The sequence below is a fragment of the Neofelis nebulosa genome, chromosome 8 (assembly GCF_028018385.1).
Source record: "Neofelis nebulosa isolate mNeoNeb1 chromosome 8, mNeoNeb1.pri, whole genome shotgun sequence".
NCBI lineage: Eukaryota > Metazoa > Chordata > Mammalia > Carnivora > Felidae > Neofelis > Neofelis nebulosa.
Window position 1 is genome coordinate 12353104 of NC_080789.1, and position 282026 is coordinate 12635129.

Genomic DNA, 282026 nt, shown 5'->3' on the forward strand with positions numbered 1-282026 from the left:
GGAACCATGGTCTCTCTGCCCAGGCATGTGGGGGCACAGGTGGTACCATGACACCCAGGGACACAGGCCCAGTTCTTACTAAAGCATCCACACCCACCGTCATCCTCACTCCCCACAGTAGCCCTGCAAAGAGCAGGCTGCTACCGTCCCATTTTACAGATGAGGAAACCGAGGCTCAGAGAGAGGAGTGCCTTGCCCCAGGTCAAGGTCCCATGTGGCACCACTGGGCCTCCGTGAACTCCGTGAGCTCTCGAGGGATGACCCTGCAACTGGCTGGGTCATGCTCTGGTCCCAGCCTTGCTGTGGGACCTGAGCAACCCCCCGCCCCTCTCCCCGAGCCTGGGCCCTCTCCTCCGGAAACATAGAGATGAGAACACGGGGGTGGGGGCACCGTGGGGAATAAGTGAGCGAGCCGTGCACCCAGCACCTGGTAAGTGCCCCATCACTGCCCCCATTGTGGTCACTCTACAGTTACTTAAATATCCACAAAGAATACTGTGCATGTACCACGTGCAAGAACCGGGCCCAAAAGTCCTTGTCTCAGAGCTGACGTTCTGGTCCGGGGAAGACAGCCAACAAAGCGGGCACATGAAAGAGTGTGTTAGAAGGTGGTAAGTGCCGGGGCTGGGGGGATGCTGGGGTGGGGGCAAGGGGCCCACTGACACAGGTCATAGGGGATGTGAGGACGTGACCACGTGGCTCCCTGGGGGAAGGTGCGACACAGAGCAAGGTGGGGGCTGCCTAGCAGTGTCCAAGCAGCACCACGAGGTCAGTGAGCCCAAGCAGCAAGCATGTGGGCGGTGGCAGGAGACCCCTGGGGGCGGGGGAGGGTCACAGGCCACCGGGGCCACTGAGCAGACGGGCTTTCACATGTGTGAAAAGGGAGTCATGAAGAGGTGTCCTTGGGGCACCCTGGGTGGCTCAGTGGGTTAAGCATCTGACTTTGGCTCAGGTCAGGGTCTCATGATTCATGGGTTCGAGCCCCACACTGATAGTGTGGAGCCTGCTTGGGATTCTCTCTTGCTCTCTCTCCCTTTGCCTCTCCCTGCTCGTGCTTTCTCTCTCTCTCAAAATAAATAAACTTGAAGAAGAAGAAGAAGAAGAAGAAGAAGAAGAAGAAGAAGAAGAAGAAGGAGAGGGAGAGGGAGAGGGAGAGGGAGAGGGAGAGGGAGAGGGAGAGGGAGAGGGAGAGGGAGAGGGAGAGGGAGAGGGAGAGGAAGAGGAAGAAGGTGTCCTCATTATCAACTAAACCCTCAAAGCCTGAAGCAGGCCCTTGGACCCTGGGCTACCCTCCGAGGAACGGGATGGCCACCCTCCACCACCCAAGACCCCTCCCTGTGGGCCATCCCTCCCTGTGACACTCCTGGAAATGAGCATCAGATGGGTGTGAGGGTCGGTAAGGTACACCCAAGGGGTGTGAGGTGTCAGTGCTAAAAGGAGGTGGTTTGGATGACAGGTTGAAGCAAGGAGTCTGGAGGGGGAAGGGCTTGTCCCTGGACACTCAGCACACAGTGGCGGCATCACCAGTTAAGCCGGAGCCTCCTCTCTCCCAGAGCAGCTCCCCTCCTGCTGCACAGTCCTGGTGAACGGGACGTTTCGTTCTTCTGGCCCAGATCCAAGGAGTCCCCAGGGGCACCCTCTGGGTTTGCCTTCGCCAAAGGCCTCTCCAGCTAAGTGCCCTTAGGCTGTGGGACCGCCACCACGTCTGGCAGGACCTGTGCCCAACTAGGGCAGCCGGCATGAAGGAGTGTGTGTGCAGGTGGGGTCAGCCCGGTGCCTGCCCTTCCCCCAGTTATTCTCCTCTCCCGGGTGTCCATTCCCAGCACAGACATGGAGGCACAATAAACTACTGCTCACTGCCCCACTTCCAGGGCTCCCCTGTTGGAACAACAAACAGAATAAGCAGCTCTTTCTTCCCCATTCCATGGACGTCCATGGCAGTTCTGTAGCTGCCACTGCCTGCTCCTCAGCTTCAGTTCAAAGGGAGGGAACACCCACCATCCATCCAGTCTCTGGCATCCCATCCATCCTCCCCTCTATCCTCTTGCCTATTGGTCCATTTATTCATCTGTCCACTTACTAACTCAATTATCCCACCTATATGTCCACCTATCCACCATTGGTCTGAATAGCCACCAGTCTGTCAGATTGCCATTGATCCATTCTCTCATGTATCCATCCATCCATCCATCCACCCACCCATCCATCCACACATATGTCCATTGTTTCATCATTCCATCCATCCACCCTTCCATCCAAATATCCATCCATCCATCCATCCATCCATCCACCCATCTATCCACACATCCATCCATTCATGCATCCATCCATGCATCCATGCATCCATCCTTCCATCCATCCATCCATCCATCCATCCATCCATCCACCCATCTATCCACACATCCATCCATCCACACATCCATCCATGCATCCATGCATGCATCCATCCATCCATCCATCCATCCATCCATCTACCCATCCATACACCCACCCATCTATCCACACATCCATCCATCCACACATCCATCCATGCATCTATCTTTCCATCCATCCATTCTTCCATCCATCCATCCTTCCATCCATCCATCCATCCATCCATCCATCCATCCATCCATCTTTTCATCCTTCCATCCACCTATCCATCTATCTTATACTCTCTCTCATTGACCTATTGTCTGCCCCAAAACTATCTCTTTGCCTGTTCATTGGTCTACTTATCCATCCACCCACCCATCCATCCATCTATCTGTCCACCCTTCCATCTACCCATCCACACATCTGACCATTCATCCATCCATCCATCCATCCATCCATCCTTCATCCTTCCATCCTTCCATCCACCTATCCATCTACCTTACACTCTGTCTCATTCACCTATTGTCTGCCCCAAACCTATCTCTTTGCTTGTTCATTGGTCTACTTATCCATTCATCCACCTTCCTCTTACCAATTTCCCTGCCCAGCCATCCATTCACCACCTTCCTCCCATCCATCCATCTCCCCACCCCACTTCCTAGTGTTCTGCCAACCAGCTGGCCAGCCTGTCTGTTGGTCCCACCCAGTCATTCACATAACATTAACAGAGGTATATCCTGTATGCTCAGCACTGTAGTAACACCTGCTGTAGTATTGGCCTCTACTACCACTAAGGGGACACTTGTTTTGTGCCAGGCATCCTACCTACACTCACGTAACCCCCACAACAACTCACTCTGTTTGACAGATGTTGGGGGGTTGGGGAACAGGCTGGACAACCTCAACTAGACAATTGTCATGTATCTTAATTGTAATAGCAGCTCTACAAGGTAGGTACTATGATCATTTTCCACATGCAGAAATCAGTGCTGTGGGTTTGCCTAAAGTCACAGCACCAACAAATGACAGGATTTGGACGCAAGTGCTCTGACTCAAAGTTCAGTGCTCTTCTACCTGACCACCGCTGCCAGGGCCCTGGCCTGGCCGTCAAGAGACCCACTGTCCAGTCCTAGCTGCCCCCCTGGTGTGTGACCGCGTATGACAAGTCAGACCCGGGGCCTCACCTTCCTTGCCCATACAAGAGGGGTTGTGGGGGTGGCTCCTGACATGCCAGGATCCCCACGTTTCTTCTTCGTTTCTTCCCCCACCTCCTTATCTCCTCATGAAGAGCTGTGAAAGACCGAGAAGCGAGCTGGGTCAGGGAGAGCTCGGAGTCCTTGACCTTGGACATGGTTCAGTTCAGTGTGGACCCACTCGTGACTCTATTTCACTCACTCATGAAAATGTATACCACATCAAGCACAGCCCTGGAGTCTCCATTTCCTACCCTGGCCCCAGAGCTGGGCAACACACAGCCAGGGAGAAGGGGGGCGGCCCCCGAGCAGAGGAGAGTCACGTCTGCCACCGACTTGCTGTGAGGTCTCAACATTTCTCTGTTTTCTCATCTGCCCAATGGGCTAGTGATACCCACCTCGGAGGACCCAATGACATAATATGATGTGAACACACTCACTATGGCCTCTCCTCTCCCTTCCTCAAATGTAAATAGCAGGGTTGGGTTTGAGCAGAGGTCCTGGAGGGGATCCCTGGGTGGGTTTCAGGAACAGGAACCCTGATATTGTATGCATATTTGTGCGTGTGTGTGTGCAATCTTCTAACAAGAATGTCTGTATCTTTCATCAGATTTTCAAGAGGTCTGTGGTGCTTTTGCTAATAATCATTTATTGAGAGCTGACCCTGAGCCAAGTGCTTAGTACACCTGCCTCGTCTAATCCTCAGCAGACAGTAAACCAAACAGTGATGGAGCTCTGGGACCCTGGAGCTTCATTGCCTGTGATTAAATCCATTACTCCTCAGCTCTGTGACCCTGGGCAAGTTACCTAACCACTCTGTGCCTCCTTTTCCTCTGATTTAAATTGGATAACAAAAGTATTTGCTTCATAGGGTTGCTCAGAGGAGTAAATACGGTTACAGAGCTTAGAGCCATGCCTATCACTAAGCAAGGGCTCAGTCAATATTGTCTCAAAGTAGATAAAGGAATGGAAGCTCAGAGAGGTCATGGAACTTACCTGGAGTCAACCAGCCAAGAGAGAGCCCAGATTCTAACCCAGGCGGTCTGACATTGGTGTCTTTATACTTAACGGATATGCTCGATGTACGTGCTCAAAAGGACCCTGACCTCACCCCAGGCTGCCCCAGTTCGGACATCCAGGGTTCTAGATCTTACTGACGAGAGCTGGCGGCTGGTCTGGCTTATCTCCAAGGTTCCCTGCCATTTCTGACCTTGGAGGTTTCTCTCTGTGTGCCCCCAGTCTGGGGGCACAGACCCAGCAGCTGACATGCCTCTGGAGGAACTGCAGAGAAAGTGCAAGAACCAGAGAGAGAGAGAGAGGGAGAGCCAGAGAGTGCGAGCGTGAGCACGTGCATGCACCTGAACATGTGCACCTCCCCCGCCACCACCCACAGGGTGCAGCTCCCAGGGCTCCCTGCACAGCCTCCCAGGGGAGACGCCCCCGCAGGCTCCGCTCCTTCCCGGGGCCATGTGACATGCCCGTGTGGGGGGCGTGGGAGGGAGGAGGAGAAGAGCTCCCCGCTGACTGACAGCTCTCCCTCCGGGGGCTGCAGCCTTGGCCCCAGATGGCTTTTCGCAGACTGGGAAATGGAGATGGGCTTTGCCAGGCCACTTCCTGGCTTGGTGTGACCTGGGCAAGCGTCTTCACCTCTCTGGGCCTCACTAGGCTCCTCCATAAAGTGGGCTCAATCGCTGTGACTCCACCGGGTTGTGGTGAGGGTGGCGGGAGAAGGGACGTGCGTGTCAACTACCCAGCCCCGAGCAGACTCGAACCCCAGTCCCTTCCCACCCCACTCCCCGGGAGGCAGAGAGGGACTCCTGGTCTGAGACAGGGGGCGACATCCTTTGGCACCTTGTGGCAAAGGCAGCGAAGCTGAGGCAGTGGCTAGAGGACCGGCATGGGCTGGGGTGGCCTGTGCGGGTGAAGGAGCTGTAGGTTCTTGACATCAGGAGAACTGCTCAGGACAACTTACCCAGAATAAATGAGCCTCCTTCTCCCTCCGGGCCTCAGTCTCCCCTTTGTTCAGCTGGGTCTCCGGAAGCTCCACCAGCTTGACCCCCCTGTGGGCTGCGGGGCCAGGGGTTCCACTGGGCAGGACTGAGGGCCGGGGAGGGACAAGGCAGCAGCTTGGGGGGAGGCAGTGATCTCCCTTCCCTTCACGTGTGTTCATTTGCGCACTCCTTTCACAAATACCTTCTGAGCACCTACTAGAAGCCAGGTGCTAGGTGCTGGGGGTACAGCAAGGGTCCAGGTCATACCGTAGGAAGCTGACATTCTGGTGGGGGCCGTGGGACTCGGTGTAGCAGGTAGTGTGACAAGCACTGGGAAGGAAAACAAAGCAGAGGCAGATGTGGAGGGACTGGGGTGTTTGTCAGGTAGAGGGCCTGATCCGGGTGGGGGGACATTTGAGCAAGACCCTAAAAGAGTCAGGCAGGGGCCATGCGAACATGCGGGGCAAATGCATTTTCGGCAGAGAGCACCCCAAGTGCAAAGCACTGAGGCTGGAAGCCGCGTAGCATGGTGCAAATTGGCTTTAAAAAGGTACTAGGCCCAGAGCACAGTGAACCAGGGGGGTGGGAGGAAGCGGATAGGGTCAGACAGGGAAAGGCCGGGGTGGGGGAGGTGATATCGAAGCTGGTTAGGGATCCTTTGCCCCTCTGGGCTAGCGAGTGGGAGCGTGCTTTGGGGTCACTCCTCCGAGGCCCCTACCCCCACCGGGTTTCGCAGATGGACAAGAACACACTCTTAAAATTCTGGGCTTAGCCTAAGAGCCCTAAAGCAATCAGGGGTCATCTGGCCCAGCCCCCTTCGTTCACATGAGCCCACGCTGCAGATAAAGAAACTGAGGCTTAAAATAGGACTCCCCCCGCCGGGACACCCAGCCACGTAGTGTGCCTGAACCCTGAGGCACGTCTCGCTGCTTTGGCCCACTACAGCCCTCTCTCAAAATGATGCTTGCAAAAATTAGTCTCAGTAAAGATAGCTAAAAAGCATGGGTTGGGATGTTTTTAGCTGCCTGAAAGCCGGATGAAAGGTTCTGTTGTTGCAAAAAGGCTCTTCCTGTGTATTGCTATAAGCATCCGTCAATTTCAGAAATTATGCAGCTTCGCTAACTAAAAATGATGGATGCTTTTTGAATTTGAGACGAAAGGGGTTTTTTTGGTGCGTGCTGTTGATGGTGGCTTACTTACTCACGTCAGACTCTTTTCCTACCCGGAGCGTAATATCCTCAATTTCAAAGAGGCAGGGGCTGATTCTTTTTCATCTCTGTGGCCCTGGCAAAGGAGGTGCCTCACTAACGTTTACTGAAAAGAAGGTTTCTCTTGAATGGCCACTCAGAAATCTGCAATCGTGTGATCCTCTGTATCCACATGTAGGTGCACAGGCATAGAGTAGGTTTGTTGAATGAATGAATGAATGAATGCATGCATGCATGCATGAATGAATGAATTTGGGTCCAAAAAAGCATGTCTTCAAGGTAGGTGTAGCCTGGAACCACCAGTCTGAGATCTCTGGGCTGGGCATCAGGGTAAGGAGGAGAAATCTTATTCTTAGGGGTGGATTATGAGGTGAGAAAACAGCCCAAAGGTTGAAAAGAAATTCCAGATCTGGGTTCCTCCCCCCAGAGCTAAGATACAGACGCATCAATGTTACAAGGGACCTGTATTAGTCAGCTCTCACCAGGTTATGCTGCATAACAAGCATCCCCAAAGTTCGGCTTTTTACAGCAATGCTATTTCCTGCTCATGCTGCATGTCAGTGGCAGGGGCCCAGCAGCTGAGGCTGTGGACCTGGCTGCACTCAGTCAGGTCTGTTCCACATGTCTCTTGTTCCGGGGCCCCAGCTGAAGGAGCAGCTCTTCTCTGAGCTGCATGTCCTCATGGCAGAGGGCAGGAACACAACAGGGAAGGAGAAAACTTATAACGCCTCTTCAGGCCTCCACTGGAAACTATCACACTGTCACTTAGGCCCACGTTTTGAGGGGTAAATCAAGTCACATGGCCGAGCTCAACACCAGTGGGCAGGGCTGGTGGTGAGTCTTTGTGAAACAATAACATAATTTATAACTGGGATTTAGGGGCCCTCAAGTCCAGTGGATTTTAAACTGTTCCCAGAAACACTCCCAGCCCCCTTGGGCCACCATGAATAAGAAGACGCTGGGCTTGGGGGGCTACGAGTAGACAGGGTTCCAAGATTGCCACCTTCAGCAACAACACATACTTTTTGATTTGAAGGCTGCTTGTTAAAAATAAGACATTTAAAAAGCTTATTTATTATTTATTTTGAGAGAGGGGCAGAGAGAGGGAGAGAGAGAATCCCAGCAGGCTCCGTGCTGTCAGGACGTGGGGCTCAAAGTAACAAGCCATGAGATCACGACCTGAGCCGAAACCAAATGTCAGACACTCAACCGACTGAACTGCTCAGGTGCCCTCCCAAAGTAAGATGTTTTTTTAAAAAGTCTTTGGTCTCATCCAAGTTCCCCATATGATACAGAGGGAGACTGAGACCTGAAAAGGAGACAGGTATGACGCTAATCAGTGAGAAGCAGAGCCAGGGACATGCGCATCTAGAGAAGTCTTCAAACAGCACCAAGGTCAATATGTATTCACATATCCATTCGACAAACATTTGCCACCCCCCAAAATTCGGGGCCAAATTTTGGCAATCAAAGCATTCTCCTTCATTCAGTTTCTATTTTAAAAACGTACTTTGTGCCTCATTCATTCATTCACCGATTCATTCACTTAATAAATATTTCTGAGGGCCTACTATGTGCCAGACCATGCTATAGGCCCTGGGGATATAGCAGTGAGCAAAACCAATTTTCTGACCCCCTGGAATTTGCATTCTAGGGAGACCCAGATAATAAAATAAGCTGCATATATACAAAGCGTAGTAAGTACTACGAAGAATAATGAAGCAGAGAGGGGCTAGAGTGCCAGAGGGGTTATTTGGAACAGAGTAGCCAGGAAGGGTCTCTTTGACCAGAGGAGATTTAAGCAGATAGAGAAAGCAGGTGCAAAGGCCTTGAGATGTAAGCAGGGAATTATGGAGAAAGCAGGTGCAAAGGCCCTGAGGTGTAACCAGGGGATTATGGAGAAAGCAGGTGCAAAGGCCCTGAGGTGTAACCAGGGAATTGGAGGTGGGCAGAAGGCCTGAGCGGGAGCGGTCCAGGAGGCCTGAGAGGTGGCTGGAGCTTCAGAGGCCCCAGGGAGGAATCTGGGTTTTTTTGCCAAGTGAGGTGGGGAACTTTTGGATGGCTTGGATCAGGGGCGAGGTCTGATCTGCCTGCTGTCTGGGCAGGCCTGCTGTGTGAAGAACCCAGGTCAGGAAGACCTAAGAAGGAGGCTCTTGCCACCCTCTGGGGGGGTGCTCAGAGGGCCTGGGGGCTGGTTTTGGTGTGTGGCCAAGGCAATGCCCGGCTCGACCCCACTTTGTAGAGGTCAGAGCCCTGGGAGGGAGCAGGACAGCCGACTACCTGGAGTGGCAGGGGCTGGACCCAGGGAGCAGGCCTCCAGCTTCCAGGAGTGACTGGCAGCACGACAGGGACAGGGACGGTGAGTAGCCTCCGGGGTGGGGGCGGGGCCTGAGAGCGCTGAGAGCGCTCATTGGCTGGAATTGGGGTGGGTCGAGGGCTGGGCTGTGCGGGCCTCCCAGGTGGCAGCCCTCCGGACAGCTGCCCAGGATGACGGGCCAGGCCGATCTGTGATTCCACCCACGCTCAGCCCAGCTGCATTAGCCATCTAACCCCCCACCCCCACCTTGCATCTCCCCAACAACCTCCCCGCCCCCTCCCTCCCTTGAAAAAGGGAAGGAGCTGCTCCCAGGGGTGGGTACTCTTCTCCCCGTTTGATTTCTGCGGGGTTATCCCATTCCAAGCTCAACCGAACCCCCTCCCCGGGAAGCCTTCCCAAGTGTCCCCCACTTCCTGCCCCCCCCATTATGTGCTCCAATAGCCCCTCCTAGAGTAGCAATGTCCCTCTTCCCTCCCATTGTTTGACTGATGTCCATCTGTCGCGCTCAACGATGAGCTCTTTGAGGGCTGTCTTTCATTTTGAGGGGGTTGTCTCATCAGGGGACGCTGATGAAGACGTTGAAGACCGTTGTCTTCCCCACTCTGGCAAGTTCTGGATACATAATAACTCACTAAACACGAATCTCCTGCCTCTGGGGGGTTTTCAAGTCCTGTCTCCCCCAGAAGCCAAGACCTGATGGCCAGGAGCTGTCTTGGGATTAGGGTCTTGGGAGATTTTGTTCCTCCAATTTTTTAATTGTGGTAAAACACACAGGACATACAATTTTTCATTTTTACTCTTTTCAGATGTATAGTTCAGTGGCATCAGGTGCATTCGCGTCATCGTGCGGCCCTCACTACCACACATCTCCAGAACTCTTTTCATCCGGCAAAACTAAAACCCGTACTCGTTAAGCAACAAAACCCCCCATTCTCCCTCCCCCCACCCCTGGTGACCACCTTCCACTTTCTGTCTCTATGAATGTGACTCTCCAGGGACCTCACATAAGTGGAATCACACAGTATTCGGGTTGGGTTGTATGTGTGTGTGTGTGTGTGTGTGTTTTGTTTAGTTTTGTTGTGACTGGTTTAGTTCACACAAACCAACACAACGTCTTCAAGGGTCACCCATGTTGTAACATATGTCAAAATTTCCCTCCTTCTTGAGGCCGAAGAATATTCCAGTGTATAGACACATATCTTTCTTATCCATTCATCCCCCGGTGGCCACCTCTTCACCATTGTGAATAACGCGGCCATGAACGTGGATGTACAAACACCTGTTCAAGACCCTACATTCGTTTTGTTTGGGTAGATCCCCAGACGTGGAATTTCTGGACCACGTAGTAGTTGCGTTTTTAATTTTTTGAGAAAGAACCATACTGTTTCCATAGTGGCTGCACCAATTTACGTTCCCACCGACAGGGCACAAGGGTTGCGATTTCACCACATCCACGCCAAAGCTTGTTACTCTTTTTGTTGTTGTTTTTGTTTGATTTTTTTTTTTTTTAATAGCGCCTTCAGTGCTATCTCATTGTGGTTTGGATTTGCATTTCCCTGATGAATAGCGATGTTGAGCGTCCTTCCCTGCGCTCACTGGGTATTTGTAGAGTGAAGACCCCGGAGCACGTGGGTGGTTCAGTCGGTTGAGCGTCCGACCTCAGCTCAGGTCGCGACCTCATGGTTTGTGGGTTCGAGTCCCGCGTTGGGGCTCTGTGCTGACAGCTCGGAGCCTGGAGCCTACTTCGGATTCTGTCTCCTTCTGTCTCTGCCCCTCCCCCACTTGTGCTCGGTCTCTCTCTGTCTCTCAAAAATAAATAAATGTAAAAAAAAAATGTATAGTGAAGACCCCATTTGTGAATGCCCCTTGCCGGGATGGGTGGGCTCACAGACGTGAGTGGCTGTTCATCATCCGTCCATTGCAGACTTGTTCTGCAATGTTCTTTATTAGATGTTCAGGGTTTCAAAGCGTCTGAAGGAAAGGCGCTAGAGAGCAGTCGGCGAATTCGCAGTAGATTCCCAGCAGCATCGGCAACCCGCTTACACCGCTTACAGACTTGCTCTGGGGGGCGGGGGGTGATGTGGTTTGGGGTTATTGTTCTGAGCTGATCTTAAGTCTGGGGTCTCAGCTCTGGCATTTTCCGATGGGTTTAGGTATAAAGGACCCAGCCCCCCAGGCTACAAGGCCACAGCTCCTGTCAGGCAGTCCTTTGCCCCCATGACAATGATAAAGACAGCTCCCTCTGGATTCTGGGAACTGCTCCCTCCCTGGCCCCACTGGTCATGGCAGTGATAACGGCTCCCAGCTGTTGCCAGCCTCTGGATGCTTCAGCATCCCCTATCGAAGTCCCTGAAGCCCATCTACACCTCGTAAGAGTCTCTATTAAATGCTCCCCAGTGAGCACGTCTGTGCACCCTCTGCCTCCATGAGGACCCTGCTGATGTGCCCACCGTACTGTGCTTGGGTCTCTGCCTGGATGGTAGCACCCAACCCCAGGGCTAGAAGAGAAAACAGCAGCAGGCTACCCCTGCCTCCTCCCCCGTAGTCTGATACCTGGAGATCAGTCTCGCTGCATTTGGAGGATGAGTTCCCCACCTGGCTGGTCCTGGCCACTGTGCTCCTAAGGAGGGCACCTGGTCCCTGACCAGTTTCCCCATGGGCCTCAGTTTCCACGTCTGCAAGAGAGGAAGAACCAAAACGCCTACCACAAGCAGGGCAGCGAGGGAGAGGTGAGGTAAGGAATGTGTGTGTTGGTACGCAGTAGGTGCCCAATCAATGCTGGTGGGTCTGAGCTGAATCAAAGGTGACTGCTTGCATTTCCTGAGTGAGTCTCCGGGTCCTGCCCCGCAAGAAAGAGGTAAAAGAGTTTCTCCCAGTGCCCAAGGAACCAATCTCTGTCTCTAATTTTAGAACCCAAACCACATCCCCTAAAGATCACTGTGTGGTCTCTTCCCACACTGAATAACCAGCTGGATGTTACAGGAAGGACTTCTGAGGCTTCCTCCTCGCCGGGATTGCTCCGTCTGGGAGAAGCCAGCTGCCATGTTACGAGGACGCTGACTCACCTGTCGTGGCAAGGCCGGGGCCTCCAGCCGGAGGCCGGAGTCAACTGCCCACCGTGGGAGGGAGTCACCTGGGAAGAGGGTCCTCCGGTCCCAGGCCAGCCTTCGGATGAGGGCTGGCTGATGCTTGACTGCAACCTCATGACAGCCCTGGGGCCAGGACCCCACAGCTAAGCTGCTCCCGGACCGCTGACCCACAGACACTGTGTGAGATCATGAGTATTTACTGCTGTTCTAGCCACTAAGTTTGGGGATGATTTGTTACACGGCGACAGGTGACCGACATAATCACCCGCCTTATCCAGCCAAGTTTGGCTGCCACTAGCCTTTGAATGTGTCTCAAAGTCAGATCAATATCCAAAGAAGGAAGATTTGTCCTCGCAGTGGCTTTGGGAAAGGATGTCAATCAATGTGGATTAGCAGCTGGTCTGGTGGGGTGTTTGGAGTTTGTGATGAGGTAGTGGGGCCGTTGCGGGGGGTGCTGTGTAGGACAAATGGGGGAACAGTGAGAAGGACGGGGTGAGCGCAGCCCAGGGAGGGGGGTGGAAAGAACCCGGATTTGGGTATGAGCTTTCCTGAAGGTGTCACGTTCAATCCGCAGCTGGAATATACCCCTCCTTCCGCTTGCGAACCTCTCTGTACCCGCCAGGTCTCAGCTTGCACGAGAGGCCGTCCCCGACCACTTAGTCTGCACGTCGCAGCCGTCGCCGACAGGTGCATCGATGCGATAAGTGGATATGTGTGCGTCTCCTCACAAGTGAGCGTGCGCCACGGGGCCGTGCCCCGGCCTCATTCCTGGCTGTGTGCACCACTCAGTCTCAGTGCAGGGGCTTAAGAGCTCGGGTGCAATGAGTGCATGAGCAGAGAGTGGCCGGTCCGGTGCAAATCTTCATTTCCATCCACTCCCCCGATGCTTGGATTCCACTCTGACCTCAGGAGCTCCCAGGGTCTCAGGCTGAGCAAACCTTCCAGGGGCGAACGCTTCCAGATTCACACTGGTTCTTAACATTGGCTAAGCGTTCACACTCTCTGTAGACTCTTCCAAAGAGCTGATGCCTGAGTCCCTCTCTCAGAGATTGCGGTATAGGTGTGGGGTGCACTGGACGTCAGGAGACTTACAGGTCTCCCAGGCCCAGCCTCAGAACCACCGCCCTGGCCAGAGGGGAGACCGAGGCCCTGGCAGAGCTCTTCTACCTGGAACCTGGAGACTCTCTCCCTGTGTAGGACTGAGGCTGGAAAGAATGAGAGGAGAGCCAGAGGCTATGACGTGCTGGATGCCGTTGTGCGGACCTTCCTTCCCATTTCACCGATGGGAAGACGGAGGCTGGAGCTGTGAAGTAACTTGCACACCATTACCCAGCCGCTCGGCGGCAGAAGCAGGATTTGAACCCTGGGTAGTATGGCTCTAACGTCCAGCGCCGGGCCCCCAGCCTACCCTGACTAGGGAGTGTTGAGGGGTACCCACTGTCTTCGTCCTAATGACTGCTTTCCCATCCTCTGGGGAGCCCGGGCGGGTGGGGCTGCTGCCCCGGTGACACCTCAGTCCCTCGAGGAAAGGACGTGCCCTGAGCCACCAGGAGGCCTCATGGAGCGGAGATTAGACAGGCACAGCAGACCTATTCCGGGATGGGTTTCTCCAACACGGAAAGCATCCCCCTGGTGCTAGAACCTGTTGTCAGCCTTAGGAAGGGACAGGTCGCTGTGGACACCTGGGCTGTATAGCCATACCACCGGTTGACTTCCATGGCTCCGTTTGGGCCTCTGCTGTGAGGTGGCCAAGGGGGTTCCGGCGAATGGAGCCTCCTGTCCGGCCAGGACGTCAGGTAAGCCTCGGCGAGCGGCAGCCTGGGACGGGCCCTCCTCCCTGCCGTGCACACAGAGATGCTGCTACCAGCCCTCCCGTGGGAAGGTGCGTTGGTGGGGGAGGTCTGCGGGTGATTGACGTGTGGGGTTGAGTCTTTAATTAAAACAGGCAACGTGTGCCAGTCAGAAGAAAAGAAAGTTCAACTCGAAGCTAGGGTCATTGTCGTGAGCATCATTCTAAGACTTCTTTCCCATGGCGGGGAGTGGGAGCCTGTCTAACAGCCGGGCCCAAGTCCTTCTGAAGCCTCGCTCTCCTGTCCCCGAGCCCCACATCTGACGGTGTGGGGTCAGCGCGCAGAACCGGCCGCTGTACCCCTCGCCGACCCTCAGCACTGCGCGCTCACCCTTAATGAGCGCCAGACCTGGGGTCCTCAGCCCCGCCGTCCGTTAGAATCGCCCACACCTGAGCCCCGCCGGAGTCCAGTTATAAAGAACCTTTGAGGGTGGCACCCAGGCCAGGTACTTGGAAAAGGCTCTGCCGGGGGCTGAAGTGCAGCCAGGGCTGAGAGCAAGCCCAGCCCCCTCTTCATACAGTTGGGGAAACTGAGGCTCCAAGAGGTGAAGGGACCTCCCCAGGCCTCCCGGGAGATAGGAGCTCCGAGGCAGGTGCCGAGCACATCACAGCTCCAAGAGTGGGGGAGGGGTGGGGAGCTGGCTCAGAAAAGGGAGGTAGGTGACCCTGGGGGGCCCAGAGCCAGGGAGGAAGGGGGGGAGCTCTGAGACAAGGTGCCACCATTCCTATCCCAGCCAGGAACGTGGGGTGCAGTGCCGGGGGGACCAAATCTCAGCCTCATCGCCCCTGTAAAGGAAACCGTGGAAGAGCATAAGGCCTCTGTGGTGCAGGTCCAGTCACCTGGGAGCTTGTTAGAAAGACTCTCAGGGCCATTCCAGACCTACTGATTCAAGCGTCTGCATTTTAACAAGATCCCCAGGTGACTCATCTGCATGTTCAGATTTGGGAAGCCCTGTGGTGATGGGCCCTGGGATGGATGCTCCCACGAGTCCCACAATTTCTCCGTCTGCTGTAGAAGGGTACCAGGACCTGCAAACGTCGAAGCTGGAAGGACCAGAGACCAGAGACGGGGAGCAGACGGAGCAGGAGCACACAGCCGGAGTGGCAGGCTGCTCAAAGCGAGCGCAGGGCTTCGGCGTCTTTTCCTGGGCCGCGTTCCCTCCTTTGCAGGGAGCGTGGTGGTGGGGACGGGCTTGTGCAGACACTCCTAGAGGCCTCCACGTCCTTCTTCCCCTATGTCATTCTGTTCCAGCAGATTCCTTGCTAGAAATCACATCTCCCATCTGTAAAACCCCGGGGTTTGGTTCCCGTCCCGTGTCTTCGTGATCTAATAAAATAACAAAAGACATCAAAACAAAAGTTGGTGCCAGGAAGAGAAGTCATTTGAACTAGAGGAGAAAGAATGATGCGTCTCCCTTCCTCCCCTTCCTCCTCCTCACTTGTCCTAAGCAGAGCACAGTGTCTGCCCGTGTCTGCATGCACCGTGTGCAAGAGTGCCTGTAAGCGTGGGTGTCGCATGTGTGCACGTGCATGGGTGCGCAAAGGGTGCCTTGCGTGCATGCATGTTGCGCATGCACACGAGTGTGTGCGTCTTTGTGCGTGCACGTTGTGGGTGCCTGTGCATGTGTGTTCTTGTGCGCGTGTGGTGTTGTATATTTGCGTGTGCGCGTGCATGTGCGGTGGTAGATGCGTGCATGCCTGTGTGCCACACGTGTGAGTGTGTGCTCGCGTGTGCGTACAACCATCTGTGTGTGCAAGTATGCTTGCGAACCTATGTGTGCATGCGTGGGCTGCTCGTGCCTTACTGACGTGCCTACGCGCGTTTGCACGCAAACGCTTATGCCTATGTGTATGTTACGTGTGTGTGCATGAGTGTGTGTGTGCCCGCGTCAGGCAGGATGGAACACTAGGTGACTTAAAGGCTGTGTGTTCGGGGAGAGGGAGGGGGATCGGGGAGCCCCCAAAAGCCCGTGACAGCCAAGGATTGAGCATCTGGTTTGGGTTCATGTCAAGCGCCCCGCAGGCCCGCGGCCCGTAACCGTTTATATGTTCGATGAGTCAAAAACGTCAGCGTGGAACTCAGCTAGCAAATGAGCCTCGCTGCCCACCCGGTGATAAACCCGGTTTCTTTTAGGAAAATGGCCTCAAAAGGAAGCCGGCTGCTAGAGCTAATCGTGGAAAGAACGCGAAGACGTCTGAAACATCCCTGGCTTTTAAGTCTGAAGGAGGGAAGCAGGGAGCGGATTAGAGAGCGGATTAGAGAGCGAATTAGAGAGCGGAGAGTGGGGTTTGGCCCTGGCTTGGATCTGTGGCTCCAGACGAGCCCACCATATGCTGCTGTCAGTGAACAGCAGGAAAAGTGATTCCCCGATTCCCCGGCCCGGCTCCCGCGCGGACGACGCCTCGGGCAGGGCTGTGAGTGGCAGGAACCACGCCAATAACTGCGGCCCTGGCTTTGGCTTCGACTGTAAGTCACCAACCGGCTAGGGCAGCAGCTTCGCATTTTAGTTACGCCTTGCTCCTTCTTAGAAGGACGGTCTGTGCTGAAGGCTGACTACTTCCCAGGCTGGGATTCTCCAAGATCTCTTGTCTCCTTTCTTGTGAATGTCAAAAACACTGCTGGGGGGAGGGGGGGGGGGGGGGCGGGGGGCGGGTTGGGTGGAGTCAAACTTCTAAATGCATGGAAATGATGAGTGATAATATTTTAATGGCTCATCTATATTGAGAGCTGACAATATGGCAGGTGCTAAGCTGAGAGCTTTTATATTAAGTATAATTATATTAAGTAGAATAATATGATTTCCCACCTCCAGGAAGTTCTCCCGGTAAAAGTCTACAAATCCTTCAGAGGCAGCTAAAATTGTTACCTCCTCTGAGGAACCTCTCCCACCCGTGTCAGCGATTATTGAGTCACTGGGACCTGTCTATCCCCCTCCACACCCCCTGAGATCTCCTGAGGACCTTGTCTGTCCGTCCCCAGACCCAGCACGGGTCGGGGCACAGAGCGAGCTCCGGTTTGTGGCGTGGACGTTAAATGTCACACGGGCTTCTTCCTTCCAGCCGCCTCTGGGGATTCCACTCCCCACCCCCTGGACGGCAGCCAGCACCACTGTTCTCTCTCATTTTGGATGAAAACGGTGCGGGCTTTTCTCCTTCGGGTTTAATTTCTTGCGAAAACACTGGAGAGCTGAGATGGGTCTCTGGGGGACCGGCCTCCGTCCCCAGCGGTCCCCAGCGGGCAGCACACCAGGGCGCCAGTTGCCCGGGAAGGCAGGACAAAGCCCTCCTTGCAGCTCAGTTTGGCTCACTCCCGGCTCTGGCCCCTCCCCGCCCTCTCCTTGGATGTCCTCGGAGACTCGCCTGCCTGCGCCCCGGACCCTAGCCCTTCCTGCTCTCTTCTGCCACCACCCTCCATCCCTTCTGGATCTTTCCCAACAGCATTTCGGCAAGCTCAAGCCTCTGCGTCTTAGAAGATGATGATGATGCTAACAGCGGGCCCCCTGGAGCCACCCATCTCCCTGGTTTTTCGCCCCACGCTTCCGTTTCACTGCACAGCCGTGATGGTTTAGAAAGGGGGAATGGCGCCCTTGCTATGTGCACACCGTGCTCTCCCGCACCACGCGGTCCGCCCTTAGGTGAGCTGCCTCCAATGTCCCGCTGACACTCTTCGGCCCCTTTCTTGGCCGCTGTTGGCAGCTGAGCCCATCTGTGCCTTCTCAGACCTTCCTGTCCCGCAGCTTCGTGGCGCCACACTGTGGTTTTCTGGTCACCTCTCCTTTCTTCGGCTCTCTGTCCTCTCCTAAACGGTGGTGTTCCTCCCGGTCCCCTTCTTCCTGCTTGCTCCGTCTCATCGATGCTCTCCCCACGGTGACAGGAGCTCAGATCTGTCGTGGTGGGCTTCTCCCCCAGGCTTCAGACTCTCCCACCCAGGCTCCTGCTGGGCAACTGCACTCGAAGGAAGGTCCGTTGGGGCCCCCTCCCAGAGCTCCCATTTTGGTGACTGGCCCCAGCCGGCTGCCCAAATGCCAGTCCCGACTCTCCGCCCAGTGCAACATCCCACAGCTGGTGGATCCCAGGTCTGCCCCCTCAAATCTGCCCTGCCCCCACTGTCCCCACAGCATGTCTCAAAGAGGCTCTTCCCTTGCTCCCACCTGGACCACTGTAGCTACCTCTTACCTCCCCTGGCCTCCTTTCTTGCCTCTCCGCTCACCCCTGCAGCCAGAGTGGGCCTCCAGAAGGGGTAGCTGACCATGCCTCTGTCACTCATCCACCTGCTCCTGATGTATTTATTGAAGACCTACTGTGTGCCAGGCACCAGCCTATGCTGAACAGGTGCCTTAGTTCCCTGCAGTTCACATTCCAGTGGAAGAGACATGCTGTAGCCACACATTAGAGTCAAATGGTAACAAGTCCATCCAGAAAGATAAAGCGGGAAAGAGAACAGAGAGGGCTGGACTGGGGGGAACCTTAGGTAGAGAGATCAGGAGGAGCTTCTTTGAGGAGGTGATATTTGCGAATGGAGTGGCCAAGTGAGCCGGTGGGGTCTGTAAAGGAAGCACGTTCCAGGCAGAGAGAATGGCCAGTGCAAAGGCCCTGTGGCAGCTGGGTATTTAATAGGCTTTTCCTTCTATGCTCCATCTCCTTTGGGCTCTAGTCCCTTGCACGCTCTGTTTAGAAGCCCACTCTCTCCTGGTTAGCTTTGAATTTGCTAGATTCGCCTCCGGCATCATCTCCCCCAGACAGGTCAGTGCAGTTCCACAGCCTCTGTCATGGCAGGTGACAGACTACGTCGTAATCGCTGCTTGTTGGCTGTTTGTTCTTTGCGGAGCAGGGACTGCTTCTGATGTGCATCTGTGGCCTGAGACCCGGAAGTGAAGAGGGTTTAGCGAACATTTCACATTCGCATCGCTGCCTGACCAACCCCGCCAAAGTCAGCGGCACAAAACAACCACTGCTTTGCCCTGTGATCGGGAATTTGGACGGCGCGCAGCAGGAATGGCTTACCTCTGTTCCATCACGTCCAGAAGATTCGAACGTCTGGGGCTGGAGCCACCTGGAGGCTCCCGCGCTCACATGTCCTGGCCTTCACGTGCCAGGAGCACCTCCCCCGGCAGCGTCCTCACGTGGGTGGCGGATGGGGCTCCTCACAGCCCAGCAGCTGGGTCCTGAGACAGAGCGTCCTGAGAACGAGGCATTAACTCGTTGCAATCCAGCGAGATGGCGGTGTGATCACCTCTCTCTTCCAAAAGAGGAAACTGAGTCACAGGGAAGCTAGGTGTGATCGATGAAGCCACGTTCGCCCTCCTTCACGCCTTCTCTGTTTGAGAACACATGTGTGAGCCCGTTGCCGTGTGACTCCCCTGGAGTGGACAGGGTGCGTCGGGCGCTGGATTGTGCGCTGGCGGGGGGACTTCTTTTGGCCGGTGACACATGGTGGAGGCGACAGTGTGTCAGCTCTGGGCTGAGGTCTCACGTTCCCGCCCACCCTTTTGTGATCCGATGACCCATCATGAGGCGGGCACACCAGGGGTAGCTGCGGCCTCTTGAGCCCCGGGGGTTCCAAAAGGAACAGGGTGGAACGGACTGGAACCCAACCTGGGGCCTGGAGCCAGGGCCCAGACCTGTGGCAATTCCTTCCGGGCAAAATCGAGAAAGGTGCCCAAACCCCCCCCCCCCCACCAGGAATCAAGCTAAATCATATTTTCATGTAACATTAAAACAATAAAAAGTAATGGGGAAATAGACTGTAATAGACTCAGGTGTCCCCCCAAGATCCGGGCGTGGAAACTGAACCCCCAACGTGATGCTATTTGGAGGTGGGGCCTTTGGGGAGGTGACTGGGTCATGAGGGGAGCCCACATAAGGATTAGCGCCCTTATAAAAGGACCCCAGAGAGCTCGCTCCTCAGATGGCCATCTGTGAGCCAGGAGGCGGGTCTCACCAGACATCGAATCTGCCGGCCCTGCCATCCCCTCAGTGGCCTCTCCTGACCCTCTCTCTTCATTTCTGCTGAGACCCAACAAGACTGATCTCAGATTCCAAAGCCAGGTGCCAAACCAAAGGCAAAAGTCTCCACACGTACGGCCAAGAACCAGCTGCCTAACTCATAATTCCGACCTATGTCAATGATATGAAAGAGTCCACCGTGAGAAGGTGTTTTGGGAAAGAGAGCGTGAGCCCCGACCGAGAGAGTACCCTGGAGGAAAGAGGCCTCAGCACAGGAAACCGACAGGTATTAGAAAATTCTTAGAGGTGGGGCGCCTGGGTGGCTCGGTGGGTTAAGTGTCCGACTTTGGCTCAGGTCACGATCTCGCGGTTTGCGGGTTTGCGGGTTCGAGACCCAAACCAGGCTCCGTGCTGACTGTGCAAAGCCTGCTTGGGACTCTCTGTCTCCCTCTCTCTGCCCCTCCCCCACTTGCACACACACACACACACACACTCTCTCTCTCTCTCTCTCTCTCTCTCTCTTTCTTTCAAAACAAATAAGTAAACTTAAAAAAAAAAAAAAAAAGACCATTCCTAGAGGCTGCGGAAGGACCTAGCAAGCAATCCAAATAAAGATGCACACACCTACACCAAGATGCCCACAGGTGAGCCATTGCCAGGGATGGTGGGATGGTCTCGGAAAAATGTACGCAACTATGCCTGCGATTTTTTTTTTTTTTTTTGGGACAGAGAGAGACAGAGCATGAACGGGGGAGGGGCAGAGAGAGAGGGAGACACAGAATCGGAAACAGGCTCCAGGCTCCGAGCCATCAGCCCAGAGCCCGACGCGGGGCTCGAACTCACGGACCGCGAGATCGTGACCTGGCTGAAGTCGGACGCTTAACCGACTGCGCCACCCAGGCGCCCCTATGCCTGCGATTTTAATATCATTGTGAAACGTCTGCCATGCTCCGAGCATGACGCTGTCCTACCGCGACACCACAGTGCCAGGCACGCAAGAACCTCCCTGCTCCTCTGACCTCCTCCCCCAACCCCTACCAGACCCACCTCCCAAGGACCGAGGAGAGGGAACCTGGAATTAGCTAAAAGGGAAGCCAGAGAGTGAAGAGAGGAGAACCTGCCCGTCCTTGTCTCCCTCAATCCCGACCTTTGTGTGCGAGCAGGCCACCGCTGGGGGTGGGAGGGAAGGTCTTGCCTTTGATCAAAGACTGAAATGTCCGTCATCACAGGGACCAGGGATTTGTAACTGAGGCTGTATTTGCCACCTGAAGTGCCTTTGGTATGGACGCGTTTTCATCGAGGGACAGGGGAGAATAAAGCCCAGATCGGCTTTAAGGAAGCAGGGAAGGTGGAGACGCTTCCTGAGTGAGGTCGGGCGTACATGGCATCCCGAGGCCTGGACCCGATGCGGGAGGGTGCCGGGTGGCCCGTTAGCTGGCCAGACGGATTGCGTCTCCCGTGTCTCCGTGAGGATTGCCACTGGACGTGGGGCCACCTGGCAAGGAGCTGTCTGTCCCAGCCCTTCTCACAGGTGTGCGTGGCCAGCGGAAGGGAGAGGGAGGGGTGCGTCCAAGGCCCCCGAAAGCCACAGACATGTATCCTCGGCGCTCTCTTCCCCTACCCCTCTGGCTGAACCTGAATGTGGTGGTGGCTCTGACCTTGCAGATGGTGGCCTGGTCCAAGAGATGGGGCGGCCTGAAACCTGGATGCCCGAACGGCCCGTGGAGCAGAGCCGCCCTCGGGCACTGGTGGACTTTTCCATGAAACAGAAGTCAAGCTCTTCTATTACAGGGGCTGGGCCTTGTGCGATGAGCCGCAGAGTATCTTACTCCCTGTGATGACATCTGCTCAAGGCTGCTGAACTATGTTCAGACGGACCTCAACCCTCCAGCCTCTCTCCCTCTGGAGGGCAGCCCCTCAGCCAACTCAGTTATGAAAGCTCTGGGGAGAAAACATGCTTTACAATCAGACGTGGATTCTAGCTCAGCTCTGCCCACACAGCTGTGCGACCTCGGGCAAGTGGCTTCGCCTCTCTGAGCCTCGGTTCCCTGGTATGTAGAAAGGGAGTCATAATCCCTCCACATAGCTTTGCCACGAGGATCCAGTAAGTGGGTGCAGGTAACAGACTCAGCACGGCACTCAGTGCACGGTAGGTCTTCAACAAAGGCCAGCCCTCTGTCCCACCCCTGTTCCCAGCAGCCTTTGCTGCTGAGCCCCAGCTGGCTTTCCAGCAGCCCCACCAAGCCGTGACCCAGACTGAAGTTTTTCTTCTGAGTAAGTGACAGGTTCAGGGAGGCAGAACAGACTAAGTACTTAGAGTTTGCAGCACAGAATTCTCTGAAATCAGATTCCCAGGGCTCCCTTCGCGAGGTCAGGAGCTAAGCTGGCTGTCCTGTGCTTGTCTGTAAATGGTTTCACTGTGGGGGAATGTTCCTACAATCCTGTTGTACCCTCTCTCCCTCTCTTGCATCGGGCAAGTCTCCTTCTCTGCCACAGCCAGCCCGGTGATCATTAACCCCATCCCAGGCTGAGCCTGGGGGGTGCGGGGAGTGGGCTGGGCCGGGGCTGGAGCAAGCGTGTTCTATTTAGCAATGAGCGGAATGCTGTGGATTACATAATAGGAATATTAATTCCTTCTTGCAGAGAACATAGGGTTGCAAGGGGCTGGTCGCGTGTTGTCTTGTCCAACTGCCCTGATCCCACCTCCCATTTAGAGACGAGGGTATCGGAGCCAGCGGCGGGGCGGGGGGGAAGGGGGAAAGGACGTGACTTACAGTCACCAGTCGGGGGAGAGAGCAGAGGTGGTCCAGGCTGTAGCCGCACCCCTCCCACCCCACCCCGGGAAGGCTCGCTGTGCTGTGCCCAGCTGCTTCCCCACCAGCTCTTACCATCTAGCACCGGCCTGTGATGCAGTTGATGGTGTTGGCCTCTCTGTCTCCTCTACAAAGACCAGGGCTGGGAAAGGGTGGACAAGGGGAGATGTTTCTCATGAGGCTGGAAAACGTGAGGGCGGCGTGAGACACGGCAGGTGCATGGCTGGTCCCCTCCTCTTCCTCCCGCCCGGGGAAAATCATGGCCTAAGGTGGCAGGTTCAGGGTGGCACAGGGACGAGACCTTGTCCCTGTCCCTCGGCCCCCGTCCCCGCCCACAACTTGCCTCGTCTCACACGAGGCTCGCTCTGCTTGTCCGGCGTCTATTAAATTCTGTCCATAAAGTTGTACATCAAATCAACCACACGGACCTGGGCTATGTCCTGGCCTCCAGGACCAACTGTCCCAACTGAGGCTGCCCACTACTGACATTTGGGGCCAGATAAGTCTTTATGATGGGGGTGCTGAGCTGGACACGGGGGTGCTCAGCAGCACCCCTGGCCTCTACCCACTACATGCTAGCAGTGCCCTCCACCCAAGTCTTGGTGATTCAAAAATGTTTCCAGGGGCACCTGGGTGGCTGTCGGTGAAGCGCCCAACTCTTGAGTTCTGCTCAGGTCACGCTCTCATGGTTCGTGAGTTCGAGCCCTGCATCGGGCTCTGTCCTGGCAGTGCGGAACCTGCTTGGGATTCGTTCTCTCTCTCTCTTTCTCTGCTCCTCCTGCACACACACTCTCTCTCTCTCTCTCTCTCGATATAAATAAATAAACTTAAAATGAATGTTTCCAGACAGTTCCAAATGTTCCCTGAGGCAAAATGAATGCTCAAGACGAGTTGCACAGAATTCAGATACGGTGGCCCCCGGGGGCTGATGAACCATGGGGGCGGGGGGTGTATTTGACCCCGGCACCCCTCTCGAGGGACACCGACAGCTCAGCATACACCCCCCAGAAGACCTAGAAGGGCAGGGCCAAGACAGGTGCACAACCTCCTGTCTTGGGGTGCCCCCTCCCCATGTAAACTTGAGGACTAACTCAGCGCTGCCGCCTGGGCAAGGGCAGCAGGCAGGTGTGTTCCAGGGAGGAAAAGGCCAGCTCTGGTTGGGGGAAGAGACACACCGCCCCTTGGAAATACAGAAAAATACACATGGTCAAGGACACAGCTTAGAAACAAACCCACTTTAATTGGTAGCATACACAGAGATGTGGGGCAGCAAGGGCATCACTGGGTGGGACCAGGTCACACGCCTGCCCTGGCCACGGTACCCAGTCCACTGGGAGGGCTCAGGCCGGGGCCGGGCGAGGGCACAGAAGCAGGGTCAGAGCCGCTGACTTGAGCGGCAGGTGGCAGGGTGGAGGCAGCGGGTACGCAGAGCTGGAGTCGGGGCACACGCACATCTCGGTGTTCACACGGGTGCATGTAGACAAACGTGGGCGTGTACACAGAACTTACAGGAGCCCTCAAAGACCGATCTAGAGACAGGCTCGGGGAAGACACCTCCATTCTCTGAAGGCCTCAAGGGCAGAGGGAGCATCAGGAGAGGGGGCACCTCGGGGTGCGTGCCGAACGCCCAGACTTAGCCCTGCTTCTGCCGCTCACAGACTTGCTGTGTGAGCTGGGGCGAGTTGCTCACCCTCTCTGGGCCTCAGAAAGAGTCACTAGGTGATCGCTAAGGTTCCTTGTAGCCCTAAATCTCAATATTTTAAAGGAGGTTAAGACACAAAACGTACTTGCTAAGAGCTGACGACAGGCCTTCGGTCTACGGGCTCAAATCCCGTCACACCCAGGACGCAGCAGTCCAGCGCCACACAAGAGGGAAAGACCCACGAGGAGCTTTCCACCTACCTCTCCGGGCTCAGCTCTGGCTCCCAGCTGCACCTGCAGCACCCCCCCCCCCGCCCCCCCCCCCCCCCACCGCAAAAGCTCCAAATGCACGAGACAGACGGGCAGCAAGGGTGGGTACAGGCCATGCGGGTGAAGGGGAACAGGCCGAGAGGCTGGGGATGGGCCTGGCCTCAGGGTCATAAAGTGCACTGCTCATCCTCTTTGTTTCCTAGCACACAGTGGACCCGGCACCCGGCAGGTGCTCAATAAATGCTTGAGGAACGAGCACAGTAGAAGACGGCGTGGTTCTAGGCAGAGCCCTGCCCTGAACGAGGTGAAGCGTGGGGGGTACGGGGAGGTGGGGGGGGGGGCCGCTGGGACATGTCACCTACCCGCCCCCCCCAGTCTCAGCCACCTCCTCTGCAAAATGGGGGCAGGAGAAGCAGCCCCAGCCTGCCCCCCCCCCCCCATCCCCTGCCCCGTGCAAATGTAAATTGTGAAGCTCATTATCGAGGGCAGTGTCCAGCTGCAGGCAGGCCACGGGGAACCCTGTCTGGGAGGGGGGAGGAAGGCATCCCCAGCAGAGGCGGCGGGTCTAACTTGGGCGGGGGTCTGGCCAACGAGGCGTCAGTAGCTTTTACAGTACAACGATTTCCGTTTCTACAGCACAACACGAGAGCAGCAACACACAACCAACAGACGACGCATCCGCCCAACGGACGGCCGTGGGCCGGGAGACGTGGCCACGCCCCTCTTCACACACACAGCCGCCACTGGCTCACGTCCCCGATCGACTGACCAGGACGGCTGGGGGCCACCCTGGGGGCAGGGGCCCAAACAGCTGAGTCGGAGAGGGCGAGAGTCTGGGGTCTCAAGCAGCACGGCGGAGACCCCAGGAGTCGTTTCCACCCGCGACCGTTCCAGAAGGCTCCGTCCGCGTAGGGATTCCGGCCCCTCCCGCGTCAGCGTTTCCTCCAATCCCAAGGACAAGAAGGCTCTGACTTGGGGACCGGCACAAGTCCGGATGGCTCCCACCCTTGTCCCCAGCCCCGCAGTGACCTGTCCCCGCGGGGAGGAGCTAAATGCGCCGGGGGGGGGGGGGGCACCTCGAAAAAAGCAGAATCAGAGGGAAGCGGCGAGGAGGCAGAACACACAGAGGTCAGAGGCTGGGGTGCCCCGGTCTGGAGCCGGAGGCCTTCGAACGCGGCTGCCACTGGGGTCTCGTGGGGGGCGGAGGGCGCGGGCAGCGGGCACGGGGGGGGGGGGGGGGGGGGAGGAGGGGCACCTCCCGGAAGGCACCGCCCAAGCGCCCACCCCGGCATCCCTCCCGCTCACTGGATGGTGCATTTGTCCCTCTCACGGGCCTGGCCCTCCCGAAGGACCTTGGCCTTGATGTACTTGAGGTCACTGTTGACGCTGGGGCGGCGGGCAAAGGGCGAGACCATGCCGTAGGCGTCCACGTCCTTGACGCGGCGCATGCAGAAGGGCCGGGGGTGGAAGGCGTCGCCGTACTGCACGGAGATCTTGCGGTGCAGGGCGGGGCTCATCTCGTGGGGCAGCTTGGCCATGCTGAAGAGCACGTAGAACATCTCGTCCACGTTGGTGTTCTTCTTGGCCGACACCTCGAAGTAGGCGCAGTTCTCGTCCCCCGACACCAGCAGCTCGGCCTCGGTGGCGGGCACCTGGCGGCACAGCTCGCCATGGTCGTTCTTGTTGCCGCAGATGACCATGGGCAGCTCCCCCGCCTCCTTGGTCTTGTTCTTCAGGCAGGACTTGACCTCCAGGATCTGCTTCTGGAGGCGCTTGACCTCGTCGAAGGACTCCCGGTTATCCAGGCTGAACACCAAGATGAAGACATCCCCTGCGGGGAGAGGGACCCCAGGTGGTGAGGCCGCCCCCCCCTCCACCGCCCCCCTCCCACCGCCCCTCCCCTCGCTGAGTCCGCCCTCCCAGTGAGTCTATGGGGGAGTCACTCCTCTCCCCATTTCCCAGAGCGGGAGGCTGAGCCCCAGAGGGTTAAAGCCCTTGACCAAGGGCACATGAGCTAACGTGTGGCACAACGCAGTTAATTCCCCCTACAGTTCCCCGCAGAGCCGGCCATGGGGTGAGTGGCTTGCGAATTCGTGCAGACTGTGTTAGAGTTACCATAATAAATACAATTTCCATGACAGCAGGGGTCTTGCCCGACTTGTTCAGTGCACATCCCCAGGGCCTGGATCGCGCCTGACACATCGTAGGAACTCAGAGCACTGGCACCAGTCAGGCCTAGGCTTACATCCTGCCCCCGCCACTTACTGGCCACGCAGCCCTGAGCGGGTCCCACGGCCTCTCTGAACCTTCATTTCCCCATCTGTCCCACAGGGATGAAATACAGCCTCCCGGCAGGGCTTTTCACAGGATACCGAATGGAGTGTGGCACGTCCTCAGAGGTCTTAGGTACGGAGAGGACAATCAGACAGAACACGCCAGGGTGGGCTCCTCCCCGACTCCTCACAAAACCTCCTTGAGGGGGCTTTCGTTACCTTCCTGGTGTCGGTGAGCAGAGAGGGGCTCAGAGAGGGCCCAAGGTCACACAGCATGAATGTGGCCAGGCCAAGATTTGGACCTGCTTCTGTCCTCACCCGGCCGGTGCCTGGCCCACGGAGATGCTCCCTGCTTCTTGAATAAATCATGGACCAATGAGCGCTAGCCTCCAAGACCCAGGCGGTCCCTACTTCCACTCGCTGCATCACTCAAGACGGGTCCCTGGGTCTGAAACAGGCAATTTGGAGGTGGCTGGGGAGCCAGGGAGAGCGCAGGCAGTGCCCACATCCCAATTTTTAAAACTTACTACAGGGATCACAAGCTCACACCCAAAGCACCTTCTCTGAACTTTGGCTTCAACTCATAAGAACCTGGGGGGAGATGCCCAAATCCCTGTTTCCCAGACGAGGAAACTGAGGCTCGGGGGGGGGGGGGGGTCGGTGACTGGCCCAGCGTCTGGAGAGGAGAATCCAGCCATTCTCCCTTCTGGAAGCACGGCTGCCTCCTTTCTGCGGACCCCCAGAGCATAGCATTTGTCCCCCCATAACCGCGCATGCCACATTCGGAACCATGCTCCGGCCAGTGGGTGTGCCCCTCACCAAGAGCTCTGGAGCAGAGGGAGACAGTGTCACCTGCGTCCCCGTCCCCCAGGGCCCCGCACACAGTGGGTGTCCATAAAGCTGGGCGAATGGGTGTGATGGGATGGAAGGAATGGGGGGTGTGGGCTGTTTAAGGAGGTGCTTGCAAAAGGCAGCCCCAGGCCTGGCGACCGTTTCTGCCTGGGATGCCAACCCCGTCCCATTAGGCTAATCCTGGGCCCCTGAGGACTCGGCGGCCTTGACATATTCAAATGCAAGACTGCAATGCCAAGCTTCAGAGGCAGCCTGGCTGGCAGCTGGAAAGAGAGCTGGCGGCAGAATTAATGGCTTTCAGAGTTTCCTTCTGCACCAGGTTGGAAAATGAGGCACGAGCTGGTGAGTGAAAAAAGCAAGCAGCAGACAGATGTGTTCCGAATGATAAGTGCGCGTTCAAAAGAGACGGGCGAAAATACTCCCTATTACAGACAGGATACAAGTGTAAAGGTCAGTGTGTTCATGGAGGGGGGGGTGGGGTCCAGAACAGTCCCCACCAGAGTGAGGGGGTGGGCCACTTCCAGAGAGGGGACAGGAGCCTGGAGCTGGAGACACAGGTCAAGGGGGCTTTTTAGGCTTATTTGGGTTTATAGGAGGGTGTGTTTGCATATTATTTGTGTCATTCAAAATTAATTTTGGAAATACGCACGTGGTCCTGCTCCACATGGCTCTCCCTCCCTCTGGTGTTAGCCTTTGTGACATCAGCAGGCACCCAGTCCCCTCCCCAAGGCAAGGAGAGCTGAGCTCCACATGTTGGAAGTGTCCCCAGTGCCTTCCTTCACTCCCCACAGCCACACTGCGGGGGGAAGCAAGCTTATGTCCGTTGCACAGCCAAGGAGACCGAGAATCGGACCCCGGGTCACACAGGTAAGCCGTGGTGGAGCCAGGACTGGAACCTAGGTCAACGCAGGGCTCTTTCCATCCACACAGTGCCTCTCCAAACCACGGGGTGGGGGGTGAAATGTGATCTGGGTCAGACAGTCAGCAAGGACAGCCCGCAAGAAGAAGCCATCTGCCCAGGGTGCTCAAGGACGGGGCTTGGCCAGGGTGTAGGGGGAGGAGTCCGCACAGCATGGGTTTCTTGGTGCAAAAGCATCTCGATGTGGGGGGCTATTTTAGTGATGGCTAGAGGGGTACTTGCTCATTCCTTCCCTGCATCACTGCCCAGCCATGGGAGAAGGATGATTAGGAAACGGCTGAGTTGGGGCATCTGAGTGGCTCAGTCGGTTAAGCGTCCGGCTTGGGCTCAGGTCATGATCTCACGGTTCCTGGGTTCGGGCCCCACGTCAGGCTCTTGCGGACAGCTCAGAGCCTGGAACCTGCTTCGGATTCTGTGTCTCCCTCTCTCTCTGCCCTTCCTCCATTCATGCTCTGTCTCTGTCTCTCTCTCTCTCAAAAATAAACATTAAAACGTTTTAAAAAGAAAAGGAAATGACTGCGTAGCCCATAGCAGGCACTCTGTAAATGCTGGGTTACGATTGTTGTTTATTGAGCACTCACTATCTGTTCAGCAAGCACGTTTGCTGTATTAACTCACTTCATTTCCACAGTGGCCTATGGGGTGGGTGCTGATGTGCGGCTCTTACAGAGAGAAAACCCAGGCGCAAAGAGAGAAAGTTGCTTGCCCAGAGGAATAAAACCGGGAAGCAACTGCCCCAGGCAGATGGCCGCCCTCTTGGCCACCGCGTGAAACTGCCTCAGGAAGGCAAGCATCGGCCAGGTCCCACCTCTCCACCTGCCCCCTTAATCCCCCACAATCTCTCTGGCCGCCCCAGTGTTCCCAGCAGGGCCAGCAGACTACAGGACAGTTTAGTGGTAGAGAATAAGCACCAGACTGCCACAGACCGCCTGTGTTACCGCCTGGAGTAGCTTAACCTCTCTGGGCGTCACTCTTCCCACTTGCGAAGTGCAAAAGACCCGACTCCTAGGTTAGTCGTGAGAATGAAATAAATCCATGCTGAGCTGTAAGAACAGGCCCAGGCACACAGCCCTCAGTACGTGTTAGCTATCGCCACCACCATTCCCGTGACCATTGCCGAGCCCCCAGCATCACTCTGACTGGCCATTGCCCCGGTCCTGCCTTTACCGCTCTGAGAGGCAGCGAAGGCCCGGGGTGTCAGCAGACCCGAGCCCGGCAGACTGACCACGGGCCCCGGAGCCCTGCGGGGCCACCTCCTGCAGGAGGAAGGCAGCAGCCCCTCTGTTCCCCGGAGAGGGACCGTCCCAGTGCCGGCCTGTGTCGGCTCCCGACCTGGAAGGTGGCACCACAGTCACGAGTACTCGGTCCCCGGCCACACAGCGCGGAATCTGGGCCCCAGCTCGACCACTTGGCCGGCAACTCCTCTCTGACCCTCACGAGGGGGCTCTGCTGGGAGCTTCACTGCAGACGGGGGACAGGCAGCGCGCGCTGTCCGCGCACCGTCCGCTGCTGAGCGCGCACGCCCGCCCCCGGCACCCACCTGTGAGGATCGACAGCCTGCGCATGGCAGGGAAGGGGTGGTTGCCGGACGTGTCCAGGATGTCCAGCTGGTACATGTCGCCCCGGATGTTGTAGACCTTCCGGTGGAAGTCCTCGATGGTGGGCGTATACTGGTCGTCAAAGCGGCCGTTGAGGAAGCGGGAGACGATGGAGCTTTTGCCCACCCGCGAGGCGCCCAGCACCACCATGCGGTACGAGTTCTTGGCGGGCACGCTGAGCGTGCAGTTCCCGCTGGACAGGGTCTTCATCATGGCTCGGGACTGTGGCACAGAGCGGGGAGCGGGTGTCAGGAGGCCCTGGACCCGGCCTTGCAGCCTCTTGCTGGCGGCCTTGGCCTCCTCTGCGTGGCTCCTGTCTGGGCGTCCGTCTTCTATCTGTAAGACGGGGGGGGGGTTAGACTCGGGCGTCTCTAAGGGGCCTGGCAGCTCTGCCCGCTCGTTCGTTTGTGCCCTCCGAGGCCTCCTTCCTCCTCACTCACCCCCCTCACGCGTGCCCTCGGTCGCCCTTGCGGCCATTCACCCTTTGTTGACTCTGGCCCAGAACCGCTGGGGCCTGATTCCTCACTTTACCACCCGTTTGCTCTTGCTCGTGGGCAAGGAGCTTAAGTTCCCTGGGACTTACTTTTTCCCAGCTGTAAAAGGGACTCCGTTCACAGGGCTGTGGCCTGCGCTGAGGTGGCAAAATGTTAAGTAACTCCTGCTAGAACCTGACCTCTCCCTGGTCCTCCCGTCCTTTTCCAACTCCCGGCCTCCCAGGAGCTGTGACTCCAGGGCACGGCCTGGAGTTGGCGCTAGAGAGCATTTCTTGGGCCCGGCGGGCTGTGGCCTTTCAGCCTTCCCAGAAACGGGGAAAGGCCGTGTCCAGACCACATCCTCCCCACCCACCCAGGGCCCAGCGATTTCACCCCCAGCCCCTGGGAATTTGCTTACTGCCAGGAGACCCAGAGATCTAGACTAGGGGATGTGGGCCAGAGAAACGACCCAGGAACAGCTCAAGTGCCTCAGAGCTCCAAGGGCTACCCAGAACTTTCTATGGGAGCTTCCTGGGCTTGTGGAAGAGGCTGAACTGGATCCCAGCTCCAAAGCCCAAATGGAACATAAATAAGCCCCCCAGAGGCCAGTCCCGGCCCCGCCACCCTCCTTTCCTATGTCAGCACCCGCCAGAATCCCCTTAGAATCCCTGAGCCCATCGCTCTGTTGGAGCTCTGCTGAGATCTGCCTCCAATTCTTAGCTCGTGCTAGTCCCTCTGCCAGAACACCCTCTTCTCTTTATGTTTCAGGGCCTGGCTCAAATATCACCTCCTCTCAGAAGGCTTTTCGCTCCCCGCCCCACCCCAGCAGGAATCCCTCCCCTCTCTAGGAACTAGAAGTGGATACAGGCCTGCTGGAGTAGCGATCCCTTCTGCCCTCAGCCGCTGCCACGCACGGTTGTGCAGGCTGGGCACTGCACAAAGCACCCAGCTGTGAGGGAACGGGGAGGGCTGTCTTTGTGGAGTTCATCTGCCCAGAGGAGGCACCTTTTTCTCCATGTGCACAGGGAGCTGTACATGCTACCTACCGCTGGTCCCCCCCCCCCCGCCTTCTGGCTGCCCCAGCGCAGTAGCCTAGAATGCCGCACCCACTTACCCCAAGGCTCTCTCCAACCTCATAATGTTCTACGTCTGCCATTATGCTAAGAGACTGGAGGTGGAGAGACCCCCTGGCAAACGTCCTGTGCAGGGCATTCAGGCATCTGTATCCGTTCGCCCTGCCCCACTGAGAGCCGCTGTGCAGTAAACCAGCTCTCAAAAGTATCTTTTTAAAAAGCTCTTATTGGCAGTGTTTGTCAATCCCTGCGGCATAGCATTCCCACCACGGCCAATTCCAAGCTACCAAGAGGACCTCGATGAATGAATCGCAAAGAGGAAAAATGAATCGCACACACAATAAGCCCACTCAGCACACCGCTGACCCTGAGCCTGGAGCTGTGACCATCACCATTAGCCCAGCCCCTGCCGTGTGCCAAGTACTGTGCTAAGTACAGGACAATCAGGGTAGCTGACATTTACCGCGCCGTCAACAGAGGCCGCAGCGTTCTAAGTGCTGAGCGTGGAATAAGTCGTTCCATCCCTCAGGAACCCCAGAGGTAGGTGGTGTTACCCCAGTTTACAGAGGAAGTTACTGAGGCACAGAGAAGCTTAGTTAACTTGTTCATGGTCACACAGCCAGTAACCAGCAAAGAGAGATCTGACCCCGGGCGGTGTGCCCCACGCGATGGCGTCTCCTCACCACCTGCCGACGGGGAAGAGATTACCTGCCCATTTCACAAATAAGGACCCTGAAGCTTAAAGGTCTACATGAGTGGGCTCTGTAGTTCATAAGGGAGCCAGGACAGTGACTCCGAGGCGAAGATCCCCACATCCCCCTCCCCCCAATTCACGCCCGCGGCCCTCTTTCCATTTATCCCACGGGATTCCGGTGCCATGTCCACAGCAAGTGCTCAGTAAATGAGCCATGAATGAATGAAGCAAGTGGGTCTGCCTCTGGAGCTCACCCGAAACCTCCTTCTAAGGTCTTCTCCCTCTTCCTCCTCCCACCTGGCTGGCCCAGGTGCGGTGCTGAGGAGGGTCTCGGTGCCCCGGGCACACCCATGGGCACACGGTGGGGACAGGAAGGCCGCAAGACCAAGAGCAGTGAAGCCTCTTCCGTGTCCTCTGGGGCTGGCAAGGCAGCCCGGACCTTCAGAGATGGGGGAAAAGAGGCCCCACGCCACGACAGCCCCCTCCCTAGCCCCTCTGTGGGGAACTTGACTCTGATGGTGATCACCTCTGTCTAGACAGACAGGGAAGGAGGCCAGCAGCCCCCAGGGACAATGTTGGTCTCCATCACGCCTACCCAGCCTCTAGCCGGGGGCTCCTGGTACAGATGTGCGCATATCAGTGCCTGGATGGGCCTGAAGTCAGAGAGAAGAGGCAGAGAGTCAGGGAGGAGACAAGGCATCAGAAAGAGGCAAAGAGAGAGGGAAACACGGCTTTCTTCTCCAAGAGGAGACTGTGAGTCTTCACATGGCCTCAGCCACGTGGGGCTGTGTGAGGCACCCAGACACCTGGACGCCAGGTGACAGCGATTCCGTGGGCTCCACCTCCCGCCCCCGCATCCTCCCTCCCTCTGCTGCCCCAGAGGAGGCACTGTGGGCAGCTGTCGGCCTGGCTTCTCTCCTCCCTGCACCCTCAGCCGGGGCCGCACAGTGAGAAGCAGGTGGGCATCCGAGATCAAAGGGCCCTTCCAGAATTTAGAGCCCAACCCTGGAGGCTCAGAGAGTGGTCAATGGGGACCGCTAGCAGCACAAGGACCCAAATGCAAGTTCTGGGTCACTCAGCTGACCCCAGCCCGGGGCCATTCGAAGGGCACCTGGCGGGGGAAGGGGGCAGAAAGTCCCAGACCAGGGATGGGGTGGAACCCCACTTGTCAGGAACAGCGCCCCCCCCCCCCCCACAATCCCCAGGGGAACAGCCAGGCGGGCTCCCATCATGCCAGGCACTTCGTGTTCCTTGTTCCAATGACTTCACAACGGTCCCGTGAAGAGCAGACCAGCATCAGTCTACTAACTGATGGGCACACTGGGGGTCGGCCTGGCTGACTCACACAGATTACCGGCCAGGCCAGGATTACAATTAGGCTGATGGGCTCCAAAGCCTGGGCTCTTACCTCTATAAAAACCTACCCCCTGGCCAAAACCAGTTTTTCTCAAAACAGTGCCTGACTCAGGGAAGCCTCAGCTGGCGTCAGGCAGAGGAATGACCCCTGAGGCCTATTATACACTCACTCCCTCTCCCTCCCTGCAGACAGCTGGGGGCAGGCATTCTGCCCAGGACTCACCCCCAAACCGTGCCCAGCCGGCTCCTAGCAGATGCACCTGCGGGTTCACCCCCTTCTTCTCCCCCAAACCTCTCCCTTCAGGGCCCGCCTGGAAGATGGAGGGGATCAGATGGACAAGGACATCAGGACAGGAGTCTGGACGTGTCCTTCTCCCTGGGGGGACCCCAAAGCTTGTTCACAGAACCAGTGCTCCCCTCTCCCTCCCACACACCTCAAGCCTCCTCCATTAGCACACATGCCAGCCTCTCTGGACGGACACGTTATCCACTCGCTCCCATCCCCACACTGAGGGGTGTCCTGGGGGCTTTGCAAAGCCAACCCCATCACCCTTGGCAGCTCGGGGTGGCAGAAAACAGGCAGGCCGTCAGCTTCCGGCAGACCAGCCCTGCCTCTCACCAGCTCAGCAAATGGTTTGGGCCGGTGGGGCTGGTCATCTATCAACTGGGAACTGCAGAAACAAACCCGGAGCGTGGCCCGGATTGTTCAGCCAGAAGTCTAGAGGCTAATACAGCTCCTGACAAGTGGGTTCCTTTGAGGCACCTCCTCTAGGCATTCAAGGGGCCAGGTGGAACAGCCAGGTGGCGCAGGACTGGAATGCAAGCAGAGGTCTTGGGGGACCCCGCCTCGTCACTGCAAGCCTGAATCATGGGCTCCTGAGCCGGCTGCCCCTTCCCAGCCTGGCCTCCGACCTGCCAGGAATCCAGAACATCCTCTGTTATCCTCCAAGGAAGCGGGGCAAAGGGAGAAGGCAGAGAGCCCCTCAGAGGTACTTGGAGGCCCTGTGGCCAGCCGAATGCTGGACACACTTCCAGGGAAAAGAAGCACTCAGGGAACTCGCTCCTTGCACCAACCCCCCCAAAAAGCTCAAGACATGCCGAACAAGGAAGGTATTGCTTAATCTTCCCTCCTCAAAGGAAGTCCTCACCAGGGCTGGGGGTGGGGGGGCACCAGGGAGCTCCATCCAGGTCCACAGGCAGCAGCCAGCTCAGGAAGGGGGTGGGAGTGTTTGGGGAAGGTTAAGTGCCACTTCCTCCCTGAGCCTCAGTGTCCTCCTATTTAAATGGCTATTGCTCTAGGTCCCTTAAACGGAAGGCTCCCAGCAACACATCTAGCACATAGTAGAAGCTTAGTTAAGTCTTTCCTACCAGGGAGAAGTAAAGGGCCTAGCACTCAGCCGGACCCATAGTAGGTGCTCAACTCGAATCATTTGATCCAGATATGTAAAGTTGCCTATGATCCCGGCACACAGTAGGTGCTCGATCGGTTTAACTGTCCCTGATCATGTAAAGCTTCCTCTAGTCCTCCCCCCCCCCCACAAGCCTCCAACCTTTCTTCCTGGCTTCCCCCACTTCAGCCAGCCCCCCAGTTCTGTTGGGGTCTCTCTCCTACCTGAGAATGGCCAGCCGGGCCTCTGGCACGGCTTGGAGGGCTGCCTGGAAGCGCCTGGAGGTGCGGGGAACCGCCTGCCTCTCCAGCCGCCGCCGCCGCCGCCGCCGCCGAGGCTTCCTGCAGCGGCTCCCGGGTCACTGCGCCGGGCTCCTCCTCTGCGCGGCTGGGGGCGCCGAGCTGGGCGCGGCCGGGCGAGGGGACGCGGGGAGCCGGTACCCCATGGGTGGGTTCTGAGGGCTCCGAGGGGCCTGGGCGCCGGGCGGGCTCGGGCTCGCCGCTGCCGACCCCGCCCTGCCCCGACCCGGGGGACTCCTGCTGAGCCAGGTGCCCGGAGGCGCGGGGACGTCCGATCCCGGGGTCCCCGCCTAGGTCTCCGGGGCTGAGGGAGGGTGGTAGGGACGACTCCGGGGCTTAAAGAGGGTCCTCAGACACTCCTGGAGGGTCCTTTGGCGGTGTGTGGGTGCGTGCGGGTGTGCGCGTCCCGAGTGGGCGAACCTGTGCTGGCCGCCTATGCCACCTTTTCCGCCCGCGCCAAAGGGGTTCGCTCGGGTTCGGGGTGCTGCCCGTCTCGCCACGGCCTCCTCCTCTGCCTGCAGCTCTGCAGCTGTCCCCGCGCCAGAGGAACGGCTCCCTTCTCCCGGCGAGGCTACGCCAGCAGCCGGAGGAGGAGCAGGGCGCTCGGCTCCGCGCGCGTGTGGGAGGGGGCCTTGAACGCCGCCCCAAGGTTTTGCACGTAGCTCCGAGTTAGCCTGAAACCCGGTCCTCCTCCCACTTCACCTCCTCCGGCCCCCAGAGGAAGCGAACTTTCTGCGGGCCCTAGCTCCTCCCTCCCTCCCTCTCCGGGAGGCGAACGCCCCTCTCTCCCGCAGGGCGAGGTCAATGCCCTCCCCCCCCACCCCCGCCCCCAGGAAAGCGGTGGCAGCCGAGGCTCGCGGTGGCACACCCAGGGGCAGAAGCCCAGATCAGGCTTCGGAGCGTGCCACGGTGGACCCCTCGCTCAGGGTCCGCTCGCCCCCTCCGCGGCCCGCGAGCAGCCCTTCCAGCCGCCCTGCGCCCGCTCGGCCTGCCGAAGCCCGCTCGCCCGCCTTCCCCGGCGCCCCGCCCCCGGCACTTCGCTCGGCCAATGGGCGGCGGGTCCCGCGGCCTGGCCCCGCCCCGCCCGCCCCTCCCGCGGCCGCCGGGTCGCCGCAGTCTGGCGCTCCGCGTGCCCGGGCGCGCGGGGTCGGGGCCGCTGGTGGGGCGGCCGGGGACGCGCACCGTGACCGGAAGGCGGCATCTGCCTGCGAAGCTGATGTCTGCGCGCGCATGCACACGCACCCCGCGCCGGCCGCAGGTGACCCGCGAGGGTTCCCCCCCCCCCAGCCAGCCGCCCGGGGTCCCCAGCCCGCGCTCCAGGACTCCCGCGCGCTCCTCCATCGCGGAAATGCCCAGGTGCCCTGCCGGGTGCCCAGCCCGCCCGCCCCGAGCCGCCGCCACCTCACGCCCGGGATCGCGGGACCCTGCGGGATGGCTCGTGGACCCGCACGTGCCGCCCGGAGGAGCCGCGGAGTCGCCTTGGCCTCGCGCGCGCCTGAGTGGAGGTCGGCGCGTGCGGGTCTGGGAGAGCACTGTAGAGAGAGCCCCGCGGGGATGAGCCGGGTGCCTTGGGCGATGCGTCCCTCACGGCATTCTCCCCGCCTGGAACTAGGGCAAGACTTCAATCATTCTCATTGCCATATCTGTGCACCACATATTACTTCGTATTTTCTTAAATCCAAGGCCCAACTCTCCCCGCCAACACGTTTTTTAGAGGATCGTTATATCACTGCCTTAAATGGGAAGCCAGTATCACTTGCCAAAAATAGAAGGTAGAATAAAAATAAACACAATGAAAACAAAAGAACGTTATTAAATTCTAGCTGGAAACCGGCATACCAAGGCTTGAGATGTGCCCTCAGTGGAAAAGGAAGACTGGCGAAGTTTGAAGAGGTGTTAAAGACCTATCAGCACCCAACGGAAACTTCTTCCTTTATGCTTTCAGGAGGCTGAAAAGAGAATGTTCTCACTGTGTGATGCGTTGAAGGGACACAGCGCTGTCTATCAAAACATATTTTGTATCAGCCAGAGAACTGTCCATCACTTGCGAACCTCAGACCTGGCGAATGTCTGCCAATCTTCCCTCCACCACCTCATGGTGGGGGGTGGGGGGTCGGAGGGCCACTCAACTGAGGGTCCCACTCCACTGGGGGAGAGACTAGCGTTCAAGTCCTGCCTCTGCAGCCCCTCAAATATTTGATCCCGGGCCAGTCATGTTTCCGTGACTAGTTATTCTTCAAGGACTAGATGGGGTCACACAGGGCTACCTTGTATGGTTGTGCAGGTTGCTTACTGACTCAGGGGTACTCAGCTAAAGAAATTCACCTGAGCCTTGGTTGTGTCACCTATAAAATGGGTGTGATATACTAGGTCCACAGAGTGACAAAAACGCTGAAGTCATCTTGGACCTTGATTCTTGAAAGGGGTTTGCTCTGCTTGTCCCTGTGTGGTCTTGAGATTCTCTCGGGACATCAACCAGAGAAGATGAGGCAGGTGAAGGAGGAGGGACTAGGTGAAGAGTGCAGCACGTGCATTACTTGATTGTGTTTAAACAGAGGATGTGAAATCTAGGCTCGGGCTAAGGGATGTGCCCAAGGTCACCCAGCCAGCAAGTGGCAGGATCCAAGCCCAGCACTCGTTCCACATCCAGACTTTGCTTCTAGGAACTGGCTTCGGCCCAGGAGGGTTTGTGCTCAGCTCTACACAGAGGCTGTGAGCTCAACACCGGGAGGCGGGCAGGGTGTCATGTTTCACCTGAAAGGCTGGGGTCAGAAGCACTCAGGCCATCGGGCCAGTTATCCCACTCCCATGCAGGAAATGTGGCAGGTGGCTAGCTCTGAGCCCGCCCAAGAGCCCTCTGCTTGGAGCCCAGTCCTCCACTCTGAGCGGGTCACGCTCCGTGGACCATATCTTTTTTTTTTTTTAATGTTTATTTATTTTTGAGAGAGAGAGAGAGAGAGAGAGACAGAGCACAAGCCGGGGGAGGGGCAGAGTGAGAAGGGAGACACAGAATCCGAAGCAGGCTCCAGGCTCCGAGCTGGCAGCACAGAGCCCGACGCGGGGCTCGAACTCACGAACCGTGAGATCCTACCAGAGCCGAAGTCGGACGCTCAACCAACTGAGCTACCCAGGCACCCTGATATTTCCATGGATCATATCTTGAGGGCTGCTGCACTTGGAATTGCAGGGCCCCAGGAGCCCCACCTGCTCCTGCCCCTACCCCTGACCCTCCTCAAGTGCAGAATGGCTCAGTCAATAAGCAGGTGCACATAGGGATCGATGCCCAAAGAAGCCTCATGTGGCAACAGCACACTTCCCCGTGTATCCACTTTCCTACCCTCCTCCCGCCGTCCATGTGCCTCACTGTCTCGCGTGGACCGTTTGTCGTCACCATCTCCCTCCTTCCTGGGCTCCCTCCTCCGGGCCTTTGCATATGTCGATCCCTCTATCTGGGATAACTTCTCTATCCTTACCCAGTGAACTTCCACACATCCTTCAAAGCACAACATTTGAGCACTCCCTACAAAGCCTCCCTACAAAGCCACTAAACAGTGGGTGTTACAGTTTCTACCTTATGGGTTGTTGGAAGAATTAAAACGTCGTGCAAAATGCCTCGCACCAGGACCTTGCGTGCAATGCATACCATAGTCTTCATGTGACTGCTTCCTTCATGGCCTGTGTCACATCCTGCCTTACATTTTGGGCACACGCCTCACCATCCCCATTAGCTCCTGAGCTCCTTGGAGTGGGGATGGAGCCTGAATCATCTCTGTATTCCCACGTCGTTAAGGGCAGCGTCTTGCACGCTGTGAGTTTTTAATAAATGCTTATTGAATTGTGCTCGTCTCAACAGCCTCCGAGCAGAAGCAATGCGCAAGCTGTCCTTGGAAACCAGAGCAAAAGGGGGAGGGTAGACACGGAGAGGCGGTTTCGTTTAGTGCTCCTAAGAGCCCCGCTTACGGAAGGGGAAACTGAGACTCGGGGAGGCTGTTCAAAGCCAGGCGGCTAATGGGAGGCTGAGCTCGGGTCTGAACGACGTTTCTCCGAAGGGAAATAATGTGTTTGCCTGGTCAATGTCCTGTCACATCCCTGGCTGCTTTTCTAGAACAGTGGTTCCTGTCCCTAGTGGAGCATAAAAATCAGCCCGGGAGAGGTTCACGTGTTAACAGCTCCCGCTCGGAGGTGTTGATTTAATTGCTCGGGTGTTGGGCTTGGTGTCGACAGTGTAAAGCTCCCCAAGTGATTCCCATGTGCAGCTGGATTTGCTCAGTGGTAGGGCAGTGGTTCTCAAAGTACGGCCCCCGGACCAGCAGTATTAGCATATCTAGAACTTGTGAGAAATACAGGTCCCACCCCAGAGCCACTGAGTCTGAAGATCTGAGGCCAGGCCCAGCCATCTGGGTTTTAACTAGCCCCCCAGTAATTCCGATGAGATGCCAGCGTTTGAGAACCACCGATTAGAAGATTAGAATCGGCACAACCTTAGACATCAAGTGGCACGATGTTCTGTTTTGAGGACAAAGGGATGGTTGGGGGCTTGACCGCGTTCGACGCGTGCTAGATCCAGAACCCAGGCATCGGAGTCAGCCTCGAGCCCTTTAGCCCAGGCCCTTGGGTCACCAGCTGCACAAACCTAGCTGGATCAGGAGCGTGGGTCAGGTGCAAGTCAGTGCAGAGAACAGCTAGCTGGAGGAGACTGGCACCGTGCCTGGCATTACAGGGCCTCCCCAAGCATCCCTTGAGGTCGAGAAGTAAGGACAGGGTCAGCGGGAGCACAGCTGAAACAGCCATGCCTTGTGCCCTTCTCGTCATCTGACCACTTCTGCCTCCTGCTGAGCATAGAAATGGTATCTGTCACAGCAGATATTCAGTAAAAGTCCAATAAAGGAAAGAGTGAATGAACGAATGAATGAATGAGTGAATAGTGTTTAGCTTCCTCTTCTTTACAACAAGAATGTTGGGTCAGATCCTCTCTGAGACCCTCATCTGATTCTACATTTCTAAGCTAAATGAATCCCACTGCAGGTGACGAGGGTGCCTTCTGGCTCTAGTTTGTGTACAAATTAGAAAAGATGCCTCCTCCGGGCAGAGGCAGAGCTTCCCTAAGGCTCCCAGCTTTGGCAGGCAGGGGAAGGGGAGGAGCACAAGCTGAGTTTCCTTTGCTGAGTACCCCTGGGCCAGTAAGCAACCTGCACAATCATCCCGGGCAGCCTTTTGTGACCCCATCTAGTCCTTGAAGAAATGCCACAAGATGGGGCGTCCGGCTGTCTCAGGCGGTTAAGTGTCCGACTCTTGATTTCGGCTCAGGTCACGATCTCATGGTGTGTGAGTTCAAGGCCCACACTGGGCTCCGCGCTGACAGTGCGGGGCCTGCTTGGGATTCTCTGTCTCCCTCTTGCTCTGCCCCTCCCCCACTGGCGCGCGCACTCTCTCTTCCCCCCTCTCTTAAAAATAAATAAACATTCGGGGCGCCTGGGTGGCGCAGTCGGTTAAGCGTCCGACTTCAGCCAGGTCACGATCTCACGGTCCGTGAGTTCGAGCCCCGCGTCAGGCTCTGGGCTGATGGCTCGGAGCCTGGAGCCTGTTTCCGATTCTGTGTCTCCCTCTCTCTGCCCCTCCCCCGTTCATGCTCTGTCTCTCTCTGTCCCAAAAATAAATAAAAAACGTTGAGAAAAAAAAAAATTTAAAAAATAAATAAACATTAAAAAAATTTTTTAATAGAATATGCCACAAGGTAGTTCTGCAGGCAGCAGCGATGACCAGGAGAGTACGGTCGTTATACCGGGTCAGGCCAAGCTAAGGGTGTGACCGGGAAAGAAATAGCCAGAATGAACCCGAGGCTTTTCATCATGAGGATCGTTCCTGAAGCCCCCGCTTCTCTCAGGTACTGGCTTGGTCCCAACTGCAAGAGCCCATTTTTGCCAGGACACAACCCTATGTGGGGGTGGCACTGTTGCCCTCATGTGTGGGTGAGGAGCCCGGGAGGGACCTAACGGGCTTAAAGACACCCGGGCCGAGGAAGGAACAGAGCTGGTGCTGGAGGCAACTCGCCCGATGGCAATGACTGCCTGTGGGGGGGATTTACGCTCAGACACACCAGCAATTGCCACGGCTGCTTGTGTGTGTGAAATGATTATGGCGCGATCTCCGTGGGTGCCCCCTATGAAGGAAGCGGGAAACCGGTTTTGTTTTATAGGTGGCGGAACCGAAGCCCAGAGATGTGTAGCGATTCGTCCAAAGTCACTTGACAAGTAAGAGGCAGAGCCCGGGCCGACGAATATACGGGTCTTGGAACAAGTAACCCTTTGGTCTTTTTATGACCGATCGCTGTCTTCTGAAGGCTTGGCCTGAACATGCTATAATAGGCCCTCCCATCCCCCCATCTCTCTATCCAGCATCATCGTCATCATCTCTGTCATCTCCTCTGTCGTCATCACCTCCATCACCGCCATCATCATCAACATCACCATCACCATGTCCCAAGCCCATGAAATTTCTGCTCCTCTCTGGATGTTTGTCGGGCCCTTGGCCTTGACCTGGTGTGGTCTAGGCGGAGACACAAAAGCAACACAACTTTCGTTAGCCTTGCTCTTTTGACGGGACTCTATAGGTACCTTCGTCATCTTCCCTCACATTTAATCTTCTCACAGCCCCAGGGCGCATGCCGAGCAAAACGCTACATGGAAGAGAAGCTGTGGCAGGAGGGGCTCAGGGGCAATGGGAGGACAACAGGCCTTCTAGCCTAATATTTGTCAACTGCTTCCTTTACGCCAGGCTCAAGTTGGGGGAGGTTGGCCCTGTTCTAAGCATGCTGCACAGTTAACTCATTGAACTTGCTCAATAGCCCTGTGAAGAATATCTTATTATCCCTATTTTCTAGACAAGGAAACTGAGGCTCACAGAGGTGAAGTCACTGGGCCAAGATCACTCAGCTCTTATTGGTGGAGCTGGGATCCGGCATCTGTGTGGGACTCCGAAACCAGTGCTCTCTCCGTGGTAGGAAGTCACCTCTGATGCAGCATTCTGACTGCCCCTCTGGGAAAAACACCTCCTGATTCTGCCCTGGAATCTGCCCTGGGCCCCTTTACCCAGAGGGTGGTGAAGACCTTAGGCACAACTTCCCAGGTTCTGACGGCCAACTGAGTCATTGGTCTGGCACCTCTTGTCGACAGAGGAGGTGCCTGTAAACCCTCAATGGAAGAGGGATTGAGGGAGGCCAAACCCACAGAGGCTCACACGCCGCGCAGCTCAGCCTCCTGGCCCCAGGGTCCACCCCGTCTCTAGAATGACTCTCTGTGAGCAATGAGGCAGAGAAGTACCCGGACTCTCACTTACTCTGCCAGAACCCTCTGCCCCTCCCCATCACCACCGGCCACATCTGCATTTGCTCGTATGAGCCAGGTGTGGTAGAAAGGACACAAGCTCGGCCACCGGACCGTCTGGCTCTGTCTCTCACCTCATTCTGGCCTGGGACAAGTTAGCTCTCTCTGAGCCTCCGTTGACTCATCTCTCAGAGGGGCTGTTGCGGAGACATTCATTCCATCATTCAGCCATTCAACAAACACTTAGAGAACCCCGAACGAGGAGCCTACGGTCTCGCAGGGGAGGCAGGGATCCTGATTTGAGGCGTGCACTGGAGTTAACCAGGGAAAGCGTGTTTCAGGCAGAAGAAACAGAACACGCGAAGGCTGGGGAGAGAGAGAGCGGCCCGTTTGGAGAACTAAAATACACCCAGACCGACGGGCAAGCGGGGAGCGGGAAACGAATACGACACGATGCTCGAGAGAAAGGCAGGGGCCAGCCATGCCTAGCAGCACTTGGCACCCAGTGGGCACGCAATCGAGGTGAGTGGCCTTCTGCGGGGCCCAGGGCAGAACCCCGAGCACCAGGTGTGTGCCGATGGGCGGGGAGAGCGGGGACTCGATTTCCTCTCTTGGTTGGCACCTGGCGCTTCTGCTAATGCCACATAATACAGTGGGCTCATTACCTCGGAGTGCTGAGCCAGGGAAGCAGGGGGGAGAGGTTTGCCAACTACCTCAGATCTGCCAGAAATAGAATCCAATGTTCCGGGATGCTAATGACTGTGGCCTTGGTGTATTTCTCTTTCCCGTTAGTGGTCTCCCGCCGCTGGGGTTGTTTGAAGAAGAGGAAATCAGGGTCGTGGAAGAGAGACAGAGGCAGCCGCGCAGAAGCCCCAGCTCCCGCCCCACGCAGACAGATGGCGAGCCTCACTCCACACCCCAAATGTGCTTCTGTAAAATTGTGCAATAAGGCAGATTGGTGTAAATCCTGTCTTTTTCCCTTCCACGTCCCCTGATCCCTATCCACTTCCAGTGGAGGTTTGTCTGCAAATTTGGCCACCCACGATTCCTCCCGTCAAGAGGGGGGAGTTCGGGGCGCCTGGGTGGCTCATTCGGTGAAGCGTCCGACTTCGGCTCAGGTCACGCGATCTCACGGCTCGTGAGTTCGAGCCCTGCGTCGGGCTCTGTGCTGAAAGCTCAGAGCCTGGAGCCTGCTTCGGATTCTGTGTCTCCCTCTCTCTCTCTCTGCCCCTTCCCTATCCCCACTGATGCTCTGTCTCTCTCTCAAAAATAAACATTAAAAAAAAAGAAGGGGGAGTTCATTTCCTCACCACTGGAGTCTGGGGTATGCTGCAATTTGCTCTGACCAACAGAACATGGTTGGAAGTGACCCTGTGCCAGTTCCAGCCTGGGCCCCAAGTGGCCCGGAAGCTTCCACTTTCACTCTCCCCAAATGCAGCCACCACGTAGTCAGGAAATCTAAGCTGTCTTACAGGAAGGAGAGACCACATGGTAAAAAAAAAAAAAAAAAAAAAGGCCACGTGGGGGGGCGGGGAACTGATGTGGCTCTTCTAGAACCTTCCAGCCACCAGCTAAATGGCTGCTTCCATATCCAGCTATCACCCCACCTACCAGAGAAACATAAGAAATCATAAAACCATTGTTATTTTAAGCCACCGGGTTTGGGATGGTTTGTTATATAACAGAAAACAACAGAAATAGATCCATTTGTTTTGTTTCTGTCTCGTAACCCTGAATTTCGACCACAGTGTCTGTAAGGATGGACAGGCCCATAAAACACCGGAAAGAAAACTGGCTTATTCCAAGTCAAATTCCAGCGAGTCCTTACTTTTCTCAGCGGTCACTTTTGGTTTCACATCAAGTGCCTCTCTCCGCCTCCAGCTCTGTCCGCCTACTCACCCCCGCCCCCAAGTTCTGTGATCTTTCGAACCCCACTGTTCCTGGGGATCCTTTCCCGCCACCAAGGATGGGCAGACAGAGGGAAGAGCACAAGGCTAGGAGCTGGGCCTGAGTTCTAGTTCCTGTTCAGTCCCCACCTTGCTGTGTGACCTTGAGCAAACGCACGGCGTCTGGGGTCTTAGTATCTTCACTAAGTAAAGATACTTAGTTTCTTTAGTATCCTTAGTATCCTCCTAAAGAGATGGTGATTTCTACTCTTGGCGATCTCTCACCCAAAGGGTATAGACAAGAAAAGAGGGGCACCTGGGTGGCTCAGTCAGTTAAGCTTCTGACTTCGGCTCAGGTCATGATCTCACTGTTCGAGAGTTCGAGCCCTGCCTTGGTCTATTTGCTGGCAGCTCAGAGCCTGGAGCCTGCTTCAGATTCTGTGTCTCCCTCTCTCTCTGCCCCTCCCCATGTTTATGCTCTATCTCTCTCTCTCTCAAAAATAAATAAACTTAAAAAAAAAAAAGAATCTTCAACTCTTTAAAAAAAAGAAAAAGAAAAAAAAAGAAAAGTCTCAGTAGATTGTCTGTTAGGAGATTCTATAACAGACAAGTACCAAACCACTATCTCTGCCCAGAGGTGCAAATGTTCAAGCAGAGGACAGGGTGCCTCGGGGAGAATCTGAAAACCCGGTCGTGGCTTAGAGTGATGGCCACTGAGACCTCTTCCAACAGAGTCAAGGAGCCTGAGTTCTAGAGCAACAGAAGGAAAGATGTAGAGATCTGGTTCAGAAGCAGTGACAATGGGAAGTCTGGGGAGGAAAGCCCTTGCCATTGGGCTGGGTTTTCTGGGGAGGCTTTCTGCAGAAGGAGGGATTGAATGGGGGAAGGTGTTCCAGGTGGGAAACTTCTAGAAGTCACAGGCCAAGGCTAACTCTCAGGCTATCTAACATTGGCCAAGTCACTGAGCCTCCCTCAGCCTTGGTTTCTGTGTCTATAAAGCAGGGATGTTGAGAGAATTAGAGAGAATACATAAAATCTACCACAGGGCTCAGCGCACATCAGGCCCTCAATCATTGGCCATTTCTTGCCCTGATTTGTCACCAGGAGGGTGCTCGCCCTCCTCCCTGTTCGCGCTCTAGGAATCCTGAATCTCACCTCCCACGCCCAGGGAAGCCACCTGCTCGCCGTTCTCTCGAAACCAGTCCCAGACCTGGTTTCTCTCTCCATCTTGCCTGACAAGCCCCCAGAATCACTCCTGGTTTTGGCAGGGGGGTTTCTTTCTCCTTTTCCCCTGGGGGCCTTTTCATTTCTTCCTCTGTATCATAAACACAAAACAAGTGTTTAAACGTCTGCCTCAAAGGCAATCTGGGAAGCAGAGCGACTCTTACATAAAGACCAGATGAAGGCCACACTCACCAGAAGGGCCATCTGGATGCTGGCTCGCCCTTCCTTCTCGCCCTCCACTTGGGAACCGCTGTTGGCTCATAACTAAGGATTCTGATGGGGAGCTGGAGGGAGCAGCCGTGATGGGGAGCCTAAGGCAGGTTAACTGCCCAATTGCCCTGGCCTTGGGGTGGCCACTGCTGTGGGCCAGGGCTCCCCCTCCTTCCCCGTCCACTTCCCGGCTCTACTCCCTGCCACCGGGGTCCTGGGGTCCTGGCAATGCAGGAGGAGCCCTGCCTCCAGGGTAGAAGCTGGGGTAGAGGGGGACCGTGGAGCCTGACGGTGACTCCCCCAGGCACGGGGGACAGACAGCCTGGGTGTGGATCTCAGCGCCACCACTTTCTGCCTTTGTAACTGCGAGTACCTCGCTGCTGAGCCTCTCTGAACCTCAGTTTCCTCAACTGCAAAATGGGAACAATAGTAATACCCACTTAATAGGTTTATCATTACAATGCACTGAGATCATACCTTCAAAGTGCTTAGCTTTAAAAAAAAAAAAAAAGGAGGGGGGGAAGGGGTGGCGCCTGGGTGGCTCAGGTGGTTAAGCGTCCGACTTCAGCTCAGGTCATGATCTCGCGATTCATGGGTTCGAGCCCCGCGTCGGGCTCTGTGCTGACAGCCCAGAGCCCGGATTCTGTGTCTCCCTCTCTCTCTCTGCCCCTGCCCCACTTGCACTCTGTCTCTCTCTGTCTCTGTCTCTCAAAAATAAATAAATATTAAGAAAAAATTGCCGGGATGGCTTGGAGTAGCCCATGCTACTCCCCTAAGGACAGATCACGAGAGACCTTTCTCTCCCCCAGCTGTGCTATGAACAAGGGCTCCAGGGGATTTGGCTTCCCCTCGGTCTGTCATTAGCTGCTTGGGTGGCCCTTCGCTCAAGCACCTACCACTTGCCCTCTCTAACACCCAGGATTATGAGGAGACCAACAGGCCATATTTTTACAGGGGGGGGCAGGTTCTGGAAAAGTAGAACGTGGCATGCCAACGTTAGTGGTCTTATCAGTGGTGATTTCTATAGTCACGGCCAACAGAGCGCCAGGTTGGGCTTAAGAAAACATGGCAGAGCTCCAGCGTGCAAGCACACGGCACGTACACGTATGCACGCAGGGTACCTGTGCATGAGCACACACCTGCATCACGAGAAGGGGCTTCAGGGTGTTGGGGGAGGGGGGCGGGCCGTAAAGGTTAGGGTGAGGACCCCGGGGTCTGGAGCCTTGGAGGCTTGCCCCTGCCACCAGCCCGCTGTGTGGTCCTGGGAGAGTTACTTCCCATCTCTGTGTCCCAGCGCCCTCACCTGTAAACGAGAGCTCATAACGGTACTTAACTCAGGAGCAGCTGGAAAGATCACGGCGCGTGTCCATTTAGACACACACGCATCTGTCCTAGAACAGAGCCTTGCAAACGGTAAGCGTTCAGTCAAGTGTCGGCTGAGTGTATCATTACTTTCCCCGGGTCTCAAGCTACTTAACCTTCTTGTGGATCCTATGAGAGGTGTTGTGTTTACCCCTTTTATCCAGATGGGGAAACCGAGGCTCGTGCCATGTGCCCAAGGTCACCCATCTTGAAAATGGCAGCGCCAGAACTTGAGTTCCGCTCTGCCGACCGGGAAGCCTGCACTCTGTCATCTCTCTGAGAAACACACCGCCCCTGCCCCCATTTGCCAGCCCCGGGGGGGGGGGGGGGGGCGGGCAGAGGCCCAGCCAGAGAGAGTAAGTAACTCAGAGCCGCAGGGCCGTCTAGAGGCAGAACTCAGATTTGGCTCTGAAGCCGGCAGGCTTGCTTTCCGCCACGCGTGTCTTCCGACCGTGGCACCATCGAGGCTGGCACGGGTTGCCTCGTGGGCTGGCCCCGGGCCTGCACAGGTGCGACGGACCCTCCGGGAGAATGTCGAGATTTGAGATGGCACAGGGTGACCTTTCTGCCCTCTTGCACCCTGAGGTTGGGTGACTGGATAAGATGATGCACCTGGAAGGTCTGGAGAAGGTGAAAATGTGGCACATGTGTGGGAGAGGTGAGCGAGCCCGCCGAAGCTTCTCTTGCCGTCAAGGTCAGCTGGGAAAGCCAGGTTCCTGCTGGGGGAGTGGGGGGAGGGCAGGAAGTCCCGCCCGCTCTCTGTCCAGATCACGTCTCTCCTCCCTGCTCCTCTGCCGCCTGGTGTCCCTCTGCCTCTGCCTGCGTATCTGTCCCCATCTCCCTCTGTCTGTCTCCTGTCCTCCTTCCCTCCCTCTCCAGAGAACGAACCGTGCCCACCCCGCCAGCAGCATTCAACCAAGATGAGTAATTAATCCTTTCTTATCTTCCTTATCTTATCCTTATCTTATCCTTATCTTATCTTCTTTATCTGGTCCCCTCAGATTTTGTTACTTTTGGCCGAAGAATATCCAAAGACATGTGATAGCCAGAGTCAGTTGCAAACTTGAACTGAATTTCTCTGCATAGAAATGTGTAGCCTTCAAAGGCCATCTTATAAAGGGGATTACTGGAGCCGCGCACTGCCCACGTCAGCGAGATCTGTCAACGTGAAACGGGGCAAAAGCAGATCATCTAAGAGTTATTTACTCGCCTGTGTCAGTCATAAACCATCTTTTCTGGGACTGAGTTACAACTGCTCCCAAGGCGGTTGAGACAAGGATCCGGATATAAAGGTGGAGTAGGATAAGAATGGGAAGACAGGCTGGCTCAAGGGTTTCTAAAATAGAGATCCGATGAATTGGAGGCGTCTGGAGAGATCCAGCTTTCGAGACAAATAACATATCTATTCATTCTTCCTTTCTTTCTTTCTTTTGGGAGCAAGGGTGGGCTCGGTTCCAGGCCCTGGGAATACAAAGGAGATAGAAATAGACATGGGTGGGCAATGGGGACATGTCCCCGTCCTTCTGGAACGTTGGGTCCGGGGAAGGACAAGACAGGTGAACAGACAGTTAGAACAGAATGTTCAGAGAGGCCCGTGTGCTCACACTGGGTGAGATACTGGGGACGTGGGCACTGCCCTCGAGAGGCTTAGAGTCAGCGTGAGCACCAGCACGTGGGGCTCAGCTGACAAAAGCCAGCCCTGCGGCGGTGGCCCTCGAAATAGCCCGGAGCCAGGGTGGCCCAGAGATGGGAGACCACCACGGGAAGGGATGGTGTGAGCAAAGCCACGGAGCGGGGCAGTACGGAGGGTGTAAGGATGCTGGGGTGGCCCTAGCAGAGATTTGTTTAGGGGAGCAGTGGGCGCAGGGCTTGGTGAGGATGTGGGAGGCCACCTTGTGCAGGTGCTGGGGAGCCTCGGGGGCTTCTGAGCCGGGGACAGTCAGCTGGGCTTCGCCCTGATGGCTGTGAGGGCTGGTTCCAGCTGGGGAAACGTAAGCCTGACCAGGTGGAAGGCTCACCCCTGCTCGCCATCTGTTGAAGAAGGGGCACATAAGTGCCACCTGGCTTCCTGGGCGGCGGGGGCGGGGAGATAGCATCTGGGAGGCAGAGAGGGCTCCTTTGGGGGAAGAGGCTTGATGGGCCCGATAATGATTTATTCAACAGGAACAGACACCTGCAGCCGGGCAGCACTGGCCTTGGTCGCTCTCCAGACCTCGTTCTGGGTACACACGCCTGTCTCTTCAGGTGACCAGGGGTGTGGGGGGGCGGGGGAGGCAGGGGGACACAGGCCAGCCCGGAGGGAGCAGCCCTGCAGCTGGGCGGTGGGGGTGCTGGTGGAGGGAGATGTGTCCGGCTCACCTGGTGGTGAGCCCCGCCTGCTGCAGGGGTCCCAGGGCCAGGACTCGAAGGATTTCAGTCTCCTGGCTGGGGCTCAACGCAACTCAACGGCTTCTTCATTCCCCCGACAGACTGCAGATGCCTCATGGGGGCTCGTTTTCCCCACTCCTAGCCCGTGGCCCTTGTACGGAATTGAAATCTGTCCCTTACAGCATCTGCTCATTTGTCCCCAGGGTCTGTCTCTAACCGTCTCTTCCCCACACCTCATCACAGCCTTTCTGCCGCTTGGAGATCACAATTTCCCGTGAATCTCTTCTCCAGGCTAATGTTTGTCGCCGTTCCCAGTGGGAACCCTCATCGATTATCATTCATGAATGTGCATTGAAGACCCTCCACGTGTTAAGCCCCGGGCTGGGCACAAAACAGAGCCTGATCTCTTGGTTCTCCTCTTCCAGTGGGTGGACTCGGGGGGGCCCTACCCGGTTCCAATCATTGTGGGAATCTCTCCAGTTTTGCTATTTCCCTCTTAACTGCTGGGGCCGAGAAATCAGCCCAGCACCGCTCTGAGCCTCCACGGCTATCCTGGGAAGTGGGCAAGACAGCAGTTACTGTCCCCTTGCAACAGAGGAGGTGACCGTGAGGCCCAGAGAGGGGAAGTGACTTGCCCAAGGCCACACGGCAAATCCGGGTTTCACAAATTCACACATCTGACTTCAGCCTCCTAATTCTCTGGGTGATACTTTCCTTGGATTTGGCGGAAGGACAAGGGGGAGCTTTTCTGGGGAGAGGGAGAAGGTGAGGACCTCAGGACTCTGAGTGGGTGGGGGGGGTGGTTTGAGGGTGTCGATGGGGGGACTTGAAGGGTTATTTTACTCACCACCCCCATCTTTTGTGTCCACAGAGAAAGCAAAACACTTTGCTGTATTTTAATATTAGAAGCCAAAAGAGAGTCGTTTCTGCCACCGGCCTGGTCCCTCCGATGACCAGAGGGAGGCATTGGGGCTTAGCATGTGGCTCAGGGAGAGGAAGTCCTGAAGGTCACGTGACTGGCTGGCGATTAAGGCCAGTGGCATGTAGCAGCCTAGAGCAAGAGGCTGCCAGGAGGGGGCCCTGCCCAGACTCCCTGTGGACTGTGAGCCTCTTCCTTCCCTTGGTTGGGCCTTGGTCTCCTCATCTGTAAAATGGGGCTCGGGACACCCAGGGGCTCAGTCGGCACCAGATTCTTAATTTCAGCTCAGGTCGTGACCTCGCAGTTCGTGGGATCGAGCCCCGTGTGGCACTGCACGTTGAAAGCGTGGAGCCTGCTTGGGATTCTCTCTGTCTCTCTCTCTCTCTGTCTCTCTCTTTTATTCGCTCTCAAAATAAATAAATAATAAAAAAGTATAAGAAAATAAACTAAAGTGGGGCTCATACTGCCAGCTGGAAGGAGGTCAGGTGAGAAGGGGATGGAACAGCTTCCCCGCTTATAATCAGACGCTGCCTCCGGTGTAGACACCAGGCAGGGGACAGGTGCATGGAGTCACGGCCCCAGGTACTCTAGGAGGCTGCTGTCTGCCGACATGTCTTGGAGATGCAGAGAAACTGAGGCGTGCGGAGGCCAGCTATACTGGTAACTCAAGCCTGAGTCTCAGTGCCTCTAGGTCCCAAGCTCTTTCCATTACCCACCTGATGGGGTTTTGCAGACTGTTCCTTGCCTTTCAAGTGTGAATGACCATCACTAGGATAGTTCCGGAGAAGCACCCGGAGCTCCATGGCTGCCCCTCACCCTCAAGTCAGAAGCCCTGGGGCTCCTCCCGGGAGCAGGGCCGCTCAGGGACCCCCTGTCCCCTCTGCCCTCCTCCCCTGCATCCCCTGCCCCCCAGAGCCGGCCCTCCTGCATTCCAGCATCCTGTGCAGCAGGAGTCCCCCCTGCACACCTCCCCCACCCCTCACACGCGGGAACTTCCCACAGAGAATGACAGAGGGAGCAAGGGATCCAGTTTCCATAGCAACGCTGGGTTTCTCATTCCCCGCACACACAAAATGCCAACCCAGGGTTGGAGAGGTGCGGTCCCCTCCCTCACTGCAGAAGCTTCTCCTCTCCGCCTTCTCCCTCCCCCGCCAGCTCCACCTGGAAAGTGGGAGGGAGGGACCCTGAGACACTCGGACCCGCGGAGGCCATTAAACTGCACCCTGTGGATGACGGACCCACCAGAGGTGGAGACGGCCTGAGGGTGTGCAGAGGGAGAGAAAGGAAAGGGAGGGGAGAGGGCACAAGCCTCATGCAGAGCCTCCTTCCTGGGACAGGACTGTCAGCAAAGACTCCCCTTCCCCCCCTCCCCGCCCTGCTGTCACCGCACAGGTCACCAGGGACCCCCCAGACGGCCTGGGGGTCATCGGGCAGACCCGAGTGTCAGTCCACAGCCTGGTGCTGATTCAAAGAGAGGCCTCTGCTCTCTGAGCTTGAGTTCGTTCATCCAGAAAACGGGAGAAAGAAGAGAAGCCCGGCCCGGGACACAGAGCTTGGAATCTCGGAGCGCTGTGAACGGTGCTGATTCCCTACTGCTCCGTGGTCGTTATTAACAATGACACGAAGTCCAAACAGCTCCCCCCGGCAGGGCACCTTCCGCGGCCCTCTGCTCTGCCCTCGGCTCCCACGCACCCCTAGGAAAGCCCTCGGCTCAGCTGCCTGCCTATGGGACTGGCGGAATCAGAGGGCGCGGTGGCCCCAGGGAGCCAGCAGAGCACCCAAGCTCGGTGCTACCCCTGCCACGGCTCCCGCGCCCCACGCCTCTGAAGGTCCTTCCACGCTTTCTCCTGTTCACACCCTGCCTGGGCACCCGGCCCAACTCGAGGACTCCATCCCTAGGGAAGCCTTCCCAGCCTCCCAGGATCTTACCCTCCCCTGAGCTCACCTTGGTCCTTGCTCCCAGCTCGAACCGTGTCACCTGGGAGCACCTGTCCTTCTAAGGAACCACCGTTCCACAGCTCTTTGGGGCTAACGCTTGGTGACTTTGTCCTGGGTGCTGTTCGCTGTGCTGACAATTAGTACATAGAAAAGCACTCAGTACCCAGCTGATACTCCACACACCATTCTCATCATAGAAGCAGAAGCTTCACACAGTCTCCCTTCATCCCAGCAATCATAGCAAACAGGTGCTACTATTATCCCCATATTTGAAAAAAATTGTTTTTAATCTTTATTTATTTTTGAGAGAGAGAGACAAAGTGCGAGTGGGGGCGGAACAGAGAGAGAAGGAGACACAGAATCCGAAGCAGGCTCCAGGCTCCGAGCCGTCAGCCCAGAGCCCGACCCGGGGCTCAAACTCACAGACCGCGAGATCATGACCTGAGCCGAAGTCGGACGCTCAACCGACTGAGCCACCCAGGCGTCCCTGTTATCCCCATTTTAAAGACGAGGAAACAGAAACTCACAGAGGCCAAAGGATCTGCTTGAAATCACAGAGCTAGAAAACGGAAGAGTCAGGATTCGAACCCAAAGCCCTTTCCAGAAGCAACAAGGTGAAACGGCACTGACACGTGGCACCAAAATCTTTCCTGGGGAGGAAATGGCCTTTTTTGGGAAAGACTTTCACAAGTCTCTCCATTAAAAGGTGACACATGCGGGGCGCCTGATCTCACGGTCCGTGGGTTCGAGCCCCGCGTCGGGCTCTGTGCTGACAGCTCAGAGCCTGGAGCCTGCTTAACATTCTGTGTGTGTCTCTCTCTGTCCCTCCCCCATTTGTGCGCGCGTGAGCTCTCTCTCTCCCTCTCTTAAAAATAAAAATAAACACCTTAAAAAAAAAAGGTGACAGGAGCCCAAGAACCCAGAAAACAAAGTCATAAGAGCTGGTGCTTCATGGGTACCTGTTATGCACCCTGTGGTTTTGTAAGAACTTTAAGTCAATTACTCAGGTTGATCGTCCCAATAACCCTGTGGAAGGTAAGAGCATGAGTTCCACTTTGCAGATGAAGAAACTAAGGGGGGGGAGGTGCGGATTATGAAGTTCTTCCAAGATGACCCAGCTCATAACCAGAGGCGAGATTCAGACCCGGGCAGACTGACTCCGATGCCCAGGCTTTCAACCCTTTTGTGAACATCCTGAACTATGTTGCAAAAGACAAGGAGTGGAATTCCTGGTGTTGCTCCTGGGAGGAGAGACTTCAGAGGTCAGTGTAGACAGGTGATACAAAGACACCATCAAAGTGAGTCGAGACAGGCTAATATGGGGGCCGACCTCCCATGGCAGGTGGCTGCAAGGTCTTTTAAGAGCACAGATGCCTAATGTGATTTTAGAGTTATTTGCATTTCTGTGATGGAAACCCTCGCTTTCTGCTTGTTCACTTCTCCCACCAGATCTCCAGGGAAGGTTCCACGCTAATGACTGCTTTGTGTGAGTGCAGCAGGAGAGGGGAGAGGTTAAGTGCACAAAGAAAAAGCATCTTTACTGCTTTCGTCGGCAGACTGGGGAAGACAGGGTGGGTAGAAAAACCATTAACAAAGTTTGCTTCAACCACACACACGTACGCAGGCGTGCACACATCCTCTAATGCAAGTTCGTTCGATCTCCTGCATCCTATTTTACAGCCTTTTGCAATACTTAATTTGAAGAATGGTCAGAAATAAAGAAACAGGGACTCTGGAAGCCAAAGGGCAAGCGGGGGGGAAGACGCGGGGGGAAAGCCGGAAAGGTTTGGCAGGTGAAAAGCATTAGAACGAACACACAGGAGTGTGCGTGAGAACTGGCCAGACACAGGAGAGTCTTGAGAAATGAAACTATGACATCTCGCTGAGATCCTCTCCAGTTTGATTGGAAAGAAGAAGCTAGGGATTGGAATTACTTTTTGGTTGAGGTTTATTTATTTTTGAGAAAGAGAGCACGAGCAGGGGAGGGGCAGAGAGAAGGGGACAGAGGGTCCAAAGCAAGCTCTGAGCTAATAGCAGCGAGCCTGATTTGGGGCTCGAACTCAGGGACCCTGAGATCATGACCTGAGCTGAAGTTGGACGCTCAACCGACTGAGCCACCCGGGCACCCCTGGAGTTACTTTTTAACTACCTTTGTTTGCTGGGCTGGGCGTTCTGGATAAAGGCAAAGACGGGCAGCATGGGATCCTTGCTCATTATGATCAGGTTACGGTAGAAAATAAGGAAGGAAATGAGCGTCCCATCTCATCAGTTTTGGGGGAGACAAAAATAATACTAGGGGCTGCAATAGCCTGGAGATAACAGTGACTTTGATAACAGGAGTCTCTACCTCTCCCCCAAGTTTGCAGAAATTTAGACTTCCAAAGGGCATGGAACTAGGGGGCTCGTCCTGATAATTTTGAAGCTCTCAAGGGGTAGGAAGTCTCCATCTGACAGTTGAATTACATAGGAATAATTGACTACTAGGAAAAACGCTAAGAAAATCTGAGGTCCCCATCCTGTCTCTTGCCAGCTGGCCTCTGATGAAAAATCGAGACGAAAACACCGCTCCCGGCCACCCATGGCGACAGACTGCTAATCTGTTATGGCGTGCCAGACCTGTGGCACGATGGCTATAATCAGTTCTATGGATGCTGAGTTATTTCAGGAACCCTGTATAGACTTCCTCTGGAATGCTGTTTGGATTCTCCTCAACTAATTTCTTTGGTTCTTTCCAATTCTAGCAAGTTTATAAACCAGACATCGCTGACCTACGGGGTTGCCCAACAGCTGCCAAGGCTGCTTCTCCCATGACACCTGTTCTACCACAGAGCCCAGAAAGGGATCTCTCTAATCAGATACACTGACAAAAAGGTGGCCCAAATGGAACTGGCCCTGATCTGGGGGATCACCTTCCCCAGACCCTCAGGGGTTATTGAGTATTTCACTAGATACGAGATAGCGAGGACAGACGTCATGTCTTCATCGTCTCTTTCCCTGGTGGCCCTTCCAGGAACCGGCCCCAGCCCGTGACCACCATTTATCTGGCTGCCCAAGTTAAAAACGTACAGGCGGCCCCGGCCTCCAATCTGGCTCTCCCTCCGCATGTCCGAGTTGTCGGCAAATCCCGCTGGCTCTGCCCACCTAAATCCTCCCCAAAGCTGTCCACTTGTCACCACCTGCATCGTCTCGCCACCTCCTGTCCCAGCTAGCCACCGTCATTTCTTGCCTGGGTGACAACAGCAGCCCCCTCCATCTGGTCTCCCTGTCTTCTCCCTTGGCCCTCTATGTTCTAGCCCCTATACTGCAGCCGGAGAGCTCCTTTTAAAACAGAAGTCAGGGGCGCCTGCGTGGCTCAGTGGGTTGAGTGTCCGACTTTGGCTCAGGTCATGATCTCACGGCTCGTGAGTTTGAGCCCCGCGTCGGGCTCTGTGCTGACAGCTCAGAGCCTGGAGCCTGCTTCGGATTCTGTGTCTCCCTCTCTCTCTCTGCTCTTCTCCTGCTCGTGCTCTGTCTCTCAAACAGAAACAAGCGTTTTAAAAAAACAACAACAGAAATCAGATTGTGTCACACTCTCCAGTGGCTTCCTTTCTCCAGCAACTAAAACCTCAAGTCTCTACTGGGCCCAAGCAGCCCCTCTGTGTGCCCGCCCTGCCCATCTTTCTGCCCTCTTTTCTCCCTCGCGCCCCTCCCACCTTGCTCCTTTCTTCCAGCCCTGCAGCTGTCCCGGCTGGTCCCTGGACACACCAAACGGGTCCCTCCCCCCAGGCCTCTGTGTCCCTCCCCCCAGGCCTGGGCACTCGCTGTTCCCTCTGCCTGGGCTGTTTTTCCCCTGGATGTCTGCAGGGCTCACATTCTTTTTATTTGAGTGTTTTCAAACGTCACCTCTTTAAGAAGAGCTCTACTGGCCAATCTTTCTATGGCATCAATAAATAAACACCTATCACTGTCCTTTGTTATGTTTCCTCTTTTTTTTTTTTTAATGTTTATTTGTTTTTGAGAGAGAGAGAGAGAGACAGACCGCGAGCAAGGCAGAGGCAGGAGAGAGGGAGACACAGAATCGGAAGCAGGCTCCAGGCTCCGAGCTGTCAGCACAGAGCCCGACAAGGGGCTCGAACCCACGAACCGTGAGATCATGATGCTCGACCGAGTGAGCCACTCAGGCGCCCCAGTGAATTAATACTTAAAAAGAATCGTGATGTCTGGCACTATACAAGTCTTGGCTGTTATTATAATATAAGAATTTGACATGGTCCCGCCCTGCTGTTACTAATTCAAGAGTGTGGGAACACAGGGAGACCACTTGAACCTGGGCCGACCTAGACTAAACCCAAAAGGGCTGGCTATAACCCTTAGAGAAGTGAAGCCCCCCGCCCCCCACTTTACATCAGCACCCTCAGCGTGCTGTCATCTGAGGGTATGTGTTTGTGCCCCGGTCATATGGAGCCATGAGGGAGAATTCTCCAATTATTGTAGCTTCTTTACCATCAGCTGCTGAACAGGTAAACCCAGGAGCCATATTTAAGACATGAAGGGAGGAAATTTGGTCCCCACTTTCTCTCCCCCCAACTCCGCCCCCACAGCTCTGGTGCTCATCATGTGAGAACCAAAAGGGTGCTAAAACCCACTCTGCTTAACCCAACTCCCACCCCCAAGCCCCATGGTCTAAACACTGTTGCCATCCAGGGCTCTCAGTCTGTTCCACTCAGACTTCATCAAGGCCGACAGATAGAAGGACCCATGGAGTCAAGGTACCTAAGGTTTTCGAGCACCAACCATGTGCCAGACCATAAAATGGGTATGGGATCCACTGTGATCCCTACAGCAAACCTGCAGTTCCATTCAACGAACAGGAATCTGGGGACATAGGAAAATCTTATTACACCCACTTTACAGAAGGAATGACAATCGAGGAGCCTGATTTGTCAAAAAAAAAAAAAAAAAGGCATGCGGGGAAGGGGGGGAAGCAGGAGACCTGACACCCAAACCCAACTCCATCTGACTGCACAGCCCATCCTCTTTCCCCTTCACTGGGCTGTTTCCCAAAGTCTCTTCCATGGAAAATATGGTAATAAACAATGATCATCCTGAGGAAAGAGACTACCCGGCAAAGGCTCTCCCTCAGGACGGCGAGGTGCAGCCGTGAGTACTGGGGTTCCAACCTCGGCAGCTTAAACCCAGAGGGGCCGGCAGGACACCACCCAGCTGCTCCGGGCAAATGCGTTCCTTTAACTGGGCGCATTGTTGTCCGGAGTAAACCAATGCTCGGTCATCAAGGAAGGGAGAACGAATGTTATGTACACACTGGTCGTGTCCTCCACCCCAGCTGGAGTCTTTCTGCTACTCAAGATGTAGGTAAGAAGGATGCCGATCCCCCTTCTATTCCCAGAGGAAGTCCCAAGCCCTCCCCAACCTTTATGCAAATTCCCAGCGGATTTACCTTCTCATGACCACCTCTGCCTCCTGTTTCTGTTGAGTTCATTCCGGTTCTGAACCGCCTTGCTGTGCTGCCCGTCCTTTCTCTGTCTTGGGTCAATCCAACTGGGGAGCTCAACCCCTTCCCTTATGTTTCGGGTGCGCACCCCCACACCCATACTTGCAAGGCGTTTCTGCGTGTAATAGACTGTACTTGAGATTGAAGGGGATGGACCGAGAGGTTACACCACGGCAAGAGAGGTAAACAAACAAACAAACAAACAAACAAACAAACTTGCCCGTGTCTGCCCATCTAATCAGCAGCAGTTCAAATCGTACATTCAAAATTCACATGCCAAAAAGACTTTGGACTTCGGCCATTCTGTCCCACTGGAAGGGGCTCGGTCCAGCCCCGTGTCATCATTTCCATGATCATAGGTCTGGTTTCATAGAAGTAGCATCTGAGACAAGGATCTTGTGCAAATGGTCTGTTGAGGACCCACAGGAGGACCGTGTAAGGGAGTGAGGGAAGCAGAATGGGGGAGAAGAGACTATGCTGAGATGTGGATTCAGTGGACACTTGGCCTCACCCCACCCCTGGGGAGCCCTGGAGGGAAGGGTTCCACAGATTTATCCTACTTTGAGCCAAGGGGCAGGGAGGGGCTTTTAGACCCCTGCCTTGGTCAGTCACTGGCCAAGGGCAGGCAGGGTGGCCTCCCAGGCTTCTGTGGGTGGGAGGCAGTTCTCAGTTGAAGGGTGCGGTCAACAGCCACAGCAGGAGGGACCTGGGCGAGCCAGTCCTGCAAAGGGGTCTGGACAGGTCACCAACAGGATCTATGACACCCTGCCCTCTATGGTCTTCTAGGTTCTGGAAACTAAATTTTCCTCCCTTATTTAGGCAGAGGATTTAACCCCCGTCCCCCTTCAGCTGCCCACTTCCAAACACGTGTTTCCAAACTTATCAACGTGCTCAGCAAAACACACGCAAGATCCCAGCCCCGAATTTAGAAGCAAACAGGGTTTCAAATAGCCGTTCTGCTTCCCTGGCTAGGTGGTAAATACCTTGCAGGCTTGATGCTGGGTCCCAGGTCGAATAGGCTCACTTCACCCAGGCTTGCAGCCCTTGGAGGCTTTTGGTTTTATTGCAAAACTCGATGGTTTCCCTAATTAGCCCACCGGCCTGACCTGCTGGGTCCCTGGCTGGGTCACCTCCCCGTGCCTTGCTCCCCAGCCTGGGTTCATCGGCAGGTGACGCCGAACCCCCTGAACAAATTGTGTCATCCTGAGCTGTGTGAGTTTATTTCCACTAAAAATACACCCTGAAACTGGGGCACGATGAAGGATTGCTGACAAATGAGGAAGAGGAATGAGTAAAGCCTCTGAGGCCAGTCTGATTCCTCAGTCACCGCCAAACACTCAGCAGCACCCAGCCGAGCCTGGACCCCCTCCACTCACTCATCACCCTCAGCAGGGAAACGTTCGAGCAACCCTGTGTGTCTCAGAGGGCTTGTGAGTCCTTGTTAGCAGATACCCCGGAGGTCACGCAACCCCTCACTTTACTAGGGAGAGAACAGGAGAGCGAGAAGGGACTGACTTTGCCCATAACCACACCACTAATTAATTAGTGGTGGAGCAGAGCCTGGAGCCCATGCTTGGCTTGCTCCCAGGTCATTCCTTTTGCCCGGGTTCCTCGGGAGTCTGTGATTCCTGAGGTACATCCTAAGGCAGTAGCATTTCAGAGAGGTCAGTGAGGGCATCCTCACTGTTATCAGTAAAGAATGCTTTTGGTGTCAAGTTACAGAAATCCAAGGTCAATGGCCGCTCTGCTGTAAGGACATTAGTGTTTACTTACCCAGTTAGTAAAGTTAAGCGGGGGTTGGGCCACTGACTCAGCGATCTCAACAAAGATCCAGGCTCTCCCATCTCTGCCATTCTGAGCATTTTGACTTCATTCTCAAGCTTATTGCCTCATACCACAAAACGGTTGCCACAGCTCAGGATGTGAAAGCCTCATAAATAGTATCCAGAACGAGAAGGAGCTACCAAGAAAATTTTTAAATAAAAAATAAATTTAAAAAGGCAGTCACAAAAATACTAATTCAAAAGGACACAGGCACCCTATGTTTATTGCAGCGTTATTTACAATAACCAAACTATGGAAGCAGCCCAAGTGTCCATCGATAGATGAATGGACAAAGGTAGTGTATGTGTGTGTGTGTGTGTGTGTGTGTGTGTATAGATATATATATATATATATACACATATGTATATACACACACCTATATACATATATATATATATATATATATATATATACACACACACACATACACACACACATACACACACACACACACAATGGAATACCATTCAGCCATAAAAAAAGAATGAAATCTTGCCATTTGCAACAAAATGGAGTGTATTATGCTAAGTGAAATAAGTCAGAGAAAGCCAAATATGGTATGATTTCATTCACAAGCAAGTGGAATTTAAGAAACGAAACAAATGAGCTAAGGGTAAAAAAGAGAGAGGCAAACCAGAAAACAGATTCTTCATTATAGAGAACTGATGGGTGACACAGGGGAGGTGGGTGGGGGTGATGGGTTACATAAATGATGGCGATTAAGGCGCGCACTTGGGATGAGCACCTGATGACCTACGGAAGTGCTGCATCACCATATTACACACCTGAAACTAATATAACACGGTATGTTAACTACACTGGAATAAAATTAAAAACTTTAAAAATTATTTTATTTTTATTTTTTTAAGTTTATTTACTGATTTTTAAAATTTGTTTAGTGTTTAATTATTTTTGAGAGAGAGAGAGAGAAAGAGAGAGAGACAGAGCACAAGCGGGGGAGGGGCACAGAGAGGGAGACACAGAATCCGAAGCAGGCTCCAGGCTCCGAGCTGTCAGCACAGAGCCCGACACAGGGCTCGAACTCACAAACTGGGAGATCATGACCTGAAGTCGGATGCTCAATCAACTGAACCACCCAGGCGCCCCATGTTTATTTATTTTTGAGAGAGACAGAGACAGAGCACAAGCAAGGAAGGGGAAGAGAGAGAGCGGTAGACACAGAATCCAAAGCAGGCTCCGCGGGGCTCCAACACACGAACCTCGAGATCATGACCTGAGCCACCAAAGTTGGATGCTTAACCGACTGAGTCACCCAGATGCCCCTAAAAATTTTTTTTAAATAAAAAGTAAATAGGGATGCCTGGGTGGCGCAGTCGGTTAAGCGTCCGACTTCAGCCAGGTCACGATCTCGCGGTCCCTGAGTTCGAGCCCCGCGTCAGGCTCTGGGCTGATGGCTCGGAGCCTGGAGCCTGTTTCTGATTCTGTGTCTCCCTCTCTTTCTGCCCCTCCCCCGTTCATGCTCTGTCTCTCTCTGTCCCAAAAATAAATAAAAAACGTTGAAAAAAAATTTTAAAAATAAATAAATAAAAAGTAAATAAATAAAAATAAATTAAAAACAAAAAAAAAGGCTGCCTTATCCCTGCCCCGCCCCCTCCTGAGAGAGGAAAACCCTTTCCTTACATCTCATTGGCCAGAACCAGGTCCCAGCGCGCCCCTCCACCAATCACTGGCAAAGGGCTTGGTTTAGACCAATCAGGATTCACCCCTGAGGGTGGCCACACTGCAAAGGTTCTCTCGGAAGTTCCGTGGCTGTAAAATGGGAATATTTCATAGCCGCCACACAGGGTTACAGTTAGTGAAGACACTGATATGAGACAGGAACATTATTCTTACAATCCTGAGAAGGAGAAAGTCTATAAAAATAGACCTTTGATCATTAGAGAAATACCTTCCACGAAGAGATGCGCCAGGAGATGTTGCTAAGAGACATTTGTAGTTAACACAGACAAAGCTTCTTTGGTAGAATAAATCCGAGGAGGGAACTCCCAGAATCACACAGAAACCTCGAAGCTGAAGAGAAGATGAGAGTGACTGGAAGGACTGGAAAGGTGGGGGGCGCGGGGGAGCGGAGATGTGGCTTCCTTCGTGGGCTGCACCTGCAGCCTGGCTGTGTGGGTTGGTGCTCAAGGGGGGCATAGCAAGAGACTACTCCTTCTGTGTACGAGAAGAGTCACCCCCACCCCTGCTTTTTAAAAATAGCTGTAAGGGGGTGCCTGGGTGGTTCAGTGGGTTAAGCCTCTGATTCTTGGTTTGGGCTCAGGTTATGATTTCACGGTTCGTGGGATCCAGCCCCAAGTCGGCTCTGGGCTGACAGTACAGAGGCTACTTGGGATTCTCTCTCTCCCTCTCTCTCCCCGCTCCCCCTTAAAATAAATAAATAAACTTTTAAAAATGGCTGTAAGTTTTCCATTGAATGGATGTACCATAATTTGCTTACTTGGTCCCTCAATGATGGATATTCAGGTTGCCTCCAATCTTTTAAGAGATTTCTTCTTACAACACAACAGTGATCATTTTATTTGCCTGCGGATAGCCATTGAGTAGCTCTCCAATTCTCTAAGGACAAAACACTAAGTGAATGTGGCCTCAGGCTCAGGCCTGGTCTGCACCCGCACCCCTCCTGGGAACGTCTCCTTCCCACTCAGAGCTGCAGACCCCCAGGCCTTTCTGCAATCTCTGCACGCAGACCCCCCCTCACGGTTTGTATGCAGGCTGCTCCTTTTGCCTGGAATGTTCCCCCACTTCACCTGGTTAGCCCCTTCATCTTTCAGATCTTGGCCTGAAAACTGCTTCCTCCGGGAAGCCTTCCATGGTTAAACAGTGTTTATCATGGGCTGCCATCCACGTGAAACACAGCAGGAAGGGAACAAATATGTACACATCTACATGGTCTTATACATACGCAACACTCTGGAAAGAATCCTTATGAAACAAGCACTTGACTTGTCTCCCAAGAGGGAAGCCGGGTGGCTGGGGAAGAGGTGGGAAGGAGACATTTCTCTCCACACACCGTCCTGTATCTTTTGCATTTCTGAACCATGTGTTTCTTGATTTAGACAGGGAGATGTGTCGAGAGATAGAGCAAAACTTCACAAATAAAGCAAGTCTCTTGGCTGCTGTGGAAAACGGGCTGATGGGGCCGAGAGCAGACGTCAGCAGATCAGTGAGTCAACGTCTGGGAGCTGGGAACAGGGCTGTGCAGGTGCAGAGATACGGATGGAGGCACAAGACAGGCACTGAACTCCTTTTACGGCCCATTCTGCCCTGATTCTGTCAGTGTCTTCAGAGGAGACTCTGAAACAGGAGCTTGTCCCCTGGAGAGCCCTCCTCCATCACTGCTTGGTCTAAGAGCTGATCGCTTTGTGCCTGATGGCAGAAGTGGATCAGAACTCCAGCACCTGAGCAGAGAAAGCAAGGGGGGAAGGGGGGAAGGGGGGCGCCTGGGTGGCCCAGTCGGTAAGCGTCCGACTTCGGCTCAGGTCGGGATCTCGCAGTTCGTGAGTTCGAGCCCCGCGTCGGGCTCTGGGCTGACGGCTCGGAGCCCGGAGCCTGCTTCGGATTCTGGGTCTCCCTCTCTCTCTGCCCCTCCCCCACTCACACTCTGTCTCTCTCAGAAATAAACATTAAAAAAAATAAAAAAAACAAGGGTCAGTGTTAGGAGGGGAGGACCATTGTGGCAGCTCCCCTTCTCTCTGGCACTTTTTCCTCAAAGGCCACCCTCCTTTGCAGCATTCTGGATGTCAGATACATAGGGGATCTATGTGCCCATAGTTCTGGGCAAACACCCGGTTCACTGGCACCCCACCTGGCATTCCCACCCCCCCCCCCCTTGTCTGGGGTGACCCTACCTGCTGGCTCACGGAAAAGCTTTCCTCATGGAGGAGAAGCCAATCCTTTGACCTACGGTTTGGGGGAAGGGTTTGATGAATGGAACAGTGGACTTCTGGGTAAAATGCAAAAGTCCTTCAGAGAAGCCACATAGGAAACTATAATCCACTCACCCAGAGTACAAAGCAACCCTCCTAAAGCCTTGAGTCACATGATCACAGACATAGGAACACTGCTCACTACTCCAAAGGCAATTCCAGTTTGGCAGTTTGTTATGAAGTTAAACATAGGCTCACCATCTGACCCAACGATCACACACTCAGGTGTTTGTGCAGGAGAAATACCAAAAGACTTCTACACGAATGCTCATGGAAGGCTTCTTCATAACAGCCGAACCCTGAAAACAACCCAGACGTCCATCAAGTGGTGAATGGATAAATAAACTCCACTGTGTGGGATATCCTCACACAGTGGAATATTGCTTAGCAATCTACAGGAACAAACAGGGATACGCAGTTGACTGTCAAACATGACAGGTTAAGCGAAAGGCTAATCACCCTATGACTGCACGTGACATTCTGGAAGAAACAGAACTGTATGGCCAGAAAGCAAACCTTTCGTTCAAAATTGGTGGTTTCCAGGGGCTGGCGGTAGGAAGAGGGACTGGCTGTAAAGGGCCTGAGAGAATTTTTAAGGGAATAGAAACGCCCTAGCTCCCGACAGAGATGACGATTATGTGACTTCTCTTAGAGAGGCCTTCTTTCAGCACTGAGTGCCCCGCCCCGGAAGCTCGCCGGAAGTCCCTTGGGGCCTCTGGGGGTGGGGTTGAGGGAGGAGCCGAGTGGGCGGGGCTCTAGGCCCCGCCTTCCCCAGAGCCGTGCTGGTCGATCCGTTTCTACACACTGAGCTTCCCCTTAACCTGTGGGAAACAGTGGCTCCACTTAGCGAAACAGAAGTTTGAAAAGCACTGGATCCGACATTCCTTTAAAGGCCCTTTCAGGGGCGCCTGGGTGGCTTGGTTGGTTAAGTGTACCACTTCGGCTCAGATCATGATCTCACGGTCCGTGAGTTCGAGCCCCGCGTTGGGCTCTGTGCTGACAGCTCAGAGCCTGGAGCCAGTTTCAGATTCTGTGTCTCCCTCTCTCTCTCTGCCCCTCCCCTGTTCATTCTCTGTCTCTCTCTGTCTCAAAAATAAATAAATGTTAAAAAAAATTTTTTTTAAAGTCCCTTTCAGGCCTGACATTCTACACAATACGTAGAAGGAAACTGATAATTATTATTTGTTCTATTTAATCATTTAATTTCACCTTCACAGCAGCCCCGAGAAGTGGTGCTTATTCAGCACCTAACGTGTAGGAAACATAGGCTCGGGGAGGATACCTGACTCGCCCAACACACAGCCGGTGACGACCCGCCCATCCACACCGGCCCGCCCCAGCATCCATGCACTTTTTAGTACAGTTCGTAACACCCCCGGTGCACAGTGACTTCAGAGAGGTGCCCATAAAGCCTCAGGGGGAGCAGTGAGTGAGAGAAGTGATTTCTGGTTGGAAGACAAGACCTTTGAAGTCTGAACAGGAAAACTACCAGGAGCAAGGCTGGATGTGAGCAAAACGCTGGAGAGCCCTGCGATTGGGGGCCAGGTTGTGGGGGGGGGGGGGGTTGGGAAAGACGGGTAAGGTCCCCTGGGAGAGGAGGGAGGGGCCCCGGAGAGGCTGGTCAGAGAGGGGCTTACCTCCACCGTGAACTCCCCTCGTAAATAGGTTTTGGAGATACTCATGATGGGCAAAGGTCTCTAAAGCCCAGGCGGTCTGCAGAATGTAGGGCGGGTGGAGGGAAGTCAGGGTTCACCTTCTTCCCACGTTTGCAGGGAGCAGTGGCCCCAGCCCACAAGGGAAGAAGAATGAATGATCCATGAATGAATTAAACCAATATTTATTCACCGCCGCTCAATCCCAGGGTCTGTGCCAGATGCTTTCACTGATACTAACTTTCTTAATTTTCATAATAAGCCTGTAGAATCAAAGCTATTACTGCTATAGTCTCACTTGGCAAACATACAGAATGCTTATTACGTGCCAGGCACTCTGCTAAGCCCCGAAGATACAGAGATGAACCAGACGATGGAACTGAATGGTTTAAAGCCCAGTGTGCGAATCACGATTCTGCATTTTAGTAGCTTTTTGTCATTGGTGAAGTCACCTCTCTGTGCCTCAGACTCCTTCCCTGTAAAATGGGCATGATAGCAGCCCCTTCCTGGGACTATTGAATAGTGTGTTAGAACACTGGGCAGCCTAAGTGTCACGTGAGCCCTCGGCCACAGCTGATTGGAGGAGGGGCGGGCACCCACACAAAAGCAGCCAGTCCATTGGCCAGGGGCGAAAAGATTCTCTGCGAATGGGAGTGAGACCAGTAATGTATTCACATGCCCCACAAAGGTTGGCGGGACCTGTGGATGCTTCCATTTCCTAACTTTGGAAAGGTGTATCCATTTGGCTAATTAAGCCACACCTCCTGTTTAGCCAAGACCATTCAAATAATTTTCACATCGAACAGCCCCATCACACCTGTGACTTGAAGGGGGAGGGGATGCGCACCTCATTTTACTGGTGAGAAAACATAGGTTCGCAGAGCGAAGCGACGAGTGGTCACGGAGCCCGCCTCCGGGAAGCGGAAATGCCAGCAAGCCCAGCTCTGTCCGTTACATCTGGCTTTGAGTTTCAGCTTTTTTACCGGGTGTTCAAGAGAAAATCACGTGCACTTTGTAGTTTGGTAAAAATAAAAAAAAAAAATTAAAAAAAAAATCACATATATATTATTGTCAGCTCTGAGATGTGTTCAGGGTTGGAAATGTGGTACATCGTGTTCCAGCCTTTATTTAGTACGTGGTTCAGATCCAGGCCCTCTGCACAAAACAGCCAGGACGGTGCCTCAATTCTCTGTGCCAACGAAGAGCCCGCGCCGGATGAGTAATTCCAAAACTCGGGCAGCCCCTGAGCCCTGCCAGCTTCCCTCTGGGATGCCTTTTTCAGCCCATTTAGTATTTTAGAATTCCTAAAAATAATTCTGCTGTGGATATTCCTCACAGTTGGTGTTGAGAAGTTGGGGTTCTGATCTAAACAGCTAACCTTGGCCTCCAAACCCCCCATACATTGGTATCCACCAACCCTTCCTTCTAGCCTGGTATCCGCCCATCCAGTGTGCTGCTCAAACTCCAACTAGGATCACTTGCTCATCGTTCGCTCAGCGTTTATTGAGCACCTGGTATGTGCCAAGGACTGCGCTAGATGCTGGGAGTGAAAAATATACATGAATTAAGTAACCACGCATGTAAATATAAAACTGCAAATTGTGGAAAAGCCCAGGGTGGGAAAATTGGTTACAAGAGAAAGACCTGGCTTAGTTTGAGGGTGAGTGGGTCAAAGAGAAGCCTGCTCTCAGGAAGTGATGACTCTTGAGATCTGACACCCATAGCTTCACATCCCTCCCCTCCCCACCCAACTCTGACCATCCCGACCACTGAGCCTTTCCTGGAGCCAGACTGTTTCTAACACCCGCACCTGACCATGCCAGTCTCCTGCTTGTGAGCTGCCAGTGGCTCCTGGTTGCCTGCTGGCTACCTTAAAAATTTTCACTTGACCTTCAGAGTAGGGTCCTTCCAGGCAGGGCAAGTGGCCTGTGCAAAAGTCTGGGGCTATAAGAGCCAAAGGGTGGCCACTGAGGAAGCTCCAGCAGAGGTGAGGGTCATCTCTAAAGAGGTGACACCCTGCCCCCACCCCCGATCCCTCACTTAAGTCCATCAAGGCTATGTCTTAACCGTGCCTCTCATCTTCCCACTTCTGTCCTCCTCGTTGGCCGCCATCTTGGTCCAGGGCTCATCGTATCGGGGACTGGGCCACCGCAACAGCCTGCTCTCATCTCTGCCTCTGGCCCTCACTATCTTTTCTGTGCAGTGGCCAGAGTGCTCAGGGACCCATCGATGCCCTATGGCCACATCATTCCCCCACTTAAACACTTTGGTGGCTCCTGTCACCACCTGGTCTGACTTCACAGCCTGGCATCACCTGGCCTCGGCCTCCTTACCGGCCTCATCTTTGGCCTCTGGAGCCCTAATATGAGCCACAAGGGCTTACTTGCAGCTTCTCTCATGTCCCGTGATCTCCTGGGAGGCCAAGAGAGCTGCACTTTCTTCTCTTCTCATCTCAGGGATGCTCTTCCTCTCTCTGCACCCTTCCCCTCAGGACTCAAGCCAGGGATCACCTTCTCTGGACACCCAGCCTGGGTCAGGTGCCTCCTCTGTGCTCCTGCAGAGCCCGAGGCCCTTCAGAACACTTCATGCAATGAGCTGTCATCACCTGAATACCCATCGGTCTCCCCAACCAGACTGATGTGCGTGAAAGCAGGACCGTGGCCACCACCGCAGCCCGTGGTCAGTGCAAACATCAGGTGGCAGTGCAGTGGTCAGCAAGGGAAGCACAGAGGGAGGGAGGAAGGGAGGGGTGGCGGATGATTGGGTGGGTAGATGAGTGGACAGATCCAGGGCTTGATGGAAGGAGGGGAGCACAAGTAGGCAATGAGAGAGATGGATGGTGGGAAGCCGGGGCAGTGGGAGGAAGTAGGGAGCGCGGTGTGCTTGGATGTGAATCCCAGCTCTACCTCCTATCAATTGTGTGACCTCGGGCAAGTGACTTAACCTCTCCATGCCTCAGGCTTTTCATCTGTAAAATGGGGATGGTGATGATAACACCGCCCTCCCATGGTTGCCATGAGAATTGAAGGCGTTGATAAAGCACTGTGAGGAACACACCGTGCTGGGGAGTCTTGGCCCTGGAGAGCTCGGACACAGGATGGGAAAGGCAGGTGGAGCCGGCCCTGGGGCAGCCAGAGAAAACGGGGGGCCAGAGAATGGGGCCTCCTAGAAGGAGGATGGGGCCGCCACACGCCAAACGGGAGCAGCGATGATAAGTAAAGAAGGCGTATGCTGGGCACTTCCTACAAAAAGGCAAATTAGGGGGGCGCCTGGGTGGCTCAGTCGGTTGAGCGTCCGACTTCGGCTCAGGTCACGATCTCGCGGTCCATGAGTTCGAGCCCCGCACCGGGCTCTGGGCTGACGGCTCGGAGCCCGGAGCCTGCTTCGGATTCTGTGTCTCCCTCTCTCTCTGCCCCTAACCCACTTGCATTCTGTCTCTGTCTCTCTCAAAAATAAATAAACATTAAAAAAAAAAAATCAAAAAGGCAAATTAGAAATTCTGGTCTCCATTCAGGGACAGGCAGAGTAACTGCCTCGGGTTATACAGCTGGTGAGGGCCAGAGCTGGGGTTTGAACCCAGGTCTGTCTGCAAAGCGTCTGCCCCTCCACCACACTGCCGCTCCCGTGGAAGGTGGCATCCACGGCCGGGTATTGTCATCTAGGATCGGCTGGTCCAGGCGTGGTCCCCGGCAGGTAGGGGAAGGGGGCCTCTCTGGGAAGGAGGGAAGAAGGGAAGCAGTCGTCCTGGGCAGGGAGGTGACCCGATCTTCAAGAAGCAGAGTTACTGGGCTGGCGGGGACTTGAGAGATGGTTCTGGTGCCAGTGTAATGAAGAAGGTGTGGAAACCGGATCCAGACGTTGGCAGGATGTGGCTGTAGCTGCATTGATTAGAACCTCCTGGGAGATCAGTAGCTCCTTTCCATAGATAAGGTGCGTAGGGTGGAACCAGGTATTGGCTTCCTGGGGGGGGAGGGGGCAGAGAGGGAAACCCGCCAGCTTCTCCTCATCAAAGTGGCCGGAGAGTAAGCTGAGGGGGGAACGGGTGACCCGGCTCTGTCCCCGCCCCTCCTCGGATCTGCCTTAATGCGTGGGACTCCTTTACTGGAGACCTAACACGTGTGAGGCACTGTGTGCGTGCTTTCAGAGATGCGATCCCACTCTGTCCCCGTGACTCCCCTCACCATTAGCTCCGTTTCCAGATGGGAAAACCACCGCTCAGAGAGAGACACAACTTGTCCAGGGTCCCACTCCCAACAACGTAAAGAACTGCTCTAGACCCAGATCCGTCTGCTCCCAAAGTAGGTACCACCACTCGAGCTCAACGTGTCCCTTTCCATCTCTGGGCCTCAGGTTCCCATCTGCACAATGATGGCACTTGGCGAGATGATCTCTGAGGGCTCGTCCTGGTCTGGAGCACGTCTTCCGAGTCAAGTACGTCTGCTTTTTAGTTCTAGGGTCAGAAACACAGCACCTACTCCATGCAGGCCCCACGCTGGGCACTGAGGCGAGGAAGCCAAGAAGACGTGGTCCCTCGAGGAGGGGGCAGGCCACAGGGGGACAGATGGTTCTAGGAATGACCCTGGGACTCAAAGTTCAATGTTCCCATGCACGCTGAGTCCTCCTAGGTGCCCGGCCCAGGGCCAGGGATGAAGGGGAGATGACGATGAACGGGGGGCGCCCAACCAAGGGGCTTGTCTTCTCTATGGAAGCTCACTGGGACCCACTGCTCCTGCCCCCCAAGAATGGGGCCAGCCCTCACGTGTGCACTGTTCCTTATCGTGTACCCAGCCCTCCCACAAGGGCCTGTGAGTTAGCTAGGGATGGGTTCTTCACTAGACTCACCTCCTATACAAGGACAAGATGAGGCTCAGAGGAGTTAGGGAGCAGATCCAAGGTCACAGCGCTTTGGAAGAACAGGAAGATATAAGCCCATCTATTGCCTTGTCCCCTTCTACGTCCCTTCCTAATCCCTTAAAACTCAGAGGAGATCTGAAAACACACAATATGTAGTGTCCTAAAAAGCAAAGCTGGTGGGCTCAACCACAGAGCAGATACAAAAGGCGTCTTGAAGGAAGCGGGGACTCATTCCGGACCCTAAGAATGGGGTGACAATCGGCTGAAGCAGAGGAGGCATCCCAGGCAGATAATTCACATGTGCAAAGGCCCAGGGGCAGAGTGAGCTCCCAAGCTGTGGTTGGAAAATGGTACACCTGGAACAGAGAGGAGAGGTGAGGCAGGGAATACAGCTGAGGCAGGGAGCACGCCTGGAATGGGGAGCACTACTGGGGAAGGGAGCACGCTTGAGAAAGGGAGGACACTTGGGGCAGAGGACACATCCAGGGCAGGGAGGACACCTGAGGCAAGGAGCACTCCTGAGGCAGGGAGGACACTTGGGGCAGGGAGTACTCCTGAGATGCAGAGCACTCGTGGGGCAGGGAGCATGCCTGAGAAAGGGAGCACACTTGGGGCAGAGAACATATCTGGGACAGGGAGCACTCCTGGGACCGGGATGGGGAAGGGGCAGGGGATCCGGGTGGGGGATGCCTGGCCCTCACAAAGGCTTGAAGGCCGGGTTGCATTTACAGAAGATGGGACCTGGGGCGGGTGCAGGGGAGCGGTGCGGGTGGTATCCAGGACTTCTCACTCAGTCCAGGACAGAGGATTTGGCGGACCTCGCTGCTTGACCTGAACAATAACTTTTCCTTTTGGAGCTTGTTGTTCCCTCCTCAAAGGATCAGAATCGCCAAAAGTCCATGGAGTTCTAACATTTATGACTCGGGGTTGGAATGACCTTTCCTGAATCAGCACTGTGACTGAGGAGCGCGTGGGTGCTGGCCCCAGGTGGGCTGAAGCTTGAGCCCAGGGAAGCCCGGGGTTTGGGGTGGGGAGGACCCCGTCTGCTTGGCCTCAGGATCCCTGGGAGAGGAGGGGACTGGGAGTTCGGACCAGCCAGTTCAAGCAAAGGGACCGCCGCAGCCGAGGGGGTGGCCAGGAGACAAATCGCACAAACCCACCCCCCCCTGGAGAAACCCATCCTTCCCTGTGTCTCCCTCACCTCCTGCCTGACTCCTGACCCAGAATCCCATGCGTTTTCTCTCACCCCCTGTAAACACCTTCCCCCCAGCCTCTCCGGCCCATCCCAACACTGCCAGCTGAATCTCATCCCCTGGGTCCTCCTGTCTCCAAGGAGAAGGGGGAAGAGGACGCCCGCCTGTGTGTTCATTCCCTCAGAAAGTGCATGTTAGCAGCTCACACTGGTCCCGTTCTGGAACACAAACGAGTGGAGAACTCTGCCTCCGGGCGCTTGCGTGCCAGCGGCAGAGAGAGACAGCAAATGGAATCGACGCGAGGGTGATGTGTGATATAGAGGACGGGACAGAGTAGCGCCGGGCAAGAGGAATGGGGTGGCTGCGGAGAAGGTGACAGTTGAACAAAGACTTGAAGGACTTTTTTGGGGGGCTGGCTGTGAGCTGCAGGGATTTACCCAGAGCTCCCGGCAGCCCCGAGAGGCAGCCCGTTTACAGATGAGGACACCGAGGCTCAGAGGGCAAAGTTGTAGCCCAAGGTGCTCAGCCAGGAAGTGGTGGACCCAGGATTCGAATCCAAGTCTGCTGATTCTGGACCCTCACAGGGGAGCATAATGGTTAGGATCAGAGTGAGAGTGCCAGAGCCCGGGGGACTGAGAGCCAGACCTCATCTTGGCCACATCTCAGCCGAGCCTCCTTACCACTCTGGACCTCAAGATCCTCATCTATGAAGTGGGGGTCACGATGGAGCCAATGTCGTGCACATAAAGGCTTATAGGGTGCCTGACGCCAAGCAAGGTCTTCAGAGTGGTAACAAGTCATCGCTGCCATTGTCACCATCATCATCATCACCACCACCATCACTGTTATGGGGAATAAAGGCAAAAGGAACACGTTTTTTACTTATAACTCACAACCCACCGACAAGTCCTTGAAACAGAGTGACCTTCCTCTGGTTGCTTGGCTGCCTCAACGTTGACCTTCTGCTACAGGCAAAAGGCAATCTCAGCCCCACCCCCAGGATCCTGTGAGTCTACTTTAAACGTACAGAAATTCCTTTGGAAACTTCCTTTATCTCTACCCCTCGAGATGTATGTTGGCGACCGGCCTCCAAGCATGTGGCCCCCTGATATACATCTGAAGGGGCTTGTGACTGAAGTTTTACTAAACAGTAATAAATGACCTTTGCCTCTCAAGCTCCTGGAAACCTTGTTTCTGAAATGCCTTGGGGGTTTGTGCTGTCCCTAACCCCCTCCCAGCTTGAAAATATAGAGCCGGCCACTCCTCATGACTCCAATGTGGCTCTTTTTGCCCACGGCACTGTCCCCGTGCTTTAATAACGCCACCTTTTCCCACCAAGGGTGTCTCAAGAATTCTTTCTTGGCCACCAGCTCTAAATCCCAACATTTCTGCATCGATCACCATCACCATCATCATCATCAACATCATCACTGTCACCATCATCACCATCATCACCATCATCATCACCATCAACACCATCATCACTGTCACCATCATCACCATCAACACCATCACCATCATCACAATCACCATCACCATCACCATCATCATCATCAACATCATCACTGTCACCATCATCACTGTCACCATCATCACCATCATCACCATCATCATCACCATCAACACCATCATCACTGTCACCATCATCACCATCAACACCATCACCATCATCACAATCACCATCACCATCACCATCATCATCATCAACATCATCACTGTCACCATCATCACTGTCACCATCATCACCATCATCACCATCATCATCACCATCAACACCATCATCACTGTCACCATCATCACCATCAACACCATCACCATCATCACAATCACCATCACCATCACCATCATCATCATCAACATCATCACTGTCACCATCATCACTGTCACCATCATCACCATCATCACCATCATCATCACCATCAACACCATCATCACTGTCACCATCATCACCATCAACACCATCACCATCATCACAATCACCATCACCATCACCATCATCATCCATCACCATTTTTCCTCTGGCATCTCATCTGCCCAGCCCACACCACAGAGCCCTCAGTAAGGGTTCCTGGCCTCTGTCCAGAGCCTGCTGACTGAGCCTGTGTCGGGGGACTGGTGGATGTGAAGGGGCTGCCTCCGCCAACGGACAGGCTCCTTTGGCTCCATCTACCCCTCCCTCCCTCCCTCGCTCCTCTCTCTCCAGCTGATGGAATATGGAGGAGCTGGCACAGCCGGCCGCTGCTGAGAGGGTGACGGACAGCCCTGATTCCACGGGCCTGGGGTGCTGGGAGGGGGGAGGAAAGCAGCGGTCGCCGTCCATCCCACGGCCTCTAGCCTACCTTGTCTGGCGTCTCGGGCCGCCCCTAGGACAGGAGACAGCCCTTCTGCGTGCCGCCAAGGTTTCCATCCGAAGGTCCCTCTGCCGTTTCCTTGGCCCCTCACAGCAGCCCGTGGTGGAGAAAGGGCAGTGGTCTGTTTGCAGAAGAGGGACCTGAGGTCCTGAGCGGGGAAGAGGCCCATAGAGAGTGAGTGGCTGTATTAGGGCCAGAACCTTCGACTTCCCTGCCTTGTGAACACCTGTCCAGCTCCTCAGAGGTGTTTGCAATAACCTGGGGAGCAGTGTGGCTTGGAGGTTCTACCTCCAGAGCCGGGGGCCCGAGTGTGAATCCCAGCCCTGCCACTCAGAACAGCCTTGGGAAAATTAGTTTGCTCTGAGGCCCCCTTTCCCCGTCTGTTAATTGGGAATGATGATCCGAGTCCCCTCCTGGATTCAGAAGCCCAGGGCCCCAGATCCACGCCCGGGTCAGGGTATCTGAGGCTTGCAGAACCTCCCCACCCTCCTGGTTTTGCTCTCTCCACCCCCGGCGCCTCCTCCCTCCCCACGCTGCGCCTTCTCCCTTCGAAGCCTTCCCCTCTTCATCTGGTGAGCCCTGGGCTCCAGTGCAGATACCACCCTCTACTGGGACGTCTTCCCTGACCCTCGTCACGTCCCTACATGGGGCAGATCGCTCCTAATTGGGAAACACCCTGCGAGCCGAGCCACCCCTGGGTCGCGGCCCGGGTCCCACGGCGCAGATTCACTTGGCCGCTTCCCCATCCTCCAGTGGGGGGCTGGAGGACAAAAAAGTCCTCTCCCTGGAGCCGTCATCACCGGCAGGGTGTCCGGCCAGAGCAGGGGCTTATTTTTGAAGGAGAAGCCGGCCACCGAGGTAGCAGCCGGCAACAGCTCTGGGCTTTACCGCTCAGAGATGTCTGACTTTCCCCAGGAGACTGGAAGTCAGGAACTGCTTTCCCCAACCCCAAGGACACAATCGGCAGTGGTGGGCTTCCAGGGCAAATGACAGAGAAAGGTGTGTAGACCAGCTGGGGCTCTACACCCCCCCTTAATCCTACCCTGCTAACAGCCTCCTATGCCCCGCAGGGGCAGGGCGCCTGGCCTGCTCTAAACCCTTGCTGCTGCAGGATGGATAAAATCTAATCCTGGTGCCTGCCAAGTCCAGCCCCACCTTCCCCAGACCTTCTTCCTCCCTAAAGCCCCCCGCTGCCCGCCACACACACGTTTTCTTATTTTATTTTTGACCCACTGCCTTCAACTGCCCACCCTGTACTGAGCTCTCCTGCCTCAGGACCTTTGCACAGGCTCCCTTCTTTGCACACGATGCCCCTTCCTCAACTCTTTGCCTGGGTTATGTCCACTCATTCTCTCAGTCTCCACGGAAGTGTCGCTTTCTCAAAGATGCCCTCCCTGGGCCCTTCGACTAAGCTGGGCCTCCTCTTTTTTTTTTTTTTAACGTTTATTTTTATTTCTTTTGAGAGGAGTCAGAGAGGGGAGGGGCAGAGAGCGAGGGAGACAGAGCAGCCCAAGCAGCTTCCGTGCTCTCAGCACACGGCCCAATGCGGGGCTCAAATTCACAAACCATGAGAGCACGACCTGAGCAGAAATCAAGAGTCGGACACTTAACCGACTGAGCCGCCCCGGCGTCCCCTACTTTATTTGCCCTCCCAGCATCCCCAGCTTCTCTGCCATTGCACCCACCACAGTTTGTAATCACACGCCTTATTTACATCGTTGCTCACATCCTGGGGGAGCTGTGGCCAGGATCACGGGTCCCTGGAGCCAGACGGCCTGAGTTTACACGAAGGTTTTACCCTGCGCCGGCTGGGTGGCCTTGGCCGAGTTGCCTCACTTGTCCGCACGTCAGTGTCCGTATCTGTAAAATGGGCCAAGAAAAGTACGTGCTCCCAGCCCTGCTCTGAGAGTTAAACGGGTCGATGAAATACAGCACTTCGATCAGCGTGCGGTCCTTCGCGGGAGCCTCATCCACGTCTCCCTGGACGGTCACTGTCCGTCTGGGCACCGGCAGGGCCCTGCCCGTTTGCCCGCCGGCTGACCGCCGGCCCCATGCTGGCACCGGAGCCAATAAACAGCTACCGAAGGAACGAATCTGTGAGCGGTGCGGCGCGCTGTTTCCAAAAGCTTCTGGTTTTTTGTTTTTTTTTTTAATTAATTAATTTATTTATTTTTTATTTACTTTTGGGACAGAGAGACACAGAGCATGAACGGGGGAGGGGCAGAGAGAGAGGGAGACACAGAATCGGAAACAGGCTCCAGGCTCCGAGCCATCAGCCCAGAGCCTGACGCGGGGCTCGAACTCACAGACCGCGAGATCGTGACCTGGCTGAAGTCGGACGCTTAACCGACTGCGCCACCCAGGTGCCCCCCAAAAGCTTCTGGTTTTAAAACGCTTTATCATTTGAAAGGACTTTATGGACGCCCCTATGATAATAGCTCCCTTCAAGTCGTTATTAATGGAGAGAAATAATAATGTGATAATATCACCCGGTTGCTGATTCGGCGATGCCTTCACTTCCAGCTTTTCTCTTAGTCTCAATGCTTGAAAAAGAGCCTCCTGAAGGGTGGGAGCCTGGGGCTGCGCAGTCTGCAGACGGGCCGGTGCCCACACACGGATTCGGGTGCGATGTGGGCGCCCGGAGGCAAGCAGGGACTCAAGTGTGCCCAGACTGAGCTGGAGATGGCAGAGAAACACAGGGGGCTGGGGGGGGGGGGGGGGATGTCAGGTAGGTGGCCGCGTGCCCCACCCTGGGAATTCAGGGGGCTGGACTGGGGCTGGGAGTGTGGGAGCGCCAGCTTAGGTGCGGAATTGACAGGCAGGGTGGGAGGGGGCCGGGTGTGCCTGGGGGGCTCGGTCGAACTTCTGACTTCGGCGCAGGTCCTGATCTCACAGTTCGTGGGTTCGAGCCCCGCACCAGGCTCTTCACTGTCAGGGCGGAGCCTGCTTCGGATCTTCTGTTCGCCTCTCTCCCTGCCCCTCCCCCTCATTCTCTCTCTCTCTCTAATAAATAAACATTTTAAAAAGAGAGAGAGGGGCGCCTGGGTGGCTCAGTCTGTCAAGCGCCAACTTCTGCTCAGGTCATGATGTCGCAGTTTGTGAGTTCGAGCCCCGCATCAGACTCACTGCTGACAGCTCAGAGCCTGGAGCCTGCTTCGGATTCTGTGTCTTCCTCTCTCTCTGTCTCACTGCCCCTATCCCGCTCGCACTCTGTCTCTCTCTCTCTCTGTCTCTCAAAAATAAATAAACATTAAAAAATTTAAAAAAAGAAGAAGAAGAAGAAGAAGAAGAAGAAGAAGAAGAAGAAGGGCGTCTGGGTGGCTCATAAGTTAAGCATCTGAGTTCAACTCAGGTCATGATGTCGCGGTTCGTGAGTTCGAGCCCCACGTGGGGCTCTGTGCTGACCGCTCCGAACCCGGAAGCTGCTTCAGATTCTGTGTCTCCCTCTTTCTCTCTGCCCCCCCCCACCCTCAAAAATAAATAAACATTTTAAAAAAAGAAGAAGAAACCAGGAGGACTGCTGGCTACCAGTTACAGGCAGGGACAGGGCTGGAGACTCTGGGATGTGGGTTTTTACTCCACACAAAGTATCAAAGAAATCAAAACAAGGCAATCATCTTTAATGAAACCAAACTTAAGGCCACATCACGAGAGGAACCATGCTGGCTCTCTGCAAAATTCCACTTTTAAATAGCTTCGATTGAGAGCTAGGTTCCTCTCAGGAACTTCTATCCAGCGTGGGAGCCAGCTGTGCCCCCATTTTTGCTTGTTCTCTGCCACGGGGCAGATTTACACAAGTAAAGTTCACCATCAGTGTCACCCCCCGGGGCCAGCTAAAAGCTTAAGGGCCCCGCACCAAGTGCTTACTGCCAGGATTGTGACATCGTGGGTTAGGAAGCTTTCTGTTATATACACTCGGGCCCATTCATTCATTCAATAATGCCAGGCTCTGTGCTAGGTGCCAGGGACACAGCTGAGGGCAGATTCAAGGTCCCTGCACGTAGGGAGTTTGCAGCCTCGTGGGAAAGATACCAACTAAACAAGCAGCAGACCTGAGGGGTGGGCAGGGTCTAAAGTGCGACACAGGTGCTCAGGGTATACCCCAGGTTCTGGGAGGACGGAGAGACGGGGGCCGGGTTCCGTTCCTTCTAGTGTCCTGTGCGATGTTGAGCGCACTTATTAGCCTCTCTGGTCCCTGCTTTCCCAAATGACCAGGAGGAAAAGGCCCTAGGGACTAGGAAAAGTAGCCTTGGACCCCGGGAGGCTATAAGAGACCGTGGAGGAGACGGAGAAGGCACTGACCTTGTCTGCTCTCTTCCCCACTGCGGAACCTCCTTGGCTTGAATTGTGTATAACTCAGAAGATGATCGGAAGACGAATCTCATTGTGTCTCAGGTGACTGTGGGAGTCTGTGTACTTTGCCCCTCGTTGGTCTTGGGTGGCCATGTGGTCCCGTTTCGAGTGATATTAATGTAAAGGGGAATCTCCGGAGGGCCCGGTGAGTGGCAGTTTGCTTCAAGGTAAAGTTTTTCCTCTTCAGTGGAAGAGAAAGCCACGTGAGGTGTAGGCTCCTTTGCTCCTTCTCTTCCCTTCCTATTTTGGACAGTTGTGTGAGGATGTGATGCCTGGAGCTGTGGCAGCTGTCTTGTGACCATGAGATGTCAAGCCTAAGCACCAGTACCCACCTGCTGAGAGTGCTAATGCAGCAGATGTACAATGGACTGAATGTTTGTGTCCCCCCAGCTTTCACATGTTGAAATTCCTAATCCCCGATATGATGGTCTTCGCGGGTGGGGCCTTTGGGAGGTAATTAGGTCACAAAGGCGGAGCCCTCTTGAATGAGGTTCATGCCCATATGAAAGAGACCCGAGAGGTGTCTCTCGCTCTCTGCCATGCCTGGATCCAGGCAGTCGGCAACTCGGAAGAGGGTTCTCACCAGAACCCAACCGTGCTGGCGCCCTGATCTTGGACTTCCAGCTTCTGGACTGTTGTTTATAAGCCACACAGTCTGCGGTACTTTGTTGTAGAAGCCCAAACTGACTAAGACAGATGGAGCGAACGACGGTGCCGGATGACATCGCCAAGCTGGGGCATCGACCCTGGGCCGTCCGCCGTCCAGACGCCTGGCTAAGTAAGCGACAGATGTCCTCATGGGCTAAGCTACCGAGAGCTGAATTTTGGGTTGGTACAGCTAAACATTTCTAGCTCCTTCTCCACCTTCAGAGCCAGGTGAACCATTATCTCCTTCAGCCAGTTTTTCGAGAAATGTTTGCTGACCATCAACAAACATTTATTAAGCACCCCTACGGCCCCTGCTTTGTTTTGGGTGACAGTTTGGTGGGAGGGCCATTATCACAATGAATAGTAGTGAAATAGATAGTAATGAGCTGGATGATTGAATTGGTTATAAATTGCAATGAGTTGCATGTTTCAAACAGTGGGGTGCTGAAATAGAAAATGTCAGTGACCCCTCTGGGTAGAATAGTCAAGGAAGGCCTCTTGGGGGAGGAAATATCTCAGCAGAGCCCTGAACGAGTGCACAGTGCAGGGCAGGGAGGATTCCGGGCAGTGGAATGACCTGGCCAAAGGTCCTGAGGTAGGAAACAGCTCATGCAGCAGGCCGGGGTGGGACCGCCAGGGACAGCACGGGGTCTGACTGTGCTCGGTTTTACGACCGTGCCTGTGTCCAGAAACAGAAACGCCGGGCGGTCCCATCTCCCTGTTAATGTCACCAAGCTGGACTTCTCCTTCCTGGCGCTGGCTGCCTCCAGGCTCCTCCACCTCCTCCAGTGGCTGAGTCAGGCTGGCCAGGGACAGAGGAGAGGAAGACACAAAGAGGGCATGTTAAAGCAACATTGAAAGTGCCTCATGTGGCCACCCATCCCCGGGCTTTTCGGGCAGTGGAGGCTCTACCATGAAGCATGGCTGAGCCCTGGTTAGCAGCTGGTGGCCTCTGCCATTAGAAGACAGCACGGGTGCAGGTTCTGAGACACTCCCGGGGTGAATCAGCTCTTGGGGCAGAGAGAGAGAGAGAGAGAGAGGGATTGAGAGGGGAGAGGAGGGGAAGGAGGAGGGGAGAGGGGGAGAGGGGAGGGATTTGGCTCCGAATGTCTTGGGTCTCTTCCCTCTGCAGCCTGGTCACATCCTTCCTCCTGTGACATTTATTGTCGTGGACTGTATGTTTCAGACACCAAGTCTTAGCATCCTGGAACACCAAGAACCTTAGAGATCAAGTCAGGCCTGCCTAACACCCAAGTGAGGGGGAGGGAGGGCCACAGGGCCACGCCAGAACCTCTGAGATCTGAATCACATGCCCCATGGTTGGACCCTCGGCCCCCAGTGCGGGGTCTCTGGGTCTTGGTGTCCCCAGGCCCCCTCCCCAGGGTGCAATCTCACGTGTGTCCATTTCCACATCTGTGAAAAGGAATAGATAAAAGAATGTGCCAGGAAGGGGGGCACCTGGGTAGCTCAGTCGGTTGAGCGTCCGACTTGGGCTCGGGTCACGATCTCACGGTTCGTGGGTTCGAGCCCCACGTCGGGCTCTGTGTTGACGGCTCGGGGCCTGGAGCCTGCTTCAGATTCTGTGTCTCCCTCTCTCTCGGACCCTACCCCGTTCATGCTCTGTCTCTCAAAAATAAATAACTGTTAAAAAACATTTTAAAAAGAGAGAGAGAGAGAGAGTGCCCTGGAGAACTCTGCCCTGGAACGTGATCAGAACAGGGGCTGCCTCTACCTGAACACGGCAAGTGCTCAGGAGGGTTGTTACTTGCCACCGAGGCTTCTCAAGCCAGAGACAGGCGGCGGCGTACCTAAGGCCGTCCAGCGAGTCTGGGTCCCGGGCTGGAACCCTGGCTTCCAGGCTGGCGCTGTGTCACTGAGCTCACCAAGATTTGCCGGCAGCTGGCACTTTTCTTCACCACCTGGGGAGATGCTCTGTCCAGGCACCAAGCTGCTGTTCACAATCAAACAGAGACTCACAGCGTCTCCCCAGGGGCACACGGATCTGAACCACAGACAGATGCTTGAATCTGAACCACAGACACACACACACACACACACACACACACACACACCAGGCTGTTCACGCCCCAGGCACCCAGGCCTCCTCCTGGACCCCATGACCTTCTCCGTCCTTCTTTTCATCCTTTCTCTCCCTCTGCCACCCACAGATTGTGGCTGTCCTCCCCAAAGCCCCAGCCCGACACTTGAAAGAGGGGGGAGTGTTGTCAGCCTTCACTGGCAACCGGAAGCCAAAACTTCTGCTCCCAGCCTAGGCTCGTGGTGTCCCAGCTCACCTGGAGGGCCAGAGGAGGCCGTGGGGTGGAGGTTCCAGCCAGAGCCAGCTTCCGGCTGAGGGCCTCCAGTTGGGGCCACCTCCTCCAACCCTCATCCCCCCCAAGGGTGTCCTGGGGCAGCTAAGTGTTCTGACTGAAGCCCCCTGGGGGGGGGGGGGAAGCCAGGGGTCTGGGCAGCTCAGGAAGCTGTGGGGCTGGAAGGATCCCTCCTGTTCATCTAATCCCGCCCCTCCTCCCAGATGGGGTGGTTGAGGCTCAGAGAGGGGAGGACATTTGCCCAGAGTCCCACAGCAGAACCAGACTCCCAGCCTGGGCTCTATCCTCCCTCACTCTGAGGGCTGTGGGGTCGATCACAAGCCTGCCACTGACCCCAGATAGCACTGTCCCCCACCGCCCATCAGCCCCTTCTCCACAGCCCTCCAGGCCCTCCAGACACGGGCTGCGGTTCCCAAGGCAGAGACCTCCTGGCTCCTTTGTGACGGTCTCCAGAGTCAGAGACCTTCCCAGAGCCTGTCGAGACTCAGCTGTGATTTATTCCCTGTTTCCCTTCCTGTTTATTCAACCCCTTGGCAAAAAGCCCCAGGGGGAGAATTTATGAGCAAGAGGGAGGGAAATGGGGAGGGAAGGGATGGGGAGCCGGGTGTGTGGGGATGAAAAGGAGGAGGAGAGAGGAGGGAGAATAGAATTCAAGGGAAAAGCAACACAGAGGGTGTGTTTGTGCGAGCGAGAGAGAACGACCAGTGCTGGCTTCGCAGGGGGACTTGCTTGGCAGGGATCCGCTGGTCCGGGAAAACCCTCAGCCTCACCGGGGGTGCTCCCGGGGGATGCCCGGGTCGGGAGCAGGGCTCGGGGCCCCCAAGCCACTCCCAGGGGGACAGGCAGCTGGAGACGCTGCACCAAGGAACCTCCCACCCCTCCCGAGGTACCGGTGTGCCCTGCGCCCCATGCAGTAGTCAGTCAAGTCCCTGGTAGCACTGTATATACAGCAGGAACTCTTTAGACACCGCTGGACGCCAGACAGGAAACAGCCGGGAACCCCGGGTTCTCACCGGTCGCTGACCCATTCGATGCATGGCTTCGAGCAAGATGGGTCCCCTCCCGGGCCTCGGTTTCTTCCTCTGTCCAGTGAGGGGACACCGGGTGGCAGCTAAGGGGCCCTCCAGCTCCGACAGCCAAGGGGGTTGTGATTCCAGAGGCCACCCAGCTAAATGTCACCTCAGCACAAATGCCTTGACCTTCCTCCCCACCCCTGATTCTACCTTAGGTTATGTTTGATCATTTCCGTGACAAAACATCAAATCACAGCAAAAGTTAAAAATGCATCTTTCGGGGGCACCCGGGTGGCTCAGTCAGTGAAGCATCCGACTTCGGCTCAGGTGGCGACCTCGCAGTTCATGAGTTCAAGCCCCATATCGGGTAAGCTCGAGCCCCGTTTCTGGCTCCACTCTCTGTCTCCCTCTGTCTCCCCTTCTCTCTCTTTGCCCCTCGTTCACTCTCTCTCTCTCTGTCTCAAAAATAAAATTAAAATTAAATATAAAATAAAATAAAATAAAATACATCTTTCTGAGATACCCCTGGAATGCACAGCAAGCAGAGAAACGATTACTGTGACACTGACCAATGAGTTTGAACCTGAGGGGGTTTAGGCACCCCGCCTGGTGCCCTGGGATGTCAGCGGTTTGCAGAGGCTCCGGTGGCCGCACAACAGAAAGGTTAAGTGCACGGTTCCTCTCCACGTTGTTTGCAAAATCATGCTCCATTGTCAAGTTCAGTCACTCGGGTATTTGCGAGAGTTTACAACCACATAACATGTACTTAACCACTCTACCCTAATGAATACGCCTTGATTAGCTTCTTTATCTTTGTGTTGTTCTGTACGGGCTTCCTCTTACTTTCAATTAAGTGTGTCCACGGAATTACTAACTTATTATTTTTGAAAGAGAAAAAAAAGAGTAATTTGGGTCAAATAAATATTTTCACGAAGTTAAAAAAAAAATGCCCCCCCCCCGCACCTTCTCCACCTCACCCCCCAGCCCTTGTCTCCTGCCCTCTCTCTCTGCCCCTCCCTCTGATGCTAACGGCAGGTGCCGGTCCTCCCAGAGCGCCCCCTGCCCTCAAGCCCCTCTGCCCCACGGGTGCAGGACCGGGGAGGCCGAAGTGTGGCTGGAGGAGGCAGGTCAAGGTGAGGTCTACACCGTGTCACCACCGATGGAGGCGTCTCTGGCCCTGTGGGCTCCACCAGGACTTATCTGGTGCCAGGGCCTCTCCACGTCCTTACCCGATGCAGGAACTAGACAGAACCTACGGACCGACGAGGTCAGCTGCCTGGTCTGATAGAGGAGAGGCAGGGACGTTGGTTCGGAGTCATGCGGCAGAGTCTGTGCGGATTAGACATGATCTGACCAGCTTCTCCCCTGCGTGGAAACTCCCAGGGGCTGCCCGCAGGACAAGGTCAGACACCCTGGCCTTGACACATGGCCTTTCAAGATCTGCTCCCGCCCCGGCCCAGCCCCACTTCCCACTGCGTTCACCAGCCTCTCACCCTCCCCCTGCCACCCCATCCTTACCCAGATGGCTCTCACTCCCCCTTCACAATCGCCCAGGTCCTCCTCTCCATGGGGTCTGCTGGCCCACGTGGGATTGAAAGCGAGACTCCGGAGCCCCCACTCCCCACCACCGCATGCTCCTGCCCCAGCCGGGGAGGGGACACCCGGTGGGGACCCGGTTCCCGTGGGGGGGGGGCAGAGGCGTTCTGCAGGTGGGGGAGGTGACTTCTGGGGGAGTCAACTGCTTTTTGTCTTGCCTCCATCACCCTGCATTCTTGAAAACATCAACGAGAAGGAAAGTCTAGATCTGGGCTTGTGCTGGGTGGAAAGGAAGATTCTTCTCTTCCTTCCCGCCCCATACATTTACCTTTCTGGAGCCTAGGCAGGACCCCATGAGGAGCAGAGGTTGCCCTGTGCCCGGAGGTGGGGCCAGGGCTCTGTCCCGCCCCAGGGCAGCTCGGCTAGCTGGGGGGACGGTGGGCAGGCTACCTCACCAGCAACTCTATTCCTCCGGTGTGAAATGGGCACAGTCATCACATCGTCTCATAGCGCTGAACACAGCACGGTGGTGGCCTTCTCGAGAAGATATTAGCAACAGTAACATGCTCGCCCTCTAGGAACTGGCCTCTCGCCCGGCAGCTCAGGAGCCATGCCCCTGGGGCAGCATCCAGGAGCCGCCTGCCCACCCAGCAGCTCAGAGGAACCCGTGTGTGCAGGGGTGCAGAGGCAGAGGGCGACGGCACAAGGAAAGGACATCCCCTTTCTGGAGTGTCTGTCCCCTACAGGCTGCCTTACCCTCTCCCAGATTCCTCCAGTGCAGCCTAGGGAATTGGCCAGAGGTAGCAGCTCTGTTTTGCTAGGGAAATAAAGAAGCGACTCGTGGCCTGATCATGTCCAAGGAGAGACCATTAGGGAGACATTCTTGGGCAAGGAGGAGGGGGGCGGGGAAAAAGAAGAAAAAGAAAACTGGGTCATGAATCTGGAGATCTGGGACTAGCTACTGTGTGACCTTAGACAAGTCACCTGACCTCTCTGGACGTCAGTTTCATCTTGTGTGTGTGTGTGTCTGGTTTGAGGGGAGGAAGGGGTGTTGATTGATCAGCACTCACCCAGCGGGCCTGGGAAACCATGCTTTGTGGTCTGCGAGGGTTGTCCTGGGTCCCCACGCAGGTCACTTTCCAGATTTCTCCCAGTCCACTGGGACTTGCTGCATGGGAATGCCAAGCCCAACTTTCTTCAAAGCCACTTCCAAGCTGCTGGTCACCCTCTGCTCCCATCCCCCACTCTGTCCGACAGCCCCAAGGCAAAGGCAAAGGCTGGCGGGGTCCCATTCGGGGGGAAGCGAGAACTGAAGTTCGTGGCACACCCTGCTTTGTGCTGTGTGCCAGGCTCTTGGCGGGTATTACGTCCTTCACCCTCATAACAACCCAATAAGGAAACAGTTCGTGTTTTCCTTTTATAAATAAGGGAAACTGAGGCTCGGAGAGGTTAAGTCACTTGCCCAAGGACACCAGTCAGTATGATTCCCAGTCCAAAGTCGGCTACTGTTCTCAACTCTGAGATGGGAGGCAAGAGGGCTGGAGAGCACAGAGGCCATCCTAAGCTGGGGCTAATGCTGTGAGCGCTGTCCTCACCCCCAGAAATGGCAAAGAGGTCCCCTTCCTCCTGGTTCTGAGAACCACCTTTGGAACCGCTCTTTCATGGAGGAAACAGCCATTCATGGAGCACCTACCATGAGCCGGCTCTAAGATGGGCATAACCACCATGAGCAACACACGCTCCCTGCCCTCTCGGGGCTGATGGTCCAGATCAGGAGACAAGGGAGGCCAAGAGTAGGCTGAGTGTCATAGCAGAGGGACCTGGGGGGCTATGGAAGCCTACAGGAGGGACCCTAGCCTAATAAGAAATCAGGGAAATCTTCCTGGAGGAGGGTACATGCACAGGGGGCTCTCTAGTGCGCTCAGACAGAGGAAGGTCTCTCTTCTTCACTGCTCTCTCCCTGGGATCGAGGACCCTGCCTGGCAAAAGTGAACTCTCAAGAAAGAAGAGGCTGAAATGCTTTGCTTAACTCCAAGCTCCGTGACATCACCCTGATACCTTCAAGAATCGTGGCAGGAAGGATCTGGAAAAGAAAAGGATAGGGCTGGGGGTGCTGAAGGTGCGTGGGGACCGGAGGAGCAGTGGGAGAGAATGAGCTCTGTCTTCAAAACCTGCACCCACTGGGAAGAGAAAACCACCTGCACCGGGGGCCCCCCCAAGGGGCAGAGCCCGGAGCTAACAGGAGGAGGCACATTTGGCTCAGTGTAAACGAGCATTTCAACACTTCCGGGGTTGGAAAGGCTGGGAGCTGGCTCACAAAGCTGGGGCCCCTGTTAGAGGGGTTTGAGTTGAGGCTGGATGACCGGCTATTAAGGATGCTGGGAAAATAAATAGGTCAAAGGGCTGGGTGGGAAGTGGTGTTAGCTGAGTTTGAAGGTCCCATCTGTGGCTGCGTCTGGGATTTGCCTGCCCAACAACGACTGACTTTGACCCTGCTAATAGAACCCCCGTGCAGGATGGAGCATCAGAATACCCAAAATAGGGCTGCAGAGGATTGCTGTAGGCCATTTATGACTCTCCCATTCCCCTTGGCCAGATCCCTTCCCGGCTCCCTTTCCCGGCCGTATCCTTATGACCCACTTCTGGCTGATGGTAGGCAAGAACAGGTCTGCTGAGCACTTTCTAGAAAAGATCTTGTGTCCTCCCCACTCCCCCACCCCGCCACTGCTGGCTGGCCCTTTTCACCCTTCCTTATGGGGATAATGATGTGAGGACCTGATGCTTGGCAGCGGTTCTGAGACCACGAGGTGACAAAATACAGGCTGAAAAGCAAGCGCTCCGGATAGCAATGATTAGCAATTCTAAGATACACCATATTTTCACATTGTGACATCTTTGAAATCAAGATATATCTTATAATAATCATTGGGGGGTCAGAGTATAATTGGCTTTTTTTTTTAACCTGTGGAGGCACAGCATGGCCTGGGGGTTTGCCCAATACCACATAAAAATGGATGGTGGAACCAAGATTCCAACGCAGATATTTTCCATCTCAGCATATAAAACGCGGTCTGGAGGAGGGAGGGAAGGGAGCACCAAAAGGCTTAGCCCTCATTTACAGATGTGACAACTGAGGCCCAGAGAGGTTAAGCAATTTTCCCAATGCCACAGAGCCTGTCAGTGGTAGAGAAAGGATTTGAACCCAGGGAGTTCTGGCCCCAGCATCCAGCACCTGCTTGTCGCATATGCAGCCAGTCTACCGAGGGCCTTGACCCTGAACTGTCCGGTGCAAAGACACGACTCTAGCAGGAGTGTGCAGCCAGGCCCCATGGCTGGAGTCAGGACGGCCTGGCAGGGCTCTTCAAAGCAGAGTGACTCGAGCCGCCTTCTCACTGCCTGGGTCCTTCACAAATGGTATTCGTCAGGCAGCCCCCAGGCCCCTGTATGGGGCAGGACGCTGGGTTCCCGAGCTGGCACGGTTGCCCGGCACCCCAGGGCCATGCTTGGATCTGCAGAGTATCCCTACATGCCTGAAGGCCATGTTCAAAGAGGCAGCAAGAGCAGGGCCGGGAACGCGTGGACGCCAGCCCAGCCTAAGGTCCCCGTGGAGGCTGCCGGCCCCGCGTCCCCAGGCAGCGGGAAGGTCAGCTGGGAAGGACGCCCCCGGCCTCTGGCTGATCCACGGGCCTGGAATGTTCGCTTCCTCAGCCGGCGCCCACAGCTCAGAGACACGCAGCCCGACTCGGTGTTCCCTCTGCCAAGGGTGGGCAGCCCACGTTAAATTCGGCACTCGGAGACGCTCGGAGGCCGAGACTGCAGAATCTGGGGGTGATGTTCCGTGGCTCGGTTATGGTGGTAACACAACGGGGCGTGCTTGTCAAAACCCTCAGCGCTGTGCACGACAGAGCCTGGCCTTTACAGTAAGCAGATTGCACCTCGCGAACCCTGACTGAAATTCATATCCGTGAATATAAACAAATAGGTAGACGTGTGATTTTTAAAGGAGAAAAATCCCTAAAGCTTGAACGTGGGAGACGGGCCCCGCGGTCTGGCCCTTGCCGCCTTTCCCTTTTCCCTCCCAATGGGGCTCAGCCCCCACCTCGCCCCTCTCCCCTACAGAGCTGTCACTGTCCTTGGCGGTGTCCCCCGGCCCCGGGCACCTCCTGCTCAGAGCTAAGCTGCCCGGGTGGGACGGTCCTCAGCGCAGTCCCGTGACAGGGTGCCACACGGCCACCTCTGGACAATGCCGTCCGATGGCTCCTCCGGCATAAGTCCCCTCTGGAAGCATCTCTCTTGTTCAGCCTCAGCACGGGGACCGTGGGAAGTCACCTCGCCCCTCCGTGCCTGGGGCCTCACGTGTTTAGGCGACGAGGGTAGCACCCCCCTCGCAGGCTGCTGTGAGCCTCTGATGAGTGGATGTGCACACACAGCTGCGCCTGGCACAGGCACACTTTCCAGAAGGTTAGCCAGGGTGTCCTGACCAGCACTTTCATTGCTATGCAAGGGGAGGAAGGCACAGGCCAAAACAACACGGTCCAAATGCAGCAGAACCCCAGAGGGTGTTCACACACCCTGTAAGCCCCAGTGACAGATCCCCCCCTATATGGAGTGGAGGCTGTTCCTGTCTTGTCAACTTACTGGCATCAAAAAGGCAAGGCCTCAGAGCTAGACCCTGTGTATCGCCTCCTGCACGACCACCCAGCATCCCCTCCTTGGAACTCCTCCTCGGCGCTCTGTCCATCCATCTCTTCTGCCACTGGATGGGTGGGGGAGGGGAGGGCTAGGAGACTTCAGACCCTACAGCTGGGGAAGGGGAGGGGGCGAGGCCAGCACCAACATCAGCTCCCAGGGTGGTTTCCCCCTAAGACAGCCAGACTTGCTGCTCTATCACTTGTATCTTATTGTGCTAAAATAGTCTGTCTTCTCCTTGACCATGAGCATCATTACAAAAGTCTACCTTCTCCAGAGTGCGGTGTTGTCCTGCAGCATTTTGTTTAATGCCATTATTTAATGGCCATCTTCCAGATGGATGAGGAGAGAGTCTGTGTTTCTCTTGTTCAGGGCTGTTTCTATAGGGCAAGTGAGGATGGGTGGCTGGCTGGCTGGCTGGCTGGATGGATGGATAGGTGGGCGAATAGATGGATGCATGGATGGATGGATAGGTGGGTGAATGGATGGATGGTTGGATGGATGGATGGTTGGATGGTTGGATGGTTGGATGGATGGACAGATGGATGTGTGGATGGATGGACGGATGGTTGGATGGTTCGATGGATGGATGGATGGATGGATGGATGGATGGATGGACGGATGGATGGTTGGACGGATGGATGGATGGACGGATGGATAGGTGGGTGGATGGATGGATGGATGGATGGATGAATGGCTGGATGGATAGACAGACAAGTGGATGGGTGGATGGGTAGATGAATGAGTGTGTGGGTGGGTAGGTGGGTGGGTGTGTGGTAGGTAGATGGGTTGATAGGTGAGTGGGTAAACGAATGGGTGGATGGATAGATAGGGAGATGCATGGATGGATGGGTGGGTGGGTGGATTGATAGATAGGTGGATGGGTGGGTAGGTGGACGGACATGTGGGTGGGTGAATAGATGGGTAAATAAGTAGGTGAATGGGTGGATGAGTGGATGGGTAGACTGGACAAATGATGCCTAGTAAAGGCTGGAGCTGGGGGCTCAGGGACATCACTCGCCTCCTCTCCACCTGCTGTTTAGGGTTGACAGCTTATGATATCTCCTCCACTGGTCCTGTGAGGGACCTTGATCCCTGCGATTGGTGAGTCAGTCCCCGGGCTCCCCAGACAAGGACAGCGCAGACTAAAGAACAGAACCGACAGAGGATAAAGGTAAGAGGAGTTGGGGGAAGCTGGGATAAGGGAGGGAGGTGGGGGCAGAGCAGCTGGAATAAAGGTCTGTGAAAGCAGAGAGCTGTTCCTCAGGAGGAAGAGAAAGCGGGGAGGGAGGGAGCAGCAAAACTAGAGCTGGAGGTGGAGGGAAGAACTCGATCAAAGGAAAGGCAAATGAGGCAATGGGCTCCCTGAGTCCCCAAAGGCAGTGATGGGCCTGACTCCCAGCACCCTTCCTCTCCATCAGCCAGCTCGGTCTCACTACATCCCGGGTCCCTGCAGCGGCTTCGGGATTATCCTTCCCTCAGCTCTGCCCTGGGAAGGAAGACATCAGCACAGGGACCCCCCCTCCTCCCCAACCAAGATCCTGATCCCCACCCCGCATCTGGAGGACCCTGGACAGCTGTGTGGACCCTCTGAGTGTGACCTTCCTCACCTGTAAAAGGGGGGTGAGAAGGATGCTGCCTAGCGGGGGTGTCACAAAAAGGAAACTAGAGAGTACGCGAGAGGATCTGGAACCCAGGCAGGGCCACCATCTTGCCTTCCTTCCTCTTCTCATTCCCGATGGACCGTAAGGTGCCCAGAGAGTCGAGGTGCAGACAGAGCTGTGTTTCTCCTCTGTGCCCGCTCAGGAATCAGCGGGAGGCATCTGGGACAGGTGCTGGGCCTGTCCCCAGAGACTGGTCTCATTGATGTGGGGTCCCCAAGAGATTCTGGGCAGCCAGCGTGGAGCAGCTGGGATCTAAGTGGATGTGTGTGCGTTAGGCAGGGACTGGGACAGAGACCCAAGTCCTGGTCACAGTGGGCAGTACTTCTGAGGAGGGCAACCCGGTGGTGGCCAGGGGCACGAGGAGGCCTGGGGCGCTGGTGTGGGAAGGAGGAGAACTTTCCTCTGAACACCAGTGGGCCCTGAGAATTCTGTTCCAGGTGCCCATATAATCTATTCAGACAGAAAATAGTGATAAGCAAATGGGATTGAATCCAGCTCCCCCCGCCCCCAAGACTGGCCGGAAGTTCATAGTGGCGCCATCTTTAATTCCTTCTCCTTCCCATGGATTCCACGAGAACAAGGTTACCTGGTCGCCAAGGAAACAGAAGTGGCTCCGGCCATACACAGCTACCGTGGGCTGAATTTCGTCCCTCCAAAATTCGTGCATTGAAGTCCTCACCCCAGTACCTCAGAATGTGGCCGTATTTGGAGATGGGGCCTTTCAAGAGGTAATTCAGGTTGGAATGAGGTCTTCGGGGGGGAGCCCTGGTCCAGTCTGACTGGTGTCCCTCTACGAAGAGGAGACGTGGATGCAGACGTGCACAGAGAAAAGACCATGTGAGGACACAGGGGGAAGACGGCCATCTACCGGCCAGGAGAGAACAACTCTGCGGACACCTTGGTTTTAGACTTCCAGCCTCCAGAGCCGTGAGTCATTTCTGATGTGTAAGCCACCCCGAGTGTGGGGTTGTGAGAGAGCACCCCAGCAGACTAGCGGGGCGGCCTTGTACAGGACAGCAGGTCCCTCCACCAACACCTTCGATCCCTGCCACACGAGGACCAGCTCTGGCCTAGACGGCCCTGAGCCCCAGCCGACCCCTTCCCAGCCTCTCACCCTTGGTGGTGCCCAAGGCCACTGGGCCCAGGGCCCCTCTGCCCTCCTGCCTGCCCTGGAGTCGAGGCCTCCCCTCAACCCTGGAGACACCAACATAGCCCACACCCCCACGGGGCAGTCCCGCTCAGTCCCTTCGCAGCCTAGACCTTCAGACAACAAGGCCTTCAGGGCAACCGCCTTCTGTGGCAACCTGCCTTTGTCAGCCCTGGAGCAAAGAAGCTGTCAGACCACCTTCAAAATACAGAGGCTTGGCCAGCAAGTACCCTTCCTTCCTTCCTGACGCATCTGCAAGGGGCGCACACCACACAAGGAACTTTCTCGTGTCTTCTTGCCCTCCCTGCCTCCCCCTCCCTTCCCCTCCCTCTCCCCCGCCCCCGCCCCGCCTCCCCCTCCTTCCCCTCCCCTCCCCTCCTTTCCTAACCTCCTGTTTTCTCAGGGCTCTTGCAAATGGCAGAGTCTTGCTCCAGCCCAGTGAAGACAACTGGTTGACCCCTGTGACGAAAAGTCCCCTCAGTTTTGGGCATCGGCACGCTGGTGACCAGAGTTGGAAGGAGCCCCACAGGGGGTGGGAGGGGCGCTAAAACAAGGGATGAGGAAGCTGGGGAGTGACGGTCTGAGCCCCCCCCCCCGGGGTTCCTGGGACAGGCGCTGTCACCTGCACCACCCGAGACCCGCCCCGTGCTCCTGCCTGCACCCCGCACCCCCACCCGGGCGCCCACGCTCAGTGACATCCTGGGCGCAGAGAGCAGAGTGCAGGTGCCCAGGCACGTGAAGATGCCTGTGCCACGTGAGCACGGGGACTGTTATTCAGCAGGGAAGAAGCAGACGGGCTGCTGCGTGCAAGTGGGACTGTGCCCGCAAGCCTGCCGTGTCCGTTTCCGGAAGGACCCTGAGGTTTAGAAAAGTAAAGCTCGGAGTGCCCCATGCATGCAGCCAGGAAGGGACCAAACTGTGCATCCAAACTGCCAAGCCCTCGCTCTGTCCCTTTACAGCGGGAGGCCTCAGTGTCCTCCACTTGTCCCCTCCTGCCACCCCTCTTTCCTCTTGCCCCCACCCCTCCCCCACCTACGTGGCCTCCGGCCTGCACCTCCCTCCACTTTGCTCCATCCTGGACCCACCTGCAGAGGTGCTTCTCCCACCCAAACCTTGCGTTGTGTTTCCGTCCTAACCTTGCTCAAGAACCTGCGTTGGCTCCCCATGACTTCTAAGAATCGACTCAGAAACCCCCAGCCAGGCACAAAATGCCTCCCAAGCATCTGGCTCTTCTCGCCTGTACCCTCTGAGGGCTCCCTGCTCCCCTCGCAGAGCCTCAGCTCCAGATGGGGGGATCTGTCAGCCCCTCCTCTGAGAAGCCTCCTCAGTTGCACATGCCCACCATAGTTTCTTACCCCTCGACCCCCTGTGCAGCAGGCCACATAATGGCTCCCCAGAGAAGTCCTAACCCCTGGAACCAGCAAATACGTGGTTCGATGACAAAGGGGGGATTAAATTTGCAGGTGGAATTCAGGTTGCTAATCGGCTGACCTGAAAACAGGGAGATTATCCTGGATTATCTGGGTGGGAAGGAGGCAGAGAAGGCCGTGACTGCACTGTTGGCTCTGCAGATGGGAAGGGCCAGGAGTCAAGGGATGCAAGGCAGCTGCGAAGGGCAGGGAAACACTCTCCCTTAAAGCCCTCGGAGGAAGGGAGGCAACACAGCCCTGCCCAACGACCTCCATCGGCAGGAGACTTCTGATCCACAGAATCTACGTTAACAAACGCGTATTGTTTAATCCACCAAGTGAGTGGTAATCTGTTACTGCAGCCGTAGGAAATTAACACACGCGGGCAGAGGAAAACACACCGGACGCCGAAATAACCTGGTTCCGGGGACCTCCTTGAGCTGCCTAATCCTCCTCCTTGATTTCCTCACCCAGGAAAGTAGTAGAAGCCGGAGCTGGCCATGGGGGTGGAGGAACGTCGGGCACAGCGTGAGTCCGGTGGCTCCTCCCACCCGGGAGGCGGCGTGATCATTTGTTTGAAGACAGATATTAGTTCCTTTCCCACGTTTCATCTTCTCCAGATTGAACATTCCAGCTGCCACCTACATTCCACGTGTTCCTAACCATTTTGCAAGCAGGGTCTAGCATCCCAGGGATGGGACTGTGCTCATCACGGCCCTTTTTAAAAACTCATTCTTGGGGCGCCTGGGTGGTTCAGTCGGCTAAGCGTCTGACTTCAGCTCAGGTCATGATCTCAGGGTTGGTGGGTTCGAGCCCTGCATTGGGCTCTGTGCTGACAGCTCAGAGCCTGCTTCGGATTCTGTCTCTCTCTCTCTCGGCCACTCCCCCACTCACAATCTGTCTCTCTCTCAAAAAAAAAAAAAATTAAAAAAATTTTTTAATTAAAAAAACTTTTAAAATAATAATAAATTAAAAATTAAAAAACCATTCTTATTTTTTATAACAATAGCTACAATTATTCCAAGAGCTCCCCTCTCCTTGCTGGATGGGAGGCCGCCTGATTCATGAATCGTTTAATAAAGCCAATTAGAGCTTCAAATTAAGGGAAAAAATAGCTTTGATTGTTCCAGTGGCTCTCAAACAGGGTTGATTTTGTCCCCGAGGGGCATCTGTCAAGGTCTGGAGACATTTTTGGTGGTCATACTGGAAGGTGGTCCTGGCACCTAGGGAGTAGAGGCCGGGGATGTTGCCGAATACCCCACAGTGCACAGGACGGCCCCACAAAAATCAGAATTATCCAGCCTCAAATGTCAGTAGTGCTGAGCGTGAGAAAGCCTGGCTTACTCAGATGCCCACCACGTCCACGTCCTCGGCCTCGGCCAGTTTTAGACATTTTGTATCAGGAGCCCTAACCTTGCAATGACTTTGCAAGGTAGCACGAACATCCAGAAGACAAAATGCAGGCTCAGAAAGGTTAAGGAACTTGTCCCAAGTCACACAGCTTGAAAGAGGCCTTGTCGGGACTCCTTACAGGACTCCCTCGTGTGGTCTCAGAGCCCGGGGGGGCCCTTCTGACGTGTCTGCCTTCTGCAGATAATGGGCAGAGGCACCCCTGGGGGTGCGCAGCCGGGCTCAGCACCTGCGGGAACTCCGTGCAGATGAAGACATTGGCACCCAGGCCTTCCCCATCAGATCGGAGCCCACGGCTTACCTATGGGTCCCTCCACTTGAAGGTCAAAAACATTGCATAGAAAAGTTTGGCTTTTCAAAGATGTCACCCAAAAAAGCACGCCATGTTTTATAAAGTACCTCCCTCGGTTGGCTGGTTAGTCAGTCAGTGAGTCGAGTTTCATTGAGCTCCGTGTGCCCAGCGCTGTCCAAGCCTCCGAACACGCTTTCGTGGGCCCTTCGTGGGACTCAGTGGTCCACACCCTTGAGAAGGCAGCTACCAGCCCGGCAGGATGCTTACCAGTATGGGCTCTGCAGTCCAATGGCCTGACCTTGAAACTTGGCCCTTCTAACCTACAGTTGTGAGGTCTTGGACAAGGTGACCTCCCAGGGTCTCGGACTCCTCAGTTGTGCCCCGGGGGCCTTCACAGTCCACCCCCCCCCCCCGCCAGGGCCGTTGTGAGTTTGATTTGCACAGTGCCTGGTGCCCACACCATAAATATCAGCTCTAGCGCCGTGGCCTGTGACAAGGAGCAGGGACAAGTCAGCATGAATGTGGGGCCCTCCTTGTCTTCCCCCAGGTCCCTGGGGTTCTCTGAGGGTCCAGTCAGCTTCCCGCCCTCCCCGGTGTGAGAAGAAGCCTAAGGGAGAAACTTGTTCGATCAACAGGTTAGAATCCAGGTGGAGAAATGCTGATAGGCGGCTTGGGCTCTGTGTCTGGGGGAGTCTGGAAGGGAGTCATGGGGGAAGAAACCACTGCTGTGTGTGTGGAGAATACTGAGACACCGTGGGGGTGGGGGGCTTCTCAGTATCGCTATGAATTGGGAATAAACTTCTCTCTGGCCCCAGTCCTGCTGCCCACTTTGGGATCTCCTAGAAAGGCCAAAGCAAAGATTTAAAGTTCTTTGTATTACGCCCTGGTTGCAAGTCTGTGATTCTTTCCACGTGTCGCCAAGCCAAGACTGGACCACGTGGAACACAGTTACCCACGGGTTACGTTACTTTCTCCCCCACTGTACAGACCGGGAAACGGAGGTTTAGAGACAGGGGGCTCGCTGCCCCCAAGTCACAGAACAAGACAAGGGCACAGTGCTCCCATTTTGGCTTCCTGACTCCAATTTTCCATGCTCCAAAGGAGTACCTGAACCCCCCTCTTGTATATGTATTGCTCAAAGGAGTCTGTTTCTCCGGTGCATCTACAATCAGATTACGGGGTCACAAGGAAACAGCAGGGTTGACATACTTTGCTTAGAGTGAGAATTACTGGGCCTTCCTTGGCCTGGCTCCCCTCCCTGGGCCATGGTTTCTGTCAGCAGAGGGTTTGTGACTGCCGCTGGGTAAACGCTCCTATGAGACCAGATTCCTGGGGAGCCCCAGTTCCCCAGATCCACTGGCGCGGCCTTGGCCTCATCCCCTCCCTACCACATCCGAAGCCCCAGAATGAGGTGCCGTCCGGAGAAGAGTGGCTATTGCTCCCCTCCGGAATATGAGAGGGGTGGGCAGACTGCCCACACTGATAGAAGAACCCAGAGCCTCTGACGGGTGTCTCCTTATCCACCCAATACCCGCTCATGAATTGTGCACGCTTCCTCAGTCTCACTGTCCTGCAGGCAGCCGCGGTCTGTCCAGCCTCTCTCTGAAGCGGGCCCCCACCTGGTTTCCAAAGAAAGAACATCCATTCAAGTGCCACCGGCAGACCTGAGTTCAAGTTACGTCTCTGTCATGACTAGCTGTGCTGCTTTGGCCAAGTTGTCCAGCTTCTCTGAGCTCAGAAGGAGTCGTAGCACTAATGCCTTAAGGTCCTTATGAGCACTGCGTGGACAGGAATGGGACCTTGTAGGCCCCACAGCCTCGCACGGGCAGCTAATGAGATCCCCCGGCTCCTGCTGGCCGGCTCCCTGCTCTAGGCCAAGGCGGTAGAGAGGAGGGGGAGGAAGGGAAAGGTTCAGGGAACCCTTTTGCTTTCGGTGAAAGCTGCTCGCTTAAAGGAGGGTAACAGCATTCCCCAGGACACCCTCAAGGTGTAAATATTTACCCATCGAGAGCTTCAGGAAGGCCTGTCCTGCAGGGAGGTGAGGTCCTGAAGAATGTCCCTGGCCCACGCGGTGGAGCAGAGGGAGGCAGGAGAGGCCACAAAGGAAGGCCAAAAGGAGAGGGGAAATCACACATAAATATTTGCCAAGCGAGAACGAACTCCACAAGTGGCAGAACTATTTAGAAACATTCTATTTGCACAAGAGCTGGCCAGGCGGGCACCATGGCCCCAGAGGGTGGGTGAAATTTACTCTTTAACACACACACACACACACACACACACACACACACGACTAAGCACGAACTGAAACGTTGAGGAAGAGCCAGGCTTCTATTCCCAGGCGCTTTCTTCTCACTGTATTACACGCAACTCGGAAAAGGAGAAGGGCAGCGGGGTCCAGGCCAGCGTGGGCAGGGCCGAGGGCTCTGTAGGCACAAAGGTGCAGAGGACTGAGCTGAGTGCATCGGGGGACCAGGGAGAAGGGTGGAATCTCTAGGACATCTGTGGCCAAGGGGACTGTGGCGGGGCAGGGGCAGCGGGAGATGTGCATCCCAATGGCCCCCGCGAGCAAGGCGGGTGCCCGGCTCAACCTGATGTGAGTCCCAGCAGGTTTGGGCAAGGGTCGAAGCCAGGATTGGGGCAGGAGAGAGGGACAGAGGGCAGACCCCTCTCCAGCCAGCCCCACCCAACTGCCCTGCAGGACCAAGTCTTTGAAAAAGGGATCCCCAAGGGGGCTCAGACAGTCCCCAAAGAAGCCAACGGTCCCTATTCCCTTTACGCGGCCTTGCCTCTTCTCCCTAGAGAGGGGCTCATTCTTTGCTGCTGACAAAGCCAGGTCTCAGGAGCCCCTTTCTCCAGTGCCGAGAGCCCTCCCGGCTTCTGTAGGGGGATGAAGGACAGACTAGTTACCCAAAGGTTGGGGGTGGGGGGAAGAGGTGAAAAGTGAGGCTGTGACAAAAAGCACAGCCCAACACGGAGATGAACGAACACACAAAAGCTGTCCCCGCAGAGACTGCCCTGCGTGGCGTCGCGCGTCAGCGAAGACTGTAGACGGTAGATCAATATGGAACGGGCCCTGCGGTCAGGCTGCGGCTGCCCCCCGCTCCGCGAGCGCACGGCTCGGCGTTGGCAGAACTGGCCGGCGAGGGGGCCGAGTCTGACTTGCTGAGAGTCACCGCCCCCCCACGCCCGAGACCCACCAAGAAGTTTGACTGACACATGCGGTTGCCGTGGCAACGTCCTCCGGAGGGTCCTCCCCATGTCATTCTCCATCGCAGCAAACCGTGGTAGGAACTTTTCGCTTCAACTGGCAACTTACGGTTGCCAAGGCAACCTCCTTAAAGCACCCCAAGGCTGCAGGTGGGCGCAAGGTGGGGGCGGGGATCAGTCGACGGTGGGCGCAAGGTGGCGACGGCCCGGTGGGCAGAGGCGGGGTCCAGGGCGAGGGGTGGGGCGAATAAGTTTGGGGTAGAACATGGCGGGGAAGGGGGTTCCAGAAAGAGGACAAGGGGCCTCCACGAATGCACTCGTTCATTCCCTCCTTCACTAGCTTGGAAGTCATTCATTCATTCCCTCACCTCCACACCCTACCACTTGAGCATCCGTTCTGTTTTCTGGCTCTTTTGTTTCCTGTGGGCTGGGTGGATGAAAGGACCCTCCGCGCACACGCGCACACACACACGCACACGCACACATACACTTGGCCCACATGGAAAAGCGGGAACAGAAAGAGCATCCGCTTTGGAGTTTGGAGACAGACATGGGTTTTCATTTACATCCCTGACTCTCCTCGTTTCCCCGTTTGAACGTTAGACTAGAACCTGCTTCTGAAGATACTGGGGGCAGCAAACAACCCGCGACCCCATAACAACACGCCGAGTGGGGCTTCCTGCACCTGAGGAGCGTGCGGGCAATGACCCTGGCTCCCGCTTGGTTCTCCGGTGGGGGCCGGGCAGCTCCCGAGGGGAGGTGGGGGCGCACTGCGGACACTGGGGCTATGCCAGGCGGGGAAGGTCCTCACCCACCCCCCACCCGAGGGCAGGAAGGGGGAGTCCAGGAGGGCCTGCCCGCCAGGGGTTTTAAGCTCCGTCTCGCTGGATCCCGGCAACGCCATGACGCCGTTTTCTCTCCCTCTGTTTGGCAGGTGAGGAAACTGAGGCCCAGAGAGGTGGAACGAGGTCACCCAGAGAGCAGGCACGTTGAGGCAGAATTCACCCGTGGGCCGCGTTCCTTCCAAAACCCCTCAGAAAACCCTCACACTCTATTAGGAGGCGGATTCCATTATCCCGTTCGCTGATGCAGAACACATGCTAAGCGAGGCTAGGCCGCTCCCCTGAGGTCACACAGCTCCTCCGTGCTCCTCCCCAACCCCCTCAGCCGAAACACCCAGACCTGGAGCCAGGATCCCACCCCCACCCTCACCCTTGCAGTCCACTGGGAAGTCACCCCTGCGAAGGGAGACGGGAGGGGAATTTAACAGAAGTCCATCATTTCTGTTCCACCCTCACCCTCCAACACCCGGCTTCTCCAGGACCTGGGCTTGGCCACAGGATAGGAGAGAGAGGCTTGGCGGGGGGCCACCGAGGCCCTGTGGCCACGTGGAGGGCAGACGACAGGCTGGGAGACCAGGCAGGCTGCTGGGACAGGACAGCTCCGTTTTCCTGCTCCTTCACTAGAACTGGCAAGACCAGACGTCCAGGTGGCACAGAGCAGACCAGACGCCCCTTCAGGGTGTGAGGACCGCAGATGGGGGAAGAGGGGAAGGAGGAGGTGACCCTGGGGGGCGGGGTGCTATGTCTGCAGCTGGGAGGAAACCAAGGTGCAGAAACATTAAGGGAGGCTCACAGGGACAGAGGGACATGCAGACCTGAGACCCAGGCTCGATCTGTGCACCTGTATCCGGGGGTCTGCCTCCCTAGGAACTGGGTCCCCGCTCTCCCTCTCATCCAGAATGTTCTTCCCCCAGATGGCTGCTCACACTCTACCCAGAACTTTGCTTTAATGTCCCCTCCATGGAGAGGCTTCCTCTGACCATCTTATGTGAAACAGGCACCCCGTTTGATTAAAACGCTTAGCTCTGGAGGCAGGCGGTGCTGGACAAATGAGCTGAGCCAGCCACGCTGGGGGATGCGAACCTTGGGCTTCATTGCTCGGTCACCTCTATCTTTTTCTATGTTTGAGATTTTCCACAATGAGGGGCACCTGGGTGGCTCAGTCAGTTAGGTGTCCGACTTCGGCTCAGGTCATGATCTCACGATCCGTGGGTTCGAGCCCTGCATGGGGCTCTGTGTTGAACGCTTGCTCGGAGCCTGGAGCCAGCTTCGGATTCTGTGTCTCCTTCTCTCTCTGCCTCTCCTCTGTTCACGCTCTGTCTTACTCTGTCTCTCAAAAATAAATAAATGTAAAAAAAAAAAATTCAATCATGAAATTTTCCATAATGAAGCTTTTTATTTTTTTTTTAATTTTTTACATTTATTTATTTTTGAGAGACAGAGAGAGACAGAGCACAAGCAGGGGAGGGGCAGAGAGAGAAGGAGACACAGAATCAGAATCAGGTTCCAGGCTCTGAGCTGTCAGCACAGAGCCCGACGTGGGGCTCAAACCCACAAGCCGTGATATCGTGACCTGAGCTGAAGTCAGACGCTCAACTGACTGAGCCACCCAGGCGCCCCCATAATGAAGCTTTTTAAACAGTGGATTACAGAAACCAACATGCCTTGCACCTGTCTATATCCTGCCACCCTGGTTTATCTTCCTTCAAAGTAGTTAAGTCCACCTGACATCACCTGATGCACCCACTTGGCCATCGTAGGCCCAGATGCAGGGGGGGAGCACGGGCGCAGGGGACTGCTGTATTTCAGCGTGGCTCGGGCAGAGAGCCTGAAGGGGGTGCTCAGCACAGACCAGAGTGTGGGGGCCTTGATGGGCAAGCAGAGGAGCCCGGCCTTGTGCCGAGACGATGGAGAAGACACACCCCACCTGCCCCACCCGCCTCCGGCCAGTTCCAACGCCGTGGCGATTCATTCCTGTTCTGAGTTTTCACACTTGCTGTTCCCTCTGCCTGGAAAGCTTTTCCCTTGGCTCTCCTCCTCCTTCAGGTGGAAGCGTGAGTGTGGGCTGGGCAGAGCGGCTGACCCCGGGCAGCCATCAGGAGCAACACTCGGGGATTATCTGCATCAGCACCCCCCTGATTCCCGCACATCGTGTGGCGGGTGGCTCCGCTGCCCCCAGCTGTCCACCCAACCCTGTACGCACACCTTTCGCCCCATGGCTTTGCCGGACCTCCCTCTAGAGGAAGGGCGTATTTTGCCAACACCCTGATGGTGGACTTGACCACAACGCGAGCTTCGGCCAGTGGAACGTGGGCACAAGTGAGAGCGTCCCGGGGTTCCGCTGCTTTCTCTTTGCACCCTAGCCCTTCGGCCATCCCCATGGGACAGACACGTCCCAGGTAGTCCCAAGAGGAGAGGCCCGTTGAACAGTCCTGGAGCCAAGCCCTGCAAAGCCCAGCCGGATCCACAGATCCCCAGCCCGTCTGCAGCCTCGGGAGTGAGAATGAATGTTGTTTAAGCCGCTGAGTTTGGGGTTGTTGGGTGGCATAATTGTGACCACCGATGACTGGCTTGCAGAACATAACACGCTCTCACTTATCCCCCCACTCAGCCACCATTGTGTTGGCCCACACTAGACCACAGGCCCCGCGAGGCAAGGACCCACACCTGTCTCACTCACTGCAGTATGGTCAGCACCCGGTATGGGGTTTGACGTACGAGAGACCGTCAAACACATGCGAAGCCAGCGAATGAATGAATGCAATGTCTTCAAGGGTCGTGAGCAGAGGAGAGGCAGGAGCAGACACATGGGTGAGGACGACAGCTGGTTGCCATAGGAGGAGACAGACGTGGGGAGGCATTTGCAGAAGACCCAGGGAAGAAGCTCTCGCCGTGGTGCAGAAGGAGACAAAGGTGGCCAGGACTCCAGAATGAACCGAGAGGCCGACAGACTTGAGATGATTAACCACAAAGCTGAGGCTGGTTCAGCCCGTCCTGTAGGCCAGGCTCTGCCCACATCCCACTTCATTCAATCCTCAGACCACCATACAAGGTGGGTCCTGCGATCACCCCCATTTTCAAGAAGAGGAAACCGAGGCGCAGAGAGGGTCATCGCCTTCCCAGGTCATGCAGTGAGTGAGTGGTGGCTGCCCAACGAGGCAGGAGTCCAGCCCCAGGGTCCTCACGCTGACCCCCTGGACCACGCTCTTGTGTTCCGGTGTCACATTTCAGAGCAACCTCAGGGGGCCCAGAGACACCAATGGCATTGGGGGAGGGGGCAGAGAAATGCACCCCCAGCGCGTTTGGGATAGCTCACCACCAGGGGTGGGGGGGACCAGAAAAAGGGTGTGGCTTCTCTTTGCCATTTAGTTCAACCCACTGGGTCATGCCCTGGAGTGGGTCTTGGGCACATAAGCCAGCCCCCACCCCTCCTGAAGGCCCCCTCTGCCCCGGGGATCTTGGGGGGAGGCAGGATCTGTGAACACTTGAACTCCAGCCACGAGGGGGGTTTCAGCAGCCCCCCACAGCTGCCCTTTCTCCCCATTTCCTCTCCCTTGCTCGCCCTACCCTGGAAGACGTTGTGGATGGTTCCCAGCATTGAGGACCCACGTGGAGACCACCCACACGCCCCTGCCAGGGTTAGAGACAAAGCAGAGAGAGAACTCCTTAGTGACAGAACCTGGGCGTCTGCCAGAGGCCAGCTGAGCAAACCCAGAAGGGAGTCTCTGTACAGGCCCCCAAAACTCCTCCGGGCTGGGAACCCCCAAGTGGGTGGGAGGAGGCGTGGATGGGAGCCCTTCCATCTGCCTGCTCTTGGCAGTTTTACAGACTGCTTTCCCACAAGGTGGCCTTGCAGGACGGAGGCTTCCTGACTTCCCCGCACCCACACCTAGAAGGACCAGAGCTGAACGGGGCCCTGGTCTGACGGCCACCTCCGCTTGCTCTGTCCCCACAGTGATGCAGAGGGGTTGGAGGCCTGGGCCAGGCTGACGTCTTGAGGGTGAGGGATCGGGGGCCCACACAGGGGCCTGGGGACCCACTGGGTAGCAGGTCGGCCCCCGACAGATTTGTCTCCATGGAGGGAGCCAGACTCCTTGGAAGGAACTTCATGTTCAAAAAGACTCTCAGAGGGACGCCTGGGTGGCTCAGTCGGTTAAGTGTCCGACTTCAGCTCAGGTCATGATCTCATGGTCCGTGAGTTCAAGCCCCGCATCGGGCTCTGTGCTGACCGCTCAGAGCCTGGAGCCTGTTTCAGATTCTGTGTCTCCCTCTCTCTCTGATCCTCCCCTGTTCATGCTCTGTCTCTCTCTGTCTCAAAAATAAACAAACGTTAAAAAATTAAAAAAAAAAAAAAAAAGACTCTCAGAAAGAATGTGGCTCTGATGGAGATGCTCGGAGAAGTGAGGGGAGGAAACAGTGAGAAAGGTGAGGGCTGAGGTCAGGCCGAGTCACAGAGCTGCTCGGGCTTCGACCAGAGGAGAAGCCCGTCTGGAAAATTCTGTAGACAGAGCCCCAGGGAAGCTTCCAGCTCCTGCCTTCGTCCTCCTCCCTCAGACTGGCAGCCATTCCTTCCTCGGACAGTTCCTCTGCACAGTTTATAGTGCTCTTTGGTGATATGTGCCTGGTGGGTTTCTGCACTGGCCTTGCCTACTAGACTTTGAGCCTCTGATGGGCTCGTTCACTCGTGCGTTCACTTACAGGGCGCCTGGCAGCTCTCGGTGCTGGGGCTACAGTGACGGGTATGACGGACCAGGTCTCAGGTATCACTGGTGTGAGAGGAAGAACGAGGAGAGGGGGCTTTCCTTTGGGGGCAGCTGGCTTCCTCGGTGGGGAAACCAGGGGCTAGAATGTTCCAGCCAAGAACTCGTTTCTGCGGCCCACCTCCTTTCCCGCAACAGCCTGGCTTTCCCCAAAGAGGGCTTTCTTCCTTTCGCTTCGGATATTGTTCTGTGTTAAATCCCAATCCGCTCGCCGAAGGCGAACACACTGGCCTTGCCCATCAGTGACTCCTCGTTTGTTCTTGGTTTTATTTGTTTCAATGCCTAGTACAGAGCCTGGCACCAAAATAGAACAAAAGAATAGAATAGAATAGAATAGAGCAGACACCCCGTCACTGGCCTCGGTGGGCACAGGTCAAATAGTTGCAAAACAAGGTGATGGAGAACCACCGTCTGTGTGGCCATCCCAATTTTTAAAAAAAAAAATTTTAGGGGCGCCTGGGTGGCGCAGTCGGTTAAGCGTCCGACTTCAGCCAGGTCACGATCTCGCGGTCCGCGAGTTGGAGCCCCGCGTCGGGCTCTGGGCTGATGGCTCGGAGCCTGGAGCCTGTTTCCGATTCTGTGTCTCCCTCTCTCTCTGCTCCTCCCCCGTTCATGCTCTGTCTCTCTCTGTCCCAAAAATAAATAAAAAACGTTGGAAAAAAAAAATTAAAAAAAAAAAAAATTTTAATGTTTATTTATTTTTGAGAGAGAGAGAGAGAGTCAGAGTGCAAGCAAGGGAGGGGCAGAGAGAGAGGGAGACAGAATCCGAAGCAGGCTCCAGGCTCCGAGCTGTCAGCACAGAGCCCAACGTGGGGCTCGAACTCACAGAGATCATGACCTGAGCCGAAGTCGGACGCTTAACCCACTGAGCCACCCAGGTGCCCCCACGGTCACCCCAATATTCCACATATCAGGGATTATTAAAAGCATCTGCCAAACTGGATTAAACCGAATGCCAAAAACACTTCCAAAACACAGTCCAATGCGTCCACCGTGGTGTTACATTTTCCTTCAGCGGCCCAGCAGCGCAACAGGCCTGTGAGACAGAGCAGGGTCTCAGCCCTGGTCACTCACGCTTCTTCCCATTTCACAGATGAGACCGCTGAGGCCAAGGAAGGTCGCGCAGCTGGGAAAAGGCACAGCTGGGAAGCAAAGTCAGTCCCGTGTGAGGCGAGCGGCCTTCACGTACGTGATGCGTTCCTTCCGCGACAGCTCAGTTCCTTCTCTTGTCCCAGCCGCCTGGGCTCTCTCCTGCCTTGTCCTCTCGGCCTCTTGGAAAAAAACTGTCTGTGGCAGGAGGGAAGGAGGCCAGTGCAGAGGCGCGCCACGAGGTGGGGACGAAACAGGAAAGCACGGCTTTCTCGGGGCCCTGGCTGCCGACTTTCACTTATGTGTCCGTGGCCAGACGTGGGTCCCATGGCCGATCTAGCTGCAAGGGAGTCTGAGAGGTGCGTGTGTCCTCTGGGCCGCCCCAGACAGACTCGGATTCTTGCAAAAGGAAGAAGAGGGAGGGACAAGGGTGGGCGACTTTGCTGTGTCTGCCTCATTTTTTATGACGTTGACGGTGATCATTATACAATGATTATCGTTATCACTATGGCCGTTCCCTGCCTGTCGCCAGCACGTCACCAGCCCCAGTCCAGGAAGGCACTTTCCCCGACCCCAGTCCACCACACACACACACACACACACACACACACGCGCACACACGCACGCACTCATGCACACAGACCCCCAGGACGGCCTCCTGAGCCCCCACTGCAGCTACTCAAGGCACAGGTCACAGAGGCTTCTTGCCATGCTCGAGACACAAGAGCCAAGGGCCCCGGGACGTGTCCAGACAGGGTTCCCAGCCCTGCCCCTCCCCCAGCCGCAGCCCCAGCAGGGACAGCTATTTTGAGAGCTGCTGGCTGGCAGGTGGCACCTCGTGATGGAGCAGTTCTCACTTGAGCCAGACAGACCCTGGCTGCCGCCCTCTGCTCGCTCGCTCCCTCTGCCTCCCCCCTGCACCTGGCAGCCTTCACTCCCAGCCTCATGACCCCCTTCCCCTCTCCCACCCATGATCCCCTCCCCAACCTTCTCTCCCCATCTCTCGTCCCCTTCCCCTCTGCCTCTCACTCCCGTCTCCCCTCTCCTTCTCTCTCCTTCTCTCTGACTCTGTCTCTCCCTCTAACTCCCCTTCTCTCCCTCTCCTTCTCTCGCCCTCTCTTCCTCTCTCTGTCCCTTTCTCTCTCCCTTTCTCTCTTTCCCTCCCTCTCTCCTTCTTTTTCTGCCTCCCTCTCTTCCCCTTTCTCCCTCCCCTTCTCTCTCTCCCTCTCCTTCTCTCTCTCCTCTCCTTCTCTCTCCCTACTTCTCCCCCTCTGTCTCCTTCTCTCTCTCCCCCCTCTCCCTCTGTTTCTCCCTCTCTCCTCACCCTCTGTCCCTCCCTCTCACCCTTCATCTCTCCCTCTCCTTCTCTCTCCCCCCCCCACTCTTTCCCTCTCCCTCTCTCCCTCCTTCCCGTCTCCCCCTCCCACTCTCTTCCCCTCCCTCCGTCCTGTCTTCTGGTTCTATTACATGCAGCCAACATTCCCTGAGTCCCCAGCGATGAGCTCAGCACTGATACTAACTCAGATTGATCTGTCACCACTGGCCTAGTACCAACAGAGCAGGGATTCAAGCCCAGGTGTTCCGGCTCCTTCCTCTGTGTCTGTGGCCTGGCGCTCTCCCAGAGGGCCTGCACCGGCCTCGAGGGACCTGGGCCCGAAGAAGGAGCAGGGGCTGCTCTCGAGCTCACTGTCCAATGGGGCAGCAGCTTGGCCACCTGGACGGACATGGGCACCCCCTGGCCGTCGCTGAAAGAGCCACGAACTTGGCAGGAAGGGCGGCCAGGGCATGTGGGGTGGGCGAGGCGCTGGTTCGGCCCTTAGTGCGAGCGCTTCCTTAGATCTGCACCCCAGGAGCCTCACATGCTGCACCCTCCCTCCAGCCCCGCCTGGACTTCAACGAGGTGACTTGAGAAGAGTGGGGGTGAGACCCAGGAGGGCAGGAGAGCCAAGGCCATTCCACGGCTGCCAGAAGAGGGTGCCGCGCCCAGGGGCCAGGGGAGGGAGACAAGAACAAGCACCCCCCCACCCCCTACCCCCGCCGTCTCTCTCCCCTCCCACCATCCATCTCCACTGAGCTCCAGCACCTGTGAGTCAAACCCAGCAGGAAAACAGGGGACTAGGACAGGGAGCCCCGCTGATGCCACCCGGGCAGGCAGGGTGGTGCTCCCCAAACGTGTCCCTGTCTGGGTCCCTGGAACCTTATATGGCATAAGCGGCTTTGCAGGTGTGATTAAAGACCTTGAGATGGGGACATCATCCTGATAATCCAGGTGACCTGGTGCTCTTTAAGGAGGGAGGCAGGGGGTCAGGGACAGAGGAGGAGGCCGGAGTCCAGAAGCAGAGGGCCAGAGACTGGAAGGTGCTCCCCGACCAGCTCTGAGATGGAGAAAGTGACCACGAGCCAAGGAAGGCAGGCGCCCACAGGAGCCAGAAAAGGCTGGGAGACCGATTCTCCCCTCAGACCTTCCCGAAGGACCCAGCTCCGCTGACAACTGGACTTTAGCCCAGTGAGGCTGATTTTGGACTTCCGATCGCCAGAGCCGTTAGAGGGTAAATTTATGTCATTTTATGCCACTGAGTTTGCGGTCATCTCAGCAGCCACAGGAGACCCGCACACCATCTCCCGGGACAAGGAGCAGGGAGAGAAGGGTGAGGGATGTTCAGGAGGGTGGACGGGGGTGGTCAGCACAGCGGCAAAGACGCGGCGGGCATCCAAAGCACGAGATGCGTTAGGGGCAGCGGGCCGTCCACCGGGCCCTGGGCCGTGTGTGGTGGCAGGTGGGGCTGGAGAGTGCGGCACAGGAAGGGCCTCGAAACATCACCAAGCTGGTGGAGCTTGGGCTTTGTGCTCAGGCGGTGGGGAGCCACGGGGGGTCCTGTGCAGGGAGCAGCTTGATCAGCTTTGGATCGAATCAGATTGCTGAGGGACCGGGCAGGAGTGGGGAGGCCGGAAGGACAGAGGGAGGACGCTAGTCAGGATGCTGTTGTGATACTCTGGCTGGTCAGCCGAAGGGCCCTCCGGACACAGGCAAGGGGCCCGGCCCATGGCTCTGGGACTGCGTTAGACAGTCCTGGCCATGCCCATTGGTCTCCCCCCTCCCGCCGCCTTCACACCCACGCTGCATTCCCACCTCCAGGCCTTCGCACCTACATCTTTCCTGCCTGAACACCCCTGCGGCTCCTCTCCATTGATCATTCCCAGACTTCACTTTCGGTTCAAGGGCACCTCTTCCTGAGAGCCCTCCCTGATGAGCCTCTAAAGCCATCTCGCCCAGCCCCCGCCCCTGCTCTCTTCCATCCCTCTTCACCTCTGCTCACATGGCCCCACAGCCAGGATGCCCCTACCACCTGGGTTCAAATCCCATCCCCTCCACCTCTGGACACGTGACTTACCTTCTCTGTGCCTCGATGCCCTCCTCTGTAAGAGAAGGACTATGGGAGCACCGACAGGGCAGGGTCAATATCCTCACACGGAGCTCACAGGGCAGAGGGCGTGTGGGTCCCTGCTAAGCAGCCAGCAGGTGTGAACCTGTGCTGTCGTATCAGCCAAACTGAGGGCTCAGGGGGTCTTGGGATGTCCTCCCTCCTCCCACTGGCCCCAGCTCTGCCCCCCCCAGCCACCAGCACACATCCAACCCACCTTCCACCTGCACCTGTGAATATCTGAAGGCAGCGATCAGCACCCCGGGCCTTCCTGCCTCCTGGCAAAACGGCCCAGTCCCCCCCAGCCTTCCCCTCCCCCCGTGAGGTTTCCAGACCCTTCTGCACGGCTGGGCACATTCCTGGACAGGGCTGCCTCAGACACAAAGCCCCCTCATTAGTGCTCAGTGGATCCCTGCTTTGTGCTGGGCCCTGGGGACACTGAGGCAAAGACAGCGTTATCCCTGTTTCCAGAGCAGCTCTTGGCCTCCTCGGGGCCTCTGGAAGGACTCATGAGTCCCCCTGCCGCCTGGGTCAAGAGCACATTCAAGTGCAGTTGTTTGCATTGCTGTGATTGGAATCCCAAACTTTTCTTTCTTAGAATTCTTGAGTAAGAGTTCTTGACTTGGGCTTTGTGGCCTGGCCTTGTGCCTCCAACGGGACCGTCAGGTCGCCAAGGGCAGGGTCCAGACTTCCCTTGTAGCACCTGGTGTGCCAGGTTTGTGGGTTGCAGGCCCCCAGAAACCCAGAGCTTCAAGGGGCCTCAGGGATCAGCCAGTTCAATGCCCCCATTTCACAGACGCAGGAGCTGAGGTCCAGAGAGTCCAGCGTGACTCCCCAAGGGGCCCTCTGCATGCTTCTCAAGGCCCCAGAAAGTCCTGTTTATCTCACTCAGGCTTCTGTCTCCGAGCCAAATCCCCCTTTCTCACGACTTTCTTCACTAACATCCTTCATCGCGGGGCCCCGTCAAAGATTCTGAGCATCTCAGCACTGCGACCTGGTGTTAGAGGACGGGCCAGGGCCCCGGGGGTATGATGTCTGTGTGCAGTTAGGCCTGCAGGGAAATGGGGAAAACTGACAGCGAGCAACCTGTGAAGACGGGTGGGATTCGAGGAGGCCCCGTTCTCCTCCCTTTCTTTTCATTTTAACACTTCCACGTGGCTCTGAAATCCACACAGGAGGAAGGGCGTGGCCACCCGAGTCCCCACACACCCACTCACGTGGTTCGGCTGTATCCTGCCACGGTCCTGTAAGGCTCTGTCACCCCCGCTTCCCGGAACAAGGAAAATGGGGGGCAGAGAGGCTTAGAAAAAGCATGTGCCCAGGTCACGTAGCTACTAAGTGGTAGAGGCGGAAGGTGAACATGAGACTTCCGATACCCAGTCTAGGGAGAGGGAGGGGGTGGAGAGTCAGGGAAGGTGGCAAAGAGGAGGGAGGGAGAGGCAAGGGAGGAAAGACAAAACTAACCTACACAGGCCTCTTAACAGGTTTATCCAGGTGCAAATAGTGCTTAGTACTTGATGAATGGATGGATAGATGGATGGATGGATGGATGGACAGATGGAAGGACGGATGGACAGAGGGACAGAGGGATGGATGGACGGACGGACGGACGGATGGACAGAGGGATGGATGGATGGACAGACGGATGCACAGAGGGATGGATGGATGGATGGATGGATGGACGGATGGACGGACGGACGGACAGACGGATGGATGGATGGATGGATGGACGGATGGACAGAGGGATGGATGGATGGATGGATGGATGGATGGATGTAAGGATGGATGGACGGAGGGACGGACAGAGGGACGGACGGATGGATGGATGGATGGACGGATGGATGGATGGATGGACGGACGGATGGACAGAGGGATGGATGGATGGATGGATGGATGGATGGATGGATGGATGGAAGGACGGATAAACAGAGGGACGGAGAGATGGATGGACGGACAGACGGATGGACAGAGGGATGGATGGATGGACAGACGGATGGACAGAGGGATGGATGGATGGATAGATGGAAGGATGGATGGATGGACAGACGGATGGACGGACGGACAGATGGATGGATGGACAGACAGATGGATGGACGGACGGATGGACGGACGGATGGACGGAAGGATGGACGGACGGAGGGACGGATGGAGGGACGGACGGACAGATGGACGGACGGATGGATGGACGGATGGACGGATGGATGGATGGATGGAAGGATGGATGGATGGATGGATGGATGGATGGATGGATGGAGGGATGGACGGATGGACGGATGGAAGGACGGATGGGCAGATGGACGGATGGGCGGACGGATGGATGGATGGAAGGATGGATGGATGGATGGACGTACATCGGGCAAGCAGCGGCTCCAGAGCTAACAGTTCAGTAGTTTCTGTACACCCTCTCAGCTTCTGTCTGACTGGTGGTGGTGGTATTGCCTACAGGACAATGGTCTGTGCTGGGGCCCCTCTGCCTGGAGAATCTTAAACCTTCCCCATCTTTGCCCTTGATCTGGGGAAGGGTGGAGAGAAAGGAAGGCAAGAAAGTGCGAAAAGAATGGATGGGGAATTGCCACTAATTTGCTCTGTGTCCTCCCCCTCTGGGCCTTAGTTTCCCTAATTAGAAAGTGAGGGAACAGGCCTAGGTCAGCAGTTTCCCACCTGGCTGATACCAGAATTCCCTGGGAAGCTTGTGAAAATGCAGGTTTCCAGGTCCCCAGCATGTATTTTTAACAAACTGCCCAGCTGATTTCACAATAGGCCAGAGTTAGGGATGAGGGACTAAAAAAAGTCTCCGTGGCCCCAGTTGGGACACCCTCTGACCCATGGCCTTTCCTGGAAGCTCCCATCCTCTCTTTCTGATAGGCTTGTTTCCACCACAATGTCAAAAAGCAACCCACCCCAGCTGAAGGGAATTTATTTGCTGACATACTGAAAATTCAGAAGTGGGACTGCCTTCAGGCCCAGCTGGATCCAGGAACTCAAACATTCTCAAGGCTTGGTCACTTCATCTTTCAGAAGTTCTTACTTCATCAGTGTGCTGGTTTCATTTTCTGGTGGGTTCTGTCTCTACATGGCATGGCAATGGCTGCTGGATAGTCCAATCCGCTTCAAGCCAATGGACAGCAAGAGACCCTCTGTTTTTGGTGTCCATGTACCAATCTCAGGGAAGACTCTGATTGGCTCTGCCTGAGTCATGTGCCCACCATGAGCCAATTGCTCTATCAGGGGATGAGGTATTCGGATTGGCCGGTCCAGGTCACGTGACCCAAGGAAGGCCATCTGGGCAGACACACAGCAGTGTGTCTGCTTTGCTCCCCATTTGCTTGTCAAAGGCCAGCCACAGAGCCTTTGTAGGAGGGGGCAGGATAGACAATCCAGTCTTCTGGGGGCTGACCTGCATAAACAGGGGTCAGGTGACAAAATCACTCCAAACTATTGTCCCTCAGCAATTACCTGTCTGGGAGTCAGGAAGCTGTGGCAGTGTTCAGGAAATTTCTGGTGGATCCAAGCTGAACAACCACCTTTATACATCTGAAAAGGAGGCGGTCCTAGTGATGTGTGGCTCAGTGCCAAGTCTTGGGGCACCCCCCGCCCCCGTCTGGCTGTGGAACTTGCCCTTGGCACTTGCAAAAGGACCCTCTCCCTCTCCAGCTGGGCAGGGCTTGGTCCCAGAGATGAGAGTCTTCCCTGCACCCCACAATCCACAGGGCGGATCCCCAGATCTCTTTTGTTTGTGAAGACTGCAGGGAGGGGAGGGACGGTGATGGGACCCAGAAGGGCCTGTGCTCCTGCCCCACTGGATTGGGGAGCGGGACGGGGGAGGGGGTGGGGACAATAGTCAGTCAGGGCTAGGAGAACCCACGAGGGGGTGAAGGGGTCCGGCGGGCTTGAGGGAAGGAGCACACCATGCCTGGGACAGGGTGAAAGGCCAGAAACTTCTATAGAGAATGTGAAGCTGTGGGTTTGGGGGTCAGTGTAAACCCTCCCCCACCACCGCCTTCCCCTCACGGTTCAATAAAGTCCACTGCCCCACGCAGGAGAGGAATTTTGTGGAAACCGAGGCAGGGGCTGAATTCCACACCCGAGCTGGTGTCACACATGGCAGAGGAGCCACGAGATGGAGGGACACCAGGAAACTGTTGAGTCAGAGCTTGCAGGAGCCCGAGGCTTTAGGACCACGGGGCCCCTTGGGTATGGAGGCTGGCAGAGCTGGTATGAGGATTCCCAAGGGCAGGGGGCCCACTCGACCTCCGGCCCATGCAGGCGCTAGATATTTTCCATCGGTTTCGGGAAGCCGAGCAAAAACACAAGCCCTTTCCACTCTCCAGGAGATAGTGGAGGCAGGACTGGAACCCAGACCTCAGCCTTCAGGCCAGGCCGGAGAGGTGGCGTCAGGGGAGGCTGGCGGCCGGTGGAGGGAGTCCACTGGGCCCCCCTCTTTCTCTGCCTGCCTCTCCCAGCGCCTGTGTCAGGGGACAAGCCCGCAGGACAGGAGGGCCTGGGGATAAAGCTGCTGCTGGGTAGACCAAGTGCTTAAATGAGCCAAACTCGCCAGGAGTCTGGTCCCCATGGCAACAGGAAAGTGGCTCAGCAGAGGCAGAATCGGGCACTCACCGTCACCAGGAGGAGCCTGCTGTAGCCAGGCCCTGGGGTAGGCACTTCCACAACCCGCTGTGCCCCAGAGTCCCGCCGCTGCCGTGGTCCCTCTGCAGACGAGAGCCCTGGGGCCGAGACGGAGCCCCCCGCCCAGAGTCACAGCCCCGAGCTGCTGGCTCCAGATCCTGCGGTGGATAGGAACTGGGAAGCCTGGATCCGAACCCCCACCTCCCTCCCCGTCTCCCAGCCTCCCAGCCATCTCAGCCCTTCTGAGCCTCAGTTTCCCCCTCTGCACCCAAAGCGCTGTCAGGGGTAGATACGGGGTAGTCCTGCCTCCTCCATGGTGGTAAAGTTGGAGCACAGGCACGATCGCCCCTGAGCAGGGACTCTGGGATTCCTGCAATCATCTCCTGCCCCCCTGGGCTTAATTACAACTCTGTCTCTCGTGGGATTCGTTAATCGAGCTTCCCTGTGGCAGGCGGCGTCAGACGGACGTGGTAGCTAATGCTGTCTGTGTGCGCCAAACTTTCCCAGCCGCTCTTCCAGAGACGGGTCCTGTCCCCTGGCCGCAGCGGTAGGACACGACCCAGTCATTCACTCCCCATCCCTCTGGCGACTGTGAGCGGGTCAGCACAAGGACTGACCCAGCAGAGCCCATCGGAACACTCCCCGGGGACTGACGTCTGGACCTCTCGGTAGGGGCGGGGTGAGGAGAGGAGACCTCCTGTGACTTTGTCCCGCATATTCTGGGGAAGGTGTGAGCATCAGTCAGGCTTCAGTGACAGACAACAGAATCTATCCCCAATCTAAAAAAAAAAAAAAAAATTTTGTTTTTGTTTTTTTTAATCATATTAGGCAGCTTGAGTGTCCGAGAACGACTGCCGAACTGGGCCGCCAAGGGGGCTGCGGCTCCTGCCTCCCTCGGGAAGCTGGGGCATCAGGTCACCTCTCAGCTGCCGGCCCCAGAACCACCCCTGCTCTGCTACGACCCACACAGCAGAATGCGTGCTCTGTGCCCAGCCTCTCTGCCCACGAAATCCGGTTCCAAATTCTCACCATCGGGAGCACTCTCTGCGGGAGGATTTATGTTGCCACCAATCCATGACCAGCGGCAGGTGACTCTGGGAAACAGAGCTGTTGGGCTCTCCACCTTCTGCAGCCCAGCAGACACATGCCACAGGCAGCCCGACCCTAGCTGTCACCACTGTCGTCCCAGACGATGCTGTCACAATGTCCCACGCCGCCCTGAATCTGTTCTGCTGTCATTCAGGGATGTGGAGACCTGTCCCAAATACATCTCCAAGCAGTTATGAGGGTCAAGGTGAGAGAAGAGTGAGAAAAACCTGTACATGGGCCTGTGCACCTGGGAGAGCGGATTTAACCAAGAGGAAAATGAGCCCAGAGAGGGTGAAATGCCTTCCCCAAGGTCAGGCGTTCAGGCGATACAGTGTGGAAGACTAGGACTTGGGACTAGGAATTCCTCCTTAGGGCTGAGGGGAGTGGGAGGAGGGAAGGGGGACAGAGGAGCCAGGGGGTCAGGGGATGGCTCCAGGAGGAGGTGGTGGTGGGTTGTATTAAGTCATCCATGGCTGTAGAGCAAATGTCCCCAAAACTTAGTGGTTTAAAACAACAAACATTCGTTATCTCCGTTTCTATGCATTCTCTGGCTCAGCTCTCTCATGAGCTTGCCAGCAGGCAGGCGGCCAGGGCTGTGGTCTAATCTGGAGCCTCATCTGGGGCCGGGGGTTCCCTCCCAAGCTCACGCTCATGGTTGTTGGCCGGCTGCAGGTCCTGGCTGGCTCTCGGCCAGAGGCCAGCAGCTCACAACACTGGTTTTCAAGGAAGCGAAAGGGCGGGCGCACCCAGAACACAAGCCACCAAATCTCACAAGGGACATCCCATCACTCCTGCTGTATTCTACTTCCTAGATTCAAGTCACTACATCAGCCCGCACTCAGGGGGAGAGGATGACACAAGAGAGCCTCTCCCAGGAGGTGGGGTCTGAGACTCACTCTGCCTCTGAGAAGAAGGGTGGGCTGGGCCAGCAGGGGTGGCTGTCCCCCTGCTCCTTTGCACCCGATGTGCCCAGCCCCAGGTCTTGCAGATGGAGAGGCTGAAATGAAGCCTCCTTTGGCCACCACCCCTTTCCCTGCAGGGCCAGCCCCCTGGAAGAGGGGGAGGACGGAGGAGTAAGGATTCCACCCATCACCAATGGCAGCAACATGGCCACCCCTTAGGTCAGACATTCCCAGTAAAACAGGAGGTCCCAAGGCCCCGAAAGCCAGCATAATGTCATGCAGGAGCCCTGAGCTAAGAGCAGAGAGGACTGGGTTCTGGCCCTGGGCAAGCTCCTAACTAGCTGTGTATCTGTGAGCAAGTCACATGCCCTCTCTGAGCCTCAGTCTCTCCAGCTATAATGCAGAATGGTGGTCTGATATCCCCAAGGTCCTCTTGGACTCCAAGGGTCAACGTTCTCGGTTGGATGGAGGCAACCTAGGGGCTTGGCCCGGGCCTCCACCACCTGCCCGAGGCACCTGCCCCCAGCAGCCCCTCTCCCTCCCTGCCCCCCACCTCTCTCCCAAGCACCTGATTCCCTGATTTCCCTCCTGACCTGCCATCTCTGTGTCCCTGCAGCCCAGCTGGCCCTCAGCCCCCAGCAGCCCCCCACCCTCCTCCAACCCCTCCCTACACAGAGCCAAGGAGGCCTGTCTGGGCTAAGCAGATGGCTTGAGCCAGGGACTAGACAGTGGCAGAAGCTGTCCACCTGTCGCCAGGTGTTGGTGCTGGAGGCTGGCCCCCATTTCCCTCCTCAAGGAAGGGGGAGAAAGATGCCTCCAGACTCAGAGCAGCTGCTCTCGGGGCCCCTCCTCCCCCTCCACACCCCAGCTCTGCTACTGAAGAGCAGGTTCCTCAATGGGGGCTGTGAACAGGACTGTCAAAGCCGCATCTGGCTCCCAGGCTGGGGGCTTACGTAACTGATGGCTGTCACCCCCACCCCAGCTGCCCCCCCCTGGGGCTCCACCTCCAGGCCCAAGGCCACCGGGTGCCCCCACACCAGGCCTGCATGGAGTCCCTCCTCTTGGAAGGTGTCACAGCACCGGTCTCCTTACACAAGGTCCTTCCAAAGCCGCCCTGACATTCTTCTCCGGGCCTTGCCGCCCCAAGGCAGGAAGAAACCAGCTTTGTTCTCCGTACTCCTGGTGTCTAGGAAACGTAGCAGATGCCCAGGAAATTTAGTTGAATGAACTAAAAAAAAAATCAGTAATGATAATAGTGACACTTACATTGCACCACGTACTGAGGATTCGTCCAAGAAGTCTCCCTATGCTAACGCATTTAAGCCTCATCCTAACCCTGCACTGAGGTCCTCTTAACATCTCCATGACATGAACCAGTGAATGAGTGAACGTTCTGTTCTTTCCGGGGAAGGCACTGACCCAGGAGAGATGACATCACCAGGCATAAAGCCTGAGAGGGTGTGAGGGGAGGGATAACTGGTTCCTATCACACGCATCTCTTGATGGCCACACCTCCCCAGGGATGTACAAAGGGGAGAAAGTCTGCCACGATCCCTGTTTTCCTGATCTGTAGCAGTCAGGACAGGGAGATTAACCTGTGTAACAAACAACCTCCAATCTCAGTGGCTTAAAACAACACAGCTTTCTTTGTCACTCAGGCGACACATCCATAAGTAGGGTGGGGACAGGGCTTTGCTCCCTGTTGTCCCTACAGAGGAACCCACCTGGAATTTCCCCAGTCACTGCTCAGGACGAAAGGAGTCGGAAGAATTGGGCTCCACCCAGAACTGACACGTGTCACTTTGGTTCCTAGGTCATTGGCCAGAACATATCATGTGGCTAACTCAAGGGACAAGGGGGGTGTAATCTACATTATGCCCAAAAGAAGGGGCAACTGTGAATTGGGGTGGAAGATGTTGGGTTAACGGAGTCACTTATGGAGTGTCTGCGCTGTGCTGAACACTGAGAAGAAATACAAAATTCGGCAGAGCCCTGTCCTCCCAGAGCGCACCTGCTCACGGGGAAACAGATAAACAGAAGAAAAGTACAATCCAGCAAGACTAGAGCTCTGATAGAGAGGGGTGCGCAGAGGGGCCCCTGACCTGGCCCCCAGAGAACAGGAAAGGCTTCTGGAAAAGATCTCCCAGCTGAGGAAGGAGGGCCCTCAAACCCAGACCTCATCGTGGCCCTTGCCCTCCCAGGTGGAGACAGGGGAGGTCTTAAGGCCTGCCCTTGGAGGGCCCATCAGCCCCCATGCTGCCAGGCATCCCCATGGGGGAGTCTATCTCAACACCCGACACCCACCCCGTGAGTGGGTGCTCCCACTCTCCCCTCCGAGGGGCAAACTGAACGTGGGTTCCCACCACAGGTACAGGTCCAGGCTTTCCGGGGTGAGGACCCCCAGGGGTGGGGCTGCAGAGAGGAATCAGGCTCAGCCTCCCTGAACTGGAGGGGACACTCTCTTAAGTGCCAGCAAACCCCTGTGAAGAGGTAGGTGGGCTTGCAGCTGGGGGGCCTCAGGAGCCAAGACAGATCCTCAAAGCCAGCTAGACTGTGACAGTGACACCAGCAGGAGCCTGAGGGCAGGGGACTAGAAGCAGCTGGGTCACCCAGAAATCCCATCTAATTCTAATATTTGATGAGCCTGTAGGTGGGGAAAACCCGAAAAACCAATTGTGGTTTCCTCCAGGGAGGGGAAGGAATCTAAGTGCACATAGTCATAATAAATATATTAAAGTATATAAAAGTAAAAACAGATATATATGGGACTTGAATAAAAATTTCTGAATCTAGCCTTTGGAGCCTCTAAGTTTGTAAGATTCTCCTAACACTTAAGATTCTGGGATTCTCAGAGGCTGTTGGGCAAAGATGTGGGCATCAGATGTCCCCGGGTTTGGATCCAGGCTTTCCCCATTGCTGTGTGACCTAACCCCTTGGTGCCTCAGTTTCCCCATCTGTGATCAGAGAGACCTTGCTTCTCCTGGAACAGTGTAAGATTAAATGGGATAAAGCAGGTCAGGCGTCCCCCAGGGTCTGGCACCTTCAAGCCTCTGTCTAAACCAAGCGGGGTGGTGAATACCCAGAGCCTCTTGGACTCTCCAGGCTGAGTCGGAGCCAGGGAGTTTCCAGATTCCCAGGGTCGGGCTGGGAGGTCGCTGGGAAGCCAGTGGGGAGAGCCCTCTGACAGCCCTCGGTGGGAAGGGAGGCGGTGGAGGGCTGCTGCCGTGGCTGGCGCTCGGGCGCCCCCTCGTGGGCACTGTCCTCCTCAAACCCCGGGAAAACAGGCGCTCACTTCTATTTTAAAAATCTCTGGGGGTACCTGGGTGGCTCAGTTCGTTAAGGCTCTGACTCTTGATTTCAGCTTGGTCCATGATCTCATGATTCAGGAGCTTGAGCCCCACGTCGGGGTCCAGCTGTCAGTACGGAGCCTGCTTGGGATTCTCTCTTTCTCTCTCTGGCCTTCCCTTGCTTGTACTCACTCTCTCTCAAAATAAATATATAAAAACTTAAAAAAAAAGGTGGGGGGGGAGGTTGTTGGGACAGATCCTGATCCAATATGGTTGGTGCCTTTTATTAAAATTTTTTCTTAAGTTTATTTCTTTGAGAGAGAGCAAGCACAAGCTGGGGAGGGGCAGAGAGAAGGAGAGACAGAATCCCAACCAGGCTCCATGCCATCAGGGCAGAGCCTGACATGGGCTTGAACTCACAAACTGTGAAATCATGACCTGAGTGAGTGGAGAGCAAAAGTCAGATGCTTAACTGAGTGCACCCCCCAGGTGCCCCTGTTTTTTTTTATAATTCCTTTTTTTATTTTTATATTTTTTAATTTTTTAAAATGTTTTATTTAGTTTTGAGACAGAGAGAGAGACCGAGCCTGAGTAGGGGAGGGGCAGAGAGAGAGGGAGACACAGAATCTGAAACAGACTCCAGGCTCTGGGCTGTCAGCACAGAGCCCGACGTGGGGCTCGAACTCATGAACTGTGAGATCATGACCTGAGCCTAAGTCGTATGCTCAATCGACTGAGCCACCCAGGCGCCCCTATAATTCTTTTTTCTAATGTTTTTTATTTTATTTTTCAGAGAGAGGCAGAGAGAGACAGACAGACAGACAGAGGATCTGAAGTGGGCTCTGATGACAGCAGAGAGCCTGACGCGGGGCTCAAACTCACGAACCGCGAGATCATGACCTAAGCCAAAGTTGGATGCTTAACTGACTGAGCCACCCAGGCAGCCTGATTGGTGTCCTTTTAAGAAGAGATTGGGACACACGCAGAGGAATGGCCATGTGAAGACACGGTGGGGAGAAGGCACCCATACACCAGCCAAGGAGTGAGGCCTCAGAGTAAATCAGCCCTGCCAACCCCTGGGTCTGGGGCCTCCAGCTTCCAGAGCTGTTCAAGCCCCCCAGTCTGAGGAACTGTTACAGCAGCCCCAACAGATGAGTAGCCACCCCACCCCCTAAATCCAAAGGGCATATTAAAGGCTCATCCACACCGGCCTTTTGCTGAATTCTGGAGGCTACTAGTCACCAGTCTACTACTCCCAGCCGATTCCAACTTCCCACTAAAAGAGCTCTAAAGAGGGGCGCCTGGGTGGCTCAGTCCGATAAGTGTCAGACTGTGGCTCAGTTCCCGATCTCGTGGTTTGTGGGTTCAAGCCCTGCATCGGGCTCTGCGCTGACAGTTCGGAGCCTGGAGCCCGCTTCAGATTCTGGGTCTCCCTCTCTTTCTCTGCCTCTCCCCCGCTCACCCTCTGTCTCTCTCGCTCTCAAAAATAAACATTAAAAATAAAATAGCTCTAAAGACTCACAAAACGGGGGTGGGGGGATCATAAATTGCTTCTTGCAAAGAATTTGGTTTCCAAATAACATGGTGAACGTTGTTCACCAACATTGTGCCAGGGTGTTCTAAATGCTCAGTCAAGGTAGCCGATCCACTGGTCCTAGGGCCTGCCACACGCCCAACCCTACTTTCTTGTTCCATAAACAGTAACATGCACCCAGAGTTCTGAGCCCGCTTTGAAATGCTGAGGTCTGTAACTTCAATATTAGCACTCACTTGGAACTCTTACTGTGAACCCAGCACAGTCCTGAGTGCTTTATAAACATTAATCCAAGTTACCCTCACATCCCTCCTTATGATAGAGTTACCCCCAGGTTTATAGGTGAGGAAATGAAGGCTCAGAGAGGTGTCTTGAGTGGCCCAGGGTGGCCAGCTGGAAAGTCACGGAGCTGGGATTTGAATCCAGGCCATTTGGCTCTGAGACGACGCTCTCAACCACTGTGCTTTGCTGCCTCATATTTTAAGTGGAAAATGCTTATTTTTGAACTGCACATTACCAAAAGTTGTATCAGAAATCATTATGTTGTACTCTTTCGCCTTACCATATTGTGTGGGGGAAAAAATGTCTACTTTTGGGGGCACCTGGGTGGCTCAGTCCGACTCTTGATTTTGGCTCAGGTCATGATCTCATTCTTCATGGAATTGGGCTTCACATCTGGCTCTGTATTGACAGCACGGAGCCTGCTTGGGATTCTCTCTCCCTCTCTCTCTGCCCCTCCCCTGCTTGTGCTCTCCCTCTCTCTCAAAATAAATAAACTTTAAAAAAAGTCTACTTTTGCTCATCCAGTCTCGAAGCTTCCGTTTACATCAGCTATCAAACAAATACAAAGCTTTTATATTCATGTTCAAATATATGTGAAAAATAGTTGTTACTATATCCCCAAATGGAAAAGCTTCTTTCACGAACTGATATTTGGAACACTTGTCTTCTGCATTTTTTAAATCCAGTATTTTTTGTGGTCTTGTTTCTTACAGACATGAGAACGGGTTTTAGGCTGGTACCTGCGAGCACTTCTCTGAAATAACCCATTTCAAGTGTGGGCCACCTGTGTTTCCAATGTATAAAAACCCAAACTGGTATCATCCTCCTACACCTTCCTTTATAATACTGGGGGGGTTTTTTTTGTTGTTGTTTTGTTTTTTTTAACATTTATTTATTTTTGAGACAGAGAGAGACAGAGCATGAATGGGGGAGGGTCAGAGAGAGGGAGACACAGAATCTGAAACAGGCTCCAGGCTCTGAGCTGTCAGCACAGAGCCCGACGCGGGGCTCGAACTCATGGAGTGCGAGATCATGACCTGAGCCGAAGTCGGCCGCTTAACCGACTGAGCCACCCAGGCGCCCCTATAATACTGGGTTTTTAAGTACACTGGTTCTGTAAGATTTGTGATCTGGTGGGCACAGACGAGCTGGCCCTGTGAGGACAGCGTTGAGTTACCTTGGGTCTCCGCAGTGGCTTAAGCCTCCTATCGTTAGGGACCAGGGGCCAACTGTGGGTAGAAACCCAACAATACGTGACTGAGGGCAATGAAAACAGTCTAAGTCTCCAGGGGGCCCGAGTGGCTCAGTCAGGATAGCGTGTGACTTTTTTTTTTTTCAATGTTTAATTTTATTTTGAGAGAGCGAGAGACAGAGTGCAAACAGAGGAGGGGCAGAGAGAAAAGGAGACACAGAATCAGAAGCAGGCTCCAGGTTCTGAGCGGTCAGCACAGGGCCTGATACTGGGCTCAAACTTGTGAACCGTGAGACCATGACTTGAGCCAAAGTCAGACACTCAACCTAATGAGCCACCCGGGTGCCCCGAGAGCATGTGACTCTTGATCTCAGGGTTGAGTCCAAACCCTACATTGGGTGTAGAGATTACTTTAAAAATAAAATCTTAAGTCGTCTGGGTGGCTCAGGTGGTTAAGTGTCATACTCTTGATTTCGGATCAGGTCATGATCTCGTGGTTCATGGGACCAAGTCCCACATCAGGCTCTGTGCTGACGGCGTGGAGCCTGCTTGGGATTCTGTCTCCCTCTCTCTGTCCCTCCTCTGCTCTCTTTCTCTCAAAAGTGAATAAACTCTTCAAAATAAGATCTAAAAAACAAAAAACTGTAAGTTTCCAAACCAACAGGCAGAAGAACTAAATGATAAGCATGCTCCTCTGGTCGCTCCTCATGGACACGGGGGACAGGGTGGCTCCCTTAGTGGGAATAGAAGGGACAAGAGCCACAGAAGCCGGGGGTGGAGTCAGGGGGAGGGGCGCCCAAAGAGGCCTGGAGTCATCAGGGCAGGAAAAGGTGATCTGAGAAGTTCCAGCCCTCCCAGGAGCAGCTCTGTGCCTGAAGGGACTGACTGGATGGACATCTGTCACCTCAGCTAACCCTCACAGCCCTCCTGGGGGGAAGGACTCTTGGCACCCCCTTTCTATGGATGAGAAAAGAGAAACCAAAACCGAGGATGCAGCCACCCGCACCACGTGGTGTCCACAGAACAGCCCGCGGAGGGCCAAGGGAGGGAGAGGGCCACACCCGCAGTGGGCTGGGGCAGGTGGGAGCGGAGCCCCCACCCGGGTTAGGATCCCTCTCCCCAGAGTTCACGGAGTCCCAGCCCGGCCCTGACTCCCAGCCTGGGTGCTCCTTTCCAGGCAGCCTGCACAGCCTCCCACCCCAGCCAGCCACAGGAAATCCCGGCTGCCTCCCTCCTCACCCTTCAGTCTTTGTGGAGGCTCGGGGGCTCCCTGGACGCCCCAGGATTTTCATGGCGCCAGGCCCTGCTGCTCCCTCCGTGGGACTCCCTGTGCCCACCCACCTGAGCCCTGCTCCGCCCTCCCCAGTCACAGCCAAGCCAGTACCTGCTTTGGTCCCTCCATACTGTGCCTGCCGTGCCACATCGCCGGGGACGGGGACTATGCCAGGGCACTCTTCCCCTGGACCAGCACCTCCTCCAGGCCGGAACCGTGTCTGCCCCGGCACCCCGCTCAGCCCGAGCACGGGGCCTGCCTGGGGAGGGGCTGCTGGAGAGTGACACGAGCACAGCCGGGTTTGAATCCTGACCCTGCCCTCACTCGCTGTGACACGGGACTCTGAGCCTGTTTCCCATCTATAAAACAGAGGTGACCACGGTGCCCACATCCACAACTGCCGGGGGCTTAAGTGCATCCCAGCTGACGATGTGGGATGACAGAGCCTCCACCCTGCAGTACCCGCTGATGGGGCACCATCCATCACGGCCGAGACCCCGAGTGAACGCGCTCCCTGGAGAGAGATCCCTCTCCCCCTCCCAGAAACGCGAGCCCTGGCGGCAGGGTTAAAGCTCACCCTGCCTCCCGCACCCCCAAACACAAGAACAGAAGGCTCGGGTCTGCAGCGGATGCCGCCAACGCTCGCGTCTCCACCTGCACAAGATGAAAGGAGCAGAGGATCTGGAAGCGCTCACGATGCTCTCAGGAAGATGGGCGTCCGAACCAGGCGACAAAGAGCTCTTCAGAAGTTCTCCAAATTACCCAAGGAGAGATGGGCTTTGAGCAGGAGTGAATCAGAGGAAAACTGATTGAGCGCCTCTCATCCCTCCATTTCCTGGAACCGGGCAGTTGCAAAGAGCTATAAGCGGCTGGAAATTGCCACAGGTAAGTACACGAGTGACTCAACAGTGACCACACTGACGCACCCAGGTTTCCTGGTCGGGGTTTTAGGAAGATCGTGTAATCGGACTTTCAGTTCGCAGCGGTCTTTGTTTTAACACGGTGCTTATTTTTAGACATTGTATCTGCTAGTAATTTAATAGAATAAAATGTGTAATGCATTTCTGAATTCATGCTTTGCTTGAGGTTCTGCATTCCTAAATGTACCTTAAGTGGCAAATATCTTATTTCGTGGATTTTTCTTGAATTTTACGAACTATACCCTCTTATTGGTATTACAGTATTAAGCAAAATAATGACAAACAACAAGGACTATTGATTTTCTCCGATACTGCTGTTACTCGTGCTTTCTACCATTCAAACCTCACAACCTGCGGTGCTGAATCCTACGACTTCCAGCTCACTGATGCTAAATTCAGGTGCACACAGGCCAATGGGACAGAACAGGGAGTCCAGAAATAAACCCAGGCATACACGGTCAATTAGTTCAGGACAGAGGAGACAAGAACATGCGATGGGGACAGGACAGTCTCTCCAGGCAGCAGTGCTGAAAAACCGGAGATCCACATGCAAAAGAAATTGGACCACTATCTCACACCACACAAACTAACTCAAAATGGGTTAAAGAAGGAAGTAAGACCTGAACCCATAAAGCCTTAGAAAACAGGGAAACTTCTGGACATGGGCCTTGGTGAGGACTTTTTAAATCTGACACCAAAAGCAGAGGCAACAAAAGCAGAACAAACAGGTGAAGGGACCACTTCAAACTAAAAAGCTTCTGCATGGAGAAGAGAACCGTCAACAAAACAAAAAGCTCACAGAATGGGAGAAAGTGTTTGCAGATCGCATACTAATAAGGGACTAATACTCAAAACATATAGGGGCACCTGGGTGGCTCATCAATTAAACATATGACTTCGGCTCAGGTCATGATCTCACAGTTTGTGGGTTCGAGCTCCGTATCGGGCTCTGCACTGACAGCTCAGAGCCTGGAGCCTGCTTCGGATTCTGTCTCCCCCTCTCTCTGCCCCTCCCCTGCTTGTATTCTGTCTCTCTCTCAAAAAATAATAAAGAGTTAAAAAAAAAAAAAGTAAATAAATAAAAAACAAAATATATAAAGAACTCAGGTAACTGGACAGCAAAATAATGCAACTAAAATATGGGCAGAAGATCTGAAGAGACATTGCTCCAAAGACATACAGATGGCCCACAGACACATGAAAAGATGCTCAACATCACTGACCGTCAGGGAAACGCAAATCAGAACCACAACGAGCTCATCACTCACACCTGCCAGCATGGCTAGTCTCAAAAACACAAGACAGAACAAGTGTTGGCGAGGAAGTGGAGAAAAGGGAGCCCTCGGGCACCACTGGGAATGTAACCTGGGGCAGCCACCGTGGCAAACAGCACAGAGAGTCACCGCGGGGCTAAAACTAGAAATACCATATGACCCAGCGATTCCACTTGTCAGTAGCTCCGTATTTACACGAAGAAAATAAAAACACCAATTTTTTAGCAAAGGAAATGAAAACACCAATTTGAAAAGACCTAGCACCAGCAGGTTCATTGCGACATTTACAACAGCCAAGATACGAAAACGACCTTGGACCTAATTCCAAGATATGGAATCCGTCCACTGATGGAAAAATGGATGAAGAAAACGAGGTGTATGCACATACACACACACACACACACACACACACACACACACTATCCAGCCATAAAAAAGGAAGTCAAAGAAAAATATTGTATAACCTCACTTATACATGGAGTCTTAAAAACAAAAGAAACAAAAAACACAAAAAACAAAACAAACACCTCAAGAGACACAGAGAATAGATGGGCAGTTGCCAGAGGTGGGCGGTGGAGAGTGGGCAAATGGGTGAAGGGGGTCTAGGGGTACGTACTTGCTAGTCAGTCAGCCATGAGGAGGTAACACACAACATGGGGACCATAGTTAATACTGTCTTATGAATGTTTCAAAGTCGCCAAGAGAGATCTTATAAGTTCCCATCCCATGGATGCCTGGGTGGCTCCGCTGAGGGTCTGACTCTTGATTTCAGCTCAAGTCATGATCCCAGGATCGTGGGATCGAGCATTGTGTCGGGCTCTGCGCGGAGCATGGAGCCTGCTTAAGATTCTCTCGCCCTCTGCCCCTCCCCCGCTCATGCTCCCTAAAATTAAAGTTCCCATGACACACACAAAAATTAACTACTTGTGGTGATGGATATTAATTCCACCCCCCTCCCTGCCCAAGAAAAAGGAAACGGCAAAAGGCGTATCCTCAGACCCAGAGAAGTCGATTGCCTCAGCCAGGGCCACACAGCTACGGGGAGCCCGCGGGGAGCAAACCAGTGCACACAACGCTGGCACCTCCACTCTCAGCCACTTTGCTCTAAGGCCTGTGGGAATCCATGTCCCCGAATCCCAAAAGCCACTGGCGTGTCACCGCACTGCCCCATCCTCCCTGAGCACCTCGCTGTCATTATCCCGAACACAACCCTGCAAAGCACGTACTAGCTTCAGCCCTTTACGGTCCGGACACTGAGGCACAGAAAGCCGTGGGGACTGGGCGGGCCTGAGGCAGGAGCACGGCCCCCGCGCCCCCACAGGCTCCGGGGAGCAGCAGAGCCCATCTTGCACACCCCCCGGGAGCCCTCCACACGTCCCGGATCTGGTGGGATTCTCACCGCTGCCGGCTGGCGAGCAGTTCAAGAACCCGGAGCACAAAAGGGAAGGGCGCTGCCCAAGGGCCTGAGGGGCAGACACAGGTCAGATGCCCCGCTCGGTCTGGCTCCAAGGCTGGTCTGCAGGGCAAGATGGGGGCAGGGACGGGCTACCCAGTGCAGAAGCCCAGAGACATCCAAACGCACCGTGGCTTTATTATTTCAACAAACTCCAAAAGCACGCCTCCTGGACCTGCGCCAGAGGCAGGCGCCCGGAGGCGGCGAGGCAGGGGCGACGCTCCTTCCCCCAGGGCAGGTGGAGAGCGCGTGGGAAGTTCAAGATGGCAGCAGGGAGGCGGAGGGCAGTGACGTTCGAGGTGCGGGCCGTGCGGGCCGTGCGGGAGGCGCGGGCAAGTCCGAGGCCGCGAGGGCTCACTTGAGGCGGTAGAGGACCTTGCGTTGCATGCGATGCTGAATCTCGCCCCGTCGGAGCATGAGCTGCAGGACCTTGTGGATGGCGTGCTCCGGGTATTTCTGCGGACGCAAGGCTGGATGCAGGAGCGTGCCTCCAGAGGGGACCCCATGTATCCCCCCTGCTCACAGAGAACTTCCGGTTTATCAAAGGCCTTCACACCCATCTCCTTGGCTCCCGCGAAGGGCTCACACCTCCTGAACTCTACTACGTGCCAGGCACCATTCTAGTCTTCGTACCTCAACTCACTCCACCCCCACAACAGCCCCACGCAGCCGGTACTGTGATTACTCTCATCTTACGGGCCAGGAGCTGAGGCACAGAGAGGCTAAGTCACGTGCTCAAAGTCACACAGCAATTAAGTGGCAGACCTGGGCCTTGAACGGAGTCCACCTGACTCTAGAACCGAAGCTCTTGACCCCCTAAACCTCCCTAAGCCCCAGTCTGCTCACATATAAAACGGGCGTGGTACCACCTGCTGGGTGAAACTGCTCTAAGATTCAAACGACATGACGTATGCTAAGAGGAGCTGAAATCAGAAAGGCGTGGATTGTTCCTGTGGTTTTAAAGACCACAAGTTGGGGCGCCTGGGTGGCTCAACCGGTTAAGCGTCCGACTTCAACTCAGGTCATGATCTCACGGTTCGTGGGTTCAAGCCCTGTGTCAGGCTTTGTGCTAACAGCTCAGAGCCTGGAGCTGCTTCCGATTCTGTGTCTCCCTCTCTCTCTGCCCCTCCCTAGCTTGTGCTCTGTCTCTCTCAAAAAGAAAGAAATGTAAAAAAAAAAAAAAAAAAAAAAAAGACCACAAGTTCTCCACAGCACCCAGAAGGCCCCACTCCTCTCTGGGTTCTCGAACGTGTCCTCCATGAACTGGAGACTCCCCCTCCTGACTCTGCCCCTCCCCACCCCACAAAAGCCAGGCAGCGAGGGCAGAGATACACGGGAGGTGCTGGGGGAGCCTGGGTGTGGTGGTACCAGAACACCAGCCCCCCGTCCTCTCCCCTGATGGGACAGAAGACCAGCCCTGCCCGAGACTGAGGCCGTCTCTAGGGGATGAATGACGGGAACAGGTCCAGGGCGAGGAAGAGCCACCTCATCCCCATCCCCAACCCAGGCCTGTCAGCTGAGCAACAGGACACAGGTGCCGGGTGGGTGGGAGGCAGGCCGCGCGAGCCCCCCGCCCCCCCTCCCAGGCCACGGGAGGGCCTACCTGCTTGGTGAAGTCCTGGATGATGCTGTGCTCCGACACCTGGGAGCCGATGGCAAAGCGGCGCTTGAGCTGTTTCTCGATGCGGCTCAGCATCTCCTGGTCCTCCTGGCTGGTAAAGCCCTCCACCCCTGTGGGCAGAGAGAGACGGGTAGGCGGGGACAGGGCGCCGGAGACCTCAGTCTGCTCGTGGTGGGAGACCTGAAGGGACAGGGCCCCTGAGCCAAGAAAGGGTGGCCGGGGAACGGTGCATAGGGGACAGCACGGGCCTGTGGAGATGGCTGGACGCAGCCGTGAGTCAGGGGACACAGCACACCTGTGTGGAAGGATGCTCCAGGCAACAGACTTCATTCGAAACCCAGTCCAGGGGCCAGGGACGTGGCCAGACCAGCCACCAAGGGCCAGGTCCTGGGGGCCCTAGGCCACGGCACGGGTTTTGCTTTGATTCTGGGAACGGCCAGGGGAGGGCTCTGAGGAAGGATGTGAGCGGACTTGGAGAGAGAGCCCGTAATACCTGGACCCCACCCGGCTGGTCAGGCAGCAGGGACAAAGTTCCTGGAGGAGCAGATCTGACAGAGCCGAACCCACCAGGGCCCCAAGGAGGGAGGGCAGGCTGCCCGGAGACCACGGCTGGGAGGTGCCCCAAGGGGCCCAGGCAAGCACCAGGCTCACGGCTTGCATCTGCTGCCGCAGGGCACGTTCCTCCCGCTGACCAAGGCCCACAGATGCCCTGGGGTTTCAGCTGAGGAGAGGGTGGGGCACGGTCAGCGGAGCCACTGGGTGGGGGACCTCAAGGCTCCAGGATGAAACGGATCTGCAAGGCCAACTGCTACGCAGCCTACGACGCCCAGCTCAAACCTCACTGTCCCAAATCACACCTGACCTCTGGCCATCGGCAAACCCAAGAGCCCCCATTAGCAAATTTCTCATGTGGACGGGAATCCCCTCCAGGGCAGAGACTGAGTCTTCACCAAGGGGAGGGTGGGGGCGATCAGGCCCCTCACACCACCCAAGACACCGGCCACACTCACCCTCGAACATGCCAAGCCTGCTCCCTCCTTGGAGGCATGGCATTCAGCCTCCCCCTACAGTGTCCTCTCCCCCTGCCCTTATTTCCTCTTTTCACACCACTCCTGAATAATGTCACCTCCTCAGAGAAGCCCTCCAGACCATCTTCCTCCAACATATCCGGCCTGCCAGGATTCCCCCCCCCCCGCCCCCGCAGCCCAGTGCACTTCTGACTGCCTGAACCCCATCTATCTGCCTTTGTCGAATCTCTCCCCATCTAAAATGAGGCCCGCACGGCAAGGACTTGGAGATCTGTTCACTCCTACACGCCTAGCACCTGGAACAACGCCTGACAAACACCACACCCTGCTCAGTGAAGGAATGAATCTACTCCCAGGAGAGTCTGGCACAGTCAGTGACCCAGAAAAATCTGTTCAAAGACTGAGCCTGAAGCAGATTGTAGGGCTTATGGCAGTTTGACCTTCCCTGCCCTCCGGGTCGAGACCTGCACTCCAGCTAACGAACAGCAGCCTTGGCACCATGAAAAGGCCTCTGAATGACTGTCTTATTTCTAAGTGCCCCGCCTGGCTTCTCGGGGGGTGGGGGGGATGTGGGGACAGCTGGAAGTAAACAGGAAAGAGTTCCGGAAGCGCTCAGAACAGTTATGAGCTCACAAGGAGTGCCATCGTTCTCAGATGAGGTCAAGATGACAGTTCTTACTAATTAACTGGGTCGAGAGGATTGTCTCCAAGGGTGTGGAGAGAAGCCACCGCTTGTCATCGTGGAAGGAAGTGGCTGGGGCGGAACTGGGAACCGGGGCTCACCGCCAGGAGGACGCTCGGCAAAGGCACAGACGCGACACATGCTCCGGGCCTCCCGGCTGTGGCCCGCCCAGCTCGGGGCCCTGCGCCTGCTCACCTGACAAGGTGCCGGACGAGGCAGCGTCCAGCGTGGACACCTGGAAGAGCCGCAGAGCCTCCTCCACGTCCGCCTCCGTGGCAAAGGGCTGCAGCTTCATCTTGCTGAGGGCCTCGGCGATGCGCACGATGGCCTCCAGCTGCCTGCGTGGGAGCAAGGGGACACGGCGGGGACTCAGCTCACCCCCCGCCCCTGTCGCAGCACAGCATCAGGGAGGTGTCTGCCCAAGGTGTCAGACTATGGGGGAGACTGCTTGCGGTCCCCATGACCCTCAGAAACGGAACCCCAGGGGCGCCTGGGTGGCTCCGTCGGTTGAGCGTCTGACTCCGGCTCAGGTCATGATCTCATGGTTCGTGAGTTTGAGCCCCGCGTCGGGCTCTGGGCTCACAGCTTGGAGCCTGGAGCCTGCGTCGGATTCTGTGTCTCCCTCTCTCTCTGCCCCTCCCCCACTCGTGCTGTCTCAGCTCTCTCTCAAAATTAAATACACATCAAAGAAACGGAACCCCAATTTTTACTCCAGGATGTGGCGCCCAGCTCAAATTTGACATTTCCCAGCCTCTCTGGTATCTACATGTGTCTATGTGACTAACGTAAGCCAAGAAGATGGAAGTTCAAACATTTTCTGGGAATTTCAGGAAATGTCCTTAAGAGATGGGCCCTTCTTTTCCTGCCTCTCCTGTCTCCTGGAATGCAGAGGTGATGGCTGAACTTCCAGCAGCCATCTTAGACTAGGAGGATAAGGGTAAGCATGAAAGAGCCCCACTTGCCAACGACTCTGAGGAGTCATCGCATCAGTCCTGGACCACCCACCCTCTAACATTTTTACATGTGAGAGAGAAATAAACTCCAATTTATTTATTTACTCTGTCTGTATTTTCCATTACATACAAACAAAATCACTTCTAACTAATCAGTGCTAGAGACAGGATTCAGACGAGATGGGGTCAAACTCTTCATCACTATCTTCTACTGTATAATTTCACAAAAATGAGGAGTTAACCATGAAAACTGAGATCCAGAGAAGGAAAGCCATTTCCCTGCAGTCAGTCGGCCAGAGTCTAGGACCCAGGTCTCTTTAACTCCCATGACTGGACCCTTCGCTTTCCCTCATGCTGCCCTGCAACGAGGGAAACCAGACAAAATTCAGAAAACAGGGTCCCAGGTCTTCTCAACCTTAAAACAGGCCAAGAAGTACATACCGTGAGGGTTTATACTCCCAAAAGCCTCCCTGACCTGCAGCCCTCACTACAGGCCTGCGCTGTGCGGTGAGCAAGGGCCCCCAGCCCTGGCTTGCGAGGCATACCCTTTTGTAAACCGAGGAGGCCCAGGCAGCCCTCCTGGGCCCGGCCCTCCCGCGCCCGCTCACCGCACGGTGATGGGGATGTTGGAGCGGCGGTCGCTGTCCCTCTCGTGCTGCCGGGCTCCGCTCCGCATGATGATATACCGGTTCTTCAGCTTCTCTGCGGCCTCTGCCGACAGCCGGGGGCCACACTTCCTGCAGGATGGTGGGGAGCAGCTGACACGAGGCCAGGAAGGGTTCTTGGGGCACCCACCATGCTGCCCAGCCAAGTGACAGTCACAGATTCAGGGGAATACTCAGATCACCTAAGGCAACCCTCATCCTGAGGGTGAGAAGACAGAGCCAGGAGGGAGGAGTCGACTCCCCAAGGCCACCAAGGACCTGGCGTCAGGATGGGGCAAGCCTCACAGCTGGGGCCCGAGCCTCTGAGGACGGGGCCACAGGAGCTCAGAACTGTGACAAGGACCCAGGACGGGAGTCATTGCGCCACTCCATCACTCCAAGGGTGGGTAGGGGGGAACTGAGGGACCTACCCGACTACAGTGCTCCCCTCCCATCGGAGAGGCTCTTGAAGACTCCTCCACCCTCAGGTTTTACCCCCAACAAGAGGCCACCGAGGCATATGTCCAGCATCTCCACACCGTGGCTAACAGCACAGCCCCTGGCGCCAGGTACCTGGGTTCAAATCCTTGCTCTCCTACCTCCCACTCAAGACCTTGGACAAGCTACTTAACCTTTCCTTCCCTCAGCTTCTTAGCCGCAGCCCCAGTAAAATGGATTCCTGTGGTCCCTCAAAGGTTTAGGGACAGGGCTAAAGTTCGCTTACACGTGAAATACTCAGAGAACACCCGGCACAGGGTAATTATTGTATGTAGGATTACAGTTACTGGCCGGCTGTGAAGAAAACAGAAATAAAAGTCTCAGCTGCCATTTCCCGAATGTTGACTCAGTGCAGGGGCTCTGCCAAGCGCTTAAATCACCTGTGTCATCATTACAAAAACCCTAAGCAACACCAGTCCAGGAAAAGGGAGATTCAGAGGGCAACTGACTCGCCCAAGGTCACACGGTGGGACGGACATGCCCCAGAGCCCGTGTGCACGATGTCCACACTGCCCCGCCTCCCTGCATGTGAGTGTGAAGCTGATCTTTAAAGACCTTCTGGGGCGCCTGGGTGGCGCAGTCGGTTAAGCGTCCGACTTCAGCCAGGTCACGATCTCGCGGTCCGTGAGTTCGAGCCCCGCGTCAGGCTCTGGGCTGATGGCTCCGAGCCTGGAGCCTGTTTCCGATTCTGTGTCTCCCTCTCTCTCTGCCCCTCCCCCGTTCATGCTCTGTCTTTCTCTGTCCAAAAATAAAAATAAAAAAAAACGTTGAAAAAAAAAAAATTTTTTTAAATAAATAAATAAATAAAGACCTTCTGATTTTTACAACCTCATTTTAGAGATGTGGCAACGTAAGCCAAAAGCCACCGAGTGACCTGTGCGAGTTCAGAAAGGAACCTAGCCAGAACCCTCAGGAGGGCTTCACTTGTAAGAAGGCGTCCCTTCTTGTAATCCCTCGTAAGAAGCAGGCCCGGGGTCTCTCCCACCCTAGGAGAGCCAGGCAACCCCACTCCTGCAGGGCCCATGCCTAGGACTCACGCTCGGCAGTAGGCAATGAACTTCTTGAGCTTGGCCAGGTCGACCTCACCCTCCACAGCCTGGGTCTGGGTCAGTGCACTCACGTGCAGAGTGACGACGTGCTTGGCCAGCATCTGGGGAGGCAGAGGGGACACTGGGTCAGCCCACAGGCCCTCCCCAGCCTGGATCCCAACACAGAAGTTGAGCAGGCAGGAAGAAGGAGCTGGTAGGGCCAGAACTCGTGGAAAGGAGGAGGCCTCTCTTTCCTCAGGGTCTGTGAGCCGACCGGACAAAATCACAGAGCTGCCAGGGCCGTATCGGCCACAAGGAGAGCATCTGCCTGAGTACAAGCCTCCAGCAAGGGAGGGAGAGCAGAAGCAGAAGCAGAGAGCTCTGACCACGGGGCCCCGGATGCAGCTGAGCCCCACGTCTTTAGGCTTGCCCATTACATAAGCCACTACTTTCTTCCAGAGACGTCCTGGCCAGAGCCGGGCTTCTATTATTTGCAGAGGTCAACTTCCTTGTTTCGTATACAAGGGGCTAAGGCCCGGGGAGGGAATGACTGACCCAAACCGCACAGCCTAACACACACAGGAGGCAGGACTGGACCCCCAGTCCAGTGTTCTCCGCCAGCCACAGCCACCCCTCCTGGGCTGCCCACTTACGGGCAAGTCGGATTGATGGTCAGGACTCTGGGCCAAGCCCCGGTGACCCTCCCCCAGAACTGCGGCCCTGGCTGGACCCGGCCCTGTGCGCCCTGTGGCCCTGGCCGTCTTCAAACGCACCACGTCCCTCTCCTCGTTGTGCTCGTCCTTGACAATGAAGATCATGTCAAAGCGGGACAAAATGGTGGGCATAAAGTCGATGTTGTCCTCCCCCTTCGTCTCATCCCAGCGCCCGAACACCGAGTTGGCTGCAGCCAGGACGGAGCACCGGGAGTTGAGGGTGGTGGTGATCCCAGCCTGAGGGGAGAGGGAGGGAAGCAGACGGCAGAGATGAGAACCCAGGGGCACGTCCCCTCCGTGCGTCCGTGCACATGCGCCCCACGACCCCAGGCCGGCGGCTGCCGCCAGCACAGGCCCTGGCGAACAGCGGCCCCCGGCCAGCACCCTCCCCACGCACGCCAGGCCAGGCTGGACGGGAGCCACGCACCTTGGCTATAGAGATGGTCTGCTGCTCCATGGCCTCGTGGATCGCCACTCGGTCGTCTTCCCGCATCTGTGTGGGACAGGAACGTCTGAGGCCCGGGCGAGGGGGCAGGAGAGCAGCAGGGCAGCAGGAAAACCACAGCAGCTACCAGTCAAGCCCCAACTCTATGCCCGGCGGACGGCAGGAACGTGAAGACGTCTCGCGCCAATGACCACGAACCCACTCTCCAGATGAGGAAACGGAGGCTCAGAGAGGTTAAACTACTTCCCTCGATAACAGGCCCGGAGACTGACCACACCGGGCTCTAAGTCAGAGGCGGTTTGTGCCGTCTTGAGCACAGGAGGCCACACCTCCACCTTCCAGCTGCCAGCCACGTCACCATCAGACTCACCTTGTCAAACTCGTCGATACAGACGACCCCGCCGTCGGCCAGGACCATGGCCCCACCCTCCATGATGAAGTTCCGGGACGAGGGGTCCCTCATCACTGAGGCAGTCAGGCCTGCCGCGCTGCTGCCTTTCCCCGATGTGTACACCTGCAGGGAGAAGGGGAGGGGTCAGGGCCCCGCACATCTCCAGCTCCGCGCTCTGACCCCAGTGAGGCCGGGGCCCAGACTGATGGGGCTGGCTCAAGCTCACACACCAAAGCCGGCCGCAGAGCCCAGGACAGAACCCCAAGCTCCTCCCCTGGGCCAGGAAGGCAGCCCCGGCACCAGTCTGGCCCGGTGGGCGTCCACACGCGCTCTTCACCTGAGCCCCGCCACAACCCTGGGAACCGACCCTCGGGGGCCCGGCTCACAGAGGAGCAAACGGAGACCCGGAGATGAAGGACACACTTCGAGGTGGCCTCAGGGCTGGGACAGGGACGCCTGACCCCCAAGGAGAAGGCTCCCCCGCCCCAGTCCCATCATCTCTGTACAGACTCGAGTACCACATGCTGCCCCTGTGGCAAGTCCCAACCCAGGTGGCCTTACGGTGTAAAATATGCACCCGTTTCAAACTTAGCCCTTAAAAAAAGAAAGGATATGAAGTATCCCACTGCATTTTTTATGTTAAGCTACGAACTAAAACAACACCGCTTCCGATATATTGAGCTACACACAACAGTAAGATTAGTTTCGTCTAATCCTTTTAGTTCTCTAACGTGGCCACCAGAAACTTCAGCCCACTGGGGGCACCTGGCTGGGCCCAGTCAGTTAAGCAGCAGACTTCAGCTCAGGTCATCTCACGGTTCGTGAGTTCCAGCCCCGCGTCGGGCTCTGTGCTGACAACTCAGAGCCCAGAGCCTGCTTCGGATTCTGTGTCTCCCTCTCTCCCTGCCCCTCCCCTACTCGTGCTCTGCCTCTGTCTCTGTCTCTCTCCCAAAAATTAACATTAAAAAAATTTTGTTTTTTTAAAGAAACGTAAGCCCACCCCGATGGCTCATGGCTGTAGTGCACACGTGCTTGTCAGGCTGCTCTGGCACGGAGCCCGTGGCATACTTCCGGTCTATCCAGACTACAGCTCCCGCTGGCACAGCCCTGTCCCACTGGCCACGATGGCCATCCCCACCCTCTCTGAGCCCCCAGGCCCCCAATCACTGCACAGAGCACCCCGCCTACCACACACCTGGGGTCAGATCCCTGTGCTTGCACTTACTAGCTGTGGGACCCCGGGCAAAACGGAGCTCTTCTGTACCCGTTTCCTCCTCCTTAAAGGGGTCACAACACCCACCGTGCAGCAAGAAGGTCAGGTGAGTAAATCTACGTAATGCACTGCGAGCAGGGCCCGGCCCTTAATCTTCACGTGATTATTACCAACATTATGGCCCAGTGGGTAGATAAACAGAGTCTCGGGGACAATAGGTGACTTGCTTGCAGTCCGTGACCAGCCAGCTACTGGCCAGGCAGAGATCCAGAGCCTGTGCTCTCAGGCCGCACTCCACCCACGGCCCCAAACCGACCCACACCCATTGGTTCCCTTCTTCCTCCCTCTGTGCCGTCCTGACCACAGGCGAGAGGAACGAGAAAGAGATTCCAGGAAGCCAGCTGCCCCAGGGGTCCTGGGGACCCAGTAGCCTTGCCTGCAGCCTGCCTCCCTACTGGGGTGGCCAAGCAGAGCAGTGAGCCCTAGGCACTCACCCCGATGGGAGAGCACTTCTCCACAAACTTCAGCAGCTGGGACTTGGCTGTCCCCGGGTCCCCCAGCATCAGCAGGTTGATGTCTCCTCGGCGGGTGAGTCCATCAGGGAGCCTGGGGGAGGACGGGCAGGTGGGCGAGGCTGGCACTTGGGCTGGTCATGGGGAGGGCTGGCAGTCGGCCCCCCAACCGGGTTATCACGAGCCTCAGAGCAGCAGGCAGCCAGGAGCTCCGGGCTGAGACCCTCGTTCACAGCCGCCGTGTCCCCTAGCCTTGCCCATGGTAACAATGGGGGAGACAGCTTGCCTCCAGGGCACGGACAGCCAAGGAAACGGGACACCACAGATGAACCACAAGCCAGCTGACAGCAAGCCTGGTTGATGGGGAAGGAGCCTGGGAGTAGCAGGCAAGGCTGAGGGTCCCAGGAAAATGAAAAGAACATTCAAGTCCTGACCATCAGCAGCTACCCTCGTAGGGGCCAAGTTACTCATCCCCTCCAAGATCTGGGGGGACCCAGACCCCCACCTCTTTCGGGAGCCCCCAAACAGCAGGCAGGCGATGGCCTTCTTCATGTCCGTTCCACCGAAGATGGACGGGGCGATGCTCTTGGAGATGACCTCATAGACATTGGGCAGGGCGGCCAGGCGCCGGAACTCCTCCTCCTCCTGTGGGGTCACGGGCCCGGCAAAGCTGCGGCCTGGGTGGGCCGGGGAGGGACGGTGTGTGAGTGCTACGTGACGGAGACCCTGGCCAGCCCACCGCCCGATCAGGGCGCCCTGCGGGGCAGGGCCTCAGAGCTGGGACGCCACAAGCCTGAGCAGAGACCCCGGTTCTGCCCGCCAGGAGTCGGCCTGTGCTCAGGGTCCAGTAAGTGAGGGTAATGGGTTCTGAGGAGCTAGGGGGCTAGATCGCAGACGCCCTTGGGGACCGCTGGGAAGGGTGGGGACAGGGAAATCAGGAGGCCCGGCAGTGATCCAGAGGAGAGATGACAGGGGCTCGGCCCAGAGTGCAGCACAGCCAGGACCCCAAAGCCAACTCACCAGAGCCATCTGTGTCCACCTGGATGCCCAGGACACGGATGTAGGAGCTCCGGATGCCCACACCCACCCTGTCACGGCCCCTGCTGGAGGTCAGGCCAAACTTCTTGATGGAATAGATGCCCATGATGGTGACCCTGTTCCCGGGGACAACCTTGTCACACAGGTACCTGAAGGAACAGGGAAGAAGGAGAAACAAAGATGAGAGCCTGGTGGAGACAGGGAGGTCTCTGACCCGCTCACCCACCCTGTCACACTCATGGTCCACCTTATCATCTATACCAGAGGCCTCCCCGCCTGAGCTGGCTCCAGCTGGCTCCGTGTTGGCTCCCCACCCCTTCACAAGCCCCATCCCCGTCTCATTTGCTGTCAGACTCGCCGCGGGCTCCCCAAGCCTTCCTCCTCAGGCCCTCCAGCCTCTCTGCAGGGGCCACCCCCACTTCTGCCTCTTCATGGCCCCATGAGCTCCGTTCCGTCAACTCATTTTGCCTCTGGACTTCCACGTTCTCTTCTCAAAACGAAGGTGCTGGAAGAAGGCAATCTCCGAGCCCCTCCAGCCAGAACTGGAGCAGTGGGGACGCTGGGGTGTACATCCGGACCCTGCCACTCAGAAGTCACCGCACATCTCTGAGCTTGGGGGGGTGGGGGCAGCGATATCACAGGATCAAGAGAGGAAACAACCCAAAAGTGCTTTCCGTGCGGGAAAGAGTCACATGCCACCAAGGAGCATCACCATCACTGTCACTGTTCTGAGAGGATTCTAAGGCCCTTCTTCCCACACACCACTGCTTGAGTCTGGATTACAGACTGCTTGGAGAATAACCTAATCAACAACAAACACTCAATTTGTATTAAGGAACTATGCTAAACCCATGCATCTTCCAATTACCATCTCCCAGCAGCCTAACTAGAGATTCAGGACCATCATTATGCCCATCTTCCTGATGAACAAACCGAGGCTTTGCCAACTCATGTAACTCACTCAAGTCTGACCTCTACACGTCCCACTGCCACTGACGAAGCTAACAAGACCTGTGGATCCACGCCTCAGGAAACCACACAGCACAGGACACCTGCACACACACCCAGGTGCACCAGCCCAGGTGACGAACCCCCATCACGTTGCCAAGTCTTCCGCTCAGGTGGCCGAGAGGGGATCAGACTCTAGTCAAGGACCCTCCCCTCCTTCCCGATCCTTCAGCAAAACCCAAGGAAGAGGGTGAACAGAGAGCCAGGGATGCAGGTGAGGCAGGGGCTCTCCTGGCTCCGAGGGCTGCGGGGACCCCCCCAGGAAAAACCCAGAACCAAAGCCCTCACGGAGCCAGTCGGCCTCTTGGGGTTCCAGGTCCAGCACCCACATGGCAGGGGCTACATGCCCTCACAGACTCTGGGAAGACAGGATGAGCGGAAACATGGGAGGCACGAGGGTGCCAGCGAAGGGGTGTTCCATGACGAGCCACCCTCTCCGCCCACCACACTCACTCGGCCACACCCAGCACCTGAGCTGGGGACTTGGCCTGGTCGCCGCCCCGGTGGGAGCCCCTCCCTGCCCCCAGCCCCAGCCTGTGTCACCTGTCGCAGTAGAGCTGCATGTGTCTGGGCATCTCGCCGTGAGGCACCGCGTCGGGCAGCTCCTGCAGCTTGAGGGTCTGGAAGTCCACACACTTACACTTGTCGGGCATGATGAAGTACGGGTCCAGCGGGCACTTGGGGCGCCCAGCCTGATCCCTGCACAGGGAAAGGAGAAAGGGTCACCAGAGCTCCCCTGAGAACCCAAACCCCAGGGAGCCCATCCCAGGAGTCGGTGACAAGCTCTGGTCCACAGCAAGTTGAGGGTCTCCGCAACAGCGGGGCAAGGCCCTTAAAAGGAGTGCAGCTCTGTGGGGTACCACGAGCCAGGTGAGGAACGGGGAGGTCTGCTCTAGGCCCGGCTCCTCCTCCTTGCAGACAGGTCACACTTCCAAGCCCCACAAGCGTCTCGGGGTCCCCACAGGTAGAGGAGCCAAATCACCAGTGACCTTATGAAACCCCCGCTCAAATCCCAGGACCTCTCGGTGAGGGTCTGGGCACCTAGAGACCATCCTCAGGGTCCAGGCCTCTATTCACCTCCACTTGACGAAGTCACAGTTCAACTATTACAGAGGCGTTAGAGCAAAGCACCCCCTACGTGCCAGACACAGTTCTACAGGCCAGGGACATGGTAGTGAGCCCCTGCTCGTATGAACTTATGTTCTAGTCAGGAAGAAAAAGCCAGCCAACGAATGACTCCATAACAGGACGACAGGCAGTGCTCCATGCTGTGAAGTCGGTGGGTAAGAGAGTGACTGGGCACGCACACACCCAGTGTAAGCTGGAGGCCTGGGGGAGGACCTCTATGAGAGGACAGAAGAGAAAGCTGATGGAAAAAGTGAGAATGTGGACTGTGGAGGTCAGAGGAAAGAATGTTCTAGGCAGAGGAAATAGCATGTTCAAAGGCCCTGTGTTAGGAGGGAGGCAGCAAGGCTGGGTCCAGAGTTGGGGGAGGACCGGAGGCCAGAGAGGGCTGTGGAGGGCCATGCGGGCCAGGACAGCGCTGGTCTCTGGGTGACACGGAAACGGCTGGGTCACCTGCGGCTGCAGAGTGGAGAACAGACTGGGAGATGAGGGTGGGCCCGGGATTCACCACTCCAGATAAGAGGACAACAGACATGCCCAGGAGGTTAAGAAAAGGTCTGGTTCTCTACATGCAATCTTAAGGGCAGAGCCAAAAGGACTTCCCAGAAACATTCTGAGACCGAGCACTTGGGCCTGGGCACCTGAAAAGATGGGGCTCCCATCTGGGGCGGGGGAGGGGAGCTGTGGAAGGACAGATCTGGGGGGTGGGATGGAGGTCAGGTCAGTGTGGTTCAAATCTGCAATGTCCCCTGGGCACCAGCTTGGGGGCATCCCGCCCACAACCAGGTCTGACTCTGGAGTTCAGGGGAGACACATGTGAGTGTCGTCTGCACGTGGATGATTCTTAAAGCCCGAGACCACTCAGGGAATGAGTGCAGAAGGGAGCATGGCTGAGCCCAGGGCACTGCCGACACTTTGGTCAGGTAGCTGAGGGGGACAAGCAGAGGCCAATGAGCAGCCTGAGAGAGGGCGTGGGCCTTTCAGACCAGGGGTGGAGATCATTTTCTGTAAGAGACAGAGTGTAAACATTCGGTGTTACGGGCCAAGAGGCCACACACGCAGTCTCTACAGTGCAAATGTGGTCATAGGCAACGTGTAAATGAATAAGCGTGCTATGTCGCTGGCCCGGCTGCCCCAGCAAGCCAGTTTGCTTCAGAAGACTCCAGACAGACTCATCCCCCTGGAGTGCTTTCCCCTTCGAACGCTGGGTTCCCCGCACAAGTCGTCTGGACGTGCCGGTGGGAACAGAACTCACCAATGGAGAAGGACGTGGCCCCTGGTTCTCAGCCCTGAGCCCCAGCGCACCCGCCCGCACCACCCCCACAGGGCACGCCTCTGCCCCAGCCCCTCTCCCTGCAGGCGCTGCAGGCTGGTCCCTATGCTTCCCGTCTCCACTCAGATGTCCCTCCCCCCACAAGGCCCTGGGGCCCCCCGCAAGGCCCACTCACGTGTTGCACTTCCTAGGCAGGGCGTAGCCCTCCAGGCCGGGGCGCATGGCGATGTTGCTGAGCGTGTTGCGGCAGCTGCGGCACTGGATGGAGATGCGGGTGGCCTTGGCTCGGACCCCAGACGCCGAGATGATGATGCCAGGAATCTTTACCAGGTGCGACATCATGTCCGACTGCAAGAGAGCCATCCAGAGGGCGGTTGATTAAAGGGAGACAGGGACCCCAGAGAGTGCACGGGAAAATCTTTTTCTCATGTATGCAGAAGTACTGAGAGATAAAGTGGCACTTCTGTAATTTATTTCAAAGTACTCTGGCAAAAAAAAAAAAAAAAAGAAAAGAAAAAAAGAACAAAGGCAAAATGTTAACCACTAAACCTAGGTTAAGGTATATGAGATTCATTACACTATTCCATTTCCATGTGTAATTTTCCATAAGACAAAACAAGAAAAGTTCCTTTCAGGGGAACCTTGCTGGCTGAGTCAGTAGAACACGTGACTCTTGATCTCAGGGCCTTGAGTCGAAGCCCCACATTGGGTGGAAGCTTCCTTAAAATTAAAAAGTTAAAATTAAAAGGACTTTAATATTTATTTTTGAGAGTGAGAGTGAGAGACACAAAGCATGAGTGGTGGAAGGGCAGAGAGAGAGAGGGACACACAGAATCCGAAGCAGGCTCCAGGCTCTGAGCAGTCAGCACAGAGCCCGATGCCGGGCTCGAACCCACGAAACCGCGAGATTGTGACCTGAGCCAAAGTCGGACGCTCAACTGACTGAGCCACTCAGGAGCCCAAAATTAAAAAGATTTTTTTTTAAAAGTTCCTTTCGCTATCTTTTCTTCCAGTTCCCAGTGGCTTTCCTGGGACAGGCAGGCTACAGGTTCATGCTGGCACCCCCTCCACCAAAGCCTGGGAGATGGGAGGCGGAGAAGGAAAGAGGCTGGCCCCCTCTATGCTAAGTAAGGCCACATGTGCCCATCACAAGCCGGGGACACCGGAACTGTTGGAACCACCCCAGAGCATGTTTTTCAGACAACAATCTACAAAGACGCGGGCACCTGGCACTCCAGAATCCCGAAGGACTGGGGTAGTCTCAGCCCCTCCGAGCCATCCCTGACCAGTGATCCTCCTAGAGAGGGCTCCTCCTCTACTGTAGGAAACCCATCACCTGAAGTGGGTCATTCAATGTGTTCTCCAATGAGTCTGACAGTCGGAAGCGTGTCCCTGGGGGGAAGTGGAGGCTTGCCTCCCGCATAAAACAGCTGCCCCCCAAAACAGGTCCAATGCCGCTTCCACAGAAAAGCGTGATACTGAGTTTAATTCCAAACATAGTCACGGAGCCCTTCCCTGGTGCTGGGAATAGATAAAGCCGACAAGCTCCAGAACTCACAGCCCTGCTTCGGGAACAGACCTGCATCGTGCCAGCCAAAGGCGGCTTGACAGGGACCCCCAAGAGAGCTGCAGGATGTGGAGTAGATCTGTCAAGCAAAGACCAGAGCATGGCCTTAAGGGTATGACGCACGATGAGGAGGTGCCATTAGCTAAAAGGGTGACATTTGGGCCCCGCGATGGAGCATGCCGAGTACAGCCAAGTGCATCACCTCCTTAGATTCCAACCACCACCCTGTAAAGGAACGACTAACGTCACGACCATCACTTCCTGCTCACTGCTCCCCTGGCTCTCACTCCTGCCAATTTTATAAGTTGTCCTCCACGTGGCAGCCAAAGGGACTGTTTGCCAATGGAACCAGCCCACTCGAATACCTAAACACCCCCTGCTTTCCTACCGCGCTCCATACAGAATCCAAGCGCATTTCCATGGCTGGAAAGCCCGGGCCCTCTGGCCTCTTCCTCCCTTCCCCCTTCCTTCCCTCAACCCTCATGTTCACTGGGGTCCGGCCACACTGGTTCCTTCTTGTTCCCTGAAGCATACCACTGTCCCCACCTCAGTGCCTTTGCACCTGCTTCTCCTTGAGCCTGGAATGTTCTTCCCTTGGGCTGTCGCGCAGCTGACTATGACTCACTCAGACTCACTCCAACATCACTTCCTGAGAGAGGCCTCTTCTGACCGCCATCCACCTCCCTCGGCCACTGTCATATTTACTCACGTTTCTCTTTCCTTCATGACTCCTATCACAGCTCCTGAAGTTATCTCAAAGTCCTGTATCTGTCTCTCCCACCATAAGCTCTGTGAGAACTGAGTCCTGTCTGTTTACATGAGGGTCTAGCCCACACGTGGAGCACAGCAGCCTTCATTATCTGTCAACTAAAACAAATAAACCCCTCAGATGCCAGCCCCTCCTGCTTCCCGATCACTCTTAGCCTCGCCGGCTGTCCTTCAGCATGGCCTTGACCATACATACCATGCCCCCCTCACCACTCAGGCTTTGTCCAGGCTGTACCTCTGCCTCCCTGGAATGTTCTCCCAACTGTCTGCCCACTGCTCGGTCTCCGCTCAGATGGTTCTCCACCAGGGAAGCTTTCTGTCTTTCCCACAGGGCCACCCCCCTGATTTCTTCCACTGCACTTAGGAACATCCAAAAATCATCACGGGTGGGGCTCCTGGGTGGCTCGGTCAGTTGAGCATCCGACTCTTGATTTCGGCTCAGGTCATGATCTCATAGTTCGAGATCAAGCCCTGCCTCGGGTTTTGCACTGTGCTTGGAATTCCTCCCCCCACCCCGCCCCTCCCCGCCCCTCCCCACCTCGCATGCACGCTTGCTCATTCCCAAAAATAAACATTAAAAAAAAATAGGTAACTAAAATCACCCTGGGTGATATTCACTGCTTTACTCAGGGCTCCCCCCACACCCCACGGGTGGACATAAACCCCACACAAGAGCTTTTTGTTTAGCTCAATGTGATTTCTCCAAGAACCAACTCAATGCCTTGCCCACAGAAGGAGCTCAGTAAACATTTGTCCTATGAGTTAATTTTACAGAGGAGGAAACTGGCTCAGAGAGGTTGAGTGAGCTGCCCAGGGTCACACAGCTGGCACTTAGATCTGCCTTGGTCTGAAGCCCCAGTGCACCATGCAGCAGCCACTGCCACCCTCAGACCAGCCTCTAAGGGGACCCACCTTCAGGCTACGAATGCTGGACGGGCTGGCATCGGACTTGAGCATGACTTGAATGTCCTGGAGCACCTCCTCGCCAGTGGGCCGGGGCCGGGTCACCTCATCAGCCACCTCCTTGGCAGCCTCCTCCAGCTGAAGAGGAAGGAGACAGCTGTTGGTGACCAGAGCAGGACCGGCCCTGGAGCGGGGAGGGGAGGTTCAGGGACGGGGTCCCACTCACCAGCTGCAAGTGCTCGGCTGGCTGCTTATACAAGTAGTCAGCCAGGTCCTCATCAAAGCTGGCCAGGTCCTCCACCTCCACTTCGATCCAGTACTCCCCCAGGTTGTAATGGCGCTTGAGTTCATCCCTGCGGTGGGCAGGTGGCAGGGTGGGGGAGGGGGAGGGTGCAGAGGAGATCAACACTGGCCGAGGCTCACCTGCACCCCAAATCTGCCCACACCAGCACCACCACTGCCCGCCCCCTCCTCTTCCCAAATACACATCGAGTTCCAGGTGGTTCTGTGACGTAACCCTGCGGAGGCTCCCTGCTGCCGACAGAGGTATATCCTCCAAAAAAAAAAAAACAGGTTCTGTGGAGATCGTCCACAAGATGGCCGAAGCACAGTTCAACACTCCAACACAGGGTTGTGTGCACACACAGGTCGGTCTGGAAGACTCAGCTCTTTCGCTGCAGGACTCCCTGGAGCCTTTTACTTTCTCCTGGAGACTAACCTAACACACACCTCAAACCTGGGAGCCCAAAGACAGCAGAGACTGTGTCTGTCTTAACCACCAGATGCACTTTTTACAGAGCATCCTATGGGACTCTTGTCCCAAAACACACTTAGGGACCACTGACTTACACAGGGCCCTCTCCTCAGTCTCATCTCAGACCTTATCCCCCCCCCCCCCGCCTTATGTCCCAGAGCCACACACAAAATGACCACCCTGGCCCAAAAAGCCCCTTGCTATTATAAAAAGCCACTCCTACCTCTCTGCCCATGCATGCAACTGCCCCTCTCAGGAATGCCTTCCACACGTGAAACTCTTCTCTCAGCTAGGGGTTAAACTTGGGCTCCTCTGGAAGCCCTCCCTAACTTCCTTCTATATTCCTCCTTTTTTTTTTTTTCCTTTAATTTCTTTTCATGTTTATTTATTTATTTTGAGAGAGAGACAGAGCACGAGCGGCGGAGAAGACAGAGAGACAGAAAGAGAGAGAGAATCCCAAGCAGGTCCCGCACCGTCAGCGAAGAGCCCAAAGTGGGGCTTGAACCCATGAACCTCGAGATCACAACCTGAGCTGAAATCCAGAGCCAGACACCCAAATAACTGAGCCACCCAGGCACCCATATAGTCCTCCTTTGAGGTAACTGTCACTTTGTAATCGTCTCTTGGCCTCTATGCCTTGCTCCCACTGACTTGTAAGCTTCACGGACCTAAGAGCTTCTAAAGGGTAAGCAATAGGCCTTTCCATCTTCATACCTCAATGCCTAGCACAATGCTTGGCACACAGATGGTCAATGTCAGCTGGTACATGAATAGGGGGAGGCACCATTTACTGATGACACAGAGACTGTTACTTGGAAGTCACTCAATAATTGGTCCTGCCCAAGCCTGAACCTACAAATCCACCTCTGCCTTTTAAGGTGCTAGGGACAGAGGCTGGACCTGCAAGGATCTGGCATGATGCCGCGATTATACAATGACAAAGAGCAGGTTCAGTGGAACAGTGCCTGGCCCGCAGCAGGTGCTGATCAATGGAAGTTGCAAATCAGAATGGCTGCATGAATGAAGTAAATAAATCCTAACTACCACCTGCACCTTTTACACCCACAGAGAACTTGAGTTTGGGAGACATCAGAGACAGTACACGGAAAAACAACAAGAAGCAAACGACCAGAAACAAGTCATGGGTTAAAAAAAAAAAAAAAAAAAAAAAAAAAAATCAAAGGACCCTAGGAGCTCTAGCTGGCTGTTAGGAGCCCACTCAACAGGTGACCACTCAAAAGTTACCTTCAGGTACAACACGTACAAAAACCAAAGGCCACAAGGGTGCGGCCGGATGAAGCACGGCTGGGACCCCGATCCTCGGACCTGGGACATGCTCCCTCATTTCTCTGGGCCCGTGTCCCCCCATTCGTGCTCTACGACACTAGCCGGCTCTGAGTGATGACGTGCGACCCCTGTCGGCGCCACACTTGGGGATGGGGGGGTCTGTGTGCCCCCCTTCCTCCTGTCCTGCTCCAGCCCGCACCTGTATTTGAAGGTGAAGCCGGTGCGGTCGGTGCCCACTCGGTACTGCCGCAGGAACTCCTTGAAGCGCCTCTGCAACTGCGATTTGCGGGCCTGCCCCTCGTCGGCCGCGGTGTCCCCCCCGAAGCTGTCGCTGTAGAAGATGCCGGGGTCGTCGAAACCCGACATGACTGCGCCTGGCGCGGGGACAAACAGCTGGAGCCGGCGGGGGTGGGCTCGGCTCCGAATGCGGGGCGGGGGGACCCCAGTTCGCCGGCGAGAACGCCTGCCCACCCTGCAGCGCCCTCGGTTGCTGAGACCTGCAGACCCCCCCCCGCCCCCGGTCTCACCTCTGCGACCCCACAACCCCCCGACCCGGGTACACCAGCACCTCCACTCACCGCCGCCGAGTTTCGCGGGAAAAACGAGACGCCGCGTTCGGGCGCCGCGGCCGCTGCGTCCCCATTGGCTCGCTGAGGTTCCACAGCCAGCGATTGGACCGCTCTGCGCCCGCGAGCCCCACCTTCCGGACAGGCCGCTGGAGCGGATTGGCTGCGGGGCCCGTGACGTCACGTCCCTGGCCTCCTTCCGGGCTCCATTTTGCTTGCCGGACAATTTGGCGCGAAACTTCTGATCCGAGAGGAAGCGGCGGCGCGGGGCGGGAGCCAAGATGGCGGAGGGAAGGCCTTCGCGCTGGGGGCGGTGGGCGCGGTGCGAGGGCTGCCTGTGGACACTCCTCAGGCCCTTTACAAGCCTCGTGAGACCATGTCCGCCTCCAGAGCCAGGGGCTGGGAGAAGTGGGGGTTCCGAAGCTGTCGGTCCCGCGCAAACCCGCTCGCCCCCCTCGCCGGGCTCTCCGTGGCACACACCTTTCCAGACGGTGGGGATGAGTTAGAAATAAGTCGCCTCTGGATCCAAAATGGTCCCGGGGGTGTTTTCTTCGACCCAAAGGGTGATTTTTCTTTTTCCATCGTAGACGACTTTTCGTTATTTGCCAGTGCTTAAAATTTGCGAAAGTTCACGACCCCAGATACCCAACCTCGCTTGGAAAAATGGGAAGATTTGGTAAAACTTGGCGTTCTCAAGCAGCAGCGAGGGCTGCATCATCTCTCTTCCCTTGTCTACCGTTCCCACCCTCCACGATGAACAACGGCAAATGTTTCCTTCCCTTTGCCACAGGCATGTAAACCTATTTACTGGGGGGTGTAAAATACCAGTATTTTTACAGTGTGTAACAAAATCAGATAAATCTGAAATTTGCTTTTCTCGTTAACACTTCCTGGAAGTCTCTCTGAGGACAGGATAGATTTGTGTCATTCTATTATTTTTATTTTTTTAAGTAATCTCTACACACCCAACGTGGGGCTTGAACTCACGACTCCAAGATCAAGAGTTGCACGCTCTTCCAACTGAGCCAGCCAGGTGCCCCTGAACTCATTCTACTTAACAGCTCATAATTCTCCATAGTATGAATAGAATACAGATTATTCAGCCCTTTTCCTGTTAGTAGAATCAAGATGGTTTGTTTCCCTGTCTGTCCCCTCCCTCTTTTCCCTTTTCACTACAAATAAGGAATATTGACATCCCTTTCACAGAAAACTGGAAACGAGGCCTATGGTGGGAAGATCTACAGCCGCTATTTGGATGCCTACTCTTTGCAAACATAATGTCATCATAATCAGTGGCTCCTGGACCTGATTGCACTTTGGACTCTCTCAGCTTTTCACAAAACAGGATTCCAGAATCAGAACCTCTCGGGTGGGACCCAAGATCCCCTGGGGTGATTCTGACAGCACTGTCCACAGACGGGTGTTTAGACACCCCTGGCCCCTCCACCAGCTGCAGAAGGTAGTTGTATTACTCTTTCATTTTGCCAGTGAACAAAAGGAGACCAAGTGCCTCGTCCAAGGTTCCAGACTTAGTGACAAAGCCAGGACAAAGTTCTCCAAACTCCCCCGTCATCACGTGCTAGTGGTATAAGGAAACACTTTGTCCCCTGCTTTCTCAACTACACCTTAAGCGAGGACTTTTCACTTTCCTAAATTGGGAAGCTACACTATTAATATTTCAGTGGCTCTCATGACTTAGGGGGAAAAAATCGGGGCTTTAGAGCTGGACAGACCTGGCTTAAATCCTTCCTGACCCCCAGAGCACCCTGCGCAGGTTTGCTGTGAGGATTAAACGAGATGACAGGTGGGGTGACACAAAAATCGCTTAGCCCAAATCACAAAACCCCGATCACCCTCCTTTCAAAATAGGAGCTGACGTTGGGCGATGTTGACATTTTACACGCCTCTCGTTTGCTTCTCCAGACAGGCAGGTGATGTGGGTCTCACCGCATTCGTGTTGCAGATGACAGGACTGAGCCCCACAGAGGTTAATAACGAACGTCCACAGCCACGCTCCATAGCAGAGTGGCACATCTCACTGTAGTCCCAAAGATTCGCTGTTATCGACTGGATAAATTTTATCCCATAAACTGCTCGTTGCCGCCTAACAGGGCAATGTCATCCTCAGTAAAGCAGTCCTGCGTCCAACAAGGTTCCGCACAAAGCTGCACACACCCACTGCCCAAAAGCTCGCCCCCCACATTCCCACACCGGAGACCAACATCCAAAACTGGTTCCTTCCACCCCCACCTTCGCCCCTTCTCCCCACCAGGCATTCAAGAAACAAGTAGGGGAAAGGTCAGCTCCCCAAGGGTAACAGCGCCCAAGAAAAACACTTCAAGTTACTATCAGGCAATGTAGTTTATTATTTCACACAAAAGTTAGCGACCAAGGCCACAGTGTCGTTAAAACACCTCCCTCCCCACCCCCCCCACCCAAACTCGCCCCACCCCCGCTATAAAAACAGAACACAACAAAATACCACAGTTCACATTGAGCCAGGAACACAAAGTGGCTCCGACAAAAACAAGACAAACACAAGACACAACATCTTTGCACGTTTGTATAAAAATTGCCATGGCCCACGGGGCAAGCGGTCATGGCGTGTCAAGGAGACCGCGAACTCGGGGCATGGGGAGGTTCAAGACAGCTGCCACTTCTGGCCATGTCTTCTGGGCTCTGCTGCAGGAACGGGGGCTGCTGAGGGTCCAGGCAGGACCCCTCATCCCAGTTTGGAAGTGCAAGTCATTGAGTTGGATGTGCTTTCGGTTGGGGAAGATGCCGCAGGCTCTTCCTCCCTTTCCAGAGAGAGAGGGACGCAGGGACAGGGCAGGCGGGGGGCCCAGACAGCCCCCCTTGCCTACAGTAAGGAAGCCAGCCAAGAGACGTGCCCTCTCCAGAAAGAGGGCCCTCGGTGGGACAGAGTTCACAGCCTGAGGGGCCAGCACCCTTGCAATCACATGACATAAAGCCCCACAGCAACCGTTGCCACCACAAAACTGAGGGTAAGGACCCATCGGAGGAGCGGCGCCTGGGAGAGAAGGTTCGGCTGGGGCTTCCCTCTGGGAGTCTCCGTGAGAGCAGCATCTGAGAGAGAGAAAGGGGGCAACGTCACCAACAGGTGGACACGGGTGGGAGTATGGGGTGTCACAGAAAAACACAGCAAAAGGGTCTCGGCAGCCTCTAGTACAGTTCCTGCTCAGTGTCTGCTAGAGCAGACAGAGAGCCCTCTGGCCACTGCTCGGTTATCTCCAAAGACTGGGAGCTTCCTCCTTCTCCCAGCTGTCCACTCTTCCATTTTCAGCCAGCCCGCATGGTGAGGACACATCCTCCAGGGGTACTCCGGGGAACCCCACTTTGAGAACTGCTGTGTTAGGGTAACGACCCCCCTCCCCGCACACCAGCTAGCCAATCCCATCAGGACTGGCCTCATTCCCATGTCCCCAGGCGCGGTTCCACCAACAGAGGGCTCCACAGGGTCCTGGCACAGGTGGGAAAGCCACAGGGCGGGTGGGGTAGGCTGGTGGCTCGAGGGGCAAGGCCTACAGTAACCTGCCAAGCAGGGGGCTGGCCTTCACTTCTCTGTTCACCCCCCCCCCCAAAACCACAATCTTGCCCACGCCCGTGTCGGGCTCGATGAGGGTACATTTCGTGGAGCACTTTGGTCCTTCTGGAAGTTTTCCAGATGTTCTCTCGGGACTGCCACGGAGGCACATGAGGGGGGGACTAACACGCAAGAAGACCGAGGGGTTCCGTGCCTCCCCGGGGTCCCACAGCAGGGTAACTGCTAGAACCACTTCCAGAACCCTGCCCCCCATCAGGGGGTCTCCACTCAGAAACCATGAAAGGGGCGGGGGGCAGGGGTGACAGTGAACGAGAACCAATCGACCGCCTTTGATTTCAGAGATGGGAAAACAGGTATGGAGAGGCTGCAGGGCTGGCCCTGAGCCCCACTGTGAAGGCTGCTGCCCTGTGCCTGCGCCCTACTTGTCACTCGGAACACTCAGAAGACGGGGCAGCCAAGCGGCGCCCGAGACATGCGGCTGGGCCCCGCGCCCCTCCCACAGAGGCCATACCCGGGGGGACCCTCACCTCGCACCCCGCTGCCGACCCGCCGGCGCAGCCCCGGTGCCTGCGAGGGGCTCTGGTCCTCGGCGTCCTGGCCCAGCAGCTCCTGCAGCTCCTCAAACAGCTGAGAGACAGAAGACACACAGCCCGTCTCAGTGACATCACAGGTGACAAGTACATTAGAACCGCCTGCCTGCTCTTCCCCAAATGCTGCCCGGTAACCAGCATCCTGACGTCAGGGTTCACTGGGGCTGTTCGTGCCCTTGTCCCGTGTCCCTGGGCCAAGTCTTATTCCACGAGCGGTACCCAGTGTATGTGGCTCCTGCAGCCCGCTGTCCTCACCCAGCCGCCCCCTGCGCCACTCAGCCTTGGTCCGTGTGTTTCGTGATGCTCACTAGCCAGGCTTTGCAGGGGAGGCGCCTGGACCGAGGCTGACCCAGAGGTCAGGCAGCAAGAGCCAGCCTTCCAGCGGCTCCAAAGCCCCTGGAGGGGTTTTTCTGAAGCCCTCCGAAAGACACAGAGCCTTCTGGGAGGCTTGACCAGGTCCGCTTGCCCTTGTCATCGGTCAGGGGACTGCAAGGGAGGGACGGTGTTCCCTAGCAGGTGCTGGGTGCCATGCTGGGAACCAAGGGGCCCAGGAAGGCATGAGCTAAGACCCCAGTCCCCACAGCGCCCCCAGGAGGAGGGGAGAGCTATAGGATTCTACAACTTCCGGGTTAGAAGGAACCTCACCCTCAGCTCCGCCCAGTCATCCTTCAAGGTCTTGCTCAAAGCCCAGGCTCCCCTTGGGTTTGAGGCAATGCTAGAAACTTGCATCCTGCCTTGCCGGCCACACCTGCGACCCCTGCAATGCCAACCCGGCCACACACAAGTCTATGTTGTCGCACGGTGTTGCCACAGAGTGCTACAACTGTGCCTCTCACACCCTGAGAGACCACGAACCAACCGTGAGAAGGCTGGCCCTGTGCCAGGCCCTGCCATTGGGATTTGATTGGTATAAACTCACTTGACTCTCACAACAACTCTTAAGAGGCAGGCGCCGTTACATCCTCGTTTTACAGATGGGGAAACTGAGGTAAGATCACCCAGCTAGTGGGGCGCCTGTGTGGACAGTCAGTTAAGCGTCCGACTTCAGCTCAGGTCAAGATCTCGCAGCTCACAGGTTCGAGCCCCCCCCCATCGGGCTCTATGCTGACAGCTCAGAGCCTGGAGCCTGCTTTGGATTCTGTGTCTCTCTCTCTCTCTCTCTCTCTCTCTCTCTCTCTCTCTCTCTCTGTCTCTGCCCCTCCCCTGCTTGTGTTCTCCCGCTCTCTCCTCTCTCTCTCTCAAAAATAAATAAATAAAAACATTAAAAAAAAGATCACCTGGCTAGGAAGTGGCAGAACTAGGAGCCTGACTCCCTAACCATGCCTTTAACCATGACCCACAGCCCACGCCCCCTGTGTAGGAGCGATGTCCCCACAGGAGCAGCGAGGGGAGACAGTGGCCACCCTGGGCTGCCAGCCAGCTCCTCACCTGAATGTTGAGCAGGAACGCAGCCTTGGCCTCTTCGATGACCCTCTGCCTGACCTCGGGGGTCATCTCCAGAGTGTTCATACGGGAGCGGTACAGCTGCTTGAACTTGGTGGCGCTGGCGACGTTGGGGAAGGTGAAGAAGTCCACGCCCTCCCCGGAGCTGGGCAGGTCCAGGGCCTTCTGAGCAATCTTCTTGAGGACCTGGCCCCCGGACAGATCGCCGAGGTAGCGGGTGTAGGCGTGGGCCACCAGCAGCTCCGGCTCCTTGCGCCCCACCTCGTGGAGCCGCCGCACGTAGCGCCTGGTGGCCTGCGTGTAGGGGATGGCGTCCTCCCAGCGGGGCCCGTACCAGAAGGCCATGTCCCGCTCCAGGGCGGCCCTGCGGTGCAGCTCTTCGGGGAAGTAGAGGGGGGCATAGACGGGGTTCTCCTTGTTGCGCTCGATCTCTTCCTCCAGAGCCACGTAGATGTGGTACAGGGAGGCCATCACCAGCTGAAACCGGAGCGAGCAGGTCAGGCTGCCAGCCTCGCGGAAGAACCCCATCCGGCCCCTCCCCCCACTGCCCCGGGGAGACCCTCACGACCTCCCCAGGCTGGGCTCCCACCTCTTGCTGCCCCCCCACCCCACAAATCCTCTCTACACAGCAGCCAGAGAATTCGATCATGCACCTGCTGAGCCTAAACCCTTTTATTCCATGGGATGAACACGCAGCCTAACTTAGTCCCTATGAACAGAGGAGCTGCTGTCCCCACTTTACAGAAAGGGAAACGGAGGCTCAGAGAGGGGAGGAAACCGAGGTCTCACAGCTAGTAAGAGATGAAACTGAAGTCAGGCCCAGGCGTTGCTAGGGAACCAGCACAGCTCTAGAGCAAGGGAGGACCTGAATGAAAGTGCTTACTGGCGACTCCCGGCGCCTCTGGACTTTGACCTCTGGGTAACTATCTGCGGGCCGATTCTCCCTGGAAATGCACTCCGAACCCCACACCTCTAGATGTTGGTCTAGTCTAGGGGGACCGGCCCGGTCCACCTTGGCTTGGGGAACTGCCATTACACGTTAATACTCTAAGCTTGAGTCTGAAGGAGAACAAAGATGCTCTGGTTAAGGTTTCCAAGTTATTTGTAAGCCCCAAACCTTCATGGCAGCCTCCTTTCTCAACAGGGCAGAAATCCAGGCAGCTTTCTGATACAAAGCAGCCTGGGCTATCGAGTGTGACCGACCTGGTTCTAACCTCTGCTCGGCCGGTCCTCAGCTGTGTGACCTTGGGTAAGCCGCTCGCCCTCTCTTGGCGATTTGAGGTCTGAGTGACTGTCAAGTCAAGCCTTGGTCCCCTCCCCTGCCAAAGGGGACAAGCATGTACTAAAGGGGACTGATGGGAGAGTCAAGCAGGGTGACACAGGTAAAGTACTAGGCACAGCCTGGCCCTTGGCCCTCGGTTAAGAGGCTGTGGTGATAAACATCACCGCCATCGGCATCACCTCCGCGAGCATGGGTTCTCTCATGGATCTTTGTGCCCACTTTGAACTCAAAGGCTCAGACGCAAGATCCAAAGTCCCAGTGGTTGGCTATAGGATACTCCAGCAGTCACCTCCGCGGCTCCCGCTGTCCCCAGCTACAGTACACCAACTGGGTGTGTGTCACGCCTCCTGGAACTGCATGTCACGTGTCACTGCAGCATCTCTTGGGCTGGAAGCGGGGGAGGGTGCCGATTGCAAAAGGGCGGGGTGTCAGGAGCAGGGGGATACACCTGCTCGACCCCCTCTGTTCAAGCTGAATAAAATAAGCCTTTCCTCACGCTGATGTCTGATCACCAGACACCTGCCTGACCCTTGGAGTGCTTGCCTTTTATTCGCATGAACTCCACAGCAGTGCTGGGAAAATCAGTGCCTCACATGAAGCGGGTGCTTAAGAAGACTCTGTGTTGAGGGGGCACCTGGGTGGCTCAGTCGGTTAAGCGTCCGACTTCGGCTCAGGTCGTGATCTCACAGTCCGTGAGTTCGAGCCCCGCGTCGGGCTCTGTGCTGACCGCTTAGAGCCTGGAGCCTGCTTCGGATTCTGTGTCTCCCTCTCTCTCTACCCCTCGCCTGCTCACACTCTGTCCCTCTCTCTCAAAAATAAATGAACATTAAAAAAAAAAAAGAAGGGGTGCCTGGGTGGCGCAGTGGGTTAAGAGTCCGACTTCAGCCAGGTCACGATCTCGCGGTCCGTGAGTTCGAGCCCCGCGTCAGGCTCTGGGCTGATGGCTCGGAGCCTGGAGCCTGTTTCCGATTCTGTGTCTCCCTCTCTCTCTGCCCCTCCCCCGTTCATGCTCTGTCTCTCTCTGTCCCAAAAATAAATAAAAAACGTTGAAAAAAAAATTAAAAAAAAAAAAAAAAAAAAGACACTGTGTTGGAACCCCACTTCATAGAGGAGGTCTCCACAATCTTATTAGGATTATCCTTATTAGGATTAATCTTATTAGGAAATGGTCGTGGTCGGGCTCGAACCCATGCTGCCCCTTGCCTTCAGAGGCAGATCAGAATTACGTCACGAGCACAAGGTCTGGAGTGCGACCAAGCCTTGGTTTGATTTCAGCCTTTCCCGTTTACTTACTGGCTGTGTGACCTTCTGTTAGCTACTTCACCTCTCTGAACCTTCCCTTCCTCATCTTCCTTACCCAGAGGGGAGGCACAGAATAAGAAACTGTAAAATGCCCAGCACAGAGGAGGCGCTCAGTTGATGGCACTAGGGCCCCTGCCCCTCCACAGCACTACCGTCACAGGTTGGGAATTTGCTGTGTGACCTTGCACAGGTCACTTCCCCTCTTTAAGCCTCAGTGGTATCATCTGCAAAATGATTCCCTTGAACACGCCCATCTGGTCCCTCGGCATCCCTGGGCCGAATTTCCACTTAAACCACTGGCCTGGGTGCCTTGGACACACACACACCCCTGTCATACCCTCCACCAGGGCTGGTCCCCACCAGGCCACATACCTTAAATCCTTTCCGGGTCACCTGGCCCTTCTGAAAGTTCTTCATGAACTCGGCATTCTCTGCCTGGACGTGCACCTCCTTGGTGGCCTCCTTCAGGGCCTCTGACAAATCCTGGGGAATGCTGCAGAGGGGAGGGGGGAGGGAGGGAGAGAGGGGGAGGGTGAATAAGAGTGGCTCTGAGCAGGGTTCATCCCCACTCTGAGCTTCTGAGCCTGCCATCTGCCTCTCAGCAGGCCTCAGAGAGCGATCAGACTCCTCTGCAGAAATCGCTCCAACCTGCCATCTAATACATAGGCCACCTTCTTTCCCAACTGCCTTCCAAACAGCCCCATCAACGCGCTTCAGGTCCTACAACCGACTGGGAAACCCTGATACCAAGTTATTGGCGAAAAGGGGGGGGGTGCGGTTTGCAATGCCCGGGGAGAAGTGGCCCCCAGAAATACGAACATTCGTATTCTACATCATCACTGCTTGCATTGGCTTTGGACCCAAGATTTAATTCAATTGTTTTGTTGACGTTTCAGGTACAAATCTCTTAAAATGTTATGCGCATCAAAAAAAAAAAAAAATGGGGCGCCTGGGTGGCTCGGTCGGTTAAGCGTTTAGCGTCTGACTTTGGCTCAGGTCATGATCTCACGGTCCGTGAGTTCGAGCCCCGCGTCGGGCTCTGTGCTGACAGCTCAGAGCCTGGAGCCCATTTCAGATTCTGTGTCTCCCTCTCTCTCTCTGCCCCTCCCCTGTTCATACTCTGTCTCTCTCTGTCTCAAAAATAAATAAACATTAAAAAAAAATTTTTTTTAAATAAAAAATAAATGTTACGCACATCATAAAAGTGCTTGGTTTAAAAAGCCTGTGAAACTCTGCGTTACTCAAAAGAATCCCTTTCTGGGAGTATTTCTGCCATATGTCTGTATCCACTTCCCGCAGAACTGTCATTTCTCCTTTCTCTCCTGCACCACCCCCCCTTCCAGAAACATCACCCCCTGTTCTGTACATGTTCATTGAACTCCTGGGAGAAGGGAAGGAGCCAGACTGGGAGGCGGACAGACGGTGGTTCAAATCCCAGCTCAGACACCTGCTAGCCAAGGGGACCTTGGGCTTGTTGCCTCCCTGGTCTGTGAAGTCCTCATCTGTAAAATGGGGCCAGGAAAGCCATAGTGGTGTTTTCGTTCAAGTGCCGGACAACTAGTAACACAAGGACATGGCCACCAGGGGGCTCTGGTAAGAGAACCAGCCACTGTCACCCAGCCTGGGCAGCCCCAGGGATCCTAGATTTAAGCAGAGAGCACCTCCAAGGTCATTCAAAAGTCCAATACAAAAAAAGAAAAAAAAAAGTTGGGATACCTTAGGGTCACAGCCATCTGGTCCCCCAGCCCGGGCCGGGGAGCCAGCCAGGTAAGCCACCTTTTACCCCTCTAACTGGCCCACCGGACGAGACTGAAACCCAGCTTCTCCTTAATGGGAAACCCAAGGGAGTGAGCGATGTGGCTTCCCGGCTCTGTCTCGGGGAGGGACTGGAGACCAGAGCTGGGCGGCAGGGCAGGGGCTGCCCGCCGGGGAGAGGCCGGTCCCCGGCCCCGCGCCCCTCACTTGCCTGTCGGGCTGCGGGCGCTCCATCCGGCCGGCGCTCGGTGCTGGCTGCGGTGCTGGGTGCTGGCTCCGACGTCTCGGGACGCGCGGAAGGAGTGGCGAAGGCGACTGTGCCGAGGGCGACTGTGCCGAGCCGCGCCGCGCCGTCCATTTATCGCCCGGACGGGTCACGTGGCGGCCAGCAGCTGATCCCCACATTCGGCCCGACGTTGCAACACCCGCGCCGCGCCCGCCCCAGGCCAGCGGGGGTGGAGGGGGAGCGGTCATATGACCCTCGGAAAACAAAGCAATTTAAAACAGGACGCTTAAAAAAAAAAAAAAAAAAAAAAGCAACAATGTCTGGAAATCTGAGCAACTGTGTGATTTTGTCCCTTCCCGAGCCCCCCCCCCCCCGCCCCGCCCCATGCCAGGATGGGACTTGTGCTCCCCAGGAATCTGAAAGAGCCAGAAAGCTCGGAGGCTTGAGTCTCAGAGCAGGAGGCGGGTGGGCCACAGCCGGGACTTACCAGTCCCAGACCCTGCCAGCAGAGCCCTAAATGTCACCTCCTCAGGGGACGCTCAGCTGACAACCTCCCTCATTCTCACTTTAAATGTACATTTAGGGCCTTTTTAATTTTTTTAAGCACCTATTAAGTGCTAGAGACTGTACTGAATTTATAGTTCATCCCCACAACTATTCTGTGGGGTAGATCACTACCATTTTACAGACGGGGAAACTGAGGCTGGGGATTGGGGGGCGGGGGGGATGATGTGGCGTGCCCCAGGTCACACATAAAGCAGGAAACTGGGACCCAAACCTGGGAGTGAGTCTGAGTCTGCCCTCCCCCTCCGGGCTGTCCTAACACTTGGTACACAACTTGAGAGCGATGTCTGTCACAAAGCTATCTTCCTGCTGGCATGCGTAGGGCACTCTTCCACGGCTCGTCACAGCTGACTCATCTTGGAACAGACCTGTTCCCTATCTGATCTACTATTGAATTAGTTCTGCATGAGATTGATCACTTAGGACACTGGGTAAGCCCAGGTGACAAAACTGAATAGTTCCTGAAGTGCCGTCCCAATGCCACAATTCTGGACTCTAAGTTTAAAAACAAAAACACAGGGGCGCCTGGGTGGCTCAGTCAGTTAAGCGTCTGACTCTTGATCTCAGCTCAGGTCTTGATCTCAGGGTCCAAGCCCCGCATTGGGCTCTGTGCCGGATGTGAAGCCTACTTCAAAACAAAACAAACAAAAAACATAAAACAAATCATAAACACATAACTTTGGCTCAGTACAAGTATGTTGTTTGGAAACAGAGGTAGCAAATGCCCAAGTCTGAAAAAAATGCAAGTACGGGCTTGAGGATGGCCTGTCAAGCATGGATTTCCCAGCTGGAGGACTGTGGTAGCTGAGGCCTGAGGTCCCTTCCGTCTGTGCATGTCTAGAAAGCTCTGCTGCTTGGAGACAGTCTGCAAGTCCCAGGCAGGGACAGGTGGGCAATGGATCCATCTAATCCGCGCTGAGTTCTGGCCCATGAGCCACCCTCTTCCAGGGTCACTTATCTGAGTTTCAGTCACCAAATCAATCCTGAGATCTGGGGGTTGCTGAGCCTTCTAGATAGAGGGGCTTTGCCAAGGAGTTCGGTCCTTGGTATAAACCATATAACCACCTCTGCTTTTATGAACAAGGTTTACAATACTAACAGCTAATATTCACTGAGCAGTTCCTGTGCACCAGCTACTATATAAACACATGCATCAGCTCATTTAATCCTCACAATTACTCTATAAGTTTGGCATTATTATGCCCATTTTACAAATGAGAAAACTGAGGCAGAGAGGTTAAGATAAGGGCTTGAACTGAGGCAGCCTGGGACAAAGATTTCAAAACGTCCAGGTGGGATGTCATCTCCCAGAGGTGACGAGACTCAACAGAGGTCAGAACTAGAACGGGAGCTGCTAGAACATTAAAAAACAAAAAAAAAGTTGCCAAGAACTTGCTAGAAATTAGGGCTACTAGAAACCAATGACCTCATTAAAATGCAAGTTCCTGGAGGGCAGGGTGTTTGCTTTGTTTTGCTAATCCTGGAGTCTGGTACAATGCCTGGCAGGTAGCAGACAATCAACACTGATTGATTGGAATGAATTAATAGATAATCCACAAGATCTCTTACTGCGAAACGTGATGTTATTGGTCGGCTGCCGGAAAGGGCTGGAATCAAACTACAAACTGCAATCGGAGCCAGGCTTTACAGAGCACTTACAGAGACCTTCTGGGCAGCATCTCATTGAGTCCTGACATCAGCCCTCCAGCTTATTGTCATTTTCATCTCCATTTTGTCCCCGTAATCACTAAGGCACAGAGAGGTTAATAGTGTTTGCAAGTCACATAGCCAGAGACAGCAGAGCCAGGATTCAAACCACGGTGCTTTGAAGCTGGAGCCAGTGTTCCTAAGCCTCTCACCACATGCCCTGTCATAGAGGGGCCCATCTGAGCCCCAGCAATTTAGGGGATGAGCCTGTCAAGATCTGAAAGCTTCCCATCAGCACACCCAGAGCCTGTCCATTCGGGAATCCCGGAAAGTAATGCTCGTGTGATCGGATTCTTTCTTATTTAACCTGGGGGATCAGAGGCCCCAAGTGGGGACTGACTTGTCCAGACCGCACCCGTAGGACACAGAGCCTTCAGTGACCACAGGTTGCTGGTTCTCTGTCCAGGCTTGCTCTTCATCCTGCCTGCTGCCCCAGGGAGCCTCAGACTTGTCCAAAACAGACCCCACACCCAGACAACCCCGGGGACAATCCAGGTCAGAGCTGATCTGGCTCTCTCCTCTGTCCCAGTATAGAGCTGGGGGTTCTTCTGCATGCTGATTCAGCTTCCTGACTTTCCCTTCCGTGTCCTCAAGCAATTGGGATGATCCAAATGGTATTCTTTCTCCTCCTGTAGTAAACTCAATAATGTCCCCCCTCCCTGGATGTCCGTATCCTAATCCCCAGAACGTCCGAATATGTTACAATACATGGTGGAAAGGATTTTGCAGATGTGGTTTCTTTAAGGATCTTGAGACAGGGAGATTATCCTCGTGGGCCTAATGTAATCACAAAAATCCTGATGAGGGAGGCTGCGGGGTTACAGATACAGAAAGTGATGTGACGAGAGAAACAGGACACCGAGACTGGGAGATGGCTTGTGTTGAAAATAGAGTCAGGGGCCATGAGCCAAGGTAAGCAGGAATCTGTAGAAGCTGGAAAAGGTGAGGAAGTGTATCCTCACAAGTCCAGAAGAAGCACAGACCAGACCCGCTGGTCCATTTTAGAACTTCTGACCCCCAGATCTCTAGAGAATAAACATACATCATTTTTGTTGCTGTTGTTTTAAAGTTTATTTATTTTGCGTGAGAGAGAGAAAATCCCAAGCAGGCTCCGCGCTGTCAGCGCAGAGCCCGACGTGGGGCTCGAAACCACAACCCGTGAGATCGTGACCTGAGCTGACATCAGGAGTCGGACACTTAACGGATTGAGCCACCCAGGAGCCCCTAAATGTGCATCGCTTTAAGCCACTATGTTTGCAATATTTGTTACAACAGGAAAGGAGGACGCGCCCCCTCCAAGCCTGTCTTCCTTATACCAGGAACAGAGAGCCTCAGCTTTGGGAAGCAGGAGACAGATGGAGAGAGAGATCCTGCGGGTTCTCCCTCAACTGCTCCCTTCTGTCATCTCTCAGCATAACGAATGGACGCCATGAAAGCTTTATTCCGTTAGAGAACCCACCACCTCTTCTCTGAGCCTTTCTTTCAGGGTCAAATGCTTGAGCCGCTGGATGGGACCTGATTCGTAGGAGGGCTAGAGATACAAAGTTGGAGAGGCTCGAAGCCCACCTTGACAGGGCATGCGCGCTCAGGATCCTAATTGGAAGAAGTCTGGGACGAAGGGAAAATGATCCAGAAAGGGGGCCAGGGGGCACAGAAGACAAATGTGGGCAGAAAGAAATACTGAGGCCTCCCTTGAGCCTAGCATTCTTCCAAGCCTGGTTTCTCTTTTCACTGTGGGCGTCTCTCTCTCTCCCTCTCTCTCTCTCTGTAGTGGGTGGAATCACAGCCCCCCAGAGATGCACAGAGACCCCGAACCTGGGACTCTGTTATGTTACCATTGCCCTGTGCGTATGTAATGAAGGTTACAGACTTCCAGGTAGGGCGATCCTGCTGGATTCTCGGGCAGGCCTAATCTAATCTAACAGGAACCCTGGAAGTTGAGAGCTTTCCCTGGCTGGAGGCAGAAGAAATGGTAGGAGAAATCTGATGAAGGGTCAGCAGGACTCCGGGATTGCGATGTTCAATCAAGGTCAAGTCAGGGCGGGCTCACTGGCTGGGAGGTGTGGGGTGAGGCAGGCCCCGGGCCCCCAGGTGGGCCAAACCTAGCAGCAGTCAGTGTGGCCGCTGCAGAGAGAGGAAGGGACAGGTGGGAGAGCAGAGCCAGGGGAGACCCGGGACAGAGCCCCTGGGGCCTGCAGGCTCTTGCAAGGAACTTTGGTAAGTAGGTGAGGCTGCAAGGCTCGGAGCTGGGAGAGGCGGGTCTCACTAGGGATGGATCGCTGGGGTTGCTGAGGGGCAAATTGGCCTGAAGAAGGCTGGGGGCCGAAGGCTGAGCATCGCCGTAATCCAGGGCTCGGACAGGACAGGGTGAGAGGACAGGACATCCGTATTTTAAAGGCAGAAGTTGGAGTTGCCAGTTTACTGTGAAGGGGGGTGGTGGGTAGGAACGTGCTAAGCAGTTGAGTCTTGGACGAATCACCCTTGAGATGTCTGGGACCGGGCTTTGCAAACAACGTGCAAAGACTGGAGATCGACTGGAGGCTTCTGCTCCTTTCTGGAAGCTTCACTTCCTCCTGCCTGCTGTGAAAGCTGTCCTTTCACCCAGACCGCTCAGAGGGAGCCTGAGGAAGCAGCCGGTGACTCAGCAAAATCTGCCTTCCCTTTGTCTCCGAGTCCCCCCTCCCAACCGTGACTCAGCAGAAACGCAGCTGCTGGAGGGGAACGTGGAAATCTCGACTCAGCACTCCCAGGGCACCACCCTCCGCGCCTGCTTGGAAAACAGAAGTGGTTTGGACTGCAGGGGAGGCCCAGCGGTCTCCCAAGGCTCTAAATGTGAAAAACAGAGGTGAGGCCCCCAGCCGAGGCTGGGGAATTGCAGGGAGGCTCGCCCCTGCTGGATGTTGGTTCAAGGAGAATCAGGAGACCTGCCTGGGTCTCTCCACAGGCAGGGGGCATCCCAGGTTAACAAGGCTGGGGGTGGGGGGTAGTCCTGACCACCCAAGAGGATATGCCCTTGACCCAGCAGGGGTGGGGGGGACGGGGAGAAGGGGGAGCCGAGGGCCAGGCGCTGCCTAAATGGAGCACAGCCTTCCTCAGCGAGGCAGACAAGCCCAAACCATAAAAACATCCTCAGACTAGACCACAAAACACTAAAGCTTTCTGGGTTTCCAGTGACGCGGTTCTCAAGGCCAAAACCCCCGACATACTGGGAGAAACTGTCACAAGTGTCACAGACGAGAGATGAACACTCCCAACATTAAAGAAAAAAGACAGCACAGGCCGCAAATGGAGTCACTTGAGCTAAGCCACACGGCAGCAAACCCAGACCAACATCTGACCTCATTGTAGTTTCTGCCTCTTCCGGGAATGTTACCGGTACCCAGTCTGGAGTTGCCTTGGCCAGACGAGTGAGGTTGTCAGCCCGAGAGATCCTTGCCACCCTTCCCCTAAAGGAAGGTGACCTTGCCTGAAATAATCCACTCTCACTGCCCTCCCCACCCCAACTTCTGCCCATAAAAACCCTAAAGAGCTCCCTTGTATTTGCCAGATATGGGATGCTGCTCGACTCGTGAATCACTGAATAAAGTCAATTTGATCTTTAAATGCACTCCGTTGAATTTTGTTTTATAAAAGTAATAAAAGAGGTGCCTGGGTGGCTCAGTGGGTTAAGTGTCCAACTTCGGCTCAGGTCATGATCTCGAGGTTCGTGGGTTCGAGCCCCGCGTCGGGCTCTGTGCTGACAGCTCGGAGCCTGGAGCCTGCTTCGGATTCTGTGTCTCCCTCTCTCTGCCCTACTTACCCCACTCATGCTCTGTCTCTCTTTCTCAAAAATAAATAAACATTAAAAAAAGGTTTTTTTAAGTAACAAAAAGGTCCCCAAAGCAGTGGGACAAATAGTCACCAGGAAATGTTAACAGTTAATTCAGGGTGCTTATCACGAGCCTTCTGAGAGGGCTGGGTAGCCAAAGAAGGTAAGAGAAGCTGGCCAACGCACCAATGGAACACCTTTCCATGCCTTATCTCCTCCACTCCTCCTGCCCCGGATTTTGCAGGTAAGGTAGCTGTGGTGGCCACATCACTCCTCTCTGGTCAACACCCTTCTCTAGCTCCCCCTGCCCTTGGGATACCGTGCAATCTCCTTCTTCTGGCACACCTGGCGGTGGCCACCTCTCCAGCAGGAGAGCCTCACCCCACCTGCCCTGTCACACCACGCATGCCGGTCTCAGAAATACTTACCCCTCCCAACTATCCAGGCACACATCCCCCTGGCCCTTTGCTCAGGGTGGTCCCTCCAGCCTAGAAGACATGTCTGCCTCTCTCACGCCTTTGCCAAGCTATACATTTTTCAAGACTCAGCCCAGAAGCAGATTATAGACCTCGAAGGAAGAGTGAAACCTGTAAAAAATATATAGAGTAAATCATAAAGGAAAATCTTAGTGACCTTAGATTTGGCAGATCTCTCAAATACAATGCATTAAAAAGGCAAGAAGAAACTATGATGAACATTTATTTTTATTAAAAAAAATTTTTTTTTAATGTTTATTTGTTTTTGAGAGAGAGAGAGGCAGAGCACAAGCGGGGGAGGGACAGAGAGAGAGAGAGAGGGAGACACAGAATCCGAAGCAGGCTCCAGGCTCCGAGCTGTCAGCACAGAGCCGGATGTGGGACTCGAACCCACGAACCACGAGATCATGACCTGAGCCGAAGTCAGACACCCAACCGACTGAGCCACCCGGGTGCCCCAACAATGATGAACATTAAAAAAAAAAAAAAAAAACACAAAACGCACAAAATATAAAAGGAAAAGTATTAACCAGTGGGACTTTATCAAAATGAACAACTTTGGCTCTTCAAATGACACAAAAAATAAGAGGCAATCTAGAGACTAGGAGAAAATATTCACAAACGTATTCAACAAAGGACATGTCCCTAGAATATGTAAAGAGCTTGTATGATTCAATAATATGAAGGCAATTAAGTTTGGGGTTGTGAGTTGAAGCCCCACGTTGGGTGTGGAGATTATTTAAAAAAAAAAAAAAAAGCCAAATAAGTTAATTTTAAGAGTGGGTAAGAAGTTTGGACATCATCAAAAGAGATATATGGATGCTAAGTGCATGGAAAGATGTTCAAGTCTATATATAGTCAGGGAAATTTAAATTAGAATCACAAGGAGATAACCGTACACACCTCTTTGAATGGCTAAAAATAAAAAGACTGACTATCCTCACTGTTGAAAATGTAGAGCGAGTAGAACTTTCACTTTCTGTAGGGGGTGGGTGGGGATCTTAAAATGATACAGAATATTCCATCCCAAAATATGCCACTTTGCATAAGGGTTCTCTTGAGCTAAAGACAATTGAGAAACAGCAAACGCAAAAAAAAAAAAAAAAAAAAAAAAAAAAAAAAAAAGCTATCTGCCTTCTGCCTAAAAGCAGGCTTCAACTCTTTCTTTTTAGATTTTTTTAATTTATTTTTGAGACAGAGAAAGACAGAGCATGAGTGGGGGAGGGGCAGAGAGAGAGGGGGACACAGAATCCAAAGCAGGCTCCAGGCTCTGAGCGGTCAGCACGGAGCCCAACGCAGGGCTCGAACTCACAGAGTGTGAGATCATGACCTGAGCCAAAGTCAGTCACTTAACTGACTGAGCCACCCAGGCACCCCGGGAGGTTTCAACTCTTGATCACCTGAGATAAATCCAGACTCTTACCAGCTCAGAGATGGCACCCAGAGGAATCAACAAGAAGAGTTAAGATGGTAAGTCTCAATATCAAGTGTTATCTGCCCTAAATTTCCCCCAAGACTTTACCCACCCACTGCTTGCTGCCCTTTAAAACCTCAACCCCTTTCCTTTGTCTTATCACTTCTCCACAAACACACCGTACAGTTGACTCTTGAACAGCACGGGTTGGAATGACACAGGTCCACTTATACAAGGATATTGTTTTCGATAAATACAGGACAGCACTGTAAATGTATTTTCCTCTCCTTATGCTTTTTTGTAAGATTTTATTATGAAGTTATCTCTATAGCCAGCGTGGGGCTCGAACTTACAACCCTGAGATCAAGAGTCACAAGCTCTACGACTGAGCCAGCCACGTGCCCCTTCCTTACCGTTTTCTTAATAACCTTTTCTTTTCTCTAGCTTACTTTGTTGTGAGAATACAGCGTATAATATATACAGCATACAAAACATGTGTTCATTGTGTTACCAGTAAGGCTTCTGGGTCGACAGTGGGCTGTTAACCTTAAGCTTTGGGGGAAGTCAAAAGTTATCACGGATTTTCAACTGTGGGGGTGTCCCCGAGCCTAACGGGGATTGGGCTGCGTTATTCAAGGGTCAACTGCATCGTTCTCTGTTGAGATGCATTTTAAACTTCAGTTCCTGAACCCCTGAAGTTACTCCTCACTGTTTCTCCCACGTGCATGAGTGCCACACGTGTTAACAAACTGTTTCTTGTTAATTTGTCTTTGTTTCAATTTCCAGGCCCCAGATAGAGAACCTAGGAGGGTAGAAGAAATCACCTTTCCTACTATGCAGCTACTTTCAAAAAGAGCTGGCAATTTCTTTTTTTTTTTTTTTTAATTTAATGTTTTAATGTTTATTTTTGAGAGACAGAGACAGACAAAGCGTGAACTGAGGAGGGGCAAAGAGAGGGAGACACAGAATCTGAAATGGGCTCCATGCTCCGAGCTGTCAGCACAGAGCCCTACGCGGGGCTCAAACTCACGGACCATGAGACCACGACCTGAGCTGAAGCCGGACGCTTAACCGACTGAGCCACCCAGGTGCCCCCACAGTGGCTTTTTTAAAAGTGTATTTATTTATTTTGAAGGTGGAAGGGGGCAGAGGGAGAGAGAGAGAGAGAATCCCCAGCAAGGAGCCCCACACGGGCCCAATCCCATGAACCGAGAGCTCATGACCTGAGCCAAAATCAAGAACCAGACGCTTAACCGACTAATCCACCCACGTGCCCCCACGGTGATTTTATTGGTAATAGTCCCAAACTGGAAACAACCCATATGTCCGTCAACAGGTGAATGAAGAAACAACTGTGGTATAAACATACACTGGATAGCCAGCAATAAAGAGGACTTGTACCACGCAACAACACAAATGAATGTCAAAATTATAATTCGGAGTAACAGAAGCCAGATTTAAAAAAAAAAAAAAAAAAAGAATTCTTGCTAATTACATTTATATAAAATTATATATAAAATGAATATAGGATCTTATAAGATTTTGGAAAACGCATACTAATCTCATCATACTGTGCTTACCTAGCTGGAAGGGGGATTACAAAGGACCATGAGGCAACTCTGGGGAGTGGTGAATACATTCGTGATCTCCATTGTGGACACAGCTGCACGGCTTCACTTAGGTTAAAACTCATCAAATGATAGACTTTAAATATGTAGGGCTTGTGTCAATTACATGTCAATAATAATTTTAAAAAGTTGGAAAACAAACAGACCCAGCCCAGGCTTTCTTGAATTTGTACCCCTAACCTTACAAGGCTCCTCACCGAGCTTCCCACGCCCCAGCTGTCCCCACCCCAACTCTGCGCTCCACGAAGGCAGCAAGGACCGCAGGGGATTCACTTTCCTAGGCTCAGAGCCCAGCCCAAGGCAGGCAGTCCTACATATTTAGCAAATGAGGCTTCACAGGGTTAAACTCCCCTCCTACAGTCACACAGCTCACCCGGGACTCCAGGCCAGGCGGATCTCTCTCTTGCAGGGGAGAAAAACCTTCCCCTGCTTCCCTTCTAGGTTTTCAGGCTAAGCTAATACTTAAATGGACGTAAGAGAGAGTAACAGGAGAAAAAGAAATTTAATTTTGTACACAAGAGAGCCTATAAAAATACGGGACTCAAGGAAGTGACCACACCGGGCAGCTTTCATACCTTTCAGACAAAGAAAAGATAAATTTGTGAAGCACTGACAAGCCAAAGCAGTTTGGGTTTCGGGTAGTAAATCAGCGAGGAAATAAGAAGGGTTGTTTTTGCAGCCTTCTCAGCCTTGGATTCCCTGTCTCCGGCGATAAGGATGCCTTCTACCCTCCTGGTACAGGGAGGGTACCTTTCACATGGGAGATTTATTTCCCACTTTCAGAGGGACAGAGGATATTCAGAGCATCCTTGCACTGGCTGTTTCTTAAGTAACTTCAACTCAAAATAATCTATGTGCCAAAGTGGCATGTTTTGGGGTGGCAAATTTTGCTCCCTTTCCACCTTTCCACGCTCAAGTTCGACAAGAATCAGCTGTCTGGAGCCCCCCCAGGCCTGGGGCAGTGAAGGATATATGTAGAAAGAGCAACATCTTTGTCAAGTACTGTCCAGCTTCCGTTTCCCCAGATCCAGTGACTCAAGACCTGTGACCAGACCAGGCAGCAGTCGGGTCTCTGGAGAGCTCGGGCCGCGAGGACAGTCTGGCCAATACGGAGCCTGCCCATGTCTCCGAGACCTGGTTCAACCTGGCTCAACACGATCAAGGCACTTGTAGGTAGTGTAGACGGGTTAAAGCAATGAACTCTACACAAAAAGACTGCATCAAATCCGGTATCCGTGACTTACCCCACGTGCACACTTTTAATCCTCTAAACTTTATTTCCTCATATGACAAAATGATAAGTAATAACAGCATCAGCTCCAGGGGATGTGGTAAGGATTAAATCAGCTTAACATATGTAAGAAGCTCAGAATGGGGCCTGTGGAAGAGGAAGCCCTGGCTCACTAAGCATTCCTTGTTCTGTTTACTCGGAGAATGGCATCCAGTTCCCCTTTCAGGATTCTGCCAGAGCCTTTTTCCTACCTAGAAATTTCTAGATGGTTCTGAGTATGGTGGGGGGGGTCACTAAGATCTGACCCAATCTTGCTCTCATTTGGGAGTTCAGAACCTCAGGTTCCTCATCTTTATTTTCTTCTCAATAAGTAAACTTCCGTGAGATAATTTCAAATGCCCAGAAAAGTCGCAAGAATAGTACACAGAATTCCTCACCTGGATTCACCAGTTGTTAATACTTGGGTCACATTTGTCTTGTCATTCATGCTCTCTCGATTATATATGCATACACACACTTTTTTACATTTTTACATATACGTACATATTTAACATGGGTATATCAAATATTTGCATGTTTAATATATATTTTACATATATGTAAATATGTATATTTCTGGCTTATTTGAGAGTAAGTTGCAGACATCATTCCCCTTTGCCCCAAATCCTTTAGCATGTATTATACCAGAGTACAGTCTCTTGTAACCACAGTAACATCGTAAATATCAGGGACTCTCACTTCAACACAAATACATTATATAAAGCCGGCATCGGGGTCAATTGCACCCCCCCCCCCCAACTGTTCTCCCCACAGTCTGGGTTGCAAACCGGATCCTGCATGCGTTTAGCTGTCCCGCTGCTTTGCTGTCCCCAGTGTTTCATGACTGTAGAGGACAAGATGGGAATCACTCGTGTCAAGCAGGGGACCCCGTCTAGCAATGACTGAAGCAGTTAAGGGCACTGCAGCCAGGAGCTGTCCGGCAGTTAAGGCCCCAGAACTGATAACAGGCAGAGAGCACAGTGATAACAGGCAGAGAGCAGAGTGGGTCTTCAGGGGCCCCAGCCTGAGTAAATCCCTTTAAAATGGGAAGATTTTTGCAGCACACTGGCAAGACTCTTCAGACACTGACCCCTCTGTGTCTGACCACTTAAAAAAAGGCAGCTGTGGGAAGGCTCTGCCGGATTGATCTCGAACACCGCCAAGATCCTTCACCGCTTCGATATAATAAGCAGTAAGGGCCCAGAGCGGGACCGAGGTCTTATCTCAACTTTGCCCCACAGACTGACTTCTCCTTTGGTTCATTAACTTCCTACCCACTCTCTTATCTTGCTTATAGTGTGACTTATGTTCGCTACGTGTGCCGTGTAAGAAGCCAGGCTAATCACGTCTGAAATGTTAGTGTAGAATCCTGAACCTGCCTTATAATTACCTTTAACCTTGCTTTAAAGACACAACTGGGGTGTGCTCGTTCATAGCGTGCTCATGACAATGACCTTGTCGTCTGGGGAAACTAAGGGGCTGTTTTGCGCCTGACCCTTCCCCCTCCCCCCCTTTTGAGTAGATCTCCTCCTCCACGTGGGCTCACATGCCCACCCTGCTGGGCTGTTAGGTCTGCAGAGCGCCTGGTCCTCAGAGGCGACTGAGAAGGCCGAGTCCCTAAAGCAAGGCTGGGGAGGCTGGCGAGGACCCGGGGGCAGGGGACGGGACGCTAGCTCCGCCGGGGATGCGGAAGCGGCAGGCAGTGCGACGTGCCGGCCCCGGGGTGTGGCTGCCCGGACCTAGCCCCAAGGGAGAGAGGCGGGAAGCCGCTGGAACCGTGACTCAGCGAAAACAGACTTCGGAACCGTGACTCGGCGAAAACAGACCTCGGGACTGTGACTCAGCGGAAAGCAGGCCGGGCGTGACTCAGCAGGAAAAAGCAGCCGGGCGCTGGGCAAAAGGATTGCTCAGGGGGCGGTCCTCTGCGGGCTTTCCTCCGCGCTCCGCCCCTCCGCGCCCCGCCCTCTGCGCCCCGCCCCCTGCCCCCTGGCCTTCCGGGGTTCCAACAGCCTCCCCTGCCAGCCTGCGGGGCATCTGTGGCAGACACGGTGGCAACCTTAGCAAGTGACATTTGAGCGGGTGGTTCCGCCACTCACAGCATCGTGGGCAGCGTGGGGACTGCTGTGGCGGCCTGGGAGGGTCTTTGGTATGATCCCAAGACTCCCTTCTGTCCAAGTTAGCAAACACTTGGGTGCCTCTGGGGCCTCCGTTTCCCCATCTTCAAACTGAGGGGGAGAGATGAGCTCCCTTCACTTTATGACGTTCCATGGCTCTGTCACTGTTGACTTTTAAATGCATTTTTTGTTTTTATTTTTTGTAAGTTGATTTATTTTGAGTGAGAGAGAGAATCCCAAGCAGGCTCTGCATTGTCAGCGCAGGGCCCAGTGTGGGGCTCTATCTCACGAACTGTGAGACAAGAACTGTGAGATAATGAGCCGAAATCAAGAGTCGGATGCTTAACAGACTCTTGAGCTGTGAGCCACCCAGGCTCCCTTTAAATACATTTTTTTAAATATTCCGTTTTGATCCACTAGTTAGAAAATCCTGCATGGCTACTGTAATCCATTTAAGTCTGCAATCCCCAGCCTGCAGACAACCATTGTTAACCCCGCAGTGTATTTCTTAGGATTAAAAACAGTGCTGAAACTCTTATGCTCACGAAGGAGTATATACACAGGATGATTCTATGTAAGGAATGTTGATGACAGGAACACAGCTTATGAAATAGCTGTTTTTCTTTCTAGCCTTTTTCTTTGTAAATTCTATATGGTTGTAATCAAAGCGTCTATATTGTACTTTTGCCTTCCTTTTGCTTAATTAACCTAACCGTCTTCCCAAATTACTACAAGGCCTTTTTAAGCATCATTTCAAAGGGCTCACAAAAATCCATTCAGGGGACATGTTCACTCATTCAACACATAGTATGCTGACTGCCTCGGTCCTACTGCTAAACCTTTGGGTTGCTTCCCATGTATTTTTTTCCTATCGAAAAAGAACGATAAGGAGTATTTACAACAATCTCAGTGGCTTTCACATACCAGGGGAAGGGCATTTTTCATATCCAAGAATTGTCATTTATTTATTTTTATTTTTTAAATGTTTGTTTATTTTTGAGAGAGAGCGCATGTATGAATCAGGGGAGGGGCAGAGAGAGAGGGAGACAGAGGGTCCAAAGCAGGATCTGCGATGACAGCAGAGCTCCTGATGCGGGGCTCGAACTCACAAACCATGAGATCATGACCTGAGCTGAAGTCAGATGCTCAACCGACTGAGCCACCCAGGCGCCCCAAGAATTGACTTTTTTATTTTTGCAGAAATGTTACATGCTTCTCCCTGCCCCCCAAGATCTGGAAGGAAGGTAAAAGAAAGGAGGAGAAAAGGTAGGTGGTGAGAGACTTTGTCTATAGACCAAGGCCTTCAGCAGATGCTGGAAAACAGGTAAGCTGACTTCTTTCTCTCTTAGGCTTACCTAGGGCTCTCCAGACTCCAGAGGCACACAGAAATGTTTTAATTTCTTCTAAAATCAGAACAAAACAAAGAATAAAGTCATAAGAAATATAGAATAATGAGGCCAGCCTGGAGTATATTCATCTTTATACTATTGCAGTCCTAAAGTGCAATTTTTATTTGTTTTATTATTATTATTATTTTTAGAGAGAGCATCCTCAAAGACAGAGGTGCCTCCAGCCCACGAAAGTCAAAATGCATCCTTGTGGATAAGCTGGGGTCTAGGGTGAGAAAGTGATCAATAAGAAATTGCTGGGGCTGGGTCGTCCAGGTGGTTCAGTCGGTTAAACATCCGACTTCAGCTCACGGTTCATGGGTTCAAGCCCTGCATCAGGCTCTGTGCTGACAGTGTGGAGCCTGTTTTGGATCCTCTGTCTCCCTCTCTCTCTCTGTTCCTCCTCTGCTCTTGCGGGCACGTGCACGTGTGCACTCTCTCTCTCTCAAAACTAAAATAAAACATTAAAAAAAAAAAGAAAGAAGTTGCCAGGGGTGAGAAATGGCCACTGGGTTTACGGACGGAGGTGGCTAATGCTAAACTTTTATGTAGCTGCCGTGCTGTGTGCCCTGTAGTTCTTCTCCACTGCAGACCCTCAGTCCAGATCTGCCATTCACAAGGGCTCGGATGGGGTTCTTTGTGGGAATGAAGGAATAGGCCCCCACGGAAGAGGTGGAGGAGGTGTTCCCAGCAGACAAGGAGAGCAAGGGTGGCCCCGGGGCTGGGGCTGTGAGCTCCCCCAAGAGGTGCCCTGCTGGCCGGGTGGGTGGGGCTGGGAGCTTTGCACTTGAAATTGAAGGACAGTGTTTCCCCGCGTAATTCAAGAACTTGGGGGTACCATGGAAGCACACACTGGGTTATAAATCATTGCAGATAACAGCAAAAGGGGCACCTTTAGGCAACCTATTTCCTCCATTTTTGATTATGGGTTTAGATGGAAACCCAAGAGCAGACTTTCTGGGCCACCCATAGACCTCGTTTTAAAACTTTGAGAGTCTTGGGGCACCTGGCTGGCTCAGTCAGGGGCGCTGTGATTTCTTGGGGTTGTAAGTTCGAGCCCCACGTTGGGTGTAGAGATTATTTAAAAATAAAATCTTTTTTTTTTTTTTTTAAGGCTTTTGGAGTCTTTTACCTAATTGCAGGTGAAAGTAAACCTTTACTTTTTACAACTTTATTTGTCCTGTTACTACAGTAAATATGACTTTTGCCATTGGGGATGGGGTTGGGGGCGGTTTGCTTCAGTCTGTGAGTGCCGGCCAGGAGGAAGGACGGCTCCAGAGTTCTGCAAGATGGTGTGCTGTTTGACTGGGAGTGAGGACACTGAGGGGTCTGGGGACCCACCCCCTAAGGGACAAAGAAAGGATGCTGGGAATCCAGGAAGAGGCCTATTACATTGCACCCAGAGTAGGGAGGAGCCTTATCGCGGGTCACTTGGCTTGACTTTGACCCTGAACTACTGGCTGGGCCGTTGGGTGTATGTGTTGTGTTGTGTGTGCATGGGGTGGGGAGGGGTGGAGGAGGGGGGTGGGGAAAGGGGCAGGAATGGATGAGAAGGTTGGTGGTGTCAAAGGTGAAGGAAGAGCTCGTGAGCTCTCTCTCTCTCTCTCTTTCTTTCCTGGCAGGTGCCTGCGGCAGCCCCCTCCCCCCCCCAACAACCTGCCAGGAGCTCAGCCTCGGTGCTCGGCGTGGGGCACAAACGTGATTTCCTGAAAAGGCCTCTTTGTGCCCCTGTGGATTTTGGGGTGAAGCTCCAAGTACTCTTAGGATCTGTTATGGGCAGAATTATGTCCCTTCTCAAATTCATCTGTGGAAGCCCTAACCTCTAGTGCCTTAAAATGTGACTGCGTTTGGAGATGAGGCTTTACAGAGGTGGTGGAGTTAGAACCGTGTTCTTAGGATGGGCCCCCACTCCAGTGTAACCGGTGTCCTTCTGGAAAGAAAGACGACGTCTGGAACATGCACAGAGGGAAGACCTGTGAGGACACAAGAAAACTATTGTCTGGGGCGCCTGGGTGGCTCAGGCGGTTAAGTGTCCGACTTCGACTCAGGCCATGATCTCGCGATTTGTGAGTTCGAGCCCCACGTTGGGCTCTGAGCTGATGGTGTGGAGCCTGCTTGGGATTCTTTCTCTCTCCCTTTCTCTGTTTGCCCCTTCCCCACTTGCAGTCTCTCTCTCTCAAGATAAATAAATAAACTTAAAAAAAAAAAAAAAAAAACAGAAAGAGAAGGCTGTTGGCACGCCAAGGAGAGGCCTTGGAAGAAAGCAAACCTGCTGACATTTCGACCTTTAGAACTATGGGAAAATTTAAGCCGCCCAGTCTGTGGTGCTGGGTCATGCTGTTGCTAACAGACTGACGCAGGGCCCTTGACTCAAGACGGAAATGGGCCCTGAAATAGGTTCATTCAACTTCTCTTTCCTCTCTCTTCTCTCTCTTCACCCCTTCCCCCCCCCCCCTTTTAAAAAGATTTTATTATTATTAAAAAACATTTTTTTTAAATGTTTTTATTTATTTTTGAGACAGAGACAGAGCATGAGCTGGGGAGGGGCAGAGAGAGGGAGACACAGAATCCAAAGCAGGCTCCAGGCTCTGAGCTGTCAGCACAGATCCCGACGTGGGGCTCGAACCTGCGAACCGTGAGATCATGACCTGAGCCAAAGTCGGACGCTTAACCAACTGAGCCACCCAGGTGCCCCTCTTTTTTTTTTTTTTTTTTTGTTTAATGTTTATTTATTTTTGGGGCACTTGGGTGGCTCAGTCCGTTGAGTGGCCAACTTCAGCTCGGTCATGATCTCGCGGTCTGTGAGTTCGAGCCCCACGTTGGGCTCTGTGCTGACAGCTCAGAGCCTGGAACCTGTTTCAGATTCTGTGTCTCTCTCTCTCTGACCCTCCCCCGTTCATGCTCTGTCTCTCTCTCTCTCTCTCAAAAATAAATAAACATTAAAAAAAATTAATGTTTATTTATTTTTGAGAGAGAGAGAGAGAGAGAGAGCATGAGCAAGGGAAGGACAGAGAGAGGGAGACCCAGAATCTGAAGCTCCACCCTGTCAGCACAGAGCCTGACGTGGGGCTTGAACTCACGTAAACCATGAGATCATGACCCAAGCCACAGTCGGACGCTCAACCGACTGAGCCACCCAGGCGTCCCTCACGACATTGACTTTTTTTTTTTTTTTTAATTTTTTTCAACGTTTTTTATTTATTTTTGGGACAGAGAGAGACAGAGCATGAACGGGGGAGGGGCAGAGAGAGAGGGAGACACAGAATCGGAAACAGGCTCCAGGCTCTGAGCCATCAGCCCAGAGCCTGACGCGGGGCTCGAACTCACGGACCGCGAGATCGTGACCTGGCTGAAGTCGGACGCTTAACCGACTGCGCCACCCAGGCGCCCCACGACATTGACTTTTGAAGAACTGTTTGCAAGAGACAGGTCAGTTGCCTTGAAAACGTCCCATGTTCTGGATTTGTCTTTTTTCTCGTGTTTAGATTCTGGTTAAACATTTTTGGCCAGAATGCTGTATGGATCTGTTACGTCTCCTCATAAGGGGGAACCAAGGAAATGGAAACCCAGTTAGTTGGTGGCAGAGTTTAGATGCATTTCTTTGCCTTTTTAAAAAATTTTATTTATTTATTTATTTATTTATTTATTTATTATTATTTTTTAAAGTTTATTTATTTATTTTGAGACAGAGATAGAGCACACGAGTGGGGGAGGGGCAGAGAGAGAGGGAAAGAGAGAGAATATCAAGCAGGCCCTGCACTGCCAGCGGCCAGCGCACAGCCTGATGTGGGGCTTGAACCCATGAACCTTGAAATCATGACCTGAGCCAAAGGCAAGAGCCAGATGCTTAGCCCACTGAGCCAACCAGAAGTCTCCTTTTTTTTTTTTTTTTAATTTTTTATTTTAAGTAGGTTCACACCCAACATGGGTCTTGAACTCATGACCCTGAGATCAAGAGTCGCATGCTCTAATGACAGAGCCAGGCAGGCACCCCATCATTTTTTTTTTTCTTAAAGGAGATAGAAGTTTGTTGAATATACCGCAAAGGAGCGATGGGCAGGACAGCAGAGGAGAGGCTCTCTGTCTTGGATGCATTTCAATACCAGATTTTTACTTTGCCTTTACCAAGGCTGTGACTGCAGAGGACAGGAAAAGTGCCTTTGTGTCAAGAAGGGGATGCTCATTAAACGAAGGAAAATGGGATCTGTTAATATAAATAATGCTATTTTTCCTTGTCAAGGCTGGTGGTTAAACACAAAGACACAGCTTTGAATCTCACTAGTAATAAGCTGTGTGACCTGACTCAATCTTTTAATGTCTCTGGGCCTCAGTTTTCTTATCTGTAAAATGGGAGTAGTAATAGGACCTACCTCCTAGGCTTATGTGACGTGAAATTATCCACCGTGCCTGGCTTATTGTAGTTGCTGAATACAAAGTAATAATTATCATAGATACGTTATAATTACGATTACCGACAAATGAAAGTGGCCTGGCCCTGTCACTCGCATGCTTCCCCAGTCCCTGTGGTGAGTGAGCGGGAATGAGATAGAGGCAGATCAGAGTGGGCAGGCCACAGCTTGAACTTGAGCTAGCCCCCCACCGGGGGGAAGGACATGGCCTGGAGACTGAGTGTCTCAGGATTCTCTGCGGGCCGCAGGACTCTGGGCTGCACAACTCCAGGGGCACTGTCCACGTCGTGGCCCCTGTGAACGGTGTCTGAGAAGCAACCTCTTTCCCCAGAGCCCCTGTGTAGGAGGCCCTTCTCCATGTGTCCCTGGTAAAGGGTGGGGTTGTCCTTCCTGCCTCCCTTGCGGGGGGGGGGGACAGATTTCAGGCCTGAGCATCCCGTAGCCAGTGCGAGACCCTCCGCAGCTCTTTGCCTCTGGCTGGCAACAGGCACTGTTCAAATGGTGGCTCCTCCACCCCCCTGGGTCCCTAAGTGCCTCCCCCCCGCCAGCCCGCCGGGGACATGCGTGTGTACAAAACACAACCCTTTGCTGGGGGTGTCGGGTCCAGCACAGTGACGAGCGTTCGCAAAACCATATTGTACCTTTGAAAGTTGCGAAGAGAAATCCTCATCACGAGGGGGAGAAATGGATGACCGAGTGAGGTGATGGGTGTTAACTCGTATGACTGTGGTGACCATCTCGCAATATCTGTGTATATGAAATCAACTGCTGTGCACCTTCTACTCATGCCAACGTACAGGTCACTTACATCTCCCTGCCCCTGGGAGAGAAAAAACAAGAAACCATGCTTCGTAGGTCCAGCTGAGGAAGGGGCTTGGTGATCATCTCAGCATTACCGAGCCCACCCACCTGCTGCCGCTCAACCTCGGCTGCTCTTTTCCCAGCTTCCTCCCCATCAGAGGGCTGCCCGGCTCCCGTCCTCTCTCCGCACCCTCCCTCTAGCCCACCTCCTCCCCACGTTCGCCCTGAAGGCCTTTCAACTCACCCGCCTGGCCACTGCTAACCACTCGTTCAGGTTTCCTGGACCTACCCACAGAGCTGATGAGGAGAGATGGGGACCGGGGGCGATAGGAGGGTGGCGAGGGACGAAGACAGTGGCTCACTGTCTGTGTCCCCTGTAGTGGGGCATGTCTGCGGCTGAGCGGGATGGGCCTGGTCCCTGGCCAGCTCCTCGGGTTTCCTAGAGAGCCACCGTCCCCTCCCCCACGCAGGTGAGTCCACTTTGCTGCCCAGGGCGGAGCCATCTCAGAGGTCCTTTGGAGGGTTGGAGTGGGTGCTGGGTGGCCTGCCTGAGATTCTAGGTCTTTTTGGTCCCAGGTGAGTTACTAACTGGGAAAGCCACTCAGCCTCCGGGCGTCATCCACTCCTCTGTGACAAGGGATGTGTCAGAGGCCTCCAGGAGCTTGATGGGCCAGTGGGGTGAAGACTGTGGCCAGTTGGAGGCCCACATGCCCCATCCAGGGGGCAGTTGGAACTCAGCTCCAGCCAGCTCTTGCCATGCGAGACGTCGTCTTTTATTTCTTTTTTTAATAAGAGAAATGAGAAATTTCACATTCTTTTTCAAATTCTGGCAATAACCCAATTAAAAAAAAATCACTACAGGACTTGACATGGCCCTCCGGCTGCCAGTCGGAGTGCGAGACATCCGGGTTTTCAGTTCCCTCCTGCTCTCTGTCTACTTCCCTGATGGTTTGACTGGTCTGTGATTCCTGGGGGTTGGGGTAGGGCTGCTCCAGGAGGGGGTTTCGAAGATGGTAATTCCTGCCTCCTGTTTTTTGGAACACCCCAAGCTGCCGTGTGTCACCCAGCATTCCCAGGGGGCCACAGGCAGCTCCCCACAAACGTTGTGTGTGCCCAGCGCTCAGGGACCAGTGTCTTCTGTGCTGCTGTCATCATCCCACCGGAGTGAGGTCTTCAGGGATGGATCATCATGGACCAGTCCCTCGGGAGCTTAGTGGCTGGTCTGGGAGTCCCGTTTCAACTAGAAAAACAAAGGAGAGACCTGGAGCGCCTGGGTGGCTCAGTCGGTTAGGTGTCCAACTTCGGCTCAGGTCATGATCTCACAGTTTATGGGTTCAAGCCCTGCGTCAGGAATTCTGGGCTGACAGCTGGGAGCCTGGAGCCTGCTTCGGATTCTGTGTCTCCCTCTCTCTCCGCCCCTCCCCTGCTCGCGCTTTGTCTGTCTCTGTCTCTCAAAACCAAACGCACGTTAAAAAAAAGTTGAGAAGGGGCGCCTGGGTGGTGCAGTCGGTTAAGTGTCCGACTTCAGCCAGGTCACGATCTCGCGGTCCGTGAGTTCGAGCCCCGCGTCAGGCTCTGGGCTGATGGCTCGGAGCCTGGAGCCTGTTTCCGATTCTGTGTCTCCCTCTCTCTCTGCCCCTCCCCCGTTCATGCTCTGTCTCACTCTGTCCCAAAAATAAAAATAAAAAACGTTGAAAAAAAAAATTAAAAAAAAAAAGTTGAGAAAAGAAGAGAGAGATCTGCTTGTTCCTTGTGTCTGGGAAGACAGAGGCAGTGACTTGCTCCTCGACAGGTCCTCAGAGCCTAGCACGGAGCAGGGCAAGGGTCCCAGCCACTGCAGCCCCTGCGCGGACAGAGGCAGGTTGGACGCTGGAAATACTGAGCCCAGACTTCTGAGCTGGGGGCACAAGACTGAATGAAGGGAAATCAGGATCAAAGAGGGTGTGGTGTGTCCGTTTGCCTTAACAGCCAGCTCGATTTTTTTAAGTGACCTTTTTAAAGGTCACTTGAAAAGTAGTCAAAGTCACGCTTGTAAGTTGTGAACCCCAGAGGCGGTGCTTTTTTTTTTTTTTTCTTTTCTTTTTTTGCATTGTGGTAAAATACACACAAGATGAAATTTCTCATGTTAACCATTTTTAAGCATACAGTCCAGTGGCATTTAGGACATTCACGATGTTATGTAACTCTCACCACTGCCCACCTCCAGTACGTTTTCCATCATCCCAAACTGAGACTCTGTACACACTGACCAATATGCCGACTAGATTTTATGGCTTAATTGATGGGTCGGCGTTGGTGAAATGGGTGCCCGTGGGAGGTGGTGAGTGTCCCATCACTGGAGGCATGCAAGCAAAAACTGGATTTAATGAGCTGGATGGCACCACTAGTCTACGACTGTGCCCTAGTCTTTACCAGGCTTTTGTTGGAGGGTGAGACAAAAAGCCTTACCTGTTGCTAAACGAGGTGAGAAGTTCTGCTGTGCAGGTGTGTGTGTGTGTGTGTGTGTGTGTGTGTGTGTGTGTGTTCCAGGGGATATGATTTGACCTGCAGTTTACCTGCATTAAAAACAAGCCAGTAGTGAGGCTCCACGATCACTCACACATCCCCCAGTCTTGTCAGGCCAGTCTGGGTCCAGCCCCCAGACGTGGCAAGTGCATTCATGCTCCTGCTCATGCCTCACCTTCCAGAAATGTCTAACAGCCCCCTCCACCTCTGTTAAGTAGTAGGAGAGTATGGAGTGCATGGTAATCTGGTGGATAATGTCGGTTGTCTACTCAACAGCCATCCATGTTCCCCCTTGATGACAATCTCCCAAGTTGGTAAGGATTCAAATGAAGACATACTCAGGGGAGGCGGGCCCAGTGGCAGGGCATGAATCAGGATTGGTCTAAGGTGTGGACTCTAAGCCATCTTGCAGTTATTCCATTCCTCTTTGCCAGTGCGTTCACGGAGATGAGTTCCGAGTTAGAGGAAGGACATTGTGAGGAGGTCTGGAGTGGAGCCCTGAAGGATGAGTTAGTTAACTGGGGGTTGGGCAGTTCTAGAAGGAACAGCATGTGCAAGGGCCCTGTGGTCAGGGTGTGAAACTTTCGAGGTGTGAAAGACAACCTGTGTGTGTGTGTGTGTGTGTGTGTGTGCAGTGCAGAGATCTGGAGTGTGGCAGGATGCAGACCCCCAGGGCCTTGGAGGCCAGGCCAGGAAGTGTGTCTTTAACCTGAGAGCAGGTGAAGGGTTTAGAAGTCCGAAGTCCTCCAGAGATTTCTGAGATCCTGGATGCTCATGTTTTCAACACTTGCCCTGCCCCCACTGCTCTGGCTTCTTCCTGAGTGAGTCTCCTGGTCCTGTGCTGACTCAAAAGTGGAACTTCACCCCTTCTCCATTTCTACAAAATCCTACTCTTGCAAATGCTTGTGAGCGGACGATCTGCTAAAGATCCTGAGGTCACCGGGGTGACATCAGGCCTCACACTTTAACGTGGCAAGTGCCATAGGTCTGTTCTTCCAAATCTTTTGGGGATACCCCGTGTCCTCCCCTGCCTGGATCTTCCCTGCACGCTTGCTTGATCACCCAGGGCTTCCCCCTTCCTGGTGGCTTCCATAGGATTCCCTCCCTCTCACAGCAGACGGGTTCCATTCTCCCCAAGCTTGCAGATCCAAAGTCACCATTCACAAACCTGAAAGTGACACGGGTTCATTTTCTCCAACCACTGTTGTCAACCACGCCCAGCCCCCCATCCACAGCCTTTGTGACACTTCTGGCAGTTTTGCGAATGTTCTTGTCACTGTCACACATGATGAAGTCCAGTCTGAAATTCATTGTCCTCTGATTGGACACCCACTTCCTCCTTGCCCCTCAGCACTTTAGGGCCTTGCTGGAGGGACCTGGGGGTGGTGCGTGCCTGCTCCTTTGCCCCCCTTTGCTCTGTCCTCTGGTCTCTTTCTTCTCTGGTGGGCTGTGGCCAGGCAGAGGGAGACAGAGAGGTCTCTTGTCACCTGGTGCCACCCACAGTGGCTCTTGCTGTGTGACGTCCCTCTCTGGTGGGGCCTTGTCCTCTGTGGGCCAGGTGTCTATGCAGGTTCTGGATGGAAGGGGGATGGAAGAAGGGATGGCTGAATCTGCATCTGTACTGGATGGACGGATGTCTGGACGGCGCCTGGACCAGTGGTGAATGGACGGCAGGGAGGGCTTAAGGACAGTTGGAGGTGGGGCTGGAAGGCCCGGGTGTTCTCAGCCTAGGGGTCTCCACCCCCCTCTCCTGGCCCTCTGGCTCTGCTGCAACATGGGAGGAAGCCCAATGCTGTCTGCTCTTGACTCTCAGCTGGTGGGCAATGGGTGGATCTGCTGGTGGGAGAGTAACTGGGGAGGGGTGAGGGAGGGGGGATAAGGGGCTTCGTGTTGGAAGCTGGAGTCTGAAAGCCAAGATCCCCAAGTGCCGAGATGCGCAGGGCAAATGGGAGAGAACCCGTAGCTCATCTGGGAGTCAAGGAGCCCACCGTCGAGCTGGGTTTGCAGAGTGGTGGGACCATTGCAGACGCCGGGGTGGTCACGACTTGTGGTGTGTGATGAAGAGTGAGGCCAGGGCCTGTGGCAGCCATGGTGGCACCCTGGGCACAGTAAGCACGGCTGTCCTGAGCTCCTGTCGGTGTGGGTTGGGGTTCTGACCCAAGCAGTGGGTGGGCCCAGGGGGCTGGACGAACAGGTGTGCAGCTGGGGGCAGGGACAAGGCTGTCCGCTGTGCCACGCTGGACACAGCATCCGCTGATGACGCGTACAGGGAAAAATGTTAATTACTCAATGCTTCGCAAAATGTTGTGTAGACAACGGACCGAAATAGACAAAAAAAACCCCGTCCACATCCAGGGTCTTTGGTGAGAGGTTTTCAAGCTGCTGGACCGGTTGGTGTAATATCCTGGGGGAGCCTGGAGCAGGTGCAGGGTGCCAGGGAGGTAGGTGTTTCTGCACAGGGATTTCCAGAACCCTCCATTCCCTGCTTCCTGCTGGGCAGGTTCCAGTGGGAGACCTGGGCTCTAGTTCCCCTCCAGGCGGTAGCCCCCTCCCTGCAGGTGGCCAGGAAGCTTCTGTAGAATAAATGGCACCTCCAGCCCACCAGCTAAGGGCCACACATGCAGGTGCGCACACACACGTACTCACACAAGGTGACTTTTCTGGCTCCGAAGCAGCCCCGGGCATATCTCCAGCGCCAGAATAAACCGCACCTCACCTCTGTCCCCACAAAGACCCTTTCTCCCCAGGAAAGAGCACTCAGTAAGGCCTGTTCACTTCCTAGCTGCGTGACCTTGGACTGGTCAGCTGACCCTCCTGAACCTTACTTTTCTCCTCCATAAAATGGGGATTCCTTTTCTTTCCATCTCAGGAGCAGCAGAGGGCGGGGCGGGGGGTGGTGGTAGGGTCCTCCTACCCCAGGTGTATTCTAGGGGCAGGGAATGACATCAACAGCTCCCTGGCCCTCCTCTGCTGTGGACCATCTGCTTCCCCTTTCCGGGGACTAGCTTGGGGTGCGGCTGGGGGTTGGGTGCAAGGGTGTTCCCAGCTTGGGTTTCATTTCCTTCCTGCCTCTGAGACAGTGGGTCAAGCTCCCCAGCAGGCACCCAGCATGCCATGCTATCGAGGGGGACCGCCCAGGGCCTTGTAATTCACGGCCACCCCTGCCTCCCACGCAGCAGGTGGCTCCCCACCCTTATGGGTCCTGGGTTGGGGGAAGGACCCAGGAGCCCCAGGCCAGGCTGGAACGAGGCTGCCTCCAGCGACCTTGCACTGGTGGGAAGCAGCCCAGTGGTGAGGCAGGCCCCCTCCCTCCCCTGGGCCTCTGTTTCCCTGTCTGTGGAATCACAGTGGGATTTGGCGCCAGGGTAGGTGTTGACGTCTCCCCTGTGTCAGCCAAGTCCAGAGGTGCAGCCTTGGTGTGGAACCAGCCTGGACAGTGCGGGAATGAGGCATGTGCACTGGCCTAGGACAGGCGCAGGGAGGGAGAGGCCACAGTCCTGAGTCAGAGGTGAGAAGAGAGGATGGGGCCCCATGAGGTTGCTTCCCCAAGTGTGGTCCTGCCCCAGGGTGGGCGTAAGGGAACCCTGCAAACTCGTTGCCTTGGGTCTGCTCTAAAACGTAATGGGTGGCATGGGGACCAGGATGGCCCATAGCTCAGGCTCTGGGCACCTGTGGCCTTTCCTTTACTCTCCCCACTCTGGTCTGCCCTTGGCTCTCAAGGCCCAAGGATGGACCGATAAGCCACCCTCACAGCCCTTCCCAGGGGAGGGGCAGGGGTGTGGAGGTGGGTGTTACATGTGGTCACCCTTCTGCAGAGTCTGTGTGGGTAAGAAGAGCAGGTGGGCCTGGCCAGAGGGCCCTGAGGGCATCAGTATAGCTGACCATCTTGAGCTGAGTGTGCCCTCCCCCTGATTTAATGTCTAGGTCCCAACCCCCAGGACCTCAGAATGTGTATTTGGAGGTAGGGCCTTTAAAGAGGGGATTAAGGTTAAACGAGGTCATTAACGGTGGGCCCTGATCCAATCTGACTGGAGGTTGGGACACAGTCACACACAGGGACCACGTGAGAACACAGGGAGAAGACGGCACCTGCAGGCCCGAGAGAGGCCTCAGAAGAAACATCCCTACTGGCCCTTGACCTCCAGCCCCCAGAACCGAGAGCCACCACCTTTGTGTTGTTTAAGCCCCTCAATCTGTGATGCTCTGTCGTGGTGGCCTTACACACACCGACCCAGGGCTTTTGTGCCGTTTTCCGAGGCAGGAGGTAGGCCGGGGTAGTTTGGAACTGCACAAAAGTTCGGATGGTCCGTGCGGACGGTGGACGTGGATGCCACTTCAGAGAGGCTTCCTCTGATCGTCCTTCTTAGACTCAAACCTCTTCCATTCTTCTGCTCCTGTCCTCAACAGTGGGGGTGAAGCTGTGAGATGGAGATGGGGCCAAGCGAGGTGGGAGACAGCCTGGAGGTGGGGGTGGGCTGCTGCCAGGGGATTGGGGGGGGGGGCGGTGGGTGCGGTGAGGGCGGGGCCAGAGTGGGGTGCTGGAGCCTGCGCAGGGTGAGGACCAGGGTCTGAGCCGGGGCTCTGGTGTTCCATCCTGGCATGATGTGGCCACCCAAGCAAGGAGAGGAGGACATCTGCCGGCAGGGCAGTGGGGGCTGCGGGAGGTGGTCCCTCCCTGAAGGGTAACGGGGTGGGAGGGGGTGGGGGGCAGGTCCCCGCTCTGCCGAAGGGGGCAATAGATAGGGAACACCGGGAGGGGTCCCGCGCCGTCGATTGTGGTTGGAGCGGCTGGTGTGAACGCGAGCTCTCCTGCTTGCAGGGGCGGAACCAGGTACACACGGATCTGCACGCCGCGTCCTCGGGGAAGCCAGGGCGCAGCGCCCCGTGTGGATGAGCGCGCCGTCTGCTTCGTAGGAGGCGCTGGCAGCTTCTGCGGGCTCCGAGGGGACGACGAGGGGACGGGGCTCTGATTTGCTGCCCCCGCCCCCGCTTGTCTCCTCGAATCCTCCCCCTAACCCGGTGGTGAGTCGGAGGGAATAAAAGGGCTGAGGTCCCTTGTCCAGACACGCAGAGGGTCCTTCCGACCGGAGCTCCCAGCCCCGCACCTGTCAGCGTGCGGGGGATGGGAGGCAGAGGGCAAGGGAGTTTGCGGGGTTTGGACTGGGGGCCCAGGACCCCTGTGCGAGGGCAGAGAGGGCCGGTGCCCGCGTCAGCCGGGAAGAGGGTGGCCCCCTGGGCGGTGGTGGACCGCGTGCTCGCTTGCCCCTGCGGGCCCGGTGCGTGTCGCGCTGCTGCCATCTCGTGGCCACCGTGGGACGCTGACCCGAGCCCCGGGCCATTCTGAGGGGAGGGGGAAGAGGGGCTCTGCAGACGTTCGCGGTCAGCCCTGCTCAGCCCTGCGTCCAGGACCCCGGGCCTAGCAGAGTGATGCATAAAGGCACCGTCGCAGGATCTGGGCCTGTCCTGGACGCAGCGGGCACCCTAGAGGGCTGGGGTCCCTGCAATTACCCCGGAGTCAGAGGAGCAGTGCCCCTGGCTGGGTGTCTGCCGCAGAGGCTGTTTTGGATGGAAGGGGTACCATCCGTGGCAGCACGTGGGGAGCATCTTCTTGACAGGTGCTGTGCTCCTCATCCTCTGTTAATCCGTACCACGACCCTATGAAGGAGCAGCTGATACAGTCCCTTTTACAAGGGAGAAAACGGAGGCACAGAGAGGTTAATAATTTGCCTAAGGTCACACAGCTCAGAAGTGTCCAGGCCAGGATTTGCTGTTAGGACAGTTGGAGAGGTTGGATGCTGACACTGGGGTGAGGGATGGGGGGGGGGGGGTCAGTGTCCAGGCCTAGGGTGGGGTTCTGGTGGCCCAGGGAAGCCAGGAGGGGGTGCGGGGCGGGGGGAGTGGAGGCTCTGCCAGGCAGAGCTGGTGCTTCACACAGCCCCCGGGGGCTGCCTCCTAGGTGCCCCTTCCCCTGCCCATGGGCTGGGCTCCACTCAACCTGCCTGTGTCCCTGGCCTGGTGCCACCACCTACTGAGGCAGCTGGGCCCAGCAGGAGCTGCTGGTGCCGCATTCATTTCGTCCCACGGCCCCCAGCGGCAGCTGGTCCTCTTTCATGTGGGGTCGAGTGACTTCCTGCCGCTGCTGAGGGACCGCCCAGGGCCCGGGCCTCAGGGATCCCCAGCCTGGCTCCTGCCAGGGCTTCCTCGTCCATCCCAGCCCCACCTGGTGTCTCTTGAGAGGAGGGGACCCTGGGAGGTGTTCCCCAGTGCCGTCCCCTCCGGGGGACGCCCAGAGCCCTTCCTGCCTGGCCCCCCCCTCCCCCCCCCGCCACTGCCCCACCCCCCCGCTCTAGCCCTGGGCCCTGTCACAGCCCCACCGAGCCATCAGTTTCCTTCATCCCAGAGCAGGTGGCACTTCTTGCATTTATGTCTTGGCTGCTCCCCTTCCCTACTGAGCTGAGTGACCCCCTCCCCCTCCCCGGACTGGCACTTGGCCACCTTCAGCTCTGTCCTCTCAGCACTTAGAGCCACGCCTGGTACACAGCTGGCGCTCGGGGGACACCACACGCGGGAAGGAATAAACAACTTGGCCACTCTAGTTCACAGGGCCACGAGCCCCTGGAGACTTCCACAGAAGGTTCCCTGGGCTTGGGTCCTTGTAAGATCACCATTCCCCGCAGCAGACTGGGTCCCACTTTTCCGTTATGGTGTGCCTAGGCGAGTCTTTGCTTCTCTGGGCCTCAGTTTCCCTACCTGTAAGCAGGGATCAAAACCTTTGACCGCACAGGGCCCCTGTGACTGTGGAGAGGCCCAGGCCAGGGGCTCCTCCAAATGAGGTGGGGAGGGGGGGGACCCTGGGAGAGCTGAGGGGCTGCAGGGGAAGGGGAGGGAGCCTGCCTCGGGCTCCCAGGTCGGGCCTGGGGACAGAAGCCTATAGCATCACTGTGAGTAGGTGGTACACCTGTCAGCTCACCCGGACAGCGTGCCCCACAACGTGAGCCAGTATGCGCATGTGTGACTGCGCGAGTGCGTCCGCAGTCCGGCCACGCCAGGAGTGGGGGGCGGACGGTCTCGTGTTGCCACGGTCGTCCTGTCTGACCATCGGATGCTGCCAACCTCAGCCAGGCAGGGACCAGCAGAAGGTTCACAGTATGAAAAAGATGGTCCCGAGCCCCAGGCACTTTACCCAACTTCATCCGTCATGTGGAACCGAGCACAAAATCCAGCCGCTCCGGACCCTGCCGGGCTGCTGTGTTGTTCCTGGCAGTAACAGCAAGAAATAGCCCAGGAAGGGACCCCTGGAAGCGGTGTGCTGGCAGGAGCGCTTGACCCAAGGAGGCAGCAGGGCCAGCAAGAGAAAGCAGTCTGGGGCCCCTCAGAGGGAGACCAAAGTCCTCAACACTTGGCCACCTCTGCGTGATAAGGCCAGTAAGATGGAGGGGGCGCTAATGCCCGAGTGGAGGCAGGGAGCAGAAGCGGCCGAGTGACAGTGTGGTACCCGGACTCTGGCCTCTTCCCAGTTCTGAGTAGGAGCAGCCTGGGCAAGGCTGGCAGGGCTCCACACCTTGGCCTGGGGGCCACCTGCCAAGGGATGAGAGCAGGTGCAGGCGACACTTCGCCCTGGTTAAAACCGCAGCCTTGGCATCACCTGGGCTAATGCGCCGCTCACATGCGCAGGAGGCAGGAGGGGAGCTCGGGTTTGGACCAGCTGAGCCTGTATGAGCGGAGGGCGAGGGCCCAGGGGGCCTCTGCCTCACCAAAGCGACTCCACCGGACAGCCGGGCCCGTGGGGTAGCCACGCCCCTCTCCCCTGCGAGAAGAGGTTGTTAGGATTGGAGAAATAGGCCAGAGGCGAGCTGCAGCCGCCACCTTCCTCCAGGCTTGGCTCATCTCCAAGTTCTGAAGCCTGGCCTGGGCCATGCGCTGCCCCCCTCCCCTGCTTGGGGGGACGGGCAAGCCTAGAGCTGTCCCTGGAGTTCCTGGCCCCGAATCCACCCGGAGCGCTGGCGGGGTCTGGTCTCCTGCGTGCCAAGATCACGGGTGACCTGCCTGTCACCGATGGGAGCCGGTGGCCGCTCCCAGACCCAGGCCACACTTCAGCAGTCCAGGCTCCCCTGGACCCACGTGTTCGGACTTCTTCCCTCCTCTGTAGGTAGACCTTTCAGGTAGGTCAATCGCTCCCGCCACAGAGCAGCCCCCTCCCTTCCACCGCTGAGGGCTGGGCTGCCCCTCGGGGAGCCTGGTGTTGAGATTCCAGGCTGGGAAATGTGGTTCCCCAAGACCTGGGGCTCTCGGGTTGCCACGGACTAAGAACTTACTAAGACCCCGTGCCCTACACCCTGTGGCTCAGCTCCCCGAGCTGTGTGCCAAGGCATCCAAACTGGGCCTCAGTGTTGTCATCTGAAAAATGGGGACAATGCACTGATGCATGAGGAAGCACCTGGCCCATGGTAAGCATCTATGCCACTTCTTCTGGGCTGGGGCAGCTCATGTGACCCACCGAGTCACAGGCTCAGCATCTGTGACAGGAGACAGTCACTTTACTTTGCCCGAGCCCGCGTGTAGCCCTAATGCGGTGCCTAGCACCCGGGCCTCAGATGGGACGCCCGTACCGTCTCTGCAGCCGCTCCTCTGTGATCACGGTTGCAGGACAGGAGCTGGCCCGAGGGGGGACAGCGAGTGTGGAGGTGCCCTCGGGATGGAGGGCGGTCGCTCAGGAGAGCGATGGGGCGAGTCGAGGCTGCAGCCCGTGTTGTGAGGCGTGAGGGGGCTGCACCTGCCCGCACGCGGTGCTGCCCAGTGCCGCCACCCGCTTGTACCACCTGCAGAGGGCCCTCTCCTGGATGCCCCTAGCCCGGCCCGGCCCAGAGCAGGCCTGGTCTCTGGTGATGCCAGAAAGACACTTCCCACCGAGAGACTCAACAGCGCTGCCAGCAGGGTGCTTTCCTACCTTTAATTGGGGCTACAAAAGGCACCTCTCCCAGTACAAGAAGATCAATCAACAGGCGGGTGGGCCCAGTGCCCGGTGGAGCCCTGACCGGGAGGAACAGGAGGAGGATGCTGGAGGAAAAGGCAGTGGAGGTCGTGGGGGCCACAGGTGCTCCAGGAGCCTCTCCTTGCAGCCTGGGGCTGCTGGGTTTTGCCCCCACCACACGCAGCTTCGTACCTGGACAGCGTGCGGCTGGGCAGAGGCCCCCACAGCCGGCCCTCGACAGCTAGCCAAAGCCTTTTGGGTCCACGAGGCAGGGGCCGGGGAACGGACCGGAGGCTGCGACAGAAGCTTCTGCTGCCTCTGGCCTCCAGCCAGGCCTCGACTGGCAGTGTGGAAAGGGTCCAGGGAGGGGATCCCCTAGGACAAGGAGTCACATCCGGCAACCAGGCGGCCGGCCCGTCTCAGCCAAGTAGTGGTCGGTTGGGGTGGGGAAGGAGGCAGGAGTGGCCAAGATCCCAATGTAGAGCTGACTCGTTACCCCGGTTCATCCAGCTGTCTCTCCACGGCCCAGGCGGTGCGGCCACAGCAGGGTCAGCCTATCCTTGAGGCGAAGAGAAGGGGGTAACAAGCCTTCCTCAAAGCAGCCTTAACACCGAAGGAGGGAAACAGGCCCCCGTCGGGGACTGTGGGAGCAGCGGGAGCTCAGGCTGCAGGTGCCAGGCCCCATGCTCATAAGGCAAACAGCATGTCCTCATCTTTCTCCTGGGTCTTCTTTCGAGGGGCAGCGCCACGAGGGGGACCCAGGGGCCCCTCGGCCAAGGGGCTGGAGAGGTTGGGCAACCGATCGGCTGCTTTGGCCCGTTCTTCCAGGAACTTGTCAAATTCTAGAGGAACGAGACAGAGGGGTTCGGGGGCAGGTTCCGAGGCCAGGGCGGGGGGAAGGGGCGGGCGGGCAGGGCCTACTACCTTCGCTGGTGACGCCCTTGGGCTCCTCCGTGTCATTCCCCTGAGAAAGCAGAAGGAAGAGGAGGTTAGCCACAGTCCTCTGGGGGCAGGCGTAGTGGGCCCAGGACCTGAACCTTGTCCCCACTCTTCCCCGAGCTGCAGCCCTGGGTGTCACCTGACTGCTCTGAGCCTCAGTTTCCCGCTTGGTAGAACTGGTTGTCGGGAAGCTAAAATGGAATATTGGACTGCCAAGCCCAGGCTGTGGGGCCCAGAGGGTCCTCAATAAACACCAGTGCCTTTTCTTCCAGTGTGCAGATGGTGAACACACTTGCCCTTGTGGCGGGAAGGGCCCCAGAGACGGAGGCCACGCGTGCTAAAGTTGGGAGTGGGGGGTGCCTCCCGCCATCACCAGGCACGGACCCCCGCATGACCTCGGGCGGAAACACCGTCTTGGCCGCTGGCAGAAGGCAGCCTCTGGGCCTGGGAGCATCCAGGCCCTTGGTCCTTGGTGCCCAGAGGTGGGGCGGCAGGGGCAGGGGGAGGGGCCCCGGACAGGAGAGCCGAGGCTGGCCGCCCTTGCCGCTCCCTGGGGGCCGCGGGGCTCTGCAGACGGCCTGGGCCCCTGCCTCCTCCTAGGCTCGGCACCCCTCAGGGCTGCTCATCAGCTTCCTGGTCTGGAAGATGGCGCCGCTGGTGGAGCTCCTCAGAGGCACCAGAGGGAGGGCTCCCCGAGCTGGTGCAGGTGCAGGGCTCACCACTGTGACGGCTTCCCTCCGCCCATCCTGCCCTTCCTGTCTCGGGCTGAGGCTCCTGGGGCTGGGCTCCTGACAGCACTCTCAGGAAAGGCTCGGCCCCAGCAGCTGTGAGGCGGAGGCCTCTGAGGAGAGTGCCTTGGAGAGGGCGGGCGGCTGGCGGGAGGTGTCCCACATTGACGCCCCCCTCCTCCCCAGCTGCTCACCTGCCCCTGTGACCAGTCGCTTCCTCATGAGCCCGCTGTTGGTGGGGGGCGGGGGGAGGAATGTGCCCCAGCCTCTGCTTCTGGGCGGGGCGGGGCCAACTTACCACGTCAGTGGACAGCCACTGCTCGATGTCCTCCATGAGGCAGGCCTGGGTGACGGGGATCTGGAAGGAAGGGCAGGGGTGAGGTGGTGAGGGCAGTGCATGCAGTGCAAAGGCGGAAGGCCCCATCAGCTGGGGGCCTGCTGGCTGGGCGGCCTGTGGCTGTCACCCTCACCCCTGAGTCTCCTCATTTATGAAGTGGGGCCAGTTGGACATGCCCCACCCCCTTCTGGGGGGTTGAGATCCTGGTATATCCCCTTCAAGATGGCTCCTGCCCGTCTGCTTAGGACCCACAATTCTGCCCACTGTGCCAGGCTGTGGGCAAGGGGATGCGGGGCCGGGCGCTAGGCAGGGGGTCGGGGAGGGGGCTCCTAACAGCTGGAGCAGGAACCTGAGGAAGAACGGATCTCCCCACTACTCACAGGGACTTTCGTTTTGGGCCACAAAGACACGGGCTCTGCCACAAGGGTCCCGCACAGGGGCTGGGGGCTTCCTTCTACAGTGTGAGGACCCAGTTGGAGGTTTTGGGGACAGAGTCCGAGACTGCCCTTTCATACAGTGTGGCTTGGGCAGGTCACTTGTCAGACCTCGCTTCTCTCATCTTTAGAGGAGGGAGCACACGGTCCCTACCGTCCAGGCTGCTGTGAGGGGACAGGAGGTGATGGATAGGAGTCTGGCACAGAGCAGATGCTCAAGAAAGGCTAGTGACCGCTTTGTTACTTTGGGAAAGAGAGTGAGAGTGACAGTCCTTCTCCAACCCAGCCAGTTCGGTCCCCAAGCTCTGTCCCCAGCACCTGACGTCCCCGGTGGCGGCAGAAGCGCTCAGAGCAGAGAGAGCAGGCGCCTACTTCCCAGAAGCAGCAGCAAGGGCTCTGGGCAGCGTGCACCTGTCCCTCTCTGCCCGGCCTAGAACCAGCGAGCCCCGGTCGCCTCCCAGCTGCCAGAGGGGCCACCTGGGCCTCACTTCCGAATTAGGGGCCGGAAGTGGGCACCGAGGGGCCATGAAGCAGGAGCACAGCGGGGCACCTGCAGCACCCTGCATTCTTGCTGGCTCTGAGGGTCCTGACCCTGCGACAGCACCACCCCGGGCGGGACTCCTGCCAGTGGCAGCCTCTGCTCTCTGGGCTGGCCTGGCCTCTCCTCACCATGCCTTGTCTCATCATCCAGTCACTGAGGCTCTTCTCAAGGCTGCCTCCCATCTAGGTGAGAAAGGGTCAGGCTGAGGGTGGTGGGAAGGCCAGGGCCACTGGTATGCTGGCAGCTTTCTCCAATGTGGACGCCCCTTTCAGGTCGGGAGTCCTGTTACCACCTTAGGAGGCCGTGTGTGTGTGTGTGTGTGTGTGTGTGTGTGTGTGTGTGTGCGCGCCTGTGGAGGCTGGTGCTGTGGGGGCAGGTGAGGGGGGACAGGCAGCGGTGGAGGGTGTCTCACTGGGATGAACCACAATAGCCCTGGGACCCCAGGGTCCTGAATGCACCGGGCAAATCTCCTCCTTTTCCACAACGAGCCTGGGAGCGGCCCGGGCAATCCTGGAAGGGCTGAGAAGGCAGCCATTAACCAGTGTGCTGGCTGCTAGGGGCTCTGATGGGCACCCCAGGATTAGAACGTTGGTTTGCCCAGTCCCCTCATGTTTACTGATGGACAATCAGGGTTCCCTAGGACCCCAGAGATGAGGACACTAGAGTCCCGGCTCCCAGCTCGCCGGCCCCCAACTGCCTCCCCCATCCTGGACAGACCCGGCACAGGGCCCGGCACATGCTGTCCAGCAGCCGCAGTCATGGGACCTGTGAACCCCGGGGGCAAACACTGGCTGCCAGGAGAGCTGGCACTGGATTCCATTCTCTACTTTGCCGCTCAGAGTCCCGTCCTGACAGTTTAACGGGAGAAAGCGTCCCCACCACCCAGCCAGACTCATGTACCTCGGGAGCAGGTGTTTACGGACAGTTGTAAGAACATCATACCCTGATGTGGGCAGAAGCTGCTTCAATCTCTCAAGTGATCAGAGAGGAATAAGCAATGATTTACCAACTTCCTCTTTCCTGCAAGTAGAGGTGTGTGTATATTTCCTCCCTGTGGCTAACTGAAGGTGGTGTAGGAGCCGGGAGACCTGGGTTCTAGTTCCTGTCATGCCTGGGGTTGCTCTGAGCCCCGGGGCGGGGACACCTGTCTCTGGGCTGCAGTCCTTCATCTGCAACCGGAAAGGGTGCCTGTGCAGTTCGCCTCTGCCCACGAGGGGTCAGGTGGCCTGAGAGGGAAGTGCTTCCAGACGGCTCCCAGAGCGCTCGGATGCATCTGCAATCTGGGAGCCAGATTTTCTGGAGTGTCCACCTCTGTTCCTTAGAGCTGTGCAGGCCATCTGGGGCTCCTGCTCCCAGCACCGGCTATGGAGCCAGGACCGAGGACTGTGAGGTGTCAGGCAAACTACCTCACAATGCTAAGCCTGGGCTTTCTCGTCTGTAAGTGGGGAAAGCCACACAGCAGCACCAGGGAGACTGAACGCTTCACTCTGTGCCAGGCATCACGCTAAGGATGTTAACCTCTGCTGCCTCACTTGCCCGGCCTCTTGATCTCAGTTTTCTCATCTGTAAATGGGGATAACAACACGACCTAAGGGTCTGTGTGATGGCTCAGAAAGGCGGGCTGTAGGGTGCCTGGCACAGGGCATGGCTGTGACAGGTGGCCACTTACAAAGGAAAGTAGCCGGAGGCCCTGAGACGCAGGTGAAAATGTGCTGTGCTTGGTGCTGGGTCACAGGGCACACACGGGAGACGTCTGATTCTCTAGCTGGTCTTGCCTCCACGGTGTTCCAGGTCTGGCTCCGCTCTGACTTGGGAATGACTCCTGAGATGCTGGGGATGCCTTTGGGGAGTCGCCAGGGCCCCCCCACCCACTTGTATACTGGGCAACTTCCACTCCCTCCTAGCTGCTCTCCCAGCTTCCATGCTGGTTCCTTCTAAAATGGACAGAGAAACGTGCCCCTCTGCTCAAGCCTGGCCGTGGCCTCCACCTCACACGGTCCTCCTGGCTACCCGAGGCCCTCTGGTCCCTGCTGCCCCTCAGGCTTTGTCTCCTGTTGCCCAGTCCCACCTGGCCTCAGAAGCCTGTGCTGTCACCGGCTGTCTCCCTTCATTGCCCCCTGCCTCTCCGACTCCTGGGCCCAGCCGTTTCTAATCACCTCCCGAGGAGCTACTCTGTCCACTTACTGAAACAGAAATTCCCCCCACCCCAAGGGCATCTAGAACAAATCCAAAGGGGTGAGAATTGTACTTGGAGTTCCTGCCAAGGGGGAGGGGTCACCCACAGAGCGTGTGCAGTGCCAGACATGTGGCTATCACTCCACACGCCATCAATCAATTCGATGGAATGAAAATGGCACCCCTGGAAGCCTCCCTGAAGTTTCAGGGTATGTTCTCTTGTCCCCCCTGTCCCCACTCCTGCAAATAACAGGTCTCGGAGCTCTAACTCTGCTGAGCCCCTTAACACGCCCTCTCGCACACCCCACTGTAAACCTTGCTACGGGTCAGCAGTCTGTCCGCGGACACGCAGCTGGGAAGCCAGGCTGCGGGACTCTGGGCTTTCTGAGTCCTTGCTCTAGCCCTTGTTTGCTGTGTGAACTTGGGCAGGTGACTTAACCTCTCGGACTGCTTCCTCAGCTGTGAAATGGGAGGTGTCACATTAGCTACAAGGGGCCAGTGACGGAACCAGATGAGGAGAGGGATGTGTCACGTTGGGGCCCAGCACATGGCGGGTGGGGGTGTGGGACCTGGGGGCAAGGATCCTCTGGCCCTCCTTCCGGACAAGGTAGCAGCAGGACCCTCTGCTTACCGCTCCAGTGCTCTGCTGCCGGGCATCCAGGGCTCCAGCCAGGCCATCTGTTGCTTGGGGGGCTTCGTATTTCACCCTGAAATGTAGAGGCCACGACCATGAGTTCTGCCCTGTGGTACCAGGCGTGCTGACCGAGGGCGGGATGCACGGGTGGGTGGGGGCGAGCTGGACTCACATCCTGTGTGGCCCCAGGTGGTGCCTGGGCAGGGAGCAGCGCAGGCCTCAGGACGGGCTCCAATTCTGCAGGCCCACCCGCCCGCCTGCCTGCCTGCCTGCAGACCGTAGACCCGGGCTTAGACGTGTGACCATGACAGGCAGCCAAGGCTGGAGAAGTGAGGGAAGGTGGCGCTGGCCAAAGGCGAAGAGCAAGCTCACCAATGGCTCTCATCGGATCCGGCCAAACTCGAGGGATGAGAAACCATGCCAGTGCCCCATCCCCATGGAGAATTCCCACCTCCAGACCCTTCTTTGAACAGCTTCCTCTTTTTTTAAAAATGTTTATTTTGAGAGACAGAGAGAGTGGGTGCAGGGGAGAGGCAGAGAGGGGAGGACAGATTCCCAAGCAGGCTTCACGCTCAGCACGGAGCCCGACGTGGGGGTAGATCTCACGACTGTGACAATCCTGACCTGAGCTGAAATCAAGAATCAGACGTTTAACCGAATGAGCCACCCAGGCTCCCCGAGCAGCTTCCATTTTGTAAGGTAATAAATCGTGGTTCTGTACGAGGCTGCCTTTGGATGGAGAGTTCCATTCGCTGTCGTAGACACACGTGCAGATGGCTGGGTGGGGCGTCATCCCACATGGTGCCATCCTGCGTGGGGCCCCAGCACGAAGCTCTCCCCTGCCCCGTCTTGGCTGTGCTGGGGGATGGGGCGCCTGGATGGCTGTTGGTTAAGCATCCGACTTTGGCTCGGGTCATGATCTCTTGGCTCGTGAGTTCAAGCCCTTGCATGGGGCTCTCTGCTGTCAGTGTAGAACCCGCTTCAGATCCTCTGCCCCTCCTCTCTCTGTCCCTTCCTCTACTCTTGCACTCTCTCTCTCTCTCTCAAAAATAAAAAGAAAGAGGGGCGCCTGGGTGGCGCAGTCGGTTAAGCGTCCGACTTCAGCCAGGTCACGATCTCGCGGTCCGTGAGTTCGAGCCCCGCATCAGGCTCTGGGCCGATGGCTCGGAGCCTGGAGCCTGTTTCCGATTCTGTGTTTCCCTCTCTCTCTGCCCCTCCCCCGTTCATGCTCTGTCTCTCTCTGTCCCAAAAATAAATTAAAAATGTTGAAAAAAAAAAAAAATTAAAAAAAAAAAAAATAAATAAAAAGAAAGAAAGAAAGAAAGAAAGACTAAATGTCCTGGGGGATGCCACCAGCTGGACGGGGCAGAGAGGGCAGGGGCGGAGCACAGGGAAGGTGTTTGCTGTGTGTGAGGTGAGTCGTGGGGAGCGAGAGAATAAGGCAGGAGTCAGGGGAAAGCTGTGTGGCAATGGACTGGGGCGGGGGTGGGGGGGGGTCTCTCCTGGTTGCCACAGGGGGACGTCAGAGGCGGCCTTGGGCGCTCAGCCCTGATTCTTGGAAGGAGCCGCTCTTCTCATTCTGGAGCGTCAGCTGAAGGAGGCGGGGCCTCGGCACCAGCTCGGTCCAGTTCTGAGGGGAAGAAGTGAGCCGCAGAATCCCCTTCACAAATGGAAAGCCCTGAAGGTCCGGGGGCGGGGGTGGGGGGCAGCTCGAGGCTTCAGGAACCCGAGCCCTATTGACTGAAACCGTTGCGATGCCAAATGGCCTTCCTGGGAATGGGGGAGACTGGCACGTCAAAGGGCCTCTGGGGGAGAAGACCCCCAAATTCCCAGGCAGCCATTCTGAGGGCACTGGAGTCCACTCCCTCCTGTGGAGGCGGCCGCAAGTGCCATCATGAGCTCAACCCCCAGTTCCATAGCTCCTGCCCATCCCTGGACTAGGGACGATCTGCAGGGCTGGGCTGGAGCCAACACGAAAGCCAGGGTGGCGGGCGGTGTGCTCACGCCCTCCTGGAGCTTGGTATCCCCGGCTGAGTCTGGGCCCTGAGAGCTGGTGAGGAGGAAGTGATGTCTAAGACTGAGCCATGCGTCCTGCCCACTCCCGGTATGGAAGTAGCCCCCTTGCTGTCCCTCCTTCTAAGACATGGCAGGTGCATTGTGGAAAAAGGCAGAATAAGGCATGTTCAGACCTAGGAATATACAGGAATCGATGCTTTTCTTCACTCAGAAGAATAATACATTCTTTCCTAGTTACGCCCTCGCCCCCACCTCTGCTTTTCCGTCTCTCCTGCCCCCACAGCCCTCAGGCCGAAGCGTGGCCGTCCCCCTGGGGCCATGCCTGCAGCAGTGGAGGTGGAAGACACCCGGGATAGAGGAAGCTCCCGCAAGGCCCACGCCCAGGCCCAGCCGCAGATGCTGGGCCAGGTGTCTCCTGCCCCACACCCAGCGCAGGAGGGAGGAGGGCTACGCCTCCGAAGGTTGTGGTGAAGGTGGTGGGCAGGGACTGGCCCGGGGGCCCCTCGGATGACAGCGGCACTGGGGAGGTCATCCAGTGCAGTGCAGTGTGTCCCCAGGATGACAATACAGAAGAGCATCCTACTTCCAGCAAAGCCTGGCTAGGGTGCGTCTGGCTCAGAGAGATGCTCCCTGTCGCTCTCCTTGGCCTGGTCAGCTGGAGAGGCCACGACTGTGCCACCTGGGGTTGGGGTGTGGCTGGCAAGGAGCTGGCTTCCCGGTGAGCAGAGGCAGAGCTGGCACAGGCTGGAGGGAAGCAGGAGCCAGGAAGGCAGAAGGAGGTGTGGGCCAGACTCCAGGTGGGCAGAAAAGGTCTCAGAGGATTCAAGAGCCCCTGGGGGGGGTGGGGTGGGGGAGGGGAGCAGGGCAGTCAGGCGGGCCCGGGACTAGAAGACCCAGCAGAAGCCTAAGGGAGGGACCACCAAGCGGAACAAAGGAAAGAGGAACTTGACACCAGGGCATTCTGGTCCCTGCCACGTGCTTTCTGCTGAGGTGGAAACCAGTCCCCAGGGACCCAGGGAGGGCCTGCAGGGGACCCCATGACGTGAGAAGGTCCAAGATGTCCCCTCCCCTCCCCCCACCCCAGCATCTCACGCTCTCCCTGCCTCTGAGCCCAGCATCTCACGCTCTCCCTGCCTCTGAGCCTTTGCACACGCTGCTCCTATGGCCTGAAACGGCCTTCCTGACTCCTTATCCCCAAGGTCCAGGCCTGAGCACCCTCTGCAGAGCTGCCTGCCACCACGTGTGTGTCCACAGTGCCCGGCACCCCCATCCAGGGCGGCCATAAGCACCGCACGGCGGCAGTGTGTGCACCTTCCTCCCCATGAGACTGTGGGCGCCGGGGACGCCTTCCTCTGCCCCCCAGGGCCTGCTCCTCAAGGGAGTAACAGAGCAACAGCAAGCCTCGCTGGGCTGGCGAGCTGGGCCGACTGCCAGGGGCTCTCCGGCGTGGCCAGCATGCTGCCTGCTGGGGCCTAGCAGGCGGGCGGGCGGCCCTCGCGGCTGCACATCCCAGTGGACCCATTAGCTTCCACCCGCACAGTGGCTTCTCCGTGCCCCAAACTCCACGGCAACTGTGAGCTGCTGGTCCGTGAGCACTGGGCCTCGTGAGCGCAGGCTGCCCAGACTAAAAACACTGCTCGCAACCCAGGGTTTGGTCCGGGCGGCAGGCAGAGCCAGCTGCAGCCTATCAGATTTGACCTGGATGTGTGGTGTGGACAGGGCATGGCTGGGCCCTCAGAGGCCCACTGACAGTTCCCAAAGACAGGGCAAGGAGGGAAGGCCAAAGGCCATTCAAGTGACCAGAATGACCACCGGGGAGGCTGGGGCATCTGCTGAGGGAGTCCCTTAATCCAGAGCTTTCCTTGGCTGTAAATCCTGGCTGCCCGTGGCGCAGTCCAGGGTCCTGAGCAAAGGGCTGAGAGTACCAAGCAAACTGCTTCCCCTGACAAGCCTGTGTGGGGCCAGTCCCGAGACAAGTCGAGGCAAGGGGCCTGGCGTGGCTGCCGAAAGCACCTCCCTGTAAACACCAGCTCAGCAAAGGACAGAACCCTAGCCCTGGGGCAGAGGGAGCAGACCCAGGTGGGGCAACAGGGACTTTTTGGGGCATTAAGGGTGGCTAGGCAGCAACAGAAATGACTAGACAAGTCCCTGAGGTTTTATCAGGGATCTTCTCTGCCTGCCCTGGGGGGTGTGGTGGGGAGAGGCCGGGCAGGACACTGTTTGGGAACAAGCAGCCCTGGGGTCCCATCCTAGTGTTGCCACATATCAATGGTCTGACTCGGAGCAAATGACTCGGCCTCTCAGTGCCTCAGTTTCCTCATCTGATCAGATTATGTGAGATTCTGGCACACAGTTGCTCATCAAACCACAGGCGTCCCTTCTTCCCCCCAGGCCTGCCCGTGGGGCATGAAGTCTGCCTCTGGGGCCACTGGGAGTGACCTAGGGGGTGGGAGCTCTGCCATCCCGAGGGGGTGCAGACAGCAGACTGTGTGTCCCTCCACACGGCGTGCCACGCAGCTGGGTTCAGGGGCCCGGAGAGGCTCTGCCCTGATGGGGAGCCCGCAATGCAGGGGACAGGGTGGGGCTGGGCCACTCACTCTTTTCGTTGGTCAGCCAGAGAGCTGCCGCGGGTCAGCGCAAACATGTCAAACTCGCCTTCCAGTTGGCCCGAGGCCTCCAGAGACTGCAGGCCAGCCCTCACGCTGCTGGAGCCCAGGTCTGCAGAGACAGAAAGGGACATGAAGGGCCCTGCACACTGGGCAGTGGCTGAGCTGCTAGGCCCAGGGACCCAGGGACGGTTCTGGAGAAGCAGGGGGGTGGCGGGGGTGGGTGAAGGGCGGGACAGCGCGGGTATCCGGATGGGGCAGCCAGGTCCCTGCTGGCTGAGGGGCCGTGGGTACGTGACTTCCTCTCCCTGAGGTGGAGTCACAGTCCCCCTCCCGGGGCAGCTGTGACAAGTAAAACGCTGCCCACCGCATCTGGCACAGGACACGGCTGTGCGGTGGGCTGGCGATCACACACACAGCTGGGTTTTCCAGCAGCCTCGAATTAGTGATTCAGAACGGGCTCTGACGTACTTCCTGGGCTCAGCACAAGCAGGCAGCCAGCGGCGTGAAAACCAATCACAGTGACGATGATGGCACCTGCTAGCGTGTCCCGGGAGCGCACCCTGGGCCTGGTGCGACCTGGGGCCCTTTCATGTGTGAGCTTACTCAGTCCTCGCGACGACCCACGAGGAAGGGCCCATTCCTGCCCTTTACACAGGAGACGGGGCGGAGGGCGTTCAAGCGACTAGGCCAAGCTCGCCTCGATGGCTCAGGCCACAGAGAATTCAGTGTCGAGGGGCGACCACAGAACAGGGGGCCCCTGAGGCCCGGGGGGCTCAGGAGCTGTGGGCTGTGAGGGTAAGAGCCCCACGTGTTTGGTCCTGGGTGCCCGACCTTGCAGTGGGGTTCAGCCCAGCGAGGTGGGGTCTGGGCCAACGGTCTGCTGTTGGCGCTCCAGCCCCAAACTGGGAGGAGGGCACCCCCAAAAGTGAGGGGTGCCCGCAGCACTGTCGTGCGCCCTCGGCCAGAACCCCCACCCTGAACTTACTCATTCCCGCCAGCTGGGACGAGAGGCTGCTGGTGGCCGCCTGGTCAGGGCCCATGTCGATCAAGTCGGCCGCCGCCTCGGCCTCCTGCGGGGCCTGGGGAGAAGGGAGATGCTGCCGTTGCTGGGGGACGTGCCACCAGGGCCCTGGCAGCTCTGTCTGGGAATGAGGGAGTCTTCCCTGCTCTGCCCCTAGCTCAGTTGCACCCCCTGGGGGGTTGGGAAGCCGGCATTAGCTGATGGCGGGGGCCTTAGTTACCTTAAAGGGACAGTGACATAAAAAGTTAGAAGGGGACTTCTCTAGGAGTCTGGACAAGAGGGCACATCCCGTGCAGGTTGTCTGGGGAGGGAGCCCTCCTCTCCCACATCAGCACGGGCATGACCTGGTCATAGAAAAGCGCCTTTACCTTGCCGGTCTGGCCCGTTCGGAACCGTTCAAACCTACGAAGACAGAAACGAGCCGAGTCAGAGAGACAGAGAGGCCCCTGAGCACAGCCCAGCCCGGGCAGGGTTCCTCACACTGCAGGCCTCCCAATCCACCTGGCGGGTCACGATTAGGGTGACAGACCCAGTTTACGCCCGGGATGCGTATCCCTGCCGGTGTATCCCTGGGGGATGGGTAAAAGTGCCCCTTGTTCACTGGCAAGAGTGTCCCAACTGGAGTTTTTGACTGCCTGCCCACTCCGGTCGTGACTGGCACACACACAGGGACGGGCCAGGACAGACAGGAAAATGCGGACGCACGGCACACAGCAAAGGTGAGTTCTGTTCCCTGAAACGTTCCCGGCACGCCAAGGGGCTGCTGAGGTGGGCGGAGAAGGCCGTGGTCTGCTGAGTGCTGGCCCTGTCACTTACTGAGTGACGGTGGGTACATTAACGTCCCTTCTGGAGCTCGGCCTCGTCTTTTACAAGGGGACGACGGTGGAACCTGCCTCCCAGACGCGAAGCCCCGGCGAAGACTGAGTATGACCGTGAACTAGGAGGCAGCAGGCATAGGATATCAGGCCGGGCCTGATGCCTGTGGGTGTCAGGGGGTCCCAGTCGTCCCCAGATTGGGTCCTTGGCCATCTCAGCCCACACCCCCAAATGGCAGAAAGGGACACTTCTATTCCACTGAGCCGGCGAGCAGGAGAGGCCTCGTAGACGTGGCCCACGGCAGCCCTGCCCCACACTCAAGGGACTCAGAATCACCTGTGTGTTGATGGACAAAGATGTGAGATGAACAAGGGCTGGAGAAGGCTGGAATAACTGTGTTGTGACCCAGGGACTCCTGGTTGCTAAGTGCATCACCCCATAGGGCAGGTACCGCCGTGGACCTCGTTTTCAGATATAGAGAGCCTGGCACCCCTTCTCTGTATTAGCACCTGAGTGCCCTCTGGGGAACTGCTCCTCCCCCATCTCCTTGTGACCCTTCAAGGGCCCCTTTTCCCTTCTCAACCCAGTGGGAATGACAAAGCTGAGCCAATCAGCTTCTCTTGAACAGAATGACACAAAGTGGGCAACTGTGCGGGGCCCATTTACTGATGGCAGCACCCTGGGGACGTGTCCTGGGAGTTTCTGCCCCCAGTCTCCAGGGCCGCCCTGGGATCTTTCTTTCCTACTCTGCTGGGAGGCCTCACTGTTTCACTCTTTTCTGGATTCTGAAAGCTTCCCATTTCATAAAGGCTATTCTCCTAATAAATTATTTTCCTGCCTAAGTGAGCTGCGTGCAGTGTGCAGTCAAAGAGTCAAAGGGCAGTAATTAAGTCAAGTAACTGGTCCACAGCCCCAGAGCCAGGCAGTGGCAGAGTGAGCAAGGATAGACCAGGTCCACACGCAGGGACATGGCAGCAGGGCAGACCCTGGCAGGGATTGGAGAGGTGGCTGGAAGGCTGGGCAGACTTCATGCCCCCCGGGGAAGGAGACAGCTGAGGACACGCCGGGGAAGGGGGGAGACCACAGGAGGTCAGACGGTGTGAACAGGGAGCCAGGGGAGGGAGAGGGCGGGGTGGCCGGCCTACCGTTCGTGGCGCAGGAACACGTTGTTGAGGTTGTCGTTGACGATGAGCAGCTCCTCCGTGAGCTGCTCATTGGCGATTCGGGGGATGAGCTCCAGGACCCGCAGCTGCATGGCTCGGCACGTCCTATTGAGCTCCTGAGGAGGCAGGAAGGGAGTTGGCCATAGTCCCTGGGCCCAGAGTGAGGCCATCGCCGGGGGCCGGGCCCCAGCCTTTGTGCCGCCTTGGAGGATGGAGGGGTTTCCAAACCAGACACCAAGCTCCCAGGACAGCTTTCGGGGTTCCGCAAACAAGCCTCTGGCTCCCACGTCCAGTGTTCTACACCAATACTGAACATGCAGGAGACAAGTAACATGTGAGGCAGGGCTGCTGGCTTAACCTGGCTGCATGCAGACTTGGTATTACGGTTCCAGCCGCCACTTCTGCTCAGTTGAAAAACCAAGACCCCTCAAGAGGCCGGTGAAACAAATCACCATTTCTCTGGGTGATGGGGATCTTTCTGTCACCAAACCTAAATAAATGAACTAGAGGACTCCAGCTGTTACCTGCAAACCCCGATTTTGAATTTCTGCCTCATTGTTTCCACTAATTTCTTTTTAAAGACTTCTTTACTTTGGAATAATTTCAGATCTGCAGAAATGTTGCCAAGGTAGTCGAGTTCCCGTAACCCCTTCACCCGGCTTCTCCTCAGTTTGGCATTTGTCAAAGATGTGAATGCCAGCCCAGCCCTATGAGCTCAACTCCAGACTTTCTTCTAGTGTCACTGTTTTCCCACTAATGTCCTCCTGTTCCAGGACCCCCCGTGGCACTGAGTCGCCATGTCTGTGACCGATCTGTAATCAGCAAGTTACATGTTGAAACTCCTTTGGGAAAGAAAGAAAAAAAAAAAAAGCCACAGCATTCGAAGTTCTTCCTTTGTAAGACTGACTTCTTCTTTCTTCAGGTACCTGCCACAAGGTGGACAGGTGCCTGGGTCGAGGTCTTGAGGTTCAGATGGTCATCGGCACTGCTGACTGTGGCCACGTGCTGGCACATTCCTCCTAGAGGCCCCATGAAGACCAGACACTGCCCCAACATTGACCTGTGTTCTCTTTCAGACCCTGTTACCCACCCCCTCTGAGGATTTCCTCATCTGCCTTTACTGTGGGGCAGGGCGGGCTGGAGCCACTTTCAACACCTTGTGGGCCTCCCTTCTCTTCCTCCTGTGACCAAGCACACTTGTGGCTTTGTTCCCACTTCCGTACCCACTCCTCTCAGCAGCCGAAAAGCAGCGGCTGGAGCCAGGCTCCTGGGCTCGAGTTCTGCTGCTTACCAGCCACATGACCCTGGGCACATTCCATGACTTCTCTTTGCCTCAGTTGGCTGATCTAGAAAATGGGGATAATGAGAGAACTCGTCTATTGCTGGGTGCGGTGAGGACGGAGTGAAGAATGAATGCGTATCAAGTGTTAACATCAGAGCCTGGTGTGCAGGAAGTGCTCATTGCTTGTGAGCTGTTCCCGTGTCAACCCAGCACTCACACCTGGTGATTCCTGGGCCTTGGTCGCTGCACCCCCCCCCCCCCCCCCGCCCACCCCGCTTTCTTGGCACCTCTGTGAACTGACCTCCACGGGTGGGGTGGTGCCTTTAGTGGCTCCCAGCTGGGGATGGGACTGCGGGAATACATGTGACATACGGAGAGAAAGCCGGTGGCTTGCACCTGCCCCAGGGCCTGAGACCGCCTGCTCTTTACTCTCAACGCCGGCGCTGCTCCCATACCTGCCTGCTAAGCTTCAAATTCTGGAAGGGGGGAAATCCCACCTCCAAGCTTCTCCTCAATACCATTGATTGGGGGCCTACTCGGAACCAGGCCCAGGGCTGGTGTTTTACATGCAAAGCCTTATTTAAATCTCATGTCACACTCAGACCTTCAAAGCTCTTATTAGAACAATCTTACAGATGAGGAAGCTGGGGCAGGAGGGGCCATTTTGTTCCCACTAGAAAATGGCAGAGCCCTGAATTCCAACGTGCTGGGGTCCAGAGTCCCTGGTTTTAAGCCCTCCCACAGTAACCGAGGAGTTCAGAGGAAGTCACGAAAGTTGCAGCGTGGGTGGGGGAGAAATGTGCGTGGACCGCTGGGCGCTCGCTCACCTGTAGCAGCTCCACGTCTGCAGGCTCTGCCTGGGTGGGGACCAGCTCCGTCAGCATCTCCGACATCACCCTCACGTTCCCACTCACCATCTCGAGCTCGCTGCGCAGCTTCCCGATCTGAAACACACGGTCGGCCCTGGTGAGAGAGGCCAGGGGGCCAGGGCCGCTGCTCACGAGGAGAGGCCGGCGCCACTAGCCCAGGGGAGCTGACCCGCCAGGACCCTCTTGGCTCCTGGGCCACAGCGCGGCACAAAGAGGCCTGTGGTGGGCCTGCCCCACCCCCCAGAGACCCCCTCATAGAGCTCTACCGACCGTTGCCATCTCCAAACTGGGAGCCTGGTTCAGGCAAGGCCAAAAGGAAAGCAGCTGGAGGTAAATGCACCACAGAGTGCGGCTGCAGGGCTCCAGCATCTCCTGGGGCCGAGAGGGCAGCTAACGAGGCCCTGGAGGGCAGTTCCCCGCCCAGGGGAGAGGAGGGAATCAGCAGGCCGGCTTCCTGCCTAGGATGACAGTGCTGTGAGGACAGGACTTGCTCCTGGTCTGCTCCTCCTGGTCTGCTCTGGTGTCCTGGGCTCTTTCAAGCACGAGTGCCACGCCCCACCTTGAGTGTGAAACTCAGATTTAGCGCTTGTTAAAACCATGTTAGCAGGTTTTCAGTGATCAAAGGGTTCCAGGGTGTCAGCCTGGGGAATCAGTGTAAATCAGGTCGCACAGTCTCCACATGGGTAAGGTGGCGAAGGGCCACTGGTCCAGTGCCTTATGCTGTGGGGCTTTGTGGGGTGCTTGGTCTCAGGAACTCTGTGGACATTGTGAATGTCTAGTAAGGCATCAGTATGAAAGTCCTTTTTTTTTTTTTTTTAAACTTAAAAGATTTTTGAGAGAGCGAGCATGGGTGGGGGAGGGGCAGAGAGAGAGGGAGACAAGAGGACCTCAAGTGGGCTCCGTGCTGCTGACACGGAGAGAACCCAATGCGGGCCTTTAACTCACAAGCTGTGATACCACGATCCATGCTGAAGTCGGACGCTCAACTGACTAAGCCATCCAGGCGCCCTGGTATGGAGGTTCTAAAATTAATCTGGACGAAGAACCTTGGCCATGGAATACCTTATGGGTCCAGTTATTAAGTGGCTTACGTTCTGAGAACTGCATGTGACCTAGCTGATTTCAGATTACGAGAGTCAGTATATAAATTTACGATGCCTGTGACAGCAGCTACCATTTATTAACCACCTACCAAATGCCAAGCATTTAACTTTTGTTGCTCATTAACCTTTACCACAATCTTATGAGGCACGTATCATTATCCCAGCCTTTACAGATGAAGAAATGCGGGTGCAGACACAGGTAGGAACTACGGGTCACAGACACCTTCCAAACCCCAGGACACGTTTGGTACATTTGGCCGATTTAATGAACACTCTTGGTATAAATGAGTGGAAAAACTACTGACCACAAGCCCAGTGTGTCCGGGTCAGATGGGACCTAATTACAACAGAGTCTGGGAGTGATACCACTGGATGCCTGGAAGCTTTAACATGCCCCAGGAGACAAGAGGGGAGCTGGAAACTAAACACCGCCTACTCAGTTTTGTTTAACGAGAACCTTCTTACCCTGGATGTAATCAGGCTTAATCCACGCCAATGTAAGACTTCAGGCAAAAAGGTTAAAAGCATAACTAGGCTACATGAAATTTGGATCACAGGGTGATTTTACAAGTTTTATACCACTTTAATTGTATGTCCAGTTAGGAGAACTTTTCTAGTAATATTTGTGACTCTGGGAGGTGATTTTATAACTTATTGTGAGATATCCAGTACAGAAGCTTCTCTTCAGATAGGTTGGGGTGTGAAGGGCTGCTGGCAGGTTTGTTCATAAGTCCAGATGAGACAGTACCGGAGATTAGCGGGTCCACTCTGGAAGGTCAAGTTTCACTTTGTTTCCATCACAGACCTGTGTCTCTCTTGCCAGTATCTTTAACAGCTAAGCTTTCACATGTAGCTGGTATGATGGGTCTAAAGTTCGTAACACAGCTCAAAAGTGGGCATGCCGAGAACACGAGGCCTCAGCTCACATCCCAACAGCCACGTCTAAAATGGGGGCACACTGGGGCGCCCGGCTGGCTCAGTCAGTAGAGCATGTAGCTCTTAATCCCGGGGTTGTAGGTTCGAGCCCCATGCTGAGTGCAGAGATTACTTAAATAAATAAACAAACTTAAAAATAAATAAATGAAATGAGCATGTATCCAGCTTATTTTGGTGATGGCTGCAGATATCCCTTGGGGGGCAGGCGGCTTTGCCAGGTGGCCTTGCCCCCCACTCCAGGAGGAAGAAACTGAGGGACAGAAGCTAAGTCAGCGCGTCATGAGTCTTATGGGCAATCCTGCAGGGCTACTCACGGACCCCCGGCCCCTGGAATCTTACACTACACCCCAAACCTTCTTCTTGGAGCTCTGTGGGAAGCATCATGGGTGCAGAGCAAGGGTTTAAAGAAATGTTTTGTGCGGATGTTTTAAAACTGTTTTTAGCCAGAACCTCTGCTCAGATGAAATCGTATTTGAGCACATAAACAAACCACCCAAAGAAGACGACGACGCTGTTGACGAAGGGGCCACCTACTGGGCACTTACTCTCCCCGGTGCTGCCTGAGGGGCTCCGTGGGGCACACACTTTGGAGAACCGCCGAGGTGCAGGACCGAGCCTGCTGGGAGTCAGACAGACTTGAGCTTGAATCCCACCACCATCTCTGATGAGCTGTGCGGCTCTGGGCAAGTGAGTTTATCTAAGTCTCGTCTTTGAAACAGGAAGAATGATACATACCCAGTGGGGCTGCTGTGAGGATAGAAATTTCCATACCGAGAGGGGCCCTCCCTGCCCCTCGTGGCTCTGACTCAGGCTTGTTTACCTGCTCAGGGGTTGGCGTGATGGGTGTGTCACTGGGGAGTGCGGCCGGGACGGGCAGGGGGGTGGTGTGCTGGGTGGAGTCTCCTCCATGGCTGGTGTCAGTGCCCACAGAACTCTGCCCTGATGGCGCCTCTGAGCTGAACACGGTCTAGCGGGCAAAAACCGGGATCAGCGAGGCGGGCAAGCGCGTCAGAGAGAGCAGCTGGGGAAACTGCTTGGTAATTCCCCCACCTGCCCCCCCCGCCGCTGCTCCTGCGGGAGGAGTCTCCTCACCCTCTGGGGGGTGTGGATGGGCGACAGCATGTCCAGGTCGGTCATCGGGAAGTCCAGGCCCTTCCTCCGCAGGTCCTCGTAGACGGCGACCACACCCGTCAAGTCGGGCGAGCTGCGGAACGCGTCAGCCCAGGACTGAGAGGGGACAGGGGGACATGGCCGGTAACCACTGCTCACCATCTCCCCCGAGAGCCCACCTATCCGCCCCCAGAGAGCAGAGATGCCCTGACTCGCTGGTCCTCGGACCGCCGCGCCCACATAGCCCCCGCCAAGCCCCCTCCCCGCACTCAGAACCTCCAGTCAGCGGACACCAAGACGGCCCCACATGAGAAGGAGCTGGAAGCAGACGGAAGAGCAGCGATGGTGGGGGCGCCTTGCTGCCCGGCCAGGCCCGAAGCTCTCTCCCCACCCCGGAAGGCGGCTGGCACGGAGCTTGGCCCGGCCTGCCCGCGCTCACCTGGATGAGGTTGAGAACCTTGTCGTGCACGATGGTGGGTGGGTTGTTCTTGGGCAGGATCGTCCTCACCAGCACGCCCTCCACAAAGTCCTGGCTGGCCACCAGCACGTGGAAGCGGTGCCCGCAGTTCTTGACGCAGGTTTCCAAGACCTGGAGGCCGTGAGGGGCCCGTGAGCAGGAGTGCCCAGGACCCTTGCACTCGGCCTCCATCCCGGAGGAGAGGCTGAGTACGGGAGGGGCCCCCTCAAGTGAGACCCTGGAACACGGAGAAGTGGGGACAGTGCCCCGACTCGGGGGCTGGTGTGCCCACTAGTGGCCCCTCACCGAGTGGCCTCAGTACCCACAGAAGCCTGTCCTGAAGCTGCTTCTGAGCCGAATACAGTCTGGAGGGAGGGTGGCTCTCCAAATGGAAACCACAGTGAACTTCCATAATCCCATGGTGACCCTGCAGCCCCAGGACCAGGCGCTGAACTTCCCTCCTCGTTTCTTGTTCTCCCTTCCTGGCTGGAAGTGCCCTGCTCTTTAAGCCGGATTCACCTGACGTAAGTGCTGCTGGGGATGCCGGGACAGAGTGCTGTTTCCACTCGCAGCCAAACCCCTCCGACAGCCAAGATGCCCCCTCTCGCCTGGCCCGTCCTTGGCCACCGGCATTTGTTTTATGCACACTTTCCAGGGCATCCAAGTGCCCAATTTGCCCGGCCAGGCTTTCTGCCCTGCTGAGCTCTGGGTTCGCCGAGCTTCTGTGTCACTTGGCAGGTCCTCTGGCATGAGCTCTCCGTGACTGGGTCTGGAGGGATGTGGGCCTCAGGGTGTCTGCTCCCCATGCCAGGAAGTTGGAGAGAACTTTGCCAAATGGCCACTCTGTGTATGCCAGCACTGTAGACAGGATGGCACTTTGCCCACAGACCTTTCCTTCTCAACCCCTGGAAGAGGAGCCCCAGGGTGGCTGGGAGTCCTGGTAGGCCTGGGGGAGGTGTGGCTCTACCATGGAGGGACAGACGGATGGATGGGGCACTCACCGTGAGAGCCAGCATCACCTCGTGGAAGTTCTTATTCCCTACAATTCTTTTCTTCACTGCTCGGAAGGCATCTTTGGGACTGGGCACAAGAAGGACAAAAGGAAGGATGCGCTGAGGAATGGAACCTTCTTTTTTTTTTTTTTTTTCAACGTTTTTTATTTATTTTTGGGACAGAGAGAGACAGAGCATGAACGGGGGAGGGGCAGAGAGAGAGGGAGACACAGGCTCGGAAACAGGCTCCAGGCTCCGAGCCATCAGCCCAGAGCCCGACGTGGGGCTCGAACTCACGGACCGCGAGATCGTGACCTGGCTGAAGTCGGACGCTTAACCGACTGCGCCACCCAGGCGCCCCGGAATGGAACCTTCTTATTCAACACATGGGGCCACCTACCTAAGATCAGGAAGCCCTGGAAAACAGGGCTGGTTCTGTCTGTCCATCCATCCATCCATCCATCCATCCCATCCGTTCATCCCATCCATCCCATCCCATCTCATCTGTCCATCCATCCATCCATCCCATCCATCCATCCCATCCATTCATCCCATCTCATCTCATCTGTCCATCCATCCATCCATCCATCCATCCATCCATCCATCCCATCCATCCATCCCATCCCATCTCATCTGTCCATCCATCCATCCATCCATCCATCCATCCATCCATCCATCCATCCCATCCGTTCATCCCATCCATCCCATCCCGTCTCATCTGTCCATCCATCCATCCTATCCCATCCATCCATCCATCCCATCCATTCATCCCATCCATCCATCCCATCCCATCTCATCTGTCCATCCATCCATCCATCCATCCATCCATCCTTCCATCCCATTCATCCCATCCCATCCCATCCCATCTCATCCAAGCCAGCCACTCATCCATCTTTCCTGTGTCCTGTTTCCTGCTGAACACACAGGTTCTAATCACAACACAAACTGCCTGCCCTGCCAAAGTCCTCAGTAGGGCATGAATACTTGGCAGAGATTCTCCAGATCCCTTGCACCAGAATCCTCTTGGGGGGAGGTATGAGGGTTTGTTAAAAACGCAAAACCCAGGGCTCCCACCCTAGGTCCCTGAACCAAGCTCTCCCGGGATCTGTATACTCATCACACCCCCAAGGATTCCTGATACACACTGGGGTTCATAAACGAATAACGTGTGGGCAGCGTCCTGGGCCCTCATCCTGGCCACTTCCTCTCTCCACCCACACTTCCACTCAGGTCTTATTAAGTAGTCACACATGCTGGCACCATGCTGGGTGCTGGGGACACACTGGTGAACGTGCGGGTCTGCTCTCAAGGACCACATGACCAGGGAGACCCACATCACTGTGGGAAAGAAGGGGGGGCCCACAGTAAGAGTGAGTGGGTGTCAGGGGAGTCCTCTCTGGGGTGGCATCACGGCTGGGCGTGAAGGATGAGATGGAACCAGCTGAGGGGAGGAGGGAAGTGGTTCAGGCAGAGGCGGGAGGGACTGGATGGAGGCCGTGTGGGGAGGCGGAGGGAGAGGCTGAAGAGGCCCAGGCCATCCCGGTAGGGAGGGTGGACATACCTTGTGCAGGGGGAGCCCTGAAGGCTCTGGTGGCAGCCTGCCCTCCCTGCCCCATCTGTCGCCCAGCCCACGCACGCCGGTGGCCTCACCCCTACGTCCTGCCCTTCAGCTCTGTGCAGGTGAAATCAATGTTGCCCCGACTGCTCTGGCCTAAAAGCCTTAGTGGCCCCCAACTTCCACGTCTAAATTCTGCCTCGCCCACGACTCCCAGTCCCCCATCTCCCTGGTGTGCACTGTCACACGACACCTACCCAGGGCTCCCAGGCTGAGAAGATGCCCCCCAAAGAGGGGCACCGTGTCCTCTCTTGACACTTGGCCTCCCAGAGCCCCATACGCTACAGGAGCATGAGCAACATTTCCTAGGCTGGGAAGTGGCCTCTGGGGCCTGTCCTGCTGTCTGCCAGACATCTGTCTGTTCAGTGATGAGCCCGTCAAGAGCGGGTCAGGAAAGTCAGGAACCCCGACACGGGACCCCCCACACGAGCGAAGGCGGCAGGCAAGGTGGAGGAGCCATGGAGGCCTGTCAAGGCTGTGATGGACAAACAGGACACGTGGGGTGAAGGACCATGGTCCCTGACAGGGTGGGCCCCTGTCCCAGAAGGGTGGGAAACTTTTCAACCAATGCCCTGGGGCAGGCTGTCACCCTCGAAACGGACTTGTTTCCACGTTTCAGAGCAGCCCAGAGAGAGAGCACAGCACTGGGAATCAGAAATCCAGGCTTGTGTGCCATTGCTGTGGGCCTGTTGCGCTCAGTACCCGGCTAGGAGCCCAGAGTGGACGGCAGGGAGGCCACAACCCACTGAGGGGTAGACCTAGACCAGAGATTCAAGGCCAAGGGTCACATCTGCTCTCCCTGCTGCTGGGTCCCTAAGGCCTCGTGCAGTGCCTGGAACACAGGAAGTGCTCAAGTCAACAGCATATGTGCTTGAACCCGAGTACGCCCGAGCCCCAGTTCTGCCAACGCTTATAAGGGAGATGGGGACTTGCCTCTCCAGGGGGTTTGTGCAGCCCCAGGCCCTCTCAGGGGCTCCTTGAGCCTGTCCGCCCCCCATCTTTTATCTCAGTGGCCCTGCCGTTGCGGTCTGCCCCCCGCTGGGGATACTGGAAGGTGCCGGTAGCCACTGTGTGCTGCCCTCGGTGCTCCCTGCCTGCTGCCCGCTTCCAGCTGCCTGGGTTCACTTTCCCCACAAAGGGACCATTTGGCTGAGAAGGACCCCGCAGACCAGCTGGATTATCCCAGTGAGAAATGGAGAGCGAAATGAGGTCCCGCTCCAGCTGTTGATTCTGATTTCTCAGATCGTTCTGTACTTCCCGATGACTGTGGTCCCACCTCTTCCCACCCTTCCTGGGTTCTCCTGAGGACAGTGACCCTGCTTTCCCTCTCTGCTCCCCTCGGGACTTTGGGCTTACCACTGGAAGAATCTAAAAGAGATATTTGCCTCTGATAACAAAGACCTAGGGGGGTACAGTGACTTGCCCAAGGTCACACAGCTGGTCAGAGAGTGCTAGTCAGAGACCAAGAGCCCAGACCACGATGCCTCCTCCACGGCATGTGTCCTGGGGTGACCTGTGTACCGGAAATGCTTGGCAAAGGCTAATGCCGATGGGCTCTCAGTTCTGCTTCACTGTCACTGCCTTCTCCATGTCCCCTGACCCCCTCAGGCCCCCTCCCCTGCTGGTTCCAAATCTTAAGGAAATGAAAGTCTGTTCTCGCTCACAGAGAAAGCTGGGAGTCTCCCTGCCCCTTCCAGCCCATGTGGTGCAGAACAGTGCTTGGGGCCATGTCCCAGTGCTGGGAGCCACCAGCTGGCCGCGTCCCACGAGGATGTGGCCCAGGTGATGTCCTAAGAGGTCCAGTTGGCCAGGCTGTGACCTGAGAGAGGCCGTGTGGGCTGGTGGCCCCCTAAGGGCATCTCTGGGTCCCCTGTCCATCTCATGACAGCATTGGATGGAATCTTTGTTCCAAAATGTCTAAGATGCCACACTCCTGCCTGGGGTGGGACTCAGAGGACCTCTGCAGCCCTCCTGGCACCGAGGACCACAGGAGGGTCTCCCCTTGCACTCCAGGAGGGGTGGGAATGGGGGGGGCTCTGTGGCAAGAGACAGGGTGCACTGCAGCTGGCTGGCCAACCCGTCCCTCACCCCCCCCCCTCCCCCCCCGCCTGCAGGCCTCACCCTTCCTCAGTCTCGTTGATGATGTCACAGATCTCCATGTTGAGGGCCCAGTCCTCGCTCTGCAGGGAGCCATCTGTAGCCTTCTCTGCGGAGGAGAAACCACAAGTTACACGGTGGGGGGGGGGGGGGTCCTGGACAGGCAGACTCAGCCGCGTGCAGGTGTGTGGTGTGGGACGCGGCGGGAAGGGCCAGAGAGGAGGAGGACGATGGGTACTTTTTGGGGCCTCAGGAAGGACCAAGTGGCGTGCAAACTGTTACCTACCTTGTTCCGTTTTGTCATTTAATTGTTTTGGTTTTTGGCTGCATTTTATATTCTTTTTCTTTTTTTTAAGTTTTATTTATTTATTTTGAGAGTGAGTCATGGGGGGGAGGCAGAGAGAGAAAGAGAAACAGAGAGAGAGAGAGAGAGAGAGAGAGAATCCCAAGCAGGCTCTGCGCTGTCAGTGCAGAGCCCAATGCGGGGCTTGAGCCCACAAACCATGAGATCATGACCTGAGCCGAAACCAAGAGTTGGCTGCTTAACCGATTGAGCCGCTCAGGCGCCCTGTATCATTTTTTCGTTTTAAAAATGTGTTAAAATACACATAACAGTTGCCATCTTAACCGTTTTTAAGCATATAGTTCAGCAGCATCAAATACACTCACGATGTGGTACAGCCGGCCCCACCACCCTTTCTAACTCCCCATTCCCCCCCTCCAGCAGCCCCTGGCCGCCACTGCACTGTCCTTATGATTCCGACGACCTAACACGTCATTGAAGTGGTATCATACAGTATTTGTCCTTTTGTGATGTCACTTAATTCTTACAGCAGTCACGTGAGGCCAGGAGCATCACCGTCCTATGATCACCGAGGAGGCCTCGCGGCTCAGTCTACCAACCGGATGAGTGGGGACAGCAATCCGGCGGGCTGGTTTCTGACATGAAACTACGGAGGCAGTGTTTTATTTTCACAAATAAAATGCTCCTTCTTGACTTTCTATTATCTTTTGAGTTGGTATCTTTTGACCATTCACGTGGTTCAAAACGTAAAAGGTTCCCAAGCGGCACACAACAGAGTAAATCTACCTGCCTCCCCGGCCCCAGCCCCACTTCCCAGTGGCCCTACTGGGAACCAGTTTCCTCTCAAACCTCCCAGAGAATTTTCTTTTTTAAGGCTTACTTATTTTGAGAGAGAGAGAGAGGGAGCCGGGGCAGGGGCGGGGGGCGGCACAGAGAGGGAGACAAACAGAATCCCAAGCAGGCTCCATGCTGTTGGCACAGAACCCGACGTGGGGCTCGAACCCACGGACCATGAGATCGTGACCCGAGCGGAAGTCGGATGCTTAACTGACTAAGCCACCGGGGTGCGCCTCCCAGAGACATTCTTAACCTATGAAGCAAAGGACCCAGGGTAGTTTAAATCTCGACTCCCATTACCAACAGGCGGCCTGGCCTTCCCCTCTGAGCCGGTTTCTGTCTGAAGGCTGGGTGGATGCCAGCCACCCCACAGAGCTGCCCAAAGGAGTAGTGATAACTCAAACAGGGCATCTGTACGGTTCTTGCCACAGAACAGGTGCTCAGTAAGTGGCAGCAGTTCTGTTATTTTTTATTTTTATTTTTTTTAAGGTTTATTTTATTTTGAGAGAGAGAGAGAGAGAGAGAGAGAGAGAAGAGAGGGACAGAGAATCTTTTTTTTTAATTTTCTTAAAAAATGTATGTTTTTTTAGTATAATTTCTTAAAACGTTTATTTTTGAGAGAGAGAGAGAGAGAGAGAGAGAGAGAGAGATGGAAAGTGAGTGGGGGAGGGGCAGAGAGAGAGGGAGACACAGAATCTGAAGCAGGTTCCAGGCTCTGAGCTGTCAGCACAGAGCCTGATGCGGGGCTCGAACCCACGAACCGCCAGGTCATGACCCGACCTGAAGTTGGATGCTTAACTGACTGAGCCACTCCAGGCACCCCTAATTTTCTTTCTTTCTTTTTTTTAATGTTTATTTTTTAGAGACAGAGAGAGAGAGTGAGCGAGCAGGGGAGGGGCAGAGAGAGAGGGGGACAGAGGATCCGAAGCTGGCTCTGTGCTGACAGCAGACAGGCGGATGTGGGGCTCGAACTCACGAACTGTGAGACCATGCCCTGAGCTGAAGTCAGATGCTTAACCAACTGAGCCACCCAAATGCCCTGAGAGAGAGAGAGAATCTTCAGTAGGCTCCATGCTTGATCCCACGACCCTGGGATCATGACCAAAGCTGAAATCAGGAGCTCAACCAACTAAGCCACCCAGGTACCCCCAGTTCTTTTATTTTTAAATTGAGGTGAAGATTGCATAACATAAAATCAGCCGCTTTAAAGTGTACAGTCCAGGGGCATTTCCTGTCTCCACAATGCTGTGCAACCATCACTTCTACCTAGCTGAGGTTGTGCGGATTCCGAGGGCTTACCAGAGCCAAGGTCACTCCCCTCTGTACCCTTCTAGGATCCATCCTTGCAGCCCAGGTCTTAAATAAGCTCCACCATAGTGCACAGAGACAGTCTGGTCTCCTGCTTTTTCGGGCCAGTGTTTGATCACACAAATCACCCTGTTTTGGCAAGTGTCGTACCCTAGGTAGGGCTGTGGGACAAGACAGGACCGGTTGACGTTTTAAGGTTAGGGAGTAAGACCCTCGGTGTTCTGACACTGGGCACTATCCCACGTCCCCCTCTGTCACAGCCCTTTCCTCTGGCTCCAGGCCTGGCCCCTGCCGGCACCGGGAACCTGAGAGCACAGCGTCATAGGGCACCTGTCACACCAACAGCACCCAAGGGACCGGGTGCGTGCAGCTCATGATCCCAGCGACTGTTCCGCAGTCCTGAACAGCAGGCTCACTCTCTCTGTTCACACAGAGCTGAGGCCCAGCGGGGCCAAGTGACCCTTCACAGGCTGCACAGTCATGTGCCAGGCACTGGGGATGGACACAACGGTGGACCAGACAGATGTGGCCCCCGCCCCCTGGTGCCCAAAGGGGCTGAGGCGCACTCTGAGCCCCGGCCCTGTGACCGGGCAGGGCCCTCTTCTGGCCAGGCAGGCGGGCCCACCCTGCAGGACAATGCCTGGGCTGGGCTGGCAGTCAGCTCCCTATAACTGTGGCTTTCATGACGTTGGTTTCGAAATTGGCCTGACCTCAGTTCCATCCCGGGTCCCTCCTTGGGTCCTGTGGCCAGATGGACGCTGGGGTAGCTGCTCGGGACACAAGCCAGGCAGCAGGGGCATCAGGGTAGGGACAGGGCAGCGGGACGGGGTGTTTTTCTCCCCGGGCTATGGCTGTGGGGATGGGACTGGGGGTGTGAGGACGGCTTCCTTTCGAAGTGTTGAAGGGTGGGCTCATTCGTCCCACAATGAAGTCCAGAGTGTGGCTTCTTTGCGGCACACTCCCCGCCCTCGGGGACTCATACGCTTGCTAAAGAGAGCTGAGCGGAGGAAGCCAGGCTCTATTCTGGAGGGTTCGGGGTGGGGGGGGCAGTGGCTAAACACACTAGTGTGCTACTCCTCCAGAAACCGCACCCCAGGGGTCCCCAGACACACGGGCCAGAGGACGAGTCATCTCTGACTCTGGTCACAGTGTTCTGCCAACTCCAGCTCCGGATTCTCTGTCCTACCTGAGCCCCTGTCACCTTGCCCTCTGCCTCTGCCTGACAGGCCACTGCCCCGGCCCCTCCTGCCTGGCTCCCCCCCCGCCCCCCACCCCATGCCCTTCCTGCCTCAGAGTGAGCTTTCTGAAACCTGGAAGGGACCGTGTCCATCCTGTGCCCCAAAGACTCCAAGGCTCCCCAGCCCTCAACCTGGCCCGTGTGCCCTTCCTCAGCAACAACCCTCTCCAGTTACAGCCCCTGACACACCAAGTGCCGTTAGCTGTTTACACAAAGCAGGCAGCTGAATCCTCCCAAGCCTGTGACGTGTGTGTCACTGCCCTCATCTAACTGATGAGGACACTGAGGTGCCGGGAGGTCACACAGTGGTCACCAGGGGCCGGGGAGCTCAGCCTTCCCGGAAGTGCCCCCTCTGCCCCCTCCTCCCCATCCCTTGCTCCACCAGCAGGCCTGCCAGGGCTTCCTCAACAAGGCCCCCCGGGGGACGCCTGAACATGGGCGCCTCTCTTCTGGGGGAGGGGCGCCTCTCTTCTGGGGGAGGGGCAGCGCGGTTTTAGAAGGGATCAAGGTCATCTTGGACAGGCAAGTGGCCATTAAGGGGCGGTGGGGCACTCAGAAGCCGGAGGAGGTGCCAGGCCAGGGAATCGGGGGGTGCAGGAGCCGGAGCACGGGTCTGAGGCCCCCCCCCCCCCCCCCCCCCAAGCACAGCTCTCCAGTCCCGACGCCAGCAGCGGGCAGAGCCAGGCAGACGCTGGAGTCTTCTGGGGGGCTGGGGTTTCAGTCAGCCTCAACAGGGGGAGGAAGAGGAGGAGGGAGGAAGAGGAGGGAGGGGAGGAGGTGCGAGGTCCACCCGGGCAAACTCAGTAGGAGACAGGTGTGTCCAGAGCAGGATGGGCCCAGGCTGGGGCCTCGTGGCCACCTCCCCGCAAGCCGGGGAGCAGATGGCCCGACCGGGGGGTTTTCACACGTCCTCAGTGAGACTTTCCGGGGCGGTAGGCGTACTCCATCAAGGGCAGAAATGGAAACCCACAGGAACCTGGGGATATTTGTTTTGTTTTTGCTTTTTGACCACAGAAGTGGCTCAGCTTGCTATTTCAGGAAGGGGGAGTACGAACACTGACAGTGGTTACCGGTTCCAGGAGAATGCTCGTCGGCCTCTGGGCTGTGGGTGGCAGTCGTCAAAGGTCCCGGGAGCTGTTCTGCTCTTGTCCCAGCTCCTGCGGATGCCAGGCCCTGCCAGCCTCCCCGTCTGCCGTCGGGGGCCGGCAGTCCCATGGCCGTGGACCGCTGGGCCCGTGTGTGCCTGTCCCCTCTCCCTGCATCATGCCTGGTGCAGACGCCACCTTCCGGGAAGGTTCCGGAGAGTCTGCCTGGCGGGATGGCAGGCAGAGTCAGGCTGGGCAGTGGCACAGGCCTTGGAGTGCGACGAGTCTAGCTTCGTGTCCTAACTTGGGGACGGCAGGCCCTCTCCGGTCTGCTTTCTCCTCTGGGAAACCGAGATAAGGCTGCCTGCCTCACACTGAGACTTTGTAGCCAGACAATGCACGCACGACATCACGTAAGAGCAGTAATGAGTCACGGCTAAGTACCATGACTGTGACCTGGGCTGAGAGCGGGCAAGAGCGGCCACCGAAGACACGCCAGCTCCCTGCCCCTGCTCCCTGCCTGCTCTTTCTTGGGGGGACCCCAAACAGCTGGAAGATAGTCGCCTTCTTGGCTCCTTCCACTGGTTTTGGAGAAGTCTGTGTCTGCGGGTGCTCGGTGGAATCACGGCCAGGACCACCTGCTGCCAAAGTCAGCCCTGGGGGTGGGGGAGCAGGCTAGAGCCTTCTCCTCACCACCCTGCACATTCCAACGGCTGGCCACTACATCTGGGAATTCCCACTACTCAACACATCTCCGAGTTGCCCCGGGCTCCATTATCAGCTCTCATTCAGGCCCTGTCACCTCTCCGAGGCCTAGACCATCACCTCCACCCTCTTCTCTTCGAACACAAATCCAACCAGTACCTTCTTCTGTCTGAAAATTATCCAGGATCCCCCCCGCCCCCCCGCCCCCGCACTTCCAACCCCCCTCAGCTGCCTGAGGGTCAAAATCCTGAAGTCTTCAGGGGCCGAGAGGGACATTTGGGACTGACCTCAGCCAAGACTGGCTGTGTTCTGCTCCTGCTGGGGCCTTGTTCTTGCATGCCCCTGGGCTTCTGCCTGGCATGCCTTTCTACCATTCGGTCACACATCTGGGTCACAGAGGACGATGACAACCATCACCACCAGCATGCTCACTGGACGCTCAGTAAGCACCAATCACGGGACTCGGGCCTTCACACGAACCTCTCACCATAATCCTTAAGACAGAGGATGAATAAACTGAGGAGCACAGAGAGGTCAGTGTCTTGCCCATGGTCACACAGCTTCCACATTGCAGAGCAGAGGTTCAGACTCAGAGAGGTCTGGTTACTGCATCCTTACTCTTTAAATTTTTTTTTTTTTATACTTACTTATTTTTGAGAGACAGAGAGAGAGAAAGAGAGAGGGTGAGAACTAGCACAAGTGGGGGAGGGGCAGAGATAGCTGGAGACACAGAATCCGAAGCAGGCTCCAGGCTCCGAGCTGTCAGCACAGAGCCCGACGCGGGGCTCGAACCCACGGACCGCGAGATCATGACCTGGGCCGAAGTCGGACGCTCAACCGACTGAGCCACCCAGGCGCCCCTACCACACATCCATACTCTTTACCACGACCTATGTGCCTCTTGAACGTACTCATTGCTTGTTGCCATCCGGGTGCTGGGAGAGATTCTGGCGAGCAAAACCAACCAGGTCCTGCCCACAGCAAGTTGATGGTCCAGTGGGAGGCCACAATGGCCCTCACAAAGGTGAGAGCGGCATGACAGAAAAGACTGGGCACTGAGATAGGACACGGTGTGAGGTCCGGATGTGCCGGCACAGAGGAGGAAACGGACCGGCTGATCCCTGCTCGTCTTTTAAGGCCCTAGCCTGGTGACAGCTCCTCAGTGTATTTGCCAACTGAGGGGACTGTGTCACTGTGACCTGTATGGTCATCCTGCGCTGTGACAGTAACATCATGAAGAACAGTGACAAAATGACTGGCATTCACTGAGCCTGTGTAACCTGCTCAGTGTACCTCCTCTCGGGTCACCTCCCCACGGTCCCTACCATGCATGGGGGCAGCTGAGGGCCAACGCCTGGAAGTGGGGGAGCAGGGACGCAGAGCTGGGCCTCTGTGGGGTCTAAACCCACTGTGTATCTCACGCTGCTTGGCTATTCAAGGACATCTCTACCCAACTAGGGTAGACCCAGAGCTCTTGGGGACCTATTCCTCTCCCTCTTTCTCTCTCTCTCTCTCTCTCTCTCTCTCTCTCGCCGGGGTCTACCCTCCGGTGGGACAGAGAAGAGAGGCTTGTTGAGTGTTTGTCCAAGGCCAACAGGCCCGAGACTGCCTCGCCGCTCCGGTTCAAGGCTGAGTCCCTGCCCTACCTGCCCCGATATCGCACACTGTGTTTCTCTGTGAGCTCCCCTCCCCCTTCCCACTTTGAACCCCTCTGATATTGGGGTGGCTCTTACAAATAATGACCTGCCAGCGCTCGGCTGGCATTTTTTTCTTTTCGCACACCCCACAGTGTCTTCGATTCAACAAAGTGCGGCTTGTGAGCAGTGAGGATGGTCTTCAAGGCCGGTGACGACCCGCAGACCTGGTTCTGTCTCAGGCCATGGTCCAGGCCCAGGGGAGAAGGATCCAACGCAAGTCGGCAGACAGTGAGAAAGACAACAATGACACGGCCTGTCAGCTCCGAGTGGCCCCCACAGGCCTTCTTCTGAGGCCCTCACCCCAGCAAGGGCGTGCACAGCCATGTTCCTTTTAGATCACATTTACAGAACGCCAGCTCTCCGGCAAAAACACCACCCACTCACGTCACTCAAAGGAACCAGAGATCCTTTTGGGGACTTCCTTTCAGTGTTTACTGTCACTCCATTTGTATACTTTTTTTTTCAAGTGTATAATGGTACTGGGGCTGCAGCTTGTTTGTTTAAGTAAGAATCCTATTCCTTACCTGTTAGAGATGTACTGAAATATTCATGAGAGAGGTGATACGATGTTTGAAATTTGCTGTAGGTAATACCCGCCCTCTGTTCGCCTCCTCGCTCCCTCCCTACCGGCCCTCTGCCTCCACCCCCTGCCTAGTGCCCGTTATCCTCCCCCACAATTGCTTTCTGTGCACCTGCTTCCCACCATCTCCCTCGCGTCCACCTCTCTGCCCTCCATGACATTCTCTGAGTGGCTATTATCTGTCCAGCCCTGCGGCAGGTGCTCAAGAGGCAAAGGCAAAGGACAGAATCCCTGCCCTTCAGGAGGTCCTAAAGTGGTCAGGGATGACAGGTGGACAAACATTTTCAGAGCAGGGTGGCGTGGCTGAGGCCAGTTCAGGGTGCTGTGAGAGCCAGGAGACGGGGCGGGGGGCAGTGAGCACCCGCAGAGGGAACAGGGAAGGTGTCAGCGAGGAGGTGCCATCTGAGCGGAGCACAGAGCACAAGGCGCCGGGCTGGGCAGGTGGAAAGGGAGGTTCTTGGGAGAGGAACGGCATTGGCCTTGCCGAATGAACTCATCAATGATGAGTCATCGAGGATGTCGGGAAGAAGACAGAAGAGGGGCTGGAGGGTGACTCTCAGGCACCGGGGAGAAGTGACCTGAGGGAGGGAGAAAGTCCCAGGGGCAGTGAGGCAACTGGAGGGGAGAGGCGAGGCTGCTGAGGCAGAGGGAGCTCTGCCACCCTCAAAGCTGGCACCGGCCTGCACCAGGACCCACCCGGCAGCCATTCCTCCCTTCCCTGCCCAGAGCGGCCACCCCGCTCCCCTCTGCAGCACCTGCTCCAGAAGTGGGCAAGCGGCCTTGTTTTGGTTTCCGGGAGAAGAGGGGTGTCTGCTGGGCAGTGGCGGGGGAGACATCCTTTCTGGGACACAGAGGCACGGCTCAGGGAGGAGAAAGCCCTTCCTCCCTCTTCTTCCTTCCTTTCTCTCTCCTGGGAATGGGGTACCTACAGCTTGGGCCCAGGAGGTGACAAGCTCGGGACAAAAACCCTGGGTGTTTAAAGACATTTGTTGGGTCGTCTGGGTGGCTCCATTGCTTAAGTGTTTGAGCTTCGGCTCGGGTCACAATCTCGCGGTTCAGGGGTTCGAGCCCCGTGTCGGGCTCTGTGCTGACGGCTCGGAGCCTGGAGCCCGCTTCCGATTCTGTGTCTCCCTCTCTCTGCCCCTCCCCTGCTCGCACTGTCTCTCTCCGTCTCTCAGAAATAGAATAAACATTAAAGAAAAAAACTGTTGATCAAACCAACCCCGCAACTTCAGATCAAACAAGGCTGTGGGACTGGAACTACCAGGCTTCCCGGGGCTTGGTGGGCAGGGCTCAGGGTGGAGACGGCCCTGGCCTTCTGCCTGTGCCCCGGCGGGGCCTGCTTGTACTCCTGCCCTCCTGCCCACCCTAAATCTTGCTCCTACGCCCAGATCAAAGTCAGGTCACCACGCAGAGCCTGCCCTGACCCCCTGGAGGACCTGCTCCTTCCCTCACTGGGCCAGCAGCATTTCACACAGGCCACAGCTACAAGTTCTGCTCAGCAGGGCTGTTAAAATAACTCTACGGAATTGAGTTCTTTGTTTCTGTCTGTCTCTCCCATTAGGTCATTAGCTCCTGGGTGGAGATTACACAGCTCAGGAATTCGTACATCAGACGGGACCTGGCCCCCCCCCCCCCCCCCCCCCGATAAACCTGCGGTGCATGTTTGCTGAGTAACTAACTGAATGAAGGATGAGGTCATACCTACCAGGACAATAAACTTCTGTAACACTTAAATTAAAAAAAAAATTTTTTTTTAAATCATCTTTTTTTTTTTTAAATATTTGTTTATTTTTGAGAGAGAGAGAGACAGAGTGCGAGCAGGGGAGGGGCAGAGAGAGAGGGAGACACAGATTCCCAAGCAGGCTCCAGGCCCTGAGCTGTCAGCACAGAGCCCGACGCGGGGCTTGAACGCACGGAACTGTGAGATCATGACCTGAGCCGAAGTCAGATGCTTAACTGACTGAGCCACCCAGGCGCCCCCCCAAAATTTTTTTAATGTTTATTTATTTTGAGAGAGAGAGACAGAGAGAGACAGAGAGAGGCAGAGGGTGAGTGGGGGAGGGGCAGAGGAAGGGAGGGGGTTATACAGAATCTGAAGCAGGCTCCAGGCTCTGAGCTGTCAGCCCAGAGCCCAAGGCGGGTCTCGAAACCCACGAACTGGGAGATCATGACCTGAGCTGAAGTCAGACGCTTAACCGACTGAGCCGCCCAGGGGCCCCTGTAATACTTGAAATGAAATACTCCCATCCTTTGTCCTCTATTGATCCCTTGGTAGCTGTTGTGCAGGTAATCTTCCTCCCACTTGGCAGTCCTTTGAATATTTTTAGAAAGTACCATGTCCCCCCCTTAATCTGTCCTCCACACTAACCCTCAATTCCTGTGGCTGCTCTGGACGTGATCTCTAGAGCCTCTGCCATTCTGACTGATCCTCTTGGGGCGCGGGCCAGCTGGGCACTCCTTCTGGAAAGGCAGCGTGGGAACTCACCCACCTGGCCGCGCCGGAGCCTGTATGTGTGTTAATGCGCTCTGCGATGACATCAGTAGACACTTATTAACTCCACCTCGTGGAGCCGACTGCTGCAGAATTTGTCCTTGTCAAAGGCACTCACTCTCCACTGGCCACAGAACTTAGCTCTTCTGGTCTCCCCTGCCGCTAGAAGTGGCCATGTGACCCAGTTCTGGCCGGAGACACAGGTTGAATGTCAGGCGGCTCTGGAAGCTTCTCCTGCGCCCCCCTCTCCCTGCCCCCCCGTCCCCCACCAAGAGAGGCAGGGCAGTGGTGGCACCTCCACCTGCACTTCCTGCCACATGGGGACACGCACAAGGATGAAACAATACGCTAACGGTGTGGGTGGGAAACTGTAGGAAGAACCATTACAAACAAAATCATTCCAGATGCATCTGGATATTTTTCACTCGAGAGGAAACCCAGCACACTCCTTTCAGTTCTAAGGGGGAGCAGTGAGGTGAAGAAGTTAGGAGCGTGGGATCTGGACACAGACAAATCCCACATCAAGTCCTGACTCGAGCACTCATTAGCTGTGTGACCCTGGATGAATTGGTTAAAAAAAATTTTTTTTATTTTTTCCGGGAGCCTGGATGGCTCAGTCGGTTAAGTATCTGATTTCAGCTCAGGTCATGATCTCACGGTTAGTGAGTTCAAGCCCCGCATCAGGCTCTGTGTTGACCTCACGAAGCCTGCTTGGGATTCTCTCTCTCCCACCCCCTCTCTGCCCCTCCCCCACTCGCGTGCACGCTCCAGCTCTCTCTCTCTCTCAAAATAAATAAATAAAAATCCTCCTTCCTTCTTTCCTATGTATGTATGTATGTATGTATGTATGTATGTATGTATGTAATGTGAGGCTTGAACTCACAACCCCAAGATCAAGAGTTGCATGCTCCACCGACCGAGCCAGGCAGGTGCCCCCATCCTGAATGAATTTTCTTTAAACTCTCTGTGCCTTAGTTTCTCCCCTGCAGAATGGGGATAAAGAGGACATTCAGCTTCCAGGGCTGTGTGAGGAGCAAATGAGAGAATGCACTTCCATTGCTTTTATCTTACTTAGCACACAGCAATCACAAAAACGAACGTTTTCCACTACAAAAATATCAACCCCCAAATTAAATGTTTGAAAATTTCAAGCAGTCCACAAAATAGATTTTTAAATCCCATACACGCAGAAGCCATTTTCTCCCCCAGCCAGCAAACTGTCTTGAGGCCTGTGTTCCAGATGAGCAAGTCTCTGAGGACCCAGCGTGGAAAGTTCCACCAGTTTCCTAAGTTGCTGAGCCATCCTTACTCAAAACTCTGGCTGCCTCTCCCCCTGCCATTCTGTAACCACAGGCCATAGAGGAACTCAAAAATACCTTACAGTGGGGGCATGGCTTCTGCAACCCACAATTTTAAAGTTGATGTAACCAATTATAGTACCTAACTGAAGAAAATTTCAGCTACATGAAGGAGGGTTTGGCAAAACTGTCCGGGTAAGAGGGAGCAGGGCTGTGAAAGCAGAGAGGTGACGCGGCTGGCCAAAGTGCCTGTGACATGCTCTTCCTTCCCCCTTGTGAGTACAGAAGATGCTGCTGATCCCGCCCTCCCCCCTCCCTCGGTCCCTCTCCTTCTCTCACCTCTCTCTATCTGTTGAGAGAAATTTATTTTATTGGATTGGCTCATGTGAATGTGGGCAGGCCAGCAGGCAGGAGACCTAGGGAACAGATGCGGCTCGAGTCCAGAGTCTGTCTGCTGGCGAATTCCCTCGTCTGAGAGGCCAGTCTTCTACTGAAACCATAACTTAATTAGACGAGGCCCACCCACACTATGGAGAGTAACCTGCTTTACTCAAAGTCTACCCATCTCATTTAAAAAATACCTTCACAGAAATATCTAGAATAATTTTTTTTAGTAATGTTTTTTAAAGGTTTACTTATTTTTGAGACACAGAGAGAGAGAGAGAAAGAGAGAGACAGAGAGAGAGCACATGCCGGGGAGGGGCAGAGAGAGAGGGGGACAGAGGATCCAAAGCAGGCTCCACACTGTCAGCACAGAGCCTGATGCGGGGCTCAAACTCACGAACCGCAAGATCATGAGCTGAGCTGAAGTCAGACGCTCAACTGACTGAGCCACCCAGGAGCCCCTAAAATAATGTTTGACCAAATATCTGGACACCATGGCCCAGTCAAGTTGATACATAAAGTTAACCATCCGGGGTTTTTACTGCCTCAATGCAAACAAGTTCCAGTCGAACAGGGGACACCTCTGTCTGTTCTTAAATGCTGCTGGGCTCAGCCTCACACAGTCTGGTGGGTTCTGTTCTCTCCTCCTCTCCCTCTCACCCCGGGCTCTCCCCTTCCCTCCTCTACCTTCCCCATCAGGAACAAAGCCCAGTTCTCTATGAATCTTACACGGCAGTTTGGTTCTCCACAGCACTTTTCAGTGGCCTTTGCCATGTTCACGGAGGCAGGCGTCCCCCAGAGGCTCCGTCACTCGCCCGGGGGACACAGGAAGTGCCGGGAAGGGGCAGAGCTGGCACATGAACCCAGATCTTCTGATGCAAGAGCCAAGCTCTGACCCCATCCTGCTGTCATTGGAGCACGGACAAACTTAAAGGTGGGTTCACGGACAAACTTAAAGACATTTTTAGAGATGCACATTAACTTCAACGAAGGAGAGAAAAACAAACATGGATTACTTCATGATTTCATGAATGTAATCACACAGGATGAGGTCATACTAAAAATGGCGAGCCAATGAAAAGAAAATACTATGAAAGTAAAAGGAGAGGTGGCACAGGGCAGATAGAAATCACGAAGGTGGCACATGAAGGACAGAAGTCTGCAGAATGCCAGCCTTGACAGAGACCTTCTTGGTGAGGAGGTAAAGAGTTAACTTGTCCCGATTCTCTGTTTCTCTATGGGGTGACAGCCCCAAGCTAATTAGAAGACACTGAGGGTTTTGTGTGTGTGTGTGTGTGTGTGTGTGTGTGTGTGTGTGTCTTTTTTTTTTTTCTTCTAAAACCAGAAGAGCGGAAATCCGGCACTTTACTCTTATTTCTTTGAGCTCAGTGAGGGAACAAAACCTATTCACCGCTTCTATCCGTAGGGTCAGGCAAAGGCTTTAGTTCCCAAGGAAGAATCGGATCTACCCCACAGCCTGCAACCTGACCTATGAATGTGGCTGCCACCAGCCAGTGACTGCTCATTGCCTGGTGACATCAAGACCAACACAGAGGCTGCACTGGAGCCAGAGCTCCTGAGCCCTGTCACTCACTTAGACTATGCCCCAGCGACGATGATGACACCGGTAAAAAACCACTGAGGCTGACAGCTCTGGACGCTTCCTCTCTGGCAGGCACTGGGCTGAGGGCTTCCCAAAACAGCAACCCCAACTGATACATGTGCTATCACTGTTCTTATCTGACAGATGTGAAACTGAACAACAGAGAGGTTATGTAACTTGCCCCAGGTAACAAAGCCAGCGGAGGCTGAACCAGGACTCAGACCATCTGGTGGGATTCGAGAGCTCAACCTGGATGCCTTATGGCATGTGCCACAGCCATTTGGCACAAGGTCCTTTCTAGACATCATTCCCTGTTACCCTTAAGACAGAGACTTGGGCCCCAAGCTAGCATTTCCACATCAGGGAACCAGAGCTTCAAGACCTGAGGGCTCCCCAGGGTACACTGGGGGAAGTCGTAGGGATTCTGCCCTGGGAGGCCCAGGGCTGGAGCATCCTCAGGCATCTGAGACGTGGGGTTCTCTGGGATTCCACCCTGAAGAACGCTGCCTTCCATCATTCTGCCTCTGGCCAGCCGGTCCGACCCAGAGGTCAGCAAACGATGAACCCACATGCCTGTTCGGTCTGCTTTTGCATGGCCCACAAGCTAAGAACCGTTTGCACATTTTTAAATGGTTGAAAACAAATCCAAAGAAGAATACTCTTTCATGACATGTGAAAAGTACATGAAATTTATGTTTTGGTGCCCATAAACAAAGTCTGATTGGAACACCGTTTGGTCCATTCACCTACACGTGGTCTATGCTGCTTTTATGCTACAATGGCAGAGATGAGCCGCTGTAATGCGGGCCACAGGCCCACAAAAGTGGAAATATTTACTTTCTAGCTCCTTCCAGAAAGTCTGCAAATCCTGCCCTAATGTACCCTGGTGGCCAGTGTGGGGAATCCTCCTTATAGCCTCCCTCCCCTGCGGCCTCTGCCTTCACCCCTCCAGCGGTGGGGAGCAAGCGACACCTGTGCAAGGTGTCAGGGCCGCATGTGCTGACACTGAGCTCGGCTCGGCCGACGTCCTCGCTCTCTGCCCTCTGGGCCCATGGAGCCGATCCATCACTCTCTCGAGGCTGTCCGTCAGCTCCTTTCTTCCCTCTGGTGTCCAGCCTTCCCTGCCCCCACGCGTGACCTCCGCTGTTCCTCAGCAGTGCTCTGGGAAGCAGAGGGAGGACGGCAGTGCATCGCAGACATGCCACGGGCAGCGGAGAGGGAACGTGACGTAGCGAGGAGCTGGGCCCAGGTCTCCTGCGTCCAGGCTTGCCGTTCCCTCGACAACATCGCTCGGGTGGCCAGTTCGGTTCCCAGTTCCTCACTCCCAAAATGGCACTCCGGGGGGCTTCAAGTGTCCTCTCTACTAACTAACACTTGGAGTCTCTCCTCTACGATTCCTTGCTGTGGCTCCCCTGGCTTGGCCTTTGTGGCTCCAAGGCAGCTCTGCCTGACTTCTCCCCCTCTCCCATCCACCGCGGGGATCGGCCGCAGGCTCTGAGCTCCCATGTCATATCCAGTTACCGGCACCTCCACCCCGACTACGGGGGGCTGGTCCTCAGGGACAGCCCACATTCACAGCGTCTGCTGTCTGCAGCTTGCTTTCTGAGCAGCTGGGTCTCCGACTCAGTGTGCCAGGGGTAAGATGACAGTCAGAAATGGACAATGGGCTTCTTGGGTTGCCTTCTGACGTTCTGTCCATAAAACAACCCCCAAGATCTGTCCGCAGAGGATTCCGGAAAGGGTTTTGAAATCCTTGCTAGGAGAGGGCTGTGTCAACACCGCCCAGTGCTAAGTATCTGGGATCCTTTCAGCCACAGCTGCTGCCCTTGGGAAACTCTCCCACTGAAAGATGTAAGGCTGAGGGACCTGCAAATGTACAGACTCACACGTACATCATAACCAGCCAGGCTAATCTGTGGGTAGAGCAATGAACTGTGGATCCTGGAGGGGTGGACAGTGTAAGTTCCAAATAAGCACTGGTCAGCCAGATACAGTGGGGTGAGGGCCAGGGGAGGACGTGGGCTCTCAGCCAGAGAAACCTGGGTCTGGATCCCCACCCTGATTAGCTGTGAAACCTTGGGAAATGATATGTTCCCTCACACTTACTTTTGGTAAAACTAGAAAAAATAGCAAAACCTTGTAGGGTCGCTGTGAATATTAATAACCAGGATACTAGCATGGTCCCTGACATATGGTATTTGCTCCTCACCAAATGTTACCTTCCTTTTTTCTTCCCTCCTACAATGGGCCAGGCAGGGACCATGCCAGGTGCCGAGGGTCCCGACAAGTGAGGTACAGTCCCCGCTCTCAGGGAGCCTAGTCTAGCTGGGGAGATGCACATGTACAGCTACTAACAGAATGGGACAGGGGTCTATTAGTGTGCAATGGTGGAAATAATAGAAACAACGATGAGGACAGCAAGGGCTGATGATTTCTGATGTTTCCCGCACACACGACTCCCGGGGAGTGTCTCGCTTCAGTCTCGTGACCACCCAGACAGGTGGATGCTGTTGTAGCTACCCTCCTACCCAGGAGGAAGTGGAGGCTCAGAGCCCCAAGGCCGAGAGCGAAGAAGCCTGAGGAGCGAGGGTGATGCGAGAGCACAAAAGCAATGGCTGGATCTGCAGGGCTCAGGGAGGGCCTCAGGGAGGAGGTGACAATGGCTGAGCTTTGAAGGATGCAGGCTGGAGCGGGCAGTCCAGGCAGAGGAGGCAGCAAGTACAAGGGTTGTGCGGGTGGGTGTGCTGATTGACCCTCACCCCTGACGAGCACCCCTGGAGCTCACTGTGCTCAGGGATGCCGATGCGACAATTCTACGGGGCTTCTCTTGCCACAAGGGGGCGGAGTCAGCAGCCTTGACATTATTTTACTCCTGCAGTTTCCAGAAATCCTAGGTCATCGATAATCCCAGCCAATCACCAGTACCTTTCATCTCTTCACCTCCAAGAAACCTCTGGAAGACTAAAGGCATCTACGCAAATGGCAGCTAGCCTTCATTTCATTCCACTTTTAGAGCCTCCGCAGCTTTGGTTCAAGTTTCACTGGTTCTGGGGAGCTCATCATAGCTTCACTACCAACTCTCTGGGGGCCTGGGTGAGTCAGTCTCCACCTTCTCTCTGGCCTCTGTCTCCTTCTGTGGAAAATGAAGGAGATGGGCTAGAATGGAGCTTTTCAATGTGTGGTTTCCAATCCAGTGGCATCAGTGTCACCTGGGAATTTGTTAGAACTGCATAGCCTTTGGCTCACCCCAGACCTACAGAGTCAGAGACTCTGGGATGGAGCCCAGCCATCTGTCTTTTTTTTTTCTCAATGTTTATTTATTTTTGAGGGCGGGGGGAAGAGAGAGAGGGAGACACAGAATCCAAAGCAGGCTCCAGGCTCCGAGCTGTCAGCACAGAGCCTGGCGCGGGGCTCGAACTCACAAACCGCGAGATCATGACCTGAGCCGAAGTCAGACGCTTAACCGACTGAGCCACCCAGGCGCCCCCAGCCATCTGTCTTTAACAAGTCTTCCAGGGAATCCTGATGAGAACCTTGAGTTAGAAGGCGGCCAGGGTAAGGACCCTTCTTCCAGTAGCCAAATTTGGTTCTGGCTCCAAGGTATTATGAGTTTGTAGTATTCTCTTTGGACAGAGTATTTCTTGCCACAGGCTTTCTTTGACCAGCTAAGGGCCAGAGCCCAGGTGAGCTTTCCTAGAAAGCTTCAGGAAAATGTGGCCAACTTTGAAGGTCAGACTTTTTTACTTTTATTTTTATTTATTTTTTAAAATTTTTATTTTTGACAGAGAAAGAGAGAGAGAGAGAGAGAGAGAGAGACAGAGACAGAGCATGAACGGGGGAGGGGCAGAGAGAGAGGGGGACAGAGAGTCGGAAGCAGGCTCCAGTCTCCGAGCTGTCAGCACAGAGCCCAAGGTGGGGCTCGAACTCACAAACCGCAAGTTCATGACCTGAGCTGAAGTCGGACGCTCAACCGACTGAGCCACCCAGGCGCCCCTCCGACTTTTTTTTAGGTAGGAAGTCTCAAACTTGGCATGTGATGAAAGTGGTGGTATCTGTTGCTGGAGAAATTAAGAGGAGAGGAGAGTTTTTCAGCTCCAGAACAATGACTCATTGGGAGGTGTGGGTGGCAGGGAGCGGGGAGGGTGTTCCTGGGAGGACAGCTTCCTCTCTCTGGTCCAGGAGCTCTCTGGTGTATAAATAAATCCCGGACCGCCAGCCTCCTCTTGGGAGAAATTTGATTACAAAACCTCAGAAGAGCCACACACCGCCATGGTGCCTATTATACTGCTGAGCCGGGTTGACGGACTTAGTGAGGTTTGGCTTCCAGGACAGCCAGTATGGAAACCTTGTCTAAAAGATCCAATTTTCCCAGTCTAGACTTCATGCTAAAGACCATCAAGAAGATGAAGGAAGACGTTCACAGTACTGGCCAGTTTCCTGATGCAAGAAGGCACATCCAGACAGTCCCTGGAGAAGTGTTAGCTGTTTGGGCCACGGCCTGGGGTTCCTCCCAGTATTGGGACCAAGAAGTACCTAAGGAACCAGCCATTTCCAGGGATTCTCCACCCTCACTTGGTGGTATCTCAGTAACAAGGATGATAAATATCACCACGTTCTTTTATATAGCAGTGGCCATATGCCAGGCACGGTTCTAAGTACTTTACAATTATTAACGAGTTTAGCCTTCACAACAACCCCACGGAAGCAGGGACCATTAATACACCCTTAATCACAGGCGAGGAAACGGGAGGCGACGTCACGGAGCTAGTAAGTCAGTCTCCCGTCAACAGGGCGCAGGAGAGTCAGGAGACCTGGGCTGAGTAAGCCTGTGCCTCCGGCCAGGGTGCCCGGCCCAGCCGAGTACTGAGAAATGAGGGAGGCGGAATCAGGTGGCTCCTGAGATCACTTCCAGCTCGGGGAGTCTGCGACTGTGCGGTCGCCTTGCTGCTGGTCTCGCGGGTTCGCCAGCGTCTCGCCGGGCCCCGGGCGCAGCAGGGCTGCCTGGCCGCGTCCCCGCAAGTTGCTCGCCCAGACGCCAAGCCCCAGTCTCCTGATCCTGGGAGAATGGACTTCTAACCCTTCTCCGGTATCCGTGTCCGGAGAGTCGGGCGAGCCAGGAAAGAGACGGCAAGAGCCCAGGCGGCGCGACCCGGGCTAGGGGAGCGATGAGGGAGACAGGCGAGGGGCTCAAGGACTGCAAAACCACGCAGACCCTTCAACCCCCAAAACTTTCTCCCGGGATTCGGGACCCCATCAGCCTCACATTGGCTGAGCCGCGACCCGCCCTCTCTTTCTAGCTATTGGCTGCCGTAGGCATCCATCACAAGCCGAGGCTTCCCGATAGACCAGGGCTTTTGTCAATCAAGGTGGGCGGGAGACTGGGCGGGGACAGGTCTGGGAGAGACACGCCAGCCTAGTTCCCCTCCCAGCGTCCCTCCGGAGGGTGACTTGGGACCTGGAAGCGCCCGGGGGGACCCAGGCCGTGCTCAGGGCCCTGCGGCGGGGCTCCGGGGACTCACCGATGCGCTGTCCCACCGGAGAGCTGAACGGGTTCCCCAGGAGAAAGTCCATCGCCGCGGCTGCCCCAGCCACCAACCGGGGGAATCAGCTGACAGCAACCGCCAGCGCCGCCGACTCGTCACGTGACGCGCCCGACGGTCCGCGAGGAGGCGCCCGTGGAGGCGGGGCGTAGGGAGTAGAGCGTGGGACACAGGCCCCGCCCCTGACGTGGAGGGTCGGGCGCCCCGAGGCGGAGGGCGACGACCACATTGCCGCTCTCCTGGCGCCTGCGGACGTCACGCACGACGTAGGGTTGGGGCAAATGAGGAGGCTTTGTGTGGCCTCTGCAGGGCACGCCCCCAATGCCTTTTAAAGGTGTGACCTAAAGCTCTACGCTTGTCAAGCAAGGTCTCGGAGCAGGGAAATGACTTGGGTAAGGTTACACTGCAAGCTCGGACCAGTTCTCACTCTAGTGTCTTCGCTGTTGGGACCTCACTATGACTACGCCCCCCAACGCTGGGGTTGACAGCATCTCTGGCCTGTTGTCTCTCCGCCCTGGCAGAGCTCCTCCTATCTGATGTCAGGGCCTCCCTGTTGCAAGATGCACCTTGCTTGCAGTCCGCATTCGCTTACCTCAAATTGGAGGCCAGCACCAGGGGATTGCGATCCCTTGACACAGAACCAACTCCATGAATTGTAGCGAGGAACGGGCTAGAGCCGAGTGGCAGAATGCACCCAGATGTACTCACGAGAGGAGCCTGGGACCCATTTCTGCCACTGATTTACTCTGTGATTCAAACAGCGAGCTTTCATTTTTCGCTGGATGCTAGAATTAGACCAAGGACTGTATAAACTTTGTTGTAGGTCACAGGCTCTTTTGAGAATTTGAAGAAAGCCACAAGCCTTTATGCAGCAAAAATACAGAGATACAATTTAACTTCAGGGAGTTTCTGGGGTCCCTGAAACACAGCAGTGGACCCCAAGTTAAAAATTTTAAGCATTTCAAAGGCCTTTCCTCGTTCTAAGATTCTCTTTTCAACCCTCCTGTGTACCATGTTTTAGATACTGCTCTTACACATTAGATCATATCTGATCTATTGGTTTTTTCTTCTCATCACATGCACTCCAAAAGACGCAATAACCACAGCTTTGGTAGTTTGGGCTACTGCAGGGTGCTTTAATATTTAATTGATCACTGTGTTTGTGATTTTTAAATCGGGAAGGCTAGTAAATGGTTTGTACCGATATGGGATGATGAAAGACCTAAATTAGGACTTAATCACTTCCTTACGTTAACCTGTTTGTGCAGACACAGTGGCTGAACATCTTTACTGTACAATATAAAAACTTTATGGAAGTCATGTGCTCCTGTGCTTTGAAGTGTTTTAACAATGCCCAGGAGACCTATTCACAAATGCCCTTCCCCTCTACTCTGTGAGGGGCTGGGATACTATGTCACCACTTTGCTCACCATTGTTGTCTAGTACAGTGACTAAAACATTAAAATTTAAACCAATCTACCTTAGATCAAATACCTTTGGTATTTGGACCATAAAGGGCAGGATATACATTTAAGGTGACTTCCATGCCAGGCACCTTCCATGTTTTTCTTCATTTGAGCATATTGCTTGGTCGCATACATGGTATTTAGCATTTTTGGATTCGTCCATTGGCAGCCTTTCACGTGCCCATGTTGGGTGGTGATTTATCTGAAGTTTTTGCCTCCTTGCCCCACTCTGGTTTAAAGTGGTTGTGGGCAGAAGATCTTGGGCTTTACTGACAAGAATGAAACAACCATAAGTTGTATCCTTCACGGTAAAAAAGCTGAAACAGCCCCCATACTCCAAAACAGGGAGCGGAATCATATCAATTCCATGCAAACAGAATACTACATAGCTCTTAAATTAGAAGTATGTGGATTTGTCGACCCAACAGAGAGGAATACAAACGGCAAACATTAAACGTAGTACAAAACTGATTAAAACTATGTTTTAAAAGTGTTTGCTAAAAAAACCAAAAAGTGTTTGCTAAGGGGCGCCTGGCTGGCTCAGTCAGTAGAGCATGTGGCTCTTTTTCTCCGGGTCCTGAATTCAAGCTCCGTGTTGGGCGTAGAGCTCATTAAAAAAAAATAAATAAAATAAAAGCGTTTGCTAGCAAGGAGCAAATTCATTTAGTAAACAATATGTTTTAATTTTTTAAACGTTTTAGTAATATTGATATCAAACGCCTGCTTGTGGGTAAAAATGGTTAAGTCCCCTAAGACTGACATACTGCATAAATGGAACGTAATCTATTACATCCTTCAAGTACTTTTGTTATTTTTATTTTTTAAATTGTTTATTTATCTTGAGAGACAGCGAGTGTGCGGGGCAGAGAGAGAGAAACCCAAGCAGGCTCTGCACCGTTTGCAGAGAGCCTGAGGCAGGGCTCGAACTCATGAACCACGAGATCATGACCTGAGCAGAAATCAAAGAATTGGACGCTTAACCGACTGAGTCACCCAGGCGCCCCTCAAGTACTTTTAGGTGAAAGTCAAGATCCTCTGCCTTCAAAGTGGGAAGACGGTAGTACGACAAGAAAGGTGAGGCCTGTGTAGTAAAAGCCAGCCAGGACGAGAGAACATCCGAATAATGAAAGAGTTTCAGGTAGTTTTTGTACAATCCCATTTGCTCAGGACCGTAGGTAACAGAGAAGGATTCTGAGGCCTTCCATACACGATGCAACTTTGCAAGTGGCTTGGGGCCCAGTTCAGCTGTACCAGTGTGCTGCTATGGCCTTGCCCTTTACTAGCTGTACCACCTCAGGCAAAGCACTTTTCTGCATTGGTCTCATTTGTAAAAGGGGAGAATACTCAGAAGGCTTGTGGGAGGACCGAATGTGAGAAAACATGCAAATCACTCCTGAAGAGTCATTCAGTCTCTTTCTCGCAGTCTCTTCGTAAGAGGTCAGTCTTCCCATTGACCGAATATTTCACTATTTAGTAGGACTAGTCACACCTTGTCTTTACATTGAAATTTTTACCTAGAGAGGTCAAATCTCCACATATTAAATGTTCACAGTATTTTTAGTCATTCATGTCAGGCTGGCTGGCCGCAGGCCTGGAGGCAGGAGTGACCTTAACACTATTTTACTGGTGGGACTTTGGACACCCATAAAGACTAAGTGACCTATCCAACATCATTCATTAGGCCAAGACAGGACCGAAACGGCAATGAAATATATCATGGTTAAGCACAGGATTTAGATGTGACCCTTAATACACGACTGATATTTTCTTGAGTTAGGCTCACACTGTAGTGTACACACAATTTCATTTACCAGTGAATAGAGCTTCTCTTACAGAGTCACTGGTTTTTAGTTTGCAAGGGAGAGAACACGAGAGACTGTACAATGTAAAAGTTAATAGAGACAGAGCAAGATGTAAGTTAGAAAAATGGCTAAGATCAGAAACTTGGCCTCTATTCCAGATAGAGATTTTTCTTAAAAAAAAAAAAAAAAAAAAAAAAAAAAAATCATGGTACAATATAGGTGAAAAACGACAGGTTTTAGAATTTCATAGCAACTTGCTCAGCAACAGGGAAAAGATAACCTGAGACCGGACTACAAATATTAAAAATGTGATTTTTAATAATATAAGTACAAAATTTTATTTCTTTATACAACTGTAATGGGATTTGGATCAAACCACTAGAATTTATTTAAAAAACAAAATAAAACAATGATATAAAAACTGCAAGAAGGTCTGAATCCAAAGTTTTTCCTCTAATAGTACCAAATACCACAAGGTACAGATTATCATACAAATGTGTACAAATTTAAATACAAATACAATAGGGTTGGGTTTTAAAGGAAAACAAACCAACAAAAAGCAGGTCCTCATCAGGATTTCATTCATGTGCACAAATGACAATGGTAGGACTGACTGACTTCTTTCGTACTAATCCTTGTCTTCAAGGCCCCTCCTTGATACCCTGTGTCAAACAGGAAGCTTCCACGGTACAGATGAGGCGTGGCACAGGGTCTGACACAAGAAATCAAACCCAGATCTGCTCTTCTTGATTTTGGTTCCCAAACACACCCATTTCCTTCCGTCTCCCAATTAAACTTCCCCACGGCTCTGAGCTGAGGGCCAATCAGCAGCTAGAGCACCTTCAGGAAACAAAGCCCTGCGACCCCGACCCCTCGGGTGGGGAGAAGGGAAGGGATTAAGTAGGATGCAGGCTGGCTGAAGGGTCCTCGAAGATCTACTTAGATGCTGTAGTGCTGTGCCTCGGCCAGGGGAAGAAAGCGCAGTTCCCCCGGAGCTTAGTTTTGGCAGGGAACCTCACACCAAGTTGGAAAACAACCCTCAAGCGTTCAACTGTCTTCTTCGGAACTGGGAAGCAGAAGTCTGGTTCTTTGGAAAAGTGGGCAGCTGGGAATGGTAACGTTCCTTTTAATTTTACTTTCTCGACATTATTGAATTATAAAGAATTAGAATCCTGACATAATGATTCCTTTTTGAGGCATGATACCTTAAAATGTAAATGACTTGGGAGTTTTCAGTGGAGATCAGAAGAAAGAAGGAGGGAAGAAATGACAAATCTGTGTCTTCCACGTGCTGTTGCTGGTGGAGGCTTTTGTTATTAAATTATATATACAGAAATTTACAGGATAAATTAAAATCTAAGAGATTTTAAAGAGTTAAATACACATAATTAAAACACACATTCACACGCGCACATAAATAAACCTACATGAGAATCGAGTACTTTTTTGCAATTCACTTATGTGTGGAATGCAGAACACTGGGTATCTGCCCACCAGGGGAGCCAATTGGATGAACCCAAGAATCACGCTGGGCCAAGTTCATCTTCCACAACTATCAAGCAACTAAGCAGCAAAACCTGTGAGGACTCGGTGGCTAAGCAAATGCTGCCAATGGAAGATACCAGCAATTAGTTCTGCAGATGGAATATTCTGGGTCAGCTCACAATGTACGTTCAACTTGTGCAGTCACAGCTTTACCCTCTCCAAGGTGTTTCACGCTGCTGGGGCTCACGTAACTCCTCGGCCCCTACTGAGGCTGCTAATGGTACCAATGATTACAAGAAATTTTGAGACACAGACACCGGTAGAGCAGGAAACGGAATGAACCCCCTATGAAGTTCACCTAAGCCACTGCAGTGACTGGAAGATGGGAACGATTTTATCACCTCCTGCCTAGGTCACTTCAAGTTGAAAGGCTTTGTACTCTCTCAGTCAACTGGCATCTTCCCATAATCTTCCCTATTATACTTCAGACTGTGAGACAGGTAAGGCAAGTGGTCAGTGATGGGTCTGGAGGTACAGCTGAGTTTGGAAAAAAATCACATTTTTAGCTGTCCATAAAGAGATGCCCTTGGCACCCAGAACAAGCCCCCAGCCCCCAAGTTACATTGATTTTTAAGGCAGATTTATCCACCACAGGAGAAAAAAGAATCCCAAGTCCATATTCATGCCAAGGTTTCCTCTTGGCTAAACCTTTGCCATTTCATAAAATTATTAAAAGCAAAGTAGTTACAGTCCTATGTATACATTGTACATTATATATATATGTATATATATATATGTATATATATATATAAAAATTTAAAACCTACACCCGGAGACCAGTGATCTGGCGCATCCACATATACACAAACCAGCAATGGGGTTGGATGAGGTCTCTGTCCCGGGACTCCTCGAGGTCACAGTCCAGGCATGATGTAAGCAATGTTGTCTAGTGTGTTTGACTGCAAAACAAGGGAAGAGGTTCAGCTGACAGTACTTTACCTTAGTTCCCTGAGACCTGTTTCTTTGTTCAGAGGAGAGAGAGGAGAAAGGAAACCGAGAGTTAGAGAGTGAAGCTGGCACCATGCTGTCTGCTCCCCTAGGAGCTTTTCTGCTGACTCTTCCCATTAATCCTCGTGGAAAAGCAGCAGAAGCCTCCTCTTCCGTCTCTGTGTATAGAAATGCAAATAGCAACACAGGAGGTGCGGCCCCTCGGGGGCTAGAATGCTTCCCTCCCAAGGACTGTTTTGGGAAACGGCACGTTTTCTAGTTGCACGCAAAGCACAGCATGTATTCAGCAACCCGGTACCACGTTCATGGGCCAATATACGGAGGGAGCGCCATCTGCCAGGAAGCCTGTGAGCCTGTGCCCGACAGAGCTCGTTAAGGCAGGGCCTCTGTGGCTCCTGAGGGGTCTGGCTGAAAAAACGCCAAGGAAAACAGGGAAAACTCACCAAGACCTGCTTGGGACAGCCGTTCAGTTCAGGTAGTTGTGTGGTCAGACACGCCAAGGGGCCAAGCGCACAGATGATGGAATCCAGAAGCACTGACAGACTGCCGGACACAGCCACCATGCCCTGAAAGGAGAGCAGTAAGGGAGAGCAGGTTGTAATCGAGTCCCACTCCTGACGCTCCCTCCGCGTTCTGGCTGGTTTCCTCACATTGTTCTTTTAAGTCTTGCCCGTCCTATGCAACTTGCAGCAGAAATGGAAGGTATCTGCTTTGAGAACTCTGTAAGTCGTTTAAAAAGAAAACTTTTAGGGGCGCCTGGGTGGCGCAGTCGGTTAAGCGTCCGACTTCAGCCAGGTCACGATCTCGCGGTCCGTGAGTTCGAGCCCCGCGTCAGGCTCTGGGGTGATGGCTCAGAGCCTGGAGCCTGTTTCCGATTCTGTGTCTCCCTCTCTCTCTGCCCCTCCCCCGTTCATGCTATGTCTCTCTCTGTCCCAAAAATAAATAAAAAACGTTGAAAAAAAAAAAAAAAAAAAAAAAAAGAAAACTTTTACAATACATTCCCAAGTTCCCTTTCTATGTTCCTCCCCCATCTTACCCTCTGTGCACCCTAGGGTTAGTCACTTGGACTTCCCTACTCCAGAGAGCTCCTGGGAAGATTTGTGGAAGTCATGTGTGCAAAAGTACTTTTCTTATGAACTCCACAGAGCTCAAGTGTGAGAACTGAGAGGTCTACAGCCCTACGCATTAACATTTAACACAAACATACGCACACTTCTCCACGGACGTGGCTTTTTGATAGCTGATGATCCCACTTTTCTGGGTTGAGTTGTTCACCCTCAGAAAGAAGTGAATGGGGTTTATTTCAAATTTTAACATCTTGCCCAATGCATAATGTCTGTCTGTGATTCAAATAGGTAAGAAATAAGACTGCTTGCTGCAATGCCCCTGCCTAGCTCTTGTATCATCTGTTTTAACTAGAAGCCCTGTGAGGCTATGTCAGCCAGGGACACAGCACAGTCCTTCAGAGAAGGAGCTGTGGGCTCAGGACCGACAGGTCCCCTACGCACTGCTTCTGTCCTGGGGCAAGATGCTTCCTATGCTGTGCCCATGAAATAGCCTGCGCAGAGGGGATTGAGGGAGATAACAGGTACAAGGTACTTGGAACGGTGCCTGGTACATGGTAAGTGTTCAAAAAGTATCAGTAATTATTACCATTATTACCCACATCTTCGTCTCCCAAACTGCATTCTGGCTGCCTGCTAGGTCTCTCAGTTTGGATGTTTCCAAATCTCAACATGCCGTAAAGAGAAATCGCCTGCCCTCCTCCTAGCACCCCTTCTCTGCTAAGGTCACCACCACTCACACAACTGTCCAGTCTCAAGGCCTTGCCATCGCCCACTCTTCCCTCCCCTCTCCTCCCAGCAAGGGGTTAAGAGCGTGGACCTTGAGTTGCGCCACCGAATTCAGGCCTCTGTTTTAGCACTTAGGGGCTCAACTCCAGAGCAAGTTACTTAGTCTCTCTACATACATCTGTTTTTTTCTTCTGTAAAAGAGAGGGAACAAAAATTCTCCCCACAAAGCTGCAGTGTGAATTACATGAAAGAATCGATTTAAAGCCCTTTGAACCAAAGTTGGCTGAGTAAGCAATCAACCAGTTAGCAACTAATAATATTATTCCATTACTTTTGCCCTACAGGTAATTATAGCTGATGTTTTATGTCGGACTCTCCTAATGAATTATAAGCAACTTGAGGGCAGGAACCCTGTCATATTCCTTTTCATATCTTCTCAATAACTGCTGGTATTCTGCACAGAGCAAGCCCTCAATAAATATGTGTTGACTTAATTCAAGTCTTTGTCATGTCTGGACTGCATTACAGTTACACAACTTCTCCCCAAGTCAGGTGTCACTCCCAATCTAAAACAGAAGATACTTTCAGAGAAAACCAAATGAGAGCGCTGATCACATCCCTCCCTACTCAAAACAAACCAACAAAAATCCCTGCGGTTCCTCCATAGCGGAGAATAAAGATTTGAGAGCGTCCAAACCTTCTGTAATTTGGGCTACGGCCTTAATTTTCAGGCTTCCTCCATCTTACGTGTAGGATGGTCTAAATTGTCATCATTTTAGCAGTAAAACCCTTTTTTCAAATAAAACCTGACATGGAAGAAACAAAGCAAACGAACAAAGGGGGAAAAAAAAGAGTGAGAGCGAGGTAAACCAAGAAACAGACTCTTAACTATGGAGAGCACACACCGCTGGTCACTGGAGGGGAGGTGGGCGGGGATGGGGATGGGTGAACCAGGGGAAGGGGATTAAGGAGCTCACTTGCAATGAGCACCGGGTGATGTACGGAAGTGTTGAATCACTATACTGTACACCTGAAGTTAATATTACACTGCATGTTCATTAACTGGGATTTAAATGAAAAACTTACAAAAACCCCAGATGTGGAGTCCCGATATATAAACCAGCTAGAAGACCTGGTTAAAGTGGGAGTGGGGGGCTCCTTTCATCCATCTCTGTAGAAGACCCCGATTCCAAGCAACAGAGATGCGCACTGTTTTCTGGCTTTGGAAGGTCTCTCTCCGACGTCTCCCGGAAACAAAACCCTCCAGATCCCTCCAGGCCCTGCTGGAAGAGCACCTCCCTTTCACAAAATCCCTCTTGACTCTCCCTGACTCTCACTGGGCTCTAGCTTCTCTCACCGCATCAGCTGGCCTCAGGGAGACAAGGTCAGGAGTGAGGCACGCTGGGCTCTGCCAGAGTGTCAACTTGTAATCGTCACTTAACGTTATTAGGCCCCTGGTGTCCCATCTATAAATGAGTGACTTGTAGACACCAGTGTTCCTTGAAGTGTGGTATGTAGTTTCAGGTGGCACGTCATTTTGATGTATGCCCATTGTGATGTACTACATTAGGAAAAAATTAGAATATCAGACTTGTGACTCCTTTCGGGAGTAACAAAGATGTTCTGGAATTAGATGGTAGTGATGGGGCCACAGTTCTGTGAATATACTGAACACCACTAAATTCTACAGTTTCAGAAGGTGAACTTTAAGGTATGTGAATTGTATCTCAATAAGACTGTTACATAAAGGGGGCTAGAGAACCTGCACAAGTCTTCTCCCCCCTCCCCCCCCACTTTTAATGTTTTATTTATTTTTGAGAGAGAGAGAGATAGAACGTGAGTGGGGGAGAGGTAGAGAGAGAGGGAGACACAGAATCTGAAGCAGGCTCCATGTGCTGAGTTGTCAACATAGGGGCCAACATGGGGCTTGAACTCATGGACCACAAGATCATGACCTGAGCTGAAGTCGAACACTTAACTGACTGAGCCACCCACTTCTCTGAGTCTTCCCCTTCTCTGGTCACCATGTATGTGTAACTTTTTCAAAGCAGCTGCTCACAGAAGCTGGCTTGTTTTTGTTTAAATGTTTATTTATTTATTTATTTATTTTTGAGAGAGAGAGAGAGAGAGAGAGAGAGAGAGAGAGAGAGAGAGAGATATCACGAGATGGGAGGGGCAGAGAGACAGAGGGAGTGAGAGAATCCCAAGCAGGTTCCGTGCTGTCAGCACAGAGCCAATGCAGGGCTCAAACACACGAACCATGAGATCACGACCTGAACTGAAATCAAGAGTCAGATGCTTAACTCAATGAGCCACCCCCGTACCCCTTAATTGCTAATTATATGTATGTTCTATCTTTCCAGTGAGACTGTAAGTTTCCTGATGATCGGAAACCATCAGGAAGCAAGTCAGATTTTCTACTCTCACAAGTTTTTTTTGCTTTTTTAAACAAATGTTTATTTATTTTTGAGAAAGAGAGAGAGAGAGAGAGAGACGGAGGGAGGGAGGGGATGGGCACAGAGAGGGAGACAGGGGATCTGAAGTGGGCTCTGTGCTGACAGTAGAGAGCCCAACGTGGGACTTGAACTCACAAACCATGCGATTAAGACCTGAGATGAAGTCAGATGCTCAACTGACTGAGCCACCCAGGTGCCCCTATCCCCACAAGTTTTTGAAATAATGCCTAGGTACTCAACAAATAGTTTCTAAACTAAATGGAAATACCAGGGGAAGTCTGGAATACAGAAGGTGCATAAAACAAATCATTTTTATTTTTAACTCCTTAGGAAATTGAGAATGATTAAATACGAAAAATAAGTAAGGATCCCAGAACATTTTACTCTTGAAGTATCTACATCCATTTAAATATCTGAGTCTATATGAAAATACCCCAGTTGTTTTGAAATCTGCTAAGTTATTAAAACTAGCCAAAAAACTTAGGTAACCTTCATCTTTTGCGGCCTTTGGCATTTTATTTGTTGAATAACAGTTCAACTTCCACAGAGAAGCAAGTGAATAGTTTTATATTCCTACACTGATTTTTATGGCATTAGTAGTGGAGACTGATTTCTTTGCTGAAATGTCCTATCAGGACCCAGTGGAAAAGTGAAATACTACACGACTGGGTTAGCCAAGGGGGTAATATGATTAGAAATTGAATATGGTAATAGAAATGGAACATGACAGCTTTTCAGGTTAAGTGATTTTGAAATTGAAGCTTAAAAGGACAAAGATCTCCCTAGGGCACACAGCACTGTATAATTCAAGCACGCAGTAATAAAGAGCTTGAGAACCTCAATTTCCCTATTTGCTACTTATTTTCAAAGAAGTAGAGGAAGCCTTAATCCCCTATACAATTTACTCTATTTAAGACCTTACTGGAATTGTGCAGAAAAATTGAAACTCTCTTAGAAGTACCAATGATCAAAACTTCCATGGGATTTGTATTCACTTTTTCCACTGCATTTTTAAAAAATCAAAATACAGGATTATAGACCAATTGTATCTCAATAAAAATTGGGGGAAAAAAATCATAGAATACCTAACTTCTTTTTGTGCCATTGTTCAATAGGATGGGGTAAGGGTAGACTTTGACAGCCAGTAGATTCCTTATCTCTAGGGGTTTTCACGAGGACGTATCTTGTCACTCTGTCCTTAGCACCTGGCATAATCTCGCACGAAAGAGTAGTAGTTGCTCGCTGGGTGCACATGGAAGGAGCAAACAGATTCACATCGTATCAGAAACTGGAGCTATGCTTATAGTGCCACTCACCTCGGTCTCCTGCAGGCGGTGTCCAATGAGGCTTAGGGACTCTCCCAGCAGCTGTAGATGAGCAGCGACATCAATGGGCTCTGTCTCAGGGGCTTTGGCTGGCGAGGCTGGTAACAGCATGGTGGTGGGTGGGGATTTCTTCTGGGGAGACAGTACTCCTGCAGAGGAAGCTGAGAACAGAGACAAAATAGAGAGATAACGCTTACCCATGGCCTAGAACACCACAAAAATCTTCTTCCTGATGTCCCCCTGTTACGACCTATACCAGGCCTTAGCAAAGCTGTGCACTGTGGGCCAAATCTGTACGTGTTTTTGCATAGCCTGTGAGCTAAGAACGGCTTCACATTTTTAAATGGTTGTAGAAAAAATAAAGGAGAATATGTGACAGAGAGTGCCTACGGCTCACAAGATCTAAAATATTTACTCCCTGCCCCTTTATAGAAAAAGTTTGCTGACTTCTGATTTATATTTTCTAATTTTGTTTTTTTTTTGCAATCTATAATATTCAGTGATAATACGTGGGTATCAAGATCTGCTTCTGATATAGGCTGCACTCCCAGTTTCCTGGTTAGGAAGCAAAATTCACCATGCTCTCAGGAAAAGAGGTCGGAGCCCCTACCTTTTACTTTCACAGGAAGTTCCGAGCAGGAGGCTTTTCTTTTCACAGTTGTAGCTTCTGCTTTGTTCTGTTTGTGTTGCAGATACTGAGCTTTTTGCTTCCAAATCTGCAATCAGATCAGAGCAAAGTAAGTTACGATAAATGAATCCAGACAAAACATACAAGGGAAAGCAGTCACGGAAGGGGAGAATGAAGAAAAGAAAGGGAAAGGAAATCCTGGAGGGGGGCAGACAGAGGGTTGATGCTAACTATTTTTTTTTTTTTTAAATGTTTATTTTTGAGAAAGAACATGAGTAGGGGAGGGGCTGAGGGGGATGGGTGGTAGAGAGGATCCGAAGCGGGTTCAATGCTGATAGCAGTGAGCCCGATGCGGGGCTTGAACTCACGAACTGTGAGATCATGACCTGAGTGGAAGTTGGATGCTCAACTGACTGAGCCGCCCAGGCGCCTCTTAATGCTAACTTTTACGCTGAGGGTTACCAAACAGGCTTCAGATGGTGACTACAGTGATACCTAAGTACAGGACTGCAAACGTTCCTTCATGCTAATGGTTAGGTCTCAGCAGAGATTTGAGATCACTCGGAGGTCGAAATGGAAAATCATAGGGTAAACACCTGGCTCAGTATGATGTCCATGTGGTCCAAATAGTTCTTCTGACCTGCTGGTTGGCAATGCCAATAACAGGATGACAATGACACGGAAAACAGAAAGTAAAGATAACCTACCCAGGTGACAATAATTTCACTGCTTCACCCAGATGAGCTGTGCTGTAAAGAAAGACGGTAATTCTAGTTCCTAGACCAACCTTCACATCACCCAGTTGAAAAGTGACTGTGAATGATTTCAGTAGAACTAGTTATCATTGTGTTGCCGGCTTCCTGATAGGAGAGTATATTATTTGGTATTGGCTGATGAGGATGATGGCCTGCAAGCCACTCACCTAGTAAACACCGCCCATATTTTTCTCATTTGCAGTAACCATGATGCAGATGACCTTCCTCAGTTCTCGGACCTTTACTGACCAGTGGCTGTTTGCAGGAAAGGGGTCTGATCTTAGATTCTCTTTTAACCCTTCATCACTCCCCAACTCAGGTCATCTTTTGGCTCAAATGGAAGGCTGCTGGAAAACAACTAGATGAGGCTAGAAAAGATAGCCTCCCTGCAGTTAAATCCACACTAGAGTAAACTGGCACCAGGCAGTGTTAATGTCCTCTGCCAAACCATTTTCTTTTTTAATTATTTTTTATTTTTTATTTTTTAATGTTTGTATTTATTTTTGAGACAGAGAGAGACAGAGCATGAGCAGGGGAGGGGCAGAGAGAGAGGGAGACACAGAATCCGAAGCAGGCTCCAAGCTCTGAGCTGTCAGCACAGAGCCCGATGTGGGGCTCGAACCCACGGACCATGAGATCATGACCTGAGCTGAAGTCGGACGCACAACTGACTGAGCCACCCAGGCGCCCCTGCCAAACCATTTTCTATTGATCTATAATTTTTTTTCACCATTTTCACTGTTGGCTTGATGGACTACAGAAGAATTACATATTTTGCAAGGCACAAAGCAATGAAAACTGCGTTCGTACGAAAGCGTACTTACCAGTTTGTCTTTTTCTGGCAACTGCTTCCACACCTCAGCCAGTTTTTTACTGAGTTCCCCGAAGTCTGGCATGAAAGGGCAAAAAACGCGACACAGTAAAGGTTGGACTATAAATCAAACAGAAGATTGATAAGAGCAAAAACTAGAAGGATTTCCCAGCTCAGATTTAAATAGCACAAGGTTCTTTCAGAAAACCACACTAAAACCCCAACGCTTGTCTTGATTCTTTTCTCTAGGGAAGGAAGGGGCTACTGGGTGGTCATGAGATAGGCTCAAATTCTCACACACCTATTCTCTAGAGATCTATCCCTTCAGCCTCTTTCGGGGGTCTTTCAATTTGACCTCATTATACAGAGCTTATCAACTTAGGTTAAAGAAGATGTGTTGTGTAGAATTTGATAGAAAACGTTAGATTTTTACCAAGTTTTGAGAGCGGAGAACCAAAGAGGAATTTCCCTCGAGCAGCCCAGAAGCAACCCTTGAGAAGTGTAACGCTGCCCTTCCATCGGCACAGCAAGGTCATGCTTTATAAAGCGCTCCTATCTGCTACGGTGCTTCACGTGGGCCTCACAACAACCTTGATGAGAAGGTTGTGAAGCCACTGTACCCATCAGGCAAATGAGATCTGCGGAGGTTACGTGACTTGTCAAGGTCTGTGGCGGAGTGTTTCTCTCACCTCGCTAACTTCTGACACAGAGACAGACAGCAGCAATGCAAGTCGCCTCGCTGTAACTCACACCCAGGGGCCAGAGGGAAAGGTCAGCCGGGGAATCACGGCAGCGAACAACTGCAGGTGTATGTGCAGGGCTCCCTAACATTTGATTTTATTCAGTTTCCCGTCTTCTCATTTTAGGGGATATAAACAGAAAGCTTATCTCTTTTAGGGACGGGTGGACTAAGACAGAACCTAAAGTGACTTCAGAACCGAGGGGGGAAAAACATGAGCTTTGTGGTATTTTAGTACCACAGGAAGAAGCTGCCTGCTGACTGGCTGAGTTCACTGCACTGTTTCTGAGATAAAGACGGACAGAACAAAGCTGAGGATGAGAAATGTCCTTACCTATACCTGGATGGTCAGCCACGATGGTTACACGATACTCTTTACAGAACACCTGGTAGGCAGACATGTTCTTCTTTTTTGGCTGGTGTCACGTGGAAACAGAACGGGGGAGACTTCATTAGAACACAAGTTGAGTTACAAACCAGAAAAGAGACCTATACTTTTCCATCTAGGGAACAGTTCGGAACCACTAACCAGCTTCCTAAACAGGATAGCTTTTAATTGTATTTCATTTTTAATGATACTTAGTATTTAATTAATACATGTCGGCTTTACTTTTATTTTAAAAGATTTTAGTTTTCAGTAATCTTTATACCCAAAGTGGGGCTGGAACTCACAACTCCGAGATCGAGTCACGTGCTCCACTGACTGAGCTAGCCAGGCACCCCCGGTTTTACTTTAGAAGGTAAAAACCACAGGCTAACCCATTTCTAGATCCTTCAGGTTGTTGCAGCTACTTGATAATTACTTGTAAAGCCCTTCATTCACCTATATACAATCCCACGTTATGTGTTTGAGAACTATGTGCTAAGAAAATCTTTACCTCTCCTGGAGCGTCTATTTTTCTCATCTTTGAAAAGAAGAATCATATTATTTCCCTTTACTTTGGGACCAGAAAGCCAAGAGCCAAATCTGTTTGTTTTGTTCCTCTGGTTTTGATTTCTAGTGTTATAATTTCCCTGATCCCGCTTTTCCTGTTAGCTGTAGTTTATCATTATTTTATTATTCACATTCTTGCGGTCCAATGTGGGAAGCAGGTAAACAACTGAAAACAATTCTTTGGTAGTCAATGTAAGATGAACCTCTCTCACTTCAACAAACTGCTTTGTGTTACTTGGAGCATGTTTATTCTTTACTGTATTGTGATACCTCCACAAGCAGGGAGGAAGGAGTGACAGGATTTAGCAAGATAATGTGACGAAATAACCAGAGCCTGGGCTTTGGATGTAACTGATGTAGTTCAGAATCCTGACCATACTATCTGTTAGCAACACAAACTGCTTCATTTCCCTGAGCTCTAGTTTCCCTGTGAGTAAAACTTGGATGATACCATTTTAACTCAAGGGTGGGAATCAATCAAACAGTATGTGGCACTTCAGTAGGTACGCAGTAACGTTATGACAGCATTATTTCTGTGGCAGGCAGAATTCCAAGACGGCTCCCAAGATTTCTGCCCCCTGGTGCACATGCCCCGTATAGTGCCATCCCTGTGAGCGTGAGTAGGACTGGTGAATGTGACGGGCTATCATTCCCGTGACTGTTACGTTGTATGGCAAAAGGGACTTTGCACACTAGTTTAGGTCCCGTTGAATCTTAGTTAATCAAAAGGGAGACCATCCTGACTCAGCCGGACTTATCACGGTCAGTCAGGTGAGCCCTTGAAAGGGATGAGACACAACATCAGACACTCTCCTACTGACCTTGAACTTCAGGAAAAGAGGTTGCCATGGGTTCTACAACTATAAAGAACGGAATACTGCCGACAACATGAACAAACTGCCAACAACCTGAAGAGGAAGGAGCCCTTGCTCGCCTCAGGGAAGGACCCAGTTCTGGCCCAAACCCTGATTCAGTGTTGGGAGAGACGGAGAGCCCAGCTGAGCCCTATCTGGACTTCCGAGGTACAGAACTGGGAGATAACAGTGGATGTCGTTGCACACTGCTAAATCTGCGGTAATTTGTTATGCTCCCATGGAAAACTACTATAAATTCTTTTCTAATCCCTCTGTATCTTTCAAAATAGAAGTTGTAGCATCCAAAAGGCCAATACAAGCTTTTTTTAAAAATAGGGAATTTTGGAGAAGGATGATAAAGTGAAATCATCTGGCCTAAATCAGGTAAAGAAAATAGCAGCAAGGCCTTTAGCTTAACAGTTTCATTTAAATAGTGAAGGTCCTATTTTTAGTATTCTACTGGTGAAGCCAGTCCTGTTTAGAGACGCGACAGAAGTGAGTTCTGGGTGCTGCGTTTGGTTAGTGATTTAGGAGCAGCTTCATATCCCCAAATGTTCCAAGGTTTTTAACTAACGCTCCCTTCTTTCAAATCCCCCTTTATTGGGCCCCAGATACAATGGAGGGGCACTACATAGACAGGAGTTCATGTAAGTTCTATATTTGGCCATTTATGAGCGAGAGAGAGAGAGAGAGAGAGAGAGAGAGAGAGAGAGAGAGAGAGAGAGTGGATTGACTGATTAGTTGGGGTGATTCTATGCTACGAACCTATTGCTTGGAGCGAGTGTGACAAAGAACATACACCTGCTTGTCCTGGAGAACTCCTGTATGTCTCTTTCAGTGTGCACAACTCACTACCCAAGTGTGATTCTGATACATGTAGCTAACGTAATTGAAAAAATAATAATTATGGCTTCTGAGCCTACGCCAATGACTTCACCCGGTGCCGAGAAGAACCCAGCTGCACTGGGCTGACGTTCTGTTGGACCCGCAGTCTGTCAGCTTTTGGTTGTGAAGCCAGCCTTCCTGAGGGGTTTTCAGGGAACGTGAACTACTTACAATTCCCACCTTAGGTGCTGACCTTAGAACCTAACCACTGTGCAAAATGCAACTCCTGTCTGTGGACCTCAAGTTCGGAATGCAAACTTAACAGTTAAACTTTTTCCAGGGCACAAAGATTTTTCTAAATGTAGTTGAGTAGTTAGAAACATACAAATAATGGATGATCTCTATGCACACAAAATATTTCCATGTGACTCCAGATACAAGGCCAGTAATTCCACTCTAGACTTCCTAATGCAAGAAAACATACACTATTGCAAGTGGATCACAGTGGTTACATCGGGAACAATATGGACTCCCCCTAATAAAATGTTAGTATTTCAAAAACTTGGATACTTTATTATTAGTAGCAGATGACTGCCAACAGATCCACTAAGTGTGACTCACAATGTTGTAATTTTGCAGCCACAACCTCCTTTTAAGTGTTTGATGACATGTATCGCTGTATCAAGACCTTTCAAAGAGTAACTTTTTTTCCTTTTTAGAAAGAGAGAGGGCCAGTGGGGGAGGGGGCAAAGGGAGGGAGAGAATCTCAAGCAGGCTCCACGCTCAGTACAGAGCCAATGCAAGGCTCAACCCCATGACCCTGGGATCTTGACCTAAGCCAAAATCAAGAGTCAGACACTTAACCGACAGATCCATCCAGGAATCCCTCAAAGAGTAAACTTCTTAATGCTTTTCATAAAGTAGTCATGTTTAACTCCTTTGGGAAATAGAACTCTTTGACAATCTGATGAAAATCCCTCTTCAAGCCCACCCAAGACTCTGGTTTAAGAACTTTTAAAGGCTAAAACACTTGGGGATTAAGGCAAAACATAACTTATGAATCTTAAAAATAAAACTTGGCTTTCTTCTGCTAATGACAAGAACACAAGTGCTTCATTAATACTAATGTCGTATAGGAGGTGCTGTAGGACAGCTTTACCTCTAGAAACTCATTTAAACCTTGCAACAACCCTGTGAGGTAAATTCCATTATTACTGCCATTTTATTTAAATTTTTTTTTAACTTTTAAAAGTAATCTCTCTACCTAACATGGGGGTCCAACTCATGACCCCAAGACTGAGAGTTGCATGCCCCTCTGACTGAGGCAGCTGGGCGCCCCATTCCTGCCATTAAAAAATTTTTTTTAAATGTTTATTTATTTTTGAGAGAGAGAGAGAGAGAGAGAGAGAGAGAGAGCGAGCAGGTCAGGGGAAGAGACAGAGGGAGACCCAGAATCCGAAGCAGGCTCCAGGCTCCGAGCTGTCAGCACAGAGCCTGATGCGGGGCTTGAACTCACGAACCGTGAGATCACGACCTGAGCCGAAGTCGGACGCTCAACTGACTGAGGCAGCTGGGTGCCCCATTCCTGCCATTTTAAAGATGAGGAAACCGAGATGCAGGGTCAGACATGCAGGAGTGGCGGGGCGAGCGTCCAAACGCAGCCGGTCTGGCTTTGGAGCCCGCTCCTGTAACCACAATACCACCTGATGTTCTCCTGAACTAATTTGACCGAGATCCCTAAATCTGATCTAGCTAAAGGAGAGGGTGCCAGAGAAGTAAGGTTTTCACAGCAAAGCTTCTACCTGAACCGTTCTGAATGGAAATCTTCCTAAAACGCACTCTGCACTCGCGCCATCTCTCACGGCACACCACTGGGTGGAAGGCAGACATCCTCTCTGTGTAACGGAAGGAGCACGGGCCCCACAATCACAAAGATCGTGGGTTCAGAGTCCCGCTCTGCCCCTGAACAGGACTGTGCCCTGGGCAGGTTACTTCGCTCCCTTGAGCTTGCTTCTGGGAGACGGAGAGGAGAACGTCTACGCCTCACCGGGTTCTTGTGGAAACTCACCGAAATACCACCGACGAACGCCTAGTGCAGCGCTCGGGACGCATTTGAAACCACAGCTAGACTCTTGCGGTCGTGGCTTACGATCGCTCCCCCAGCTCCACCGCCCCGTCCTCGGAGCCAGGTGCAGCAATGCTTCCTCCTTCCACACGGTTTCTCCCGACCTTCTGCTGCCTCCACCTCACACACGCGCGCACACACGCGTGCGCACTTCTGTGCTTCTCTGAACATCCTCTACCTCCTGGCATCTCAGTCCCTTCACACGCATCTTTCACTCCTTGCCTGAAAGCCCACTCCTCACTTCCACCTGATAATTCCTAGCTGGCCCTGAGATCTGGTTCAGATGATACGTGCCGCTGGAGGGAACCTTCTCTGGCACCCCAGGCTTCCCCCCGTGCTCCCTCGGCACTCGGCACGTGCCTGCGGGGGGCTCGACGCACTGAATACTTTCCGACCCCTCTTCCTACACCCAAAGCTCGGAGTTGGCAGGACGCTGGCACTGCACTTACTCATCTTTAATCCATAGCACCTGGCGCGTGCCCGGCACAACTTATGTTGTGCAGAATACGTACAAGATGGATAACAAAGTCTCAGGACTGTGTGCCAAAGGGGAGGAGTGTGAATCCCCTCCACTCCCTCATCTGATTTTCAGGGCACCCCCACACGTGAGGTGGGCCAGGTATGTTCGCTCTGGCCCAGGGACAGGGTCAGGGAACGGAACAGGAACGGAACAGGGTCAGGGAGGTCCGGCGACGCCTCTCTGGCCAGTGTTCCTTCCCCCGCCCAGGAAGCGCTCCAGTGAGCTGTAGGGTGCTGGCTTTTACTCCTTGGAAACGCTGTTTTCTTTCTAGATCTTAACTGTTGCCCAGACAGGTGGGATAACTGCAGAGTTTGCTTCCTATCAGGTGGGTGTTATATTATGAAGCAAAGCCGAAGAAAACCATAAAAGCATCGTCTCCTTGCTTCATTGAGGTCATGTGAAATGACCGGTTGAGAAAAACAGCTTAAGAAAGATGTTTTCAAACTTACTTTCTGCTTTTGAAGAACTTAGGACAGAAGCAACAGTAAGTGCAACCGCAGCTGTTTCCGGAGCCGGGCCTGAGCGGAGCGTGTGTACACAACTGCATTTTACAAATGAGCAGGGAGGAAGCATCGCCAGAGAACACAGCTGGTTAAGCAGCAGACTAGGACAAGGACCCAGGACGGCCGTGTGTGAGCCCAAGCTGTCCGCGCTTCATCACATTCGACTTACAAACAAGGTCTGTACATCTCAGCGGGACGAATCTCAGACACTAGTTGAGACGCTAGCCGCCGCATCGGTTTCCTTTACCCCAGAACCTACCGTTGGCTGCGATGAAGGCACATGGCACCGGACAACCATCTCCTGAGGCTTCAGAAGGGCACGTGGTAAGAGTTGAGAAAGTACAGGCTTGGGGTTAAGGAGACCTATGCTAAAATCCTTGTCTTGTCTTCTCGGCTTCTCCTATCAGTCAAGACAGTCCGAGAGGTCAGATGCCTAAGAGACACTGGCGCACGGCAGGCACTCAGTAGAGGGTAGCGGCTGACTTTTCCCATATCGATGCTGTTCCTCAGCTTCAGTGTCAGCAGCGAGAGGACACATGCAATGCCACGAGTCTAACCACGGCTCAGACTTCAGTGTGCTACTCCATCAGCAACAACGCCTGAGTGAGCCAGACACAAGGCCACCTGGCTGGCCTCGGCTTGCTTACAGGAAGTATGAACATTCTGGAAACATACAGATAACTGAAGGCGTGCCTCTGGAGCGGCAACATCACAGATATTATTCTGAATGGCAGCAAATGGGCTTTTAGTGATTTAGCAAAACCCAAAGTAAGGTGTCTTTGAAATGTTACCGGCATAAACAAGAGCTTCCCCTCCACAGGATGATCCCAGGGGGAAATCATCAAGACGTTACCAGATGACTTCGCTACCCCTTCTCAGAAAGCGGGATTCAACGATGAGCCAACGCACAAGCACACAAACACGACAAGAAAAAGCCACTCCCCAAACACAGCTCAACACTGAGTGTGTGACCTTCCACCGGAGACAGAGTTCAATCCCCTGGTCTGTATCAAGACTACCCGGTGACAGTGCCACCCCTGCTGCCCTCGCTTCTCACTCCTGCATGGACTCCCACTCTCCCTGCCGCACTTGAACTCCTCCTCCCTCTAGTGGGAGTCCAGTCTACTCCCCAACGGTCTGCTCTTCACTTCTGCCACGCTGACCCCTCTGTGGTTTCTCCTCCCACACAGCGGCCCCCTCTGCCTTCTCCAGCGCCCCGTTGTGTGCACCGTACCACATTCTTCTCTGGGCTCTCTGCTCACGGACCTCACTTCTTGTGCAGGAGCGCCCCACCCTCACCCGAGCCCCACCTGCTCTGCTGAGCCCCAGCTCTTGCGTTTCTATCGCTCTCTGGAACTTCTCCGGAGAGGACAATGAAAACAGCTCCTGTTGAAAGCTCACTAATGTGCAGAGCCACAGTTCCCAGACTTAGCTGGGTGCCCACATGGCTCTTCACATGGTACTTGCTTTTTATCACAGCCATCACAGAAGACCAGCTTCGAAAAGACGGGGCATTATTGAAAGGAATGTCGTGTAATAAGATGTAGCAACCATGAATTACCTCGAGCTAGTAGTTCCCAAGGTGTTTGACAGATGTCTCACACTGCTGTTTCTTTTGAAATAAATGTAAAATATCCAGGGGCACCTGTTGGCTTAGTCAGCAGAGGATGTGACTCTTGATCTGGGGGTTGTAAGTTCAACCCCGTATTGGGTGTAGAGGTTACTTAAAACTCTTAAAAAAACAAAAAAACAACCCAATGGTGCCCCTGTGGGTTGGCTGCCTTTTACATGTATTATTATTACCTCATTTAACCCTTAACGACCCTATCAGGTAGGTCTGTCATCATCCACACCTTCTTTAAAAAAAAAAAAAAAAAAAAAAAAAAATTTTAAATGTTTTTATTAATATATTTTTGAGACAGAGAGAGACAGAGCATGAGCAGGGGAGGGGCAGAGAGAGGAGGAGACACAGAATCTGAAGCAGGCTCCAGGCTCTGAGCTGACAGCACAGAGCCCAACGTGGGGCTCGAACTCACGGAGTGGGAGATCGTGAACTGAGCTGAAGTCGGACGCTCAACCGACTGAGCCACCCAGGCGCCCCACCATCCACACCTTCTACGTGGAGAAGTCACGTCACTTGCCCAATAGCACACAGCTTGTAAGTGGCAGAGCCAGGCTTTGAACCCAAGTGGTCTGGCTCCCCAGCCCACACTCTTAGCCTTGAATCGCTTCACGCTTATACCTTAAAACAATCTAAACCTGACTTATCTTCTCCCAAAACAGCCATCCTTCTTGCTTCTCTACTTTTGTGCCAGTGCTGGTCATAGGATCCAAGCAGAAAGTGCACAGAGGCTTTCCGTGTTTCTACCAGTGGGAGAGCCAACCTCTGCTCGCTGTAGTCTGGGGGGACGCTATTCCTGAAGCTTTCCTTTTGATCTCTAGGTGGACTTTTAGTTCTTTTCTATACTGAAATAAAACCCGGGAAAGGAATTTTTTTTTTTTTTTTTTTTAAACTCCACGAGAAATTTTTATGCAGAGGTCAGGTTTAAAACAACATGGTACGTGTTCCATAAGTATTTGCTGCATAAATAAATGATTACATTCAGAGTATGACTACTTCAGGTTTGGATAGTCACGATCAAATGCTGATTCCTAATACAATCTTTGCTATAAACTACCGTTCATTTTTTACTAGCAACTGCTAGCCCCGTGGGGGAATTATAAAGAAGTCCTACACTTGAAGAGATTATAATTTTATTTTCCAAGGCACCCAGGTTCAAAATCTTAAGGGACATCTTTATCCTCATTTATGTTTCCGCCTTCTCAGATCCAAGCCCTGCTGCCAGACCTTATCAGTTTTCCCTTCAGAGTCTCTTCTGAATCTCTACCAGGCTTTTACAGTACCCCAAACCTTGGACCATAATAACCTCCTGCGTGGTCTGTCACAATCTCTCCTTGGTCTCACCCACCTGCTGCCACGCTATCATTTTCTTCTTACACGATCATGTGGAGCATATCTAAGTCCTGCTCATAAGCCCGAAGTGCCCGTTGCCAAGTCCTTAACTAATTCAAGATTCTTACAATTTGCTCCTGACCCACCTTTTCAGTACTAGGTTTGCACCTATTTCATTCACTTTGCATGCATCACAAAATGTCTACCAAGGGCATTGAGGAGATGAAGGGGACAGTAAGGTGACCACAACAGCCCCTAAGGAGCTACGGCACCCTCAAGGAGCTTACCGTCTTTAACAGGGGAAATGGAATACATGCATAGAAAACCCGAATGTTAGGGAAAGTTAAGTGCAGTGACTTCCCATAGCCAGCTGGCAGGGGAAGTCACAATTGTGGCCGGAGGGGCAGCATGTCTTGGAGGAGGCGGCACTTGATTAGGTCTTGAAGGGAAGGCAGAGCTTCCGTATAGGAAGCAGAATACGGAAGAAGATCACTACAAAAAATGAGCAGAGGAGTAGAGGGAAGAATGTAGGGGCCAAGAATGGTTTCCCCACAGTGCATGTAAAGCCGACTAAGGGGGACAGCTGAGAAGGAAGGCTGAAGGCTAAATCACGGACAATTATGATGCTTGGCCTCGGGTCTGGACCTTGATTATCCACTCATTCGACAAGCATCTATGGACTAACTTTGATATTTATTCATTCAGCAAGCATCTATGGACTAAATACAGCGGGCCAGACTGCGGGTTCAGTGCTAGGGATGAAGTGGAGAGCGTGACAGACAGGACCCTGGTCCTCTCGGAGCTTAGGGTCGAACGTGAAGGTGGGAAGGATCCACTGAAGATGCTGAACCAGAGGACTGTTGGCATCAAAGTGGTACTTAAGAACATTCTGGCATCAGGGTGTAGTAGTTGCATGGAAGAAGAAACAGAAAGGAGGCCATTGACTGCATTACGTACAGGGAGGGATGAGGTCCAGGATGGAACAGTGGTAACGGAGGACATAAAGGCATGGGAATGATTAAGGAGGAAGGATATCGGGCACAGTCCTCGAGTGGAGCTACAGGAGAGGGAAAGCAGGGAGGCGGAGATGCAAAAAGGCACCATAAGACCGGGAAGCAACCAGAACAGTGGGTGGCTCTGGGGGCGGGGACCGACAGGCAAGGGGTACGAGAAAGCTGTTTGGGACGATGGGAATGTCTGTCTTGACAGGTGTGGTCACACAGGCGTATGCATTTGTCAAAACTCACCCAGTGGTAGACTGACCCCATGCACATCTGCACCTAAGTCTACCATGAAAAAAAAAAAAAAAAGTCCTGAAAACAAATATTGAACTTAAGTTAATGACACGCAGGCTGAAGCGTTCAGCGATGCGATGTGTGAGATCTATAATTTACTTCAAAATACTTTGTAAAAGATGGACGGACAGATGTCTCATGAGGCAGACAGCAAGATAATAACTACAGAATCTCACTGGGTGGCATATTGTGCTCACTGTACCATTTCAAAGCTTTTGGTTTGAAAAATTTCATGATAAAGCATCAAGAGAAACGACGCGGCGTATAGTTTTGAGTCTGGGCTGACTGGAAGGGCCCAGAACACAGAAGCAGATGGAGGAGGAGATGCAGGTTTGGGCGACGGGATGATGAGCTTAGTCAGTGACACGTGGGTCTGAGGGGCCCAAGGCATCCAGGTGGCAATATTTATCAGGCAGTTAGAAACACAGGACTAGAGTTCGGTGGTTTTGCTGTGCTACCTCCTAAACATCTTTCTGCCACCTTGGATGCCTCTGTACTGAAATCCTTTTTCTTCCGTAAGCTCTGACCACCCTGGCCTCCTACATTCAGCACTGTACGATTAGTTTATGGCACTGTCACATATCACTAGCGAATGGAAATTCTCAGGATAAAGGGCATCTTACACAGAATACATACGATTTCACGAAGCAATTTGCAAATAAATGAATAAAACCTGACCCAGTGTCTGACTATGCAGCTCTTGACGCGCACACTGATTCGTGGCTCGGAAGGTACACTTTTGTTTTTCATTTCTGAGATATACACACTTAAAAGCCACTCTTTGCAGTGGGAAACATGACCCGTACCCGTCACAGGCTGAACCGAAGCTCCCATTTCCAAATTCTTAAATACTTGACTTTCTCCTTCTTAGCAGCTTCTCTTTCAGACTTTATCTGACATTTCATCTTGCAGAACTCTAAACAAAGGAAGCCAATGGTTGTCCTCGGGTGGCGAAACTAACCTTTCTGAGCTTTTTCTTTCTACGATTCTCGATTTCTAAATTTCTACAATAGCAATTACTTTGATAACAGGGGGGAAAGGTTTAATTTTTAAAGAAAACCTGTAATGACATAGTCACCAGCCCCTACTGTACAACTGCTAGAAAGTTTTTCAAGTTGTGGGAAAGAAGTTAAACCAAGCTGGCTGATTTCTCATTCCTGTCTCCTCAGCAATCTGTGGGCTCCCTGAGGTCGGGAGCTAGGTCCCGCTCAGCTCTGCTCCTCTTAACATGAACCACAGCACTGGGCCTGGTAGACAGCAGGCACTCACATGGTGAAAGAACACACATTTGACACCAGAAAGTGGAAAGCACAGTTAGTGGAAAGCCATTCCCTTATTCTGTTAACCTGGTCATTATTCTTCTCATTTTGAAAATCTGTTTCTCAAAGTAAGCTCACAGAATACCTCTGGTACCTTGAGTCTCTCTCAACTGCCCCAGGCAGCCAGTGCTGCTGAGTGAAAGAAAGTGGGTTTGGCTCCTCCCGTGAATTCCAATTTCAAGGGTGTCCCTAACCCTATGCCTGGCACAATGGGAGAACAGCTCCGTTAAGAAAACCCATGAATCTGGGGCGCCTGGATGGCTCAGTTGGTTAAGCATCTGACTTCCGCTCAGGTCATGATCTCACCGTTTGTGAGTTCAAGCCCCACATCAGGCTCTGTGATGACAGCTCAGAGCCTGAAGCCTGCTTCAGATTCTGTGCATCCCTCTCTCTCTCTCTCTCTCTGCCCCTCCCCAACTAGTGCTCTGTTTCTGTCTTTCAAAAATAAATGAACATTAAAAAAAATTAAAAAAACAAAACCCATGAATAATCAAGACTGCTCTTATTTTCGCATCAGCCACACTTGGCCACTGGTAATATTTTACATTTCACGCCATCCCACCGGACGGGGCCACACTCCCCAGGGCTCACCTCAGCTGTCGAATTCCAAGTCTGCTTACTACCATCGTCACTTACCCACCGCACTTCCAAGAATGGTTTACCTTTTCTCCTCTCTCTCTCTCTCTGTCTTTCTCCTCTTTTTTCTTCTTTTTCTCACCATGCCCGTCTGTGTGGAGGCTGGGCAGTGGGGGGGGAGGGGCAGCCGCCCCAGCGTGCGGGGCGCTGGGAGGAGGGCCGGGAGCCACTGGGGCCTCTCCCGCTGCTGCGGCCGAAAGTCCCGAACTTCTCTTGGACTTGGAGTGTCGCTTCTCTTTATGCTTCTCCTTGTCCTTCTTCTTTTTGCTCTTCTTTGACTTCTTCTTCTTCTTGACTTCCCGGTAGGAATCATCTATCACTAGCTCCCCAGCCTCTAGCTCCCCACCAGAGGACGAGTCTGATTCTACCAGAATAGGTTCAAGTCCTGAAAGATCAAGGTTAGCGCTGTGGGAGTCTGGGAATTGGGAGGCATCCGACCCACCGCCTTCAGGGCCAGGAGAGGAATGTGGGTCCGAGGCGGACTTGTGCTTCTTCCGGGCTGTTCTCAGAAAGCTCTGTAACTCGTGTCCTAGGAGTAAAGCACCTTGCTCATCCCGAGCTGATTTCTTAGAGGATTTTTTCACCGTCGCTTGTTGAGAGGGGTACTGAAAAGACTCCTCGTCAACCGAGCTGCTTCCCTTCTCCTTTGGCGAGAGAATGAGCTTCATCTTTAAGCCGTCGGGCTCCCGAAGAGTCAGTGTCTCTGTGTTCACATAGAGCGGTTTCATTTTTTTTGATTTGTGGGAACCGCCATCCTCCAGGGACAGCTCCCCACCGCTTCCACTTACTTTCTTCCTGTGGTGTTCCTTTTTACTCTCTGAATGACTTGAAGAACTGGAGGATTTCTCCCCTGTCTTTTTGGAGGGCTTGGAGCCTGTTGCCAGCGGGGAAGTGATAGCTTTCAACAGATCCATGGCTGTATCGGCAGACTGCGGGCTGGACTTCTTCTTTTTCTTCTGTGACGATTCCAAAGACGAAATATCTAGAAATAATCAAGAGAAGTCATGTCCACACGACAAACCAACTTCCAACAAGTTGCCTCTCTCACCCAAAACACTCAACTAACACGAGCAAGAGGCTAAGAGAAATGATTTGAGGGGGGACCCTTCAACTGATTCCTGATGACGCCCGTGTGCTTCTTGGCTTGGTAGATTCTGCCTGACCCCGGACACAGTTCTCGCCACTAAAGTCGTTTCTCTTCACTGAGACTTCACGAGCAACCAGAGAGAGCGGACCCAGAAGAATGGACTAAGCTGTGGGATTATGAGTAGTCACAATTTGGGTTGCACTGCAGACAGAGTGTCATCTGTTTCTGTGTTCAGGACAAGCCCGTTCTAGTAAAGGGTTAGTCTCATCAGCTATGCGCGTAAGAGAGCTAAGAGAGGCTGGTCTTGTGAGTGGATATGCACTGCACTGAGAAGTAACCCACAGGTGCAGGCCAGAGGGCCCGGGACTACATATGGCAAAAGGGATGCTAGGTAACAATGGGCAGAAGAGAAGTGGATGATTGGGGGGAGAAGGAACCTGGTACCTGGTGTATCACAAATGAAGACTGTTCTTCTATGCTGAATCCTCCAAAATACCAGCCCTCCACCTCTCTCCTCCTTCACACTGGTTTATCGGCACTCAGAACAAGAACCACTGTCCTGTTAAATAGGCCACTGAGTCAGCAACATCTGGATCCCTTTCCCCTACCCCGACTCCAAGAACCAGTGATGTGTTCATCCCACCTGCTGCCCCTTCCCTCCTCACCTCCATGGTAGTAATCATCGGAGGAGTGCTTCCTCTTCTTCTTGTGCGTGTCCGTCCCCAAGAAAAAAAGTTCGCTATCCTGGAATTGAAGAGGAAGAAGAATTGACCAACGAATAAGACGGGGCCCGATTTTGTTCTTTGATTTCTGACTTTGGAAAACAAAGTAAAATACGGGAAGTACTACAAATGGGTGCAAACAATGTTTATTTTAAGATAAACTTCTTTCTTCAAGTATGAGGAAATAGGATGTGAGACAGTTAAAAGCTTTCCTAATTCAAATGTGTAGAATTTACCTTTAACTTCTTCTTGGAAGAATTTCTGACCTGAGCAGCGATTTCTTCCTCTTCCCTTAAAAAGTCTTTGTAAGAACGTTTCTTTTCTCGTTGGCTTCGGCCAGCAGCTAGTCCTGTGTCCTCAGAGCTGTGATCACCATCAAAGCAATCTAAAAGCCGGGTTCATTTGGGAAAGGAAATGAGAAAGATTAAGTAAGTGGCAACCAAGTCACCACATATGTAAGGCAACAGGCCCTCCATTTCCAAGTTAAAATGTTTCAAGAAGCCCACTGGAATACGGGGCTAGGATCCAAGGGGACAAGTGTATTTCTTGATGACCTGGCTGCAAATACAAGAACCAAACCTGAAGAAACAATGCTTCCACGCTATGCAAAGCCCAATGTGCATCCTCAGACATGGTTTCTTAGTTGTGATTTGGCAGGTGGACACAGACTTGCAGAGGTAAGGCTGAAAAGAATAAGGATTCATGCGCTGTGCTGCTCTGTGGGAGTCCAAAACGTGACTCCTATCCCCAGACTCCTGCACATGGAGCTGGCAAGGACCACGAGTGCTGCAGGGGATCACCCCAATAGACTAGAGACTTATATTTCAGACTCTCGTGTTGGAACCCTGTCCTGGTTTTCGCATCCATGGGCCCAGCTGGGGGATGTTGTGGAGGCTGAGTGTCATTAATACTGCTCTGGGCCAGCACTTGGGAGTCCAGGCTGTGATGGCCAGTCCTGGTCTCTATGTCCACAGGCTGCAAGGATTGAAGAGGAAACCCCCTTTGGAATGCTTCTCAGATTAAGGGGTCATACCTTCTTTCTTCACGGAGTCATCATAAGCCATGGTGGTCCTGCAGGGCCTTTGTGAATGTTCACTGTGTCCAGGCTCCTTCCCGTCTACAGGACCAGGTCTGAGAAACAAAGAAGGAAAACCCTCCTGTAATGCGAAATCACTGTGGAGAAGCAACCTTCCAGATGGAAATGCGTAGTGATCCAAGGGCAGACTGGAAGGGCAGCAAGAAATAAAGGAGTGTCTCGTCACCTCCTCATTCTGCTTGTAAATGTATCGGGGCTGAGACTGCAGGAAGTGTACTGGGCTTAATTTGATTTGACTTATGAGTTAGAGTTGTGGTTTGGGGAAGTATATAAAATACCTCCCACAGAATAAAAAATACCTCAAAATTAATGAGAATTTCTGAAATGCCAACAGGACTGACAACACCGAGATGGTAAATACTGACATTAAGTCAGAGGGATAGGTTCAGTCACAGTTATGAAATGCACAGATAAAGCAGGATGCAGAGGAAGACAGATTACAGCAAACATTTCCAGACCATAAAGTCCTACCATGCGGATTGGCAACAGGCTAAAACCTATCGTGTTGCAGTTTAAACAGAAATGATAACTTTACAGTGTAATTTTTTGGTCTGCATTTTGTTGAGCTATATGAATTTGCTCAAAACTGCAGAGGTATAAAAATAAGTATACTTCTTATATTGGTTGGCCACATGACAGCTTTCAAGGCTATCAAGCCTCTGTTAAAGGCTAGGTGGAAATAAGGAAGAATTCATTTGTCCACTGGCGGTGAAGTTTTTGTGATTAAGATTTTTACTGATTTGAAGAGTTACTGTAATGTAAATGTTCTAAGTATTATTCTGAAGACGTTAAACTTTTTCTGGCATTCACGTTTATACGTTTATACGTCTACTAAGACTTTGACAATGACAAGCTGTAGACTGCACTCTAGCGTAAAGTTCTTCAAATACTTTAAGGACAGGTAATGTTGCAAGTCCTGCAGGAAGTCTTTGCAGGAAACTTAAAAATGACAGACTAAATATATCAAAAAGTGTTCTCATCCAGTTAGTGAAATGCTTCCAAGGTGATTGGATTGGCTATTTACTTAAATTTCATTTTATTTTCATTACTATAAGGGGATTGAGAAATGTTGACGGGCTCTCTGGTGAGACATTGCCAATCCCTTAGGCGGGCATGGGCAATACTGAAGTGTGTAACTTTCGTGACAGAGAATCTGATTAACAAGGGGAACTTTCCTAAGTTACATCGAAGATAAACGAGAAGACTTAATTGCACAAGTCAGATAAAATACAGTGCGTAGACAAGCCTAAGTTGAGCGTACAAAGAGAAAAAGCATTACCAAGAATGATTTACAAGCAACATTCAGAAAAGTAACACAAGAAAGTACTTCTCCACTTCCCTGAGGAGAATGAAGAATGGAGTTGGTCAAAGTCAAGAGAATCTAGAGTGAAGTAAAGAAACCAAATCAGCTGGATTATTTTAGTGATAAACTGGAGAACTGCTTGCTCTGAGGGCTTGTCATAGGAAATGAAGGGGCTATAAGGTCAGATCTCATGTAGAAATATGAGGCAACTTGCACCATTGTAGCTAGATTTCCATGTTCCTGTATTCAACTTTCTCAGGTAGAAATTACTGCCCTCCCACCTGTTGGGATGAGCACTGGGTGTTGTACGGAAACCAATTTGACAATAGATTTCATTAAAAAAAAAAAAAAAAAGAAATTACTGCCCTCCCCTCTCCACACAAGTGGGGCAGACTCTGCAAGTGGTAAGGCAAGGGGGAACATCCGAGGGAATTATGTCCATTCATTTGAAAACAGTATACCCTCTCAACTGGCACTAAAATATACTGAATTTATCAGAAAAAAAGATAAAGGTCCCGTTAGTTTTTACAGGCTGGTAATGCCAAGAAATACAGCAACTTGAGACCTGGAGTTTTAAATGTTTTTCATGCCAAATGAATTTTGGCTAAGAACGTTTGAGAAATAATAAGGAAAAAAATCTTAAACATTTGGGGTCATATATATGTCCATCAATTTGTTGTCAACTCCAAGAACAGGCACTTCTGCAGGCCCTGAGACATACGGGCAGGCCTTCTTTTTAGTAACATCAAAACTAACATAAACCAGAGTGGAACGGTCTAACAGTCAGAATGGGAATAAGTACCTCTGAAGACAGTATGAGAGAGAACACCATGATGTGACTTCGGAGCTGTGAAAAAAGTGTTCGTGGTCTCTTAACTGACTGCTTTGGAAAACAACCAGTGGATTTAAAAAGTTGTAAAAGGGAACAGAAAATTAGGAGCTGATCCTCAGAGGCACGGGCAAACACAGAAAACACATGCCGGTATTGGCATGACGTATTGCAATTAGGCCTGCTCCTGTTTCAACTTTCAGAGAAACGCTGAAGAGCATTTTACACATTACAGGATTAAATAACCCGTAGAGAGAGAAAAAAAAAAAAAAAAATGAATGGGACCTGAAGGCAAGGCTGATTCACGAAAGAACTGGAATAGCCGAGAGCTTAAAAAACTTAAAACACAGTGAACTCTGTTGCTCACAGCTTGGGCAGACTGATGGACCTTGCATTTCGAGATTCTTTAAAATCAAGGTATTATTGCAGCTCAGGGGTTAGTTTGGGTTGCTGACTCACAAAGGAAAGATGAAACCAGATAAAGAAGTCTCAAGCAATAGTGTGGAAGAAAGGCAGAGTTAGGACAACATTTATATAGGATCAGATGACCCCTCGATATTCCTTCCAGGTAATCATTATCCACGATAAATTCAGACTTCAGGGTTAGGCAGCAGATTGTGGGACTAACAGAAGTGAAAAATATTATTATTAGCCTTGATTTTCACGTTAGAAGACAGAGGCCATAATTAACATGAAATGTTGGCACAACGAAAACAGGTGTTAAAACCCATTCTCCTGAATCCCATCATTTTGGAGTTTACGGAATTCAGTGTTGTCAACTTCAAGAGGCAGGGGTAGTTTTACAATTATGTTCTTCTCAGTGTGCTAAGAAATGATACCATAAGTGAAAGTTCGTTACTTAATGTTGCTTATTCTTATTTTGCAGGTCCAAATGAGAAGTATTGAAACAAAAAGTTTCAGAAGGTGATTTTTTTTTTTTTTTTTTTTTGCGGTAATCTGAGCCCCAGCGATCGTTGTTAACAAATTTCTTCATCCCAGAACGTGAGTACTGAAAAAGAGGGAACAGAGTAAGGCCCTCCATCCGAGCAGTGAGCGAAACGCTGAAATCCGGTCTAGTCCGCGACGACAGCCATGTTCAAGGGTCCCTGTTTTCTTCCAGCCTTCCTCCAGGAACCCAAGTGGCCCGACAGTGCAGGAAAAGGAAGGTGCTTTGCCAGCTGTTGCCAGTTGCTGAATCGCTGCAGTTGTTTACTTCTAGGATAGAGCAGGTGCTGTCTTGTCATTTTGGTGGAGATCTCCTCCAAACTCAGAACGCAGAGACTCCGAATTCCTGCCACTCCCTTCTCCAGGAACCTACCTATGCAGCACTCACAGCCCCTGCCAGCTCTGGAAACTGCAGAGATCCTGACAGCCTGGGATGGGGATTGAATCCTCTCATTGCAAGGGAGCCGAGCGGAACCACGACCACCGCACAGATCGGCTGACAACACACATTTCCAAAAAACCACCAGGACGAATTTTGACAAGCTTTGTCCAATCAACAGGCTTTCCTTTGACTGAGGGTTTTTTTTTTTGTTTTTGTTTTTTTTGGTTCTGCTATAAGGGGACATAACCGGCCACCAGCTTAACCGGCAGAGGGAGGGGGGAGAGGTCGCTCCTCCAATGCATGATATAAAGTGAATCTACAAGTAACAGCTGCGGGGGGACACGGGCCTTGTACGGAGAAGATCGCACCCCGAAGGCACGTTCCAACTGGGTCGCCCGCAAAGAGGACACGCAACACCTGGTTATTTATACAGAGAGCCCCCAGGACCACCCTTTTTGCGGTCCCCACGCAAACCAATGGGATTCTCCCGGCAGTTTTGCATCAACAGCTAGTTCAACAAAGCTCTGTGAAGAGGAAAAGAAGAAAGCTCCTCGCATCCTCTCCGCCGGCTGAGGGCCCAGCCCTCCCGCCGCCCCGGCCCCGGGGCTCTCTCGCCTTGACAGCCCGGGGCCCCTGCACCCCGGGTCCCGAGCCGCACCGCGGCCCCGACCCGGTCCCCGCGGTCCCGACGGCCTCCGGGCGCCCCCGAGGGCGGAGACGGCCCGGGCAGGGGGAGGGGCGGCCCCGGCCCGCAGGCCCCTGGGGCGGCCGCACGCCCCCTCCCGGCCCCGCAGCTTTCCCGCCTTCCCCATTTGAACAGCTCCCGCCCGCCTTCCTTCCGCGGCCCGCTCCAGCCCCTTCCCGGGGGCGGACTGCGGCCGCTACTCCAGTCCCCGGCTCGGCCCCTGGGCTAGGCCGCGCCGGGCCTGAGGCGCCCCCGCGGCGGTGTCGCGGGCCAAAGCGGCGGGTGGCGGCGGGGCGGGGCCGCTGCCGCTTCGGGGAGGGGGCCCAGCTCGGCCTCGTGGGGGCTCCGCTCGCCGCTACCTTCACTCGGCTCGCCCGGATCCCGCCTCAGCGCCGCCGACCGCCGCCATCTTGGAGAAGGAGAGAAAAGCGCGAGCGTCCAGGGAGCCTCAGTCGAGCCCAGAGCGCAGGCTCCGGCTCGGGAAGGGGAATCACGCTCCTGACGGAGCGCCGAGCGCATCGAAAGAAACGCGCGCTGGCTGAGCCCGGGAGCTGGAATTGGTTGAGAAGTTGCTGTGAGCCAGGCGTGGGCTCGGAGCTTTACGAACATTATGCCATTTAATCCCAGCTGCATCCCTGTGAGGTAGGTTTGGTCACATTTTGCGGATGAGAAACAGGCTCAGAGAGGTTAAGTGGCTTGCCCAACCGTACACAGGTGGTTGGGGGAGGAGGCAGGTACTACTCCAACTTTTGTGAATCGGAATGAGGTGAACTTTCTGCAAGACTATGCCATTTCCTTCGAGATATTTTTGTACATCAGTGCTGTCTCTGCAAACCCTTGACCGTGCAGATTCATAGTGCTTATTGGGAATTTGGCACTTACGTTGGGGTGCTTGGCATATTTCGGAAGAATGTATTTTTCTAACAATGAACTGTAAAATAATGTACATGGTGAGCCGTCATCTGCATTTCTTCTCACATATTATTTGCATTTAAAAGTTGGAAACAGTCTTCAAACAAATGAAGAGATGCCACACACAGGAGAGAGACAGAGAGGGAGAGAGGGTTTTTCTGATTTGCTCTGGAGAATTTGGACCAATAGGTAGAAACTGCTGTGTGAAGATCTTGGTTCAATATGAAGACAAACTAATGTTTCTAGAGCAGTTCAGTCGTGTTTGGCTACCTTGTCAGTTAGTGAGTTCCCCATTATCAGAGGAATTCAAGAAGAAGTAGTGTCCTAGTTATTGTAGAATGCAGAGAGGTTAGCGATCTAGGTTGGGTCGTAGAGTCGTGAACCCCGTGACACTCTGCAAAATTACGTGTTTGTGCACATGCGTGTTTTTCTGGGTTTAGATCCTATCAAAGATTAGGAACCCTTGTCTTCCTGGGCTTTTGAGTCCAGAATTAGAAGGGCTGCTCGCAGGGGTTTTAATCATGCTGCTCGCTTTGCGGACTTAGAAACTGAGATGAAGAGAAGCAGATGAGTTGGCTCACAACGCACCGCCAGTTAGTGATCAGAGAAGGATGAGAAGCCAGATTATTTGGCTCTTGGTTTGGTGCTCTTTTCACCGTACGATGCTCTCTCTCCCTCTGCACTGAGTTGAATGTCGGATTCCGTTCAATCATGGCTCTTCACAGTCGTGAGATGCGAGATGTTCAAGCACCTGAGACAAAGCGGTTGAATTTATTCCCCAAACGTAACTGTGAGCAGTTAATAAAACTGCCGTCATGGCCCCATCCTGCCCATCAAAAAGACAGTCCGTGAGTTTCACCAAGAGTTATGGGATTGCTCTTCTGGGACATCTTGCCTGACATTGGGCCTCCCTGTGAGGTATTTAAGCGCCATGAGAATGTACTTTCACTCCTGTTCTTCAGGGTTGCTCAGGATGTTTTCGGCTGGAAGGGACGTAATCCCAATTCAAAACAGTTCACCAGAAAAGGAGACTTTATTGGCTGACAGCACTGAAACGTCTGGCACCTTTGGGCATGGCTGGATCCAGGGAGGAACTTGAGTTTCTGGAGAGAGGTTCTTTCCTCTGGGTTGGCTTTATTCTCAGGCTGCAGGTGATGAGTCCACCTCCAGGCTGTATCATCCTTGCTACTGGCAGTGTCCCTGGGTGGGGACTTGCTTTTACCCATTTGTTTTGGGAGACTCTCATTGCCTGAATTAGATCATGTATCCAAACAGAAAGCAATCACTATGGGCAAAGTCGTGGGGTATGCTGATTGGCTAAATCAGGTCACACGCTCACGGTTTAAAGCAGCATAAACTCGAGGAGAATCAGGGATTCTTGTCCGAAGGGTAAAGGAGCGCTAGGCAAAGCCGATAGCTGTCCACCCAGCTGTACCACTTGCTTGGACCCGCCTGCTTCATGGGTCCCGTTTGTCCTGTGTCTTCTTTCATCCCTCATGAGATTGGGCATATCAAATAATTGCCCGTCTTAACCTTCTGCAGACCGGAAGTCTATCACCCCTCGGTCTGCCCTCTCTGTTCCCTGATCCCAGTCTGGTATCACTGCCTGTCCATTCATTCATTCATTCATTCATTCAACAGATATTTATTGGAAACACGGCCTGTGTGAGGCACTGCCCTGGGTGTTCAGAATAGAACAATGAACAAAACTGGGAGTGTCTGGACCCCCCCCCCCCCACCGGAGTTTACGTTCTAATTGGGTTGGGAACAGAAAATAAGATACCGTGTTAGGTGGTGATCAAAGGTGGAGAAAAAAATGCCCAGTAGGGTAAGATACCAGGAGGGAGTGGAAGTAGGGATTGTTATTTAAAGTAGCGATCAGAGAGGCTCCTCTGACTGACATGTGCTCTGGAGGCGGAAGCAGAGGCCGGCCCAGAAGTGGGCTGGTGGCGGAGGCTCAGAGGCCATAGCTCCGGGAATGGACGCTAGGCCTTCCTCCGAGCCTCGATGGAAAAATATTCTCCACCTAATACCCTGCCATGGTTCTTTTGTTTTTGCAACTTGTAAGGAGAGAAAGGTGGACCACTTGGTAGCCCGAAGTGGAGAAGGGCCTAGTCACGCAGACTTTGTGAGTGAGAACGCCATCCCGTGAAAACAGGAGGATGGCATCTGGGATGTGTGAAGGGTGGGTGCTGTCTGGGCCTGGGGCTGGTCTCTGGCTCACGTGACCCAAGGAAACTGCCTCGTGCATGGCAGTAGCAGGTGGCCCATCAAGTCCTACTTGATTTGGATGTGTTCTTCCCTGCACTGTTTTTCCATGCTTTGGCCTCATCAGCTGTGTTGTGAGCAGCTTCGTTGCATCAGCCCGGATGGATGTGCTGAGGACAGGGCCCTTTGGGCTGGGAGTGCACAGACCTAATTAAAACTACCGTAAGTGGCAAGAAGAAGTTTATGGCTCGAGGTGAAGAAATGCTAGGAGCCAGAGAAAAGCTAGCCGTCTAGGCCTCCGGGTCCAGGGATTCAGATCCCTCCCTCTTACCTCTGTTCTCTCAGGTGCGCCATCCTCACTGGCCTGGAGTCACGGCCACATGTAGCCCAGGCTTCTAGGCTTACGGTGGTGAGCAAAGAGGGAAGAGGGCTTCCCCATACCAGCTCCATGGGAAGGAATCCCAGGCAAGAATGATTGGTTGGCTTGGGGTCAGGTGGTCGTTCCGTGCTGTGATGGATCATTTCTGGCAGAACCATGAAGTTGGAGTCATTTCCCAAAAGAACAGGGGAATCTATTCTGGGATGACAAACAGTAAATCCTCTGTAATGAGGCTGTGATGCCCTGTCCTTGCTTTTGAGGAGCTACTGCCTCGTGTGCAGTCTTGATTCTTCACATCCCTTGACCCTGCCCCAGCCACACCGACCGACTTCCGGTTCCCTAGACTTCCGGTTCCCTAGACTTCCGGTTCCCTAAGCGCGGAGTGCCCCACCGTGCATCCACGCCATTGTGCACACGTTTCCTTGTCTGCGGTGTGCTCCCTCCGCACCCCCACCGCTTGACCACTTTTGCCAGCTCCGTACCCAGAAAACTCCTATTTGTTCTACAAGACGTAGCTTGAATGCCGCCTGTCCGAATCATGCTCCGTGTTCCCACACGCTCGATTTCGTGTCTCTACCACTGCGCTTCCCACATGGATGTCAGCAATCCCCTGACATCCCTCCTCAAGGGCAGGATCTAAGTCATCTTTGTCCCTCCAGCCACATGGCGGGTATTCAGCAAATCCTTTTGACTGGATGCTGTTAAATGAACAGTAGGACAGACCATTTTTTCTTGGGACTCAAGGCGACAGGGGTGCAAGCTTCTTGGGAAAGTTACATAGATGGTGTGGCGGCCCTGGGTTTACCTGCTTCACTGCTCGTCTGCAGCAGACATCACAGCTCAGACTTCAGGGGTGGCCGTGGAATGCCAGCCTGGTGATCGTAATACCCAGCTTGAGCTTTCCTGGGGCTGTGTCAAAACTTCAAAGGCAGGAGCCTGTCTGAGAAAGTAAGAAGACACTGAAAGAGCTTGAAGATGCTCGGTGCCTGGATCAAGCTGTCCTCTGCTCCTTCCATGCCTTACCGCGTGAGTCAGGGATCTCCCCTATCTGTTGGTGTAAACTGGTGGGGGCTCCTCTGTCCTTTGGAGCCCAGAGGACCTCTCCAGTCCCTAGGCTTCAAGAAAGAGGAAGCCCTCTAGCTGGTCCTTGCCTGTAGGGCAAGGTCCTTGCCTGTAGAATAGGGTGGGAGGGCATTCCTGGTGGAAGAGATTGGGTAAAGGGAGGCAGGGAGGCTCAGGGCTGCACCACATGCCCAGAATGACAAGCAGTGGGGTCAGGCGTGTTAGTGCTGGGGGAGGTCTGGGCCACGTGGAGAGTTATGTACTTAGTCTGGAAGGGCTGGGCCAGCACCTGCCCTCTCCTCCCAACCTGGCTGTCTCTGTCCTCCACTGTGCATTTCTTGCTGATGGTGGTGACCCTCAATTTCTTCTTTCCTTCTCCCCCAGCCTTACAGGAAAATATTTTAAATTTAGAAGTTCAAAGTACAAATATTCATGTACCCACCTCCCAGATTAAACAAATGTTAACATTAGTCTCCTTATATTGGCTTGTTTTAAAATTTTATTTAATTAAAAAAAATCTTTTTTAGGAAAGAAAGCATGAATGAGCCCCATCTCTATCCCCAGCATCAATAATAGCTCATTGCCTTGTCTTTTCTCAGAGGAATTGAAATTGGTGTGTGTCCTTCCTGTCCATGTTTTGATCACATATAGGCACAAGAGGCAGAGTAGCTTAATTAATGATTAAGAGTATTAACTCAGGAGCCAGACTTACTGGGTGAAAGTCTAACTCTCTTTCTTTCTTTCTTTCTTTCGTTTGAGAGAGAGAGTGCACACACACATAAGTGGGGGAGGGGCAGAGAGAGAGAAAGAGAGAATCCCAAGCAGGCTCTGCATTGTCAACGCAGAGCACGGTGTGGGGCTCGAACCCACAAACTGAGATTATGACCTGAGCTGAAGTCAAGAGTTGGATGCCCAACTGAGTTGGAGCTCAACTCTATTACTTTTTGCTGTGTAACCTTGAGCAAATTCCAGACATCTCAGGGTCCCAATGTCTCTCTTCTCAAAATGGATAGAAGGAAAGCAAAGCCCTTACACAGCAGTGTCTGATACCTGGCAGGTACTGTATGTGTTCGTTACCGTTACGCAGGAATAATATATGGTGTTGTGTTGTGTTGCACCATACCAGCACTGTTTTGCAAAGCTATGTAAGTGGTATAGGACCATTTGGTAGCAATTTGTGTTTTTCTTTTTGTTTTTTGTTTTTATTTTTAATATAAGTTATTGTCAAGTTAGCTAACATGCAGTGTATACAGCGTGCTCTTGGTTTTAGGGGTAGATTCCCATGATTCATTGCTTACATACAACGCCCAGTGCTCATCCCTAACAAGTGCCCTCCTCAATGCCCATCACCCATTTTCCTCTCTCCCCTGCCCCCCACCCATCAACCCTCAGTTTGTTCTCTGTATTTAAGAGTCCATTATGATTTGCCTCCCTCCTTCTCTGTTTGAAACTATCTTTTCCCCTCCCCCTCCCCCATGGTCTTCTGTTAAGTTTCTCAAGTTCCACATATGAGTGAGAATGTATGATATCTGTCCTTCTCTTACTGACTTATTTCACTCAGCATAATACCCTCCAGTTCCATCCACATTGCTGCAAATGGCAGGATTTCATTCTTTCTCATTGCCAAGTAGTATTCCACTGTATACATAAACCACATCTTTTTTATCCATTCATCAGTTGATGGACATTTAGGCTCTTTCCATACTTCGGCTGTTGTTGAAAGAGCTGCCATAAACATTGGGGTACATGTGCCCCTGTGAGTCAGCACTCCTGTATCCTTTGGATAAATTCCCAGTACACAATTTGTGTTTTTCAATCAACATACCATGTTTGGGAGACTTTGCTTCTAGCCAAATTGGAATACCAGGGACCAGATTTCTCTTGCTGCCTGAAGCAATCAACAAAAAGATCCAGACAAAATATAGGAGATGAGGATTTTCAGACCTTGAATATCAGGCAGCACAGGACAGCGATCCCCAAGATGATGGGAGGCAAACAGTGTGAGCCCTATGATTGCCTTGGTTTACTGCCTGAAGTTTCCAGAGTACGGTGTAGGGAAGGGTACCTCAGGTGGAGCCTGGTGATCTCCCTGAGTTGAGGAGAGGGAGCTGGGAGTTTGGAGAGATCAAGGTGGCCGGGATTCTCAGGCAGAGTGTGAATGAGGAGAGCCCTGCCCAGAAAGGGCTCCAGAGCTCCACAGGGAGCTTGACCAGTCGGTGCCTGTATGCGAAGAAACTACCTAAGATCAGGGAGAGAACTACTCAAAAGGATTAGAGAGAGCAATCCCTATAGTTCACAAAGTGTGTGGGGATAGTTCAGGTTCTCATAAGCCAGAATGGAAAAATCTGGTAATTCATGAACTATCTGCTAGAGTGCTCAGTTGTGGGAGGAAAGTTAACCCAGAATAGAGGCTGCTCTGATCCCACCTAACAAAATTTAAAAACAAACCTTGAGAGGATCAAACTGTTTCCAAGTAACTTAATTGTATCACAGAACAAACTCCAGGACTATCTATATGAATACAAAATATCCAGTGCACTACCAAGCCAAAATTCAGTCTCTTGCAGTAATAAAAATTGGGAGGCGTGCAAAGAAGCAATTAACTATGACCCATAATGAGGAGAAAAATCCATCAATATAAACAGACCCATAAGAGACATGAACGATAGACTTAGTAGACAAGGATATTAAAACAATAATTATAACCACATTCCGTATGTTCAAAAGGAGAGAACAAAGATTAAACATGCTAAGCAGAGACATGAAAGGTATAAAAGGGATTCAGGAGGTCACATGGTTCTGGGAAGCTGGAACAGATCTACTTTTTTCCTGTTACTCCTACTAAGTACAACTACAATCTCTGGACATTATATAAAAACAAAAAACACAAAATCAAAAAACAAATATAAGACGACACTGAAAGTTGGGGAGAGTAATGTAGATTTCAGGACCCAAACCATATGCCCTTCTTACACCATACACAAAAATCAACTCAAATATATTAAAGACATAACTGGAAGATTCAAAACTATAAAACTGCTAGAGGAAAACACAGGGGGAAGGGTCTATGACATTGGTCTTGGCAAGGATTTCTTTGGGGGAGGCGGAGTAGGGGGAGGATATGATGCTAAAAGCAAAGGCGATAAACAATGGGACTCCATCAAACTAAAAAGTTTCTGCATGACAGAGGAAACAGTCAACAAAATGAAAAGGGACCCTATGGAATAGGAGAAAGTGTTTGCAAATCATCTATTGGATATGGGTATAATGTCAAAAATATGTAAAGAACTCATACAAGTCCGTACCATAAGAACAAATAACCCAATTAAAAAAATGGGCGGGGTGCTTGGGTCGCTCAGTCAGTTAAGTGTCTGACTTGGGCTCAGGTCATGATCTCACAGTTTGTAAGTTGGAGCCCCGCGTTGGCTCTGTGCTGACAGTGCAGAGCCTGGAGACTGCTTCGGATTTTGTGTCTCCTTCTCTGTCTACCCCTCCCACTCCCCTGCACATGCTCTGTCTCTCTCAAAGATAAATAAACATTAAAAAAAAATAATGGGCAGTGGACCTCAATAGACATTTTTCCAAAGAAGAAGCACAGGTAGCCAACAGGAGCATGAAAATGTGCTTGGTGTCATGAATCACCAGGGAAATGCAAATCGAAACCACAGTGAGACATCACCTCACACCTGTTAGGATGGCTGTTATCAAAAAGTCAACAGATCAAACAAGTGTTGGTGAGGATGTGGAGAAAAGGGAGCCCTAGGGCACTGTTGGTATGAATATAAATTGGTGCAGCCCCTATGGAACCAGTATGGGGGTTCCTCAAAAAATTAAAAATAGAAGTACCATGTGATCCAGAAACCCCACTTCTGGGTAAATATCCAAAAGAAATCACATCACAATCACGATCTCAAAGAGATACCTGCACTTTCTTGTCCATTGCAGAATTACTCACTGTAGCCAAGATATGGAAACAATCTAAGTGTCTGTTGACAAATACATAGATAAAGAAAATGTGAGGGGTGTGTGTGTGTGTAATGGAATATTACTAAGACTTTAAAAAGAAGGGAATCCTGCTCTTTTTGGCAGCATGGATGGACCCAAGAACATTATGTGAAGTGAAATAAGCCAGACAGACTTATATGTGGAATCAAAACAAAACAAAACAAAACCCTCACTAAACTAAACTAAAACAAAACAAAACCAAAAACCAAAAATCCACCCCCCTCAAGCTTATAGTAGAATGGTGGTTACCAGAGGCTGGAGGTGGGGGTGAGGAAAAAGGAGGGATATTGATCCAAGGGTACAAACTTGTAGTTAAAAGCGACCAAGTTCTGGGGCATGGAGGTGGCTCAGTGGGTTGAGCATCTGACTTTGGCTCAGGTCATGATCTCGCAGTCCCTGAGTTTGAGCCCTATATTGGGCTCTCTGCTGTCAGCACAGAGCCCACTTCAGATCCTGTGTCCTCTTCTCTCTGCCCCTACCCCACTTGCACGTGCATGCATCTCTCTCTCTCTCTCTCTCTCTCTCAAAAATAAATAAACATTAAAAAAAAAAAAAGATGGGGATGCCTGGGTGGCTCAGTCTGTTGAGCATCCAACTTTGGCTCAGGTCATGATCTCACGGTTTGTGAGTTCGAGCCCTACATTGGGCTCTGCTGACAGCTCAGAGCCTGGAGCCTGCTTCAGATTCTCTCTCTCTCTCTCTCTCTCTCTCTCTCTCTCTCTGCCCCTCCCCTGCTCATTGTCTCTCCCTCCCTCCCCCTCAAAAATAAACTAACATTAATAAAAAAGATGACTAAATTCTGGAGACCTAGTGAATGGCATGGTGACCATAGTTAGTAACAGTGTATTGTGTACTTGAGATTTTCCAAGAGAGTAGAGCTCAAGTATTCTTAACACACACACACACACACACACACACACACACACACACACACACACACACAATGACTGGGAGGTGATGGATGTGTTAATTAGTTTGGTTGTGTTCATCACAATGTGTATGTATATTAAAACATGTAATATACCTTAAATAATATAGTTTTTTATTTCAAAAAGAGAGTCATAAACCTACAAACGTATATAGAGTTGTTCCTAACATTTCCCTATTATTTTGGTGTCTGTGGGGTTTGTAGTGATGCCACATTTTATTCCTGATATTGGCAATTTGTGTTTTTTCTCTCTCTGTGCCAGTTTTGATCTTTGTTTCACTGATTTTCTCCATTGTTTTTCTGTTTTCAATTCCATTGATTTCTGCTCTTTATTATTTCCATCTTTCTGCTTGCTTTTAGTTTTTATCTTCTTTCTCTAGGTTCTAGAAGTGGAAGCTTCAGTTACTGATTTTAGACACTTTCTTTTTTTGGATGTATACATTTGGCGCTATAAATGTCCTTCTTAGCCCTGCTCTAGCTGTTGTCCTATGATTTTTGATGCATTGTATTTTCTTTTTTTTTTTTTAAGGTTTATTTATTTTTTGGGGGGGGAGGAGCAGAGGGAGAGAGAGAGAGAGAGAGAGAGAGAGAGAGAGAGAGAGAGAGAGAGAGAATCTGAAGCAGGCTCCAGGCTCTGAGCTGTCAGCACAGAGTCTGATGTGGGGTTCAAACTCTCAAACCGTGACCTGAGCCGAAGTCGGATCTTAACCGACTGAGTCACCCAGGTGCCCCGATGCATTGTATTTTCATTCAGTTCAGCACTGTGGTGTATTTCTTTGAGACTTCCTCTTTGGCTTATTTAGAAGTGTGTTGCTTAGTTTTCAAGTATGTGGAGACTTTTCTGTTATTATCTTTCTGTTCTTGATTTCTAGTTTGATTCCACTGGTCCATGAACACACTAGGTCATATTATCTTGATTGCGGTGACAGTTTCACTGGCATTTACCTATGTCAAAACTCCAAGAAATATCAACCCTTTAAATATGTGCAGTTTAATATGTGTCAGTTATACTTCAATAAAGGTGTCAAAAATGTGGGGAAAAAAAGACTCAGAATTTCTGGAAGTGAAATCTACAATGTCTGAGATGAAAAATGTGTGAGACAGGACTGATGGCCAATTAGACACTGAAGAAGGGAAGGTGAATGAACTTTTAAGATATAGTGAGATGAACAATCCAAAATGAAACACAGAGAGGAAAAAAGACCCCCTCCCCCCCAAAATAAAGAGTAGCAGTAAGCTGTGGGAAGCTGTAAACTTAATACAAGTGTACTTTGAGTCCCTGAAAGAGGAGAGTGGATTAAAACTTATATATTAGAAGAAATATTCATAGAAAAATTTTCAAATTTCCAAACTCACAAAAGTAAAGAAAAAGACACCAGTGCACATCATAACCTATTTGCTTGAAGCTAAGGATAGAGAAAAAAACCTTAAAAGCATCCAGAGAAAAAGAAGACATTATGTGCACGAAAGGCTTACCTCCATGGGCCTAAGGCTACTTCCCTTAGAAAAGTCTGCAAGTGGGGGCACCTGGGTGGCTCAGCCGGTTGAGTGTCCGCCTTCGTCTCAGGTCATGATCTCACGGTTTGTGGGTTCCCACATCTGGCTTGCTGCTGTCGGTGCAGAGCCTACTTCAGATCCTCTGTCTCCTACTCTCCCTGCCTGTCCCCAGCACGCACTCTCTCCTCTCTCAAAAATAAATAAACATTAAAAAAAAAGAGAGACAAAAGTCTGCAAGTGAGTTTGACCTTTGTCTGGTGTCTGGGAACTTGGCTTTCGAGAGGCTTCCCGAATATGAGCTGAGAAGGACGCTTTTCCTTTGTGACGTTCTTTCCCCAAACCCAATAATCCTGCCCTCATCATGAGAAAATTCACAGGTGCACCCTAAATTGAGGGACATGCTACAAAATACCTGGCCAGTACTCCTTGAGATCATCAAGGTCATGAAAAGCAGGAAATACTGAAAAACTGTCAGACCGCAGGAGACTAGCACAGCTCAGTGCAAAGTAGCCATCTGGACTGGACCTTGAAACACACAAAGGTCAGTGATAGAAAACTGGTAAAACACAAAGTCTACAGTTTAGTTCATAGTAATCTACCAATGTGGGTTTCTTAGACTTGGCAGGTTTATAACAGTAATCAGAGATAGTAATAGTAGGGAAAACTGAAACAATATGAGGGGTGTATGAGGAGAACTTTCTCCTGTCTGTGCAAGTTTTCTGTACGTGTAAGATTATTCCAAATAAAAGGTTTATTTTAAAAAAGGTCATCCTTTGAGAAGTTTGATACAATCAATGAATCTCTAGTTGGACTGATCGGGGAAAAAAAAAAAAAGCATAAAATACCAACATCAGAAGTCAAGCTATAAAATGCACGCACACACACACACACACACACACACACACATGATTATCTTGGTTCTCAGTCTATGTTGACACATGTACATCCAGGTAATTAATTTTTACAGCTGTATAGTACTCTGTTCTCGCAGTGTGCCAGATTTTATTTATTCATTGTCATCACCGTGGGCATTTAAATTGTATCCATTTAAGTGATTATAATAAGCAGTAGCACAGTAATCTTGTTCAAGTCTCTTGTGCAGTTATCTGAGAATTTCCTTGAGGAGACTCCCAGGGAAGGTAATGCTGTATCCTAGGGCATATATTTACCTTTAACGGAAGATTGCCAGGTTGCTTTCCAAAGTGGTTGAATGGACTTCTGTATTTTATTTTTTTTACCCTTGGCCTCCTGAGGTCTGTTCTGCCTGATTTGCCGACTCCCATCTCTCTCCGCCTCTCCATCCCTCCCATCTGTGAGATGGCTGATTAAGGTTGATCCTAGGTGATGGAAACAATGTGGCCCCTTTCACCCAGACCTGAAGTAACCTTAATTACCTCTTGAATTTCACTCTTCCCAAACGTTCTCAAAGCTACAATTTCCTAGTCGAGTCTAGCATAAGAGGAATCAGCATGGCATACATACTTGGCCATTCCCCACGCTACCCAGGAAACCGAAGATCATGTTCACAGATACGAGTTCATCTGCTTGCAAGTTTGAGATACACATCTTATTCCCATATGAACTCCTTTTTGGTAGCTGCCGGTCTCATCCTGTTGGTTTCTCAGATGACGAGAGTGACATTCAGAAAGGTTAAGTGATACACTCCAAGGTCACACAGTATATTGATGGCATTATAAATTTTCAGTGTTCTTACCAAAGATGCATAACCTGAATCTGATTGTGAGAAGACATCAGACAAACTCCAAACGAAGGACGTTCTACAATATGACTGGCCTGTACTCTTAAAAAAAAAAAAAAAAAAATCAGTGCCGGGGATATGTGGGAAATCTATACCTCCTCTCAGTGTTGTTGTAAACCTAAATCTGCTCTAAAAATAGCCTTAAAAAAATGTCATGGGGGCGCCTGGGTGGCTCAGTCGGTTGAGCAGCCGACTCTTGATTTCAGCTCAGGTCAGGATCCCAGGGTTGTGGGATTGAGCCCCTCATTGGGCTCTGTGCTGAGCATGACGTCTGCTTGAGATTCTCTCCCTCTCAGAGGCAAACCATAAGAGACTCTGAAATATAGAGCACAAGCCGAAGGTGATGGGGATGGGGGGTTGGGGGGCAGGGAAAATGGGAGATGGGCATTGAGGAGGGCACTTGTTAGGATGAGCACTGGGTATGTATGTAAGTGATGAATCACGGGAATCTGCCTCCAAAGCCAAGAGCACACTGTATGTACTGTATGTTAGCTAATGTGACAAATTATTAATAAAATAAAATATAAAAATAAATGAAAAATGATCTCCCTCTCTCTCTCTCTCTCTCTTCCCTGCTTGCACTGTCTCTCTCTAATTTTTTTTTTTCCAACGTTTTTAATTTATTTTTGGGACAGAGAGAGACAGAGCATGAACGGGGGAGGGGCAGAGAGAGAGGGAGACACAGAATCGGAAACAGGCTCCAGGCTCTGAGCCATCGGCCCAGAGCCCGACGCGGGGCTCGAACTCACGGACCGCGAGATCGTGACCTGGCTGAAGTCGGACGCTTAACCGACTGCGCCACCCAGGCGCCCCTGCACTGTCTCTCTCTAAAAACAAACAAAAATGTCATGAAGCATGCATGTATGGATATGTGCACACACACGCACCCACACAAAACTGGAGAACTATATTGTACATTAACAGAGACTAACCGGACTTCAAAGCTGTAATCATCAAGGCAGTATGGTACTGGCACAAGAACAGACACTCAGATCAATGGGACAGAATAGAGAACCCAGAAATGGACCCACAAACGTATGGCCAACTAATCTTTGACAAAGCAGGAAAGAATATGCAATGGAATAAAGACAGTCTCTTCAGCAAGTGGTGCTGGGAAAACTGGACAGCGACATGCAGAAGAATGAACCTGGACCACTTTCTTACACCAGACACAAAAATAAACTCAAAATGGATGAAAGACCTAAATGTAAGACAGGAAGCCATCAAAATCCTCGAGGAGAAAGCAGGCAAAAACCTCTGTGGCTGCAGCATCTTCTTACTCAACATGTCTCTGGAGGCAAGGGAAACAAAAGCAAAAATGATCTATTGGGACCTCATCAAAATAAAAAGCTTCTGCACAGCAAAGGAAACAATCAGCAAAACTAAAGGCAACCGACAGAATGGGAGAAGATATTTGCAAACGACATATCAGATAAAGGGTTAGTATCCAAAATCTATAAAGAACTTATCAAACTCGACACCCAAAAAACAAGCCAGTGAAGAAATGGGCAAAAGAGATGAATGGACACTTCTCCAAAGAAGACATTCAAATGGCCAACCGACACATGAAAAAAAATGCCCAACGTCACTCATCATCAGGGAAATACAATCAAAACCACGATGAGATACCACCTTACACCTGTCAGAATGGCTAACATTCACAACTCGGGCAACAACAGATGTTGGTGAGGATGCGGAGAAAGAGGAACACTTTTGCACTGCTGGTGGGAATGCAAACTGGTGCAGTCACTGGAAAACGGTATGGAGGTTCCTCAAAAAATTGAAAATAGGACTACCCTATGACCCAGCAATTGCACTACTAGGTATTTATCCAAGGGATACAGGTGTGCTGTTTCGAAGGGGCATGTGCACACCCACGTTTATAGCAGCGCTATCAACAATAGCCAAAGTATGGAAAGAGCCCAAATGTCCATCGATGGATGAATGGATAAAGAAGATGTGGTGTATATAGACAATGGGGTATTACTTGGCAATCAAAAAGAATGAAATCTTTCCATTTGCAGCTACATAGATGGAACTGGAGGGTATTACGCTAAGTGAAATTAGAGAAAGACAAACATATGACTTAACTCATATGAGGACTTTAAGATACAAAACAGATGAACTTAAGGAAAGGGAAGCAAAAATAATATAAAAATAGGGAGGAGACAAAACAGAAGAGACTCATAAATATGGAGAACAAACTGAGGGTTACTGGAGGGATTGCAAGAGGGGGGATGGGCTAAATGGGTAAGCGGCATTAAGGAATCAACTCCTGAAATCATTGTTGCACTAGATGCTAACTAACTTGGATGTAAATTAAAAAACAAAAACGAAAACACAAAAACAGAGACTAAAAAGACCTAAGGATTGAGTGCAGTATCACGATCCTGGATTTTATTTTGCACAGGTGACATTATCGGGACCACTGGTGACATCTAAATAAGGTGCCTGCAACTGATGATAGTATTTTATTGCATTTATGTTAATTGCCGGATTGTGATAATTGGGCTGGGGTTATATAAGAGAATATCCTTGTTGGGAAGCACACACTGAAAGTTTGGGGGCGAAGGAACATCATGCCTGCCACCTTCTCCAGATGGTTCGGAGATAATCCAGACACCCATCTACCAAGGGAGAGGGACAGAGAGGGATAAAAGCCTGTATGCTACGAGTGCACATGTCAGGAATTTGAGGGAAGGGCACATGAGAGTTCCTTGTGCTGCTCTTGCAACTTTTTTCTCAGTCTGAAATTATGTCAAAATACAGTTGGGGGGGGGGGAAGAAAGAAAATGCTCAGTTAGCCCCATTTATCTCACATTGTGTAGGGGCCCTCCAGGCGTCTGTCCGTTCATGTAGTTGTTTTTGTCTAAAACCTGTTGATGGCCTGTGAGACAGGGAAATTCTGGATGGGGGAACCCTGGAGATGAATAAACTCCCCCTCACTCTTTTGGGGTCCGCACAGTGTAAATGGGCCTTGGGTGGGTTTTCTTGTGTGCGTACAGGCGATTTCTTCAGAAGAGTTGATTCAGAGGCAGAAAAATATGCCAATGTCAGTGCATTGTCCTTAAAAAAATTACATATAAAAATGCCCTTTGTGTAAAAAGGCACTTACATGTGAGTCATCTTTTTTAAAAAAAAGTTTGTAATGTTTATTTATTTTTGAGAGAGAGAGAGAGAGAGAGAGAGGACAGAGCATGAGTGGGGGAGGGGCAGAGAGAGAGGGAGACACAGAATCTGAAGCAGGCTCCAGGCCCTGAGCTGTCAGCACAGAGCCTGATGCGGGGCTGGAACTCATGAACCGGGAGATCATGACCTGAGCCCAAGTCGGCCGCTTAACCGACGGAACCACCCAGGCGCCCCATAGATACATCTTGTTTAGGCGAAAAGAAACAGAAGCTCAGAAGGGTAGTTACTTGCTGCAAATGAAGGTGCAAGTAACTGGACGTCTAGATGCTGATCTCTGAGTCTCTGAGGATGATTAAGCAGCTCTGGGGTGGGGCGCAGGGCCACAGGCTGGTGAGGAACTGTAGGAAGCTGATGGCCAAACTGACCTGCCTGACTTTGTGCAGTGCCGGTGCGCGCGTCAGACAGGTTCTGGGCTCCTGGAGGCTTTCCTCCATGCGTCCACTAGAGGGTGTTGCTGACACAGTTTAGAAGTGCTTTCCCCCGGACCTTTGCTGTGCTGGGGAGGAGTTGCTATATAAGCTAATAGAGCCGAAGCTTCACGCGCCTCTCATCTGCAAAGGCCCCCTCTACTTTTGCACCGAATACTGCGGTCACAATATATTATTTTTTCCTTAAGAGGGCTCCCTCTATAAGCTTCTGGTCCCCTAAATCTGTATTCCGGTTCATGCAACTGCTTTAGTAGTTCAGGTTTGGGAGCCTGGACCTCTTGACCCTCCTGAGCTGCACAGACAGCTTTCCACAGTCCCAGTTGCTCAGTTTTACAGGTAAGGGGTGGGGGGTGTTGGACTAGAAGTCATCGCGAAGGCTCCTTCCAGCCTATTCTAGATTCTCTCCACGTCCTCTCTTCTTTTTCTGCTCTGCCACCTTTCATTTGATTTCCCCCCTCTATTTCTGCCCTCCCTTCCAGTCCGTGTCTTCGCATGGCCAGAGCCCCCTTGGTCCTGCTAACTCCTTTGGGGGAGGTCTTGAGTCCTCATGGGGTGTGGTTTCCGGGCTTCCGTGTCTGAGGAATCGGGGATAACACTGGGTGAACACAGCGGGCAGGGGGAGAGGGAGGGGGTCAACCAACCTTTCCTCTTCTATCCGCGAAGCACCAGGAGGACTCTGCTCCCTTCCTGCCTGATCCTCCTCGCTGCCCCCATTGGCTTTTTCTTCCTTCCAGTCTGCAGCCCTGGCCGCGAGGGCCGCAGCAGCCGAGGAGAAGTCGAGGATGTATATAATGGCCCTCTGGTCTCTTCTTGGACGCCATTTATGATTTCCCTCCCACTGCCCTGATGGTTCTTTTGTGGTGTCCTTCCTGAGCTTGTCCCTACATCTTGAGGTTCTGCCCTTGCTCTCCACACTCTCCCTAGGTAACCTCATCCACTCCCTGGGTGTCTATCACGGGCATGCCGATGACTCACAGATCTCTCTGCGGACCATGTGCTTTCTCTGAGCTCCAGACCCACCCCCGACCTCATATTCCCCTGCCTTCAACTCAAGGCCATCAAACATTTTATCAGCTTTATTGAGGCATAATTCGTATGCAACACGATTGGCTATTTCAAGCGGGCAATTTTAAGTTTGGACAACTGCATACAGTAGTGATACAGAACATTTCTATCCCCCCCCCCCCCCCCATTTCCTCATGCCCCCTTCCCTCCCTCATCTCTGGGGTCCTGGCAACTGCTGACCTGCTTTCTGTCACTGTGTTTTGCCTTTTACAGAATTTATAGAACTGGAATCCTACAGAATGTAATCTTTTGTGTGCGGCTCATTTTCACTTAGCATGTTGTTAATTAAAAAAATTGTTTTAATCTTTATTTATGTTTGAGAGAGAGAGAGAGAGACAGAGTGCGAGCAGGGGAGGAACAGAGAGAGAGGGAGACACAGAATCCAAAGTAGGCTCCAGGTTCTGAGCAGTCAGCACAGAGCCCGATGCGGGGCTCGAACTCATGAGCCGCGAGATCATGACCTGAAGTCGGCCGCTTAACCGACTGAGCCACCCAGGCACCCCGCATGTTTTTAATTTTTTAATGTTTTTGAGAGACAGAGTGTGAGTGAGGGAGGAACAGAGAGAGAGGGAGACACAGAATCCGAAGCAGGCTCCAGGCTCTGAGCTGTCAGCACAGAGCCTGATGTAGGGCTTGAACTCACTGACTGCGAGATCATGACCTGAGCCGAAGTCAGACGCTCAACTGATTGAGTCACCCAAGTGCCCCTCACTTAGCATGTTTTTGAGCTTCTGATACAGGAGTAGTTTGTTCTTTTTTGTTACTGGGGAGTATTCTATTGCATGGGTGGACCATAATTTGTGAACAAGCCATCCGAAATTCATCTCGAAGGCAGACAGACTCACCCGGTTTGAGTTTAGACTCTGCCACATGTTACCTGCATGATCCCGAGCAAACTGTTACTTCTCTAGGCCATGACCCTCAACTGTGCCACGGGGACAGTGATACCTTCCTCGGAAGGTTGTCGGGAGGAGGAAATGAGCTCACCTGCTTCTGGGTCTCAGTCACTGGCTGTCATATGGATGTATCGGACCTTGTCAACCAGGATGTGGTGCATGCCACCCCATCCCTCCAACAACACTGCAGGCAGGTCCTATAGCTCCTTGGTTATTCGTGGCTGACAAGTCAGTTCTGTCTTCCACTTAGTGTTCTCCTCCCTCTCCAGTTCAGCTGGATCTGTGGTCCCAGGGACCTGCACTGGGAGCGGATTGGGGAAGGTTGAGAGCAAAGGGGCCGATTGTAGGTTCCTCAGAGGGCCTCCTGGAGATGTGCCACTGTCTTGCCCTCTGACCACCCTCACCCCCATTGCTGGCAGTGGGGCTCCCAGCTTCCTGCACCTCTGCGTTCTT

At 53.8% G+C, this 282026-nt stretch overlaps 5 protein-coding genes and 1 long non-coding RNA gene across 15 annotated transcripts; 1 reads left to right on the top strand and 5 right to left on the bottom strand.

Annotated features, from left to right (window-relative positions):
- Positions 1-23981: 23981 nt before the first annotated feature.
- RASD2 (RASD family member 2) lies at positions 23982-35929 on the bottom strand. The gene is made up of 3 exons (XM_058741458.1): positions 35523-35929; positions 30257-30650; positions 23982-26503 (listed from the first exon to the last, which is right to left on the bottom strand). Exons 2-3 carry the CDS (start codon positions 30525-30527, stop codon positions 25974-25976), a joined length of 801 nt encoding a protein of 266 aa, XP_058597441.1. The 5' UTR covers positions 30528-30650; positions 35523-35929; the 3' UTR covers positions 23982-25973.
- A 141-nt stretch (positions 35930-36070) lies between these two features.
- MCM5 (minichromosome maintenance complex component 5) lies at positions 36071-145884 on the bottom strand. Of its 4 annotated transcripts, XR_009265359.1 has the most exons (18): positions 145762-145884; positions 145434-145608; positions 143420-143546; positions 143203-143331; positions 140131-140303; positions 138101-138256; positions 136532-136698; positions 136017-136188; positions 135494-135605; positions 133766-133909; positions 133378-133443; positions 133011-133187; positions 132247-132359; positions 130676-130804; positions 129310-129452; positions 127387-127514; positions 126083-126239; positions 36071-36087 (listed from the first exon to the last, which is right to left on the bottom strand). XR_009265359.1 is itself a non-coding variant. In XM_058741455.1 (17 exons), the coding sequence occupies exons 2-17, from the start codon at positions 145598-145600 to the stop codon at positions 126138-126140; spliced, it is 2205 nt and encodes a 734-aa protein (XP_058597438.1). In that variant the 5' UTR covers positions 145601-145608; positions 145762-145884; the 3' UTR covers positions 125898-126137. The 4 variants fall into 4 exon arrangements, 3 of the variants coding, with proteins under 3 accessions (XP_058597438.1, XP_058597439.1, XP_058597440.1); XM_058741455.1 differs by lacking the exon at positions 36071-36087 and having other exon boundaries at positions 125898-126239; XM_058741456.1 differs by lacking the exon at positions 36071-36087 and having other exon boundaries at positions 125898-126239; positions 145803-145883.
- Positions 145885-148350: 2466 nt separating this feature from the next.
- On the bottom strand, positions 148351-154588 carry HMOX1 (heme oxygenase 1). Its single transcript, XM_058741459.1, has 4 exons — positions 154355-154588; positions 151384-151875; positions 149893-149992; positions 148351-148887 (listed from the first exon to the last, which is right to left on the bottom strand). Exons 1-4 carry the CDS (start codon positions 154571-154573, stop codon positions 148757-148759), a joined length of 942 nt encoding a protein of 313 aa, XP_058597442.1. The 5' UTR covers positions 154574-154588; the 3' UTR covers positions 148351-148756.
- Positions 154589-186967: 32379 nt separating this feature from the next.
- On the bottom strand, positions 186968-230152 carry TOM1 (target of myb1 membrane trafficking protein). Of its 4 annotated transcripts, none has more exons than XM_058741467.1 (16): positions 229944-230152; positions 210917-211001; positions 207190-207268; positions 206171-206320; positions 205714-205848; positions 205442-205588; positions 202541-202657; positions 200414-200547; positions 198821-198854; positions 198417-198510; positions 197420-197540; positions 192804-192879; positions 190126-190179; positions 188984-189043; positions 187943-187982; positions 186968-187860 (listed from the first exon to the last, which is right to left on the bottom strand). In XM_058741467.1, the coding sequence occupies exons 1-16, from the start codon at positions 229993-229995 to the stop codon at positions 187706-187708; spliced, it is 1533 nt and encodes a 510-aa protein (XP_058597450.1). In that variant the 5' UTR covers positions 229996-230152; the 3' UTR covers positions 186968-187705. The 4 variants fall into 4 exon arrangements, with proteins under 4 accessions (XP_058597450.1, XP_058597451.1, XP_058597448.1 ...); XM_058741468.1 differs by lacking the exon at positions 229944-230152 and adding an exon at positions 223551-223572; XM_058741465.1 differs by lacking the exon at positions 229944-230152 and adding an exon at positions 222777-222799.
- Positions 210963-211899, top strand: LOC131518935 (uncharacterized). The gene is made up of 2 exons (XR_009265362.1): positions 210963-211075; positions 211726-211899. It is a non-coding gene; the product is annotated as an uncharacterized LOC131518935 (long non-coding RNA).
- Positions 230153-233532: 3380 nt separating the features above from the next.
- Positions 233533-263714, bottom strand: HMGXB4 (HMG-box containing 4). 4 transcript variants are annotated; one of them, XM_058741461.1, is made up of 11 exons: positions 263605-263714; positions 259039-259136; positions 258272-258390; positions 257949-258027; positions 256223-257178; positions 244567-244648; positions 243507-243571; positions 241910-242015; positions 241291-241460; positions 236169-236291; positions 233533-235676 (listed from the first exon to the last, which is right to left on the bottom strand). In XM_058741461.1, the coding sequence occupies exons 2-11, from the start codon at positions 259067-259069 to the stop codon at positions 235632-235634; spliced, it is 1776 nt and encodes a 591-aa protein (XP_058597444.1). In that variant the 5' UTR covers positions 259070-259136; positions 263605-263714; the 3' UTR covers positions 233533-235631. The 4 variants fall into 4 exon arrangements, with proteins under 4 accessions (XP_058597444.1, XP_058597443.1, XP_058597446.1 ...); XM_058741460.1 differs by having other exon boundaries at positions 258242-258390; XM_058741463.1 differs by lacking the exon at positions 259039-259136 and adding an exon at positions 257728-257842 and having other exon boundaries at positions 258242-258390; positions 263605-263712.
- Between the last annotated feature and the right edge of the window lie 18312 nt (positions 263715-282026).

Coding starts and splice junctions, on each gene's coding strand:
- TOM1 (XM_058741467.1), bottom strand. CDS start 229,995: ATGGACTTTCTCCTGGGGAACCCGTTCAGCTCTCCGGTGGGACAGCGC. Junction 202,658..205,441: donor TCACGCCAACCCCTGAGCAG/GTAAACAAGCCT, acceptor CGTGTGTTTCAG/ATCGGGAAGCTGCGCAGCGA. Junction 197,541..198,416: donor GTCCCAGCTGGCGGGAATGA/GTAAGTTCAGGG, acceptor CTGTCTCTGCAG/ACCTGGGCTCCAGCAGCGTG.
- RASD2 (XM_058741458.1), bottom strand. CDS start 30,527: ATGATGAAGACCCTGTCCAGCGGGAACTGCACGCTCAGCGTGCCCGCC. Junction 26,504..30,256: donor CAGGCTGTCGATCCTCACAG/GTGGGTGCCGGG, acceptor CTCTCCCCGCAG/GGGATGTCTTCATCTTGGTG.
- HMOX1 (XM_058741459.1), bottom strand. CDS start 154,573: ATGGCAGGCTCAGAAGCTCAGAGTGGGGATGAACCCTGCTCAGAGCCA. Junction 151,876..154,354: donor TGACCCGGAAAGGATTTAAG/GTATGTGGCCTG, acceptor CTCCGGTTTCAG/CTGGTGATGGCCTCCCTGTA. Junction 148,888..149,892: donor GGTCGGCAGCGGGGTGCGAG/GTGAGGGTCCCC, acceptor TCTCTCTCTCAG/ATGCTGCTCTCACGGAGACT.
- MCM5 (XM_058741455.1), bottom strand. CDS start 145,600: ATGTCGGGTTTCGACGACCCCGGCATCTTCTACAGCGACAGCTTCGGG. Junction 136,699..138,100: donor ATGCAGCTCTACTGCGACAG/GTGACACAGGCT, acceptor CTGTTCCTTCAG/GTACCTGTGTGACAAGGTTG. Junction 133,188..133,377: donor AGACCATCTCTATAGCCAAG/GTGCGTGGCTCC, acceptor CTCTCCCCTCAG/GCTGGGATCACCACCACCCT.
- HMGXB4 (XM_058741460.1), bottom strand. CDS start 259,069: ATGGCTTATGATGACTCCGTGAAGAAAGAAG. Junction 242,016..243,506: donor TGCCAGAAAAAGACAAACTG/GTAAGTACGCTT, acceptor ATCTGATTGCAG/ATTTGGAAGCAAAAAGCTCA. Junction 241,461..241,909: donor ACTTCCTGTGAAAGTAAAAG/GTAGGGGCTCCG, acceptor CTCTGTTCTCAG/CTTCCTCTGCAGGAGTACTG.